Source organism: Chlorocebus sabaeus, chromosome 15 (genome assembly GCF_047675955.1).
Source record: "Chlorocebus sabaeus isolate Y175 chromosome 15, mChlSab1.0.hap1, whole genome shotgun sequence".
NCBI lineage: Eukaryota > Metazoa > Chordata > Mammalia > Primates > Cercopithecidae > Chlorocebus > Chlorocebus sabaeus.
Genome location: NC_132918.1, coordinates 37380709 through 37669066, shown reverse-complemented (window position 1 = coordinate 37669066; position 288358 = coordinate 37380709). Strand labels below are relative to the sequence as shown.

At 37.0% G+C, this 288358-nt stretch overlaps 1 long non-coding RNA gene and 1 pseudogene across 1 annotated transcript; both read right to left on the bottom strand.

Annotated features, from left to right (window-relative positions):
* Positions 1-70775: 70775 nt before the first annotated feature.
* On the bottom strand, positions 70776-252251 carry LOC119625766 (uncharacterized). The gene is made up of 4 exons (XR_005241869.2): positions 251964-252251; positions 192118-192209; positions 72975-73123; positions 70776-72489 (listed from the first exon to the last, which is right to left on the bottom strand). It is a non-coding gene; the product is annotated as an uncharacterized lncRNA (long non-coding RNA).
* Positions 159898-160016, bottom strand: LOC140713571 (U6 spliceosomal RNA; annotated as a pseudogene).
* Positions 252252-288358: the final 36107 nt, after the last annotated feature.

The window sequence follows — 288358 nt, the reverse complement described above, 5'->3', positions numbered from 1 at the left end:
ATAAAAGATATTTTGATAAATGTATTGTGCTTTACCTAGCCCCCAAAAGTTAAAACCAAAATGTTTTACTGTGGCAGACTAAATCTTTAGCCTCTAAGAATTTTCTTTCTTTAAATTTGCACTGCCAAATACAAACATGCTTTACCAAAACTGCCATCTTCTCCCCGATACCCTCAGGGCCATGGTGCTTTTTGTATGGGAGTTGTATTATATTGAGCATTTTTTTCCTGAAGTTTGAACCTAAGTCAATTAAAAATAAAGTTCACTTCTTTTAACATAGAACATTATTTGTGATTATTTTAAAAATCCAATCAATTTTCTTCAGGCTTATTTTAAAAACAGCCTCTTAAAAGTATGTATAAAATTTTAATTAACGGCCGGGCGCGGTGGCTCAAGCCTGTAATCCCAGCACTTTGGGAGGCCGAGACGGGTGGATCACGAGGTCAGGAGATCGAGATCATCCTGGCTAACATGGTGAAACCCCGTCTCTACTAAGAAATACAAAAAATTAGCCGGGCGAGGTGGCGGGCGCCTGTAGTCCCAGCTACTCGGAGGCTGAGGCCGGAGAATGGCGGGAACCCGGAAGGCGGAGCTTGCAGTGAGCCGAGATCGCGCCACTGCACTCCAGCCTGGGCGACAAAGCGAGACTCCGTCTCAAAAAAAAAAAAAAAAAAAAAAAAAAAAAAAATTTTAATTAACTGCTGTCCAAGGATACCTATTCATAGCCTTTGTAAAATAATTAGATTTTAAACAGCTGGTCCTAAAAAGCACACAGCCAAACACAGAAAAATTGATGCTGGGCTGAAAATGTGGCCTTTTTGTCAATATCTCCCTGTTCTGAATTCACCTATACCAATTTGGTGATACATAATGCATGAATTCTTTTGAGAAGATATATCAACAGTATCAGTGGATGAAATTTTGAGCTGAGTGAACACTACTCACGTTCCCTCAATCCAGCATTGTGCTGGTAATGTTAAACAACCAGCTCTGAAAAATGTGTGTGTGTGAGATACAGGTTTATTATACATTTTACTGATGTAAAAGATGTGAAGCATGCAATTTACAAATAATCAAATATTACAACATTCATTATGTAAATTCCATATGCCCAGTTGATTGTCATGGAATATCTCACCAATTTGAGTCAAACAAATATCTGCAGCTAACCTATGATTATAAATGATGAATAAGTAGGATCTACATGAATATTAGTTAATTTTTTTGTTGGTGTTAATGAGGAAGATGAAAGTAGAACTTTAAAGACACATTGGAACTTGATTTTATCAACAATGACATAAGCAACTTGCTGAATCAGATGCGTTTTTGAATATTGGAAGAATTCCTCAGTTTTTTTGTAATATTTATAATGTAATGACTGTAGACATGACATGTTCTTAAGTTTAATCTGCATTATTATTTTCTGCAACACTTTCTTAATACAATCAATAAAACTAAATCACACCCTGATTTGTAGAAAGTAACTGAGAGAGATGTGGATAACAGAAACACTTGTGGTAGCTCCCTTTGAAGAACAGTCTTCCTAATTAGAAGGCTAGTGGGCCACACCATAGACTACTTACTCCTGAATAAAATGTTTGCAGCCTTAGGGCTGTTGCATAAGCCAAACAGTACATACATAATATTGCACTCTATATGTTAAAGTATTTTAATGTGCATTATAGCTATTGTAACACTGCTCTTTGATATCACTAAGATTTATTGGTTGTCGTGTCAACATGTCTGTAATTAATTACACACAAATAATGAGGTATAAGCTCTCAGTATATAAAAAGTGAAGCCCTAGGGACCACATAGAGTAATACAAAAGTAGTACATACTTTCACACAAAAAATTAATAAAATAAAACAATATAAAAGCATATAAAATTAAAAAATGTGAAAGTTAATACCCCCTTGCCTACTACTTTAATCCTATTTTTTAGCTAACTTCTTTTTTTTTTTTGAGACAGGGTCCTGCTTTGTTGCCCAGGCTGGAGTGCAGTGGCATGATCTTAGTTCACTTCAACCTCTGCCTCTGGTGTTCAAGCTATCCTCCCACTTCAATCTCCGGAGTAGCTAGGACTACAGGCGTGTGCCAACCTACCTGGATAATTTTTGAATTTTTGGTAGAGATGGGGTTTCGTCACATTGCCTAGACTAGTTTCGAACTCCTGGCCTCAGTGATCTGCCTGCCTCGGGCTCCCAAAGTGCTGGAATTACTGGCATGAGCAACTGCTCCTGACCAGTTAAGCATTCTTGATAGTTGGAATGTATCTTTTAAATTTTTCTGCACACATAATTATTTTTGAGATCATGTTATAAAATGCTTTACTTATTTTTAGTAAGATAACATTCTACTTTTTTTATTCTTTCTTTTTTTTTTTGAGATGAAGTCTCGCTCTGTCACCCAGGTTGGAGTGTAATGGCGTGATCTCGGCTCACTGCAACCTCTGCCTTCCGGGTTCAAGTGATTCTCCTGCCTCAGCCTCCTGAGTAGTGGGGATTACAGGCAGGCGCCATCACGCCCAGCTAATTTTTGTATTTTAGTAGAGACGGGGTTGACCACCATGTTGGTCAGGCTGGTCTTGAACTCCTGAGCTCATGATCCGCCTGCCTCGGCCTCCCAAAATGTTGGGATTACAGGCATGAGCCACCGTGCCTGGCCCTATTTTTTATTCTTAAAAGGATACGTTTATAAATACTACTCTGCAACTTTTTTTTCTATACTTAATATATTCTTCTTAGTCAGTACATATTGTTCCACTTCATATTTTGTAAGAGTTGCAAAGCATTCTATAGCAAGAATTTACCACTCATTGTAATCATTCCCATACTAAGAGAAGTTTAGAATTTTTTTTTCAAGTTTTTCACCATTTTATATGCTTTTTTATTTTTCAATGAAAATAGCAGTAAATATCCTTTCATATGTATCTTTGTACAGCATATGAATTTCTGTAGGAGATAGAATCCTAGAAACAAAATTTTCAGGCTTCTTCAATCATTGATCATATATATTCATTTATTTTGCAATTATTGAAATCATTCTGGCTTTAATTCTAGTTCTATGTACAAATATTTGCCAATACACCATCCCCAGCTACTTACCAAATAAACTTTAAGGGTCCTCCATCTTTTGAGGTCATAGAGTTCTGCATTATTTTGTAGTTGAATATTCTGTGGTTCAAAAGTTTTTGTTCTGGAATTAACATTTGCTACAAATGCTTTTATTAATGAATTATCTGATGATTCATTTTAAGAAACAAGTTATTTTATATATCATGTTTATTGTTAAAAAATGAGAGTGGATGGAATTCTTATTTTTTGGGTCTATTAACACAACTCCAGAATGAGATTGTCAATGTCTCACTTATTTGAGTAAAAGAATATATATCCTTAAGATATACTTGCTATTAAAGTGGGACAAACATTTAAAATTGTTCAAGTAGCAGAGATTGTTGTCCACAGGTTAGAATCTGTAAAAGTGACTAGCTGAGCTATGATAGGTATACTATTCTGGTGGCAACTTTCAGAGCTGTAACACAATAGGGGATTATTAAGCCATTCAAAATTGAAGCTACTGCTGGAATCTGGGACAGGCAGATTCTTGAGTCTTAGCAATTTTAAAAGGTCTAAATGCATGGAGGTCTTGTCAGTTTGCTTTTATAAAACATTTATATCACATATATAATATACTTCTTTCTGTTAGGTATATCAATGTTGTATCTGCAATTGAGCTAAGTGATTTGCAACATAAACTTGCTTCACATATATTCAATGGTGTTATTCAATGAGCTTAATTATCTGTTTTAATTTGTTTTGATGCATTTGAGCCTTTCTTTTCTACCACCTTGAAATACTCAGATTATTTAAATGCACTTATGTAGAAAATGCAATCTGTATTGGGTGAGCAAGATGCTGTGTGTGTGTGTGTGTGTGTGTGTATGAAGCTATTGTTTCTACTCAAATTGGTGACTTAAAAATATGAAGATGTTATGATATCTGAGAAGAAAATAAAACGCTTTAAGTACACTCTCTTGAGAAACGGGCTGGAGTATGGACACCTAGCACTGTATGAAATATTCACTGAGGAGGCCGGGCATGGTGGCTCATGCCTGTAATCCCAGCACTATGGGAGGCAGAGGTAGGTGGATCACGAGGTCAGGAGATCGAGACCATCCTGGCTAACACGGTGAAACCCCGTCTCTACTAAAAATACAAAAAAGCCGGGCGTGGTGGCTGGTGCCTGTAGTCCCAGCTACTTGGGAGGCTGAGGCAGGAGAATGGTGTGAACCGGGGAGGTGGAGCTTGCAGTGAGCTGAGATCATGCCACTGCACTCCAGCCTAGGTGACTGAGCGAGACGCCATCTCAAAAAATAAATAAATAAATAAATAAATAAATAAATAAATAAATAAATTCACTGAGGAGAGAGCCTGATAAGGATAAACAGAAATAACTTAAAGAATTCTAGAAATAAAAATTTCAGGATCCCTCAATCACTGATGGTTTGTTTTTTAATTTTGAAATAATCCTAGTTTTAATTCTTGGTAAAAAAACTTCTCAAGTTTTTCATTAGAGGACAAAGCATTGGTTATAGAATCTGAATGGGGCCTTACCAACCTTATAAATTTTTTCTGTCACTTTTTGGCTTGAGAGGAACAAAGAGCTAAATTCATTAGCTGCTTCTCTTTCCACAGCTGGGTAAGCTCAAATTTCTGATCTGTAGGCCTTACACTGTATTGTCAGTACAGAAATTAACACAAATCACTTCCGCTTTCACTGAGCTAGAAAGTCTACAGATCCAAACAAAGGGTTATCACAAAATTATGATGTAGAAAGATCAGAGTAATTTCTCATCTTTACTGAAAGGTCATCAGTATTTGATTTACAAGAGCAACAGTTTAGAAAAAGCAGTAACACAAAAAGTTCCTGAAGTAAGTTTTCTTGCTGTTTAAAACACTTTATCCTTTGTGGTAAAAATCATTTTAGTGTTTAATTTTAAGGACAATAGACTGGAGATTTTATAAAGACCATGAGATTATCTGCTTTGCTCCCAAGATCTCCAGGGCCTGGTACAAAGTAGGTGCAAGATAAATACTGCTGAATGAATGAATGATGGAATAACTAACCGCATTTTCCAGGCGTAAAGCGTTGTAAAATTGTTTGTCATTGAGGTTGGCAGTCTCTAGAATGGCTCTAATGATCCCTGCCTCCAGGTGTTCATGCTCTTTTGTAATCTCTTAAGTACAGGCTGGATCTAGTGACTTTCTTCTAGTGCAGAGTACAGCAAATGTGATGGAATGTCTCTTCTGAGATTAGGTTACAGAAAAAATTGTGATTTCTATCTTGTGTGACCATTCTTATCCCCCAAGCCCTCATTCTGGAGGAAGCAAGCTGGCATGTCATGAGTCCTGTGAAGAGGCCCATGCAGAAAAGAGCTGATGTCTCTGGCCAACAGCCACATGATTGGGCTGAGAAGTGGAGGTTTCCCCAGGTGAGCCCTGAGATGGCTGCAGACCTGGCCAACACCTTGATGCATGATATTGTGGCTTCATGGGAGACCCTGAGTCGAAGGCACCAAGCTGTTACATGTGGTCTCCTGTCCCACAATAAATTATGGGATAATAAATGTCGGTTTTCAGCCACCATGTTTTGGGGAGTATTTTGTTACATAGCAATAGATAACCAATGTAGTTGAATTACTTCTTGGACTAAATTCATTAGTTATAAAAGCTCCTTCTAACTACATAACCCCTGAGTAACACATAGTTTGTTGAGACATAAGCCTTCCATTTCAACCTTATTTCAAATGGCCGTATCTTCTAAAACTAAGTTACTTTACTCAAATAAATATTCATTTTGAGTTACTTAGTCGTTAAGAAGTATAAGCATGTTGATAGTCTTTTTACTGTTATATGAACAGTAAACATTATATTCAGATCACTGAGTACTATACTTACTTAGACACTTATTATCTTCAAGGAACTATGCCCACACATTCAGATATAGTCCCATGCAGAGAACTGTGGTGAAACTTGTGGTCGGTGGTGTCAGACAGCCTGGATTTGATGCCAGCTTAGTTATTTGTTATAAATAACTTAATACATTTGGGCTAGCCACTTGTCTGGCATTAGTTTTGTCATTTACAAGGGAAAGGGAATTGTAAAAATAAAAGACATTTTATATATAAAGAGTAGTCCATGCAGGAGATGAGATCCATGTTCAGATAATAAACAATCTACAATTTCACTTTTCATAGAGTTTGCTCAGGGAAGTTCCTTTTTCCCTGGTCTTTTCAATGATATAATGTCCTCTGAATGACATTAGTGCATTTCTGTATTCATGGAGTAAGTGGACAACCTATCAACACCAGTGCTCCTTTACAATTTTTTAAAAAAGTTATCACAGTTATACATGCACATAGTTTAGAGTTGTCGTGTTGAATAAGGTAGCCTTAGACTTACGTAGCTACTGAGTGCTTGAAATGTGGCTAATCCTAATTGAGATGTGCTGCAAGTATAAAATACACCCTGGATTTCAGACTTAGTATGAAAAAAATAGATCTCTTTAATAATGATTACTTTTGAAAATGATGGTGTATTTGGTTAAATAAATTATATTAAATAAAATACATGGATAGACCAGATGCGGTGGCTCATGCCTGTAATCCTAGCACTTTGGGAGGCCGAGGCAGGTGGATCATGAGGTCAGGAGTTTGAGACCAGCCTGGCCAACATAGTGAAATCCCGTCTCTACTAAAAATACAAAAAATCATCCAGGTGTGGTGGCGCCTGCCTGTAATCCCAGCTCCTCAGGAGACTAAGGCAGGAGAATCACTTGAACCCGGGAGGCGGAGGTTGCAGTGAGCCGAGATTGTGCCATTGCACTCCAGCCTGGGCAAGAGTGAGAGACTCTGTCTCAAAAAAAAAAAGGATATATTTGGTTAAATAAGATGTATCAAAATTAATTTCACAGCCGGGCATGGTGGCTCATGCCTGTAATCCCAGCACTTTGAGGGGCTGAGGTGGGTGGATCACGTGAGGGCAGGAGTTCGAGACTAGCCTGGCCAACATGGTGAATCCGTGTCTCCACTAAAAATACAAAAATTACCTGGGAATGGTTGCAGGCACCTGTAATCCCAGCTACTCAGGAGGCTGAGGCAGGAGAATCACTTGAACCCGTGAGGTGCAGGCTGCAGTGAGCCAAGATGTTGCCATTGCACTCCAGCCTGGGCAACAAGAGGGAAACTCCATCTCAAAAAAAAAAAAAAAAAAAAGAAAAGAAAAATTAGTTTCACTAACTTTTTTTTTTTTTTTTTAAACTTTTCCTTAAATGTGAGTACTAGAAAATTTACACTTACAAATGTGGTACCAGTTTGTTCAGAAAAACAGCAGTACATCTTTTCTCCATGGCCTCCGCATCTTCAGTCTTTGCATGCATTTTCACCTCTTTTAAGTGATTTATTTTGTTGGTAATTGTAGCATTTTCTCTAAATAACATACTTCTGTCATAACTTTTTGATTTTTCAGCCTCAGGCATTATCTTTTGACGGCACATTCAGTCACCGCTCTGTCATCTCTCAGTCCCCAAGGATTATTTTTTAACCCATCATAGCAGTTGCATCATTATGACTTACGAGGGCCCCATTCACAATTGGGGCCAGTCGGGAAACATGATTAATTCCTTTTTCTGTACAACTTTTTGTTTCCTTGCCTTCTTTCATTTCATTTGCTGTGTTTTCTATGTACTTACAATTAATACAGTCCCAAATGCTTTGCCAGTTTTCTACCTCTCTTCTTAAGATGTCAGATGTGTCTGGCATTCTTCTGGTTTCATCTTTCACAGAAGTCCCTCCCAGAGCCATCAAACCTACTCAGAACCACACCGGGTGTTCTTTTTATCAGGTGTACAGTTACCATCTGGGAATCTTTCTCTGCACCATCCCTGGAATTCCCCTTCTCAGACTCCTCTGTAGGATCATTTCAACTTTATACCAGGACTTCTTCTTTCTTGGCTTATTTCTTCTTTTCAGTGGAGTACATTTTCCGAAAGTTGTCAAGAAAAGTGAGCATAGGAGGTACATTTTTTGAGATGTGTATGTCTGAGAATGTTTCCTACTGGCTGGGATGGTTTGGTTGTATAGAAGTCTGCAGAATTTTCCTTTTGAATTTTGAAAACCTTCCTTAAAATTTCTTAGCATTCACGCTGCTACTGAGAAGCCTGAAGTTATTATGATTTCTTTTTGTACTTTGTGGCTATTTTTTTCCTTTCTCTGGAAGCTTTTGTGATTGTCATTTTGTCCCAGTGTTTAGTAATTTCACTATGATGTATGTTGTTTTGGGTCTCTCTGAATCTAATGACTCCAGGATCTGAAGTCTTTGTCTGCTTTTGTTGTTTGCTGTGATGGCTGACTCTCATTTCTCTCTCTCTCTCTTTCTCTCTGTGTGTGTGTGAGAGAGAGAGCATGTGTGTTAGTAATTATGTAATCTTAATTTTTAAAATTCTAAATAGGAATTTTGTGATGACAGGTTTGAGAGGGAATCAATATTTACTGCTGCTATGGTGCTGGTGACAGTCCATCATCATCCACTCCTTAATAAGGTTTCTTCTTGGGGAATTTTGGGATAACACACATGTGAATTCAGGCTTGAATGGGCTAATTTGTCCTTGCTAAATTCCAGGGGTATTTTCCACTGGATAAAACATAGAGATTAGACAGTTTTCTTTTTAATCTACCATTGCTAAAAGGGTTTTCTTGTAGGCCATCCTGTTTTATACAGATAGAACCAGCAAAGTCCTAGTTTTATTTGGAGTGGTTCTGATCTTTTATCTTGCCCTGCACAGGTGCCTGAGGCTTCAGGCCATCTGCATGAATCCCACAGATGGCCTCATGCTATGCTGCATACTGTTTTCTCATACCTTCTGAGGTTTTCCGCTATTTTGTTTTGTTTTGTTTTGCTCTTGACAATCCTGAAGTTTAAAAACTACTAGTGTTGTGGTCTTTCTGCTCCTTAGCTCAGCTAGGTCCAAGTTCTTGTCTCACAACCAGGAAGAATTAGGCACACAGACACCAGAGAGTGAGGGGAACAGAATTTATTAAGTGAAAGGAAAGCTCTCAGCAAAGAGGGGATGCGGGGGTTGGGTGGTGCTTCCCGTACCTGAAGGTGGGAAATTTCTCCTGTTTGGCTGGGTCTGGGGCCTCTTATATACTCAAAATGGGGAGTGCATGCTGATTGGGGAGTATGTAAAAAAGTTTAAGGCAAAGACACCATTCAAAGATGGGCACGACAGTACAGAAAACCAATTAGCAAAGGGTAGGTATATGTAAAATAGGTGAAGGGTGGGGATCAATCAGAGGAAAGCAAGCCAAATGGAAAGACAAGTTCTCAATCCAGTCAAGGATTTAACTTGCAGCTTGTCTTTCAGGTTTTAAATGGCCTTGGGCTTGGAGGTAGAGTTTCACTGGGGACCCACCCCTATCTGCCTAGGCATTTGGCTGCCTCCTGCCACTCTTACCAGTTAATCGATTTAAATCTATACTACGTTGCATTTCTAACTTTACAGATGAGACATTTTAGGATTTTTAATCTATTATGATAACACTAGAAACAGAAATATAAGGCACTTTAAAAACTATGAACTATTTTATCATATAATGTGTATAATGTAAAGCATAATATACCTAAAATTCATCCCCCAACAACCAGCTTAAGAAACAGAACACTTTCAATATGTTCGATGCTCCCTATTTGCCTTCCGTAATTATATTGCCCTTTCTACCCAGAAGATCTCAGTTATTATGCATTTTGTGATATCATTTTCTTGTTTTCCTTAGTAATTTTACCAAGTGTGTATATCTTAAAAATAATGTTTACTTTTGCATGTCTTCATATTTTACATAAAAATCATACTGCTGCAATTTATCTTCAACTTGCTTTCTTTTATTTGCTGAAGACTGTAAGATCCTATAAAAAGCTTTTTAGTTTCTCAAAAAAACCTATTATTCATGAAATTGTCATGTCACTGAATAAACACCATAAAACAAATCATTACTAGAGGGCTTGGGAATTTCTATGCCTTCTTTTTATTGGAAATAAAAATTTACTAGAAAAGCTGAATACTGACTATCTTCCAAATTAGAAAAAAAGTCATGATTACACGGAAAGAAATGTATGTTGTTCTGTTGTGGCAGCAGTTTTCCATTGTATTTTTTATTCTTCTTTCTACAAATCCAATGCCAACCACACAATTCCAAATGAATTAAGAATGTTTAACTTAATTTTTACGGATTATAAAACTAAGCTGGAATGTAAGTAACTTAAGCTTTCCCTTTATTTTTATACACAGGCACACACAAAATTTTAACTTTGAATTGGATGGCATTTGTTGACTTTCTATTGATCCATTCAGCTTCAAACAGACTTATCAATCTAACATTTTCTCCCTTTTTGTTTACTTCTGTTTTTTAGGGAAGGCTGGAAATACTTCTTAAAGAATTATACATCTATCAAGTTTCCCCTTTTCTCCCTAGTCTGTTTTCAGATATCTGAGAGTTAATTTCTGGGATGGTAAGAGCCAAACGCAGAGAATAAAATAACAACGGAGACAAAAATAAGAGAAAGTAAAAGGGCATGCTAAATCCTTTCCCCCACCCCCACCATAGGGAAATTGCCATGCCTTTTTCAAGTATATAAATGCTTTTTTCAGGCTAATGTCTACCTGCCACTCATTAGACGAGGTGAAGGGAGTTTTATGAAAAACAGACTAGATCATAATACACAGTCTGCCTTAAACAATGTGTGAACTCAACAAATGTTTTGCTTTAAGTAAATTTCAAGTTTCTACTCAGATTTTCACTTGAATTGCCTCTTAAACATATACTCCGTAATCTAAATTCTGTAACATACATATTGAAACATAGCTTATACTTCTAACATTTAATAGAGGTTCTCTCATTGTAGAACTTCTTTTATTATCAAATTTAGCCATAAATATTTCTTGTGGAATCGTATTTTCAACATTTAGAAGTTACAGTATTTTCCTATGGAAGTTAGCATCTTGACAGTTCTCTAAAACACTTAGTATGTATATTATTACTTCTAAAACACTTAGTATGTGTATCATCCAGCACTACTATATATTACCATCTATTTTTCTGTGTTTTCTTCATTCGTGTATGCTTTCTCTTCTCAACCAAATACTCAGTTTCCACTGCTTTCTAATTTTTATGCGTTCTCCCCTTTCACTAAACATTATTGGCCACCCTGTCATCCAACAAACCTTTCTTGAGCATCTACCATATGCCAGGAATTGTTTTGAGGGCTCAGGATATAGGATAAGGAAGACAAATACTCTGCTCTTGGATAACTCATAGTGGAGAGGCAGGCAATAAAGAAGAAATTAAACAAAAAAGAATGAGATGATTTCTTATAGCAATTGGTGCAATAACAAAGAAATAAAAGAAGGTGATACGAAGCACGGTGTCCAGGATGTAAGAGCCTTCTTTACCTTTTCTTGAGAAAAATTACGGCCGGGCGCGGTGGCTCAGGCCTGTAATCCCAGCACTTTGGGAGGCCAAGGTGGGCAGATCACGAGGTCAGGTATCGAGACCATCCTAGCTAACACGGTGAAATCCCGTCTCTACTAAAAAATACAAAAATTAGCCGGGCGAGGTGGCAGTCGCCTCTAGTCCCGGCTACACGGGAGGCTAAGGCAGGAGAATGGCGTGAACCCGGGAGGCGGAGCTTGCAGTGAGCTGAGATCCGGCCACTGTGTTCCAGCCTGGGCGAAAGAGCGAGACTCCGTCTCAAAAAAAAAAAAAAAAAAAAAAAAAAAAAAAAAAAAAAATTACTGCATGTTTCTTTAATACCATACTGGTCTACTGACTATCAGCCACTAAAAGTGATTGAATTCTTTAGGAATGTGTCAATCTATCATTGCTTGTCTTAGTATTTACTAGTGATTAGGGTCCAGACTCTGAAAAGTTACATGTTAACATGAGGATTATTGTTCAGTAGAAATACCAGTGGGTTCTATCTGGCAGAAAAGATCACGTCCAATTTTATAGCTTTATTGTCTTATAGGATATAACTAGTTTTATCTCTAATATAGCAAATTTATTTCAGTATACCTTTCCGGAATGATACATAAACATCTGTTTCTTAATTTTTCCTTGGAAAAAGGAAAAGTATCTTTCTGGTTCCCTTATTGATGAGTGAAATAAATCTAATATTCATTCAGCCATTAGTATGATAGTCATAATTTTAACTTTTTGAAAATTATAACTTACCAGAGAAGGAAAGATAAAATTTTTCTAAGAGAATATTTAAAGCCAAATATAAATGACAAGGAGACAGCCATGTGAACAACTGGGAACTGAGTGCTCTAGGCAGACAGAATAGGATCTTTAAAAACCTAAACCAGGAGTGAGGGTGGAGTGTTGACCTGTACAGAGTCTAAGAGCAGAGGGAAGGGCCGGGCGCGGTGGCTCACGCCTGTAACCCCAGCACTCTGGGAGCCTGAGGAGGGCGGGTCACGAGGTCAGGAGATTGAGATCATCCTGGCAAACACGGTGAAATTCTGTGTCTACTAAAAAAAAAATACAAAAAATTAGCCGGGCGTGGTGGCGGGCGCCTGTAGTCCCAGCTACTGGGGAGGCTGAGGCAGGAGAATGGCGTGAACCTGGGAGGCGGAGCTTGCAGTGAGCAGAGATCGTGCCACTGCACTCCAGCCTGGGCGACAGGGCTCAGACTCCGTCTCAAAAAAAAATAAAAATAAAAAAAAATAAAAAAAGTAAAAAAAATAGAGGGAAGTGAGTTTGAAGAAATAAGCAGGGGGTAGATTTTGCAGGGCTTTGACGACTGTGAATAATGACATTTTTTAATTATCTTTTTTTAAAGAAAGAGACAGAGAGGAGCGAGACTGAGAGGAAAGAGAGAGAGAGAGGAGAGAGAAGAGAGAGACGAGAGAGAGGGAGAGATCTAGAGAGAGGGAGACAGAGAGACGGAAAGAGGAGAGAAAGACTCATACACAGAGACCGAGAAACAGGAAGAAAGAGAAGAGAAGGGAGGGGGAGGGGAGGGGAGGGACGGGAAAGGAGAGAAAGGAGAGAGAAACAGGGAGAGTTGAGAGAGGGAGATAGAGAGAGAGAGAGAGAGAGAGAGAGAGGAGAGAAAGACACACAGAGACCGAGAGAGGAAAAGAGAGAAGGGAAGGGAGAGAAAGGAGAGAGAAACAGGGAGAGAGAGATGAGAGAGGGAGACAGAGAGGGAGACAGAGAGAGAGAGGAGAGAAAGAGAGAGAGAGGAGAGAGAGAGACAGGGGAGAGAGAAACAGGGAGAAAGAGAGACAGGGAGAGAGAGGAGAGAGAAAGACTGAGAAAGAGAGAGAGGAGAGAAAGACACACAGAGAGGAACCCAAAGAGAGGGAGACAGAGAAGGAGAGAAGAGAGACAGAGAGAGGAGAGAGAAAGCAGAGAGGGAGACACAGAGAGGAGAGAGAGGAGAGAGAGAGACAGGGAAAGACAGAGAGAGGCAGAGACAGAGAGGAGAGAGACAGATGGAGAGAGAGAGAGAGGAAAGACACACACACACACACACACACACACACAGAGACCAAGGAGAAGGGGAGAGAGAGGAGAGAGAGCAGAGAGAGACACACACAGAGAGAAAGGAGAGGGAGAGAGAGAGAAAAAAGAGAGAGGGGAGTATGAATAATGGCTTTAATAAATTTTTAAAATTATGTATTTTCTAAGAAATCTCAACTCATGTGTTTGTTTCCATACCTAATGTGAGTCCTTCAATTCTCTAAAAAAAAAAAAAAAAAAAAAAAAAAAATTAGTGGAGAAAAACATAAGGATTAGCACAAGCAACAGAAGCAGAAAACTAGAAAAGGTATTTACAATTAAGAAAATATATTGAATCACACACTTAAATGAAGATTGTGACTTCATTTACGTGAAAAACTCTAGGTGGGGGTGCAAATGTTCCTACAGGTCCTCTTTCTTTTCTTATTTTTCTCTGCAAGGTAGAGGAACTCCAGACTCCAAAATTATCAGAGATCTGGGATGGAGAAAATAAAAGCAGAGTTTTGTGACCAATTCTGCCTCTGACTGACTGTGATTTTAATAGTGTTTTAACTTTTCCATCTCCACCGTGAGGCTGTAATTGCCTAGAGATCTGGGTGGGTCCTCCGCAGAAAGGTTTTAAGACAGCTACAATTAGCTGTAAGTTATCTTGACTTTTAAGACAGATTCCAGACCCTGTGGCTTAAGGGTTGTCTTTTTCCACCTTGCTTTGCCTCCATGTTTCCTCATATGGCAGGGAGAATAACAAAAACAAAAAGGACAACTGTAGTTCCTTAATCTTTTCTCTTTGTGACCAGAATACTCTGTGCCGTTAACATTTCACTTCTCAGTTTATAAAAGGTCATAATATTGTGTTGGTTCTGTGTGGTCTTATTTTAGCAATTTGTCTTATTTTATTGGGAAAAAATGCAAAGAATTAGCATAGCAGATTTTGGGGAATTTTATCTTTATTAATTTTTGAACTTGCCCTCTTCTCCTAGTTTCTTTATTATTGTGTACTGACGTTTTTGCAAAGTTCATTTTCAGTTTCTATTTTATTTTTCCAATGTTGGGGAAAGGTCTCAAGTGAGACAGAGAAGGCAGAAATTCACCAGCAAATCCAAACTGGGGAAATCCCAGAGTTGAAGAGAAGCAACTTAAAGAAAGAAAACCTTACAAAAAGAAACATGCTCCGGGATACTCTTGTTTGCCGGTAAAATGATCTGCAGAAAATTCTGAGATAAGGGGTGTTAAAAGTAAGACAATGCAGGCATAATTATGATCAGACTATCAACTTTCCCCTTGTCTAATGAGAGCCAAAGAATGATGTTTTAATGCCCAGCTTCTAGATGAAATATGTATTAGCAAACTATTCTAGGCTTTTATATTCCTTTATTTTTGTTTTCAAAAATTCCCATAACAATATTCTAGTATCCATGCCACATGAGGATACATTTCGTGCCAAAACCGGTTTCAGAAATCTGCAGATGAAAGGAGGAAGGTATGCTGCAGCTGAGAGCAGATACTTCTAAGGCATCTTGCAAGGGTAAGTTCAGAATGGCGTATTCTTTGAATACTGTCTGAGTATTGACAAGAAGATTCAAATAGACGCTGCAAACAATGGAGCGCTGTGAATTGTGTACATCTTGAGGAGTAATTTGAGTGGCATATATTTAAGACAATCCATCCATATTTGAGCAAACCCAAGCTATTTGTATTTCCTGGATGTCAGCTTGAACAGGAGGTTAGAAGAATGGTGATGCTTCAGTCTCATTTTAGATAAAAATAATGGATAATCATGTATTTACAAATTAATATATGTCATAGAAGTATGTCAAGTATGAAAACGGGACCTTATACACTACTGTTGAGAACATAAATTGTTACTAACTTCCATGAAGGGCAATTTGAAAATGTGTACACAAAAGCTTAGAAATACGATCTTTCAATCATCAATTTTTCAATAAAATAAAAAGATAAATGTTCAGGATTCTATAACTTATTTATTATGTTATCACTGTGTTTGTAATAATGAAAAATCTGGAAAGAGCCTATAATGGAGGTAGAAATAGAGGAATTTTTAATATGGCTTATTCACAAAATAGAATATTTTGCAGCATCTGTAATGATAAACATTTATAATTATTGACCTGGAAATATGTTTTTAATTATAAAATAAGACTACAAAATAATAGTTAAAGCATGATCTCATTCTGTAACAATATATTATTCATTTGCTGCTATATATGAATAAAACATCTTTCAAATTATTGAATTACATCTTAAGCATTGTCATTGACTTAAACTTGTGTGTTTCCTATTCTTTCCTACCACAAAAATTTTTGACTACAATGTCATATAAGACTCTATTATTTAAAAAAGGCTTTTATGCATATCTAACTTGAAAATTAGAATTTTGATTTTCACTACCACCTTCTCAGGAGAATTCAAAGTTCTCAAAGAGACAATTCAAAGTTCGTAATTTACTATTATATATTTTTCTGAGGAAACACGTTTTTTCCATGTTGAATTGGATAAAATGGTTAACCCATGGGGTTCATGGACTTCTGCTTACACTTTTGTCTGCTTAGTTTTTTTTTTTTTCTCACTTCCATCCTGACAAGAAAGGACACAATTTCATGAATGGATGCAGAAAGTAGAGAGAGATTTAGAACAGATAACTTTTCTCCCTAATTCCAAGCACTGGGAAGTCAGGAAGTGTCCCGAGTGTATTACGAGAAACTGTGCACTTTGGAGTAGCAGTTGAGAAGGAGGACCAAGGTATAAGAACAGGTGAGATGAGTGAGAAAATTCTTCCTAGATAAGAAGGAGATGCCTGAGAGTTTGTGGTGCCATACGTTAATAACATTTGCTGTAGTCTAAGTATTTGCAGCTCCTTAAAAGTAAAGAAGGGCACTAATGAAGATTATGTGTATTCCTTTTTGGGTCTAGAGTCTATATGTGAGACACTGCTCTTGGATTGGATTTAGGGGTGATAGCTTTATATGCATTACTTGTGTATCTAGAGAATTCTGTCCACATGCTCTCATCAGACCAATTCTTACTTTTGTGCCTTTTATTACTTCTTGAAACCTATGTCAAAAGAGGAACAACAGTCTGTCTATTACTAAATCAATCCCCCAAAAAAGACAGACCTAGGGATTTATAATCAATTGTGAAATGTTTTTTCTTCCCCAGGTCATACTAAAGATTTGTTTGCAGTTCTTTAATTGCAGTTTTTAGTGACTATGACATGCTTCACTAAAATAAACATTAAGAAGTAAAACAGGGGAGTTTACAAAGGAACTCAGTAGAATATGTGGGTGTTCTCCACACAAGAAATTTAGGAAAACAGGATGGATTCGAAGAGATGAAAGGAATGACATATTGTCTTTCTTGCTAACATAGATTCTTAATTACCCTATAGATTGCATCTGCAGTCTCAAGAAATATTAAAACCTATTTTAATGTAGATAAGTCATCATATAGCCTTTGTAAATATAAAGCCCAAATATCACAATGCTTTGTTCCAGCTGAATCCTAATATGTATGAAAATTATACTCTGCTACAGCACATGAAGATTTCATAAAATATTTATGACCAGATCAGTCTTCGCTGAGAATAACAAAACATGTGAAGTGTGCAAATTAGCTATCATATGGTTAAAAAATATGTGTATGCCTTTAAATTTATTGGAGGATTTAGACTATGAAGAACTGTAGGTTTTCAACAAATTGGATAGGGTTCAATATTTTAGTCTGTCCAATAGGTCACTGTGTTTAAGGTATGATGAAAATATTTAACAAATTATGAAATATAATTATTGACTGTGTCATGGTTTCAAACTATATTTATTTTTTCAAGAGAGACATGTTTCATTTTGTTAACCAACATATCCCAAGCATATTTGACCATTTTTTTTTTTAACATGAAGGTAATACTCATACTAATAACAATAACAATACTAATAATTCAGTACCATTATTGAATGCTTACTATGTGCTTACTATTCATTATTGAATACTACCATGTATTAATGTATTCATACAATAATCCTGTGATGTAAATACCATTTTTATTCCTATTTCACAGATTAGAAAACTGAAGCATAAGGCAATTAAGAAATTTACTCAAGATCACATAAGTGGTGGACATATGATTTGAACTCAACTTCTCTGAACCTAGATCCCTCACTCTGAACTGCTATTTTAGTCTCCCATATTTAATGCCTACTGTCTGTAGAAATTCTGTGGAATTAATGTTTCCAGGAAATCACTTGGGGAAACAACTGGATTAGAATGGTTTGTATGGGTGACAGATAAATTGCTTTCACTTTTAATATTCACAAAGTCCTGAGGCTGTTACAGTACATTTTCTAAAATGGTTTGCAGTAATGTTGAATATAAAAATTTCATTTTTTAAGGTACTGGACTTCTCCAGAGTATGACCCTTTACAAATGTTTATTCTCTTGGGTTTTTCTGAATTAAATCTCTTACTATGATAATTTAAAAAACTATTTTATTTTTTACAATTTCAACTTTTATTTTAGATTCGATGGCACATGTGCATTTTTATTACATGGGTATATCACATGATTCTAAGGTTTGGGTATGAATGATCCCATCTCCCTGGTGGTGGGCATAGTACCCAATAGCTAATTGTTCACTGCTTACTGCCCTTCCCTGCTCTCCCGTCTAGTCGTCCCAAGTATCTACTGTTGTCATCTTTATGTCAATGAGTACCTGAGGTTTAGCCCCCGCTTATAAGTGAAAATATGCAGTATTTAGTTTTCCTCTCTTTTTTTAACTTTTATTTTAGGTTTAGGGATACCTGAGCAGGTTTATTATATAGGTAAACTACATGTCATGGGGATTTGGTGTGCAGGTTATTTCATCTCCCAGGTAACAAAGATGGTATACAGTAGGTAGTTTTTTTGGTCTTCTCCCTCCTCCCACCCACCACCCTCAAGTAGGCCCCCAGTGTCTGTGGTTCCCCTCTTTGTGTCCATGTGTTGCATTGTTTAGGTGCATTTATGAGCAAGAACATATGGTATTTGGTTGTTTGTTTTTTTTGTTCCTTCTTAGTTTGCTTAGGTTAATGGCCTCTAGTTCCATCTATGTTGCTGCAAAGGACATGATCTTGTTCTTTTTTATGACTGTGTAGTATTCCATGGTACATATGTACCACATTTTCTTTATCCAGTCTACCATTATTGGGCAGTCATGTTGATTCCATGTCTTTGCTCTTGTGAATAGTGCTGCAATGAATATACATGTGCATGTATGTGTCTTTGTGGTAGAACAATTTATATTCCTTCGAGTATATGCCCAATAATGAACTTGCTGGGTTGAATGGTAATTCTGTTTTAAGTCCTTTGAGAAATCACTACACTGTTTTCCACAAAGGCTGAACTAGTTTACATTCCTATCAGCAGTGTATAAGTGTTCCCTTTTCTCTACAACCTTGCCAGCATCTGTTATTTTTTGACTTTTTAGTAATAGCCATTCTGACTGGTGTGAGATGGTATCTCATTGTGGTTTTAATTTGCATTTCTGTAATGATTAGTGATGTGGAGCATCTTTTCATAGGCTCATGGGTCATGTGTATGTCTTCTTTTGAAACGTGTGTTCATGTCCTTTGCATACTTTTCTGGATATTAGACCTTTGTTGGATGCATAATTTGCAAATATTTTCTCCCATTCTGTAGGTTGTCTGTTTGGTCTGTTGATAGTTTATTTTGCTGTGCAGAAGCTCTTCAGTTTAATTAGTTCTCATTTGTCCATTTTTGTTTTTGTTGCAATTGTTTTTGGCATCTTTGTCATGAAATCTTTGTCAGGGCCTATGTCCAGAATGGTATTTCCTAGGTTATCTTCCAGGAATTTTATGGTTTTAGGTTTTACGTTTAAGTGTTTAATTCATCTTGAGTTGATTTTTGTATATGGTGTAAGAAAGGGGTCCAGTTTCACTCTTCTGCATATAGCTAGCCAGTTATCCCAACATCACTTATTGAATAGGGAGTCCTGTCCTCATTGTTTGTTCTTGTTAACTTTGTTGAATATTAGACAGTTGTAGGTGTGTGGCATTATTTCTGGGCTCTCTCTTCTGTTCTACTGGTTTATGTGTCTGTTTCTGGACCAGTACCATGCTGTTTTGATTCCTATAGCCCTGTAGTATAGTTTGAAGTCAGGTAACATGAAGATTCCTTCTTTGTTCTTTTTGCTTAGGATTGCCTTGGCTATTTAGGCAATTTTTTGGTTCCATATGAAATTTGAAATATATTTTTCTAATTCTATGAAGAATGCCATTGGTAGTTTGATAGAAATAGCATTGAACCTATAAGTTGCTTTGGGCAGTATGGCCATTTTAACAATATTGATTATTCCTGCCCATGAGTATGGAATGTTTTTCCATTTGTTTGTGTCATCTCTGATTTCTTTGAGCAGTGTTTTATAATTCTTATTTTAGGGATCTTTCACCTCTCTGGTTAGCTTTATTTCTAGGTATTTTATTCTTTTTGTGACTATTGTGAATGGGGATTGCATTCCTGAATTGGCTGTCAGCTTGGATGTTGTTGGTGTCTGACAATGCTTCTGATTTTTTTTTTTTTCTTTTTTGAGATGGGCTATCACTCTTGTCACCCAGTCTGGAGTGCAGTGGCATGATCTTACTCACTGCAACCTCCGCCTCCCAGGTTCAAGCAATCCTCCTGCCTCAGCCTCCTGTGTAGCTTCGATTACAGGTGCCTGCCACTGCACCTGGCTAATTTTTGTATTTTTAGTAGAGATGGGGTTTCGCCGTGTTGGCCAGGCTTGTTTGAACTCCTGACCTCAGGTGATCCACCTGCCTCGGCTTCCCAAAGTGCTGGGATTACAGGCATGAGCCACCGCACCTGGCCAGCTTCTGATTTTTGTACATTGATTTTGTATCTTGAAACTTTGCTGAAGTTGTTTATCAGATCAAGAAGCTTTTGGCCAGACACTATGTACGGGATTTTTCTAGGAGTAAAATCATATTGTCTACAAACAGGGATAGTTTGGCTTCCTCTCTTGATATCTGTATTTTGTTCCTGTGCTAATTCTCTTAGGATAATGACCTCCAGCTGCATTTGCTGCAAAGGACATGAGTGTTTTTTAAATGACTGTATAGTGCTCCATGATGTATGTATACCCCATTTCCGCGATCCAGTCCACCATTGATGAGTGCCTAGGTTGATTTCATGTCTTTGCCACTGTGGTGATGAACACACTCAAACTGTATTTAGTCTGACCTAGAACTGTGGTGTAATTTACAGCTAAACAAACTCAAATTCCTGACTAATTACAAACCAGGTACTTTGCGTTCTCTTACAAATACAATGGGTGTTATAATACCACCATTTTAGGGTTATTGTTGGGATTAAATGATTTAACAAAGGCAGTGTGTCTAATACAGTGTTTGACACTCACAGACACTGAGTAAATGCTAGTACTATTTTATTTTTTGCCTTATTTTTACTGTCAACTTTAATTATTCCAATAAAAATATGATCACCTAAAATATATGCAAGGGAAAAAACTCATCTGGATGAGCTTGAAAGTTCAAGCCTCAAGTATAACAATAAATCAAAGCTCGAAATGGTTATTCAGGAAAGCAGCAATTTCATGGATCTCTGGATGCAATAGATTCTAGAACAGAGAGTCCATATGAAGTGTGTACTTTCCCTCCAGGGCCTCATGCACTGTGAGGACAAATGTGTGTATATAGGAGGTAAAACACTTTTTTGGTGCTATCCTCACATTTTTTTTTTTGAGACAGAGTCTCACTCTGTGCCAGGCTGGAGTGCAGTGGCACAGTCTCGGCTCACTGCAACTCCCTGGTTCAAGCGATTCTCCTGCCTCAGTCTCCCGAGTAGCTGGGATTATAGGCACCCACCACCACACCCAGCTAATTTTTGTATTTTTAGTTTAGATGGGTTTCACTATGTTGGCCAGGATAGTCTTGATCTCCTGATCTCGTGATCCGCCCTCCTCAGCGTCCCAAAATGCTAGGATTATAGGTGTGAGCCACCATGCCCGGCCCCTCACCATTTTCCTATATACCTAAACCTATTCTAAAATAAAATATTTATTTAAAAAATACACTCTGAGAAAACAACCCAAAATGAAAATATACATACAAATACATATACTTTTTTTCCCTTTATTCTTTTTGTGTTTTCTTGCATACATATACTTTTGAAAGTAGAAAACCTTCATAGTAAAAATTTTGGATTGGTCACAGTGGCTCATACCTGTAATCCTAGCATTTTAGGAGACTGAGGCGGGCAGATCACCTGAGATCAGGAGTTTGAGACCAGCCTGGCCAACATGGCAAAACCCCGTCTCTACTAAAAATACAAAAACTAGCTGGGCGTGGTGGTGGGCACCTGTAATCCCAGCTACTCAGGAGGCTGAGGGATAAGAATCGCTCAAACCCGGGAGGCGGAGGTTGCAGTGAGTCAAGATCACACTACTGCACTGTAGCCTGGGGGATAGAGCAAGACTCTGTCTCAAAAAAAAAAAAAAAAAAAAAAGCTAAAAAACTGGTTATATAAACTGCGTGGTCCGCAAATAATAGTAGATACTATATGGTTATTAAAGATGCACAAAATTTAGAATATCTTAATATGTGGGAAATCATACATGGTATATGAAAAAGCAAAGCACATAGTGTGTTTACTGTGGTTATAAAAATTTCAAAAGCTAGGAATATTCACATTAAAAATAATTTGAAAAACATATGTTACAATGAAGTAGTTGGCATTTCAAGTTTGTCTGTATTTTCTGTGGATATATTAGATAAAATATTCATAAGAAATATTCCTTTATTCAGATACAAAAAAAATGCTCTCCTCACTCAGACTAGTTATTCTGAACGTTTTCTGTTTTTCTCAACCTAATTATTGGACTCTTGAGAGACAGTGCCCTTTCTATTCCATAATTTAGTGATATGAACAGTGCTTACTAGCTTGATGCCTGGTGTAAAGAACTCAAGAAAAGTTTATTAAATGAAAACTTAATATAATCTACTTGCTAAACCTTAAAAACTTTTTTAAAGCTTTATGTTCAATACTATAAAAATTTAACATTTTTGTAATATATTTATTTCTGAGAGACAGTTCCACTCTGTCACCTAGGCTAGAGTGCAGTGGCACGATTTCAACTCACCACAACCTCCGCCTCCAGGGTTCAAGCGATTCCTGTGGGATTTCTATTGATTCTTATACTTTATTTATAATTTTCTATGTATGATTATGTTATCTGTAAATAATGACTGCTTTATTTCCTCCTTTGCAATCTCTTTCTTTTTTTTTTTTTTTGAGACAGAGTCTTGCTCTGTCACCCAGGCTGGAGTGCTGGAGTGCAGTGGCATGATCTTGTCTCACTGCAACCTCCACTTTGCCTGACCTGCAAGCTCGCTTTCTTTTTCTTGTCACTTTGCATTGACTAAGACCTCAGAAAAATGTTTAGTAGAAGCAAAGATAGTGGGTATTCTTTATTTATTCATAATCTGTCATGGGTTGGATACCCTGGGAAGCAGATTGTGAGACTGCAATTAGCATGCAAGAAGTTTGCTAGCAATGCTTTTGCGATCCACCCATGTGGATTGAGTGGAGTGAAGGAGGACTGGACTTTAGAAAAGTCAGGCTGTGATGCAATCTCAGTGAATGGATATCCCTTTCAAGCTGTTCTAAGGGTAAGGGAGCAGTCTTTATGCCTCTGTATCTATCAGTAATTGGTAGTGTGACCTGGGGATAAGGATGGCTCAGGATGAGGTGACTCTCCTCAGTCAACCCAATTCCTAAAAGGGATAGACAACTAAAGGGCTCTGCCAAAAGTACCCCTAGAGACTGGTAAATAGTTCTTCAGTTCTGAAGAGTCAGCATCTTCTACACAAGTTTTCATGGGGAAAGATGATAAATTTCACAATGATATTAGTGTCTCAGTGTTCTCTAAACAACAAATATAACAATAGTTTAATAAAACAATGACAATGATGATAAGACAACAAACAAAAACAAAAGTTAGTTACAGTAACTAACATTTCTGTAACGGGATATTAAATGGTACTTTTCTTATCATCTCAGGATTTCAGCTGAAGTCCCCAGTTGAGCCTGATGGATGATAGAACCCTGTCACATTTTGCAAAGAGACATTTCTAAGCAGGACATACTAAAAGATATGTGGCTTTGTGTACATTACTTCAAATAGCTTAGCTAAATAAAAATTTGAAAAGAAAAAGTTGTCGATATCGCAGTCTTCCCTCCCTTAAGGTAAAATGAGTTGTTTTCTAGAGATTTTTGTGGTTGATAATGTCACTGTTTTGTTTTTTTTTTTGCAAGAGAAGAGACTGGAATTTTATTCCTCAGCTGGATATTTATTGAACTGCAGAAATGCATAGTCTTGCCTTATACTTCCCTTACTGATCTTGAGGGCGTTTGGGAATGTCTATAACACAGACACCGGTGCCTGGGGGATTTGAAATTCAAGGCAAGGTAGAGTTGTCTATGACAGCAGGAAGAGCAAAGAAGCTAGTTTTAATATCAACAGAATGGATGCAAATTTCCACAGGCCAAGTGAGTCTCTTGAAAAATAGCCATTTGTGCCATCTTGAAAGGACCCTGTTAAAGAAGATTGTTTATGGAGTGTGATGAGCTCAGCTGAGTCTGTGAGATCATCACTGGAATGAGAGTGGAGGATGCAGAGATGAGAGGGGTCATTAAAGGTCCATTACCTTGTCAGAGACTGGTGCCATGTAGCAGTCATAGAGGGAGTCTTCAGAAAGCTCTCCAACACTCTCGAAGAAAATGTGAAAGAACCTGCATTCTGTACCTGCCATCACTGAGGACGCATATGGATTGTAACAGTACCAGACAAGGAAGACAATGCTGTTTTCCTTTAATTTCTTCTCTGACAATTACCTCCCACTCCCATGACCCTGGAGGTGTGAGTACCAGGTCAAATAGGGGGAAAGGGAGAAAAGATCAGCAAACCCCCTCAGGTCACAGATCTGACCTGAGCAGATGGGAGTGGGGCATAAGTGAGCGGTGGTGGTGGTGTGGGGCAGATACGGAATTAGATGAGATATTAACGTTTTGATTTAGACTGGAGTTTTAGAGGTGTAGCTAGTCTTAAAAACTGTAACTTTTTAAACAACTGTAATTTTTGTTCAGATGTTGCCAAGAAGTAGAGAAGGGTGATCCAACATCCTTCTTAAGGGCAGTAGTAAGAGAAAAACAAAGCCATGAAAACCACCAAACTGAGAGAATAACAGTAATAGTGACAACCAGTAAAAGTAATCACTAACTTTCAGTCAGAGTTTTGCTATTTATGAAGCACTCCCACAGAGTCTAACTTATAATTATCTATATAGTTGGTCCTCCTCAATACAATAATCAGTGTGGTTTTTCTTTCCACTTCAGAACCTTGGAGCAAACTGTAGCTCTTCCTGGAATGCTGTTCCTTCTGCTTTAGCCTAGTTAATTTTTGCTGCTATTTTGGAGCCTAGATCAATGTATTTGCCTCACAGAAGCTATCTCTGACCCTCCAGACAGATCTACCCATTTTATGCTTTCATAGCACCCAGTATTTCCACTTCAGAATACTTTTCCCCAATTTTACTTAAAAAATTACTTGTGGAATTAATTGGTTAATATCTATGTCTCCAGTTAGAATCTAAGCCCCATGAGGGCATGGCCCTAGTGGATCTTGCTCAGTATTGATTTTCTGGCATCTACTACAAAGCCTTACACATAATATAAGTTCAGTAGGGATGTCAGTTGAATAAATGAAGAAATGATGAAAGAAGTAATATGACTCAAGATTCCTTATCCCTAAGAAGAGTTTCTCTGGATTCCATGGTCTGTGAAGCAAGAGGCCAAAATGACTTCCTGATAGTGGACATTTGTAGCTGGATTTAGTATTTAACTGTGATTTGTTAGGAGATACTGAACTGGGTGGGGAAGGCCATCACTTACCAGGACGTGGGTGTGGGAAGAAGGGAGTGCGCAGATAGCTCATGGAGTGGGGCACAGGTGAACTTCTTTTACTTTAGACAGCCACTATTCATTAGAAAGAATGCAAGTCCCTTTCACCTTTATCTCTGTAGAGATAATGGGAGATGGACAATTTTTTTTAAGGCACATTCTTTGGTTCCTTTGAAGGAAAGTGCTATATAAGTCCATGATGTTATTTTTGACTAATCAAAGGGAAAAATGTCAGGCTAACATCAAGGACAGTCCTTTTGATAATTTTTTAAAAAGGTTATGCATGCTACCTTTTATTCAGCAGTCAATTAAATGCCTTCATATTTAAACATAAAACTGAGCAACTGATTTTTATTCTTTTCAATGGTATTTTTTATCCATAAAAAATTGAGCATATTTTTTTCAATGAATTATTAGAAAAGAAATCAACCACCCATCCATAAAAATTCTAAAACCAGTATATACCCTCTTTGACATTTTAAGACATCTTAGCTAATGTGGTAATATATTTGAATTCTACTCAGAGTATTTCCAAAAGTATGAAAATAAAGGTTTACCCTGAGGCTTCCTAATAAAACTAAAACAAGTTTCATTTCATTGAAATGTTTCTTCTTTGACTTTTGAATAGGATGATTATTAAGGGTCCTTTCCAGGAACAGAATATCATCCACTCACTTTCTTACAAAGAAATTTGGCCTTTTAATTTTCATTTGCTGATGGCTATCTTTGGCCTGAACAACTAGGAAGTATCACATAAAATAAAAAGGAAAGAAGTTAAATAAACTTCAGGAAACTCTTCCAAGAAAGGTCATCTATTTAAAAAATATTAAATATGTTTGTTCAATAACCATGTATGTAAACTAAATGCAGCAGCATAATGAAATAATTCAATTAAATACCTTAGCTTTATTGATAACGACAGAGCTCTATAGTGGCTGGTAATATCATAATGGATAATTATAATAGTATGATATGATTTTTCTCTATATAATCATAAACAAGCTTAAGAACCAAAGCTTATAAGAAATTTATGAATAAAGAGAACATTTCCCCTCCATTATTCTAGCTTAATTATAACCATAGGCCACATCTTTCTTGGGAAGATAAACAAAGCACATGTAATAATAAATGTTTCATCTCAACCATGAATTTTCATGATGAACAGAATAGAGATGAAAGTCATATTAATCTAAATGTTAAAAGTTCTGTGACTTTATTTTGTTCCTCCTGTTGGTGAAGTTTGACAGATTGGTTAATGCTATTATTTAATTTAGAAAAAAATTGATCTTGTAAATACATGTTGTTTCTCACTCAGGAATATGGTATTGTTCTTTATTTATTCAAGTCATTTTTTTATATCTCTAGTGGAGTTTTCAGTTTAAGCCCTAGCCAAGTACACCCTTGGAATACTGACAGGTATGATAGTGTCTGGGAAATTGACAGGGTGGTTCCCTGAGGCTTAATTGCCTGAGAGAATGAGGCATCTACTGGAAGAGAATTTGATTCTCAGGGAAGAGGATGTCAGGCAACAAGTCAAATCTTAACAAATCTGTGGTCATAGGTAGGGAATAAATAGGACTGAGAGGCCTGAAGAGAGCCCAGTATTTATCTCCTATTGCAGCCACGTTCCCCTTGTTCTATTCTTTATTCATATTTCCTAGAGGAGAAATTTTGTAATTAAAAAAGAGAAAATACCATGTTCCTATAAACTGCTTAAGATATCAGGTCACGAAGGTATTTCTTTGGTATTCTTCATACAGAATATAATCCAAAATGAGAGAGGGGTCCTCTCTAGTCTTCTCCACAGAACGCAGGGCAGCACTGCACACGGAAGGCTCAGAGGGCAAGCAAGTCTTGAACCAATGGTCACAAGAAAGTAGCTGCTAACACAATGGAGGTAGCAGCTCTGCCTGGTGGGGCAGAGGGGCAGTGGGGGACATTCATAGAGGAAGTGGTATACCCATTAAAGGAAGCTGTAGTGCCTATGAAGATGGTGGAGTTCAACAGAAGTACAATAACAGAAAAAGCACTGGTGGAAATGGAAGCAGCAATGTAAAGTGCTCATGTGACAAAGCAGTTCCTGGAGGAACAGAGCTCAGCTGTAGGTACTGGGGAGAGCAAACTCACACTGGGACATGGTGGCATGGTGGGGTATGGAGGGAGGATTTTGCAGGAGAAATTCTGAAAGAGGAGGTGAGACAAGTGATTGTAAATGTGGGTTATCGATACTGGTGAAATACAATTTTAAGTTTTGGGTTGAAATCTTCAGGGGAAACAGACCACAGAACTCTGAGCAACTTTCTTAATAAAAGCCCTAAATATTATATGGGTTGGTTGGATTCAGTTTTGATAGCTATAGTAAGTTTGAGCTTTTTTTTTTTCTGGTTTTGTATTTTAATTATTTTCTATGTTATCTATTTTTGAAAACCAACAAAAATCTGAAAAAATTATAATAAAATAATAAATGTAAGAAGAGTCAAAAATAGCTGGGCGCAGTGGCTCACACCTGTAATCCCAGCACTTTGGGAGGCGACACACACACAATGAAATTAAGAGTCTACTCTCCCTCTCATAAGCAAGTTTACTTTTGACATATATGTGTCTTTGCATTCTTTTCCCTATATGTTTCTGTTTTTTCATTCATATATAATGTTGAGCCCTTGGTGAGATCTGTATGAGAAGGCTTCCACGGAGGAGAGCTGATTTTATCTGTGAGGGTTGTGGTTTCTATGTATTAAAAAATATTGGAAGATGATAACTATAATGTTAATATTCTCCTTGACCAGAAGAATAAAAATGATTTAGAATTTTTTCACAGATGCCGATATTTTCTAAATATTTTACATTGACTATTTATTATATTTTAAATTTAAAAAACTCTCAGTGTCAAGTTAAATAAATAATACCAGTGAGTTTCTAAGGGCACAGATGCAAAAAGAAGACTGTAAGACAGAGGTTTACATTTTAGGTCATTTGGTAATGCTTGAATGGTCAAAAATCTATTAGAAGTTTACATAAAATTGTTGAGTAGTACTAGCTAATATATTGCATGTAGCTTGCTTTTTGTTTCCTCAGTTCTATGAATAACTTATTATTTCTTAATAGTCAGCAGACAGGCCCAGCTTGAGGTTTTTTTTTTCACACTTAGATTTAGCTCCTACCCAAATAGCTTATGCAAGCATTGAAGGCCCACAAGCCAACCTAGAGGTTATGGCACTGGGAATGTTGCTTGTAAACCTCAGCTAATGCTGTGTAGATCATATAGTGCCATCTATACCCATTTGCTGAAGTCAAGTTCTTTACAACAAATGTTTACTAAAAATCTACTGTGTGCTGGACATTTTGATAGATACCAACAATTAAAAAAAAGAAATAATATACAGATCTTGCTTTCAAGACTAGTGATACAAATCAGTTACACAGTGATTGAAGGTTAATACTTAGTGTGGCTCTTGGGTAGATGGAAGTACAAAAACAAAAAAAAGAGAGCTGACGTCAATCCTAGTAAGATAAAATTGTACTGTATGCTGACTTATTTTTTTAATCAATTATTTATACAATAGATTTCTCATTGTAGAATTGGTAAAATTATTTGAAAATTAACAAGATGTTCTTTGCAACTTTCCTTTGTGTTTAGAGTCCTAAATGTTAAGTGTTTGATTTAAGTTTCTGATGTAGAGTTTTCCTCTGTTAGTAACAGGTCTCTAGACTTTGAATCAAAATTGCTCTAACAGTTTGTTTCCTTTTTTTTAGAAAAGCCCAAATTTGAAGCATAATTTACCAGTGTGGTTCCACCGAAGCCCCCTAGGCTCCACTCCACACTGCAGTATAAGTTAAGGTCTTTCTGAGAGCACCATATTGTGGACTGATGTTTGTAAAGCTTAATTTTGCTGCATAGGTTCCCAAACAAGCTGTGATCTGCATAAGATCCAAGTAGGGAGCTAGTTCATTTGAAAAGAGTTAAGATTCAGTTGAGAATTAGCTGATAAATACAAAAAATCTGCTTAACCAAGTGAAGCATTTACAGGGCAGCGATTACTTGTAAGATTTTTATCCTTTATGTTTAATATTCATGAGCGCTGATCCACGCAAGAATTCTTAGGAGCCTCCAAAAAATACTAATTAAATGAGAGTTGGGTATTGTATCTGCTGTAGCTATTTTGCAGCAGACTACATTGTAAAGAAGTTCACCCAGAATGAATGTTCCAACGCCTACTCAGTGTAATAGCAGGAGCAATTCTTCTTTAGAAATCCAAGCTCTGGTGAATGCATTTTCCAAGCTTGCAAAGCACAGTGGCTTGAATAAATCCAGTAAGGCTCATCTTGTTTTGGGAAATATTTGCTGAGTTTCACTGTGCAAAGACCCTAAGACTGCTTTGAGTGATAACAAGGCTTGAACATCTGAAGAAGTCTTTAGAGTAGATGCTGACTCCTGTCCTATTCACAGTTCCAAGAAATGTTGTTTTTTTTTTAAATAATTGCTTTAGTTTCATTAATTTCACAAGGTAAATGTTCTGCATCATTTCTGCCTTGAAAAGGTTTGATGAACCATTAATATTAGCATTATTAAAAATAGTTAACTCATTCATCAATTGTGTATTTTAAGTTTTAAATCCAAATAACTTTTAACTTTTCTTTGAAAAGTTAGAGTGACAATGAAAATTAGTATCTCATGGTTTCTTGATTGAATCTAAGATTCAGTCATTAAGGAAGGGTCGTAATTTTCTTTTTATAATACAGCAATTGACTGTTTTCAATCACCATCAAAACTAGATGTGAGATATATATATATATATATATATCATGATATATAGGTGATATGTGTGTATATATACACATATATATGTGTGTGTGTATATACATACATATATGTGTATGTATATAAATATATATAGTCTCTATCTCAGGTTCCTGACACAGAACTACTAAAATCCTTGTAATTTTCTGAGCGAAAGGGGTACTAGAAGCATTTTTTTTTGTTATAATATTTGGTCTTAGTCCCTGGTTCCTGACAGGAGAGCTTCCAAGATCTTTGAAATCACCTGAGTGGTAAGAGTATTTTTTGTATGCTAATGAGATTACTGGTGGCTAGAGACCCCTAGATAACTTCAGATTGGAGGGTGGTCACTAGAAAGATCACAGCATGATTAGAGAGTTATAACTTTCAGCCCTACTCCTGACCTCCAGGGAGTGGAAAGAGGCTGAAAATTGAGCTAATCATCAATAGCCAGTGATTTAATCAATCATGTTTCTAAAAGAGGCATGATAAACCGAACCTCAATAGAAACCCTAAACAATGAGGTTTAGAGAGCTCTGAGGTTGATGAATGCATCCACATGCTGGGAGGGTGGTGTGCCGCAACTCCATGGGACAGAAGCTCCTATTCTCAGGACTCTTTTGGACCTCACCCTATGTGCCTCTTCATCTAGCCATTTGTTTGAATCCTTTATAATATCTCTTATTATAAACTAGTATATGCAAGTAAATGATTTCCCTGAGTTCTGTGAGCCATTATGACAAATTATCAAGTATAAGGAGAGGGTCACAGGAACTCCCAATTTATAGCCAGATCAGACAGATTTGTGAGTAATTTGATGGCACACTACTTGCAATTGACATCTGAAGTGGAGGCGAGTAGGGCAGTCTTGTCTGATTGAACCCATAAACCGTGGGGTCTGCACTAACTCCAGGTAGTTAGTTTCAGTTGAATTAAATTATAGGACATGCATTTGGTGTCCAGAGAGTTGGAGAATTGGTTGCTGGGGTGGAAAAACACATTTGGTGTCAGAAGTGTAGTGAGTAGAGAAGTAGTTTTTGTTGTTGTTGTTATTAGTAGGACATGTAGAACCAGATGGAGGAAATAGAGTCTCAAATAACAGCAAATGAAAACTATGGAGATTAGTAAGATCCAGAATGTTTAACCGAGGTAGTCTAGTTTCAAAAATAATTCCCTTCCCAAGAAATCAAAAGTGATTGTGAATTTATGGATAAACACCAACACAGCATGGAGATTTCCTAGACAAAAGTGATGACATTCTGTAGTTTGCTGATCATGGATCTGGGAGTGCAATTGTTTTGGGAAAGAAGGATCTCTGGTCCAGAGCAAGATTTGAGCCAGCAATTTCAGGGGGTATGTTGTAAAAAGAAAGAAGGCTCTTCAGAATTAAAATTTAGGCTCGAGGATGCAATTTAATTGCCAATCTGTTTGGCAAATTGTTAATAGGCGCAGTGGGAATGTTTTAAGACTATAGATGAGTAAAAAGAGATGTCAAGGGAACAGAAAGAAAATACCAGATGGAGAGCAAGGAATCTAGGATGTAGTAAAGGTAATGACAGCTTAGTCTAAAAGCTTGTTAAGAATCTTATCAATGTTCTTATTAACATTAACAGGCTTTGGAGGCTGTCCAGACTCTTACATTGAATGGAATCAGCCTGAAACAAGGAGAAAAGATGGGTATAAATTACAGTGATATGAAATAACGTTTTAAATATGTGTTGACTGATACCTGTAGTTACCACTTCAGCTATTTTCTGTTGGTTACTGTTGGCATAGTGAGTTAAATTCCATATATGAGGTGGTGTGGAGAGGACCTGTGCTACCAGGAGTTTTATTGATTATTGTGGCTTTTCTCTGTTACTTTTATGTGACCTAAATTATGTGACATGTTGGCAGCAATTCATCTCTGCTCTTACAGAGTATATGCCTATGGCATTTGATAGATAATATGGTTAAAGGTCTTGAAATCTTCATTTTCCTTATGAACTTATGCTTGTCAGCCACCCACACATATCTCTATTTTTAGTCATCCCAGAACTAGGACTGTTTCTCCATGAACAGCTGACCTTTGTTGGCTTTGTTCACTGTTATAGCTGACTTAATGCATCTTTGAGAACTCATTTCCCCAGAGTTTTGACCTGAAACCAGAGGCTCAGTCAAGGAGATTCTATTTCCTAGAGACCAGGAGTCTTGAAGAGAGGACCACGTCTGGTCTAAGAAAAAAACGAAAAAAGTTTAGGAGCAAGAGGAATGGTCACGAATGGGGAACAAATAACAGGAGAGGACCACCCCCCTTGAGATCAGGCCTAGCAAATTAAATCAAATATAACCTCCATCGTTCACACTATGTGTGCATCTGACTTCATTTTTAGTACTTTTCCTCATCACTCCTTTTCTGCTACCTTTCTTACGGGGCCTTTGTAAGCATTTCCATTTGTAGTCACTATTTTATGACTCTATGCTGAACTAAACAAATACCACAGTTTGCCCATAGTTCATCGTCTTTATTCCATCACTTTGTAGAATAGTCACGTAATTGGACTGAGAGTAACTCCCTCATTTCCCCCTCCTCCCATTGCCCCACTTCATTTCTTCAAGCACTTGAATGATTTTAAACCTTTCTCTAACCATTTCCTGCTGTAGGTTATTCTTTTCACCAGGGCAAGCAACTCAAGCAAGTCAAAATATTGCTTTCATCTTTTATCACTATGCTGTTTAAAAATTACCTATAAAATTTAGTTAGTTTTTTTTTGTTTTTTTTTTTGAACTTAGACTTCCATTTTCTATTAAAGCATCTTTCTAGTTTTTTCTTTTCCTACCTCTGTGGTTCTCTGGTCTGGCTGGTAAAAATTTCCTGGACAACTTTTAAAAAGTAGCAAGGCCAGGGCCCCACCTCTAAAGTTTTTGGTTTAAGTGGCTCAGGGTATGATCAGGAGATTAGAAAATTTTTCCTTGCTTTTAACTCCTCAGGGATTTCTAGGCTTGAGAGCGACTTACCTGTATCAGTGGTTCCCAAAGTATAGTTCCCAACCATCATCTGCATCACCTGGGAGCTTGTTAGAAATGCAAATTATCAAACCCCACCCCGGATTTAGTAAGTCTGAGAAACTCTGGGGGTGGGGCCCAGCAATCTGTTTTGAACAAGCTCTCCAGGTGATTCTCATGTACTTCAAAGTTGTGCTGCCCAATATGGTAGCCACTAGTTATGTGTGGCTATTGAAAACTTCAAATGTGGCTAGTCCAAATTGAAATGTGCTGTAATGTAAAGTACACACTGGATTTCAAAGGCCTCATACAAAACTAGAATATAAAAATCACATGAATAATATTTAATTACATATTAAGATAATATATTGGGTAGTTTAAATCAAATAAAATATATTACTAAAATGAATGTCACCTATTTCTTTTTTACTTTTTTAATATGTCTGTTAGAAAATTTGAAATTACATATTTTGCTTGCATTACATTTCTGCTGGACAGCACTAAAGTCTGAATGCACTGATCTATGCAATCACTATTTTCTATACTGTTGGGAACAGGCCCCCAAAATCTGGCCATAAACTGGCCCCAAAACTGGTCATAAACAAAATCTCTGCAGCACTGTGACATGTTCGTGATGGCCCATGACACCCACGCTGAAGGTTGTGGGTTTACTGGAATGAGGGCAAGGAACACCTGGCCCACACAGGGCGGAAAACTGCTTAAAGGCGTTCCTAAACCACAAACAATAGCATGAGCGATCTGTGCCTTAAGGACATGCTCCTGCTGCAGATAACTAGCCCAGCCCATTCCTTTATTTCAGCCCATCCCTTTGTTTCCATAAAGAATACTTTTAGTTAATCTATAAACTATAGAAACAATGCTTATCACTGGCTTGCTGTCAATAAATATGTGGGTAAATCTCTGTGGAGGCTCTCAGCACTGAAGGCTGTGAGACCCCTGATTTCAAACTCCACGTGTTGTATCTCTGTGTGTGTGTCTTTAATTCCTCTAGTGCCGCTAGGTTAGGGTCTCTATGACAAAGCTGGTCTCAGCACTATACAAACTTTTTTTCCACAATAGCTTAAGCAGAACACACACATTCAGCATTTCTGATTCCATACCTCTGGACCTTTCATGTATCATCTTCTTCACTAGATGGTCCTTCCTACCTCTCCAAACTTGTCTCACTATGGCTGGTTCTTTTAGGCTCAACCTTTATATCTTCTTATTTCAGAAGTATTTCTTAGCCATTCCAGCCTCTGGTGACACCCTCTCCCACTCCCCCTTTTTTTTGTAGTTCCTGATTCCAGAAAGTAAGAGATATTCAGAAAGGAAACTATTGTGATTAGAGAACTCATGGAAAGGGGCATGTGTGCTCAATCTTCTAGAATGCTAGAATCGTTGAAGGGTGGAAGAGGAGAGGAACAGACAGAGCTAGTGAGATCAGTAGCTCCTGGACATCAGAGGCCATTTCCCATCCCTTAGGCATCCCTCATAGTATAGTATGATGTATGTCCCACAAGGTAGGTACCCAATACATATGTGTGGCTGGTGAAGATGATGAACTTTAGAGGCTAGAGTGAGAGAGGACAACTCCTAGAAAAGTGGACAAATGCCACAGGACTTAGAATCTCTTTTAGAAAAATCTCCCCATGTCTCCATCTTATGGAGATGGTCCCCATGAAAGTTGCCAGATTAATTGTCTTTAGTCACTTGTAGAGATCAAACTATCTACTTGGTGCTTTTGTGATGATGAGAATTGACATGGCAGCAGGGAGAGCTTTTCATTATAGTTCATGTGATATTTTAGGGAATTTTTCCTGTTTCCTATGTTTTATCATACCTCTGGAATAATTTTGCTTAAAGGATGGGAGATACACTAGACCTCAAGACACTACTTTCTGCTGGGGAGTCTACTGCCTACATTACAGAAGGCAGACTGGTAGCATTGGAAGGAGAGGCAATTCCCTTTCTAATCTGTTTGAAACATAACCATACTTTCCCTTCCCAATATTCTTCCTCTACTTTTCTAGCACTCTCTTTCTTGTAATTTCCCACCATGATAAAACATTATTATGAAAGAGTTTGTAAAGTGAAAAAATAAAAAAGCATACCATGTTTCTCCCTATATGTGACTTACTTCCTATCTGATATAGTTTGGATACTTGTCCTGCCCAAATCTCGTGTTGAATTGTAATCCTCAGTGCTGGAGGTGGGGCCTGGTGGGAAGTGTTTGGATCATGGAGCGGACCCTCATGGTTTGGTGCTGTTTTTGCAGTAGTGAGTGAGTTCTCAGGAGATCTGGTTGTTTTAATGTGTGTGGCACCTTCCCACTGCTTTCTCTCTCTTGCTCCTGTTCTGCCATGTAAGATACCTACTCTCGCTTCACCTTCCTCCCTGAGTAAAAGCTTCCTAAGTCCTCCCTAGAAGCAGATGCCAACACTGTGTATCCTGGACAGCTTGCAGAGCCATTGGCCATTTAAACCTCTTTTCTTATAAATTATCCAGTCTTGGGCATTTTTTATACCAATGCAAGAATAGCCTAACACACTACCCTTCATACCACTCTTGTATGTTAATTCATTCTATTCCTTCTCTAATCATGCATTTTCAGAAAGTTAATGTTTAACATTTCCCAGAAAAGACCATTTAAACCACTAGACATTCCAGACACTTTAGCAGTTACTTCAAGCTCTTCAAAAAGTTCTCATATAAAAACATGGATTTGATCTTTGCAGGCTCCTCCAGGGGACAAGCAGCACCTCTTGAATTGATCAGAACTTTCTGCCCCAGATCCTTTAATCCTCATTATAGGAAAAGAAATATCTACTTGCAAATACTTTTTGAGGCTCAAATGGTGATGTTCTAAATTCAATTAAGATATATGAATCCCAAGACAATGAAGTACCTGAGAATGGCATTATGAAGTTATAAATTACCAATTTCTCATCACCACCTTGAAAAGCAAGTTTAAAAAAATGAACCTACTTGCAAATGAACCTGTAAAATACTACCAGCCAAGCATGGGATTGGAATAAAGCATTTCATCAAAATGTCCATAGATCATTTCTTCTAGATGAGTATCTTGCAGATATCACACAGTGCACATTTTTATAGCCACTTTGGAGAGAAAATGTTATATATATGTGTGTATATGTGTGTGTGTGTGTATATATGTGATAAGAGTCAATGTGATCAATAAAAAATACAATTCAGTAGACTTAAAATACAGAAATCAATTTTAAATGGGGAATGATAGATATGAAAGATAAAAAAGGTAAGTTATTTTGTTTCCAAAAACCTTTGTAGTCTGTTGGTCTGTTTTACTTTTCACAGTTTTTTTACTCAGCTGTCATTTTGGTTTCCATTTCCTAGGAATCATCTAATCTACTCTGTTGCCAAAGTTGTGTTGCTGATGCAGGTTTTCAAGGGCAAGAGTGGCACTGTCAAATTTCTTTTTCCTGAAGATGATTGGATATTGTTAGTCCCACCCCCCCGACTCCCAATTTGCTGTGTGAAAGGAAAATTAAAAGCTTGCGACCCCAATTCACTGTGCCAAAAGGAAAAAAAAATTAAGCTGAAAGCTGAGTCATGCAAGAAGCTGCCTTTCCTTTTGTTCCTAAGCAGATAGCTTCAGATAAAAGGTTAAAAAATCTCCACTGGTAGCTACTCTAGGTTTGCCTTATCTTCTATAGAGTACTAATTTACTGAGTGCAAGAAGAATACATGACTATTACCCTACCTGCTCCTTTTCTCTTGCAATATAGATTTAGTAATTTGTCCATATACTCCCCTCTACCCTTTATTCCCAGCCTGCTTTTCCCCTTTACATATTAAAGCCCTCAAAATCATCTTTGGAGAAAGGCACAGACCACAGACTGTTTCTATGATTCTGTGTTTGTTTCCTCCCAGGCATTGTCCTTAATGTTGGCAAAACAAACTTCTAAATTGATTGAGACCTGTCTCAGATACTTTTTGGTTGACAACTGTAAACAGAATTTTACTTCTTTAGAAAGTAGAAAAGGTAAAGAGTTAGATGAGACATCTATATATCCTCAGAACACCTATCAGGCATAAATAAGAACTGTACATTATATATTTAAAAACGTGAACAAGATCTACTCCCTATACATAGCAACTGTTGGGATTGCAAACTGTCCTGCAAGCCAAGAATTGGACTTGATTTGGGGAGCTGCCACTTCAGAGACGCGGCATCCTAATCAGCTTTTCTTCCCCCAATTCTGAGTCACTACATGCAGACAGTCTGATTATCTGAATTCTCTGGTTTCAGACAGTGGAGTTACAGGTTGACCCTTCTAGGAGGAGCTGCCCTCAGTTCTTCTAGTGGGCACTCACTTAACTTCGTGTTGGCCATGAGATCTGTTCCCCAAGCTTCCCCTACTCTCCTCTGAGTGATGGAAAAGTATCTTCCAGAGGCTCTTGTGCTCACTGGTAGGTTTATCCAACAGGAGGCAAGATTAGGGTCAGGGGATGGAAAGATGGCAGTCATATTTTTTTTCTCCTCCCACCCCCCATTTTCATGGCATTTTCAGCAGCATCTCTTCCACAGTTCAATTTCTGCAAAAAAGCACCTCTTCTTTTGGGTCCCAGCTTGCCTGGTAAGTGCCTGCCATGTCTCAATCCCACAGGTTGGCCTGGCTTCTGGGCTCTTGTAGTACCACCTGTTCTGCTGGTCTCGCCAGGCCTAGGAATGATAGCTACTTCTTGCTGTTGCCAAACTCTGAGTGGCCTCACCTTTCCCTCTTGAGCTTCTTCATTCTCCCATCAGCTGTTTCAGGAGGTACTCTAGTTTCTGTCTAGATCTTCCTAGTGGCTTGGTGGACTTATTACCCTGCTATAAGCTTTGATTGCTAAGGCCTCAAAACTGTCCCTTTGTTAAGACTTGCCTGGGAGGAGTTGACAAAGCAGATGCAGCCAATGATGATAAATGTTATAAAATGTCAACTTCCTTTTGTCAAGGAGGGGACGATTTTGTGACATGTTTTATGTTCCAGATTCCTACCCCTGTGGATCAGGCCAAGGACTGGGGTGTGCTTAAACTACATCTTTCTTTGCTCTTTTCTCTTCCCTGCTTTAGTCCTCCTCCACAAGCTCTTCCTAAAGAAAGTCACGTGCACACAAATCCTTGTCTCACGCTGTCCTTTCTAAAGAATCTGAACTCAGGAAGCTGTGTGACCACATCCATCTTTTTGAAAGTCTTAGAGTGGTTAGTGTTTTTCCTGGCTGTATCCTGAATGATACAGAAATCTAAAGTGACTCTCAGCACCTTGATTCCCAGAGAAAAACTACAATGATAACATCTGGCAGGGTGTCCTGGTACAAAAGCAATTTCTTTTTATCAGAGAAATAATTGTGCCAATTTATAATTTTTTTTTATTATACTTTAAGTTCTGGGGTACATGTGTACAACATACAGGTTTGTTACATAGGTATACATGTGCCATGTTTGTTTGCTGCACCCATCAACTCGTCATTTACATTAGGTATTTCTCCTAATGCTATCCCTCCTCCAGCCCCCCACCCCACAACAGGCCCCTGTGTGTGATGTTCCCCTTCCTGTGTCCATGTGTTCTCATTATTCAACTCCCACTTATGAGTGAGAACATGCGGTGTTTGATTTTCTGTCCTTGTGATAGTTTGCTGAGAACGATGGTTTCCAGCTTCATCCATGTCCCTTCAAAGGACATGAACTCATCTTTTTTATGGCTGTATAGTACTCCATGTTGTATATGTGCCACATTTTCTTTATCCAGTCTATTATTGATGGGCATTTGGGTTGGTTCCAAGTCTTTGCTTTTGTGAATAGTGCTGAAATAAACATATGTGTGCATGTGTCTTTATAGTAGCATGATTTATAATCCTTTGGGTACATACCCAGTAATGGGATTGCTGGGTCAAATGGTATTTCTAGTTCTAGATCCTTGAGGAATTGCCACACTGTCTTCCACAATGGTTGAACTAATTTACACTCCCACCAACAGTGTAAAAGCATTCCTATTTGTCCACATCCTCTCCAGCATCTGTTGTTTCCTGACTTTTTAATGATTGCCATTGTAACTGGCATGAGATGGTATCTCATTGCGGTTTTGATTTGCATTTCTCTAATGACCAGTGATGATGAGCATTTTTTCATGTGTCTGTTGGCTACATAAATCTATTTTTTTGAGAAGTGTCTGTTCATAGCCTTAGCCCACTTTTTGATGGAGTTGTTTGATTTTTTCTTGTAAATTTGTTTAAGTTCTTTGTAGATTCTGGATATTATCCCTTTTTCAGATGGATAGATTGCAAAAATTTTCTCCCATTCTGTAGGTTGCCTGTTCACTCTGCTGATAGTTTCTTTTGCTGTGCAGAAGCTCTTTAGTTTAATTGGATCCCATTTGTCTATTTTGGCTTTTGTTGCCATCCCTTTTGGTGTTTTAGTCATGAAGTCTTTGCCCATGCCTATGTCCTGAATGGTATTGCCTAGGTTTTCTTCTAGGGTTTTTATGGCTTTAGGTCTTACATTTAAGTCTTTAATCCATCCTGAGTTAATTTTTGTTTAAGATGTAAGGAAGGGATCTAGTTTCAGCTTTCTACATATGGCTAACCAGTTTTCCCAGCACCATTAAACAGGGAATCCTTTCCCCGTTGCTCATTTTTGTCAGGTTTGTCAAATATTAGATGGTTGTATATATGTGGTGTTATTTCTGAGGCCTCTGTTCTGTTCCATTGGTCTATATATCTGTTTTGGTACCAGTACCATCCTGTTTTGGTTACTGTAGGCTTGTGGTTTAGTTTGAAATCAACTTTGAAGTTATTTTAAGTTCTGGGATACATGTGCAGAATGTGCATGTTTGTTATATAGGTATACATATGCCATGGTGGTTTGCTGTACCCATCAACCATCACATGCATTAGGTATTTTTCCTAATACAAGAACAGAAAACCAAACACTGCATGTTCTCACTTATAAGTGGGAGTTGAGCAACGAGAACACATGGACACAGGGAGGGGAATATTACACACCAGGGCCTCTTGGGGGGTGGGGGCAAGGGATGAGGGAGAACATTAGTACAAATGCAATTTCTCTTCATTATTCATTGATTGTCTTCATCCCCCTCTGAGGTGTAGCTTCTCTTCATTGGTTTCTCCAACTCCAGTGGTTTTCTCTTAGTTTCTTGAGCACAGTATATTTCTTTCTATCTCATATTAGCTCTCAAATGCTCTTCTTGCTGGAGTGAAGATTAGAGACGTTAGGTGACTTGTGTACAAGGCAACTAATCCAGAATATAGAACTGGGCCAATAAAGACTTTCTGAGCCCCAGAACAGTTTTCTGTTAGCCCACATCCTTCTAATTAGAAGCAGCCAGACAGAAACTTCTTTTTAAGGAGGAAATTAATACAGACCCTTAAGATTGTGCTGCTAATCCCTGTGCTTGTGTTGAGAGGTAAATTATCTCTGCTTGATGCTCATTTAGAGACCTTAGAACCTTCTACAGGAACAGCGGGGATCATGATAAAACTGGGCCTCCTAGAGGTAATTCTCTTTGTCATCTTTACATTCTGCCCCAGGCAAGAGAAGTTATCCACCAATTCAGTTGTGGGGGAGTCCTAACAAGTGAGCTGCTGTGTGTAGTGGACATTCTTGCACTGACGGCACAGTTGGCCCACTGTCTTCCTCTCCACCATGTTCTTCCTTACTTTCAACTGCAAATGGATGACTCAATGCTCTTGTCCCTCAGAGTTCTTCAATTTCTGTAACTCCTTTGACTTTCATATGTGCTTTCCTTTGTGATGATTTGAAAGTCTTCTCCTTTGAAATATCAAACTCCAATAACTCACCTCAAACCACAACTTATCATTCCAGCTTTTACTCCATCACTCTACCATACTTGTTAGCCTCATAAAAAGTTATATTTCTATGATTGCTTCATTCTCTTCCAATTCTTCAGTTATTTGTCACTTTCACTTTTTTCCTTACCTGGCTTAAACTCCATGATCTATAGTGTTTAAATATAGAGAACACCATAATCTATGGAGTTGAACAAGTGTCTTGCCAATAATTTCAATTCCCATACCCCTTTCTGCTTCTTTACCCTCAGGGCGTTATTCTTACCTAAACCTGTATATCTATAGTTTCTCTTTTCAGCTTCTGTATGCTGCTGACTGTGTATTGCTTGAGGACATCAGTACTCACTCTCTTACTCTCCTCTCTTACTCTTCTTTCACTTGGACAAGTGCAACTCTTAAATATGAACTTACCTAAAACATATATATCCTCATTCATCATTTCCAAACCAATCCAGATAAAATGTCGCCTCCCATGAGTTCATGTATCATGAACATGTATTTTTTTAATTTCTATTTTATGAATATTAGAACCTGGGACATGATAGACAATAATTGTTCCATTTAATGACTCACTGTCTTTTGTATATTATTCTGTGCCTGGTATATTTATTTATATCTATCTACCTTACTAAATTGTGAATTTCTTGAAAACAAGAATTGTTTCTTAGTCATCTTTTATTCACTGTGCCTGGCAATGTCTGAAATATAGTAGGTGTTTGTGAAAAAGGTGAGAGGAGAATGAATACCTTGGTGACATGGTTCATTTTTATGCATTTAAATAATTTTTAATGAATGATTTTTTTAGCTGTCTAAGTGAGAAAACCAGCAACATGACAAGTCCAAGTGTACATTATTTCAAATAAATGAATTCTGAATTATTTTACTACTGAAGTAATTTATGTAATTATTTTCAGCTCAAATTTAATTCATCAGAAAGCTAATTAGATGATTTCTAGCCTAGAGAATGGATAGTCTGAGAATCCTACATTTTCTTTTGCCCAGGTTCCCTTTAACTTAATGGAATTAAAGATAACTGATTATGCACAGACACAAGTTCTCATTTTGAAATTGACTGTCTTTTTCTCTTTGGCAATTTAGTTTGGTGCTTATATAGTTTCCTTTATGGTACCCTGCTCTCTCGCTTTCTCTCTCTCTCTCTCTCTCTCTGTGTGTGTGTGTGTGTGTGTGTGTGTATTTTCTAGTTATCATAACAGAAACCATCATAGAATCGCAACTCCTACCTTCCTAATCCATTACGTCAGTCCACTTATTGCTGGCCATTTCCCAATCACAGTAATACACACACACACATGCACGTACACATTAAAGTATGCTATAGATAATAAAATAAAGATTCTAAAGCATTTATAACTGTCTTCAATGCAAACTTTCCCAGTACTTTCTACATTTAAATAAACTGTATTGAAACCTCCAAATACTACATTTGCTTACCTGAGGTTTCCAGGCCACTTAATACATTTTCCTTGGGATTGTGACTTTGATTGAAGCAAAAGAATCTCTCTGTAAACTCCTAATTTACCACAAGCCTCTAAAGAATGCCAGATGAAAGAATACCTCTCCTTTCATCTTGTCATAAAAATCTACATTTCTGGTTACTCACAAATTAAGAAACCATGATCTTAGTACAAAGGCTCTTGCAAATTCCTGACACAGTCAAACTGTGGTTCTTCAGATGTATAGGTTATATATGTCTGAGTTTTTTGTGGTTTGTAATTCTAGGTTGAATTTTCCCTTTTGCCCTGAATAGCTCTAGATCATCTCCCTCTTTTGTTGTTTGGGTGTGGTGAGGGTTTACAAATGTTAAAAACATTAACCATAAAATAAAATATACCTAAATAAAACATATTTAGGGAGTTAACTAGGTTGCCTCCAAATCATATAAGATAACCAAGGCCAAAAGTAATTGTTTGATGCGTGGCTGAGATCCCCCTTCAGGATGTAGGCTGTAAGCATTCATTTTCTTAATTTCAACGATTGGGACCTGCTGAATCTTTCCTGTGGAGATGACCTTGGTCCAAAGGAACTGTTTTGCCCAATATTATAAACCCTTCCTCACAGCAGCCCATATACAATGACTCCAAAGTGGGATGTTACAAAATCCACCTCTCATCTTTTTTTGAAATGGGAGAGTTCCTTGGCTGCCCTCAAAGGAAGTGTGACAGGGGCATGGCTCTTTATCTGGTCACCGTGAGTTCAAACCCCTTATGGGAGGGGGAGCGTGCAGACAGGCAGGTGTAGAAATCAGGGTGGGCACTTTTGGGCTCTGGCCTCACAGCAGCATCTAGGGGTGGGTGCTTGTGACTCCTGAAGCCCCAGTGTTACAGTGCTGTTTTAGCTCTACTGTCCACAGCCAGCTTAAGTTTTAACCAGCTCAGTGTCCCTTTGGTACCTGTGCCCTTGTCTGGCGTCCAGGAAGAATCAGGTTACACATGGACTTGAAGAGTGGTAAATGCAAGGGTTTTATTGAGTATTGGAGGTGGCTTTCAGTGGGATGAATGGGGAATTGGAAGGGGGATGGAGTGGGAAGATGATCTTCCCTTGAGTTGGGCTGTTCTGTGGCCAAACTCCTGTCTTACCATCCCCAGCTGGTCTCCTCTTGATGTTCAGATGCTCCTTTTCTTCTCTCCTTCTCTGCCACACAGTTCTTCTGCTCCTTGGCTCTTCTGCTCATCGCCTCACAGACCCAGAGGTTTGTGGTTTATATGGGTACAGGATACAGGGTATAGTAGGCCAAAAGGCAACATTTTGGGCACAAAACCAGGAATACCTGTTGCAGGGCAGCCAATAGGCATCATTCAATGTGTGCAATCAAAGAAATCAAGGTAGGCCAGGGGCAGTGGCTAACACCTATAATCCCAGCACTTTGGTAGCCTGAGGCAGGTGGATCATTTGAGGTCGGGAGTTCGAGACCAGCTGGCCAATATGATGAAACCCTGTCTATACTAAAAATACAGGGCCAGGCGCAGTGGCTCCCACCTATAATCCCAGCACTTCGGGAGGCCGAGGTGGGCCGAGGTGGGTGAATAGCCCAAGACTGTTCACAGTAGCAAAGACTTGGAACCAACCGAAATGTCCATCAGTGACAGACTGGATTAAGAAAATGTGGCACATATACACCATGGAATACTATGCAGCCATAAAAAAGGATGAGTTCATGTCCCTTGTAGGGACATGGATGAAGCCAGAAACCATCATTCTGGGCAAACTATCACAAGGACAGAAAACCAAACACCACATGTTCTCACTCATAGGTGGGAATTGAACGATGAGAACACCTGGACACAGGATGGGGAACATCACACACTGGGGCCTGTCATGAGGTGGGGGGAGGGGGGAGAGATAACAATAGGAGATATACCTAATATAAATGACGAGTTAATGGGTGCAGCACATCAACATGGCACATGTATACATATGGAACAAACCTGCACGTTGTGCACATGTACCCTAGAACTTAAAGTATTATAATAATAAATAATAATAATAATAATAAAAGAAAAATTGCCCAAGATAAGAATATACAGAAATTTCTGTGCAGTGGCAATTAGCTTGACGGCTTGGTCAGAGATTGGAAAGAAAAAAATGGAAACCTTGGGGACAGGGAGGTCTGGGGAAGAGGTATGTGATGTACCTATTGGAGTAAGTACAAATTTGAAAAGTTTCTATGTAATTATTAATGCCTACCAGAAAGCATTTACCATGAAAATGGCACTGAACTCAGTGGACAGAATGACTCTGTCTGCTGCTGGCTGACGTGACAGCCAGCCTCTGTCATCAGCTACCACAGTGCTGGTACAACGAATGCATGAAGAGACTATCAGGGATGAAAACAATTCATGGGTGCTACCAACATCATGGACTGATAATCACCATGGCTAACTACCACTGCTATCAGATATTCAACTAGTCTGCATCAGAGAATGATACTCAAGCCTGATAGGATGCCATCTTTCAAGGAGACTAACCAGTCACTTGGTGCCAAGTTGATTCCATCCTCAAATAGGCAGCAATTCATTTTTACTGGAATCAGCACATATTCTAGGTATGGGTTTTCATTTGCCACTTTTGGAACCTCAACCATCTCCAATATCTGAAGGTTTACAGAATGCTTGATCCATAGACATAGTATCCCACTTGACATTGTATCAGACTAAGGACCATTTTAAAGAGAAAAAAAGAGACGGCTGTGGACATATCACAATGAAGAACATTGTTCCCATGACAGAGCATACCACCAAAAAGCTGCCAGTCTTACAGAGTGATCAACTGCTTTATGAAGGCATAGAGGCACAAGCTTGGAGATAACACTCTGCAAAGATGGGGTGCCATTCTCCAGGATGCAGGATACATTCTAAATCAGTGATCATTATCTAGTGTTATGTCGCTAGTAGACAGAAGGAAAGTGTAAAAGTAAGAGTGGCCCCTTTTGCTATTACTTCTAGAGACCCACATGAAGAATTTGTGCTTCTAACTCTGCCGCAATGAGCTCTGCAGGTCTATCTAGCATTTCTGTTCACAGAAGACAGGTGCTTTTACTAGCAAGATTTTAAGCTCTATTTGCATCTCAGTCAACCAGCACTTGAGATTTCATGTACAAAGACCAGGAAAAGAGTCACCATTCTGGCACAGATAATGGACTCTGATCATTACAAGTATATATTACTGCCACTACATATTGGGGCAGGCAAGATTACATCTGGCAGCCAGGTGATCCACTCCCTACCCAATATTCCACATAGTTCAAAAATTAGCAGTAAAAATTTTGTTTACACAATTAGCTGAAGACTTACTGCAATATTCAAAAAATTAAAAAAAAGTAGACCACCATAAGAAAAGGTAATTTTTATGTGTTCATCATTCCTACCTTTAAATCTGGAAGGCAGACAAGAAACTAAGAAGATGGCGGATGGCAGAGGCCCAGAAACTTCGTTCTTAAATACATTTGTGCTATAGTTTCACTGGCTTTCCTTTCTCTAGAGTGTGGATAAGTAGTAACCAAAACAAAGGAACAAAACTATAAGAAATCCACACATAAGTAGAGAGTTTTCTGGCCTTTCCATGTGGGAGAGATGAGAGTTGATGAAAAAACACACAAAACAAAGCAAGCTTTGTGGCTTATTTCCCACAGATACCTGAGAGCAACCTTCTGCCAGGATTTGCCCTGCCCACAGGCTTTAGCATGGACTTGAAGACTGCAGTGCGGCTTCCACTTTCTCAATTTTCCAGAGCTCATACTTCTCAAACTCCAGAGGAATAAGATGTAAGTATAATTGGTGACCATAGAGCCCATGATTCAAATTAGTCTGACCTAATTATTTGAAAATATAACTTTCTCTGCTTTTTGTTTTTTTCTAAAATTATTTTAAACTTGATCAAGCAAAGGGTACATGGTATTTCCTGCCATGTCAGGAAAACGAAAAACAAATACAGTCCTGTTGGGCAATACTAATCATTATACAGAAGAGAAATTTAGCGTCTTTTTATTTTACTGTTAAAATCTATGTTTCATGGAAATTCTGAAACTCAATTTTATAAGACTAAAATCAATGGAGAATTTTGCTAGTCTCATTTATTGTTGAGTCCTCATGCTAGGAAAGACTGGAGGCTCTGAGGGAAAGTTCATGCTGTTTTTATATCCATGTTGCTAAGGTGATTTTGTGGGATGAAAACACACTGGCAATTCTCCATTAATTTGTTTACAAAAGAATATGAATGAGTTTCACCTCCTACAGTCAGGAGCACTTCAGCTTCTGCTTAACTCTAGCAAACCATGAACCAACTAGAAAATTAAATAAAAATTCCTTCAGTTATTGTTAAGGTACAATTACTCTCAGCAGAAACATATATAATCTGTTAAATAGTCCCAATTAACTAACTATTTAAAGCACAAAGTGAAAAACAGAATATATGTGAAACTAAGTGAGGAAAAGATAATTTGATTCCAAAATGAAATTTTTCTTGCTTTTCACAGTGTCTTATCTCTCAGTAAGTCAAAATGGTTTAGAAAAACAGGTGGCTTCTTGCCTTTTGCAAGTGTGTGAATGTGTAGAATAATATATTTGTATTTAATTATTATTTATTTAATACAATGTGGATTTTTGGACAGGGCAGTGAGGAATGGGCAGAGAGGGTGATAGCTGACTTTGTATGAATAATTCCAAGGAAACGCAGTAAAGGTCTAGATGTTGTAATGCTTAACGACACCATATTGCTTTGTACATCTCTTCTGCAACCCCAAGCATACTTTTTTGCACTATTGCATCAGAAGAAAGGCTAATCATGGAGCACTGATTCAACTTAATGGGACACCTGGCAAAAATAATCATACTACAGTGTATTGGCCTCCTAGGATAAGCAAGAAGTAAAAGTCTTATCATGATATAAGAGAACATGATTACAACAGGCCATCAGTGAAGTTGTCATGGATTCTGGTGCTCAATTGCCTAGGTCTGCTACTTTCTACTTCATGATATAGGAGCAAATAACTTAACCTGTATGTCCTGTGTCATCCTCTGTAGAAGAAGAAGAAAAAAACTAACTTATCAACAATTAACAGATTTAACCATATTAGGTCAGTATTTATTATTTTTAAAATGGATATGGTTTGAATTCTTTAGTATATAGAGAATAAATTTAAATTTCAGGGCCAGAAAGTCTATTTTTTTCTTAATATGAGGAATATGCATTTTGTATAGGTTTTACACAAATCTCTACCAAGATCTTGTGTTCTCTAACTCTAAATTCACTAAAAGAATCCCATAATTTGACTATAGGTTGACTTCTCAAATTATTTGGTTTGCTGGAAGCTGAACAGTATTGCGCACAGTAGATTAAAAACCTAGGAATAACCTAACATAGCATGGCCACTTTTCCAGTTCTTGCATCTAAAATTTCTTCCTTTCTTTCTTTTCCTTCCTTCCTTCCTTCGTTCCTTCCTTCCTTCGTTCCTTCCTTCCTTCCTTCCTTCCTTCCTTCCTTCCTTCCTTCCTTCCTTCCTTCCTTCCTTCCTTCCTTCCTTCCTTCCTTTCCTCTTTCTTTTTTTCTTTCTTTTCCCTCCCTCCCTCCCTCCCTCCCTTCCTCCCTTCCTTCCTTCCTTCCTTCCTTCCTTGCTTCCTTTCTTTCCTCTTTCTTTTTTTCTTTCTTTTCCCTCCCTCCCTCCCTTCCTCCCTCCCTCCCTCCCTCCCTCCCTCCCTCCCTCCCTTCCTTCCTTCCTTCCTTCCTTCCTTCCTTCCTTCCTTCCTTCCTTCTCTCTCTCTCTGTCTATATCTGTCTATATATGTTTTTTTTTTTTGAGAAAGGATCTCACTCTGTTACCCAGGCTGGAGTGCAGTGGTATGACCTCAGCTCAGTGTAGCCCTGACTTCCTGAGCTCGGGTGATCCTTCCACCTTAGCCTTCCAAGTAACTGGGATTACACGCCTGGCTAATTTTTGTATTTCTTGTAGAAATGGAGTTTCAGCATGTTGCCCAGGTTGGTCTGGAACTCCTGGGCTCAAGTGATCCTCCCAAAGTGCTAGAATTACAGGCGTGAGCCACAGCTCCAGGCTGCATCTACGATATTTTAATTGAGGAAAAGAATATGGATTGGTAGAATCTTAGGGTTGAAAGGACTCTTAAAAGGCAAAATTACACCCAATACAGGTGCTCTCATTCCCTCATATATTTATTCTGATTATTGAGCACTCCTTAAGGGCAAAACTGTGTCTTATTTTAATTCTGGATCTTGCCGTTGATATAGTGCCTGCACTGAGGCAATGCTTATTTGGAATGGAATTCATTTATTCTTCCATTAAGCATATATTGAGTATCTAATAAATGCCAACACATTGATAAGCTATGGAGTTATAAAGATAAATAGTACAGAGTTTCTGCTCTTTAGGAGCTCACTATTTTGGAGTGTTGTGCAAACTAAATATTATACAGTAGGGGCTAGATGAGATTGATCAACAGAATGTAGCAGGTTGTACATGAACGGCAGTGCTCTCTTTAAACTTTTGGAAGGGGGAATTATGCCGTTGGTCTCACACCTGCTCTCCAATAGTCTGACTTTTATGCTAGCAATGACCAGCTATATAGGATAGTAGTGGGTAATCACTAAGTATGTCTTGGCATGTAATAAGGAAACTGCCAGGCCTTTTGACATTTCCTTGTCTTTTGGAGACTTGAGATGTCCATCTTACAGTGATAACAAGGGTCAAAATGGGGTCTGGACCACAAAGACTAAGGCTGTCTCATGAATGAGTGATTCATTGATATTTTAATTCATTGAAAGCCTGAGACAGTGGGCCTCAGAGAACTCTCCCTTATTCCACCTACGTGGTCCTTCAGGAAGTGCCTGAACACCAGGAAGCTCACTCCTGGGTAAGGCAGCCCTTTATATTGTCAAAAGATTCTTACATTGAATCTTATCTATCTCCTTGTAGTTACCAATAGTCAGTGCCAATTCTGCCATCTGGAACAAGATATAAAATTAAGCACTTTACCGTGTAACAGGCATTTGAACAAAAGAGGATCCCTGAAACTATTATGATACCACATCATCTTATCTTTTGGTTAAATATTTCCAGTTCTCTCTCTCTCCAGTTCCTTCAAGCATTCCTCTTACCACAATTCCTCAGACTTCTCTCTTTGAGGCACTCTAATTTGTCAGTGATCGTCCTAAAATATGGAGCTTGGGATTGGACACTGATAAGATCCACACCACATTAAAATAGCTTCCCAGGAGGCCTAGGTTACATCTTGCAGAACAGAAAATAGATTGCAGAAACAGAGCATGGAATCACTTTGCCCTCTGTAAAGCCATTTTACAGATGTACAGTATACAGTATATCAGTATATAATACTTTGTAGATTTTCTCTCTTTTTTTTTTTTTTGAGATGGAGTCTCGCTCTGTTAGTTGCCCAGGGTGGAGTGCAGTGGTGTGATCGCAGCTCACTGCAACCTCTGCCTCCTGGGTTTAAGCAGTTATCCCCGCCTTAGCCTCCTGAGTAGCTGGGACTACCACGCGTGCCACCATGCCCAGCTAATTTTCGTATTTTTAGTAGAGATGGAGTTTCACCATGTTGGCCAGGATGATCTCGATCTCCTGACCTCCGCCTGCCTTGGCCTCCCAAAGTCCTGGGATTACAGGTGTGAACCAGTGTCCAGCCTCTTTGTTGTTTTTTTAAATCTCGTACATCAAAGGGGTTAAATGACTTTGTTCAGAGTCAATGGCTCAACAGTACCTATAAGAAGAAAAGGCAACCTTAGTTGTTCCTTAATTAAGACTTTTGTAGCATAGGGAGTGTTGAGAAATTAATTAACCTAAATTAACATGCATGACTGTAACAATTATCTCCGATTTACTTTTTTGAGAAGCTAAGCAAGTATTGATTCATTTCTGCAGACTCCTATGAGTAATCACATTCAAAGTAGACAACATAAATTATTAAGAACCTGCTTTTGCTTGGTAACTAACTTCATGCTGAAAGAGCAAATGTCAAAATACATTAGAAGAAATGGTTTGAATCAATTTTTTGTTAACTTTGAGAAAAGCTTACCAAAACTAACTTATAAGTGCATGTCTTAGTTTCTGTATTGCTTTTCAGAAAATCACATTTTAGTGCTAGAAGGAAACTGAGGAGCCATCCAACCTAATCCAAATAGAAATATGTGGAGGTAGGAAAGATTTTACGATTGTGAAAGCTGGATATTTAGCAACCTAACTGATTTTTGTATCAACCAGCAATTATTTTTTAAGCTATAGTAATTAAAATCTCTTAATACTCAGAAATCACTCAATATAATTGTGACTAAGTTTTGTTTAAGGACTCTAACTGACTGTAACTAAGAAGAATATAAGGGGACACAATAATAGGTAATGGTTCATTCTTTCTATAGGTAATATCTTAGTATTTTCAATTCAGTGTTAAATCTATTGACCCCTAACAACATGTTGAAAAGGCTTGTTGGTGACAAGAAACGGTGGCAGTGTTTGGTGATGAGATAAGTTAGGGTTTTAAATTCTTTTTGTTTGTACTTTTTCATATCACTTATTTTTTTCAATGGAACCTATATTCTTTGTAATTTGAAAAATTATATGCATTAATATTTTAGAGAAATATATTTTCTATTTCTGACTCTCTGCAATGAAGAGAAAACTAGGAGGTCACAAAATGACTTTCTGTTAAAAGTCTAAGTAGATTATAGTTTATCTAATGCCACTTTCTTACTTGTATGTTCAACCTCTGTTCCACCTCTGGCCTGGGGTACCAGGTACCAGTGCCTATCATGCAACTAGAGCCTTTGCTTTGCCTTTTCCCACCCACATTCCTGTCCCCTGCATGGTTCATCTCTACTTACACATCACACAGCTGATGAAGGGGCAGCAGGCTGCACACAAGCCTGGTGGCAGTTATACAGGTCTCTATTTCATGGTGGTGAGACGGTAGCTGTAGCTGCAGAATTGTGGCTGATTTTACTATTGTTTCTTTTTTACATCTGTATATTCTAGCACTTCTGTATGGGAATATTATTTAAGTTAAAGTCAGTAAAAATTCTATAAAGTATGTTTGTAAGTAGCAGTAGTTTATATTACTTATTTACTATTATTATTATTTTATTTATTTATTTATTTATTTTGAGAGGGAGTCTCACTCTGTTACCAGGCTGGAGTGCAGTGGTGCGATCTCAGCTCACTGCGACCTCCACCTCCTGGGTTCAAGCGATTCTCCTGCCTCAGCCTCCCAAGTAGCTGGGACTACAGGCACGCACCACCACACCTAGCTAATTTTTATATTTTTAGTAGAGACAGGGTTTCACCATGTTGACCAGATGGTCTCGATCTCTTAACCTTGTGATCTGCCCACCTCGACCTCCCAAAATGCTGGGATTACAGGTGTGAGCCACCATCCCTGGCCAGATTATATTACTTATAGATGACTTATAAAATAGGTTAGATTTTATTTTCTGCAATACAGGAAGGATATAAATATTCTAGAAGAGATTGAGATTAGCGATTTGCCTGTGACTACATAGTGAGGAAACAGACTCTAAAATAATCATCTTTTTGTGAAGTGTTCATTAATTTTTTTTTTGTATTTAGTCTTAAAAAGCTGAAGCAAGTTAGTAAGAAATAAAAAGATAAAGGCTGGAACTGTTTAGCATGTAAGAATAAAATGAATTATATGATGGATTTCCTTTTCTTTATTTTCCTCAATAGCCAATATTTGCTCATTTTTCTCTACTTTAATAAACAGCCAATGTAAAATTGTTTCTGCAGACCTGAATTTGGAACAGCAAGATTTGAGGGATAAAAACTTGTTTTGCAAATGTATGGTATAAATGGAATAAAGCTGATATTGATGAATGCTCATGATAAGAAAATGCAGAAGAATGAGAATGACTTTTAAAAGAAATCAACTGTCTTGTAGAATATTGCATTTTGACTTTTAAGTCAATCTGAATTTTTAAAAAACAGGTAAGTTGAACCTATTTACATGTAGTAATTGGGTGGATATTTGATTTTTTTATCTGCAGATAATAATTCATAACATAATATTTACTGGATATCTTCCATTCAGTAGTGGTACTGAAATACCAGGGGTTCGGTCTAGGTCCTGCTGCTAACTGCACAGAAAGCCAATCACTGAGATGAGTACTGCCAGGGAAGAAGGCTTTAATGGGGTGCTACTGCTAAGGAGATAGGAGATGAGTCTCAAATTCTTCTCCCTGACTGATTAAAAATAGGAGTTTATATAGCAGGGAAGACTTGTAACTACATGCAGGAGGATAGGAATTAGAGAGGGTTAAAGAAGAGGAGTTGGTTAACAGGAAGCAGGTAGCCACTTAGGCAATCATGATGAATGAGGGGTCTGAGGACTCACTGTCCAGATAAGGTGATCTGGTAAGTGCGTCAGTTCCTTGATACTATCTGGGAGTCCTGATGGTTAGTTTCCTGAGAAAGGAACTCAGATAAGACAAATGTAACTTTCTCAAGTTCTGAGACTGAGAGGGTTAAATTCTATGTTTAGTCAAAAGAAGCCGTAAACATCAGTTCTATGGAACAGTTGGGTTGGTTTCAGCAGTCTTTATTTTCTTTGCTTTTTTTTTTTTTTTTTTTTTTTTTTTTTTTTTGAGATGGAGTCTCGCTCTGTCTTCCAGGCTGGAGTGCAGTGGTATGATCTTGGCTCACTGCAAGCTCTGCCTCCCCAGTTCATGCCATTCTTCTGCCTCAGCCTCCTGAGTAGCTGGGACTATAGGTACCTGCCACCACGCCTGGCTAATTTTTTGTATTTTTAGTAGAGATGGGGTTTCACCGTCTTAGCCAGGATGGTCTCAATCTCCTGACCTCATGATCTGCCTGCCTCAGCCTCCCAAAGTGCTGGGATTACGGGCATGAGCCACTGTGCCCAGCCTTCTTCGTTTTATAAATTAAATGTTTTCTTTTATTTTGCAATACTTTTTGTGTTTGGAAAGATTTGTATTTTTAAAAAGTATTACCTTATTTTAATTATTTCATTAAACGTTCTTAGTCCTTAGTTAGATTTTAACTACTCTCTCACCCTTAAATAATTTCCTTTTATTTCTACCTGTTATCTTTATAGCAGTCAATTAACATATTCTATTCTCACTCAGTTTTATTTCTTTTGTGTTATTTTGATTTTGACAGAGCAAATAATATTTACATAGTAATTTTTCTCTCTTATTCTTACCTATGTTATAGTCATAGATCTATAATTAAGCATATTACCAGTTATTTCACTGTTTTCCCTAATGATCTCTTTGTTAAAATAAATTCATCCTTTAATAGATTACCAGGAAAGACTCCTGGGTGTCTTTAATATCTGAAAAACAGTGTGGCTGGATATAAAATATTTTCCTTACATTTCTCCCTTTAAGTTTATGGGCAGTGCTATCACACTGTTTACTTGCTTTGACTGTTGCTGACAAGAATTGTGATGCCAAACTGATTTTCCTTCCTTTGTAAATGACTTTTTGATTTTTCCTGGAAACCGAGAGGGATCTTTTCTTTTAAATTTCAATAATTTTACTAGGATATGTTTCACAGTTGACCTTTCTGGATTGATTATTTTTCTTTAGATAAAAGATAGATCCATTCAATATATAGATCGAGGCCTTCCTCTATTTCAGAGAATTTTTATTGAATTATAGTTTTAAATATCAGTTCCTACCCATTGGGAACTGGGTTGCTAAAAGACAGGGTAAGGAGGAACTTTCATTCTACTTTTTGTGTTTTGTGCTATATGTGATTTATTCAAAAATAAATAATTAGTGAAAAAGACTAAACCCTCATTTAATATCCTGAATATGCTTTGCAATCTCCCTTCCCTTCCCTTTCTTTCTTTCTCTCTCTCTCTCTCTTTCTTTCTTTCTTTCTTCTTTTTTTTTTTTTTTGAGATGGAGTCTCACTGTATTGGTCAGGCTGGAGTGCAGTGACATGATCTTGGCTCACTGCAACCTCTGCCTCCCGGGTTCAAGCAATTCTCCTGCCTCAGCCTCCCAAGTAGTTGGGATTACAGGCACCCACCACCATGCCTGGCTAAGTTGTATTTTTAGTAGAGACAGGGTTTCACCATGTTGGCCAGGCTGGTCTTGAACTCCTGACCACAGATGATCCACCTGCTTTGGCTTCCCAAAGTGCTGGGATTACAGGCATGAGCCACCACACCTGGTCACTTTGCTATGTTTGCCACTTGTTAATAGAAATATATTGAAATACTAAAAATACCTGGATGTGCTATATGAAGCAATTTAATGAAAGTGGGTGTTGTGTCCTCTATAAGGTAACTTTTAAAGTTATTACTCAATGCTGTGCTTCTAAGTATTCAGAAAATAAATTGGTTTATTGGTTTAGTATCAAAAAATGTTCTACTGCTCTGATAATCTGATCTGCTTTCAACATGTATGTACTAAACTGTGGTACCATCATGTTTCACTCTTTCCTTTGGCAATTAAAAGCTGTAGTACTAAGTTAGTCTGAACTATTATTGCATTATTAAGAGTAACATTAAATCCTTTTTTTTTTAACTTTTAAGTTCAGGCATATATGTGCAGGATGTGTAGGTTTGTTCAATAGGTAAATGTGTGTTTTGGGGGTCTGTTGCACACATTAGTTCATCATCCGTGTCTTAAGCCTAGTATCCATTAGTTACTTTTTCTGATCCTCTTCCTCCTCCAAACCTCCACCCTCCAATAGGCCCCAGTGTGTGTTGCTCCCCTCTATGTGTCCATGTGTTCTCATCATTTAGCTCCCACTTTTAAGTGAGAAGATGCAGTATTTGGCTTTCTGTTCCTGTGTTAAGACATGATCTTGTTCTTTTTCTATACATACATAGTATTCTGTGAAGTATATGTACCACGTTATCTTTTTTTTTTTTCTTGAGACAGAGTCTCTCTCTGTCGCCAGGCTGGAGGGCAGTGGCATGATCTTGGCTCACTGCAACTTTCACCTCCTGGGTTCAAGCGATTCTCCTGCCTCAGCCTCCTGAGTAGCTGGGACTACAGATGTGTGCCACCATACCCAGCTAATTTTTGTGTTTTTAGTAGAGACGGACTTTTACCATGTTGGCCAGGATGGTCTCAATCTCCTGACCTCGTGATCCGCCCGCCTCAACCTCTCAGAGTGCTGGGATTACAGGCGTGAACCACTGCCCCAGACCCATATTTTCTTTATCTAGTCTATCACTGATGGGCATTTAGGTTGATTCCATGTCTTTGCTATTGTGAATGGTGCTGCAATGAACATAAGTGTGCATGTGTCTTTATAATGGAATGATTTTTGTTGGCTATATACCCAGTAATGGGATGACTGGGTTGAATGATATTTCTGTCTTTAGGTCTTTGAGGAATTGCTACACTATCTTCCACAATGGTTGAACTAATTTACACTCCCACCAATAGTGTAAAAGCATTCCTTTTTCTCCACAACCTTGCAACATCTGTTATTATATATTTTTTTACTTTTTAGTAATAGCCATTCTGACTGGCGTGAGATGGGATCTCTTTGTGGTTTTTATTTTCATTTCTCTAATGATCAGTGAGGTTGAGGTATGATTGTTGGCTGCATGAATGTCTTCTTTTGAGGAGTGTCTGTGCATGTCCTTTACCTACTTTTTAATGGTGTTGTTCGTTTTATTCTTGTGAATTCATTTAAGTTCCTTATATTAGACCTATTTTGGATGCATAGTTTGCAAACATTTTTCTCCCATGTCCGTTTATTCTGTTGATAGTTTCTTTTGCTGTGCAGAAGCTCTTTAGTTTAATTAGATCTCATATGTCAATTTTTGCTCTTGTTGCAATTGCTTTTGGTGTCTTTGTCATGAAATCTTTGCCTGTGTCTATGTCCTGAAAGGTATTGTCTAGGTTGTATTCTAGAGTCTTTATAGTTTTGGGTTTTGCATTTAAGTCTTTAACCCACCTTGAGTTGATTTTTGTATATGGTATAAGGAAGAGGTCCAGTTTCAATTTTCTGCATATGACTAACCAGTTCTCCCAGAACCATTTGCTGAATAGGGGATCCTTTCCCCATTGCTTCTTTTTGTCAGATTTGTTGAAGATCAGATAGTTGTAGGTGGGTGGTCTTATTTCTGCATTCTCTACTCTGCTCCATTGTTCTGTGTTTCTGTTGTACCAGTACCATGCTGTTTTGGTACTATCTCCCTGTAGTATAGTGTGAAGTCAGGCAGCGTGATGCCTTCACTGTTGTTCTTTTTGCTTGGGATTCCCTTGGCTATGTGGGCTCTTTTTTCGTTCCATATGAATTTTAAAATACTTTTCTCTAGTTTAGAATTTAAAATAACTAGAGTTCAATTTGTGATCTGTCCAAAGTTAGTAAATAAGACTTCATGACATGCATTAAAAATTATTATTATTATTATTATTGAGACAGAGTCTCACTGTGTTGCCCAGACTGGAGTGCAGTGGCATAATCTTGGCTCACCGCAAACTCTGACTCCCAGGCTCAAACAATTCTCCTGCTTCACCCTCCCGAGTAGCTGGGATTACAGGCGTGTGCCACTACTGCCTGGCTAATATTTGTATTTTTAGTAGAGACAGGGTTTCACGATGTGGGCCAAGATGGTCTTGAATTCCTGAACTCAGATGATCACCTGCCTCGGTCTCCCACAGTGCTGGGATTACAGGCATGAGCCACCGTGCCCGTCCTAAAAAATTATTAACTCCATTATTCTCTCCATTTTTTATAACCCACTCTTGTTTTAAGTGCTTACTACAGTAGTACACATGACTCCCAGAAAACCTTAAAAAATGTAAGCTAGCTAGATTTGTTTTTTGTTTTTTGTTTTTTGATGTAGTTTATAGAGCCTTGTAGGTTTATTTTGGTCATTTAAAAATACATGGTATAGATAGAATTATTGAGTCATATACTTGTTTTTTGTGTGAATCTGTTGAAGTAACTGGTTATAGATACCCACTAGAACCTAAATGTAACACACTGCTTTGTAGTGTGACTTTTTGTACAGCAAACATCTCCCTGAGAATGGCAGGAACTGTTGAGATTGTCTAACTTTCTAATATGTAAGATTTGAATTTTTATTCTATAACTATAAAAACCATCAATCAATGTAGAAGAGGTTCAGAAATATTATAGATTTTAGCACAACTTCTTTTCCATGTCAGGAACACTTGTAGAGACTTTCCCAGCTTCCACTTCTTGTTCTCTCCAGGCTGATTTCTTCAAAACGAAGGTATTCTTATTTTTCCTTAGGCCCGGGAGTATGATACAAAAGGGGAAATAAATTTGGCTATGACCTGGGTGTGAATTCTAATTTTGTCACTTACTAGCTTTATGATATTGAAACTCTTATTTAATTTCTCTAAGTTCTAATCTTTTCACATAAATGAACATAAGAACAGCTACCTTATTTGGTGGTTTTGGAAATTAATTGATAATATATGGAAGGTGATATACACACTGGTTAAATACCTGTCAGCTTGCTTATCTCCTGGACTCTCTGTGCTTCATTTGAGACAAATTTCAAAGGAGCTTCTTCAGCAAACATGAATTCCTGTGTTATTGCTTTCAAGGATAATGTGACATTACTTAATAGACTGGAAATGGAAAAGCAGCCTTATGGATAGCCCCCAATTTGGAAAGTTCCTTGCATTAATATTTTTATTGGTTTATTCTTCTAAGCCAAAGGTAAACTTTGCAGAGGAGACTGTGTAACACCAAGCAGTGGCATTTGTGATATTCACGTTATTTTCCTTTTCCTGTATCTTATCAGTAAAAGTCAACCAATCAGTTATAGCCTTATGCTATGGAAGTCAGCTTCCGTAGCATGGATTTCTCAATGTGAGTCTGCACTTAAGAAAGTGCACTCCATTCAGCTTTGCTGAAATGAACACACTTCTAAGGCTGACAGGCATGGATCAATTTCACTTCTGTAACCAATGAAAAATGCTCTCTTGTGTCCAACACAAAACATCTTTTTAAGACTGTTATCACCACAGCCTTGCCTCTGTCTAGCACATCTCCAAGCAAACTCTCGTCAAAAAAATCTATATAGTATTGTGATATCGTGAAATACATATTTGGTATTTGGTATGTAAATGGTATGTATCCCATTTCCTGGCATTCAAATTTTGAAATCTTTAAAAATGCCTGAGTGATGTCTTTTTGTATGCTAATGAGTTGACTTAGGGCTGGCAGCCTCTAGGTAGCTTCGGAACGGGGCTGGTCACCAGAAAACCAGCGCAGAATTAGAGGGCTGGGACTTTTAGTCCCACCTCCTAACCTCCAGGGAGGAGAGAGGGCCTGAAGATTGAGTTGGTCACCAATGACCAGTAGTTTAACCAATCATGCCTACATGATGAAGCCTCCATAAAAGCCCAAAAGACAGGGTTCAGAGATTTGTGGATAGCTGAACACATGGAGATTCCTGAAGAGTGCCACCCAGGGAGGGCATGGAAGCTCTGTATGCCCCTTTCCTCATACCTCACCCTGTGCATCTCTTCATCTGTATTCTTTGTAATGCCTTTTATAATAAATCAGTAAACATGTTTCCTTGAGTTGTGCGAGGTGCTCTGACAAATTAATCAAACCCAAAGAGAAGGTCTTGAGAACTCCAACTTGAAGCCAGTGGGTCAGAAGTTCTGGAGGCCCAAACTAGCAATTGTTGGTGTCTGGGGAAGGGGGCAGTCTTAGGGACTGAACCCTCAATCTGTGGTATGTGATGCTATCTCCAGCTACATAGTGTCAGAATTAAAATGGAGGACACCCATTTATCCCCTGCAGAACTGATTGCTTGCTTGGTGATGGGTAGAACCCAGCCCCCTCCACCAAATTTAGTCACAGAAGTTGTCTGTGTTGATTGTTGTTGTTGAGTGACAGAACATAAAAATCACTTTGCATGCTTTGGAGATAAATACACATAGACCAATAACAAAAAGCTTGCTCCATCAAAGTCTTAGATTTGGTGGCAGAAATAGATAACACATATAATTGTAGTAAAATATAAGGAGTGCTATAATTTGAGTCTCAACAGTGTACTATGATAATAAAGAGGAGGGATTTGCCATCTTTGTCTATGGCAGCTGGTTTGGGGGTGGGGCTTCACTGGTAAACAACATTTCCATTGCACTTTGAAAACTGTGTAGACGTTGAAACAACAGCAATTGTTGAAGAGATGAAATTGCATCTGCAAAGACCCAGAGCCATGAACAAGGCATGGGATTTATGTAGTGAGTGGAAGGAAGTTTGGGATGATGGGCAAAAGAGAAGTATGACGGTAATAAGGCAGGTGAAGGTGAGAGTAAATATATGTAATGGTGGAATCAGAGAAGGACATTTGAATAAATTAAATGTCTAGAGTATTCATTTTGTTTTCTGGAAAGTAGTAAGTAGTTTTTTTCTCCTGGATATGAAAGTGAAAGCTTGCGCAGGAGTGTGAAGTTATAAAATAGTCACCTTGGTGAATAGGAAAAATATCTGAATGAATACAGACATAAGGATTGCCAAGCTGTACTGAGGACTAAGTTGAGATTGGAAATGGTAAATATGTAATAAGTCCAAGCAGTACAGTTATGCAATTTTTCTCAAGCAGTGTTTGGCAGCTTATAAATTTCTGTTGCACAAGCAGATGGTTGGATTAATCATAGGTTAGGGACTGGTAATTCCGATGGGCTGGAAAAACAAGAGGTTTAGGCACTGGAGGGTATAGGCAATAATTGGTAGTCCAGGTTAAGTAGGGAAGGAAGAAATGGGGCTATGATTTTGGGAATTCAAAGTAATGCTATACATGAAACATGAGACTGAGTGAATTTTATAGTTGCAAACAAGATGTGTGAATGTATTTTTTGATGGAAAATAGTGGAGTAAGACAAATTAAGTACATTCCGAGTATAATGGCAATGCCTGGGTATTAGGCTGAGTGGGACCATGGGCTCAGTAATTAGCTCTCCTTGGCTCTAGGTTTATGCCTGCAATTTAAATAAACATGTGCTTATCAAAATAGCAAAGATAAAAGAATAAATGTTTAAAATCATAATGTATGCTGGACCAATCAAAACAAACCTGCTCTTTCTTAGTCTCCTTCTTCATAGTAAATGATACTGTATTTTCTAGGTGTTTAATCCCAAAATATAGGGTCTTTCTTCTCTCTCTCACACTACACATTTCACCATGGACAGATTTTGTTGATGCTACCTTGAAAAAATAGCACATATTTTCCAAACCTTATCACTTTTATACTGTAACCCTAGTCCAAGCCCCCATCATCGTCATCTAGGTTACTGCAGTAGCGTCCTATCTGCTTTCCATTTCTACAGTCTATTTTCCACTGAGGAGTCAGAGCTTTCCCTAATGTGAATCAAGTCCTCCTTGTTGTTTCATTAGATATTTTTAATATTGTCTATGTGTTGAAGCGATAACGTTTTAGGTATAATGGGTTATACTAAACATATTCAAATAGACTTCACTTGTTTGTTTTCTTCTGCCTTGTTAATGTGACTGCTAGAAAATTCAAAATTATATACCGAGTTCACATTATATCTACGGGCAGCATCGGTTATTGAGTCTATGTTGTCTGTGTGTCTTCCCCCAAGTGTCTGGTGGTGGGCTGGGGGCTACTCTTGCACAACGGTGCCAGCAGTCAGGAAGGAGATTTGAATGTGGAGCACAGAAGAGTGAGCACGAGCTGAAACCCTGCAAGCATATTTTCATCACTGTATTGCCTGTGAACATCTTTAGAGAGTGATGACCACTACTTCCTCTGAATCTCATGGAAGTTCCTCTTTTTGGCAGCTCTAATTCTAACTTTACAGCAAAGGGGAACATAGAAAACATAGGTCCCAGAAAGAACTAGTTCCAATTAGTCAATTAAACCACTCCACACAGCTTCTGAAAGAGGACTCCCTGGACTGTTAGGGTCTTGGAAACCATGTCATACAAAGATTGTCTCATGGAACTGAAGATAATCATTCTGGAGAGCAGAGGATTAACAAGAGGCATGCCGTTAAATATTAGAAACACTTCTGTGTCAAAGCGAAAATTGACTTACACCTATAAATTCTTCAGATTTTTTCTCCTAAACTCTATGGAAATGTATCAATATTTTTACTGATTAAAATTTTTTTCCCACTTGTTCAAACTCTTTGAGTCTTAATTAGGATGGATGAATGGAAGTTACAGGGACTCCAATTTCAATGCCACATAAAAGGGAACATTCTAACATCTAGAATTGGGACACAAGAGCAGACTATCTCCAAAGATGGTGAGTTACATGTCAACTGGAAGTATTCAAACAGCAATTGGATGACCATTTTTCAATTGTACTGAAGAATGGATTCTAGAACCTATCCAAAGTTTGGATTGGATGACCTCTGAACTCTGAACCAAATCTAAAATTTTGTGAGACCCTAAATTTCATTCACTAGTACTCAATAATTTCCAACTGCTACTTAATTAAGCCATGGCTTTTCATTCTAGACACAGGAAAATCTTAATTTTCTTTCATCTAGAAAGATGACTAGGACTTTAAAGTTTCCTTCTTTGATCTTTTCATAGCATTGGCCTCCTGGCGAAATATTTGTAGTTTTTTCATTGAAAGTGCTTCTTGATCTTTTTTCAGCTTTCTTCATTAAGACATCTGATAAAGATGACTTCTTTATTGTTGCTTCATTAATGTAAATGAACATAAAATACATTTTTCTTCCTTTAAAGGTAATGTGTGCTCATTAAATGTGAGGTATTTATGTACACCTCATGTTAATCAAAAAGATAGACACCATCCGGGGGTCTTTTTTTTCCTCACACACTACACATTTAACCGTGGACAGATTTTGTTGGCTCTACCTTAAAAATATATCACGTATTTTCTGTATCTTACCACTTTTATACTGTAACCCTCATCCAAACCCTCATCATCTGTCATCTAGGTCATTGCAGTAGCCTCCTACCTGCGCTCCATGTCTACAGTCTATTCTCCACTGGCGAGTCAGAGCTTTCCTCAACGTAAATCAAGTCTTGCCATTCCTCTGCTCAAAAGTGTTACTGCATTCTGGAGGGAAAGAATACCTCATATTTAATGACCACACAGTACCCTTCAAGGAAGAAAAATAACAAGATATAAAAAAGAAAATACCTTAAAGCCCACAATCTAGAAATAAACACTTCTAAAATGTTAGTATAATTACTTCCAGTTTGATAAGAAGTCAGATATGTATTTTACACAATTGAAATCAACCCATATATACATATGTATAACCAGTTTCACTTAACAATAGGTTGTGAGTTTTTCATTATATAAATAATCCATCTTTATAGACACAACTATTATTAATAGTGTATAATATTCCATTATGTTGACATCTCAAAGTTTATTTAAACTTTTTGCTATCATTGGATATTTAGATTGTCTCTAATATGTAATTTTTACTAATTATTTATTTTTAAATTTCTAATCTCTCACATCTGGCTGAAATTTTTATTGTTTAAATGCATAAATAAATAGCTATATCCTTACTTAATTCCATAGTAGCCATCATTGATATCTACTCAGTTCCTCCAAATTAGTACTACTTGTCCTCTGGATTCTTCATTTATAGTATGTATTCCTTTGTAATTCCTCTGCAGCATGGCATAACATGATTTAATTTTTTAAAATCTCAGATAATTTTAGTTTTTAAATGTCTCTCTCTCTCTTTTTTTTTTTTTTTTGCTTTAAATAAATAACATTAAGATTCCTTAGAACTATTGGTCAGACACAATCATCAGATGTTCTGTTTCAAGACTCCGGCATGTCCTTTGTTAGGATAATATTTTCTAAAGTATGCCTTAGAAAAATTTGATTTAGGTAAGGGTCTTAGGAGATATTAGTATCTAATAGGTGAATTTCTTAGATAGTCTTGAAAAAAAAGAGGAAAAACACTCTTTTGGCTTAAAAGTCAGAAGATTTAAGAATTGCTCTACCTGGTGCTTTTCCCATTTCTGAATGTGGCTCCAGTGAGGAAATGTTTCTTATTTTTGATGTCAAGAAGAGCACATAAAGAGAAACAAGAAACTGAAAGGATGGAATTATTATATCCAAAGTTCTTGGTATTCCAGGGACAACAGTTATTACCAGACTCTGAACTTCTGGGTTAAGATATGTAAACTTCTCTTCCATAATACCTAATAAAATGAGCAAAATTAATCAGTCAATCCTAACAACAAAACAGGGAAAGGAGCTTAATATGACAGCATAAGTTTCAATATTCACAATGAAAAAAAGAAATGGAAGGTTCTGGAGGGGAGTAGAAGGATCTGGAAAGGAAAGGCAACACAAGTGGGGTTCAAACTTCCCCTGAATCCAGAAGTCAGTCTGGTGCATCAACTAACTATGGTTAGTCTCATATCTCCAGCTATGCAGAAAAGCAAACTATCATTACCATCATCTTTTTGTTTTAGATGGAACTGTGGCAGAAATTGCTGCTGAAAATTATAGGAAAAATAGGGAAGACGAAAAATGAGGTTGATGCTGTCAGAAATAAAGTCCATGCAGCTACATTCTGAATTTGGAAAATGGCCCAAAGTAGTACAGTCTTCCATCCTTCCATAGTGATTAGTGCCTCCCCAACCAACTTAGAAAACCCTAGTCTAGGACACTGAACTAAATCTTAAAACATGTCAAAACCGATACCCTCCCACTTCAGTCCTTTTTCTTTCCGTTCTTTCTCTGGGAATGTCTACTGAATACATAAGTGAACACACTGAAATTTTCATTCATTGCCTCAGGGGAAGGATGACCGAAGGAGAGTTAGAGAAACAGAAAGAGAATGAAAACAGAGAGACCGGGCGCGGTGGCTCACGCCTGTAATCTCAGCACTTTGGGAGGCTGAGGTGGGCGGATCATGAGGTCAGGATATCGAGACCATCCTGGCTAACACGGTGAAACTCCGTCTCACTAAAAAATACAAAAAAATTAGCCAGGCGTGGTGGCGGGCGCCTGTAGTCCCAGCTACTTGGGAGGCTGAGGCAGGAGAATGGCGGGAACCCGGGAGGCAGAGCCTGCAGTGAGCCGAGATCGCGCCACTGCACTCCAGCCTGGGCGACAGAGTGAGACTCCGTCTCAAATAAATAAATAAATAAATAAATAAATAAATAAATAAGAAAGAGAATGAGAACAGAGAGAGGTAACAGAGGTAAGTGAAGTCACTGCTGCACAGTATCATGTAATGCCTCCACATAGCCCTCCAACAATGAGAAAAGAAATATAATGACATGTCAACTCCATAATCTTTCTACTATCTGTAAAAAAAAATAAACAAATAAATCAATTAAGGAAAGAAGGATAATGGCACATATAAGATATTTACAATGGCAATTTTGTGGTGGTAGAATACAGAGTGGTTTTCAAAATCCTTTCTTGTGTGTATGTTTTCTTACATTGTTTGAATGTATTTCAGTCCACAAGATATACATCAGTAACACATGGCATTTTTTTTCAATGAAAGCAAATATTTAAAGATGTTAACTCTTTTTCAGATAAAGAAAAGCATACAAAATATTTATTGCTGCATTTCCATGCCTTCTCCACAATATTGAGGCCTGAATTAGGTAGGTAGTTGAAGTCTTTCTAAAAGTGAGTCAGATGTAAGCATCCTACAGCTTCCACACGAGGACAAATAAGCAGGAATCCCTTAACTCTAAGAGCCATGGTGGGGAAGAGTGTTGGTTGGGCTACCATGTGTATTTTCTCTGTTCTATAAGTTGCATCCACATGAATAGGCTTCTGTTTTAAATCCTGGATATTAAGAACATATTTTAATTAGTTCTACAAGTTAGGAATAGCTGAAAGCTCTATATTTGCATTTACAAATTTGTACCTAGTCTTGAACCATTTCTGACTATACTGTCACCACTGTAATCTAAACTGCTTTTCTAAAAGTGATATTCCAGGATCCTCCTATAAGAATGCAAAGCACATTTTCCATGCCACACCTTTGTTTTCCTTGTTTCTTTCATCCAGAATGTCCTCACTCTACACTCTACTTCCCAACTAGTGAAATTCACCATACTTTCCAGGTTGAGCCCATGACTCCATTTCCTTCTAGACGATACAACTACAAAGGAATGTCTCCCCCTCTGAATATTGGAGTGATGCATTCCCTATTGTCTGTGGTGGCATTCACAGGTTCTTAGCTGCATTGGTATTTAATTCTGCATTATGATTGAACATTTACCCATTTTCTCTTGGTTTTCTCTACTAGACTGTGTTCTCCCCCAGGGCAAACATTTTCTGCATGTGGAGGAGCCATTCCTGGGCTGGGGCTAATCCCAGCATAGACTGATCCATTTTAAAGATTTCAAGTCCCTGGAGCTCCAGGTGACTGGCACTGGCTCAGAAAAAAGGAGCAGGTTCATTGGCTGATACTTAAAAGACCTGAGGCTCAACTATATGCATCTAATTGGCCCATAAATCTTAACATCAAGACAAAGCTTTTGTCTCTTTATAGACTGAAACCCTCTCTTGGAGCTGAATGTATCCTCTTATGAATTATTTGTTCTAACTTCCACAGTATAAACCTATAATGTAGTATTTAGTAGCACTGACTTTGGAGTTAGACTCCTTGGGCGTAAATTTCAGTAGTATCACTCTTTCAACACAATTTATTTGCCATTTCTGTTTCTTACACGCCTCCTTTATAGAATAAGGAAAATAGTACTTACGCAGTTGATGACTGCTGTACTAAAGGTACTCATGACAAGCTATGCATGTGCAAAATACAAGGTTACTAACTCACCTGGAGTTAAAGAAGCCCTAAATATATATATATATATAAAGCAATGCTTAAATTATTATTAGTAGTATTGATTATTGAGTTAATATTAACTTTAAAGTACTTAGCACATTATGAATGCAGTGTTAAATATTTTTATTACTATTGATATTGCTATTTCCCCAGTGCTAGGAAGGACTAGAGATGGGGAGAGATATTAATGGCTAATTTGTGCAGGACTTGCACCACCTTATTGCCAAGTCTGGATTCCAGAGCCCCACATGACCCTCTGTGTTCACAGTGCTGACACAATATTATATAGAAAGTAGGAATAAAATGCACTTATTGTTTAAATTTATTATGGCCCAAAGCAATAATTACCAAGTACATTACATAGGTTTGGAACACTAAGAGTCCACTTACACACACATACACCCACCCACCCACAAACACTTTGGACTTCATCAAAATCTGGAGATATGCTTTCCTATAGCGCTTATGTTAATTAGATTTTCATAGATATCTTGCCATGAGAAGAAAATAAAAATTGTCAACAGACTTGCCTTATCAAAACTCATGAATTTCTGCAAACACATATTTTCACAGTTGATGGAAGCATTTGACTGAATATCTTGACTTTTTGACTTATATGAAACAGCTCATTAAATGTTTTGGTATTAAAAGCATGTCATTCTTATACTTTATTATTTTTCTTCTGCAACTTTGAGGTGGTACACTGAGGAATTGACAAAACTTGTGTTCAGACTCGAGTCTCATGACCTGAATTTCAATGTTCTGTCCTTAAAGTGATCTGAGTTTTGTGTGGAGAAATTAATATTCCAGAAAATACTTGTATTCCAACATAACACCTATTGTACTAGATGAGTGCATGACAGATTATTAAAGTGCAGAATCAAGGACTATGTTGGCGTGTGGGAATAAATGCAGTGGATCTTGTTTTGCTCACAGAAAAGTTGATGCTAACATTGTCCTTAGTGATTAGGGGGAGTCTGATGGGTAGATATTGGCAGGTGGGATGACAGTGGGATGGTCAGAGGGAAGGGGACATTTTAGGCAAAGGAATGGAATGTTCCAAGGCTTGGAAGCATGAAAAAACAAGGCATAACGAAGGAAAGCAGGCCAGAGAGCATTTTATATGTGGAAGGAACATTTTGGTGATTAAATTCCAAAGGATGGCATCACCGTGACCAGACCATAATAGACCCCATATAACATTTTAAGGAGTTTGAATTTTGTCCTGTAGAGCAAAGTGAAAGATGATAAGGAAAAAAAAAGAAAAAAACTAACTTAATTAGCTCATGCTGTAGAAAGAGTATTCTGCCTGCAGTGAATGAATTCTGGAAGGCGGTCGTGAAGTCTAACCTGTACATCAGGAGCTATTCAAATAATTCGGGAAAGTGACGATGGGTGTGTGAATTAGGGCAGGAGTAAAGGGGCTGGAGAGGAGTGGCAAATTTGTCAGGGCCTTGGGACATGACACTCATGGTACTTCAAAACTGGTGATTGAGCTGTGAGGTGGAGGCCGTAGGCCCACTCCACACTCAGGTGCATATCTTGAAGGAGGAATAGATTTTGAAGTAAGTTGCTGAGTTTGAGAGTAAAACATATTTGGTTCAAGATGCATATCCAGGCAGAACTCTTAAGTAAGCCATTAGATACTTTCATTGGGTGAAAAGTCTGCGTATGAAACAGTGATTTGGAAGTCTCTGTGGAGAATACAGATTTTTTTAGGTGAACAGGTTGTGGTTCAAATAGTTAGGATGGGTAGGTTGTTAAGGGGGGGTGGAGTGTAAAAGCAAGAAGACAGATGATGAACTTTGGAAAATACAAATACTGAATGATGGGCAAGAGGAAGAAGATACAGGAATAGGATATTTTATATTACCAAAATAAATCATCATCAAGAAGTAACTTTATAATACTTTTTTTTTAAAAAATTTATTTATTATTATTATACTTTAAGTTGTAGGGTACATGTGCATAACGTGCAGGTTTGTTACATATGTATACTTGTGCCATGTTGGTGTGCTGCACCCATCAACTCGTCATTTACATCAGGTATAACTCCCAGTGCAATCCCTCCCCCCTCCCCCCTCCCCATGATAGGCCCCGGTGTGTGATGTTCCCCTTCCCGAGTCCAAGTGATCTCATTGTTCAGTTCCCACCTATGAGTGAGAACATGCGGTGTTTGGTTTTCTGTTCTTGTGATAGTTTGCTAAGAATGATGGTTTCTAGCTGCATCCATGTCCCTACAAAGGACACAAACTCATCCTTTTTTATGGCTGCATAGTATTCCATGGTGTATATGTGCCACATTTTCTTAATCCAATCTGTCACTGATGGACATTTGGGTTGATTCCAAGTCTTTGCTATTGTGAATAGTGCTGCAATAAACATACGTGTGCATGTGTCTTTATAGCAGCATAATTTATAATCCTTTGGGTATATACCCAGTAATGGGATGGCTGGGTCATATGGTACATCTAGTTCTAGATCCTTGAGGAATCGCCATACTGTTTTCCATAATGGTTGAACTAGTTTACAATCCCACCAACAGTGTAAAAGTGTTCCTATTTCTCCACATCCTCTCCAGCACCTGTTGTTTCCTGACTTTTGAATGATCGCCATTCTAACTGGTGTGAGATGGTATCTCATTGTGGTTTTGATTTGCATTTCTGTGATGGCCAGTGATGATGAGCATTTTTTCATGTGTCTGTTGGCTGTATGAATGTCTTCTTTTGAGAAATGTCTGTTCATATCCTTTGCCCACTTTTTGATGGGGTTGTTTGTTTTTTTCTTGTAAATTTGTTTGAGTTCTTTGTAGGTTCTAGATATTAGCCCTTTGTCAGATGAGTAGATTGCAAAAATGTTCTCCCATTCTGTAGGTTGCCTGTTCACTCTGATGGTAGTTTCTTTTGCTGTGCAGAAGCTCTTTAGTTTAATGAGATCCCATTTAAGAAGTAACTTTATAATACTTTAGGCCAGAAGTTTACATAATTTGATGCTGAATATAAAGAAAGTACTGTTATAATCTGTGTGCAGTCTTAATGACATACTGGATACATATTGTGAAATGCCAATTATTTAAAGCAGCTTTTGAAAGGAGGCCCCTTTCTAGCAGTGCACAATACCATAATAAAATACATTTTATGAATCATCTTCTACAAACAGTATCCCTGGTAATCATTAAGATGTCATCTTTATTATGCCAAGGCCAAAACCAATGTTACGGCTTAATATAGTTTGCATTTCTGTTTCTTCTCGTCTTATGTAACCTGTATTTTTGACAGCCATTTAGCTTACATTATAATAGTATAATGTATCATGACAATGTATGTGTCATGACAGTATTGCACTCAGTGAAAAAGCTGTTACATCTATGGACTTGAAAACATAAATCATGAAAGTTTTGTTGAAAAAATTTATTATTTAATCAGTTTGGAAGTTGAGTGATATTTTAATTGCCTCTTTGTTTACCATTCTGATCATGATTTACACTTTACTGCTATCCAGAGTCCGTGTTAACTAGTAAAAACAAACCATATTTGAGAGTTCACTCTTAAATCTAAGATCAAATGATTTTTCAGATTATTTATTTAAAAATAATTCTACAGGCCATGCTCACAATTTATAATTGCTTAGGTGCAAGTCAGTGTAAAACAATAGTGCTACATTTAAAACATGTTGTTTAGAACGAATTCGCTCATTAAAAGTTTACAGAACCCCATCAAGCTTCTCATAAAACTGTATGGCTTAAAATTTAACCTAGCAGTTTCATGGTGTGAAATCTTTTTTGACATGTTTCTCAAAAAGATAAAAAGAAAACTTGCATAAAATTTCATTTGGGTAGAATATCAACTAATAAGATTCAATCAAAGGTATCTGAAATTTCTTCAAGATAAAATTAAAGACAAAAAGATAAAAATTAAAGGTAAAATTAAAGATAAAAGATAAAAAAGCTATTTTAAGTAAAAGATAAACTTCTATTCTAGCACTAGTAGTTGGTTAATTTAAACTGCCTAAGTATGACCAAGAAAAAGAGAGAAAAAAGATGCCTCATACATATCTAGAAAGCAATAAACTCATTAAAAGTTGCTTACAAAATCTTCATAGATTTTCCAAGCTTTAACAAAATTCCAAAGCATTACTCGAATAGGCCAGATGATTGAAAATGTTATTTAGATAGAACTATCTCGTGACTTACAACGTAACACACATGATATATATTATTTTTATTCTGTTAGAAAGTCAAGACATAAAATGATTGGCAGGAGTTCCTTATCAGAACAGAATCTCTTAGAACTAGAAATGAATGCCTTTTTCTGCACACGAACTCTTTGGCTGCATAAAAGTATCCATGGAAACCCTTACCTGTTAGTTCTAATATGCATATACAAGGTTATTTTCTTTTCCATTTTATTTCAACAAAAACGTGAATGGAATAGAAAGCACTGAACTACTAGAAACTTCCAAGGCCTTACATAACAGTTTTTGACAAAAAGCTCATTATATTTTTATAGTTTCTATTTGGCACAAGACCAAATGACTTTACAGAATAACAAGAATTATTAAATGTCCTATTATGCTTATGGATACAAATTTATGTTTTTATTATTCAGGAGCCACAGTTGGTATACATTCGATTTAAATGCTATTTTATCATTTTTTGGTCAAATAAAATATACGTAGTGAAAAAAAGTACCTCCTAAAACTTCCTAAAAGCTAGCTTGCATCTGGATAAGGTGTGGAATTGAAGGAAGAAGCTAGAGAGGGGTGATGATTGCAGAAAAGCCAAGACCATGGTATTTATTTTAAAAAGTTTTTAATTAGATAGTTCACAGAATGAAAGAACTATGGAAACAAATGAAGTGCACCCAGATGCGAACAAGAAAAGGATATTTATTCAGAGCTAGCATAGTAAGGAAGTCAACCGCTGTTATTTATGTTTGGCAGAGACTCAAAGGAAGGCAGAGGAGAAGGAAAGCTTTAGAATGGAAAAAAGGGAAGACTTCGGGTCTGCTTGATTGAAGGCTATTGGTATGGGGGAGTCGGAAGCCCGATAACTGAAAGAAAACTATCCTATGAGGGTGATTAGGCAGCATATTTGTCTTTCTCCAGTTGGTCTAAAGTTGGAAGTGGGGGAAGGCAGCTAAAAATTGTGAAAGTTGTCCATTATTGATCAGGTCCTGACCATTTTGGGCTAATTGTCGTGGAGGCTGTGGTCTTGCTCTGGTTATTGAAGTCTGTGGGTTAGAATTCTATTTCTATGTGTGGTGTGACTGTGTATTCAGTCTCTCAGAACTAAAGGCTAGTGATATTGTCAATTAACTAAAAAAGCTGAGCTCTGAGGCAGACATTAAAGAAAAGTAAAGAAAGTGGACTGGGTATTTAAAAAATGCGTAATAAGAGAATGGCAGCAGGAAGAGAAAATTTTTTAAAATGGAAATAAATGTGTGAACCACAGTTTGGGAATAAAGGTGGAGATGGGGCAGAAAAAAACAGAAGCAAGCAGGCTAACAGTCTTTTTGTATCTCTCTTCTAAAAGGAGAGAGATCAAGAAATAAGATTCAATAAAAGATACTTGAAATTCCCATATGCAACACTGAATTTATCATAGCAGGCTCATACACTTTTCACTGAGTTAAGAAATATTCAATTAAATGGAAATATCAAACACATAGGATAGTCAATTTACTGAAATATGAAAGCCCTTCGATATTTCAGTTGATATCTTTTAACATTGTGAGCTAGTGTTTGTGTAGCAGGGCTCTTCTTTCAAAACTAGATTAAATTATATGTTTCTCAGGTTGGCCCTGGAGATCAAAATGTCTTTATTCAAGGGCATGCAGGCAAAAGAACAAGCACATCTATCATGGAACATTCAATAGTCCTTTACTGTCTGACGCATCAGATCTTCTGTCCAAACTTCCCACGGATTGCTCCAGTCCTGCAGATCTGGATCATTCTGTGTTCCCAAGCCCATCTGTGTTCTGTTGGCAGCTGAGAGATTGCATACTGCAATTTCTCTCTCTCTGATGTATGTCTTCTAAGCAACCCAAACATAAAGAGTAACACAAGTTTATTAATTTTACTTTTACATATGAAAAGTTGCAATGTTACAAGTGATTCTGGAGTTGTGGGAAATTAAACATGCACAAGAGGGTCCTCAAATCAAAGGCCAGGATGTGGTCCCTAGTTCTTAGCTCCAGTGTGACTCCAACAACCTCCAGTAGAGACAAAGGCAGCATCTCACCGTAATTATTCAGTTCTACTCTCCACCAAGAGGAGAATAAAATAATTCTTTTCATTGTTTTTTTTTTTTTTTCATTTTAAAAGCATTCTTTCACTTTTAAAAGCACTTTTGAGGTAATCCTGGATCTGCTTTATAAATGTCATGAATCATATAGGCAGTAAAACAATGGAGAGGGGGAATTAGCAATAAGATTATGCTATTTGATTAATTTCATAATGTAATATTCTTCCCCTTAATTTACTCAATATTGGTAATTAGTAGTGTGATTTTTAACTTACCTCATAAAATATAGTCTTGGATTTCAGGACAATCCTTGGTATGAGGGAACATTTTCCGTTTGTGTCCTCTTCCTTTGTAGGGGTACTCAAGACTTTGAATGCATAGGCTCAGTCCTGCTGTGCACTTTCTACACAAATCCTGACCAAGCCTGCGAGTATGGACAAATATTTATTCAGACCAATAGGTAGAGTTTGGCATTGACCTGGCACCCAGAGTACCCAAAGTAGTTGCTGTTCTATATATTCACCAACCACCTGTCTTCATCCCAAACTTTACCTTATGATCAGATTTCTATTGATTTCTTTTTTTGTCATATATGCTAAACCTCAACAATTTTAGCTCAGCTTCTCTTTGTCATGTACTTTATTGCAGGAGATAGGGGAAGACTCTGTTGTTCAAACCTGTAGCCACTGGATCACATCATGTTCAGACAGAGCTCACTGAAACCATAATGCAGGCCCTTCCTTGAGAAAGGGCTACTGATCTACCTCTCTGAGCAACTTTGATCTCATGGCTTGTAAGGCCAAACTGAATTGAATGGGCAAGTGATTTTCAAACCAGTTACAGATATTACATAACAGCTTCTCATGCACATGGGAGATAGAGTCTCACTCTGTCGCCAGGCTGGGGTGCAGTGGTATGATCTCGGCTTGCTGAAACCTCCGACTACCTGGTTCAAGAAATTCTCCTGCCTCAGCCTCCTGAGTAGCTGGGATTACAGGCATGCACCACCACGCCCAGCTAATTTTTGTATTTTTAGTAGAGATGGGGTTTCACCACGTTGGCCAGATTGGTCTCCATCTCCTGACCTCGTGATCTGCCCACCTCGGCCTCCCAAAGTGCTGGAATTACAGGCATGAGCCACCGTGCCCAGCCAACATTTTTGCTTTTTGAAAGACACTGATGGGAATGAAAAAAATCTACAGATTAAGAGAAAATAATTGCAAATTATATATTTGATAAGAGATTCATATCCAGAATACTTAAAACACTGTCAAAATTCACTACTAAGAAAACAGGCAACCCCATAATAATTTGGGCAAACAATTTGAACATATACTTCCAAAAATAAAAGATATGCATAATATATTAACACATAAAAATACGTTCAAATTTTTTTCATCAAAGAAATGTAAAATTGAAACCACAATGATATACCACTAGACATCACAGTAGTGCTTAAAGTGAAAAAGGCTTATCATAGTAAGCGTTAACAAGGATGTGGAGAGACTGAAACTTTTACAATTCTGACAGGTAATGTAAAATGGTAGAACCACTTCCAGCAACAGTTTGTTGGTATCTTAAAAAGTTAAACATGTAGCTATTATATGTTCTAGCCACTCCACTCATATACATTTACCTAAGATAAATGAAAATATATATCTATTCAAAGACTTATACATACATATTCATATCAACTATATTTGGAAACAACTCCAATTTTTACCAACCAGTAAATGGATAGAAAATTCTGGTATATCCATGCAATATTTTTTATTCAACAATAATAACTAATGAGTTGGCCAGCATGGTGTCTCATGTCTGTAATTCCAGCATTTTGGGAGGCTGAGGCAGGCGGATCACTTGAGGTCAGGAGTTCGAGACTAGCCTGGCCAAAATGGTGAGACGCTGTCTTTACCAAAAATAAAAAAAATTAGCCAGATGTGGTGGTGCATGCCTGTAATCCTGGCTACTCGGGAGGCTGAGGCAGGAGAATCACTTGAACCTGGGAAGTGGTGGTTGCAGTGAGCCGAGATCATGCCACTGCACTCCAGCCTGGGTGACAGAGTGAGACTGTCTCCAAACAAACAAACAAAAATCAAAAAAACTTATTAGTTATTGATACCTATACAACATAGATGAGTTTCAAAAATAACTAAGCAGTGTAAAATAAGTCAGACAATAAAAAGAGAACATACAGTTTGATTTCATTCATATAAAATTCTAGAAAATACAAACTAACCTATGGGGCAAAAAGCACACCAGTGGTGAGAGTTGATGAAGGGAGAGATGACAAAGAGAGATTGTAAAGGGACATGAGGTAAGTTTGGATGTGATGGGTATGCTTATCTTCTGCTCATAGTTTTCTGGGTGTATACATCTGTCCAAATTTATTAAATTATACATTTTCAATATATGCAGTTTATTTTATGTCAATTGTACCTCAATATAGTTGTAAGGGAAAACAGCAACATGGTGGTCTTTGAATTCCTCACTTTTAAAATAAGAAAGACAAACTACAATTATTGCTGAGGACCAAAATTCTGTGATTCTGTAAACAAGAAGGCTAAAGATGAGGCCCAAAAGGTAGGAGATTGTACATACAGTGTTGTTAATGTCTTGTTGAAACTGCAGAATAAGAGCATGTATTACTGGGTAATGAGAGTATTTCCCCTAAAATAAAATGGATTCTAGTTTGTGGCTCTTTGGCCTAGGATGGGGAAAATCTTCCTCCTTCTAGTCCTAATGGTGGTGGCCAGCCATTCTTAGCTACATGGAGATAGGCTGGAAGGGAACAGCAAAACAGGCCTGCAAGTTCTCAGTGACAATGACATTGACCATAGCTGCTACAGTCAATGTTATTCACACTGAGAACTTGTGTGGAGATACGTCAAGATCCTGGGATATGTGATGATCAGGGCAGTGGTGAGGAATATCCTAAGTTCCAGGGGTCATGTATGAGTTTTGGATTTTATACCAAGGTAGCAGAATTTCCAGAGAAATCCTTTTGAATAGAGAGGAGCAAAATGGATCTCTTGAGTCTCAGTCACCAAAGGAAGTGGCACGGTAGCAATTCAAGAAGGCCAGCTTGGACCTGGCAGACTACATCCCGAGCACATGTGAGAAAGTACTTCTTGAATTGGTGGATCAGCAGAAAAGAAGAATTTGGAAGTATACTTACATTGACAGCATTTCTTTATATATCTCAGGTAAACATATAGTTTAATAGGTTAGGGCCAATAATGCAATGATTAGAAGAGTGGACACGAATTCCCGGTGCCTTTCTTAACCTTCTTCAGCATACATGCATTACAAAATAATGCAAGGATTTAAAAATCATGCTATACTCCTGACCCGCATACCACTATAACCCATAATTATACTGTTTCTGCTCACTTAGCAACTAGCCTATATCTTATATGTAGCTCATAGGACAAGACAGCTTTCAGTGGAAGATCTTTAGAAATATGATTAAATACCATCTTGATATTTGGGAAATTAACATCAGATTATTGTCTTGAAATATCACCTAAGAATTATTTCATGTCTTATGTACTTTGAACTATACAAAATTGCTGTTTTAATAGGTCAAATATGGTTTCAAATTGGAAATTTCATGATTCAAAATCAAAAGGTAAAGAAGGAAGGAGGAAAAATGTCAGACTGATAAAGAGAAGGAAAAAATCATAGATGTTATGTCAAGCCATCAATGTGCATTAAAGAGATATTTCTCAAATCTAGACTATTAATATGAACTACAAATACAATAACTTCAGATACATAATTTACAACTGATTAAACTTGTTTCAAGTTATTTTATATTGGTTACCACTATTGTTGAACTTGCTTCCACAGATCACATATTTTGGCAGAGATATCAGTTGCTTTTATTTTATTCCTTTTTTTTCTCCTAGAGCCTTCAGATGAGATATATTATTACTTATCGAGAACAGGAACAAAATAGACATTTTTCTTTGACATTTTCTATGAAACTGTAAATTGGATTATACTACAGCTATTTCAAGAGGTCATTTTACTTGGTTTTTGAAGAGAGAAAAAGTGATTAATGTTAAGAAACCCTTGATATAGGAATTTAGTGTCCTTGAGCTCCGTATAACTACCTTTTCTAAAGCTGCTAACACACTGCAAGCGATCAATGACTCAATAATGTAAATTTATAAAACATTGTACACACATACACACACATACACATGTACGTGACCTTCCAGAAGTTGTTCATGTGTTAGAAATTAACAGTTTTTGAAGTCTGTAGGTTACCATGGAAATCTGCTGTTGATGCTCACTCCATTAACACATTCATTCCTAGAAAATAACAGCTCTGATTCCTTTACCATTGTCATTAATAATACTGTTGTGCTATCAGATACTACATCTTATTTATTCTATCTAACTATATTTTTGTACTCATTAACCATCCCTTTTCCTCCCTATACCCACTTCACTTCCAAGCCTCTAGTACCTACCATTCTATACTGTATCTCCATGAGTTTAATTATTTTGATTTTTAGTTTCCACAAATAAGTGAGAACATGCAATGTTTGTCTTTCTGTGCCTGGCATATTACACTTCATATAATATCCTCCAGCTTCATCCATGTTGTTGCAAATGACAAGATCTCATTCTTTCTTGGCTGAATGGTATGCCATTGTAGATGCATACTGCGTTTCCTTTATGTGTTCATCTGTTGATGGATACTTAGGCTGATTCCCAATCTTGGCTATTGTGAATAGTGCTGCAATAAAAATGGCAGGACACATATCTCTTTGATATACTGATTTACTTCTTTTGGGTATATACCTAGTAGTGGGGTTGCTGGATCATATGGTAGCTCTGTTTTTAGTTTTTTGAGGACTCTCCATACTGTTCTCCATAGAGACAGTACTAATTTACATTCCTATCAACAGTGTATAAGGGTAACATTTTCTCCACATCCTCACCAAAATTCATCATTGCCAGTTCTTTGTATATAATAAAAGCCATTTTAACTGGTATGAGGTGATATCTAATTGTAGTTTTGATTTGCATTTTCCTGATGTTCAATGCCATTGAGCACCATTTCATATACCTGTTTGCCATTTGTATGTCTTCTTTTGAGAAATGTCTACTTAGATGTTTTGCCCATTTTAAAAATTGGATTATTAAATTTTTTCCTATTGAGCTGTTTGAGCTGCCTATATATTCTGGTTATTAGTCCCTTGTCAGATGTATAGTTGGAAAATATTTTCTTTCATTTTGTGAGTTGTCTCTTCACTTTGTTGATTGTTTTGTTTGCTGTGCAGAAGCTTTTAAATGTGATGTGATCACATTTGTCCATTTTTGCTTTGTTACCTGTGCCTGTGGGGTTTACTCAAGAAATCTTTGCCCAGATCAATGTCCTGGAAAGTTGCCCCAATGTTTTCTTTTAGCAGTTTTACAGTTTGAGGTCTTAGATGCAAGTTTTTGATTCATTTTGATTTGATTTTTGTATATGGTAAGAGATAGGGGTCTAGTTTCATTCTTCTGCATATGGATATCCACTTTTCCCAGCACCATTTATTGAAGAGATTATCCTTTCTTCAATGTATTTTCTGGGCATTTTTGTTGAAAATGAGTTCACTGCGGATGTATAGATTTATTTCTGAGGTTTGTATTCTGTTCCATTAATCTATGTGACTATTTTTATGCCAGTACCGTACTGTTCTGGTTAGTATAGATCAGAAATATAATTTGAAGTAAGGGGAAGTGATTCCTCCAGTTTTGTTCTTTTTATATCAGGATGGCTTTCTGGGTCTTTTGTTGTTCCATATAAATTTTAGGGTTTTTTTTCTATTTCTGTGAAGAATGTCATTGGTTTTTTATAGAGATTGCATTGAATCTGTAGTTTGTTTTGGCGTGTGGACATTTTAACAATATTGATTCTTCCAATTCATGAATATCGAGTATCTTTCCATTTTTGTGTCCTCCTCAATTTCTTGCATCAGTGTTTTATAGCTTTCATTACAAAGGTCTTTCACTTCTTTGATTAAGTTAATTCCTAGGTATTTTATTTGTAGCTATTGTAAATGAGATTACTTTTTCAAGTTGTTTGCTGTTGGCATATAGAAATGCTACTGATTTTTGTACACTGATTTTTGTATCCTGCAACTTTACTGAATTTGTTTATCAGTTCTAATAGTTTTTGGTAGAGTCTTTAGGTTTTTCCAAATATAAGACCATATCATTTGCAAGGGCAATTTGATTTCTTCCTTTCCAATTTGGATGCCCTTTTTTCTTTCTCATGTCTGATTGCTTTAGTTAGGACTTGCAGTACTATGTTGTGTAACAATAACATATGGTGAAAGTGGTGCATCCTTGTCTTGTTTCAGATCTGAGAAGAAAGCCTTTCAGTCTTTCCCTGTTCAGTATGATATCACCTGTGGGTCTGTCACACACATGGCTTTCATTATATGTGTCAGTTGGTTTTATGTGTCTAGAAATGTATCCATTTATCATTGTATTGAGGTGTGTTCCTTGTATACACAGTTTTTTTAGGGTTTTTATCATGAAGGGATGTTAAATGTTATCATATGCTTTTTTCAGCATAAATTGAAAAGATCATATGGTTTTTGCCTGTCATTTTGTTGATGTGATGTGTCACATTGATTGATTTCCATATGTTGAACCATCCTTGCATCCCTGGAATAGATCCTACTTGGTCATGAAGAATCATCTTTTTAATGTGTTGTTGAATTCAGTTTGCTAGTATTTTGTTGAGGATTTTTGTATCAATGTTCTTTAGTGATATTGACCTGTAGTTTACTCTCTCTGTCTCTTTTTAAAAATGTATATGTGTCTACTCTTTCTATCTCTTTTTAAAAATGTATATGTGTCTAGGGTAATACCAGTCTTGTGAGTTTGGAAGTGTTCCCTCTTTCTTTATTTGTTGAAATAATTTGAGTAGAATTGGTGTTATTTCTTCTTTAAATGTTTGGTAAAATTCATCAGTGAAACAATTGCATCCCAGAATTTTGCTTTGCTGGGAGACATTTTATAACAGCTTTAATGTCATTACTTGTTATTTTTCTATTCAGATTTTGGATTTCTTCATGGTTCAATCTCGGTATATTGTATGTATCTGGAAATTTCTCTGTTTATTCTAGGTTTTCCATTTTATTGGCATATAATTGCTCATAGAAGCCTCTAATGATCCTCTAAATTTTTGTCATATCAGTTGTAATATCTCTTTTTTCATCTCTATTTTTATTTAGGTCTTCTTTCTTTCTCTTTTTTTTTTTTTTTTTTTTTTTTTGAGACGGAGTCTTGCTCTGTCTCCCAGGCTGGAGTGCAGTGGCCGGATCTCAGCTCACTGCAAGCTCCGCCTCCCGGGTTTACACTATTCTCCTGCCTCAGCCTCCCGAGTAGCTGGGACTACAGGCACCCGCCACCTCGCCTGGCTAGTTTTTTTTATTTTTTTAGTAGAGACGGGGTTTCACCATGTTCGCCAGGATGGTCTCGATCTCCTGACCTCGTGATCCACCCGTCTCGGCCTCCCAAAGTGCTGGGATTACAGGCTGGAGCCACTGCGCCTGGCCCTTTCTTTCTTAATCTGGCTAATGGTTTGTTGATTTGTTTTCATGTTTTCAAAAACACACTGTTCATTTTTTAAATCTTCTGTATTGTTTTTTCTTTTCATTTTCATTTATTTCTGCTCTGATCTTTATTATTTCTTCTACTAATTGTGGGTTTTGTTTGCTCTTGCTCTTTCAGTTTCTAAAGATGCATCATTAGATTGTGTATTTGAAGTTTTTCTTTTCTTCTTTCTTTCTTCCTTCCTTCCTTCCCTCCCTCCCTCCTTTCTCTCTCTCTCTTTGTTTCTTTCTTTCTCTTTCTTTCTTTCTTTCTTTCTTTCTTTCTTTCTTTCTTTCTTTCTTTCTTTCTTTCTTTCTTTCTTTCTTTTCTTTCCTTTCTTTCCTTTCTTTTCTTCCTTCCTTCCTTCCTTCCTTCCTTCCTTCCTTCCTTCCTTCCTTCCTTCCTTCCTTCCCTTTCCTTTCCTTTCCTTTCTTTCTCTTTCTATAGGCCTTCCACTTAGTACTTCTTTTGCTGTATCCCATAAGTTTTAATATGGTGTGTTTCTATTCTCATTTGTTTTGAAAAATTTTAAAATTTCCTTTTGAATTTCCTTATTGACTGATTGTTCATTCGGGAACATATTGTTTAATTTCCATGTGTTTGTATAGTTTCCAAAATTCCTCTTGTTATTGATTTTTAGGTTTTTTCATTGTGACTTGAGAGGATACTTGATATGATTTCAATTTTTTAAAAAAATTTTAAGACTTGTTTTTTGCTTAAGATGTGGCCTTTGAGAATGCTGAGGAGAAGAGTGTGTTTTCTGCAGCTGTTGGATGAAATGTTCTGTAAATATCTATTAGGTCCATTTGGTCAAGAGTACAGATTAAGTCTAATGTTTCTTTGTTGATTTTCTGTCTGGATGATTGGTCCAATGCTGAAAGTAGGGTGCTGAATTCTCCAGCTATTATTATTTTGGGGTCTATCTCTCTCTTTGGCTATAATAATATTTGTTTTATACACCTAGGTGCCTAGTGTTTGGTGCATATGTATTTTCAACTGTTATATCCTCTTGCTGAATTGGCCCCTTTATCATATAATGACCTTCTTTGTCTTTTTAAAATAGTTTTTGTTTTGAAACCTACCTTGTTGGATATAATTATAGCTACTCCTGCTTTTTTTTTTTTTTTGTTTCATTTGCGTGGAATATCTTTTTATCATCCCTTTATTTTCAGTCTTTATTTGAGTCTTATAGGTAAAGTGTGTTTTATTTGTCTTATAGGTTAAGTGTGTTTCTTGTAGGCAACAGATCGTTGGGTCTTGCTTTTTAATCCATTCAGCCACTCTATGCCTTTTGATTGAGAAATTTAGTCTGTTTATATTTAGTGTTTTTATTCATAAGCAAAAACTTACCCCTGCCATTTTGTTACTTATTTTCTGGTTGTTTTGCGGTCTTCTCTTCCTTCTTTTCTTCCTTTCTGTCCTCCTTTTGGTGAAGATGACTTTCTCTGGTGGTATGATTTAATTTCTTGCTTTTTATTTTTTGTGTATCCGTTGTATGTTTTTTAATTTGAGATTACCATGAGTCTTCAAATACTATTTTATAATCCATTATTTTAAGCTGACAACAACTTAACACTATTTGCATAAACAAAGAAACAAAAAGAAAACTAATAAAGACTTTATGCTTAATCTGACCCCCCATACACTTTTAAAGTTTTTGTTGTTTCTATTTATATCTTATTACATTGTCTATGTCATGAAAAATGGTTGTAGTTTGTATTTTTGATAGGTTTATCTTGTAGTCTTTCCACTTAAGATATGAGTAGTTTACATACCACAATTACAATGTTATAGTATTTTGTATTTATCTGGGTACTTACTATTACCAGTGAGTTTTGTACCTTCATATGATTTCTTATTGCTCATTAACATCCTTTTCCTTCAGATTGAAGAACTCCCTTTAGCATTACTTATAGGACAGGCCTGGTGTTGATGAAATCCATCAGCTTTTGCTTGTCTGGGTAAGTGTTTATTTCTCCTTCATGTTTGAAGGATATTTTTTGCTGGATATACTATTCTAGGAGAAAAGTTTTTTGTTTCTTTTTGTCAGAAATTCAAGTGCCATGCTACTCTCCCCTGGCCTGTAAGGTTTCCACTGAAAAGTCTGTTGCCAGACATATTTGAGGTACATTGCAGGTTATTTCTTTATTTTCTCTTGCTGCTTTTAGGATCCTTTTATTATCCTTGACCTTTGGGAGTTTTGATTATTAAATGTCTTGAGATGGTCTTCTTTAGGTTAAATCTGATTCATGTTCTATAACCTTCTTGTACTTGAATATTGATACCTTTCTTTAGATTTGAGAAGATCTCTGTTATTATCTCTTTCAATAAACTTTCTACCCCTATATTTCTCTCTGACTTCTCTTTAAGGCCAATAGCTTTTAGATTTGCCCTTTTGAGGTTATTTTCTAGATCTTGTAGGCATGCTTCATTGTTTTTCATTATTTTTAAATTTTTCTCCTCTGACAATGTTTTCAAAAAGCCTGTCTTCAAGCTCACTACGTCTTCTGCTTGCTCAATTTTGCTGTTGAGAGATTCTGATGCATTCTGCAGTTTGTGAATTGAATTATTCAGTTGTAGAATTTTTGCTTGATTTTTTGTTAATTATTTTGATATCTGTTAAATGTGTCTACTAGGATTCTGAATTCCTTCTCTGTGTTATCTTGAGTTTCACTAATTTTCCTCAATAAAACAAATTTTAATTCTCTATCTGAAAGGTCACATATTTCTGTCACTGTGGAATCAGCCACTGGTATCTTATTTTGTTCATTTGGTGAGGTCATGTTTTCCTGGATGGTCTTGATGCTTGTGGATGTTCATCAATATCAAGGCATTGAAGAGTCATATATTTATTCTAATTGCTGTAGTCTGGACTTGTTTGTACTCTTCCTTCTTGAGAAAGCTTTCCAATTATTCAAAAGTATTGTATGTTTTGATCTATGTCTTTGGTCACCATTGGTGCATCTGCATTAGGGAGCACCCCAAGCCTAGTAACACTGTGGCTCTTGCAGATTCATGGAGATATTACCTTGTTGGTCTTGGGTAAGATCTGAGAGAATTCCATGGAATTACAGGCAGAGTCTCTTGTTATCTTCCCTTACTTTCCCCCAAACTAGCAAAGTCTCTTTCTCTGTGTTGAGGTGCCTGGAGCTGGGGGAGGGGTATCCTGTGACCATTATTTCTGGCACTGTTCTAGGTTACACATGAAGGTCTTGCCCATGGCCTGTGTTGACTATTGCCTGACTACCAGTGAAGTTTATTCAAGGCCCAAGGACTCTTTAGTCAGGAGCTGGTGAATCCTGCCAGGTCTAGGTCTCTCCCTTCAGGGCAGCAGGTTCCCTTGTGGCCCAGGGTGTGTCTAGAAATGCTCTCCAGGAGCTAGGGGCTGGAATCAGGGGCTTTAAGTATCTGCTTGATTATACTGTGCCTGAGCTGGAACCCAACTTGCAAGACAAAGTCCCTTTTACTCTTTCCTCTCCTTTCCTCAAGCAGAAGGGGCCTCCCCCCAAGGTCACCACAGCTGGTTATGTGCTGGTCTCACCTGAAAGCAGCATAGTACTGGATCTTACTCCCTGCTTGTGTCAAGTACTGCCTGGCTACTGGTGATGTTTATTCAAGGCCCAAGGGCTCTTTAGTCAGCAAATGATGAACTGTGCCAGGATTTGGTCCTTCTTTTTGGGGCAGTGGGTTCCCTTCTTGCTCAAGGCAGGTTTAGAAATGTCATCCAGGACTTAAGGCCTGGAATAGGGGTTCCAGGACTCTTGTTCATGCTTCATCTTAACTGTGGCTGAGCTAGTATCTAAGTTGCAAGACAAAGTTGTCTTTACTCTCCCCTTGTCTCCTCAAGCAGAGGGAAGGAGTCTCTCCCAGAGCTGCAAGCTATGAGCTGTGCTGCCTGTAGTTAGGGGACAGGTGATGCAAGCACTCCCCTAGCAACCCCAATAAGGCACTCAGTGGGTCCTGTGCACCCCAAGTTCACTGGCTCGGATCCCAGCACAGCACCAGGCCAGGAGTTGTCCAGGAATTGCAGTTCTCATGGCCTGCCTTTCAGATTTATTTAGGACTCCAGAGCACTTTAGTCTGTGGTGGCAAGGTTTGCTGGAACTCAGGTTCTGATCACAGGGATGGATGATTTCCCTCTGGCTGGGTCATTTTAAATGCTTCCTCTTTGAGTGCTCACTAAATTTGCCCTATTTTGCTTTCCACTGTGACTGGGCAGCACCGAGTGCATTACAAAGTTCCACAATCACTTTGCTCTGCTTTTCCCAAGTGCACAGATTTTCTCTCTGCACCACATGGTGCTGCCAGGGGATGGGGAGGAGCAACTTTGGCAATAAAAGACTGTCTTTCCCACCCTTTTCAGTGCCTCTTTCCTTGATAAAATGTTAAAACCAGTTACTATGATCACTCACCTGATTTTTAGTTCTTATGAAGGTGCTTTCTTATGTGGATAGTTGTATGCATTATATATTATATACTATGTGGATAGTAGTATGCATTATATATTATATTGTTGTTCAATTTGGTATTCCTGCAGAGGGAACAATTGCTGGAGGCTTTTATTCAGCCATCTTGCTCTGTTTCTGTTTAGTTATGTCAGCGTAGTTTTAAGATACATAAGCCCCTTTAAACTGGTTGCAGCAGCCATGAAATTCTTACTTGTTAGATATCATAGAATTGGATCTTCTTGGGATTAGTAAGCATCACAGATGCCTAAAACACCTGATATCTAATGGCCCAATCATTTCTTAATAGACTGAATGGAGTGTGAACTAATCTATGGGTGTGAATTTATTATCCACATACATCATCTTCATACCTAAATGTCAAGGCAGATTGGCCTGTCAGTGATAAGAGTCAGCCTGTGTGTACCATAATTTATTAATCATGTTACTGTAGCTGCATGATTACCATAAGCAGAGGGAAGAAATAATAATATTTTCAATGACATTTGAAGCAAAACTACAAGTATTGCACAGATAGGAATGGTTGAAAAACAAGACTGACCTGACTAGAATACAGGGGTTTAAAATCTTGATTTTACTGGTTTATCTCTATCCATCCATTACCTTCTATGTATGTACAATCTTGGGAATTTAACTTCTTTAAAACTTAATTTCTTTCTCTATAAAATGGGAGTAATATCTAAGAGTTGTCTAGCTAACCATGATAGAGACTAGCAAGAAGTCAAAATAGCTATATATATATATATAGAGAGAGAGAGAGAATATATAATATTATAGATATTATATATAGATAATATATATTTAATATATAATATAATAAATTCACACCCATAGATTAGTTCACACTCCATTCAGTCTATAAAGAACTGATTGGGCCATTAGATATCAGGTGTTTCAGGAATCTGTGAATATATAATATTCAATATATAATATATATTCAACATTACATATAATATATATTCAAAATATATTCTATATATATTCAATATATAACATATATTTGCACACATATTCAATATCTATACTGTATAATAATATATAAGTATGCATTACATATTATATTGCTGAATATGTACATATTCACCAGCAATAAAATAAGAAAATGGGTACAGCCAGTGTTTTAGACTTCAAAGAATGTCATTTGATATTGATTAAACAAAGAAATTCTCAGAGAACAAAGAGGCATTCTTCATGGCTGCTTTAGCCTACAAAATTTAATAAGAATATAAATTCAAAAAATAGCAGTATGAGGAAAAGATAGAATCTGTCAGAATGAGATGGAAATGGTGAGATTAAAGTGTGAAGAAAAAGTTGAGAATCAAATTATCATTAAGGAAATAAGAAATAAATTAGAAATAAGAACAAAATGAAGTGACTGAAATAAAATTACTGAACAAGATAGTTAGAGGTAATCAAAGGGAGAGAATAAGAAAAGATAAATGAAGTAAAGAAATTAGAAAGAAGAATCTAAACTGGAGGCCAGACAATTAGAGAACTGGACACGTAGAATAGAAAAAGTATTCAAAGGCATAATACAAAAAATGTACTTAAAATTAAGAAATATTGCGCAGGAATTTTTGTTAATCTCTTCTAGTATTAGAGGAAAAATTTACACACAACAACATTTATAGCTACACTAGGTAAGTTTTGTAAGTCAGGCCTAAAAGAGAGCACATTTCCCCTCAAATTTCTCCACAGCTAAATTCAGAGCTAGAAGAAAGGAGCCAAGTTTTGAGAAAAACAGAACGTTTTCACCAACCCAAGACATTATCAAAATGTAAAGGCTCCTAAGCACATTTTTAAGACATTAAACAACCTAGGGAATAGAATGTCTGAAGCCTTCTTGAAAAAACAAAACACAAAACATTAAAACCAAGACTACCATTCAGTGCCAAAATCCAGTTGATAAAGAGATAAAATAACTATTTCAGAAGAGGAAAAGGCATGGTTAAAAGCCTGGAGGTACACATTGCTTCTATTTTATTGAGAATTATGGCTAAATATCTGTGGAAATTACTATGGAAATGTTATAAATCTCACAATATCAAAACAATAGTATGATTGACAACAATTAGAAGGAAAGGGTAGAAAACATTGAATGAAGGGTTAGAATCCTAACATTCTTTTAAGGCAAAAGTCAAACTGTCTAAAACTGAAAAAAAATATTTAAAAAATGACTTAACCTTAGTCAGACTTTTTAATATTTTTCATAATGTTTTTTCTTCAACTCAGTGAACTCTTTTAGAAATAAACATATCTCATGGTATAAAAAGTTTTAACTGTTTACTTTTAAGTTTGTTTGGAATTAGAATTGATGCTTTTATTTAAAAATAAATGCAGAGTTTTCAGTTTCACTTTGACACGTAAAGAGGTTAAAAATATTCCAATATTCCTGTCCCTACTAGAGAAAAACTGAAGAAATTGAAGATCAATGACTTAGACCCACTAGATAACTGAAGTTGCAGAGCAAACAGCCACCCTGAAATCTGAAAAGACCTGTAGATGAAGAAAATCACAGCCAATATCTGCATACTTGAAGATATGCATACTTTGAGCATAACTGCTGAAGTTAATACTGGTAGGAACACTTAAATATTAATTTTGATTAATTTTTGGAGACCGAGCATGGTCTAGCTTGATAATTTGAAACTTCTGGGGACCACAGTATGTGTATGGGGTTAGTCTCCACACGTTCTTGAGTTTTACCTACAGAAATTCCATGAGGTTCTCACAGTAAAGATCTGAGAAAGATCTTCCTGGCTCTGGTAGGGATAGAGGAAGATCAATGATTGTGAAATATATCCAGAGCATTCTCCATAACAAAGGAAAACTTTATCAAACCCTTATTCCAGCTGAGGGAATGTAATTTCTTCACATCCGTCTCACTCTCGCCTTCCTGTCTCAACCAAGGTCAGAGCTTTCTGTCTAACAGGGCCAGAGTTTCAAAGAAATAGACCAGGAATGTGTAGTCAGGGAAGGGAGTAGACAAAGAGGGGAATAAAGAAACTATACCATTGAAGAAACAATTGTGAGGGTCAAAGCCCTGAGACTCAGGTTAAAACGCTGACGTTTAATTGAATGATTATAGGATACTTTCTTGCCCCAAACCTTAGCATCACACCAACAGGAATCCAGGATAACAGTGAATTGTAGCTGAAAGAGCTGCAAATCTGAAAAGGAGTAACTACAGAAGTCCAAAGCCAAGAGGGAATTACAAAACAACACTAGACAAAGTGAAGCCTCTGGCACCTAGGGCTACAGCAAACATTAAACATAGCCCAATTTCTAGTTATACTAACATAAATCTTCACACTAAAGGCCTGTTTACCTCAGTTTCTTTTACCTGATATGACATGTCCAGCTTTAAAAAAATTATTACAAGGCATACATACAAAAAGGCAAGCAAAAACACAGTCTGAAGAGACAAAGCAATTATCTGACTCAGCTATGACACATGTTGAAACTGTCAAATAGGGAATTTAAAATAACTATGGCTAATATATCAAGGAACCTCATAGAAAAAGTAGAATACATGCAACAATATATGGTTAATGTAAGCAGAGAGATGAAAACAGTAAGAATCAAAGGAAATAATAGAAATAGTAAGAAATCAAAGGAAAGAATAGAAATAATAGAAAACATTATAACAGAAAGAATGCTTTTGATGGGTTCAGTAGACTTGACATGGTCAAGGTAAGCTTAAGTGAGCTTGACAATAGGTTCACAGAAACTTATCTTCAAACTAAAATGCCAAGAGAAAAAAAAAATGAAACACACACACACACACACACACACACACACACACACACACACACAACAAACCAACACCAAAAACCACAAAACAGAACATTCAAAAACTGTGGGGGCAACATCACAAGGTGTAATAAACTACCAAACTGTCTTCTAAAGTGCCTGTTCCAATTTGTGTTCCAACTAGTAATGAACGAGACTTTCTTGTTGCTTTGCATCCAAGCCAGAAATTGGTACTATTAAGTTTTTGGATTTTAGCTATTCGAATAGGCATGGAGTGGCATCTTACTGTTTTAATTTACTTTTGGTTTCCTAATAGCATTTAATGTTGAGCATATTTTTAGAGGTGAGAGAGGATTTCCTTGCCCTGTTCCCAGTTTTTAGGTGACAATTTCCAGTTTCTCACCATTAAACTATCTGTATGTTTATTTGTGGATGTTTCTTATCAAATTGAAGAAGTTACCTCAACAGGAATACCCTGTATTTCTGGTTTGCTGAGAGTTTTAAAAATCATGAGTGGGTGTTGAATTTTTTCAAAAATTTTTTGTCTGTTTCCTATATTCCTAGTTTGCTGAGCATTTTAAAAATCATGAATGGGTGTTAAATTTTTTCAAAACTTTTTGTCTGTTTCAACTGATATAATTATGTTTTTTTTTTTCCTTTAGCCTGTTGATGTGGTGAACTGCACTTAGCAATTTTCAAATGTTTAACCAGTGTTGTATACCTGGAATAAATTTCATTTGGTCATGGTTTATGATTCTTACTATACATTGTTAAATTTACAGTGTTGTTGACTTAATATGCTAGTATTTTTTGAGAATTTATGCATCTATACTCAGGATATGGTCTATAGTTTCCCTTTCTTGTAAAGTCTCTGTTTAGTTTTATTGTTAGTGTAATGCTGCTTCTATTTTGTGGAAGAGTTTGTAGAGCATTGATATCATTTCTTTCTTGTTTGGTAGAATTTACCAGTGAAACCATCTGGTATATGGTAACACTCTATACTACCTTTGCAATTTTTCTATAAATCTAAAATATTTTAAAAATACAAAGTTTATTAAGAATATAATTTCAGGCCAGACATGGTGGCTCACGCCTGTAATCCCAGCAATTTGGGAGGCCGAGGTGGGCAGACCACAAGGTCAGGAGATCGAGACCATCCTGGCTAACACGGTGAAACCCCGTCTCTACCAAAAATACAAAAAAAATTAGCTGGGTATGGTGGTGGGCGCCTGTAGTCCCAGCTACTCAGGAGGCTGAGGCAGGAGAGTGGTGTGAACTCAGGAGGCAGAGTTTGCAGTGAGCTGAGATCATGCCACTGTACTTCAGCCTGGGTGACAGAGGGAGAGTCCATCTCAGAAAAAAAAAAAAAAAAAAAAAAGAAAAAGGATTATAATTTCAGAGTGTCATGTCATAAAATGCTATCTTTATGATTCTATCTATATGTCATCTGCTAGTTGTATATATGTGTGTAGAGAGACATAGAATGATGTTCACATATGAAATATTATTTCAGGGCTATTTGTATAATGTTTCTTTTCTTTTGATTTTATTATAATAAGCATATATCATTTTTATAGAAACAGCAACTTCATTGTGTTAAAATAATGAAGTGTAGCTGCTAAATTATCCTTATGAAGAATCGTGGTGAGATATAGTAGGTTCCTATACTACTTACCATGTAATGGACACTCAAAATGATTATTACTATTATTTTGTTACAAGCACTTTACCTTCTGACCCTTGCTAACCTCTCCAGTCTATTTTCTCACTATTTCCCACGCTACAATTGACTCATCAGTATCAAATAACAGATGAAGTATACGTTAAAAGTTTCAGCTATGTGATCCAGTATGCTCAGGTTTATAGCTCAGGTCTGCTTCTGTGAGGCCATAGGCAAATTCTTTAACCTCTCTAGACCTCAGACCACTGATTGGCAAAATGGAAATTATGAAAATTAGCTGCCTCATAGGATTCTTATGAGGATTGGATAAGACTCTGCATCTAAGAATCCTGGCACTTAAGAAAAGATAGATTTTTTGACTACTTCTACCACTACCATTATTATAACACCACCATTACCTCCACTACCACTCCTGTTAATACCACCACCACTACACCACCTTCTTTATCACTATTTATATAGTCGTCTTTGCTTGGAATATTCATGTTTGCATCCTCACATTCCACTATTCACTTTTCCAGTGTTATACTAGCAAACATTTAACAACTGATTCCAAGAAAAGAAACAATAATAAAAGCCCTCATTTGTAAAATATGCAAATTCCCATGGAATAAATACCTTCATTATCACTGACTTCAAGTTATCAATATGATATCATTAAATGTGAAATTGAAAAGAGAAGCAGTGGCACCATGATGTCATATTTCTAACATATACATTCATTAGATGTAAACAACCTCAGGAGCACAGAAAATAGAAAAGCATCAATATAATTAGGAAGTGATGAGTGCATTTTTAAGCTTTGATTATAATGTAATTTATTTAACTATTACCATCTTTAATTTAATTTTTAACAAAGGCTCTGTTTAACAACCAGCTTGCAAAACTCCTAAAAATTTAACAATGAACTCTCATGAACTTCAACATATTTTTACTTGTGACTTATTGATTCTCACCTTTTACAGTCTTAACTCAGACATTACCTTGTCTTAAGTATCTTTTATTGACTGCCACAATGGGTCAGTGAGTAAAATAAATGTTATTACAAATAACAAAATGACTTTTAATATTAGGTTTTCATCCAGAATATAAAATTAGAATCAGTATTATTCTCAGTCTTTGCCTAAACTTTTCTCTCCAAACTCTTATCCTTCTAAATTTTACATAAATTTTAAAAAAGATATATATATATATAATTTAAAAAATTAAAACTTATATATACAGATTTCAGAAAGGAACACTCCTTAGAAAGGGTGAACTAATTTTAGAATGGACTATACATTGAATAACACATTTTAGGTATTCCAAACCACTCTTAGCTCATCTCATCTAAGGTTTGGCATCTTATCTTTGCTCTCCTATTCGAAAGTACCTTAGCATTTGAGGGATGGTGACAGAAATTGTATTGAAGGCCACTTCTTGAAACACCTACTCTCTACATTCTGTAACTCTCCCTCTATTGCCTGTTCAGGCCATGGGAAGGTAATGGCTTTCAGCTGTTGCTAGCCCCAGGGTATTGCACAATTTCCTACTGATTTTCCTAAACTCTGCCCACTTTTTTGTGAATCTTCTCAAATATCCCAAATTTGGTTTACAATCTTTTCCTCCAAGCACCTGACTGATAGATTCTCTTTGTCGGCTTAAAAAAAATACAGATGCTACGTTATCCTTGTCAAATTAATGGGGGCAAGTGAATGGTTTAAATTCAGTTCTTATTCCAACTCAGTAGTTTTTTCTTTTTCTCATATTATTTTTAATTTTCTTAATAATGATAAGCTGTACTTTTATATTCCCAGAACTTTGCTATTAAACACAAATATAGAGGTAGAAGCCAAAATGTCACCCATAAATCTAAATTTCAAACAAACAACTTTATAAGCATTTTAATGGTTGAAAGAAGATATGTTCTTTTCCTTTTTCTCATTAAGATAGAAACATAGGGTTTACATAACCTAAGGTATTTATTTTTTTCCTCACATAAAATGATATTCAGTCCTGAATATTTAGTAAACTTTATTGAGAATTTATAGTTAATTCCTAAGTATACTCACATAAAAGTTTTCCTTAGGTAATTTTGAAAATGTCACACAAATTTTCATCTAACAGATATTTTAATTTTACCTAACTGAGAGAAAAGATGTCTGAGTCATTTATGGGAAAATACTCTGGTTTGGCCGGGTGTGGTGGCTCACACCTGTAATCCCAGCACTTTGGGAGGCCAAGCAGGGCGGATCACGAGGTCAGGAGATCAAGGCCATCTTGGCTAAGAGAGTGAAACCCCATCTCCACTAAAAATACAAAAAATTAGCCAGGCATGGTAGCGGGTGCCTGTAGTCCCAGATACTCAGGAGGCTGAGGCAGGAGAATGGTGTGAACCCGGGAGGTGGAGCTTGCAGTGATCCGAGATAGTGCCACTGCACTCCAGCCTGGGCGAAGACTGAGACTTCCTCTCAAAAAAATAAAAAAAAACAAAAAAAAAAAAAAAAGAAAGAAAGAAAAAAGAAAGAAAAGAAAAAAGAAAATATTCTGGTTTAATTTCTAAATTTATATTGGCAAATATTAAACGAAGATTTTATTTTAAAAAAATGCAATATCTACTTCCATATTAAAATCACAACAGTTTTTGAAATTTTACTAAATTTAATGAATTGGAAAAAGTAAATTTGATTTTAGTTCTTTGTCTTGTGGCATCGTCAAACTGGTCGAATTTCTAGTAGTGCTGTCAACTCCATGCTTTCAAACTAGCCCCTAAATGTCATTACAAACTTAACTTTCTCACTAATTTAAACATATAAAAATTGCATATGCTCACTGTTTTGTTAATATTAAAGCAAATATACATATAAATGCAATAATTCATACACTTCTAATTGATCAGATTCATGCCTTCTAAATGAGAAAACATATGTAAATTTATTGCATATATACACATCAAAATCCCAGTGATTCTTAGTACTGTAAAGAATAAGTCTTTAAATGGTTTTAAATAAAGCCTTTACATGATGAAAGACATTTAGGCATTGGTGAGAAATGTAAGGTTTTGCTTTAACTATATTTTATTAACCACAAGTGGTAACTGCTGCTGAAAATTTATGACGTTGATTTTTCTTTTTTTGTAACTTTGTAAGAGTTCCTGTTCTTGCTTTTTTAATAATTAACGGAGAGAAAGTCTTTTATTTCTGAGCAAGAATACTTTTTGTTCTGCCACTGCCTTGTGGGTTAACACTAGGTATTACAAAGATTTGGTTAAGAAAACTAAGTATATCTAGATATATCTTTTATGCATTGTTTTAGTTTATTAATTTATGTAACTAGAACATCACATGATCATGTGAGCTGTTCAGTGATTTTCTCTGAATTCTAGAAATAAATTGGGAAAATGGCTATGGTTCAAATAGCAGCTTTAATGTTGAATTTATGTATTTATCCTTTGACATAACCAAAAAGCTTAATAATTGGTAGATTTCAAGATGTCTCTATGATAAAGTACGATGTTATAGCTTATGTCAACAAATTCCATTAATAATTTAACTTGCTAATTATTATCAAAAATAATGATGGATGTGAGTACCTTAGGTTTTTTACTTTGTATCATATACCTGCTCCTACTCTGGAAAACAGATACACATAACTTAATGAAACCTTATCTTACTCGTTAAAAATGAATAAATCAGGAAAGCATCAGTCTAGAAAACAATCACAATTAGCCCAAAGTTTATGGTCATGTTTTTCCTAGTTTTAACAGTTCCCATTCAAGATGAAGCTTATTCACTTTTCGTTATCACTTTCTTATAAAGATCTCGATTTTTTTCTTTGAATTGAAATATGTCTAAAAACCTTAACTTCAGATGTAGAAATTCCCAACGTGGGGCAACTCTGGGATAAACAGCAGATGTCTAAATGTGTACCATTTCCACACCAATATATGCTAACCCTAGTTTGCTATGATTACTTTCTAGAAATTTTTAAGGCATTTCCTCCATAATTCAACTATAACAGTGAGTCTTATTGGTACAATGCATTCAGATGGATTTTGATGAATTTGAACTTTTTACTGAAATTTTTTCTTTTTACTAAAAATATTGTTGTATTTTACAGAGTTCTTTCTTCACAAACCAACTTGTTCCACACCTTTATAGCACCAGGTACCTTCATAGAATTTAGCACAGCTTGTAGTTATATAATTATTTTATAATTGTTTAACTCATGTGTGCATAGTCTAGTAGACCAAGAGGTCCATGAAGAAGAAACTTCAGTTTTTGATGCTCACTATTGCATCTGTAGCATCTAATGTAATACCTGTCAACTAGTAGTCATTTAATAAATTCTGTATTTGTTGAATCAGTGAATAAATGCTTTGTGTTGAGACTTTCTTCCAAACCGGTATTTACATAGTTAACATATGTTATCCTTGGAAATTATGACTTGCTGTTCCTTAGGTTTTGGCATCCAGTCTTTTAGCCACTATTACCTTTTTCTGAAATACTGTCTTCCTGTAGTTATTACAATGCAAATTAAATTCATCTGAATTTCTACCTTGCAATGTACCAGACAATGTTTTCCAGACAGGATTTTATGCATCTCACAGAAAGGATATAAACATATGCCTTTGCCCTACATTTTATTTAAGTGAAATTTTACATACTGATTTCTTAATTATATACTTTCAAAACAGCCTGCATTTTATTTCTCTCTATGGGAAACTTTCCAACAATAAACAGCAGATTTTTTGGCAGCTTCTGTAATATATAATTAAGAGTTAATAAATTAGATGTGCTGTTATGTTAAATAGATTATAATTAAAAGGGACTTTTTTGTGAAATATAAAAGCATGTTTTATTATGGGATAAGAAAATCAGACATTCAGTTTTTTCATAATAATGCTAATGTAAACACTGCAGAATTATTTGTATTTAAAATTTTATTTGGATTTCCTGATTTTAAGGCCATGTGATTAAAACTACCTTAGAAAAAATTTGGAATTTTAGTTTGTGGAACTAGTTTCTTATGTGATGGGCTTTAAATTTAATGTCTCTATAATTTTTTAAATAAAATTTGAAAAAATAGCTTGGCAAGCTATTTGAAAGCATTTTACTTCTATGCCAGGTATGAATCTTTACAGCAGTTTTCATCTCCAAAAGGAAAGGAGATTTCCAACTATGCCCTATCATGTTTTCTGAGACAGTCTTTGAGCCTTGCAAATATATTACGGTTTTAGAGAAATGTTATAATCAGTTATGACATACAAGGACAAAGAGAACTCATACCCTCTGTTTGACTCTAAGGTATTCATATTCTCTGTAAAGAGCAACAAATTTGATTCTGTCATTACTTTTATCCTGAAAAATATATGGCAAAATGTTACTATAATGTTGCTTTTCAAGTACAAAGGAATGACTGCCCTATTTTTCTGGATGAAAATTATATCCGTAAATGTCACTATTCTTTTGTTTTTGTTTTTGTTTTTTTAGACGGAGTCTTGCTCTGTTGCCAGGCTAGAGTGCAGTGGTGTGATCTCGGCTCACTGCAACCTCCACCTCCCAGGTCCAAGTGATTCTCCTGTCTCAGCCTCCCAAGTAGCTGGGACCACAGGCACGGGCCACCACGCCCAGCTAATTTTTGTGTTTTCAGTGAAGATGGGGTTTCACCATGTTGGCCAGGAGGGTCTCCATCTCCTGACCTCGTGATCTGCCCGCTTCAGCCTCCCAAAGTGCTGGGATTACAGACCATGCCCGGCCAATGTCACTATTCTTTTACTTATAATTATTCCTTGAAAAGTGTTTGGCAATCTTTGAAAAATAAAGATCCCCAGAATGATTGAAGTGAGTCTGAGAAGAAGAACCAGCTGTATTTGAGAACTTCTGGGACACAATGGGGATAACATGTAACATGCATATTATAGGTCCATTCTAATTGAATTTTGATGGATAACTTCCTGGTTCACAGCATTGAAGATTTTGAAGCTGTAACAGACTATCTTTAGTGCCATTGGTAAGTGAGGGTGAGGGTTCTTCACAGCACGTAAAAATAGAGCAGAAAGAAACAAAAGTATTCAGAAACCCTGAAGAAAACCTCAGGTCCCTGTCCCCCTGGAGGACATCTAAATCAGAAGCAACAATCAGACTCCTACTTAATCAGTGTCTTGGGTATAGCGCCCTGGAATCTCCTCTAAGTATTATTCCAGACGTGGAAGTCTGAGAATTAACTCCTTGATTTAACCATGGCCATATACTTGTTTAGAAGAGTCATTCTCAGACTTAACGCTACATTACAATCACTTTTGGAGATTTGAAAAACTACTGATCCCTCATTTTTATTCTAGACTAAATAAATCATCGTCTTTGTGACTGAGGCTCAAGCCCTGGTATTTTTTTAAAAACTCTCCAAGTTGCAACCAGGGTTGAGAATCACTGGTTTAGAACATTAAGTGAAGAATGGAAATTTCTTGTAATGGCAAAACCAGATGGTAGCTGAATACATCTATTTCTCCATCCTCTTTCCCAAGTTCCCATTGGATGTGGAAAAGTGAATAACAGTAATTTAAAAATATATCAATTCTGGAAAAGAAGAAGTGACATCAGAAGTCCAAACATCTTCGGATATTTTACATAAGACAAAAGAAAATGGAATTAGTTGGTGATGAAAGAACAGAAAAACCACAGTGCAAGATACTGGAGACTTACAAACTCAGATTCAGTCAATACAAGAATCAAAGAATCACATTCTTAACACATGGCTTCCCAGTTTCTGTTTATTGCATAAATAAAGGGGCTGTGAACAAAGGCTTGAAGAAAAGAGCAGAATTAGAGCTATCACCAGAACTCTACAAATGCACAGAAGACAGAAAAGGAAATGGGGGAGGATAGAGAAAGGCACTTCTGCCTAAAAGTGAAATTGACTAAAGCTTTTCACTGCTAGTGTGGAGCCTTCCTTACTTTGCCCAATATAGGGCACCAACCTCCTCTCTGCCCCTCTGTATAGAGAAGCCTCTTCTCCACCCCGAACACCCTGCTCTGTATATGGAAGCCTCTTCTCCACTCCGCACACCCTGTTCGAGCACCACAGAAACTGCAGGCACCCCTCCCATAAAGGGAAATGCATTAGGGGAAAGAGGTCCATACTATTTCCAGAGTTGTGCTTTCAAAAGTAGCCCTTCGTTTATTCTATGAAGGCCAATGAAAGATAATCATATTTGTGAGAAAATCTTTGTAGACAATTGAAGTCTTAACCAATAGAGGGCTTTTTTGGAAGGGCTTTAGCTGGCTCACAGAATCAATGGAAGGTCTGGAGAACCAGGCTGTAAAAATGGGCAAGAACCTTTACATGCTGTGCATCATAAACAGTCAATGCAGGATGCTGTTACCAATCCCACCTCCAGTAAATATGTACCATCATGCCACCAGACTCAAGTCCATTGCCATTGCTGCAAATTATCACACACAAAAAGACAGATCAGAAAGGAGAATTTCCTACTCCCACCCATAATCCTCTCTTGAAGGAGGTAAGCCCATTTCTTCCTCCTGTTTTGAAACCTCCTTAAGGTTCAAAGAATGTTTTAAGGCAAGAAGCCTGAAAACTAAACAATGATCACAATTAAAACCAAAGCTCATAGAGCATATAGAACAATTAAACTCAGGGGGAAAAATTAATGAGTAAGGAAACAGTAGAGACCCTTTAAATTTTTCTAATTAATGCATTTATACAGATTTGATAGAATTTTTCATCTAGAATGCAAGCAAGAAAATACTACTATGAATAAGAAAAAAATACAGAATGATTACCTGAAGGAAGATTTGAGAAGAAATAATACCTGATATTTAAAAAATGCTCTCTGAACTGATAAATTTAATGTACCAACTAAATAGTAAACTGAACATTACATTATAGCCAAGTTTGTGGTGAGAAAAACAAAAGAAATTTCTCAGAATTTATGGTACAAATAAAAATTTATTGAATATTAAAGAAAAGATTCTTTGAGAACAGACACAGGGTTAGAAAAGACATCTATGAGATATTCCAGAAGGAGACCTTTACAGAGACTATAGAGAAAAGAAAATGATAAATAAAATAAAAAATATTTTAAAAATAAAAGAACAATTCCAAGTGTTTATGCAGCATGCAGGAAATATATAATCTTTGGATTGAAGAGATCATCAAGGATGTTATAAGATTATTTATCAAACTGTATCTCATTAATTCCTGATAAAATCAGAAGACTAGGAAAAAAGAGAAATTTATAGGATTATCCTAAAAACATAAATAGTTAACCCAGAAAAGAAGAGAATCAGAGTATTAGTGTTTCCACAAGCAACATTAGAAGATATAAAAAACAATGAAAAAAGTTCTTCAAAATTTTGAATCCAGACTTTTATCAATTAAGTTTAAAGGTATTTGATCCATCTTGAGTTGATTTATGTGTATGTGTGCATGTGTGATAAAGAAAGTGTAGCATATACTACATCATCTGTTGATGGACAATTAGGTTGAGCCTACATCTTTGCTATTGTACTTTAATTTATTTTTATACATTAAATATTGTTATCAATTTATAAAGAATGAAAAGATAATATTGATTCTTCCCGTGAAAAAACATTTGATGTTTTTCTATTTGTTTAAAACCTTTTTATGTTTCACAGAAAACTTTGGTTTTTTTAACTTTTATTTTAGGTTCAGAGGTACATGTACAGGTTTGTTATGTAAGTAAACTGCACGCTCACAGGAGTTTGGTGTACGATTATTTTATCACCTAGGTGATAAGCATAGTACCCGATAGGTAGTTTTTTGATTCTGTCCCTCCTCCCACTCTCCATCCTCAAGTAGGCCACAGTGGCTAGTTTTTCCCGCTTTGTGTCCATGTGTTCTCGTTGTTTAGCTCCCATTTATAAATGAGAATATACTGTATTTGATTTTCTGTTTCTGTGTTAATTTGCTTAGGATAATGGCCTCCAGCCCTATCCATGTTGCTGCAAAGAATATGATCTCATTCTTTTGTACGGCTGCATTGTATTCCATGGTGATAGGTCCCACATTTTCTTTATCAGTCTACTGTTCAGTCTACTGTTGATGGGCATTTAGGTTGATTCTACATCTTTAGTATTGTGACTAGTGCTGTGATAAATATATGTGTGCATGTGTCTTTATGATAGAATTATTATATTCCTTTGGGTATATACTGAATAATGGGATTGCTGGGTTGAATGGTAGTTCCATTTTAAGTTCATCGAGGAATCACCAAACTGCTTTTCACAGTGGCTGAACTAACTTACGTTTTCATTATTTTCACATTTTCTTTCTCTTGGCTGATTGCTGTAGCTGGGACAAGAAGTGGCCTTTGAGCTGGACCTTCAAGCATATTTTGGAAGTCTCTGGATGAATAAAAAGATTGTATTCATCTCTTTGTTCATTCTGAGATTGAGCAGAATACTTAACAGTCTCTATTAGTCAAGTTATCTATTATAATTTAACTAATGACTTTCTGTACTCTTATTTTTTAAAAAGATGTTTATTAGCTTTCATTTTCTTTTTTTTTTTTTTTTTTTTTTTTTGAGACGGAGTCTCGCTCTGTCGCCCAGGCTGGAGTGCAGTGGCGCAATCTCGGCTCACTGCAAGCTCCGCCTCCCGGGTTCACGCCATTCTCCTGCCTCAGCCTCCCAAGTAGCTGGGACTACAGGCGCCTGCCACCGCGCCCGGCTAATTTTTTCTATTTTTTGTAGAGACGGGGTTTCACCATGGTCTCGATCTCCTGACCTTGTGATCCGCCCGCCTCGGCCTCCCAAAGTGCTGGGATTACATAGCTTTCATTTTCATGTTTACCTAAAGCTTCAATTTTCATCTATATTAACAAGTGAAGTGTAGCTCTAATGTAGGAAACATTTACATAGTAGAAAATAATAAGGCCTTGAAATCAAACAGACTGGATTAAATCTCACTCTGCCACTCTCTAGCTTTGCAATTTGGGTAAACCATTTAATCTTTCTAAGACTGTTTCCTCAGGTATGAAATAGAGTTGATATCTTTACCTGATGGGGTTGTTGTGATTATTTGAGACATCATCTGTAAAGTTCTTTTTAGCACAGTCCTTGGAACATGATATGTATTTGATAAGTAATTATTACTATTAATATTAGACATATCGAGGTGCTTATGCTCATAATGAATGATTATCTAGGTTCGTACTTTAAGAGAGAGATAGAAATTTTATAAATAGAGTAGGAGATATGTAATCATGAAAATTTGGAAAATAGGAATTTTGAAGCATGGAGGCTATTTAAAATCCCATTTATTCGATAAGAAAAATTAGAATTATTATTGCAACAAAAAGCTCATTCCACAAGAAATAAATCCCTTCACTGAAATATTCATTATACACTAATATGAGTGCTGATATCTTCTTTTTTAAGAATAAGACTGTTATTTATCTATTTTGATTACATAAGACAAGTCTTTCCAGAAGTAAAGACAGGATAAATGACCTCATATATTTTTCTAATTCTGTGTTCCTACAACTATAAAAAAAGCACTGCTGACACAGTCAGTAGTAACTCTAAATTCATGAATCTTTTAAATATAGGTAAGTTTTTAGGCAATGATATAGACATGGTAGAAAGCCGTAGGCTCTATGTACTCAAGAGAAAATTGTGTCCCATGAATTTTTAATAAACTAAACAGTGCTATTTCCATGAAAAAAAATAAGGTATGCTAAATAAGAGTGACAGGAATTCCAAGGGGAAGGGCTGAAAAAAGAAAGAATTTGGCACTTTCATTTTTCAATGGACTGAAGGAAAAAATGTAGGAATTTATAGTAAGAGTAGCAGATTGTATTGTATCAAAACTGGGGAAGCTTCTGATTTGGGTATTTTGCATAAATTTACATCATAATTTGAAAGTCCTATCTGCAGATATGTAAAGGGATCTTAATTAATATAATTTTTGCTGTTGTATTTAATTCCAATATTCAGGTACGATACACAAAATAAAGACTCTATTTTGTCACATATCAGACATGTTAGATTGTCTGGGTCTTAGTTTCTCCAACTCCAAGATGAAATGGTTGACATAAAGAATCCTTAAGTCCTTTGGGAGGCCGAGGCGGGCGGATCACGAGGTCAGGAAATTGAGACCATCCTGGCTAACATGGTGAAACCGCGTCTCTATTAAAAATACAAAAAATTAGCCGGGCTCGGTGGCGGGCGTCTGTAGTTCCAGCTACTTGAAAGGCTGAGGCAGGAGAATGGCGTGAACCCGGGAGGCGGAGCTTGCAGTGAGCCGAGATCTCACCACTGCCCTCCACCCTGGGAGACAGAGCGAGACTCTGTCACATACACACACAAAAGAATCCTTAAGTCTTTTGAAGAGGAAAATTGTATGGGTCTAGGCACCTCTAATAGTGTTTTAAAGAAATAGAATTGCCAATGAAACTTCATTATGAAGAATAACCAGTATATATTCTCACGTCATGCTAATACAAAGGACATTCTTGAGACATTCTGAATTCTAGTACTGTGAAGGAAAGTGAGAACTCTTCCATGGAAATAGGAAGTACTTGGATTTCAGTGGTGTGCTAGAGCCAGCCAGTTCTGTGTATCTCTTCCGAACTCTATGTTTGATACTCCATGTTTAACAATATAAAATAATAGTGTTCTCTCTTCTTTCTTAAGTTCTTTAAAATATATATGACTATTGATAGAAAAATTATACCATTATACTGTGGGATTTGCAACCTATATTGTTAATACATAGTGAAAAGTTATGTACTGAGCATAACTTTACACTATGTAAAGCATGTAAAACATGCTGGAGAGGGTCTAAGTCAAATTAGATGGTATTCCTGGGTTGAATGGTAGTTCTAACTTCTTTGGAAAATCTCCAAACTGCTTTCCACAGTGGTTGAACCAATTTACATTCCCACCAGCAGTGTATAAGCGTTCCCTTTTCTCTGCAGCCTCACCGACATCTGTTATTTTCTAACTTTCAAATAATAGCTATTCTTAATGGTGCGAGATAGTAACTCATTGTAGTTTTCATTTGCATTTCTCCAACAATTGGTGATGTTAAGCATTTTTTCATATGCTTGCTGACCATGTGCATGCTTTCTTTTGAGAAGTGTCTCTTCATGCCCTTTGTCCATTTTTAATAGTTTTTTCCTTGTTAAATTGTTTAAATATCTTAAAAGATTCAGAATATTAAACCTTTGTCAAATGCATGGTTTGGAAATATTTTCTCCCATTCTGTAGGCTCTGTTCACTCTTTTTATAGTTTCTTTTGCTATGCAGAAGCTCTTTAGTTTAATTCGGTCCCCCACTCTCATATTTTTGTTTTTGTTGCAATTGTTTTTGGATATTTTATTATGAAATCTTTGCAAAAATCTATGTCCAGAATGGTACTTTTTAGGTTCTTGTTTAGGGTTTCTATAGTTTTAGGTCATACATTTAAATCTTTAATCCATTTTGAGTTAATTTTTGTATATAGTGAAATGAAGGTGTCCAGTTTCAGTCTTCGGCATATGACTAGCCACTTATCCAAGCACCGTTTATTGAATAAGGTAGACCTTTTCCCATTGATTGTTATGGTTGATTTAGTCAGAGATTACATAGTTATAGGTGTGTGGCTTTATTTCTGGGTTGTCTAACCTGTTACGTTCATCTATGTGTCTGTTTTTGTACCATTACCGTGATGTTTTGGTTACTGTAGACTTACATTGTAGTATAGTTTGGAATCAGGTAATGTAATGCCTCAAGCTTTGTTCTTTTTGCTTACTTAGAATTGCTTTGGCTGTTTGGGATTTTCTTTTTGTCCCATATACATTTTAAAATAGTTTTTTTTCCTATTTCTATGAAGAATTTCATTGTTAGTTTGGAAAGAATAGTATGAATCCGTAAATTGGTTTGGGCAGTATGGCCATTTTCACAATATTGGTTATCTCTATCCATGAGCACGGAATGTTTTCCCATTTGTTTGCATTGTCTCTGATTTCTTTCAGCAGTGTTTTGTAATTTAATGGTAGAGATCTTTCACCTCCCTGGTTAGCTTTATTCCTAGGTATTTTATGCATACTGTGGCTATTGTAAATGGGATTGCATTACTGATTTGCCTCTCAGCTTGGATGTTATTGGCGTATGAAAATATTACTGATTTTTGTACATTGATGTTGTATTCTAAAACTTGACTGAAGTTGTTTATCAGTTCTAGGAGTGTTTGGGCAGAAACTATGGCGTTATCTTGGTATAGAATTATATAATTGTGAATAGTGACAGTTTGACTTCCTCTTTGCCAATTTGGATGCCCTTGATTTTCTTCTCTTGCCTGATTGCTCTGGCTAGGATTTCCAAGTACTATGTTGAATAGGAGTGATGATAGTGAGCATCCTTGTCTTGTTTTAGTTCTCAAGGGAAATGTTTCCAGCTTTTGTCCATTCAGTATGGTGTCAGATGTGGGTCTATCATAGATGGCTCTCTTTATTTTGAGGTATATTCCTTTGATGCCTAGATTGTTGAGGATTTTTAACATGAAGGGATGTTGAATTTTATCAAAAGCGTTTTCGGCATTTATTGAAATTATCATGTAGTTTTAGCTATTATTTCATTTTTATGTGCTGAATCACATTTGTTGATTTGCATATGTTGAACCAACCTTGGCATCCCAGGAATAAAGCCTGCTTGATTGTGATAGATTAGCCTTTTATGTGTTGTTCAATTCAATTTGCTAGTATTTTGTTGAGAATTTTTGCATCTGTGTTCATCAGGGAAGTTTTTTTTCCTGTTGTGTCTCTGACAGGTTTTGGTGTAAGAATGATGCTGGCCTCATAGAATGAGTTATGGAGGAGTTCCTCCTTCTCAATTTTTGGAATAATTTTAGTAGCATTGGTACCAACTCTTCCTTGTACATCTGGTAGAATTTGACTGTGAACCTGCATGGTCCAGGGCTTTTTCTGGTTCATAGGGTTTTTTTCTTTTTTAAATTACTGATTTAATTTCAGAACACATTATTGGTCTGTTCAGGATTTCAGTTTTTTATGGTTCAATCTTAGGAGGTTTTATGTTTCCAGGAATTTATCCCTTTCTTCTAGGTGTTCTAGTTTGTGTGCATAGAGATGATTGAAATAGTCTTAGGGTTTTTTGTGTGTTTATGTAGGGTTATGGTAATGTTTGCTGCCCCAAGGATTTGTCTAATGCTGTCAGTGGGGTGTTGAAGTCTCCCAGTATTATTGTGTGGGTAACTAAGTCTCTTCATAAGTCTCTAAGACTTGTTTTATAAATCTTGATGTATAAATATATATCTTGACATATATATACACACACACATACACACAAATATGTATATATTTAGGATAGTTAAGTCTTCTTGTTGAATTGAATCCTTTGTCGTTATATAATGCCCTTCTTTTCCTTTTTGATTGTTGTTTAAAGTTTATTTTGTCTGAAATAAGAAGAGCAACTCCTACTCTTCTTTGTTTTTCATCTTGAGTGATCTTCTCCATACTTTTATTTTGAGCCTGTGTGTGTCACTGCACGTGAAATGGGTCTCCTGAAGATGGCATATAGTTGGGTCTCACTTCTTTATCCAACTTGTCATTCTGTGCCTTTTAAGTGGGGCATTTGTATAATTTATGTTCAAGGCTAATATTGATATGTGAGGATCTGAGCCTGTCATCGTGTTGTTATCTGGTTGTTATGTAGATTTGAGTGTATGGTTGCTTTATAGTGTCAGTAGACTATGTACTTAAGTGTTTTTGTACTGGCAGATAAAGGCCTTTTTGTTTCCACGTTTATCACTCCCTTAAGGACATCTTATAAGGCAGGTCTGGCAATAAATTCCCTTAGCATTTTCTTGTCTGAAAATTATTTCTTCTTCACTTATGAAGCTTAGTTTTGCTGGATATAAAATTCTTGGTTGAAATTTCTTTTAAGAATGCCAAAGATAGGCCCCTCATCTCTTCTGGCTCGTAAGATTTCTGTTGAAAGGTCTAGTGTTAGCCTGATGGGGTTCCCTTTGTATATGACCTGCCCCTTCTCTTCAGTTGCCTTTAGCATTTTTTCTTTCACACTGACCTTGGAGAACCTGAAGACTATATGTCTTGGGGATGGTCCTCTTGTAGTATAGTATCTCACTGGGGTTCTCTGAATTTCTTGAATCTGGATGTAGACCTTTCTAGCAATGTTAGGGAAATTTTCATAGATGATATCCTCAAATGCATTTTCCAAGTTGCTTGCTCTCTTTCCCTAATTTTCTTGAATGCCATTGAATTGCAGGTTTGGTATCTTTATATAATCCCACATTTCTTGGAGGTTTTGTCTTTTTTTTTTTTTTTTTTTTTGAGACGGAGTCTCGCTCTGTCACCCAGGCTGGAGTTCAGTGGCGCAATCTCGGCTCACTGCAAGCTCTGCCTCCTGGGTTCATGCCATTCTCCTGCCTCAGCCTCCCGAGTAGCTGGGACTACAGGCACCCGCCACCATGCCCGGCTAATTTTTTGTATTTTTAGTAGAAATGGGTTTCACCATGTTAGCCAGGATGGTCTTGATCTCCTGACCTCGTGATCTGCCCTTCTCAGCCTCCCAAAGTGCTGGGATTACAGGCATGAGCCACCACACCTGGCCTTGGTTTTATATATTTTTTGATCCTTTTTTTCTTTTATTTTGTCTGACTAAGTTTATTTGCAGAACTTGTTATTCAAGCTCTGATATTCTTTCCTCAGCTTGGTCTACTCTGTTGTTAAAACTTCTGGTTATGTACTATTATGAAATTCTTTTTTTTTTTTTTGGCAGAGTCTCACTCTTGTCACCCAAGCTGGAGTGCAATGTTGTGATCTTGGCTCACTGCAACCTCCATATCCCAGATACAAGTAATTCTCCTGCCTCAGCCTTCTGAGAAGCTGGGATTACAGGTGCCCACCACCATGCCCATCTAATTTTTGTATTTTTAGTAGAGACAGGGTTTCACCATGTTGGCCAGGCTGGTATTGAACTCCAGACCTCAGGTGATCTGCCCGCCTTGACCTCCCAAAGTGCTGGGATTACAGGCGTGAGCTGCCATGCCCAGCCAATATTATGAAATTCTTGTAGTGAGTTTTTCAGCTCTAGATCTGTTAGATTCTTTCTAAAAAAAGGCTGTTTTGTCTTTCAGCTCTCATATAGTTCTGTTGGATTCCTTAGATTCCTTGGATTGAATTTCTACTTTCTCTTGAATCTTGGTGATCTTTGTTGCTATAAAGACCCTGAATTCTATGTCTATTATTTCAGTCATTTTGGTTTGTTTAAGAACCATTGCTGGGGAGCTGATTCAGTCTGGTTAAGAACCATTGCTGGGAGCTAACACAGTCATTTGGTAGTAAGAAGACACCCTGACTTTTACAGTTGCCAAAGTTCTTGCACTGATTCTTTTTCATTTGTGTTGGCTGATGTTCCTTTAGTATTTGAAGTTGCTGTTCTTTTTGGGTGGGCCTTCTTGTTTTTATATTCTCTGATGCCCTTGAGGGTTTGACTATGGTTAAGTCGGGTTTAGTTGATTGGTTTCTTTTCTAGATGCTTTTGGGGGCCAAGGCTTAGCTCAACACTCCTGGGCTGCATGCTGTGTTTCTGGGGTCTGGGAATAGGTATGCAGTTTTATTCTCTGGCTCCTTGAGGTTAAATACCTGCTGTACTGGAGGGGCTGAGGTGTCCCAGTCCACTGGCAACAACACATCAATGGGGACTGCCAGCAAAAGTGCTGGTGGGGCGGCAGTCCACCCTTTTGTGTGTACACAAAGTGCTGGCCATGTGGTGGTGTGTCAGTGCAAATGTGTGTACTGGCAGGTTGGCAGGGGTCACTGCATGTGTGTGCACTTGTGGTGGGTCCATGTGCTGATGCATGCTGGTGGGGTGGTGCTGGGTCCCTGCACATATACATGCTAGCAGGGCAGCAGGGGCTCCATGTGTGCATGTATGCTGACACAGTGGTAGAGGGGCTGCAAGCAAGTGCACACCAGTTGGGGAGGCTGCCGGCAGGTACATGCCAGTAGAGGTCTGTCTGCAAAAGTGCTCCAATGGTTAGGCAAGGTCTGCTGGCAAAAGATATGACAATGGCCACTAGCAAGCTGAGGCTGTGCTACAAAAGAGCGTGGCCAGGCAGTGGCCCTGGAAGAGGCTAGCAGACAGGAGGCACTCAGATCTGACTGGCCCCATCCTACAGGCAAGACTGCCCTGCTCTGTCCAGGTCTGGCAGCAAACAAAGGCTAAAGCTGACTAGAGGTGTATGGTGAGCTTTGTGGAATAGGCATCCGTGGATGTACCCCATTGCAGCTGTTCCCATGCCAAACCTTCTGGGCTCCACACAGGCTGGAGTTCTATCTCTACTAACTCTCTGGAAAGTTCTCTCTGCCAGCTCAGATGTCCTTGGGGCTTGTGAAGTATCCCACAGCTACTGTCCCAGAGGTCTGTGGCAGAAGTAGGCTACTTCATGCCTATATTACTCACCAGTTTTCTAGGAGCTGCTCAAGGCCAGGAGCAGTTTTGGCACGTGGATACCCCATGCAGGGTTCCCAGTATCCTCTTCTTTCAGCCTGGGGTCTGCATCCTCCTGTCCGCTCTCAATGCCTTCTCTCCAAAGATCTGTTCCGAGTGTCCTCCTTTCTTCATTGTGTATTTTTGGAACCTTTGTAAAAGATCAGTTGACTGCAGTAGACACTTGAAGAACATGGGTTTGAACTGCCCAGGGTCCACTTACATGCAAATTTTCTTCCACCTCTGCTGTCCCTGAGACAGTAAGACCAACCCTGCTCTTTCTTCTCTTCCTCCTCAGCCTACTCAACATGAAGATGATGAAGATGATAATGATGAAGATCTTTATGATGATCCACTTCCACTTACTTAATACTAAATATATACGCTATTTCTTATGATTTTCTTAATGATATTTTCTTTTCTGTAGCTTACTGTATGGAAAGAATGCAGCATATAATATAATACATAAACACAAGAAATATGTAATAATTGGCTGTTTATATTATTTGTAGGGCCAACAGTAGGCCAATAGTAGTTTTTGAGGAGTCAGAAGTTATACGTTTTCACTGTGTGGGAAGTTGTCACCCCTAACCACCATACTCTTGAAGGGTCAACTGTATATATGTGTAGATTTATTTCAGAATTCTTTTCTGTTCCATTTGTCTAAATATCTACCAGTATGCCATACCATACTGTTTTAATTACTGTTGCTTTGTAATATATATTAAAATCAGGAAGTGTGATATCTTCAGCTTTATTTCCAACATTGTGTTGGCTATTCAGGAACTTTTGTGGTTCCATGTAAATTTTAGAATTTTTTTTCTATATCTGGGAGAAATACTATTGGGATTGTAAGAAAAATTACATTATGTCTATAGATTGCTTTGGGTTGTATGGAGATTTTAACAATATTAAGTTTTATAATTTATGAATACAGGATAGCTTTCCATTTGTTTGTGTTTTCTATCAGTTTTTTTGATCAAAGCAAAAATAAACAAGTGAGACTTTGTTAAACTAAGCAGCTTTTATACAGCAAAAGAACCAATGAGTAGAGTAAATATGGCAATCTAAAGAATGGAAAAAAATACTTGCAGAACATATTTCTGTTAAGACATTCAAGGCTGGGTGTGGTGGCTCATGTCTGCAACCCCAACACTTTGGTGGGACAGAGGCAGGAGAATCACTTGAACTCAGGAGTTTGAGGCCAGCCTGAGCAACATAGTGAGGCCCTGTCTCTACAAAAATAACAAAAATTAGCTGGGTGTAGTGGCCTGAGGTCTCAGTTTCTTGGGAAGCTAAGGTGGGAAGATCACCTGAGTCCAAGAGAGCAAAGTTGCTGTGAGCCACGATTACAACACTGCACTCCAGCCTGGGTGACAGAGTGAGATCTCATCTTAAGAAAAAGCAAAAAAACAAAAAAGACAATCCAATGGCCAACAGGCAGCACCTGCTTGCAGGGCAGCCTCATATGGTGCCCTTGGGGACTGCATTGTAGCTCCTGTGCTGACAGACAATGCCTGACCAGTAGGAGCTCCAGTGGGGTGGCCCTTATGGCCACATGCCAGCCAGCCTGCTTTTTCTCCACACTGCAGCTTCCCCTAGGCTCATGGCAAACCTCACATTGTGTTGCTGGTGTGTGTGTGCATGGGCAGGCCTTTCTTTTCCTTGCCTTGCATGCATGTGTGTGTGCACCCTGCCCTGCTGCTGCTGTGGTAAGAGTACATTCCACACACCCCTACCACTGGACTGCCATTGTAATCAAAACCTTGGCAGGCACAGAACAGGTCAACCCTGCCCCCTCCCACACCCTGCCCTTATAGCAACACTGCCATGGGAGTAAAATTAGGCACAGAGAACAGTGGACTTTCCACCTCCCTAAGTGACCACCCCTGCTTTCAGTGCACAGAGAATGCACACAGACCTGTGCCCAAGTGCAGACTGCTCATGAGCTGTGCTGCCTCTGCCATCATGATGAATGTCCACATAGAAGCAGGCATTCTGGCACCTACTAGTATCCTGTTGCAGCCAAAGAGGGTTCACCTATGGAGGGCTCACCAAAGAGGGTTCTGTGCTGCCACAGACACTGCAGCTGACATGTGCAAAAAGGACAGTCCCATTGACACTGCACTGTGAAATGCATTGACTGACACTACCCATCAGAGTGTAGTGACCAGTGGTGTGGGAGCACCTTGCCCACCTCCAGTGCAGTGGATTCCTGATCTCAAGGAGCCAGAGAACAAAGTCAGGGCCTGATGTAAGTCCCCCCGAGTTAAGAGTACACAGTCCAGGAGTTGGGAGCTGAGCATCGCCCCCTACAATCTTCCAGAAAGGAAGCCAGTTGGCTGATTCCACCTTATACCACAGTCAAACTTTCAAGGTCATCAAATAGGATAAAAGAAAAAAAAACACCCAAAGGTCAGCAACTTCAAAGATTGAAGAAACATCAGCCCACAAAGATGAGAAAGAACCAATTCAAGTACTTTGACAACTTAAAAAACCAGAGTGCCTTCTTCCTTCCAAAGTTCCATACCACCTCTACAGCATGGGATCTGAACTGGGCTGAAATGGTTGAAATGACAGAAACAGAATTCAGAATATAGATAGGACCGAAGATCATTGAGATGCAGGAATATGTTAAAGACCAATACAAGGAAGCTAAGAATCACAATAAAATGATACAGGAGCTGACAAGCAAATAACCAGTATAGAAAAGAATGTAACTGACCTACAGAGTTGAAAAGCACACTATAAGAATTTCATAATGGATTCAAAGAATTAATAGTAGAATAGACAAAATTGAGGAAATAATCTCTAAGCTTGAAGACTGGCTTTCTGAAAGGCTAACAAGGTGAAACCCCGTCTCTACTAAAAAATACAAAAAACTAGCCGGGCGTGGTGGCGGGCGCCTGTAGTCCCAGCTACTCGGGAGGCTGAGGCAGGAGAATGGCATGAACCCGGGAGGCGGAGCTTGCAGTGAGCTGAGATCGGGCCACTGCACTCCAGCCTGGGCGACAAAGCGAGACTCCGTCTCAAAAAAAAAAAAAAAAAAAAAGATAGTCAGTCAAGAATAGAGAAAAAAGCATGAAAATGAATGAACAAAACCTCCAAGAACTATGGGATGATGTAGAGAGACCGAATCTACAACTCATTGGTGTCCCAAAAGAGATGGGGAGAGGGTAAGCACTTTGAAAAAGTATATTACGCGTAAGAACTTTCCCAATCAAGCTACGGAGGCCAACATCCAAATTCAGGAAATGCAGAGAATCCCAGTAAGATACAGCACAAGAAGATCACCCACAAGATGCAAATCATCAGCCTCTCCAAGGTCAAAATGAAAGAAAAAATGTTAAAGGCAGCTAGAGAGAACAGTCAGTTAACCTACCGAGGGAAACCCATAAGACTAACAGTGGACCTTTCAGCAGAAACCCTATAAGCCAGAAGAGATTGGGGGCCAGTATTCAACATTCTAAAAGAAAAGGAATTCCAACCCCAGATTTCATATCCAGCCAAAATAAGCTTCATAAGTGAAGGAGAAATAAGATCCTTTTCAGACAAGATAATGCTGAGGAAATTTGTTACCACTAGACCTGCCTTACAGGAGCTCCTGAAGGAAACACTAACTATGGAAAGGTAAGACCATTACCAGCCACTACAAAAACACATCTAAGAACATGGACCAGTGACACTATAAAGAAATCACACAAACAAGTCTGCATAATAACCAGGTAGCATCATAACAGGATCAAATCCATACATGTCAATACTAACCTTGAATGTAAATGGGCTAAATGCCCCAATTAAAAGGCACAAAGTGTTAAGATGAATAAAGAACCAAGACCCAGTGGTATGCTGCATTCAAGAGACCCATCTCACATGCAATGACATGCATAGGCTCAAAATAAAGAGATGGAAAAAAATTTACCAAACAAATGGAAAACAGAAAAAAGCAGGGGTTGCAATCCTAATTTCAGACAAAAGAGACTTTAAACCAACAAAGATGAAAAAAGACAAAGAAGGGCATTACATATGGTAAAGGGTTCAATGCAGCAAGAAGGCTTAACTATTCTAAATATATATGCACTAAACACAGGAGGAGCCAGATCCATAAAGCAAGTTCGTACAGACCTTTGAAGAGATTTAGACTTCCACACAATAATAATGGGAGGCTGTAACACTCAACTGACAGTATTAGACAGATCATCACGGCAGAAAATTAACAAAGATAGTCAGGACCTGAACTCATCACTGGATGGACCTAATCGACATCCACAGAACTCTCCACCCAAAAGTAACAGAATATACATTCTTCTTACCACTACATGAGACATACTCTAAAATTAACCACATAATCAGACAGAAAACACTCCTCAGCAAATGCAAAATAACTGAAATCATAATAACAACTCTCTTAAATGGCAGTACAATCAAATTAGAAATTAAGACTAAGATATTTACTCAAAATCATACAGTTACATGGAAACTAGATAACCTGCCCCTAAATGACTTTTGAATTAAGAAGGGAATTAAGGCAGAAATCAAGAAGTTCTTTGAAACTAATGGGATCAAAGATACAACATGACAGAATCTCTGGGACACAGCTAAGGCAGTGTTAAGAGGGAAAGTTATAGCACTGAATGCCTACATCAAAAAGAGAGATTTCAATTTAGCAACCTAACATCACAGCCAACCCCAAAGGTAGCAGAAGACAAGAAATAACCAAAATCAGAGCTGAACTGAAGGAGACTGAGACACACAAAAAAACTATTCAAAAGATCAGTGAATATAAGAATTAGGTTTTCAAAAAGTGTGTAAAATAGATAGACTTCTAGACAGACTAAGAAAGATGAAAAGGTCCAATTTAACAAAATCAGAAATGATAAAGTGGATATTATCACTGACCCCACAGAGGTGCAAACATCCAACAGAGAATATTATGAACACCCCTATGCACAAATACTAGAAAGTCTAGAAGAAATGAATAAATTCTTGGACATATACACCCTCCCAAGACTGAACCAGAAAGAAATAGAATCCCTTCACAGACCAGTAATGACCTCCAAAATTGAATCAGTAATAAATAGCCTACCAACCAAAAAAGCCCAGGACCAGACAGATTCACAACCAAATTCTTCCATTTGCACAAAGAGGAGCTGGTACAATTTCTACTGAAACTATTCCAAAAAAATTAGGAGTGATTCTTCCCTATCTCATGCTATGAGGCCAGCATCCTTCTGTACAAAAATCTGTCAGAGGCACAACAAAAAAAGAAAACTTCAGACCAGTATCCTTGGTGAACATTGATGCAAAAATCTCCAACAAAGTATTGGCAAACTGAATCCAGCAGCACATTAGAAATCTTGTTCATCACAATCAAGTAGGCTTTGTTCCTGGGGTGTAAGGTTAGTTCAACATATGCAAATTAATAAATGTGATTCATCACATAAACAGAACTAAAGACAAATACCACCCGATTATCTCAATACATTCAGAAAAAGCTTTTGATAAAATTCAATACCCTTTCAAGTTAAAAATTCCCAATAAGCTCAGTATTGAAGGGACATACCTCAAAATAATAAAAGTCATCTATGGCAAACCCATGGCCAACTTCATACTAAATGGGCAAAACCTGGAAACATTCCCCTTGAAAAACCAGCAGAACACAAGGATGTCTTCTCTCACCACTTCTATTCAACATAGTATTGGAAGTCCTGGCCAGAGCAATCAGGCAAAAGAATGAAATAAAGGGCATCCAAATAGGAAGAGAGAAAGTCAAACGATCCCTGTTTGCAGATGACATAACCCTTTATCTAGAAAACCCCATAGTCTTGGCCCAAAAGCTCCTTAAGCTGATAAATAGCTTCATCAGTCTCAGGATAGAAAATCAATGTATGGGCCAGGTGCGGTGGCTCACGCCTAGAATCTCAGCACTTTGGGAGGCCGAGGCGGGCGGATCACAAGGTCAGAAGATCAAGACCATCATGGCTAACATGGTGAAACCCGATCTCTACTAAAAATACAAAACATTAGCCAGGCATGGTGGCAGGCGCCTGTAGTCCCAGCTACTCAGGAGGCTGAGACCGGAGAATGACATGAACCCGGGAGGCAGAGCTTACAGTGAGCCAAGATTGCATCACTGCACTCCAGCCTGGGTGACAGAGTGAGAGTCCATCTCAAAAAAAAAAAAAGAGAAAATCAATGTATGTACAAGATTTGAAATCCACCTAAGTGTCTATCAACAAATGAAAGGATTAATAAAATGTACTACATATACAGAAATAAATATTATTTAGAGTTAAAAAGAATGAAATTCTGTCACTTGCAATAACATGAATGGAACTGGAGGACGTTAAGTGAAAGAAGTCAGGCACAGAAAGAACATTTTCACATGTTCTCGTTCATATGTGGGAACTAAAAATTAAAAATAACTCATGGAGATAGAGAGAATGGTGATTATCAGAGGCTGGGAAAAAAAGCAGGGAGTGGAGAGATGCCCACTGATGGACGAATGGAGTTTTAACAAAGTAATATACAATCACATGCCATATAATGACTTTGGTCAACTCCAAACTGCATGTATGACAGTGGTCCTGTAAGACTACAGTGAAAAATTCCTATCACTTGGTGGCATCATAGGCCTTGTAGCCATTGTAACATCATAATGTCATAGCACAATTACTTAATTTTTAGGTAAATTTGGTGTAGCTTAAGTATATGGTTTTATACAGTAGTGTATGGTAATGTCCTGGACCTTCACATTCACTCACCAGTCAGTCACTGACAACTAGGGCAACTTTCAGTCCTGCATCCTCCATTCATAGTAAGTCCACTATCCCAGTTACCATTTTTAATCTTTTGTACTGTATTTTTACTGTACTTTTTTTCTGTTTAGATATGTTTATGTGCAGAAATACTTACCACTATGCCACAATTGCCTACAATTGCCACAATTACCTACAATTGCCACAACTGCCTACAGTTACCTACTGTGTCAGTACAGTAACATGCTGTAGAGGGTTGAAGCCTAGGAGTCATAGGGTATACCACATTGCCTAGGTGTGTAGTAGACTGTATCACCTAGGTTTGTGTAAGTATACTCTGCCATGTTTGCACAGTGACACAATTGCCTAAAGACATAGTTCTCAGAATATATTCCCACTGTTATGTAATCATGGCTGTATATACACAACGGAATATGATTCAGCCTTTAAAAAGAAAGAAATCCTGCAGAATGCAATGACATAGACAAACCTTGAAAACATTATGCTAAGTGAAAAAAGGCAGTCACAGAAGGACAAATACTGCATGTTCCACTTATAAAAGGTATTTAAAATAGCCAAACTCATGGAAGCAAATAATAATATTGTGGATTCCAGAGATTCGGGGTGGAGAAAACTGAGTTGCTAACCAACATGTATAAAATCTTAGTTATGCAAAATTAATACTTTCTGGAGATCTTCTGTACAATATTATTCCTATTGATAAAGTACTATATTGTACACTTTAAAATCTGCTAAAAGAGAAAATCTCACATTAAGTATTTTTACAATAATACTTTTTAAAAAGCTGACATATTTAAAGGGAGAAATACACAGTTTCTCTAAAACTTGGAGATTTTAATATATATCTCTCAGCAATTAAAAGACCAGCTAGACAAAAAGAAATTAGTAAAGAAATAGAGAACTTGAACAACATTATCAAGTACCTTGGCTAATGTTTAGAAAAATAAAAGAGAAACATCTGTGTTCCGAATTTAGATAATAATAATATTTAAAAATTACAGGATTTTATTTATTTATTCATTTTTACTTTTCTATTTGTTCATGTTTTCTTAAAATTTTACTTTAAGTTCCAGGATACATGTGCAGAACGTGCAGATTTGTTACATAGGTATACATTTGCCATGGTGGTTTGCTGCACTTATCAACCTGTCTTCTAGGTTTTAAGCCCCACATCCATTAGGTATTTATCTTAATGCTCTCCTTCCCCTTGCCCCCCACACCCCGACAGGCTCTTGTATATGTTGTTCCCCTCCCTGTGTCCATTTGTTCTCACTGTTCAACTCCCACTTATGAGTGAGAATATGTGGCGCTTGGTTTTCTGTTCCGGTGTTAGTTTGCTGAGGATGATTGGCTTTCAGCTTCAACCATGTCCCTGCAAAGGACATGAATTCATTTTTTTATGGCTGCATAGTATTCCATGTGTATATGTACCACATTTTCTTTATCCAGTCTATCATTGATGGGCATTTGGGTTGGTTCCAAGTCTTTGCTATTGTGAATAGTGCTGCAGTAAACATATGTGTGCCTGCGTCTTTATAGTAGAATGGTTTATATTTCTTTGGGTATATATCAAAGGGATATACTGTTAAGTGGCTTTCTTAACAGTAATGGGATTTCCAGGTCAAATGGTATTTCCGGTTCTAAACCCTTGAGGAATCATCACACTGTCTTCCACAATGGTTGAACTAATTGACATTGCCACCAACAGTGCAAAAGCATTCCTATTTCTCCACAGCCCCATCAGAATCTATTGTTTCTTGACTTTTTAAAATAATCACCATTCTGACTGGTGTGAGATATTATCTCACTGTGGTTTTGATTTGCATTTCTCTAATGATGATGAGCTTTTCATATATTTGTTGGCCACATAGATGTCCTCCTTTGCCCACATTTTCATGGGATTGTTTGTTTTTTTCTTGTAAATGTGTTTAAGTTCCTTGTAGATTCTGGATGTTAGACCTTTGTCTATTTGTAGATTGTAAAAATTTTGTCCCATTGTGTAGCTTGTCTGTTCACTCTGATGCTAGTTTCTTTTGCTGTACAGAAGCTCTTTAGTTTAATTAGATCTATTTGTCAATTTTGGCTTTTGTTGTAACTGCTTTTGTTGTTTTCATCATTCATTCCTTTTTTGAGACATTACTCAGTAAATGTCTGACTTCTGCATATATAAAATGTATTTTGGTTCCCTTTTTATTTGTTGTTTCATATTAAGATGAAGACTAAATTTCCAAATTTTTGGTTCCTTATGTTCAGTGCTTCCTCTTCCTGTCTCCTACTTATTCTAACAAAGTATTTTTAAATATTTTGCAATGTACTAAATTTTTTTCCATCCATGCACACACACACACACACGCTCATTTAATTGGTTAGAAGAAATATCAAAAAATAAATTCATTTTTTTGACCATTTTCTGTTTATTTTCTGTCTATTGATCAATCTATCTATTATCTATCTATCATACCTATCTATCGTCTATGTCATCTTAATGTGTTCATAATTTATATTGTGCTCTGGTGTTGCTCTCTTAACTGACAATGATTTGGCTCACCCCAGAGTATAGCCACTGATGGTTCTAACAACAAAAGTGAATTGCATTTTTTGGCTAGTTAGTAGTACACATACCCACTAGGGAGGCCAGTAGGTTTTATCCTCTAATCACATTGCCCCTATTGGGTAAGTGCTGGGATTACAGGTGTGAGCCATTGCCCTGGCCAGAGACTTTAAATTATCTGAAAATTTGACATAATTCTTCATCAAACCAAAACAAAACGTCATAAAATCAGTTGCTTCACAGTTCTAAAGGAACTATTCATAAAAGTTATGATAATACCTTAGTTTTATTTTACACTTCCGTAAGTGACTTACAGACACAATTTAACTCGTCTTTCTTAAAACCTCAAGGAGGTAGGTAGATATGTAATTGCATATCTTGAAACTCCTAGATGTTAAGGGATTTTCTTAAGGTTACACAGCAATCTCTTTGCAAGGTAGGATTGCGTACTAGATCTTGAGATCCAGCTTTCAGAAAATTATGAAAACATTCCAATGTAATATTTGTTTGAAAATGTTTTAAAGCTTATTTCAAAATTATGTTGCCATAGAATAATATTTGTTTTATGAAAGTTTCTAACGCTGAAGAAACTTGAGAACCATCTAGTTTTTGAGGATTCCTATAATATGATACATGTGACATTCCTATTAGGGGAGTAGTAAAGTCACACTCTTAAGCACCGCATTATGATGTATCTGCCTCACATGGAAACTGTATGTCACTATAACAGGATTTCCCAAATTAGCACCATTGACATTTTGAACCAAATAATGCTTTGTTATGAGGAATTACTGCGCACATTGTAGGCTGTTTAGCACCATCCCTGGCCTCTACCACCTAGATGCCAGTAACAACTCCCCAGTTATGACAAATAATACTTCCAAATATTGTCAAATCCCCTGGGGCAAAATCATTTCCTGCGGAGAATCACTATTATAATTTGACTGACTGCCCAATTAAGTGAAACTGTGGAAAACTGGAGGTTCCTTTCCGTGTTCTCCATAACTTGAGTATTGATTCACAAATTTGGAAGGATAAGGTTAGAATGAGGTTTCCAGAACCTCATTTGAATATAGAGTTAGTGAAAAAAGCTGCTTTCCCTGACTTTTAGGTCAGAAAGTAATTTTGACAAAAGAGAAATTCTCTGTGTAAAGACCTAAAAAGGCTTCTTTGTGCCATGGGAATGGCTAATATGTCTGGAGATAGTAGAGCCACAATCAAGTAAGAGACTGTTAGAAGAGGAATCTTATTTTTACAGATTTGGGCCAAACCAAAACTTGTTTGAAATAACTAATCCAGAGAATTTTCATGACTTCTTATGGAGTAGCAATTCAGGAAATAAAAGTATTAACTAGTACTTTAATATTTGTTATACAAATGTGTTTATAATTAATACTGATAAAAATATTAGAAATTGATAAAAATTATTAGAAATTGATAAAAAGAAAAAAATCTTTACCAAATAGGATTAAGAAACGATCTTCTACTTCTGTCAGAATTTTACTGATTGTGTTGTTTAGGCTGTACTGAAATTTTGGTGCTACATTTTTGTTCTGCCCATGAATTTTTTCATTAGATCAAAACTTTCATTACTAACAGGACATGATTCCCAGCCTCTGCCATCAGTTGTTTAGCAATTGTAATAATGACATTAAGCTTCCTTCAATATTCTCTGCTAATGCCTGTTTTCAGTAAGTCATTGCTCTAGAAATATCTATGTTCTGTATTTTAGTTCCTCCTTGACTTTGGGATGAACTTATAAACCTGCTCCTTTGACAGGAAGATTAACTGCTAGATTTAGGATTGATCTATAAATAAGGTCTTGATAATACTTTCTGGAAGTTATATATTAATAGTCTCATTTTACAGATGAGGAAGTTGAGACACTGAGATGTGAAATAACTTGCCCATGTTACAGATTAGGGACATAGCAGAGATTCAAACTCAGGGCTGTCTGATGACCAAGATTATGTTCCATTATACTGAAGTGCCTTCCTGTCTCCCATGAAAAGAGGTAGCAGCATTCTCACAGACTCTTAAGCAACTAATATATGGTATATGTGTATATTTATACATGTAATACACACACACATTTTTAGCTGTGGTATAATTGGGGGTGGATGGGGAGTAGAGTAATGTTGAATATTGATACAAGAGAGAAAAGTCAGAAAAGAAAAGGATCCCAAGTATGAAATGATGTTTGGGAAGGGAGCCTGTTTATTATTTTATTTATTATGCATCCATCTATTTGTTCAATCTTTTATTCATTCATTCAACAGGCACATATTAAGCCTAGAATGTACTAGTCAATGTGGTACTGGACTGACGTGGCTCTTGGATCTCATGGTGGGACGACATAGAATGGACTTATGAGAAAAGCCAGCTGGGGCTCCAGGAGCATCGCGGAGCAAAGAGAGGTATTACTATGTGGGGTAAAGGGAAAGATGCCAAAACCCTGATTGGAGTACCACTCAGGGAAAAAAAGGAGAGAAATCTGTACCTACTTTGCGGATGTGTCTGGGGATATTGTCTACATGAAATTAATTACTGCTCCCAGCTCAGCCTTTACAGCTCCATGACCTTACCAGTAGTTACAAGGGTATTAATTATACTTGTAGCTACTTGCATACTTGCTTTCAGTCTAATATAGCTCTGATGTAGCAGGTATTTGTGGTATCAAGAGAACAATAAGAACATGACTAAGATTCAGTCAGAATCACCAGTTTACTTTATTGGCCCTCGTTGACATTATAAGTTCCCATAATGAGGCCAGTTCATACATCTTTATACAAAAATTTGAGCTTAAAATTTAGCCTTTTAAGAAACATATAATTCATTTTAATCTGGAAATTTTTATTTTAGGGACTCCTAAACCAAATGGGAAAAAATTACAGCACAGTAAAACAATCTTTGATTGTTTTGGTGTGTTATTAAGATAAGCTGCATAATAAACATATGTAAGGCAATTTTATTGTAATTGAATATAAAATGGTTTGTGTGACTAACAGAAAAATTTTTTCTTAATTTCCTTAATTTTTTTTTCTTTTTGGTTTATAAATACCATTAGTATCAAGTGACTGCAACTATATGGCTTAATCTGGCCTGGGAATTCACAAGAAATAAAATGCAACTAGTAATTCAAGTTATTTTCTCCACACAGTGGTAATGTCCATTAAATTACAAATAACTATTATGGAGTAGTGAGGGGGTTTGCAATGGAATTTAAAAGAGCTGTTGCACTCACGAGTATAATTTTATCTCTTGCAAATTATGGCATGTCTGTTTATAGTAATAAGGTATTATAGAGATCACTGAGTCAGGTAGTTCACATGGGAAGATGCTATAGTTTTCTAACCTTTTCCCAGTTGATGTTACCATTGGAAGCCAGAGTTATAACGTATCAATGACAACACAGGGCCATGTTCCTCCTCCTACTCCTATGACTCTCTAAATCCGTGTAACTGAGTCCAATTGCCAGATATGCAATTCTTATGTAGAATGAGTGTCCTGAGATTTCAAACCCTCCACTGGTATCTCTTTGGCTATGCAACACCTCCTCAAACAAGCAATAGCGTCAGAAAACCAGTTTGCTTTCCTTTGATGAAGGTGTTGGTTTTGTCTGTGCTTGAGCTTTTCAGGCCTAATTTTCCCTATAGGACCAGTGAATAACTCTGGATGGCAGATAAATCATAGAGTGGAGAGAAAGGAGTGGAAGGCTTCAATGATGATACTCTGTTTCCATCAATGACAGGTAAGCTTTTCAAACTGAAGCTGGTGAAAGACTGAGTAAGCCTGTTTGAGGCATTCTGTTACTGGAATATTCCCAGATTTCATTGGTCTGTGGTTACAAATAAAGCTGAAATATTAATAATATTCCAGTCTTGATGGCTCACTAACTCCGACTGCAACAGAAGCTATCAGGCCCCTGCAATATTCCCTCTCCCAAGACTTTTCAGTAGTCCCTGGAGTATGTCCCATATGAGCTCTCCTGCAGGGCACTACTTCCTTCCCACCAGGCCTCCACTGAGTACTTCTGTCTCTGCTGACCACCAGTGATGTATGTCTGTTGTCACCAGTAGTATCAGTTTCCTATTGCTACCATAACAAATTACCAAAAAATTTATGGTTTAAAATAATAGAAATTCATTATCTGATATTTCTGGAGGTCAGAAGTGTAAAATGGGTCTTATGGGGCTAAAATTAATATGTTGGCAGAGCTATATTCCTTCTAGGGGATTAAGGGGAGAATCTACTTCCTTGCCTTTTACAGCTTCTAGAGGTTGCCTGCATTTTTCAGCTCCGGATCCATCTTCCATTTTCAAAGTACATCACTTCAAGCTCTGCTTCCGTTTCCCCATGGCCACATCTTTTTCTGATAACACTTCATCCTCCTTCTTACAAGGGCTCTTATAGTTAAACTGGACCCTCTTGCAAAATCTTGGGTAATCTCCCCACCTCAAGATCCTGAGCTATTAATAAATCATACCTGCCAGGTCCCTTTACCATGTAAGGCAATATATTCACAGGTTCCGGGAATTAGGATGTGGAAATCTTTGGGGGGCCATTATTTGGCCCACCCCAGAAGCTACCTGCCCAGACATGGATGCTGCCATTTATCTCCACCAATGCCCTAGAATTCTTACAATATAGGAGTGGTGCTGGGTGTAAAACAAAAAAGGGGGTGGGGAGAAACAGGCATCACCCCACTCTATGTCATACCTCAGAAGCACATGCTTCAACATCCCTGTGAGAAAAGTTGTCCAGCTTCTACTTCTGTTCCTCAGTGAAGAGCTCTGGTGAAATTCATAGGCCTGGGCTGGGGTCATTCATCATGTGTTCTTCTCTATCCACTATACTTTATTCCTGCAAGTGAACATTCCCACATACAACTTCCCCCGGCAGACCTTCTAATGTGGAGAATCAACACATGTATGTGGAGCTTGGGCATAGTCAACTTCTCAGTACCAACATGCCTAAGTCTGAGCTTAGGCCTGTGTTCTCTTGACATAATTCATTAATTTGAGAATTCACTAATCCATCTTAATTCATTCCTGAAAAACTCACCACTAAATGAAAAGCCATTAAAAATGTTGTCATTAAATTTAATGAGAAAAAGTACGACACATCCCATCTCAACCAGCCTCCTCCTAAGATATTGAAAGCATGCAATACTTGCTCCTTCCTCTATGACATTCCTATTAATAAATTCACATTCCATTCATTCACAATATGTGTTAAGATGGACCTGCTGTGGGGTTAGAAGCTGGATGGAAGAAGAAAGTCACTGCACAGGGTGGATAACATAATAAAGGTAATGTATTGAAAACAAGCATAGTTGACTCCAGCTTAAAAACATCTTTTGTTCATATAAATAATTGATATAATAATTATGCACATTAGTGGTATAATCACTTTGGTAGATTCTCTGCTACCTCTGATAGAAGCACTTAATTAGCATAATTTTAATCAGAATGTAGTATATAATGAAATCTGAACCACAAGGTAAAGTATCACTTTTTATATTTATTTAATGGGGTTTTGGATGAAACCAGCTATATCAAGATAAAAAGGAATTGTTGGAAAAGCGATAAAACTTTTCAGAAGACAATATTTACTTTTGCTACAGGAAGAAAGCCTATATTTATTAGACACTTATTTATGCCAAGCTCAGGGATTTTAAGATAAAGAAACAATCCCCATAATGAGGAAGTTCGCTGCTTAATGGGAGAGGAAGTATTAACGCTGCACAGAAACAAAGCAAACCATTAATATCATTATCAGGGAATGAATTGCTGAGCAATTTATATTTTTGCATTCAATATATTGATTTAAAAATATCATACAGTGAACCTGCATAACTTCTGTAAGTAGAAACACTTGTAATTTATCTTTACATTATCTACTTAGTGTAAGTTAAGCTACAATTAAGCCACTGAGCACATCCAACACTCATCTCAAATTAAAACTATCTCTTATACCTTAGAATTGGCGTTGTATAATTATAAGCCACATATCTAATTTAAAGATGCTCTGTCATGCTTCCTCCAGCACAGGCCTGACTCTCCCAATCTTTAGGCTTTCTTGTAGGAGATATGATTCTAGTTGGCTCATGGGTTCTGATAAACTCCTTGGTATTCCCAAGGGAGTTACAGAATGTTTGAATTGGAAAGGGCCTTGGAGCTTAAAAGTAACTTATAATTACAACTGGGAAAACAGAGGCCTGGATCAATGATATGAGCTTGGCAGTAATGTGAATTATTGGCACCATGACCCTGGGCAGAAATTACTCATGTGCTTCTCTTAAATAAGGTGCCAGTTTGGGCTTCACAGGACCTACTACAAGAGATCCTAAGATGCCTAGCACCACTCAGCCTGGATCAGAATTAATTAACAGCCAAAATCCAGTGACTTCTTCCTGTACTTTCCATAGCTCTCAAACTCTGCTGCCAAGATCAGTTCCAGCATGTTGGAGAATATAATGTAAACCGTGGCACTACCCTCAAATTTGGCTCCTTTTCTGGCTTTCTGAGCAGGCCAGCCACCTTTAGAAGTGACCACATCTTTTTGATGTCTCATCAATTGGCAGTGTGATACTTGGTTGCTCAGTTCATATTTTCTCAGCACAGATCACTTTGGTCTGTGACTTAAAAGGTGGGCTCTGGCATATTATTCTTCATCTATCTCCAGCCTGGACTTGCTTCTGGGCCTAGTCTCTCCTGGCTAGACAAAGATATTAGTGAAACAAACAAAAGCATTGCCCTTGAGCTGCCTTTTTCTCCTCAGCTCTGCTTATACTCCTCACCAGGTTGTTGAATTCCTCCTTGTCCCCTGTAACATTAGAGGTTGGGGTTGGAGTACTCTTTTTTCCATTGTGTGCAAAACTTCCAACTTTCTCCTTCGAAGTTAAGGGTGATAAGCAGAGCACTCCAAAACATTCTCTTAAAGATTTCATAGCTTAATCACTCAGAGATAAGTTTAAAGTTGAAAGAAAACTGTGTTAAAATTCCAGATCCCCCAGTTGCTTGCTATGTAGCTTTGTGACTTCAGCCAAAATTGAGTTTCTCCATCTGCGAAACAAAGATTACCATAGCACCAACTTACCGAGCAGAGACATTGAAATGATGCAGGTAAAACCCTTAGTTGCAGTCCTGACATGCAGTAAGAACTCAACAGGCAGTAGCTTTGAGTATCCTTTCCTTCACTAACTCCCCAAACGCCACACTGGGACTCATTTATGGGATCTGTGTGCTGACATTCAATGTGCATACCCAGTTTGTGCCAAATTATATTGTAACCGATAATTAGATGCTGACATTTATGGTATCGTATCAGCACCATTTTCTGGTTTTAAGATCTATTTTAATATTTTTGTTATTTGGAGTTATTTTTCTTAATTTTGCAGAGCTTCAAAGAGGGCAGCAATTTTAAAATAGGCATTCTCTCCATCATCTTTCCCAGAAGTACTGCCAAATTATTTTTCTATTTTGAATACACTATTCTGAACCTTTTCTCTGAACATGAGTGTCAAATTTGCTCTTAATAAAACATACTAAAAACTACATGATACTAAAAAACTAGGTGTAAAGAAAAAAATGTAGAGTTTGTCACTTTATTTTATTTAAGATAGGTGACCAAATTGATTTTTTAATTTTCTTTTTCTTTTTTAAATCTTGGAAATCCCACATAGGTCAAATCCCATGATTTAAACATTTTTTTTTCTTGACTTCCTGGCTGTAATGCAATGATTTGATTTCTGTTTAGCTGATATTTCTTTTATCAATTCTCGCATTGCTTCTCATGTAACAAAATAAAACTCTGATTCTTTTTTCCGTTTTTGCAGAAAAGGAAATAACCACTTGGCCCCATTTCTGGTGGTTTTTGCCAGTACCAGAATGTCCTAGAGAAATACAACCCATTACAAACCTCAGAATGTCAGGGGAAGATGGATGGCCTGGAATATTTTGAACAATATAAATTGAGCAGAGTATAGAATATTCGACATTTTAAGCTAAGCTCTATTTTCTGGAAAAAAAGGAAAATATGGCTAAAATATTTCAAAGCGCAAATCAGCCTTGATTCCTTCAAAATCATTCAAATAATTGTATGTGCTGATGAGAACAAGTTCTTTGCTTTTTAATGATGGTATATATGAGTAATTCAGAGCCTTATTTCAAGATTACTGGTCAATCTATGCCTTTTACTGACATTAACCTTCCTGTAAAATGAGACCATTTAAGTTCACCTTTCAATTGACTGGCTGACATTATAAGTCACCTATTCTGAGATTTAATCAAGTATAAACTGAAAGTCTTCTTTAGGTCATGTTACCTAGTCTAGTAAAATTTGTTTGAAACAAGGCCCTTAATGCTGATCATTGAGCTCACACTGCCCTGGGTTCATGATTTCCTTAACTCATTGCTTTCTGAAATCTTTATTTGCTTCACTTTTCTTTGTTTCCGTTTTTCCCCATCACCCTGTGCAGGAAAGGTGAGCGCTAACTCTATTGAGTGTGTTTGTTGCCATGGTGAGGAAAATAGTACAATTCCCCAGTTAATAAAGAGTATCAGGGTGAGGGAGATATTTCTTCCAAGCTCCCATGATTTTCATTTCATTACAGTGGAACTAAAGAGCACTGACAGGCCTGTTGAAGCAAAATCTTATGTTAGATGTAGTTCATAATGTCATGCTATTCACTCAGAATATATAGTACTTTCCTTGGAGAAATTATTTAAAATGCTTGCAATGGAGAAACATTTGAAAAGGGACTTTATGTGGTCATTTACTTCCTAACTAAAAAAGAACTGGTATTCTATAGATTTCCATTTTGAGAACTGGACAGCACAGAGTAATATTGCTGCAAAATCCCTTATTAATTCATGCTTTAAAAAATGATTTGTGGCTTTTCTAAAGGAAAACGTCTTCAGTTAGCTGTCCCATCTAAACTTGGGTGTGGAAAGCATAAAGAACCTATCTTTCACAAGTACAAAGGGTAATGCATTTTTAGTAATGTATGTGGTTCTGAACAAAAAATCTTTTACTCTTATCCCTTCTCTCTCATTTCTTTCTATCTTTTCTACTTACTCCTCCTACTCACCCCAACCTCTCTTCACATGCACTTATAGACTCACAAGAGCCAAATGTGTCAAGAATTTTTACTAGAAGACATAGAAGAAAGTAGCTAAGGTTCAATAGTGTAGCTGAATGTCTCCCATGAATTTTTTATTTGTTAGGTAATTCAAAACATCACAGCTGAACCTTGTGTAAGAGGTCATGTCAACTTCACAATCTTTCATTAAAATGGAAACAAATAGAAAACTTTCTTAATTGCATTTTTTTCTACTTATCTAAGTCTAATTTACTATGATGAAATGTACTTTGTTGAGCATTCCATTGTTTCAATAAAGAAAGAAAATAAAGAAAAATAATTGTTAAAAACATAGATTAAAGAAAAGTAAGAATATTTGAAAATAGCAAATTTCCAACTTTTAACTCCATTGTAGTAGAATAGAATGTTGAAGTGGCTTATGTTGAAGTCTGCTGATAGACAACACAAAGGTATGTTATGTAAGAAATTTTCTGTCTAAATATAGTTCAGATAATGAAAAAAATGAAAAAAGAAAGATGAATGTATTCAAGACTTTCTTTAGAGGAAAGAAAGTTAGCTTTAAAAATAGATAGTAGACATTTTGTCAAGAAGTTGTGTTAGAATAGGTGCTATTGAGATGGATATGTGGGAAAGTGGAAGAAGTAATAATTGTAGAGCACTCATGCTGTGTTATGCACCTTATACAATTTATCTTGTATAATCGTTGTTTATTGTTAGCCTGAGAAGGTGGGTAGCAATGTGCACATTTTCATAAATAAAGGGAGAAAAGAAATCTTTTTCTCAAGCTCCTAGAATAGAACACTTGAAGTCAGGTCCATAGAATGTCATACCTTGTTGTCTGCCCCCTGCTGATAAGGGATACAAAAGTTTCCAGTATTTTGGAAAAAGGGGCATTGGAAGAGAAATTGTACAGAGAGCAAATTCATAAATATTGCCTGGTTAACTCCATTTTATTTTCATTTCTCACAAAACAAAATAGATGTTTTGATGGTGACATTACCAGGGAATTTTATGTTTTCAGCTGGATGTTGCAAGTCTTTGTGTGATCATCCTCCAAATCTCACAACATCCCTTCCATTTAATTATAATCTATTGACTGTATTGTTCCGTTTTACAGACAATGACAATATCTATTTTCATCCATTAAAAAACATAAATCTGAGCATTTTTAAAGATCACATCAAACTTGAGAGAAAGACTGTACCTCAACAGAGAGAAGAAATAGAAGACATGGACACTGCCTCTTAAGAACATAAAATCTAATTGTTGAGGCAGGTCAAACTAAGAAATATAAATGCATTTGAGACTCATATAATAAAGCACAACACAAATGTAGACTGATAGAAATTTCACTGCAGATAAGGCCCGAAGATCCAGACTGATGATAAGCCTAAAGCTGGTAGAGGACAATCACCACTGGATTCTACCACAGAAGGCTGCAAACACACCTGAGGATTTTTACTAAAATTACAAAAGTAAGGGATTTTGGTAAATTTTGTTTCATAGGCAGTGTATTATCCAATTATAAGTAAGCTGATATTTTTGTTTTCTTTTGAAGTTGTTAGATTCTGGGTAAAAATCACTTTCTACAATAGATAGAAGCAATAGCTTATCATAGATTTAATATCCACCTTCTAGAATAGAACATTTTTACAATAATTGATACTCTCATTCATTTATTCTTTTATTAAAATATATTTATTGCATGTCTGCTGTTTACTAGGCATTGAGTAGGGAACAAAGCATGCTGTTTTCATATTTTAATATTGAACATTATAGATCATAAGAGTCTAAAACAAGAAACAGAGTTTTCCAAAGTGATCTTCAAAGCACTAATTCTGCAAGATGCTCCCCATCCCTAAAGGGCGCCATGGCCAAATCCATTTGGTAAACTTTGCAATGATTGAGAAAACCTATGGGAAAGAAGTCTCTCTGACTTTGTCAAACCCAAAACACTTTTTTTTTTTTTTAAACCAAGGAACATTGATTAATATTCTGTTGCGTGAAACATTCTAGGTGAGATATCAGCTCAGAGCAGGCCTATTTTGAAGTACTAATTCAGTAGGTCAAAGATGTGAGAACAAGTAGGCAGATGCCATGTTCTGGAAGAACTAGCAGAAGAGCAGAAAAATCTTCTTTGTTTCTTTCATTTTTTGAGACAGGGTTTTGCTCTGCTGCCCAAGCTGGAATGCAGTGATGTGATCTTGGCTCACTGAAGCCTCTGCCTCCTGGGATCAAGTAATTCTCCTGCCTCAGCCTCCCAACTAGCCGAGACTACAAGAATGCGCCACCATGCCATGCTAATTTTTGAATTTTTTTGTAGAGATGGGGTTTCACCATGTTTCCCAGGTTGGTCTTGAACTCCCGGGTTCAAGTGATCCTCCTCCCTCAGCCTCCTAAAGTGCTGGGATTATAAGTGTGAGCCACCACTCCCAGCCCAGCAAAGTCTTTTAAGTGTGTTACCACTCTGCCACCAAAAGATCAAGCATATAGTTATTTGGAGTAAAATAAACTATGGTGGAGGACATTGCTCCATAGGCTCTAAAGTCATAGAAACTCCTTCCTTCCATCTTTCCCTCCCTCCCTCCCTCCCTTCTTTCCTTTCTTTCTTTTCTTCCTTCCCTTCCTCCCTCCCCCAGGAAAGATACATACCTACAGGGAGCTATAATCTAGTTACTCATAATGAATTCTTTCCAAGAAGGTACATGAATAGTAAACTTTTTCAGGTTTCCCATATCTAAATATGTCTTATTTTACTTTCACAATTGTAGGATAATTAGGCTGAGGATAGAATTCTATATTCAAAGTAATGTTCCATCAAAGCGTTGAATATATTGTTACATTTCTTTCTAGCATCTGGTGTTGTTAATGAGAAATCTGGAATTCTGATTTTTTTTTCTTTTGTTTGTTAATAATTTCTCTGAAAATTTTTAGAATTTTCTGGGCAACTTTATCTCCCTGTAGTTGTATCTATTTTACAGCTGGATTTTGTTTATTTTAATCTACTATCTTTCACCTTGATCAATATTGCCAGAGTTTTGTGTTATTTACTATCCTAAAAACAAACAAACAAACAAACAAAAAAACTTAGACTATCCTAAAAGCTAATAAACATGTAAAAAGATACTCAGCATCATTCAGAATCATAGAATGCAAATTCATTTAAAATGAGGCATTATTATACAGCTGTTAGACTGACAAAAATCTGGGTAATGCCAAGTGTTGACAAGAATGAGGATAAACTAGTAACCTCAAGCCCTGCTGATAGTAGCGTAGGCTGGGGTGGCCCTTCTGGAGAGCAATTTCGCATTTGGCGTTAAGTGGACAGACTCAGCTTCCATGTACCCATCATCTAGCAATTCTACATCTGGGTATATCCCCCTCCCGACCAGCACAACACTTTAAAAAAAAATTTTTTTTTTTGAGAGGGAGTCTTGCTCTGTTGCCCAGGCTGGAGTGCAGTGGCGCGCGATCTCGGCTCACTGCAAGCTCCGCCTCTCGGGGGTGGGGGAGAGAGAGAGAGAGAGACCCCACAGGGATTATGTGAGGATTTTCATTGCACTGATATTTGTGAAGGAGGAGAGTAACTTGAGGACATAGATTGACAAAATGTGGTGAACCCACATCCCACATTCACAGGGATATATATAAACAATGAAAAATACATTAAATGGGACAGAATTATAGTTTTTAGAGTACAGAGATCTGGGAGGGAACAAAGGAGAAAGCATTAAATCAAACAAACAATGAAAGGTTTCATTTTTATTAATAAAATAAATAAATAAAATAAATAAAATTTTTATTAATCCTTTCCTCTCTGTTCATTTCCCCACCTCTCTCATTTATTTATCTACTTGTCTGCCTGTCTGTCTACCTACCTACCTATCTAAGGCAAAAAGATCTCCCTCTCCTCTCCTTTCTATCTTCTAACCCTGCCTCTCTCTCTCTGTTTTTGTTTCTCTCTCTCAGATTACTATCATTCCAGGGAATCCAGCTACCATGGTGAGTAGCACTACAGAAAGGCCCACGCAGCAAAGAATTGAAACCTCTAAACAATATCCATGTAAGTAAGTTTGGAAATGGATTCTTAGTCAGCCTAACCTTAGGATAACTGTGGCCCCAGGCAATAGCTGGACTGGAATCTTATAGAGATTTTGCACCAAAACCACTTAGCTCATCTGCTACCCGATTCCAGGCCCAGAGATACCCTGAGATTTTTTTTTAAAGTTTGAAGATTTAGGCTACGAAGTTTTGGATAATTTGTTACACAGCAGTTTATAAGTAATACATCCAGGAAATCAACTCTTAGGTACATATCCCAGGAACACCTGAACAGGTGCCTGAGCATGTTCCCTGAAGCACTATTTATGGTACAAATAGATGGAGGCAAATAGATCTTCATCACTATCAGAATAAAATAAGTAAAATATGAAAAATTCAAATAATATAATAAAACCATGCTCAAAGAGTTAAAGAAAATAGTAACTAATAGAAATCCTTGAGTTTGCGGGATAGTAGATAAGAAAGCAAACAACTTGTTGAAACATTGAGACACTATCACTATCTGCTTGTAAGATAACAAAACTGGCTACTCTCAGAAACAATATGGCCAACTGGAGTTTATGCAGAATGAGCTTGCAGACATCACATGTTTTATACGAACTCACCCTGAATTTGCACAAGACCCATGAAGAAGCATGAAAAAGTAACTGCACCCAGAAGGAACCTCCAGGCCTCTCCTTTCCTTCCACAAATTACCTATTAATTCTCACTCTACCCTCTAAATCTTTTCTAATACAATTATTGCCTTAAAGTCAGCAGGGGGAGACAAATTCGAGCTAGACTCCTGTCTTCTTGGTCGACTTGCAATAAAAAGCTTCTCTTTTCTCAAGAACCTGGTGTGATAATATTGGCTTTTAGTGCATTTGGGCAGCAAGCATCATTTACTTGCTAACAATAATACTGTAATCAAACACTAGATGAAACGAACTAGATTGGACAGATGGATCTTCAAAACACAATAAATTGTGCAAAAAAAGTTACATAAATAATTATTTTTAACAAAATACTTAAGAGATAAACTTTAGAGAAAACTGACATTTAAGTTTAGAAACAATTAGTTTATTATTTATTTTATAAGTAATCACAGATATACAAATACAAATATATTTCCTGATTATGAAAGAGAAGAACAAAAAAATATATGACTAAAATTGAGAAATGAATATGGGATACACAAAGACCTTTGATAATGCCTTCCCATGAACTGAGGAGTATGTAAACTCTCTTCTGTGTAACTGAGGTCCAATAATACTTTAACATAGTACATGAAGATGTGAACCAGTGTTACAAGCTCACTTATAAACATAAACTCGAAAAATTCTGAACAAAAAAGTGAGCTGGGTATTAGAATAATAATTGCATAATAGTAAAGAATTATTTATTCTAAGAATGCAAATCAGTATTAGAAAATACGCTATTTTAATGTATTAACAGAGTAAAGAAAAATATAAGGTAACTAAATTTGACGCATTTGATAAAAGTAAATACTTTAATATTTATCTATCTTTCAATCAGTCTATCTAATAAGGTTTCACATATGGGGCTGGGCGTGGTGGCTTACGCCTGTAATCCCAGCACTTTGGGAGGCCAGGGCGGGTGGATCACGAGGTCAGGAGATCGAGACCATCCTGGCTAACACAGTGAAACCCTGTCTCTACTAAAAATACAAAAAAAATTAGCTGGGCACGGTGGCTGACGCCTGTAATCCCAGCACTTTGGGAGGCCGAGGTGAGTGGATCTCCTGAGTTCAGGAGTGCAAGACCATCCTGGGCAACATGGTGAAACTCCGTCTCTACTAAAACACAAAAAATTAGCTGGGTGTGGTGGTGCATGCCTGTAGTCCCAGCTATTAGGGAGGCTGAGGCACGAGAATTGCTTGAGTGGAGGTTGGAGTGAGCCGAGATCATGCCACTGCACTCCAGCTTGGGCTGCAGAGGGAGATTCCATCTCAAAAACAAAAACAAACAAACAAAAAAGAATGGGATGATGTTTCATAATGGAATTTCATAGAGTACATTGAAAGAAAAAAGCAAATGTGTGAGGAAGAAAATATGCATAAGGATAGCCAAAGAAGTTTTAAAGACACAATTATAGTAAAGGAGTCTTCCCTTAGGAGATATCTAGCATGCTATCAACTATAGTAGTAAAAACAGTACAGTCGTAGTGTAGAAATAGGCAAACAAAGATATAGAATAGAGGTTATACAAGCAGACCCAGATGTGATGGGTGCACCCAGATCTCGGAAATCACCACTAAAGAACTTATTCATATAACCAAACACCACGTGTTCCCTAAAAATGTATTGAAATAAAAAAATTTTTAAAATGTATAATCTGTTCTTTTAAAAAAGAAGTAGACCCATATGTAGATAAACTTTCACTTTATAATAAAGGCAATTTTAAATTGGTAGAAAAAAAGATAGCCTACAAATTGTTCAAGTTATTTTGAACAATTAGCTATCCACTTGGAAAAAATAATGTAATCTTCAGACCTTACATCATGCTCTACAATGAATTCTAGATTATTTTAATAGTTAATTATAACCAAAATTATAAAAAGCATTTGTGAAAAAAAGTTTTTAACTTTTATGTGGTAAAAACCTTCTTGTAAGAGATATGAAGCCCAGAAGCTATAAAAAGGAAAAGGAATTGATTTATTTTTATGTTCAGTTTTACACTTAGTGTTGAAAAGTACAGACTTTGCAGCCAGAGTGCCTATTGTTTAGATTCTGGTTCCTCAACTTGGTTATATGGCTTTGGGTAAGTTTGTCATTGCTCAGTGTCTCAGACTTTTACCAGTACATGCCTCGGATTTTTACCTGTAAATTAGAGACGGTAATAGTACCTTCCTCATAGGACCAGTGTTAAGCCATACATGAGTTAATATGTTAAAGTACTTTAGAAAGTACCTGGCTCATAGTAAATATTATATATATGTTTGCTACTATTAAAAAGATAAGTTGAGAAAAAGTTATTTACAATATACAGAATCCACATCCAGAATATGAGACAAACTCTAACAAGTCATTAAAAAAATCCCAATAGAAAAATAGGTAAAAGATATGAACACACAATTTACAGAAGAAAAGATTATATGACCATACATACTTACACTAAAAATAAGAGAAATGCAATTTAAAAGCTTTCAAAATGACAGTAAAAAAGATTTATGTTATCGAGTGTTGCCAAAGATATGAAGAAATGTTAGTAGGACTATAACTTGCTGAAACATTTTGAAAGACAATCTGGAAGTATCTGTAAAATATAAATGGCCTTTCATTATTTACAACAATTCTACTTTTAGGAATGTATTTCATGTAAACATGCTGACATGTGTACAAATATGTGTACATAAAGGTTTTTTTTTTAATATTATTTACAACAGAGAAAGAATTATGAATGACCTAAGTGTCTATCCCCATGGAGGGGATCCAATAAAGTATCTTTCATTCATTCAATAAAGCCAATGCAACTTTTAGAATAAGATTGTCCTATACACATACTTCAAGTTCTATTTCAAATGTAAAAATCCTGTTATGAATTATTACACCTTTATTTAAAAATAAATTTAATGTTAATGTTTACACATATGTAAATGTATAGAAAATTAACTGGGTGTCTAACTTCCCAAATGTAATACTACTAATAGCTAGAAATTGGAAGAGGAGTGTGGAGAGGGATGCTAAATGTAGATAAGGGCATGGGAATTAAAGTTTTTTTAGAAGTGAAGCAGGATAGAGAAAGCACAAATACAAGACATAGCTTCTTTTCTCAATAACAATATAATACAGAATGGGCGATAAAACAAATTATTAAAATGTATGTATTCAAAAAATATATCTACACCCAGAGCTATACCTACCAATATAGAATTACCATGAAGATCAAATGAGAGAATACATATAAAGGGCTCACCTGGCACCCTCTGTAAATATTTACAAAATATATATATATACACACACACTCACATATACATATATAAATTTTATTGCAAAGAATGAAAAAAATGATGCTACTGGCAAAGACTGACTTTTTTCTCCTGTGCATCAGTACAGTTCCGTAGAACTCACCATCTGATATCCTCCTTGCTCATATGTTTATTTCTATACAATCTGTTTCTGTCCACTACAATGAAGCTCAACAACTGCTGGGAGTTCGTTTGTTACATACTGTTTCCTCACTGCTTGGAATAAGGCTTGGCACACAGTTAGAACTCAGAAAAGTTTCCTTGAATCATAATTCCTTTCTGCCAGTACTTATCTCATACTGATTAATGTATTTCTTGCTATGGTGAATGCTTGAGTGATAATCCCTAGCTACTTCCCAAGAAAACATTTCAAAACAGGAATTTTAGTTCTATGCTTTCACTAATATCTTAACTTGCTAAAAACATTTGACCAAATTCAACGGTTATCAAAAGCAAGCGTCATGGGCTGTTTTGCCAAAACAACAAATAAATGAATATTTTGAATAGATGCAGACTTGTTCTTTCTGTGAAATATCTATCCAAATGGGAATGAGTAAAATGAAATGGTATTGATTCTCAGAATCCCAGAGCAGCATCTGGGCTTGCCAAGTGCAGGCAGGCATCATTGAAGAAAAGATGCTTGCCTTCGACTTTCTAATATAAACTATCTAGAGTGACCAGAGGAAATATGAAAATACTAATTGGCAATGTTTGTTTAAATTAATGCCAGAGCGTTTTTCTTTTATCTTCTTTTGGAAAGAGTTCTGTTGTCAAAGTAGGCTTTGTGCAGGGAAAAACAAATGTATGCTAAGCAAAAGGCTTCACAGTTTAATTTCCTCTTGCAAAAAGTATGAAAATCTACTGTGGGTTGAATTCCAGACAACACTGTTGATGGCTTGTGTGTCATCAGGTCTTTGGGATCAATGGCTGCAGACTGCAAAATCTTGGAAATTATAATTACAAAGACAAGGCAGTTGAAGATAGCTTGATGTGAATACCTGCTGTTTACCCCTTATTCTTTGGTCATGTTTATCTTTTACTTATTCATTGGTAAGAACTCTTTATATATCTGAATATTAATTCTTTACTATTCATCTTCTAAATACTTTTTAGCAAACTTATTTTCTGCTTTAAAATTTATGTATGGTATGTTTATTTTTTATATAGAATGTTTCCATTTTTATGTAGATAACTCTGTAATTTTTTATGTTGTTCTAGTTTCTGGCTTAATTTTCATGTTGAGAAAGAGCATTCCAAACCCAAAATAATTAAAGTGATTATCTGTATTCTCTTCTATTGCTTTTATGGCTTTGTTACTAAAATTAAATATTTAATAAATCTATAATTTAGTGTACAGTGAGTATTGATCATTTTTTTAAAATGGTTTTATATTTCTCAATAATGTTTCTATTATTAAAGAACAAAATTTATATTATACCTTTTTGATTCACTAAATTGACATGTATACTTGAGTCTTTTTATTTTTATTTTATGATTATTATTTTTTTGAGATGGAGTTTCACTCGTCACCCAGGCTGGAGTACAGTGGCGTGGATCTTAGCTCACTGCAACCTCCACCTCCCAGGTTCAAGCGATTCTCCTGCCTCAGCTTCCCAAGTAGCTAGAATTACAGGTGCAGGCCACCACCCAGCTGATTTTTTTTGTATTTTTCGTATGGATGGGGTTTTGCCATGTTGGCCAGGCTGATCTCAATCTCCTGCCTCAGGTGACCCGCCCGCCTCAGCCTCCCAAAGTGCTGGAATTACAGGCCTGAGCCACCATGCCTGGCCCTTGAGTCTTTTTATGAACTGTTAGTTCATTTCTCGATCTTTTTGTCAAGCATATTATTTTAATATCTATTAGGGAAAATCTTTTTACATGTTTATTCTTCTAAATGGGTTTTTTAAAAATCCCTTTTTAAAAATAATTATATGACTACATTCTTATTGTAAACATTTAAAACAAAATGTAGAATGACATATGATAATCTCCTCTTCTTACTTCCCTATTCTACTTTTCTTCCCAGAAGTAATAATGGCTAATACTTTTCAGTGTATGTTTCTAGAACATTTTCTATTCATTTACTTAAACATTTATGCTTATGTATATTTTAACATCAATGGAAGCATATAATAATTATTGCTTTGGGCTTTTTAAATTTTGTATTTCTGATAGATCTATGTCAGTATATAGCATTTTTCCTCATTGTTTTAGCAAGATACACATACACATATATTTATGAAGATACAAATGCACATGTATTTGTTGACCTGAGTGATATGCTACACACACACACACACACACACACACACACACACACATTTTGCCATAACACACAAGGCTCTTCATAATGGAATCACCATTGGAATCATAATGAAATCACGTTGTATGAGTATCTTTTTTTCTGCATTTCTTTTAGATTCTTAGAAGTGGAATTGTTAAGACATGGGATATGAGCATTTGATAAACTATTAAACTGCCTTCAAAAAGGCTTGCAACATTTACTCTTCTGTAAAAAATACACAGGAATCCCTATTTTTCCACTCATGTGCCAGTTTTTAAAACTCATTATCTAATGTATGACTTCTATTTTGAATTTTTATAGAGAAGAATCAGTAGATTAGTTGCTTCAGAAGCTATTATGATGTACAAAAGCAACTAATGTAAAACATAAAATAGAATTCCTATACTCCAAATTACTAGGGGTGAGGTATACCTTAGCAAACACAGATAATGTAACAAAAATAGAGTATAAAGAAACATTTCAGTGCCATAAGAAGAAAAAGCAAAAAACCAGTAACATAAAAATGAGAACAAATATTTTCCTCATCTTGGTAAGTGTGAATGGGACACCTACCTAATAAAAAAGGAAAATAAAGCACATCAAAACAAACAAATAAAAAGCAATACACACATTTAGTGAGGCAGAAAGGCTAAAGAAATCACAAAGTTATATCTGACAAAAATAAAATTGAATTCAAGGTGAAAAGTATTAACATTCAGAGGTCTTTTTCTTGCAATAAGCACTACATGTTACACAATGTATAAAACTTTATCATCAACATTTTGCAACAAACAAATGTAGAACTGAAATGTATAAAGTAAAATACATTGGCAATCCAAATGTGTAATAGTAATTGGAGACTTTAGCACCTTTTTCTGAGTTCTTCACAGATTAAGTATATAAAAAATCAAAATTAATTTAGAGGCAATCCAAAAATATCAGTGAGATTTTATATATATAAAATATATACATATAAAACATAATATGTATGTGTATATTATATATAATTATACAACATATGAGATTATATGTATCTATGTTGATAAATTGTATTTATTATTTGTAAAGCAGATATTGTTGGTTGTACATCCACCCAGTAATAATTCACTCTTCTTTCTGGTTAACAGAATGCCAACGTGGGCATCTTTGCTAACAGCAGTATATGAACTATGATGGGTCTAAGTTGATGATAACAATCTGATTCTGACTTGTTAGTAATTGTTGGGTATGTGAGATCAAAGGGAAAACACTTTTGGGCCTTCTAGAAAATATTTTTATCCCTGACATGAGACTTGTGAGAACACTTCTTTTTCCCTTCTTGCTTTTGGACATGTTTGTGACATAAAATGACACTGGGAATTGCTGTAATCTAATTGTCTTGGGTCCATGAGGGCAGACACTGCCAATACAGGAGGTGGATAGAGCATAAGGAGAGACAGTGTCCTGGACGGTGTCATCAACTTGCACAGCAAACTCTGAAAATCTCTACTCCTGAACTTCTTAAGTGAGATAATAATTTATTATTGTTTAAGCTACATTCAATACACAAACAGAGGTCAAATTTTCAGACCACAAACCAGTATATGTGGAAATAAGAGGGAGAGAAAACAACCATACGAAATTTAAAAACTTTCTCAAATTACTGATTCAGAGATATTTAATCTGATGCTGTAATGTGTCTAGTAAATAACAATGGTAAAATATTCCATATCAAAACCTTTGAGACGAGGCTAAAAGTTACATAGAAGAAACGAGAAATGATAAAAATAATATGAAACGTTCAGGTTTGAAAAGAAACACAAGGTAAGCCTAAAGACAGCAGAGTAGAATCAATGATGGTAAATTGGATAAAAGAAAATAAATTGATAAATAAAATAGCTGATTGTTTAAAAATGTTAAATACTTGTTAGCATAATAAAACATTGTGCAAAATCATCTTATAATTATCTTTTTCTCCTCTGACTGTAGAAATCATTTAAATCATAATTCTATATTTTTTCTGTGTTCTCTCCTTAGATTATATCTTTAATCTTTATAAAAATGTGCACAGGTGATCACTATATGTGGGGCTGTGACAGCTAACTTTATATGTCAATTTGACTGGGTTAAGAGATGTCTGGATAGCTGGTAAAATATTGTTTCTGGGTGTTCCTGTGACAGTATTTCTAGAAGAGATGAGCATTTAAATCGATAAACTGAGTGAAGAAGATCCACCCTCACCAACGTGAATGGGCATCGTCCAAACTGTAGAGGCCCTGAATAGAACCTAAAAGTGGAGCAAGAGTGAATTCTCTTTCTACTTTAGCTGGGACATTCATCTTCTCCTGCCCTTGGACATCAAAGTTCCTGGTTCTCAGGCTTTTGGATTTAGGACTTACACCAGTGGCACCCAATCCAGTTCTCAGGTCTTTGGCCTCTGAATGGAAGTATGTCCGGAATTGATGGGTTCTTGGTTTCACTGACTTCACCAACGAAGCCTCGGACCCTCGTGGTGTTAACAGTTCTTAAAGACTGTGTGTTCGGAATTTCTTCTTACTGATGGGTTTGTGGTCTCCCTGACTTCAGGAGTGAAGCTGCAGACCTTCGCGGTGAGTGTTACAGCTCTTAAAGGCAGTGCGTCTGGAGTTGTTGGTTTCTTCTGGTGAGTTTGTGGTCTTGCTGGCCTCAGGAGTGAAGCTGCATACCTTCATGGTATTACAGCTCATAAAGGCAGCGCAGACCCAAAGAGTGAGCAGCAGCCAGATTTATTGCAAAAAGCAAAAGAACAAAGCTTCTGCAGCATGGACGAGACCCTAGTGGGTTGCAGTTGCTGGCTTGGGCAGTCTGCTTTTATTCCCTTATCTGACCCCACCCACATCCTGCTGATTGGACCATTTTACAGAGAACCAACTGGTCTGTTTTGACAGGGTGCTGACTGGTGCATTTACAAACCTTGAGCCAGATACAGAGTGCTGATTGGTGCATTTACAATCCTTTAGCTAGACACAAAAGTTCTCCAAGTGCCTACTAGATTAGCTACACACAGAGCACTGATTGGTGCGTTTACAAACCTTGAGCTAGACACAGGGTGCTGATTGGTGCATTTGCAATCCTTGAGCTAGATACAAAGTGCTGATTGGTGCATTTACAAACCTTTAGCTAGACATAAAAGTTCTCCCCACCCAACTCAGGAGCCCAGCTGGGTTTGCCTAGGCAATTCTGTCCCAAGGCCACAGGTAAAGCTGCCCACCAGTCTTGTGCTGCATGCCCACACTCTATAGCTCTTGGGTGGTCGATGGGACCGGGCAGAGGGTGGCACCTGTCTGGAAGGCTCAGGCTGCATGGGAGCCCACTGGTGGGGGTAGGTGGGGGATTGGGCATGGTGGGCTGCAGGTCCTGAGCCCTGCCCGGTGGGGAGGTGGCTGAGGCCTGGCAAGAATTCAAGCAAGGCCCGGTGGGCCGGCAGTGCTGGGGGACCTGACGCACCCTCCGCAGCTCCTGGCCCGGGTGCTAAGCCCCTCACTGCAGGGGCTGGTGGCATTGGCCGGCAGCTCTGAGTGTGGGGCCTGCTGAGCCCGCCCATCTGGAACTCGCACTGGCTCCTGAGCACCACATGCAGCCCCGGTTCCTCCCGGCGCCTCTCCTTCCACACCTCCCCACAAGTAGAGGGAGCTGCTTCTGGCCTTGGCCAGCCCAGAGAGGGGCTCCCACAGTGCAGCCTGGGGCTGAAGGGTTCCTCAAGTGCAGCCAGAGTGGACGCCAAGGCCAAGGAGGCACCTAGAGCGAGGGAGGGCTGCTAGCATGTTGCTACCTCTCAGAAGTTACACCAACAGCTGCCCTGGTTCTCAGGCCTTTGAACTCAGACTGAACTGCACCATAGTCTTTTCTGGGTCTCCAGAATACAGAAAGCATATCATGGGTCTTCTTGACCTCCATAATTGCATGAGTCAATTTTTATAGTAAATCTCTATCACTACCTTCTCTATCTGGACACAAATATCCTATTGATTCTATTTCTCTGGAGATACATGACTAATACAGAGTCCTTGCTAATTTGAAAATTTATTTCTTAATAAAAATGTGAGAATAAAATTTCTAGATTACTTATCCCCTTTTACACAAAAATTAAAAATACATCCTTAGTGATTTAATTATTTCAGCCTAAGTTTCTTCTTTAATAAAAAATCTATTTTTTGTTTACAAAATTATTTTTATCAGATATCTATTTGTTAGAAGATATCAGTCTAAGTGAATGAAAATATAATAGAAATTAGGCACTATGGACTTTAAGGGTTTTTTGGTTATTCTTGAAATATAATAAATTTGCAAGGATATGATTCATTATTCACAGTTTTTAAAATACTTTTTTTTCCTGGTACATGGCGGGCCTATTTAACCAGAAGATTTATGCTTGCTTTCACTTCATGAAAATCATCTTTTATTATAGCTAATGTAATTTATTTCTTCCGTATGTTCTGTTCCCTCCATAGATTTTTATTGTTTGTTTTCCCAATCTCTTTTTGTTTCTAATGATATTCATTGCAGTGCTTTTCCTCTATCCTCTTTGCTATTTTTAAACACTTAGGGTATCTTACTGACTTGATTTTGTTATTGTCAGATATGCTGGCTTTTACTTGTAATTTGGTTTTAATGTCTGTTGTGGCTGTATTCTCTTTCATAAATTCTTACTTTAGTTCTGCTTAAGAAATGTCACATAATCTTTATATTTCATAGAATTAATTTTAAAATCTTCTTGGGGGTAAGAAGCAGTTATCTAAATGTGTTGTTCCCAGATGAAGTATGTTTTTCTGTGTTCTTCATCTATCTTTTGTCGAATAATTTTTGTACTGTTGTAACATTGCTTATTTTTCTGTCTTTGCATCATTTTATTATGGGCTTCTATTCGACACTAAATGATGTGGTATATGTTTTTGATTCCACTTCCTGTTTATCTGAAAATTATTATAGTATTTTTCAACCATAGCTACACTTTAAAATCACTTTAAAAATAGAGATGTTTGAATTCCAACCTAGCACAATTAAATTTCAATTACTAATGATAGGCCTCAGATGACTCTATCATGCCATTGAGCTACAAGGGTAGATGTGGTTGGTTTTTATCATCGATTCATCGTTTAGGGGTGAAAGAGATTAGCTTGAGGACAGATGAGTCCAGAAATCTGGAGCTGAGAAATTGGAACAGTATATCTTCTCCTCTCTATTCATTGAAACACTTGCACCAGAGCCTCTTCCTCAGAGTAGTTACAGAGAAACTATGACATTTTGTTATCTGTAGCTATCTGAGGCTTTCAAACACAGTTGACTCTCCTTTGACATATTTATTTATGTGCCTTTAGTTTACATAATGTCAGTAATAATTATCATTGACAGATTTTTACTGCTGGAAGGAATCTTAACAGTAAAGTATTTCCATGTGAGAAGACTGAGGCATCAAAGAGTTAAGTTAGTTTCCCAGAGTACATAGAAACGGTGGGGTATGTACATGAGAAGGGATTAAACATTTCAGGTACTGTTAGATGCTTTATGCACATCACATCATTGATTATATTCCAATAATCTTTTGAGATGATGGGAATGAAAATTATCAAATGCTTATTCAGCATTAACTCCCTATTATTCTACTTCGTAACAGCTTCTAGGTTTCTTCTTTAAGTGAACATCCCTTCCCTAATCAAACCCTTAGTTTCAACATTCATCAAAAATCTCCATCCATTTTCCAAAGTAATTAGTTTGGGGAAAGGCAGGAAACCTGATACAAGTCAAGCAGTGCACAGCCTTGATTATTTCAGATTGATCTTGTCAGAGCAAAGGTCTGGGCTTGTTTTAAGTATTTGTGAAAAGCATTGCTCCCCTCTCTTAGCCTCCTACTAGATGTGAATGAGGAGCAAATGACCCCTGTTACTACTTCCAGCAGTCAGACTGTGACCATCAGGGAAACCAGAATAAGGTAAAAGAGCAGACACAAAAATAAAGGAGAAGCAAAGGTACTGGAGAGAGAGAAAGAGAGAAAGAGAGAGAGAGAGAGAGAGAGAATGCATTTGATTGAACTATGCCTGGAACTTTCTACTTCTGGACTTTTTAGTTAAAATGAACCAATACATTCCCTTTGTTGTTTAAGCTTTAAGTTAGATTTTTTTTCTGCCTTGCAACTAAAAGCATCATAATTCATATAAGTGGAAATCACTTGAGGTGGCACTGCATTGTCCAATACTATAGCTGTTAGCCACTTATTGCCATTTAAATTAAAATTAATTAGAATTACCAACGTTAAAAATTCAGTTTCTCAGTTGCACTAGCTGGTTGCTGGGTGCTCAATAGCCACATAAAGCTGGGGCTATCTTATTGGACAGCACAGATGTAGAGCATATCTATCATCTCAGAAATGTCTATTGGTGAGAGCTCTTCAGTAATTTGTCCATAGTTATGCAGCTGCTAAATTTCAGAACTATCATTTGAGACCAGGCTTTACCTGCCTAGAGAAGTGTTCTTTCTATCAAGCTCCATTAAGCCCCACATGATCAAGTGCATTGACAGTAGGCATTCTCTAACAAAATGGTGCCACTTGTCTTGTGTTTGCATTTTAGTTCTGTAAATATAACACAAATGAATGGTCTATAAGACACATCTAGTCATGGCCCAGCTTGCCTCACTTAAATTATGTAAATCCTTATCCACATTGGTTTTAACATGAGTTTCTGTGACTTTTATTATCAATATTTGTATTTCTGGTTTTTCCCAAATTTATATCAATGGTTAAATCTTTTCAACACTTTCATTGTTATCGCTTTAATTTTTTCTGAAGATTCTTCAGGAGTTTATTTTCCCTTGTGAATCTGCTAAATGTCTGTCATTGCCTTTTTATTTTCAAATACTTGCACATCAGTAAGCTTTCCCTAAGGTGAATGAGCTCTCCTCTTGACAGAGACTATGACATGAACAGAAAAATAGTACAAACTCCTCCATCCATGTCTGAAAATGAATTTGACAAAGCTTATTAATACCAGTAGCCTTCTGGCCATTTTAAAATCTAAGCATTCTGTTCATCGGCAGTAAAGCTTATTTCTTCTTGATTTGCTTTTAAATAAATAACCTATTGAACATTTGAAGTGCTTGCTGGTTATCAAAGTTGGAATTAATTGCACTGAATTACTCCAGGCAGATGAATAAAGCTGCCTATTTCAGCAGAATTCTATCCTAATGGACATTTTGTGGTACTATTGGAAATAATACTGAACATAAATGAAATAAAGATTTAGTTTCAAGCATGACTAAGTTCAGAGTCATGTTAATGAATAGATAATATATGATTTTAATCTTTGAATCTTTAAAAGTTTGTATTTTTAATATTTATGGTATATTCTAGTTGCTTTTAAATGAATATAAAATGAAGACACATATGTCAAAAATGCCTTCCTAAATCACTTTATTGTGCAAATTACATTAATATTCTACCAATTTTTGCTCCTTGTAATATTTAAATTTTGGTAGAAGTTATAAGATTTTGTATTACAGCAAACTGCATTAGGCATTGGTGTTCAAGAACAGGAAGTAATATTAATCCTGGGTTCAACTATGCTCTGTTATTTTGATATCATTGCTAAGTTGCTTCATTAGAAATGGTGCTTCTATAACAGACAGCTCAATTAAGGTTAATTAGCAGAAAGGACTTGACATCCATGATTAATAACCCAACTACTACACACTGATATTTTTGAACCATGTATCTAGCACCAGGTGTGATCTTGATGGAGTAATTGAAGTAATAAAGTGTTTTTTTTTCTATATGCTTATTCAGCTGAATGAAACTCTAAGTGAGCCTTAGTTATATTCAAGATAATTTTGTCATTTATTTTTAAATGATGATGTTTACCTCCCATAAGACTATTACAGAGAAATGGTTACGAGGAGGTATTCAGAGTCATTATAAGATATGTAGTCCCTCTATTTCTCACATTTTTATTTTGCTTCATTCATACACAGACATATATGAAAGGTTACTTTATTTCTGACATTTTTATGTTGTTTCATTCACAGAGCCCTTTATTATTGCAGCAAACCTTAGTGTTCTTCCAAATTAAAGAGAAGTGTAAGAAAATGGGAGCTACACACAGAGCAGAACACATCTGAATATGTAGTTCCTTGGTCACACAACCATGGAAGTGAAATATGACACATTCTCAGCATTTGAAATTACCCTGAGCATTTATTCCTTTTTTAAACATTTTGGCTTGTTTTCCTCCAGAGGAATTAAGCAGAGAAAGAAATATAAGGCATCCAAATTGGAAATAAGGAAGTCAAGTTGTCCCTGTTTGCAGATGACATAATCTCATGTACAGAAAATCCTAAAGATGCCACCAAAAAACCATTACAACTAATAAATACATTTAGTAAAGTTGCAGGATACAAAAGCAAATATAAAATCAGTAACATTTCTATATGTGAATAGAGAACTATCTGAAAAAAGAAATCAAGAAAACAATGCCATTTACAATAGCTACAAAAAAATACCTAAAAATTAAACAAGAAAGGGGAAGATCTTTACACTGAAAACCGTAAAACATTGATAAAAGAAATTGAAAAGAACACAAAAATGGAAAGATATACTCTTGGAATAATTCATATTATTAAAATATTTATACCACCCAAAGCAATCTACAAATTTAATGCAATCCCTCTCAAAATACCAATTATATTATTCACACAAATAGAAAATATAGTACGAAAATTCATATGGAACCACAAAACAGTCTCAAGGAAAGAGCCCTAATAGCCAAAACAATCTCAAGAAAACACCAAAACAAAAACAAAGTTTGGAGACATTATACTACCTGACTTCAAAATTTACTAAAACGCCATAGTAATATAAACAGCATAATATTAACATAAAAACATACATAAACCAATGAAAGAGACTAGAGAACCCAGAAATAAACCCACGTACGCACCGCAAATTGATTTTTGACAAAAGTACCAAGAACATAATTGGGGAAAAGACAATCTCTTCAATAAATGGTGCTAAGAAAATTGAATATCCACAATCAGAAGGCTAAAACTGGACACCCGATCTTTCATTAAGTCAAAATGAATTAAAGATTTATATGTAAGACCCAAAACTATGAAAATACTCTAAGAAAACATGATAAAAATGCTTCATAACATTGAAGTGGGCAAAGATATTTTTGATAAGAACTCGATAGTATAGGCAAGAAAAACAAAAATAGAAAAATGGAATTCCATCAAACTATAATGTTTCTGTCCAGCAAATGAAACAATCAGCAGAGTGAAGAGAAAACCTACAGAATGGGAGAAAATATTTGCAAACTCTACATATGACAAGAGGTTAATATTTAACATTTATAAGGAACTCAAGCCAACAGCAAAAATAAAAAACCCAAAACCAAAAAACAAGTAATCTAGCTGAAAAATGGGCAAAAGACTTTAATAGACATGTCTCAAAAGAAGATACCTAAATGACGAATAGATATATGAAAAAAATGTGCAACATCACTAATAATTGGGGAAATGCAAATGAAAACTATATTGAGATATCACCTCACTCCAGTTAGAATGGCTATCATCAAAATGGCAAAAGATAATAAGTGTTGGTTAGAATGTGGAATAAAGAGAATGCTTGCACACTGTGGAAATGTAAATTAGTACTGCCATCTTGAAAACAGCATGGAGTTTCCTCAAAAATATTAAAAATAGAATTACCACATGATCCAGCAATCACACTACTGGATATATATCCAAAGGAAATGAAATCAGTATGTGAAAGAGATTTCTACACTCCTTTGTTTATTGCAGCACTATTCACAATAGCTGAGATGTGGAATAAACCTAAATATCCATCAACTGATGAATAAAGAAAATGGGGTGTATATACCCACAATGGACTATCATTCAGACATAAAAAAGAATGAAATCCAGTCATTCATAGCAACATAATGAGCCTGGAGGACATTATGTTAAGTAAAATAAGCCAGAGACTGAAAGAAAAATACCACATTTTCACTTCTGTGTAGAATCTTAAAAAGTTGATCTCATAGAGGTAGTAAATAGAACAGTAGTTACCGGTGATGGTAGGGATAAGGAGGAGAGAGGATGTTCAACAAGTATAAAGTTACAAATAGAAAGGAAACATAAGTTCTGGTGTGCTATTGCACAGTAGAGTGACTATAGGCAACAATAAGGTATTACATATCTTGAAATAGCTAGGAGAGAGCATTTTGTATGTTCTCACTACAAAGAAATGATAAATGTTTGAGGTGATGGATATGCTAATTACCTTGATTACATAATGTGTACATGTATCAAAACATCACATTGTACTCCATAAATATGTACAATTAGTATGTTTCAAAAAATTAAAAGTACATATTATTTAAAAAACAAAAAGAAAGATATGGATCCTACATCTATAAACTATGGGCAAATCTTTGTAAAATCTAGTAGGCAATCACTTTTTCTCATTTACTACTGTGTGCTTGTAACTTAGAACTGTTCCTGACACATGGTAGGCACCAATAATAGCTATTGAATGAATGAATGACGCAAGAGGTAGGACTATGCCATCTTCTAGGTCTAATTGTAATGGTTTCCTTAGCAGTTCTACTGTGTGCTGTGACTGTGTTAATCATACTTAATAGACAGGGAAATAGCTTCTCTTTTTAAACATTTTATTCTTTATTGTAAAATGAATAATAAAGCCTATACTATGGAATTTTTAAAGGATGCTTAACATGCATGTGAAAGAGTTATAAATTTAAAATCATAATACCACTATGAGTTATTATTAGGCTCCCTGTTGCTTCATCATTCTACATTCCTAGCACTTGAAAACATTGGTGAAAGATGTTTCACTGAAAAAAGATAACTAGAGATGCCAGTGTAGAGAAAACAGATGCTTAATGGAATAAAAATGCAAATACTGTGGTGATAAATATATTCTGTTGTGATCAAATAAAACCATTTATTAACTAAGTAAATCTGTGGAAAAGTTTCCAACGCTAACATTGAAATGTATATACCTCAGTAAGACAGATATCATAATACTCTAAAGATTGTTTTTTACTAAAATTTTACTACTAATTTTCGCAATAAGCATTCTCCATTAACAAAAACTAAGAAGCAAACAAACTAAAGCCAGACTTCTTAATAGTGCTCATAAAGGATCTCCCAGAAGTTAAACATTCTGCTTGTAACCCCATACTATTCCAATCTAGACTCTACACCTGAAGTGTGGGCTTAAGCTCTACTATTTCAGTGAGGCCTTTCCTTAGTCCCTCATGCTAGAGGCTATTGCCATTCCAAAAATGACTATAGGACTTGCTGACACAGCCCACTGCTGTTTAGAGGGACAAATCCATTTTTAAAAAATAATTAGTATGCTTTCCCTGTGTTGCTTGAAGAACTGATCTCTTTATCTTGTTGCCCAGTTTCATTTCTTTAGCTGGATTGTATGCTTCAAAGGCAGAAGACATTGCTCATACATTTATGTTGTCCCTCTGAAGTCATAACAGGGTTTTACATTGCAGCTACCTAATAAGTACACATTCATTTTATCTGAAGACTCAAAAGCACAGAATGTTAGAACTAAAAGGGATACTACAGTTGTTACTATGTTTCAACATTTTGAATTTAATGCTTTTGGGAAGGATATGTAGTCTTCAGTTCACCAGAGTCCCCACCACTTTTGTCTGACCCTGGCCCTGCCACATTTAGTTGGTCTCTGAGGCATCTGTAGCTGTCATTCTGGATAGACACCCATAAGGGACTGTGATCTAGAGGCCTTTAGTGGTTTGCCTGAAATGACACTGAGCTACCTTAATGACACTGCCAGGCCTAACCTGAAGGCCTTATTTTATTTTATTTTTCAGAGCTCTTTTCATCTCAGTATATTGCCTTCTCAAGTGACTTAACCTAATTATTGTTTTTGTATGCCAGCCTCTTTCCTGCACCCAAATTCAGCTGTAATAAAAGTCAGTCTACTCGTTCAAGACTAGAGATACTACAGGGATACTTCAGAATGTATAGTCAACACTGTAAATCAGAACATATATACAGTTTATAATAGATACAATAGATATAGTTTGGTATGTTAACTTTGCAAAAACATTTTTGTGGTGATGCAGAACAATGAATCTGAACTTGTGAAATGTTTAGGTAACAGTAATAAGCTAACAACAACAAAAACATTTTATCAGACTCTTAAAAATCATAACAAAATGAAGATTTTTAACTCCACTCTGTGTAAAACACTTCTAGATCGTGCTTTAAAATAGTATCAAAGTCCCTATAACTGACAAGAAAAGACTCCCATTTCTTTACTTTGTCCCTTTATCTTTTTGAGATGCTTAAAAATAAAAATAACTTATGTTTGCAGGATAGAGACACTATAATCAAAAGCATTTAACAAGAGAGTGAGAGAATGAGAGAGAAGGACACACACATGCACACACACACACACAGACACAGAGACACACACAGAGAGATAGAGATTTTTGGCTTATTTATTAAAAAATTAGAAAAGTTTTATATGAACTTTGGTGTCTATCCCACATCTAATACAAATCTTGCCAAGAATCTATTTTGTAGTTTAAGCAACGCTATTGTTTGTACAGTATGTTTTTATACTTATACAATTATTTCCCAATGACATCATCATTTCTTTATATAATTTCTTAATCAGTACGAGGTAACATTAGTTTGAAGACATTAACTGAAAAATCAAAACGTGTTTCTTTGTCCACGGCAAATAGAGCATTTCTTAGATTTAATATTTAAAAATAATTTAGTTGATACACATAAAAAGACCCAAAATGTGACTTCTAGCCTTTTATTTAGGGAACAGATGCAGTCTTTATCTGTTCACTACCATGTTATTCGGCAGACAAAAGATAAATAAGGTCTCATGTGAATGACACAGTTAATGTTTATAAAAAATAAAACTATGGGAGTAAATGTTCTTAAATGGAAAAAAATGTATATAAACTGAAAAAAAATTTGAAGAAAAAACATGTTTGTGGGCTAAAAAGAATAGAAGTGAAACTGTTTTAGAGCTCTTTATTTTAAGCAGAAAATCAGTCAATGGGAGGAAAAGTTGCAAGTAACACAATCCTGAAGAACTCTTAACACCTTGAGGAGGTTGAAAGGAAACCAGACAAACCACAAAGTAAAAGATACATAGCAAAGGAAGGGAGGAGCTAAAGCAGGCAGGTGAAATTGCTCTGCACGAAACCTTAGAAACAGTGAGCATTATGAAAATGGGCCACTTATTTTTTTTCTATGCAAGCATCTTGATTGAGGCAGTCTTTGCTCTTGAACAGAGAGCTTACATTTTCCCACATTTGTACAAAATAGCAGCCCACTTACTTTGTACCCATAATCCTGCTTTATCTTTTTGAATAGCAGTTATTACTACCTGATATGTATTTGTTTGTATATTGTCTAAATTTCTCCACTGGAATATAATGTCTCTAAGGTCATGGTTTGCTGTTGCAACCCTTGTACCTAGAACAATGTCTGACACATGGAGGTCCCAAAAAGTATTCGTTGAATGTGCATTTAGGTACTACATTTAGATACTCTTCATTTTTTTTGGTTATACTTTTAATAATAATCTTACTGTGTAATGATTGATTTGTTATTGAAAGATAGACACAATATATATTCTGGTTTGAATGTATCCCCCAAATTTCAAGTGTTGGAAACTTAATTCCCAATGTGGCAGTATTAAAAAGTGGAGCCTTTACTTATACACCATGGAATACTATACAGCCATAAAAAAGAATGAGTTCATGTCCTTTGCAGGGACATGGATGAAGCTGGAAACCATCATCCTCAGCAAACTAACATAGGAACAGAAAATCAAACACAGCATGCTCTCACTCATAAGTGAGAGTTGAACAATGAGAGCACATGGATACAGGGAGGGGAACAGCACACACCACGGCCTGTTGGGGTATGGAGGGTAAGGGGAGGGAGAGCATTAGGACAAATACCTAATGCATGTGGGGCTTAAAACCTAGATGATGGGTTGACAGGTGCAGCAAACCACCATGGCACATGTATACCTGTGTAACAAACCTGCACGTTCTGCACATGTATCCAAGAACTTAAAGTAAAATAAATTTACATATATATTATATATACATATATTAGATCCAACTAGATATTTTAGGTACCTACAATATTTAAGGCACTGAAATAGACATGTTAACATATTGTGATGATTAAATATAATTATATATGTCAATAAAAGTGGGGCCATTAAGAGGACATTGAATCACGAAGGTTCTGCCTTCATGAATGAATTAATCCATTCATGAAGTAATGGATCAATAGGTTATCATGGGAGTGGAACCGGTGGCCTTATAAGAAGAGGAAGAGGAAGAGAAACTTGAGCAAGCATGCAACACACTCAGCCTGCTTGTCATATGATGCCCTGTACTATCTTGGGACTCTGTACAGAGTCCCCACCAGCAAGAAAGCTCTCATCAGATGCGGTCCCTTGACCTCACACTTCTCAGCCTCCATAACTGTAAAAAAAATTCCTTTTAAAGTAAATTACCCAGTTTCAGACATTTTTGGGTCTGAAACATACTGTGATAGGCAATAGAAAATGGACTAATATAATATATAATTATATATGGTATTTAGTTTTGCAAGGCAGAAATGCATACCCACACACTTGATCAAAAAAATCATTCTGAGCTTTGGGCTCACCTGAGTCCCTCCTGGAGACCTGGAACTAAACTGATGATTGTAACTGTGAAGCCCTCACCTGCTCTGAAAGGATAATTGGGCATTTGATATATTTAGTTTAATTGTGTGTAAAGTGAATTTAAATCTTTGAACTACAAGAGAAAATTTACAATTTTAAACTGACAGGAGGATAAAAATTATGAGTGTTGGATATATGAGACAGTTCAGCAAACAAAATCACTAGCCTAGCACTGAGTGATGAGATTCTTAAAATGCACAGGCATGTGCATATTTGTTAGTTGGGTGCACAGATACACACGCAAACTGAGGAGTGTGAGTTCCTGAAACTCTCTTAAGAGGAGGTATCTTTTGCAGATATCTTTAACACATTTCAAACAAATCTCAGTTGTTGCAATGATGTAGAATCCTAAATCTGGAAGAGACTTAAATTATCATCTGATCCAGTACCTTTCTCTTTTTTTTCTCTTATTTTCCTGGACATTTTAGCTTAGGGGGGGAAAAAAGAAAAAGGCTAACAGGGAAGAGCAGAGAACAAAATCCAAAGTAACAGAAGTGGACTGAGAGCCCCAGACATTTATCTAATTAGCATCTCCTATTCTCTACCACTTCCAAAGGTACCTATAACCTTATATACCTTCAGTGCTATCTTCTGTACCATTTTGAGTTTGATCTTCGCTTGACCACCTTAGGTTGCCCTATTCAGACACATCAAATCATTTAGAAATTCTACCTTAAGTTGAATTGGATCTTCTGTGATTGTCCAATTAGATAATTACATCATTCTGGAAGAAGTCAAAGCCAGAGTCTGGCAGACCATTTCTAAAGACTGTCTTCCAAACTGAGATTGACTAATTAGTTAACATTTCAAAATTTTCATTGTTCATTCAGTTATGAACCCAACTAATTCTGCTATTTACCAGCCACAATCCCCTGTCATGTTCAGATAAATGAGTGATAAATGTTTTCAAGTTGAAACCAAGATATGCTACAATTATCCTTCTCTTATTGCAACTTTTGTAATCTTAGCAACAAAAACAAAAAGATGCCAGTCATGTGTGTGAGTTCACTGCTGCCTCCTACCAAGTACATTTTCTTATAGAATGAGTAAAAAAGTGTTCAGAACATCTACTGTAGAATTTTGCTCAGGATTCATGTCAACTACACTGCCCTATTTGTCATGGAATTTTTGTGTATGCCATAAATGCTGCTTAATAACAGCAAAGCTGGAAATTAATTCCTATGTCTTTCTTTCTCTGAAGAATTCAAAACTCTAATGTATTTTTTTCACCTGTTAGCATTTTCCTTCAGCGTGATATTTTATAATTCACAAAATACAAGCTATTAGTTATGGCAAATTTCATTATAGTCTAGAGTTATAAAAGGTCTCTAAATTATCCTAAATGCTTAAGACAACTGTAAAGAGCAGTTTTCAGAACAAAATCAGAAACTATGAGCAGTATTAGCAATATCAGGACAGTATCAGCAACAATCTCAGATAATGACTACAGGCATGCACCATCACGCCCGGCTGATTTTTGTATTTTTAGTAGAGGTGGGATTTCATCATATTGGCCAGGCTGGTCTCGAACTCCTGACCTCAAATGATCCACCCATCTCAGCCTCCTAAAGTGCTGGGATTACAGGTATGAGCCACTATGCCTGGCGGAGGTATTCTTATTCACACACCATCACATTAAACAAATTTATTTTTGAGTCATCTGGAAAATATAGTTGGAAAATAGTTATTTTTCACACCCACCCACAATTTATCTGTTATTTTAAAGTTCGGAATTTGATATGTTGGAGTTTTTTGGTTTTTTTTTTTTTCCGACAGACTCTCACTCCGTCGCCAGGCTGGAGTGCAGTGGTGCAATCTCGGCTCACCGCAACCTCCACCTCCCGAGTTCAAGCGATTCTCATGCCTCAGCCTTCCGAGTAGCTGGGACTACAGGTGTGCCGCCACCACGCGCAGCTAATTTTGTATTTTTAGTAAAGACGGGATTTCACCATGTTGGCCAGGACGGTCTCGATCTCTTGACCTCGTAATCCACCCACCTCGGCCTCCCAAGTACTGGGATTACAGTTGTGAGCCACCACGCCCGGCTGCAGTTTATTGAAATAGAATAATTACAGACCATGAAATTGGCTGCAAGGTAGAATTTCTTTGACTCCTCAGAGACCAACTGATTGGCAGCAAAATGAGAACAGCCTGGAAGCAGCCCAGTGCTGAATTATACCCATACCCAATGCTATGGGTATAACTTTTTCTGTGGAAAAGGCCGAAAGGACAATGACATGAGGGCTGAAAGTATAAACCACCCTCCTAGTAAGAAGCTGTGATATTACCATTTATTGGGAACACGTCGTCACAGTCTATCTGTGGTAACTGATTGAGCATTTCTTTACTCCATAATTAATTATTAGGTGCTGTGGGAAGAAAAGATTATGTTAGGCTTTGAGTGTTAGAAAATAAGAAAGCCTCTAGTCCCTTTTCTCAACGAGTCACAGACTTAAAGGGTGAAATAAAGCATTTGATTTCATTTGGACACTCTTGAGATGGCAGAAAGCTAACCTTTTGTTCTGAGTTATCTCACTCTTTTTCAGGGCAGGGATCTAGAGGCCTTTCATTTCCAGGGAAATTCTGAAATACCAAGCCCTGAGTTTTGTGTGACTTTCAAGCTTTGAATATCTTATGTGTGCTTATCAGAGTCAAGAGGTGCTTTTCATGGTATTTAGAAGTCCTTAGCCCAAATATTTCTGTCTTTTTTCTTCTGCCTAAGATGAAGAATAGCCTTATTTGGTATGTCAGTGGTTTGGCATTGCTCATTACACTTTTTCCTGTGTTGTGTGGCCAATTACAAGCTTGCCTCAAGCCCGGGTATTGTAGGTTTCAGTTGTATTGAGAGCAGTTGCAGGGAAAATTGCATAATGTAGGAAAGCAGACAAGAGGGGCTGAGTGGCGGAGCTCCAGCTTTATCTCTGTTCTATCACTTGCTGATTGGGTGGTTTGGGGAATAACACTTCAATTCCCTGAGAACCAGTGTCTTCATTTGTAAAATGAGGAATTTGGACCAGATCATTTCAAGGTACCTTTAGGCACAAACATGGAACATTATTCTGAGAAGCTAAAAATTAGAAAATCCATTCTCACTTCATATCACACCTGCTGGTATCACAAACAATAGGCAGAGACAGAAGAATATTCCCTTTTAAATTAACAATAAGAATTGAATATAAACAAATCTTTTGTTTCTTTCCTTACACAAAGAAATTTTCAATCATTCCATTATTTTCTTCATGTTGTGTTTTTCTTGACATCTGAATCTTTTCCAGGTTTGACAAAACACTGACTATCACATCAATTTCTGAAATAATTTGGTGAGTTTTTCAATTATGTCCATTCCATAAGATGCCTTGAGTAGAGTAATTTTCAAATTTGCAAAGGTAGTGAGATAAGTACAATATGCAAAGTAACCTACCAAGGTAAGTGAAAGGTATAAATTGAAAAACCAAAGTAATAAACATTATAAACATAAAAGGCACACTGACCTAAATTAAAACAAAGTAGAATATTTTGTGGATTGGATTTCGTTTAAACTCATTAACAACTTTCTTTAATTTTTGTTGGAGCAAAACATAGGTGTACTGCTAGGCTATCTTACAGTACTACTGAAGTTATTAAAATTTAATGAATGTTACAATTTTGGAAAAGGAGAAGTGAACAAACCCTTGTTTTTCTTAACCTCCTTAGGCTTCAACTGACTTCTCTGCAAGGTAAAAATACTGCTACCTACCTCATGGCTTGTTACAAGGACTGAATGTGATAATGCAAGTAAAGTCCTCTACTTGGTATGCACAAATGGCTTGTAAGTTTTCTGAGTTGGTCTTGATACTTGTTGCTATACGTACTTTATTTCTTTTCATTCTACAAGTGATATTTTGAGTAATATTTTGGAATGATATTTATTTATTTATTTATTTTGTACAAGAGAAAAAACAGAATCAGAGAACTGAAGGTTCTTATTCAACATCACAAAATACAAGGTGGTTAAGGTTGGAATTGTAATCGTCGTAAGGTCTACATGGCTTTTAGGCACTTGATTTTCTTGGGACCCAATCCAAATGTGTAAGCCTTAAAATGGTTGTTTTGGCTGGCCGCGGTGGCCCATGCCTGTAATCCCAGCACTTTGGGAGGCTGAGGCGGGCTGATCACCTGAGGTTGGGAGTTCGAGACCAGCCTGACCAACATGGAGAAATCCCGTCTCTACTAAAAATACAAAATTCGCTGGGCATGGCGGGGCATGCCTGTAATCCCAGCTATTTGGGAAGCTGAGGTGGGATAATTGCTTGAACCCAGGAGGCAGAGGTTGCGGTGAGCCGAGATAGTGCCAATGCACTCCAGCCTGGGCAACAAAAGTGAAACTCCGTCTCAAAAAAAAAAAAAAAGGAAAAAAAAAGGCTTGTTTTAAGTTCATAGGAGAATATTGACTTGGTAAGTCTGCATGAAGAAATAATATTGTTAGTTTTCATGTATAGAAAAGTAACTACAATGTATTGTGATTTTAAAAATTAACTGAGCCTTAAGTATCAAAATGAATGTTAGTTTTTAAAGTGATCTTGTTGGGAGGCTGTCTTGAGTGCTCCTTGCATTGTCCAGAGTATTTTGAGATTGCTATCTCAAATAGTGACACTAGTCAACTGGTTTGATTATTTGAGTCACATCTCTTATTTTATTTTTAAAGAAAATGTTGTTTTAACCAATTTGTTTATTTACTATATTAGCTTCTGGCTCTTTCCAAAGAATAAAATCATCCCCAAAAAGATCAATACTCTTTGATCTTAAATCTATTAAAAAGGATATAGGTAGGCTTGAAATATGTCTAGATGTATGGATTCTAATATTATTTCAAGTAATGACATACTTTGGAATATAGCCATGTTCACTTAACAATAGGAACTTGCTCTGAGAATGTGTCATTAGGCAGTTTCATCACTGTGCAAACATCATACACTGTACTTACACAACCTATGTGGTATAGTGCACTACACACCAAAGCTATATGGTATAGCCTGTTGCTCCTAGGTTACAGGCCTGTGTAGCATGTTACTGTACTGAATGCTGTAGGCAATTATAACACAGTACTAAGTGAGGCATATCTTGGAGACATTGTTGGTTCAGTCCAGACCACCACAGTAAAGCGAATAAAGCAAGTCACACAAATGTTTTGGTTTCCCAATGCATATAAGTTATGTTTACCCTATACTATAGTTTATTAGGTGTGCAACAGCACTATGTCTAAAACAACAAGAAACATACATTAATTTAAAAATACTTCTTTGCAAAAAAATGCTAAGGAACATCGGAGCCCTCAGTAAGTCATAATCTTTTGGCTCGTGGTGGGTCTTGCTTTGACTGAGATGGCTGTTTACTGATTAAGGTAGTAAAAGATTTCTCTGAGTATGAGATGTTGTTTGATAGCATTTCACCCACAGTAGAACTTCTTTCAAAATTAGAGTCACTCCTCTCGAATCCTGCCACAACTTTGTCAACTAAATTTACATAGTAATCTAAATTCTTGGGGGTCATTTCAACGTTTACAACATCTTCACCAGGACTAATTTCCATCTCAAGAAATAACTTTCTTGGCTCATCCATTAGAAGCAACTCCTCATCCATTCACATTTTATCATGAGATTGCAGAGATCCAATCACGTCTTTAAGATCCACATTTAATTCTAGTTGTCTTGCTAATTCTACCACATCTGCAGTTACTTTCTGCACTGAAGTCTTTTTTTTTTTTTTTTTTTTTAATACTTTAAGTTCTAGGGTACATGTAGATAAAGTACAGGTTTGTTACATATGTATACCTGTGCCATGTTGGCGTGCTGCACCCATCAACTCGTCAGCACCCATCAACTCGTCATTTACATCAGGTGTAACTCCCAATGCAATCCCTCCCCCCTCCCCATAATAGGCCCCAGTGTGTGATGTTCCCCTTCCCGAGTCCAAGTGATCTCATTGTTCAGTTCCCACCTATGAGTGAGAACATGCGGTGTTTGGTTTTCTGTTCTTGTGATAGTTTGCTAAGAATGATGTTTTCCAGCTGCATCCATGTCCCTACAAAGGACACAAACTCATCGTTTATTATGGCTGCATAGTATTCCATGGTATATATGTGCCACATTTTCTTAATCCAGTCTGTCACTGATGGACATTTGGGTTGATTCCAAGTCTTTGCTATTGTGAATAGTGCCGCAATAAACATACGTGTGCATGTGTCTTTATAGCAGCATAATTTATAATCCTTTGGGTATATACCCAGTAATGGGATGGCTGGGTCATATGGTACTTCTAGTTCTAGATCCTTAAGGAATCGCCATACTGTTTTCCATAATGGCTGAACTAGTTTACAATCCCACCAACAGTGTAAAAGTGTTCCTATTTCTCCACATCCTCTCCAGCACCTGTTGTTTCCTGACTTTTTAATGATTGCCATTCTAACTGGTGTGAGATGGTATCTCATCGTGGTTTTGATTTGCATTTCTCTGATGGCCAGTGATGATGAGCATTTTTTCATGTATCTGTTAGCTGTATGAATGTCTTCTTTTGAGAACTGTCTGTTCATATCCTTTGCCCACTTTTTGATGGGGTTGTTTGTTTTTTTCTCGTAAATTTGTTTGAGTTCTTTGTAAGTTCTGTATATTAGCCCTTTGTCAGATGAGTAGATTACAAAAATGTTCTCCCATTCTGTAGGTTGCCTGTTCACTCTGATGGTAGTTTCTTTTGCTGTGCAGAAGCTCTTTAGTTTAATGAGATCCCATTTGTCAATTTTGGCTTTTGTTGCCATTGCTTTTGGTGTTTTAGACATGAAGTCTTTGCCCATGCCTATGTCCTGAATGGTATTGCCTAGGTTTTCTTCTAGGGTTTTTATGGTATTAGGTCTAACATTTAAGTCTCTAATCCATCTTGAATTAATTTTTGTATAAGGAGTAAGGGAAGGATCCAGTTTCAGCTTTTTACTTATGGCTAGCCAATTTTCCCAGCACCATTTATTAAATAGGGAATCCTTTCTCTGTTTCTTGTTTCTCTCAGGTTTGTCAAAGATCAGATGGCTGTAGATGTGTGGTATTATTTCTGAGGACTCTGTTCTGTACCAGTGGTCTACATCTCTGTTTTGGTACCAGTACCATGCTGTTTTGGTTACTGTAGCCTTGTAGTATAGTTTGAAGTCAGGTAGCGTGATGCCTCCAGCTTTGTTCTTTTGACTTAGGATTGTCTTGGCAATGCAGGCTTTTTTTTTGGTTCCTGCACAGAAGTCTTAAATCCCTGAAAGCTATCCATGAGAGTTGAAATCAAATTTTTCTAAATTCCTGTTAATTTTAATATTTTTACCCCCTTGCATGAATCACAAGTATTCTCAATGGCATATTGAATGGTGAATTCTTTGCAGAAGGCTTTCAACTTACTTTGCCAAGATCCATCAGAAGAATCACTATCTCTGGCAACTGTAGCCTTACTACATGTTTCCTTCCTTCCTTCCTTCCTTCCTTCCTTCCTTCCTTCCTTCCTTCCTTCCTTCCTTCCTTCCTTCCTTCCTTCTTTCCTTCTTTCCTTCTTTCCTTCCTCTCTCTCGCTTTCTCTTTCCTTCTTCCCTTCTTCTCTTTATTTTCTCTTTTCTTTTCTTTTCTTTTCTTCAGAGTCTTGCTCTGTTGCCCAGGTTGGAGTGCAGTGGCATGATCTCAGCTCACTGCAATCTCCACTTCTCAGGTTCAGGCTACTCTCATGCCTCAACCTCCCGAGTAGCTGGGATTACAGGCATGTGCCATCATGCCCAACTAATTCTTGTATTTTTAGTAGAAATGGAGTTTCACCGTGTTGCAATGCTATTTCGAACTCCTGGCCTCAAGTGACTTTTCTGCCTTGGCCTCTGAAAGTGCTGGGATTACACGTGTGAGCCACCCCATCCAGCCACTACATGTATTTCTTAAACTATAAGACTTAAAATTCAAAATTACTCATTGATTCATAGGCTGCAGAATGGTTGCTATGCTAGCAGGCATCAAAACAGCACTTATATCCTTGAATATCTCCATAAGACCTCTTGGGCGACCAAGTGTGTTGTTAATGAGCAGTAATATTTTTAAAGAAGTCTCAACAGTGGGCTTAAAATTTTCAGTAAAACATGCTATGAACAGATATGCTGTCATTCAGGCTTTGATAATCAATTTTCAGAGCACAAGCAGGATAGATTTAATGTAATTCCTAAGGGCTCCCTAAAATTTTCAGAATGATAACTGAGCATTGGCTTCCACTTAAAGTCACCAGCTACATTAGCCACTAATAAGATAGTCTGTCATTTGAAGCTTTTAAACTAGGCGTTTGGTGTAGACACTTTCATCACTTATGTTAGCTAGATCTTCTGGATACCATGCTTCTGCTTCTACATCAGCACTTGCTGCTTCGCCTTGGGCTTTTATTTTACATAGATGGCTTCTTTTCTTAACCCTTATGAACCAACCTCTGTTAGCTTCTAACATTTTTTTTTGAAGCTTCTTCGCCTCTCTCATCCTTTATAGAATTGAAGAGAGTTAGAGCCTTGCTCTGGATTAGGGTTTGGCTTAATGAAATATTGTAGCTGGTTTGAACTTCTATCCATATCAACAATAGGGCTTTGGAATACAGCCATGGTCACTTAACAAACACTTTACTTTCTTATTATTCTTTTTTTTTATTATTATTTTACAAAAGTATGGAATGCTTCACAAATTTGCATGTTACCCAGGGACCATTGTTACCCAGGGACCATGCTAATCTTCTCTGTATCGTGCCAAATTTTAGGATATGCGCTGCTGAAGCGAGCACACTTTCCTATTATTCTTTCTTTCACTGAAGTAGCAGTTTTAATTTCTTTCAACAACTATTTCGTTGCATTCACAACTTGGCTGTTTGGCAAAGAGGGTGAGCTTTCGGCCTGTCTTGGCTCCTATGCCTTCCTCACTAATCTTCATCATTTCTAGATTTTTATTTAGACTGAGAGATGGTGACTCTTCCTTTTCTTTGAACAATTAGAGGCAATTGAAGGGCTTTAATTGACCTAATTTCAAAATTATTGTGTCTTAGGGAATAGGGAGGACCATGGAGAGGAAAAGAGATGTGAGAACAGCCAGTCAGTGGAGCAGTTGCAACATATAAATTTATTAATTTTTTCATCTTATTTTTTATCATGCATTATTACGGTTTTTATTTATTTTTCCATAAGTTATTATTTATTTATTTATTTATTTTTTTTTTTTTTTTTCCATAAGTTATTGGAATAGAAGTGGTATTTGGCTACATGAGTAAATTCTTTTTTTTTTTTAATTTATTTATTATTATTATACTTTAAGTTGTAGGGTACATGTGCACAACGTGCAGGTTTGTTACATATGTATACTTGTGCCATGTTGGTGTGCTGCACCCATCAACTCGTCATTTACATCAGGTATAACTCCCAATGCAATCCCTCCCCCCTCCCCCCTCCCCATGATAGGCCCCGGTGTGTGATGTTCCCCTCCCCGAGTCCAAGTGATCTCATTGTTCAGTTCCCACCTATGAGTGAGAACATGCGGTGCTTGGTTTTCTGTTCTTGTGATAGTTTGCTAAGAATGATGGTTTCCAGCTGCATCCATGTCCCTACAAAGGACACAAACTCATCCTTTTTTATGGCTGCATAGTATTCCATGGTGTATATGTGCCACATTTTCTTAATCCAATCTGTCACTGATGGACATTTGGGTTGATTCCAAGTCTTTGCTATTGTGAATAGTGCTGCAATAAACATAGGTGTGCATGTGTCTTTATAGCAGCATAATTTATAATCCTTTGGGTATATACCCAGTAATGGGATGGCTGGGTCATATGGTACATCTAGTTCTAGATCCTTGAGGAATCGCCATACTGTTTTCCATAATGGTTGAACTAGTTTACAATCCCACCAACAGTGTAAAAGTGTTCCTATTTCTCCACATCCTCTCCAGCACCTGTTGTTTCCTGACTTTTGAATGATCGCCATTCTAACTGGTGTGGGATGGTATCTCATTGTGGTTTTGATTTGCATTTCTCTGATGGCCAGTGATGATGAGCATTTTTTCATGTGTCTGTTGGCTGTATGAATGTCTTCTTTTGAGAAATGTCTGTTCATATCCTTTGCCCACTTTTTAATGGGGTTGTTTGTTTTTTTCTTGTAAATTTGTTGGAGTTCTTTGTAGGTTCTGGATATTAGCCCTTTGTCAGATGAGTAGATTGCAAAAATGTTCTCCCATTCTGTAGGTTGCCTGTTCACTCTGATGGTAGTTTCTTTTGCTGTGCAGAAGCTCTTTAGTTTAATGAGATCCCATTTGTCAATTTTGGCTTTTGCTGCTGTTGCTTTTGGTGTTTTAGACATGAAGTCTTTGCCCATGCCTATGTCCTGAATGGTACTACCTAGGTTTTCCTCTAGGATTTTTATGGTATTAGGTCTAACATTTAAGTCTCTAATCCATCTTGAATTAATTTTCGTATAAGGAGTAAGGAAAGGATCCAGTTTCAGCTTTCTACTTATGGTTAGCCAATTTTCCCAGCACCATTTATTAAATAGGGAATCCTTTCTCTGTTTCTTGTTTCTCTCAGGTTTGTCAAAGATCAGATGGCTGTAGATGTGTGGTATTATTTCTGAGGACTCTGTTCTGTTCCATTGGTCTATATCTCTGTTTTGGTACCAGTACCATGCTGTTTTGGTTACTGTAGCCTTGTAGTATAGTTTGAAGTCAGGTAGTGTGATGCCTCCAGCTTTGTTCTTTTTACATAGGATTGTCTTGGAGATGCGGGCTCTTTTTTGGTTCCATATGAACTTTAAAGCAGTTTTTTCCAATTCTGTGAAGAAGCTCATTGGTAGCTTGATGGGGATGGCATTGAATCTATAAATTACCTTGGGCAGTATGGCCATTTTCACGATATTGATTCTTCCTATCCATGAGCATGGTATGTTCTTCCATTTGTTTGTGTCCTCTTTGATTTCACTGAGCAGTGGTTTGTAGTTCTCCTTGAAGAGGTCCTTTACATCCCTTGGAAGTTGGATTCCTAGGTATTTTATTCTCTTTGAAGCAATTGTGAATGGAAGTTCATTCCTGATTTGGCTCTCTGTTTGACTGTTACTGGTGTATAAGAATGCTTGTGATTTTTGCACATTAATTTTGTATCCTGAGACTTTGCTGAAGTTGCTGATCAGCTTAAGGAGATTTTGGGCTGAGACAATGGGGTTTTCTAAATAAACAATCATGTCATCTGCAAACAGGGACAATTTGACTTCTTCTTTTCCTAACTGAATCCCCTTGATTTCTTTCTCTTGCCTGATTGCCCTAGCCAGAACTTCCAACACTATGTTGAATAGGAGTGGTGAGAGAGGGCATCCCTGTCTTGTGCCAGTTTTCAAAGGGATTTTTTCCAGTTTTTGCCCATTCAGTATGATATTGGCTGTGGGTTTGTCATAAATAGCTCTTATGATTTTGAGGTACGTTCCATCAATACCGAATTTATTGAGCGTTTTTAGCATGAAGGGCTGTTGAATTTTGTCAAAAGCTTTTTCTGCATCTATTGAGATAATGATGTGGTTCTTGTCTTTGGTTCTGTTTATATGCTGGATTATGTTTATTGATTTGCGAATGTTGAACCAGCCTTGCATCCCAGGGATGAAGCCCCCTTGATCATGGTGGATAAGCTTTTTGATGTGTTGCTGAATCCGGTTTGCCAGTATTTTATTGAGGATTTTTGCATCGATGTTCATCAGGGATATTGGTCTAAAATTCTCTTTTTTTGTTGTGTCTCTGCCAGGCTTTGGTATCAGGATGATGTTGGCCTCATAAAATGAGTTAGGGAGGATTCCCTCTTTTTCTATTGATTGGAATAGTTTCAGAAGGAATGGTACCAGCTCCTCCTTGTACCTCTGGTAGAATTCAGATGTGAATCCATCTGGTCCTGGACTTTTTTTGGTTGGTAGGCTATTAATTATTGCCTCAATTTCAGAGCCTACTATTGGTCTATTCAGGGATTCAACTTCTTCCTGGTTTAGTCTTGGAAGAGTGTAAGTGTCCAGGAAATTATCCATTTCTTCTAGATTTTCCAGTTTATTTGCGTAGAGGTGTTTATAGTATTCTCTGATGGTAGTTTGTATTTCTGTGGGGTCGGTGGTGATATCCCCTTTATCATTTTTAATTGCATCGATTTGATTCTTCTTTCTTTTCTTCTTTATTAGTCTTGCTAGTGGTCTGTCAATTTTGTTGATCTTTTCAAAAAACCAACTCCTGGATTCATTGATTTTTTGGAGGGTTTTTTGTGTGTCTATCTCCTTCAGTTCTGCTCTGATCTTAGTTATTTCTTGCCTTCTGCTAGCTTTCGAATGTGTTTGCTCTTGCTTCTCTAGTTCTTTTAATTGCGATGTTAGAGTGTCAATTTTAGATCTTTCCTGCTTTCTCTTGTGGGCATTTAGTGCTATAAATTTCCCTCTACACACTGCTTTAAATGTGTCCCAGAGATTCTGGTATGTTGTATCTTTGTTCTCATTGGTTTCAAAGAACATCTTTATTTCTGCCTTCATTTCGTTATGTACCCAGTAGTCATTCAGGAGCAGGTTGTTCAGTTTCCATGTAGTTGAGCGGTTTTGATTGAGTTTCTTAGTCCTGAGTTCTAATTTGATTGCACTGTGGTCTGAGAGACAGTTTGTTATAATTTCTGTTCTTGTACATTTGCTGAGGAGTGCTTTACTTCCGATTACGTGGTCAATTTTGGAGTAAGTATGATGTGGTGCTGAGAAGAATGTATATTCTGTTGATTTGGGGTGGAGAGTTCTATAGATGTCTATTAGGTCTGCTTGCTGCAGAGATGAGTTCAATTCCTGGATATCCTTGTTAACTTTCTGTCTCGTTGATCTGTCTAATGTTGACAGTGGAGTGTTGAAGTCTCCCATTATTATTGTATGGGAGTCTAAGTCTCTTTGTAAGTCTCTAAGGACTTGCTTTATGAATCTGGGTGCTCCTGTATTGGGTGCATATATATTTAGGATAGTTAGCTCTTCCTGTTGAATTGATCCCTTTACCATTATGTAATGGCCTTCTTTGTCTCTTTTGATCTTTGATGGTTTAAAGTCTGTTTTATCAGAGACTAGTATTGCAACCCCCGCTTTTTTGTGTTCTCCATTTGCTTGGTAAATCTTCCTCCATCCCTTTATTTTGAGCCTATGTATGTCTCTGCGTGTGAGATGGGTCTCCTGAATACAGCAGACTGATGGGTCTTGACTCTTTATCCAGTTTGCCAGTCTGTGTCTTTTAATTGGAGCATTTAGTCCATTTACATTTAAGGTTAAGATTGTTATGTGTGAACTTGATCCTGCCATTATGATATTAACTGGTTGTTTTGCTCGTTAGTTGATGCAGTTTCTTCCTAGCCTTGATGGTCTTTACATTTTGGCATGTTTTTGCAATGGCTGGTACCGGTTGTTCCTTTCCATGTTTAGTGCTTCCTTCAGGGTCTCTTGTAAGGCAGGCCTAGTGGTGACAAAATCTCTAAGCATTTGCTTATCTGTAAAGGATTTTATTTCTCCTTCACTTATGAAACTTAGTTTGGCTGGATATAAAATTCTGGGTTGAAAATTCTTTTCTTTAAGAATGTTGAATATTGGCCCCCACTCTCTTCTGGCTTGAAGAGTTTCTGCCAAGAGATCTGCTGTTAGTCTGATGGGCTTCCCTTTGTGGGTAACCCGACCTTTCTCTCTGGCTGCCCTTAAGATTTTTTCCTTCATTTCAACTTTGGTGAATCTGGCAATTATGTGTCTTGGAGTTGCTCTTCTCGAGGAGTATCTTTGTGGTGTTCTCTGTATTTCCTGGAGTTGAATGTTGGCCTGCCCTACTAGGTTGGGGAAGTTCTCCTGGATGATATCCTGAAGAGTGTTTTCCAACTTGGTTCCATTTTCCCCCTCACTTTCAGGCACCCCAATCAGACGTAGATTTGGTCTTTTTACATAATCCCATACTTCTTGCAGGCTTTGTTCATTTCTTTTTCTTCTTTTTTCTTTTGGTTTCTCTTCTCGCTTCATTTCATTCATTTGATCCTCAATCGCTGACATTCTTTCTTCCAGTTGATCGAGTCGGTTACTGAAGCTTGTGCATTTGTCACGTATTTCTCGTGTCATGGTTTTTGTCTCTTTCATTTCGTTTGTGAGCTTCTCTGCATTAATTGCTCTAGCCATCAATTCATCCACTGTTTTTTCAAGATTTTTAGTTTCTTTGCACTGGGTACGTAATTCATCCTTTAGCTCTGAGAAATTTGATGGACTGAAGCCTTCTTCTCTCATCTCATCGAAGTCATTCTCCGTCCAGCTTTGATCCGTTGCTGGCGATGAGCTGCGCTCCTTTGCCGGGGGAGATGCGCTCTTATTTTTTGAATTTCCAGCTTTTCTGCCCTGCTTTTTCTCAATCTTTGTGGTTTTATCTGCCTCTGGTCTTTGATGATGGTGATGTACTGATGGGGTTTTGGTGTAGGGTGTCCTTCCTGTTTGATAGTTTTCCTTCTAACAGTCAGGACTCTCAGCTGTAGGTCTGTTGGAGATTGCTTGAGGTCCACTCCAGACCCTGTTTGCCTGGGTATCAGCAGCAGAGGCTGCAGAAGATAGAATATTTCTGAACAGCGAGTGTACCTGTCTGATTCTTGCTTTGGAAGCTTCCTCTCAGGGGTGTACTCCACCCTGTGAGGTGTGGGGTGTCAGACTGCCCCTAGTGGGGGATGTCTCCCAGTTAGGCTACTCAGGGGTCAGGGACCCACTTGAGCAGGGAGTCTGTCCCTTCTCAGATCTCAACCTCCATGTTGGGAGATCCACTGCTCTCTTCAAAGCTGTCAGACAGAGTCGTTTGCGTCTGCAGAGCTTTCTGTTGTTATTGTTTACTGTGCCCTGTCCCCAGAGGTGGAGTCTACAGAGACAGGCAGGTTTCCTTGAGCTGCTGTGAGCTCCACCCAGTTGGAGCTTCCCAGCAGCTTTGTTTACCTACTTAAGCCTCAGCAATGGCGGGCGCCCCTCCCCCAGCCTCGCTGCTGCCTTGCCGGTAGACCACAGACTGCTGTGCTAGCAATGAGGGAGGTTCCGTGGGTGTGGGACCCTCCCGGCCAGGTGTGGGATATGATCTCCTGGTGTGCCTGTTTGCTTAAAGTGCAGTATTGGGGTGGGAGTTACCCGATTTTCCAGGTGTTGTGTGTCTCAGTTCCCCTGGCTAGGAAAAGGGATTCCCTTCCCCCTTGCGCTTTCCAGGTGAGGCAATGCCTCGCCCTGCTTCAGCTCTCGCTGGTCGGGCTGCAGCAGCTGACCAGCACCGATCGTCTGGCACTCCCCAGTGAGATGAACCCAGTACCTCAGTTGAAAATGCAGAAATCACTGGTCTTCTGTGTAGCTCGCGCTGGGAGTTGGAGACTGGAGCTGTTCCTATTTGGCCATCTGGCTCCGCCCTCCGTAAATTCTTTTTTTTTTTTTTTTTTTTTGAGACGGAGTCTCGTTCTGTCGCCCAGGCTGGAGTGCAGTGGCGCAATCTCGGCTCACTGCAAGCTTCGCCTCCCAGGTTCCCACCATTCTCCTGCCTCAGCCTCCCAAGTAACTGGGACTACAGGCGCCCACCACCACACCTGGCTAATTTTTTGTATTTTTAGTAGAGACGGGTTTCACCATGTTAGCCAGGATGGTCTTGATCTCCTGACCTCGTGATCCACCCGCCTCAGCCTCCCAAAGTGCTGGGATTACAGGCGTGAACCACCGCGACCAGTCTACATGAGTAAATTCTTTAGTGTTGATTTGTGAGATTTCGGTGCACCCATCACCCGAGCAGGTGTACAGATACACTGCACCCTATTTGTAGCCTTTTATCCCTCGCCCCTCCCTCTCTTCTCTACAACTCCCTAAAGTCCACTGTATCATTTTTATGCCTTTATGTCCTCATAGCTTAGCTCCCACATATCAGTGAGAACATGTGATGTTTGGTCTTCCATTCCTGAGTTACTTCATTTAGAATAATAGTCTCCATCTCATCCAGGTCACTGCAAATGCTGTTAATTCATTCTTTATTGTGGCTGAGTAGTATTCCATTATATATATGGAATACTTCGCCATGTTACAATGCTGGTCTTGAACTCCTGGGTTCAAGTGATCTACCTACCTTGGCCTTCCAAAGTGCTGGAACTACAGGTGTGAGCCTGGCATATCTATCTATATCTATATCTATCACAGTTTCTTTATCCACTTGTTGATTGATGGGCATTTGAGTTGGTTCCACATTTTGCTATTGTGAATTGTACCACTATAAACATGAGTGTGCAAGTATCTTTTTCAAATAATGACTTCTTTTCCTCTAGGTAGATACCCAGTAGTGGGACTGCTGAGTCAAATGGTAGTTCTACTTTTAGTTCTTTAAGGAATCTCCATACAGTTTCCCATAGTGGCTATACTAGCTTACATTCCCACCAGCAGTGTAGAAATGCTCCCTGTTCACCACATCCATGCCAGCATCTACTTTTTAAAATTTTTTGATTATGGCTATTCCCACGACATTACATTCTGCTAGCCTAGAGGTCTTAGTTCCAGAGGGAGGTACATTGCCACCAGGAGACACAACAACGATTCCATTAAACTGGAAGTTAAGATTGCAAGCTGGACACTTTGGGCTCATCCTACCTTTAAGTCAACAGGCTAAGAGGGGAGTTGCAGTGTTGGCTGGAATGACTGACCCAGACTATCAAGACGAAATCAGTCTACTACTCCACAAGGGAGGTAAGGAAGAGTATGCATGGAATACAAGAGATCCATTGTTGTCTCTTAGTATTACCATGCCCTGTGATTAAGGTCAATGGGAAACTACAACAGCTCATTCCAGGCAGTACTACAAATGACCCAGACCCATCAGGAATGAAGGTTTGGGTCACCCCATCAGGAAAAAAACCACGACCTACTGAGGTGCTTGCTGAAGGCAAAGGGAATGCAGAATGGGTAGTGGGTAGTAGAAGGAGGTAGTCATCAATACCAGCTAAGACCATGTGACCAGTTGCAGAAATGAGGACTGTAATTGTCTTGAGTATTTCCTCCTTCTTTTGTTAAAAACATGTTTGTGCATATATACACTTGTACTAAGAAAATATCTTCATTTTATTTTTTTCCTATATTTTGTGACATGAGATTCGTTAACTTCATATTAGCATTTAAGTATTGTTAATTTTATATAATAGCATTTGGATTGGGGATTGGTGCATTTCTGGTTGTACAAAGGATAGTTGCTATACGTTAGGCATAATTATGATCTTATTATTGTGTTTATTAGAAGATTATGATCTCAGGAGATGTGCATGGGTTCAAGTTGACAAGGTGTGGACTTGTGATGTTTGATACTGAGTGTCAACTTGACTGAAGGATGCAAAGTATTGATTTGGTGTGTGTCTGTGAAGGTACTGCCAAAAGGGATTAACATTTGAGTTAGTGGACTAGGAAAGGCATACCTACCCATAATCTGGGTGGGCACCATCTAATTAGCTACCAGTGTGGCCAGAATTGAAAGCATCAGAAGAACATGAAGAGACTAGACTGGCTTAGCATTCCAGCCTACATCTTTCTGATGCTGGATGTTTCCTGCCCTCAAACATGGGACTCTAAGTTCTTTGGCTTTCGAACTTGGACTGGCTTCCTTGCTCATCAGCTTGCAGACGACCTATTGTGGGACCTTGGGATCATGTGAATTAATACTCCTTATTAAATACTCCTTATTAAACTCATATATATATCTCCTAGTAGTTCTCTCCCTCTAGAGAATCCTGACTAATACAAAGATCCATTTCATTCTCCTACACATGGCTTGCCAATTATCCCAGCCCCATTTGTTGTATAGGATATCCTTTCCCCATTTCTTGTTTCTGTTTGGTTTGTCAAAGATCAATTGAGTGTAAGTATTTGGCTTTATTTCTTGGTCCTCTGTTCTGTTCCATTGGTCTATGTGCCTATTTTTACACCAGTAACATGCTGTGTTGGTGACTATAACCTTATAGTATAGTCTGAAGTCAGGTAATGTGATATCTCCAGATTTGTTCTTTTGGCTTAGTCTTGCTTTGGCTATGTGGGCTTTTTGGTTCCATATAAATTTTAGGATTTGTTTTCTTAGTTCTGTGAAGAATGGTGATGGTACTTTGATAGGAATCACATTGAATTTGAAGATTGTTTTTAACAGTATGATCATTTTCAAAATATTGTTTCTATCCATCCATGATCATGGGATGCCTTTCCATATGTTCATGTCATCTATAATTTCTTTCAGCTGTGTAGTTTTCCTTGTAGATATCTTTCACCTCCTTGGTTAAGTATATTCCTAATGATTTTTTTTTTTTTTTTTTTTTTTTTTTTTTTTTTTTTTTGGTGTAGCTGTGTAAAAGCAGTTAAGGTTTTGACTTGATTCTCAGCTTGTTCACTGTTGGTGGATAGCAGTGCTACTGATTTGTTTGTACATTAATTTTGTACCCAGAAGCTTTACTGAACTCATTTATCAGTTCTAGGAACTTTTTGGATGAGTCTTTAGGGTTTTCTAGCTATGTGTTCATATCATTGGCAAACATCACAGTTTGACATTCTGTTTACCTATTTGGATGTCATTTCTTCTTTCTTTTGTATGACTGCTCTGGCTTGGACTTCCAGTGCTATTTTGAATAGAAGTGGTAAAAGCAGGTATTTTTGTCCTATTTCAGTCCTCATGGGGAATGTTTTCAACTTTTCCCCATTCAGTATAATGTTGACAGTCATGGACGGCTTTTATTACCTTAAGGTATGTCCCTTCTATGCTGATTTTGTTGGTTTTTAATCATAAAGGATACTGGATTATGTCAAATGCTTTTTCTGTGTCTATTGAGATAATCATGTGATTTTTAATTCTGTTCATGTGTTATATCACATTTATTGACTTGCATATGTTAAACTGAGAGGTGGCAACGTGCTGGCAGACCTCACTCGCTCTCAGTGCCAACTTGGCCTCGGCGTCTGCTCTGGCCATGGTTGAGGAGCCCTTCAGCCTGCTGCTGCACTGGGGGAGCCCCTCTCTGGGCTGGCCAAGGCTGGAGCTGGCTCCCTCTGCTTGTAGTTAGGTGTGGAGGGAGAGGCATGGGCGGGAACTGGGGCTGCATGCAGTGCTCATGGGCCAGGATGAGTTCCGGGTGGGCGTGGGCTTGGCTGGCCCTGCACTCGGAGCAGCTGGCCGGTGCTGCCAGCCCTGGGCAGTGAGGGGCTTAGCACCTGGGTCAGCAGCTGTGAAGGGTGCACCGGGCCCCCTAGCACTGCCAGCTTGCCCACGCCACCCTCAAATTCTCGCTGGGCCTCAGCTGCCTCCCTGCAGGGCAGGGCCCAGGACCTTCAGGCTGCCATGCTCAAGCCACCCACTGTCCGTGGGCTCCCACACAGCCTGAGCCTCCCTGAATGGGTGGCGCCCCCTGCTCCTTGGTGCCCAGTCCCATCAACCACCCAAGGGCTGAGGAGTGTGGGTGCATGGCGTGGGACTGACGGGCAGCTCTGCCCATGGCCGTGGCATGGCATCCACTATGCAAAGCCAGCTGGGCTCCTGAGTTGGGTGGGGACTTGGAGAACTTTTATGTCTAGCTGGAGGATTGTATATGCACCAGTCAGCATTCTGTGTCTAGCTCAGGGTTTGTGGATGCACTAGTCAGCACTCTGTATCTAGCTAATCTGGTAGGGACTTGGAGAACTTTTATGTATAGCTAGAGGATTGTAAATGCACCAATCAGCACTCTGTGTCTAGCTTAGGGATTGTAAATGTACCAATCAGCACCCTGTCAAAACGGACCAATCACCGCTCTGTAAAATGCACAAATCAGCTCTCTCTAAAATGGACCAATCAGCAGGATGTGGGTGGGGTCTATAAGGGAATAAAAGCAGGCTGCCCGAGCCAGCAGTGGCAAGCCGCTGGAGACCCCTTTCACACTGTGGAAGCGTTGTTCTTTGGCTGTTTACAATAAATCTTGCTGCTGATCACTCTTTGGGTTCACACTGCCTTTATGAGCTGTAACACTCACTGGAAAGGTCTGCAGTTTCACTTTTGAAGCCCGCGAGACCATGAAACCACCACGGAGAAGTAACAACTCTGACGTGCTGCCTTTAAGAGTTGTAACACTCACTGTGAAGGTCTGCAGGTTCACTCCTGTCAGTGAGACCATGGACCCACCAGAAGGAAGCAGCTCCAGACACATCTGAACATCTGAAGGAACAAACTCAGAACACAACATCTTTAAGAACTGTAACACTCACTGCAAGAGTCAGCAGCTTCATTCTTGCAGTCAGTGAGACCAAGAACCCACCAATTCTGGACACAAAACCATCCCTGCATCCCTAGTATGAAACCCACTTGATCATGGTGGATTGTCTTTTTGATATGCTGTTGGATTTGGTTAGCTAGTGTTTTGTTGAGAATTTTTGCATCTATGTTCATCAGGATATTAGTCTGTAGTTTTCTTTTTCTTTTCTTTCTTTCCTTCTCTCTCTGTTTCTTTCTTTCTCTCTTTCTTTTTTATGTTGTCACGTCCTTTCCTGGTTTTGGTTTTAGGGTGATACTGGCTCATAGAATGATAGAGAGGATTTACTTTTTCTCTATCTTGTAGAATAGTGTCAACAGGATTGGTACCAATTCTTCTTTGAATATCTGATAGAATTCAGCTGTGAATTTGTCTGGTCTTGGAATTTTTTTGTTGGCATTTTTAAAAAGTTACCATTTCAATCTTGGTGCTGAATATTGGTCTGCTCAGTTTCTATTTTTTTCCTGGTTTAATCTAGGAGGGTTGCATATTTCTAGAAATTTATCCATCTTCTCTAGGTTTTCTACTTTGTCTGTTTAGAAGTATTCATAATAGCCTTGAATGATCTTTGGTATTTCTGTGTTATTGGTTTTAATATCTCCCGTCTTGTTTCTAATGGAGCTTATTTGGATATTCTTTCTTCTTGGCCAATCTTGCTAATGGTCTATCAATTTTGTTTATCTTTTCAAAGAACCAGCCTTTTGTTTCATTTGTCTTTTGTGGTTGTTTTTTTGTTTGTTTCAATTTCATTTAGTTCTGCTGCACTGATCTTTGTTGTTTCTTTTCTTCTCCTGGGTTTGGTTTGTTTTTGTTTCTGTAGTTCCTTAAGGTGTGAACCTAGATCATCTAGTTGTGCTCTTTCAGACTTTTTGATGTGGGCCTTTAAGGCTATGAACTTTCCTCTTACCACTGCTGTATCCCGGAGGTTTTTGTTTTGTTTTGTTTTTGTTTTTGTTTTTAGATGAAGTCTTGTTCTGTTGCCAGGCTGGAGTGCAGTGGTGTGATCTCGGCTTACTGTTACCTTCACCTGTCAGGTTCAAGCGATTCTCCAGCCTCAGCTTTCTGAGTAGCTGAGACTACAGGCCACGATGCCCAGCTAATTTTTTGTATTTTAGTAGAGATGGGGTTTCACCATGTTGTCCAGGATGGTCTTGATCTCCTAACCTCATGATCTGCCCACCTCAACCTCCCAAAGTGCTGGGATTACAGGTGTAAGCCACCCCACCTAGCCTCCCAGAGGTTTTGATAGGTTGTGTCACTATTATTCAGTTCAAAGAAATTTTTAGTTTCCATCTTGATTTCATTGTTGACCCAATGATCATTCAGGAGCAGATTATTTAATTTACATGTGTGTGTATAGTCTTGAGGGTTCCTTTTGGAGTTAATTTCCAATTTTATTCCACTGTGGTTTGAGAGAGTACTTGGTATAATTTTGATTTTCTTGAAATATATTGAGACTTTTAAATAACCGATTATATAAGTCTATCTTGGAGAATGCTGCATGTATTGATGGATAGAATGTATATTCTGCAGTTCTTCATTAGAATGTTCTGTAAATATCTGTTAAGCCCATTTGTTCTAGAATATAGTTTAAGTTCATTATTTCTTTGTTGACTGTCTAATGCTGTCTGTGGAGTATTAAAGTCCCCCACTATAATTGTGGTGGCATCTATCTCATTTGTTAGGTCTAGTAGTAATTGCTTTATAAATTTGGAAGCTCCAATGTTAGATGCATATATATTTGAGATTGTGATATTTTCCTGTGGACTGTTTCTTTTATCATTATGTAATGTCCCTCTTTGTCTTTTTTTAAACTGTTGTTGGTTTATAGTCTGTTTTGTCTGATAGAAGAATAGCTACTCCTGCTTGCTTTTAGTGTCCATTTGCATGGAATATCTTCCCCCATTTCTTTACGTTAAGTTTATATGAGTCCTTATGTGTTAGGTGAGTTTCTTAAAGACAGCAGATACCTGGTTGGTGGATTTTTATCCATTGTGTCATCTGTATCTTTTAATTGGAGAATTTAGGTCATTTACATTTAATGTTAGTATTGAGAAGTTAGGTATTGTTTTGTTCACCCTGCTAGTTGTTGCTTGAATACCTTTTTCTTTTAAATTGTGTTATAGTTTCATAGATCCTGTGAGATTTATGCTTCAATGAGGTTCTATTTTGGTGTATTTTAGGTCTTATTTCAAGACTTACAACTCCTTTTAGCATTTCTTGTAGTGCTGACTTGGTGGTAGCATATTCTCTCAGCATTTGCTTGTCTGAAAAAGACTACCCCTCTTTCATTTATGAAGCCTAGTTTCACTGCATACAAATTTCTTGCCTGATAATTATTTTGTTTAAGAAGGCTAAAGATAGGACCTCAATCCTTTCTGTCTTGCAGAGTTTCTACTGAGAAATATGTGTTAATCTAATAGGTTTTTCTTTTTAGGTTATCTGATCCTTTTACCTCACAGCTCTTAAGATTATTTTTTTGTCTTGACTTTAGATAACCTGAAAACTATGTGCCCAGGTGATAATCTTTTTGTGATAAATTTCCTGGATGTTTTTTGAGCTTCTTGTGTTTTAATGTCTAGATCTCTAGCAAGACCAGGAAAGTTTTCCTTGATTATCCCCTCTAATAAGTTTTCCAACCTTTTAGATTTCTCTTCTTCCCCAGGAACATCTATTATTCTTACGTTTGGTCATTTAACATAATCTTAAATTTCTTGGAGGCTTTGTTCATTTTTAAAATTTCTTGTGCTTGTCTTTGTCAGATTGGGTTTGAAAGCCTTGTCTTCAAACTCTGAAGTTCTTTCTCCTACTTGTTCTAGTCTATTATTGAAACTTTCCAGTGTATTTTATATTTCTCTGTGTGTCTTTCATTTCCAGAAGTTGTGGGGGGTGGGTTTTGGTTGGTTGGTTGTTTGTTTTTACTTTATGATATCTATTTCTCTGGAAAGTTTTTTTATTTATATTCTATATTGTTTTTTAAAATTTCTTTTAAGTTGATTTTTACCTTTCTCTGGTACCACCTTGAGTAGCTTTATAATTAACCATCTGAATTCTTTATCTGGCAATTCAGAGATGTATTCTTCGTTTAAATTCATTGTTGGAGAGCTAGTGTAATCTTTTGGAGGATGTTATGGAACCTTGTTTTTTTATATTACCAGAATTACTTTTCTGGTTCCTTCTCATTTTGGGTAGACTTTCAGTGAAAAGATCTGGAATGCAAAGGCTTCTGTTCAGATTCTTTCATCACATGGGTCGATTCTTTGATGTGGCACTCTTCCCCTTCCCCTAGGAATGGGACTTCCTGAGAGTCAGACTGCAGTGATTGTTATTGCCCTTCTGGGTCTAGAAACTCATTGGGGCCACTGGTCCTGGGCTAGTGCTGGGGACTGTCTGCAAAGAGTCCTGTGATGTGATCTGTCTTCAAGTCTCCCAGACATGGATACAAGCACCTGCTCTGCTGGAGGTGGCAGGGAAGTGAAATGGGATCTATGGGAGTCCTTGGTTGTAGTTTTGTTTAGTGTGCTAGTTTTCTCAAATGCTGAGTTTGCTAGCAGTAAAATTGTCACATGGACAGACTCAAGAACTCTGGTTAGTCAGGATGCTGTAGGTGCTGAAATTAGTTGTTGTTTTCTCCTTATGTGAAACAGGGTTCTGTTGTATACAATGATTCAGACAAATACTTCTCTTATATGTGTATGTGTGTGTGTGTGCATATATATATATATAGAGAGAGAGAGTGAGTTTGATGTGTCTTTGTCTGGCTGCAGTATCAGGCTAGTTAGTACTGACTTCCTAGAATAAGTTTCGAAGTAGTCCCTCTGTTGTATTTTTTAGAATAATTTCATTAGGACTGTTATTTATTTTTCTTTAATCATTTGGTAAAATTCATCAGTGAAGCCATTAGTTTCTAGGCTTTTCTTTGATGGGAGACATTTTATTAGGCTTCAATCATGTTACCTGCTGTTGGTTTGTTCAGGCCTTTTATTTCTTCATGGTTCAATCTTGGTAAGTCATATATGTTTAGAAATTTATCCATTTCTTCTGGGTTTTCCAATTTATTGTCATATAATTGCTCATAGTAGCCCCTAACCATCCTTTGAATTTCTGTGATATCAGTTGTAATGTCTCCTTTTTTATCTCTGATTTTATTTATTTGGGTCTTCTGTCATTTATTCTTCTTCTGGCTAAAGACTTGTCAATTCTGTTGATCTTTTCAAAAAGCAGTTTTTCATTGAATCTTTGTGTTCCTTTATTTCAATTATATTCATTGGTGCTCTGATCTTTTTATTTCCTTCCTTCTACTAATTTGGGGTTTGCTTGCTCTTGCTTTTCTAGTTCTTGAAGATGCATTGTTAGGTTGTTAATTTGACATTTTTCTACTTTTTTGATGTAGGCATTTATAGCTATAAATTTTCCTCTGAGTATTCATTTCACTGTATCTGACAGATTTTGGTATGTTTTGTCTTCATTATCATTTATTTAGATATATTTTTCAATTTTCATCTTGATTTCTTCATTGAGACACTGGTCATTTAGGAACATACTGTTTAGTTTCCATATGTTCTTATAATTCCAAAATTCTTTTTTTTATTGATTTCTTCATTTATTCCACTATGGCTAGAGGAGATAATTGATATTATTTTATTTCTTTGACTGTTTTAAAACTTACTTTTTACCTAACATATGGTCTGTCCTTGAGAATAATTCATGCATTGAGAAGAATATATATTCTTCAGCCATTGGATGAAATGATTTGTAAATATTTGTTGGGTCAGTTTGTTCTGTAGTACACATTAAGTCTGATGTTTCTTTGTTGATTGGGGTCAATCTCTATAATCATTTCTAAGAATATTTGCTTTCTCTCTATATATGTATCTGAGTGCTGTAGTGTTGGTGCATATATATTTACAACTGTTACATCTTCTTGCTGAATTTACCCTTTTATTATTATATAGTAATCTTTTTGTCTCTTCTTATAGTTTCTGTTTTGAACTCTATCTTGTCTGATATAAGTATAGCTACTCCTATTCTTTTTTGGTTGCGATTTGCAGGTAATATCCTTTTCCATCCCTTTATTTTTAGTTTATGTGCGTCTTTTTAGGTAGAGTGTATTTCTTGTAGGGAACAGATCATTGGATCCTGGTGTTTCATCCATTCAGCCACTTTGACTTTTGATTGGAGAGGTTAGTCTATTTACATTCAATGTTACTACTGATTGATAAGGACGTCTGCCATTGTCTTATTTGTTTTCTAGTTGTTTTGTGGTCTTCTCTTTCTTCCTTTTTAAACTTTTTTCTTAAAAACTAAGACACAAACATACACATTATCCCAAGCCTACACAGGGTCAGGATCATTGATATCACTGTCTTCCACCTCCACATCTTGTCCCATTGGAAGGTCTTCAGGGGCAATATCATGCATGGAGTTGTCATCTCCTATGATAACAATGCCTTCTTCTGAAATATGTCCTGAAAAATCTGAGGCTGTTTTGCACTTAACATATGCATATATAAATGAGTATGCTCTTAATGAGTAAAAAGTACAGTAAATACATAAACAAGTTACATAGTCATTATACTGTTATTAAGTATTATGTAATAATTATAGGTGATAGACTTTTATATGACTGGCATGCAAGTTTCTTTTTGCCAGCTTCGCTGCAAACATATGAGTAATATTTTGTACTATGACATTAAGGTGGCTACAGTGTCACTAGGTGATAGGAATTTTTCAACTCTATTATAATCTTACGGGGTCAACATCATATATGCAGTTTGTCATTGACTGATACATGGTTGTGTGATTTATGACTATATATGTATTGGGTTGGTGCAAAAGTAATTGCAGTTTCTGCTATTACTTTTAAGTTCCTTTTCACCTCTTTCTTCTCTCCTGCTATTTAGTTTGAAAATAACATACCATTGAGTTTAAACACTGTGAACTAGCATATTTGTTGAAAATTTTGATTTATCTAAAAGAAAATTATTGAATGCCTACCAATTATCAGGCATTGCTCTGAGTTCTTGGGAAGCAACAGTAAACAAAACAGATCTCTAACCTGTGGTGCTTACATATACGTACTCACAAACATATATATTTACAAATAAATATAACAAATATCTAAATTATATATAATGTTGGAAAATGATAAATGCTGTGGGAAAAACAGAAAAGACAGCCATTTCATATGGGAAGTAGAGGCAGATTACAATTTTAAATAAAGGGATTAGGACAGACTTCATTAAGAGGGTATTATTTTTGCAAAATTCAAAGAAGGAAGAAAATTAGTCAAGAGGATACCTAGAAGAAGATGGTCTCGGGAAAACAAAATAACTTGTACAAAGACCCTGAGTTGTAAGTATGCTAGTGCTGTTGAGACAGAGCAAGGAGACCAGTGTAGTTAGAAAAGTGTAAGTGAGGTATAGAGAAGTAGGGAAAAAAAAGTCAGAGAAGAAAAGGATGATCATCCTGGCCTTGGAAGCCAGTATAAGGAGTCAAGCTTTCATTCTTACTGAAATGGAAGCCATTGTTGTGCTTTGAGCAGTGATGTGACATTATCAGTCTAGTCTTTTAGAAGTATTTCTCTGGCTGCTTCATTGAGAATAGAAAATAGGGGCAAAGAGAGAAACAGGGAGACCAGTGTGGAGGCAAGGGATGATGAAACAGGGTGGTAGCAGTGATGGTGGTGAGAAGTGGTCAGGTATATAACCTTATGCCTTTCATACAGTTTTTCACTGCAATCAGACTTTCTAGAAAGTATGCAGACCATGTCTCTTTTGATCACAGTTGTTTCCCTGAGTTCCTGGTATAAGAGCAGATAGATAGTAAGCACTTAATAATATTATATTTTAGATATAGAATAAGTTTTTAGAAAAAAACTAGCTATTACTTGTCAAGTATATGATCTTACTTATTTTACACAAAGTTCTCATGTAAACCTCAGCACACCCCCGTGCAGTTAGTGCTATTATTATTTCCACTTTACTGATTAGGTAGCTGAAGCACAGAATGGTTACAAACTTACCCAATCCAGTCAGTGGCAGAGCTGAGACTTTAGGTCATCTGATTTCAGGGTATCTGTTCTTAACACCATGCAACACTGCTTTAAAAAACTGTAAGTCACAATTCACTATAATTCTTGGATTCCAAAATATGAGATTTTATGCTTGGCGTCTGTTCATTTTCATAACTGCAGAAACATGATAGGTAAGGTACACACAGACACTAAGATAAAATGTACTTTCTTTGTGAAATTAATCACCCACACTAAGAAAATCTAAAATGTGCCATAAAAAGAAGCAAATTGTCGGTGATAGCATTTGAAATTGTACCTTTTATTTTTATTCAGTCTGGAATATGTTGGAATAGAAAATGTACCATGAGCAATTTGTTGTCTAAAACACTAAAGTGGCTTTCTGGCAAACTAAGATAATACATCTCCTCATGTAAATTTTATTTGAATGCATAGAACTCTTACATTTAAACTTAGTAGTGCTACATTTTTCCAACTCTGTTAGTGGTGCATTTTTAAGATATATGACTAAAGAATCCAATTATACAACTCAGGGCACAATGAACATCCAAAAAAGGGCTTTAGAAATGCAGCAGACCTTACTTTTAGCTCTAAAAGGAAAAAACTAAAGCCACACAATTGAGGATTAATGAACCATATGCAAAATTTAGGGAATAATTTATTTAGCAAAATAGAGTACATGAAAGAGGTATGTGAAAAATTAGCACTGCCATTTCTGGAGGGTTTAATATTGTGGTAAAATTGAAATACAAAAGGGGATGTACAGTTGGTTAAGAGAGAGAATTTTGTCGGTGGAGAGTAATGATCCAAACACGCTGATGTGTTTTTGATGGCACAGAGCTGTCATGAACTTCCCCAGCTCTATAGAATATTAAGAAATTCCTAGTAAAAGGCTCCTTCGTCTAGAAATCAAGTTAAAAATATAACATGGCTTAAAAGATGCATGTAGAGAACCTGGTAATGTTTGAGAATTTCAATTTTCTGATTTTTAAAATACACATCTTTTGACAAGCATCCTGCATAGTCAGAAATATAACTGTGCCTTGCATTACCAATTAGATGACATCCTGAAAATGTGTCTCAAGAACACGTTTTTCCCCATTGTTCTATTATAACAGATTTACGTTTAAAATGTAAGAACAATTCCCTGAAAATACTTCCATGCATGGTTCATCTATTGTCCCAAATAATTCACCAAAAAAAGAAATCATGGTAGTCAAATATCACTTTTTTGGGTACGCCTTATTAAAACAAAGTGAACTTTACTCAAAAAGCACATCAGCCACAGGAACATCAAATATTAAGATCTGCTTGACACTTAAGATGAAAATCAGAAATCTGCTACCCAGAAATCATGAAAATTTGCTTTCACATACTGCCTGATTAAATACTTTATTCGAAAGAAGACAGCTACATAAGTTGTTAGGAATGACTTCCAGACTTAATTTGAACACATTCACAAATATTCCTTGACTATATTATTTGTACCAAGAAATATTCAAGGCCGTGAGTTGAGGAATTTAAAGATTCCTTCCTTCTTTGAGTTTATTCAGTTAAGTAATGTGTATTTTGCCCAGGCACTTTTCCTTGACTGAGGATATGGTAGTACATAAGATAAAGTACCTGACCTCAAATAGTTGGAGTTGGCAATAAACAAGCAATCAAATAAATAAATATGTATTGGTAACATGAATTTCAGGTGGTGAAAAGTACAACGATGAAAACTAGAGCAACTCTATGGGAGAGTGCCAGCGACAGGGGGGTCTCTATTGTAGATGTGGCTTGCAGAGAGGACCTCGCTGAGGATGTCATTTTCAATAAGACCCGAATGAATGTCATGTGTAAGACCAGGGAAAATACAAGAGAAAAATAGAGTTGCAACCTTGAGGCAGGAATCTGTCTGGCATGCCTAGGCCCAGCAAGAAGGCCAATGTGACTGGAGCAGAAAGAGGAAGAAAGGGAATAGAAACTCTGTGAGGTTGGAGAAGTCACTGGGAGCCAGATTTTATAGCATCATGGTAAAAATTTTGGATTTTGCTATAAACGTGATGAAAAGCTGTTGGCAGTTTGACTGTAGGGACTGACTCTGTCTTATGTTTTATAAGGTCACTCAGGTTGGGATATATTTTTAAGGTAGAGTCAACAGTGCTTGTTGATAAATTGAAATGAGGTCTGCAAAAAAAAAGAGGAATCAAGGGCAATGCCTATGATGTTTTTCTGAGCAACTTGATGACTCTGAATACATATATTGAGATAGGGAGCACTTCAAGAGTTGTGGTTTTGGTGAAGAAGATCAGGAGCTCATTTGTAATGTGCTTAATTTGAGTTGCCTATTAGACATTAAAATAGAGATGTCAAGGAAGTAATTGGGTATGTCTGGATTTTCTGAGATAGCTCCAGATATACATTAGGAAATCATAAGCATAAGCATGATATTTAAAGCCTTAATACAGAAGGAAATTTCCCCAGGAAATCAGTGCAGATAAACAAGGTTTAGAAGTTTGAGACCTCAATGTTTAATGAGAAAACAATGTGAGGCCATAACAACTAATGTTGTAGGAAGAGAACTAGGAAAATACTCGTGGATGTTGAAGGTTGTTCTAATTATCTATTGATGCATAACAAATGATCCAAAAATTTAGCAGCATAAAACAATGCCTATTGTATATGCTTATGATTCTATGGCTCAGCAATTCAGGCAGGACCAAGTAGGCATGGTTTATGTTTGGAACCTTAGCTGGGGTAGCTCAAGTAAGTGAAGATGGCTGGGTCACAAATCTAGGGCCTTAGTTCTTCTATACCCAGTCTCCCAGCATATTAGTTTGGACTCCATGACAGCATGGAGCTCTCAGGGTAGTCAAATGCCTTATGGGGTGGTTTAGGACTCTGAGAGACCAAAGCAGAAGTTGCCGTTCTCTTAAATGTTAGCCCAAACTGGCACAGAGTCCCTTCTGCCATAATTTATTGGTCAAATCATAACATTCAGCCCATATTTGATTAAAGGAGAAATAGACCCCACCTGATAATCTCTAATTTTCCTTGTTCATCTCTCCCACAGTGGTTAACTATTAAAAATTAGTTCACAGTGCAATCATCATTAAAATAGCCATATATACAAAGGAGTTGGGACAGAGGGGGCTGTGTCTGATGGATTAGGAGAAATCTTGACAGAAGGACTTCATTTGGGTTTTAAAGACTAGATGGAGTTTGCTGGATGGAACAGCAGTAGTATGTACAAATGGAAAGTTTCATGGAACAGTACGCTGTGCTAAGGGAATGCAAATGTGCCTGCAGTATGACCAAGCTAGAAAGAGGAAACTTATCCAATAACCACTGGATGTCACTGGAAAGTTTTATTACAAAATTCCTCCTGTCAGTGTGTGGGATCAATCAGTATGAAAAGAATGGACATTAAAAAAATCATATAGGATCATATTGCAATTACAGTTTGGGAAAATACTGTCAGATTAAGTTATGGTTAGTGGGAATCAATAGGATGGGAAAGACTTCAGAGGACTCAGCAAATATAGGATGGAATGATGAATTGCATTTATTTACTTATCCAATCTTTCTAGCACTTATTAGAAGCCTGGCACTGAATTGGGATTTAGAAAAACAAAAATGAATGGTGTGGTTCCTACCCCAGAGGGGCTCACAGTCTTGTGAGTATGATTTTGCCACAGGTTTAGAAAGGCCTGTGGAGACCTGGCGCGGTGGCTCACACCTGTAATCCCAACACTTTGGAAGGCGGAGGTGGGCAGATCACAAGGTGAGATCGAGACCATCCTGGCTAACATGTGAAACCCTGTCTCTACTAAAAATACAAAATAATTAGCCAGGTGTGGTGGCGGGCGCCTGTAGTCCCAGCTACTCGGGAGACTGAGGCAGGAGAATGGCATGAACCTGGGAGGCAGAGCTTGCAGTGAGCCGAGATTGTACCACTGTACTCCGCCTGGGAGACGGAGCGAGACTCTGTCTCAAACAAACAAAAATAATAAAATAAAAGAAGAAGAAAAGGCCTGTGGAATGTCTCAGAGCCTCTCAGTAGGAGCAGAAAAGTTACTGGTGAGTACAGATGCATGTATGTGATCTGCAGAAGCTAGTCAGGATCCAACTTGCATTTACTACATTTCCATGGATGGTTCAGTTGCCTTTTTCTGCCAACTTCTGAGCTATCATCCAAGAGAAATCAGTGTTTGCTTTGCAAGGTAAAACATTGATTTAGCCTTCAGCCTAGATGTTCTCTGCTTGTTGAGCCCCATAGGCAACTTCACATCTACACTTTCATCCTGTCTCTTTCAACTCTATAAAAAAAGAACTTTCCTATTAAACACTGTTACTCTGAACAATCTCTAGCTTTTTACATTTCTAGCCAAGCTGTTTTCAAAATACCTGCTATTTCTTATAGACTCATACGGTTTTTAACCCTTTTGAAATTATATTGAACTAGTCCTACCTTTTGATGTATTCAGTTTAGCAAGTATCAGGGACAGTTTTAAATTGATGCTTCAGTTTGTGGCTTTGTTGTAGACGGAAGATTTGTGGCTGAAAATAGGGCTAAATCCTACTTCTTGAAGTTGCTTATTTTAGAGTCTCTAGAACCAGGCAGGCATGGATTTGATTCTCAAGTTTTTAAAAACTACATGACCTTGACCAAATTAATTCATTTCTCAAAGTCCAAGTCTCCTCAATCTTAAAATGGGTCTAATACATGAGATGGTGTTTGGCTATAATGTGAAAAATACCAAAGACATAATAAGGTACAAAAACAGACACAGTCCTGGGAATACCCAACACCTAGATTTAATGTGTTAATATTTTATTAATTGTTTTTCAGATTTTTATTTATTTATTTTGAGACCGAGTCTCGCTCTGTGGCCCAGATTGGAGTGCAGTGGCATGATCTCGGCTCACTGCAAGCTCTGCCTCCCAGGTTCACGCCATTCTCCTGTCTCAGCCTCCCGAGTAGCTGGGACTACAGGAGACTGCCACCATGTATGGCTAATTTTTTGTATTTTTAGTGGAGACGGGGTTTCACCGTGTTAGCCAGGAAGATCTCGGATTTCCTGACCTCGTGATCCACCTGCCTTGGCCTCCCAAAGTGCTGGGATTACAGGCATGACAGATTTTTAAAAATAAATAAATGATATATATCAAGTGAACAATGTTTTTGAAGTGTAATCATCATTACTTGTAAATCGATTTCACTAATTTTAACTATTGCCAAGTATTTGATTTTATAAATGAAATAAATATGCAATCATTTATCCATTCTTTCTATAATAGACATTAATGTGTTTCCGTTTTTATATTACCAAAAATTCTGCAATAAATATTTCACACATTTCTGTGTGGTCACACATATTTATCTTCTTCTTTCTCCCCATATATATATCTAAATCTTGATGAAGATTCTATTTAGTTTTAAAAGTATGTATCAGAGTGCCTTTGCACTTCTCTATGTGGACAATCATAATATATAGAAGTAATGACTGAACAACTTTTTTTTTTCATTTCTTTGACAGGGACTTCTGGTTGTCTAACCCAAATGCCAATTTTTATATGGGCACCTTGTCACTCTTCTAAAAGACTACATTTTCCAGGCAATTTTGCAACCAGGTGTGACCCTGTGACTTCATTCTGGTCAATGAGATTTAAGCGAAGTGTTGTGTGGGACTTTAGGAAAGCCTCCTTAAATGGGAAAAGGTGAGCTTGTCTTCCTTACTACTACTTCCTGAAATTACCTAAAATGAAAATTCATTGGCTGGGAGTTTACCTTAAACAGAAGGCCATATGCAAAACTCATAGAGCAACAAGATAGAAGTATGGGTCCCTGATCACTTTGAAGCTACCACATCAATCCTGCCTGCCTGCCTCTAGATTCTCATTCCCTCCCTCCCTCCCTCCCTCCCTCCCTTCCTTCCTTCCCTTTCCTTCCTTCCTCTCTCTTTCTCCTCCCTCCCTCCCTCCCTCCCTCCCTCCCTCCCTTCCTTCCTTCCTTCCTTCCTTCCTTCCTTCCTTCCTTCCTTCCTTCCTTCTTTTCTTCCTTCCTTCCGTGAGAGAGAAACTTCTATCTTATTTAAGGTATTATTATTTAAGATTTTTCTGTATGTACAGCTAAAACTAATCCTAATGGATACACTTTCCATTTCTCGTATCTTATCTGTTTTCATTGAGCTATTGTGTTGCCTTTGACCTCCAGGAAAATACTGAATAATAGTGTTCATTGCAACACTCCTTCTATTATTCTTACCTAGAATAGAAATGAATCAAAATCTTCTTCATTAAGTGTGATATTTGAGTTTTTGATATTAGAGTTTTTGTAGATATCGTTTATTAAGGGAGAAGAAAATAAAAAGTACATCTTATCTGTCGTCATTATACTTTATCTCAGTTAAAATCAGAGAAGCAGCCATTAACTACTAGTAGATAGTTGCATACATTAAATCTGACCATATACAAGTTTTTAAAGGCTGTTGCTCTTTTAAAATATTTCTCTTTATTTTTAATGTTATACAACAGGGACATTTATAATCCAAATATAATCCATATGTACATGTAACAAAATAAATCTTATAATAAGATTATAACAAATTAATATAGCATACTAGTGAAATAGCCACAGTTAAAATTCCCATGTCAGAGAATTCCTAGTATTGCTTTGCAACTGACTGTTTGTTTGTTTGTTTGCCTGGCATTACTACAGACAGAAGAAACATACTTTTTCTTAGGAACAAAATATGCTTTTTGGTTCAGTATTCAATTTTTAATGATAGATTTCTGAACTTTGCTTTTAAAAAAGTAGGCTGGATAACTGAACACAAATAAATAACAAAATAAATTTCCAATCACATGGTACCTATAAAGAAGGTGCTGCCTTTATTTTAAAGAAAGAGAAACATTGATTAAAGACTTTTCAGAAAAATAAAGAATAAGGAGGATCAATATCAAGACTTCAAAAGATGGATCAATAGGAAAGATTAATATTTTGATCATTCCAAAATACTTGCTTGTTATAGACACTGCAAAGTAACATCCATCTTTTATTTCTTTTCAGAAGCCGAATACCTGTTAAATGTTATATACATACTCTAACATTTACTTTTAAAGCATGTGCAAATACTTCACAATCTCCTTCTCTTAAAATCCAACAAAGCGCCTGCCCACCCAGGTCTTTTCTATAGTATTTTAAACACACGTCTGAAGTTGTTGGCCATATGTGCTAGAACTCTTAACTGCTGCATTCGTTTGCAGACACAGACAAGATTTGGATTAGCTACCCAATTTAGATTTTGAAAATTGTATGATCTGTGTTCTGAATAGAACCTCAAACCACAATGTTTTATTACACAAAGGATTTGCAGTAATGACCCCATCAAAATATTCACGTTTATAGAAATAGTACTACCAGTATACAAGTTTATTTTTGCTCTTAAATATAGTAATATTGGAATGCATAAGGTTTCAAGTCAGCTGGATCTTTTATATTATGTTCATGTTTCTCATCTCTTGATTCAACTACTTAGAATATAACCTAAAGGAAGCAGATGGTAAGTGAGTGAATAAAGACCTGAATTCTAGTTCCATAATTATTTAGCTAAGTCCCAGAGATTCGTTGGTAAAGTAGGCTTTTTTTTTTCTCTCAGAGATAGTATATATGAATCCTCTCCAAGGGTGTTGATACTAATGATAATCTTCCCTATACAACTCTGTTCAAACAAAGTGCATATTTCAGGAAAAATTACCAGGGTATTTTTGTCATTTTGCAATGAAAACAAATAAGATCATTCCGCTTCCGCAATTGAAAGTTTGCAAACAGAAGTTTGACATTTTATTTCAAGAATTACCTCTTTAAGTCAATCCATACTCTCAGATGACTTGTGGCACCTGTTTATAACATCCAAGGTAGAGCAGATGGGGGTTACTACAGGTGAGACTGAATTTGGGAAACAGGAAAATGCCACAAGATTTATGCACTGACAGATCTGAAATTGAATCATATGAAATTTCAATATTTGACTTTTTGACTTTCAAAATGACAATTTCATTTTGTTCAACCCAACATTAATGGCTAATATTTATTAAGCAGTAAGGGTTTTATATGTTTTCAATTACTTATTCCTCATAACTATGCAGTGTGGCAGTAATTATAGCAACCCTTCCCATGTGAGAGATGATAAAATGAGCCACAAAGGGATCAGAAATGTCCCTCAGGTCACCTAGCTAGTAAGTCTTAAAGCTGGGTTTAGGATCCAGGTGCTCTGGCTTTGATGCCCGGGCTCTTTACCTGCACTACACTGGTTATACACAAAATATAAATAAGGTCAAATTCATATTCCAGTTCTGGATTGCAAAATGCCCCAAATTTCTATCCATTGACCTAAAGGTAAAGCTAAATTCCAGACCCATGTATATGACTTCCCCTTGGACAGCTTCACCTGTATGTACTTCAGATTTTTTCTACTCAACATCTTCAAAAAAAAAAAACACCTTATTCTCTTTGTCCACACTGCTCAGTAGCCCATGCCAGAATTTTACGTTTCTCTTGGACTCCTCCTTAATTTCAAGTTCAATCAATTACCAGGTTCAGTCATATCTATTTCCTTATCTCTTTCGTACCTACCTTCTTCCCTCCACCTCTACAACCAGAATTTCTCACCTGGGCAACTATAATAGGCTTCTATTTTTCTGCCTATGTCGACCATTGGTCTGCCTCAGTTCAATAATCCATCAATCACTGCGTGAATTTTTGAACATGTAAATCTGATCATGTTATACTTCCTCTTTCCTGATGGATAATTTGTATATAACATATTATTTTGCAACTCACTGTTTTTTCCCATTCCTGCTAGTCTCAAGTTCCATGCAGAGAGTATTAGCCTATTACATTTTGTAGTCACACTAATATACATACAATAGTGCTATGTTAAATGTGTGTAAACTGTGATTTATAATCATATTTCTTTATGTAATTGAGGTGCTTGTCACTTAAAGTGTTCATTTCAATTTCTCAAATTATTTGCTTTTGTATTTCTCTACTTTAAAATTATTTCAGGTCATTTGCAGGTACATTACACAGCATGAAATGGCGCCATAGGACTTGTAATTGGCCTAAGGTTTCACTTTATGATTGGGCAGATCAAACTTCTTTGACTTATTAATTCTTATTTCTACTATAAACTGATATTTTTAAGGTTATTGGCATAGCATTTTATATTAACCCCGGTTCTTGTGGGGTTAGACTTTCATTTCTTCAGAACGGACAGATTAAACAAAGTGAAGTCAATTTCTTCACAGTTTCTTATATAATGGTGTCACCGGCATATTGAGCATTTCGCTCATGTGTTCAGATGCACATATTCACAATTGTGTTTGTTATCCACTTACTCCTCACTAGAGATAATAACCTATTTTATTGGAGTGTGCCAGTATGTTGTGATTTGTCATGTAAAACCTAATTTTTAATTAACTATAATTTTACTTTTTCAGTGTGTTGGTTTGCAATATTCCTTATAGCAGAAAATAAGATGAATAAGCTGTCTATGCTTGGGGTCCTTGAGGTGTTCTATAATGTTTAGATCCTTTTGGTTAAATTTCTTTCTTTCTTTCTTTCTTTCTTTTTTTTTTTTTTTTTGAGACAGAGTCTTGCTCTGTCGCCCAGGCTGGAGTGCCATGGTACAATCGAGGCTCACTGCAAGCTCCGCCTCCTGGGTTCACGCCATTCTGCTGCCTCAGCCTCCCCAGTAGCTAGGACTACAGGCTCCTGCCACCACAGCTGGCAAATTTTTTTTGGTATTTTTAGTAGAGACGGGGTTTCACCATGTTAGCCAGGATGGTCTGAATCTCCTGGCCTCGTGATCTGCCCGCCTTGGCCTCCCAAAGTGCTGGAATTATAGGCGTGAGCCACCGCACCAGGCCTTTTTTGGTTAAATTTCATGAGAATTAGAGGTAATGTGGCATTGGAGGAGGATGGCATTGATGTGTCGGGAACTAATAAGAAACAGAGTAGAGACTAGTCTGGCTTCTTTCTGTAAAAAATCCCAGGAAAATAAACAGCACCAGAGCTTTTACTAATGGGTAGGCCTGGTTCTACGAGACAAAGAACATAAGTATCACCCTTCTTCCTCTATAATAATATAGAACTGGTTTATCCAGGTGCCATTGGCATCTCCTTGTCCTTTCTCACTGGCCAGTATCATATCTGAGTTACCCCTAACCACATGAAAAAACATTTTGCTACCCTTCCCACCACATTGAGTTGCAAGTGACCTCTGAGACATCTCAGGCTGTCTGACTGGACACTTCACAGCAATTTCTCCTGTTTGGCTGGACTTAAGGGAATGCTGTGAGGCCAGCCCTCACCCTGGGGTGCACTTGGAAAGTGAGACAAAGTTATTCTGAGATTTCCATCACCTCTACATCACTAGTCCTGCAGTCTGCCTGTAGATGGGGGACAAGGAATAGATTCCTTTCTGACCAACATCTAACTCTTGTATTTTTCCTCTTTTCTTTTAACCCTTTATTTAACATGCTTTATTTAGTCTCAGGGACAGTAAAAACAGGCTTGAGCTAATCATATATTCTTCTAGATCATCTTCCCTTATGCCTTGTCCCTGGCTTTTTATTTTCAAAAATCAGTAATTTAAGAAATAAAAGCTATCCAAATTGAAAAGGAGGAAGTCAAATTGTCTCTGTTTGCAGATTACATTATCTTATGTACAGAAAAACTTAGACTCCACCCAAAACTCTTAGAACTAATAAATTCAGTAAAGTTGCAGGATACAAAAGTAATATAAAAATCAGTAGCATTTTTATACATAATCAACAAACTAGCTGGAAAAGAAATCAAGAAGTCAATCACATTTACAATAGCTACAAAAATACATAGGAATAAATTTAAGCAAGGGTGTGGAAGACTTCTATAAGAAAAACTGAAAAACACTGATGAAAGAAATGAAGAGGATACAAACAAATGGGAAGACATCCTATGCTCACGGATCAGACAAATTAATATTGTAAAAATGATAATACCATCCAAAACAATCTACAGATTCAATGCAATCCCTGTCAACATACCAATGGCGTTTTTCTAAAATTTGTATGGAGCTGCAAAAAACCAGGACTAGCCAAAGTAATCCCTGAGCAAAAAGAAAAAAGCTGGAAGTATCACACTACCAGACCTCAGAATATACTACAAAGCTGTAGTAACCAAAATAGCATAGTACCGGCATAAAAACAGACACATAGACCAATGAAACAGAATAGAGGACCCAGAAATTAATTCACACATCTATAGCTAAATGATTTTTGACAAAGGCAAGAACACTCATTGGAGAAAGAACAATCTCTTCAATAAATGGTGCTGGGAAAATTGAAATTCATGTGCAGAAGAATGAAAGTAAACTCCCACTCCTTACTCTATATAAAAATCAACTCAAAATAGATAAAAGATCCAAGTGTAAGACTTGAAGCTATAAAACTACTTGAGGAAAACAGAAACCTTCAGGACATTGGTCTGGAAAGACATTTTATGAAAAAGACCTCAAAAACTAGGCTGGGCTCTGTGGCTTACATCTGTAATCCCAGCACTTTGGGAGGCTGAGGAGGGTAGATCACCTGAGGTCAGGAGTTTGAGACTAGCCTGGCCAACATGATGAAACCCCATCTCTACTAAAAACACAAAAATTAGCTAGGCATGGTGGCACATGCCTGTAGTCCCAACTACTCAAGAGGCTGAGGCAGGAGAATCACTTGAGCCCGGTAGGTAGAGCTTGCAGTGAGTGGAGATTGTGCCACTGCACTTCAACTCCTGGGTGACAGAGCAAGAATCTGCCTTAAAAAAAAGAAGAAGAAAAAAAAATCCACAGGTAATAACAAAAATAAACACACACGATTATATCAAGCTAAAAGTCTCTGCACAGCAGCGAAGGAAACAATTAACAGAGTGAAAAGGCAGTCAACAGAATGGGATAAAATATTTGCAAACTACTCATTCACAGGGTATTGATATCCAGAATATACAAGGAATTCAAACATCTCAACAGCAAAAATAACAATCAGGTTAAAATATGGGTAAATAATTTGAACAGACATTTCTCAAAAGACATACAAATGACCAACAAATATATGAAACAATGCCCATCAGAGAAACAAATCAAAACCAAAATGAGGTATCATCTTATGCCAGTTAGGACGGCCTGTTAGCAAAAAGATAAAAATTAACAAATGCTAACAAGAATGTGGAGAAAAAGGAACTCTTACATACTGTTGTTGGGAATGCAAACTAGTACAGCCACTATAAAGAATAGTTTGAAGTTTCCTCAAAAAACTACAATAGGACTGCCTATGACCCAGGAATCCCACTATTGGGAATCTATCCAGAGAAAAGGAAATCATTGTTTTGGAGAGACATCTGCACCCCTACATTTATTCACATTTATTGCGGCAGTAGTCACAATAGCCAAGATGTGGAATCAACTTAGGTCTCCATCAACAGATAAATGAATAAAGAAAATATACCATACATATTAGATGAAGTACTATTCAGACATAAAACACAATGAAGTCATTTGTGGCAACATGGATGGGCTGGAGAACATTATGTTAAGTGAAATAAGCCAGAAACAGAAAGTTAAACATTGCATGTTCTTGTTCATATGTGGAAGTTAAAAAAAGTTGATCCCATAAAAGTAAAAAGTAGAACAGAGTGTACCAGAGGCTGGGAAGGGTAGAAGGAAGGGAAAGATAGGGGGAAATTTGTTAAAGGATACAAAATTATAGCTAGATAGAGGGAATAAATTCTACTGTCCTATATCACTGTAAGATGTCTGTAGTCAACACTAATATATAGTTTCCAATAGCTGTAAGGAGGATATTGAACATTCTAACCCAAAGAAATAATGAATACTTGAGATGATGAATATGCTAATTATCCTAATTTTATTTGTATTAGGATTCTCTAGAGGGACAGAATAGGGTAGATACATAAAGGAGATATATGTGTGTGTGTGTGTATATATACATACAACAGATACCCTATCTCTAATAGGGTAGACATATAAAGGAGTTTATTAAGTATGAACTTACATGATCACAAAGTCCCACAATAGGCCATCTGTAAGCTTGAGGAGCAGGAGTGCCAGTCCAAGTCTCAAAATTGAAGAACTTGGAGTCTGATGTTCGAGGGCAGAAAGCATCCAGCAAGGGAGAAAGATGTAGGCTGGGAGGCTAGGCCCATCTTGCATTTTCATGTTTTTCTGCCTGCTTTATATTCGGTGGCAGCTGATTCGATTGTGCCCACCAGATTAAGGGTGGGCCTGCCTTTCCCAGTCCACTGACTCAAATGTTAATCTCCTTTAGCAACATCCTCACAGACACATCCAGGAACAATACTTGCATCCTTCAATCCAATGAAGTTGACACTCAGTATTAACCATCACATCACTGTTCATTCTTTGTATTGAAACACCACTATGAACTCCATGAGTACGTGCAATTATTATTTGTCAATTAAAAATACAAATTTTAAAAAATGTCAAGAATTTGCCTTACCTGCCATTGTCTCTGTTGTGTCATCCCTTCCCAGAGGAGAATAGGTACTGAATATTTTTACTGCTTATTACCGCTTGAAGGAGGAAAGGTAGCTAAAAATATAGAGAAGAAAAACAGTAGTTATTATATCAAAAGTTTTTTGTACTATATGCAATTTTATTTTGGTTGTTTTATTATAGTTTTAATCTTACTTAGTCATTACTATAGTAAAAAGTTAATTCTGGTTAATTAAAGCTAATATTTTTAGTATTAGCAAAGCATTACAAGAACAAATTTTAAAATATTTAGCCTTATTACAAGCCCAATGTCAGAATTAAAAGGTACCTGGAATAGGCTTCCTACATGTGTTTCAATTGGTTTGTGTTATATATATATTTTTTACTTATAAGTAAAAATCATTTGTAATTAGGATACCAATGAACCAGGCTATATTTAAATTACACTTTATTACTCATTTGCTTTAGCAAGTTAAATCTAGCAGTATCATTCTTTTAATGTGTACCTTTTAAACTAATGAGAATTTATTTCACTATGCTGTAGAATAAAATGTCAAATAAAGAGAAGCCACAAATATTTATTTTATTTATGGGTCATAGCATTCTCAAAAACTGTATCTAGAAATTAAAAAGTTGAAATAGAAAAAAAAAAAAAAAAAACCCTAAGCAAAAAGAGTTTAAGAAGTGCTAGATCCAGGAATAGAAAACCAAACATCGCATGTTCTCCTTCATAAGTGTGAGTTCTCACTCATTGGGAGGGACACAGGGAGAGGAACATCACACACCGGGGCCTGTTAGGGGTGGGGTCAAGGCGAGGGAGAACATTAGGATAAATACCTAATGTATGTGGGGCTTAAAACCTAGATGACAGGTTGATGGGTGCAGCAAACCACCATGGCACATGTATACCTATGCAACAAACCTGCACATTCTGCACATGTAACCCAGAACTTAAAGTATATGTATAAAATAAAGAAGGGCTAGATCCTTTCAGGTGGTTTCTGAAATCAGCTACCGAAGATATTTGGAGTACTTTTATTCCTGTCAGTTCTAGCAAAGATTATGGAAAAACAAATAATTTGTAAATGCTGAGAATTGTACTTACTTCAGAGGATTATTGTAAGAATTAGTTGAGAAACCCAGAGCCTGGCACATGATAAATTCTCAATAAATGCATAATAAATATGTTTCTGATGGCATCTGGGAGGAAACTATATCAGAAAAAGGACAAAACTGTTCCTGATCCTGTACAGAAAGTAAGACCTCCTGGACTGTGATGTCCTTCGAGGGTTAGGTGCTAGGGTTCGCAGAGCACATAGCTTTAATGGGAAGGGAAGGTCGTTCACGGGGAACAGGGAGAGTTAGGATAGATGCTGATAATCTAATGGGATGGGGAATGCAAAGGATTTTGAACACAGGCAAGAGACATTTGGCCTGCCAGAGAACAGCCAAGGTGTTCCAAACATGAAGCAACTTCCAAAAAGTGAAGATTCACAGGCAAGATAAGTTACCAGAGAAAGAAAAAGAATAAAGGGAAAGCACTCTCAGAGGATATTGTAGGGAGGGCAGCAAAGCTCTAGCAATAAGACAGTAAGGCACTGAGTAAATGACAGGTTTCCAGCTGAGCTCTTCCTTCTATAGAAGCAGAAACAGATCAAGAGCAAGACCCAGACACTGACAAGAAAATATCTAGCTGTTAAAATTCACTTAGGATTAGTTATCAAAATTAAAATAGATATGGTACTTTAAAAAAGGCATTAATGCATATTATATAATTATACTGTATGATTATTCTTAAGCGCACATTTATCTTATTGAAGTTTCAGTAAAGAATTCTGAGAAATGATTATATTTTTATAAACCATCTGGTTTAACTGCAGGCAAACTCGGGGAAAAATATATCTGATGAAGTTAATCTTTTTCATTTTCCAACAAATCAGAACAAAGACTGAGGAGAAGGAGGGATATTCAGAATTGAAACAATGAATGTAAAGGGACTTAAATATTTGTATATACAATTTTTGACATTTTAAACATTACTTGAGAACCATTTTTCTTCACCACGATTATGTTAAATCTTCCATCATTTTATATATGATCAAATGTGATATATTAAGTCAGTATTTTGAGGTAATTAGTACATTTAAGACCACAGTCATTTGGGGAGCTAACAGTGGGGTACTTCATAAACTAAGGTCCCTGAACTGTCTTTCCATGTGGAGAATGATTAATTCAAAACCACCACCCACATGCAATAATACCGTTTTCCCGCATTCTCTGCCTCCTTGTTTTTACATCTTCTGTCTCATTTTCTCTTCACTCTGTATGATTCTAACCCCTTCCCTCCCTGATATCATCACTTAATATTTACTGCTTTTCTTTCCAAAAAAGTACACTAAAGAGAAAAAAAGTCAAATGTAGAATCATCAATTCTTTGTTTAATGCTATCAATGCTTTGTTTAATGGTATTATTGAAATTTAAAGAAGAAATTTAATTTAGGTTCAATTTAAATTGTTTACTTGTCTTGGATTCTTATTAGCGCCTTTTTTTTTTTTTTTTTTTTTTTTTTTTTTTTTTTTTTTTTTTGAGATGGTGTCTGGCTCAGTCATCCAGGATGGAGTGTAGTTGCTGAGACTCACTGCAACCTCTGCCTCCTGAGTTCAAGTGATTCTCCTGCCTCAGCCTCCTGAGGAGCTGGGATTACAGGCACCTGTCACCATGCCTGACTAATTTCTGAATTTTAGTAGAGATGATGTTTCACCATGTTGGTCAGGCTGGTCTTGAAATCCTGACCTCAAGCAATTCACCTGCCTTGACCTCCCAAAGTGCTGGAATTACAGGCATGAGCTACCGTACCTGGCCTTATTCTTACACATGTAATTGATTATTTAATAACATTTAATTTCTGACTTTTCTAATTCAACCTTAGAATTAAAGGCATTAGTTTAGCAGTGGACCAGAAGCTGTGCACAGAGCAAAGTCCTTGTCCTTATAGAGTGTATATTACAGAAAGAGATATAGAAAAAAATAGACAAATATAAGATATAATTTTAGGTACTGATGGGTGTTATAAGAAGAAATATATAGAGAGTATGAATTGAGAAAATGGCAGGCAGGGATTTGTTTTAGACAGTGTTGGTGTGTGAAAGTGAACAAGAAAGGGATGAGTGTAGAGTTCAAAAGGACATAGCTCATGGAGGGCCTTAGAAGTCTTGGCGAGGACTTTATTCTGAGTTTGATGAGAATCCATTGGAGGGATAATGTCAGAAGATTGATAATATGATTAACACTTAAAAAGAATTGCTTTGGCTACTGTAGCAATATGAAGATGAACATCAAAGAGGAGACAAGTCAAGATTATGCAGCAGTTAGAAGAGGAAGGGATGGGAAATAGTCAGGTTTGAGTTACGTTTAGAAGTAGAGATGATGGTATTTGATGATGGTATTTGGACACTAGATGATTAGTTTAGCACTTAAAGTTATAAAAATCTTAAATGAGTTTTTGTTTGATAGAGGGCATAGCTCTCATCCTCCCATGTTGGGAGCAAGCACCCCAAAATCTGGCCATAAACTGGCCCCAAAACTGACCATAAACAAAATCTCTGCAGCCCTGTAACATGTTCATAATGGCCCTAATACCCGAGCTGGAAGGTTGTGGGTTTATGGGAATGAGGGCAAGGAATACCTGGCCTGCCCAGGGTGGAAAACTGCTTAAAGGCATTCTTAAGCCACAAACAATAGCATGAGCAATCTGTGTCCTAAGGGCATGTTCCTGCTGCAGTTAACTAGCCCAACCTATTCATTTAATTGGGCCTGTCCCTTCATTTCCCATAAGGGATACTTTTAGTTAATTTAACATCTATAGAAACAATGCTAATGACTGGTTTGCTGTTAATAAATGCTTGGGTAAATCTCTGTTTGGGGCTCTCAGCTCTGAAGGCTGTGAGACCCCTGATTTCCCACTTCACACCTCTATATTGCTGTGTGTGTGTCTTTAATTCCTCCAGCGCTGCAGGGTTAGGGTCTCCCCAACCAAGCTGGTCTCGACAAGTGGCGTCCATTGCTGGGGCTAGAATCCAGGTCAAAGAGTCACCAGAGTGACAGTTGGAATGGAAAACTAGCTGGAGGACACTCGAGTACTCTTAAAGCAATCCCCGTGGTGAGTAAGAAGGGGAGCTCGGAAGTGTCAGGGTAACAGTGGGACAGGTGTGGGGTCTGGTTCGTTCCACCTTGGAACTTTTTCACACTAATGAGAAGGAGAAAGGGGAGTATAGTGAAGTAACAAGAGGTTACAGAACATGTTTATTTGCCAGCTAAAGCTAAAGTGGCAAAGGAAGGAGAGGTTCATCCCTACCCTTCTGCACCCCCTCATTATTATTTTGAAGAAAATGACCCCCCAGATCTTTCTTTTCCGGAGGACACTGGGTGAAAAGTAGTTACCCCAGTGACTGTTCAAGCAGCTCCTCAAGCAACTGCTCTTAGTTCTATTCAGGCAGGAATTCAGCAAGCTAGATGAGAGGGTGATTTAGAGGCTTGGCAGTTCCCTGTTAGAATACACCCCCCGGATCAAGAGGGAAATATTGTGGCTACATTTCAGCCTTTTCCTTTAAAATTACTCAAAGAATTAGAACAAGCGATAAGTCAGTATGGACCAGGTTCTCCTTTTGTAATGGGACCTTAAAGAATGTTACTGTTTCCAGTCGGATTATTCCTACTGACTGGGACGCTCTTACTCGAGCTTGTCTAATTCCTGCTCAATTCTTGTCAATTAAAATTTGGTGGAGAGATGAAGCTTCCATTCAGGCTCCTCACAATGCCCAGACCCAACCTCAAATTAATATAACTGTAGACCAACTTTTGGGGGTTGGCAGCTGGGCTGGTTTAGATGCACAACTGGTCATTCAGGATGATGCCATAGAACAGTTTAGAGGAGTGTGCATTAGAGCTTGGGAAAAAAATCACTTCAGGTGGAGAACAATACCTTTCCTTTAGTGCTATAAAACAGGGACCCAGAGAACCATATGTTGATTTTATAGCTCGGTTACAGGAGTCTCTTAAAAAGATGATTGCAGATTCGGCTGCTCGGGATATAGTGTTGCAGTTACTAGCTTTCAACAATGCTAATCCCAATTGCCAGGCTGCTCTGCGACCCAGCAGAGGGAAAGCACATTTAGTTGATTATATCAAGGCCTGTGATGGCATTGGAGGTAATCTGCATAAAGCTACCTTGTTGGCACAGGCAATGGCAGGACTGAGGGTGGATAAAGGAAATACTCCATTTCCTGGAGCTTGTTTTAACTGTGGGAAGCATAGTCATACTAAAAAAGAATGTAGAAAAAATCAGCAAGTCAGGCCACCAGATAGAGGAAAAAAGAAAACTGTTGAGCCTGAAATATGTCCAAAATGTAAAAAAGGAAAACATTGGGCTAGTCTGTGTCACTCTTAAGTTTGATAAAGAAGGGAACCCTATTTTGGGAAACACCATGAGGGGCCCATCCTGGGCCCCGTTCTAAACCGGGGCATTTCCCGCTTGGGCCAATCCCTCACCCTGTACAATGTCTGTCACCCACCACAGTCAGTAATGCTGCAGTAGATTTATGCTGCACAAAAGCTGTGAGCCTTCTGCCTGGGGAACCCCTGCAAAAGGTCCCAACAGGAGTCTGTGGACCCTTGCCAGCAGGGACAATAGGATTACTTTTAGGAAGATCTAGTATAAGTTTAGAAGGCGTACAAATACATACAGGAGTCATTGATTCAGATTACAATGGGGAAATTCAAATTGTTATGTCTACTTCTGTTCCATGGAAAGCAGAGCCAGGAGAGCACATAGCACAGCTCCTGATTGTGCCGTATGTGGGAATGGGAAAAAGTGAAACTAAACGAACAGGAGGATTTGGGAGCATAAATAAACAAGGCAAAGCAGCTTATTGGGTAAATCAAATTACTGATGAACATCCTACCTGTGAAATAACTATTCAGGGAAAGAAATGTAAAGGTTTGGTAGATACAGGAGGGGACATTGCAATAATTTCTCCACAGCACTGGCCGTGCATGTGGCCAATTCAACCTGCTCAATTTAACATAGTTGGAGTTGGTAAAGCCCCTGAAGTATATCAAAGTAGTTATATTTTGCATTGTGAGGAGCCCAATGGACAACATGGGACTATTCAGCCAATTATAACTTCTGTAAAACTTATGGGGAAGAGATTTATTACAACAATGGGGAGCACAAGTTGTAATTCCAGAACAATTATATAGCCCTCAAAGTCAACATACAATGCATGAAGTGGGGTATGCCCCTGGTATAGGACTAGAAACAAAATTTGCAAGGTTTGAAAGAACCGTTTCAATCAGAAAGGCAAAGTTCCCGCCAAAGATTAGGAAATAATTTTTGATGACGGCCATTGTTAAGCCTCCAGAACCTATACCTTTAAAATGGCTAACAGATAAGACAATTTGGATAGAACAATGGCCACTAAGTAAAAGAAAAACTGGAGGCTTTAGAGAAATTAGTTGCCGAACAATTAGAAAATGGGCACATAGCTCCAACATTTTCTCCTTGGAATTCTCCAGTTTTTGTAACTAAGAAAAAAATCAGGTAAATGGAGAATGTTAACTGACTTAAGAGCTATCAATTCAGTTGCAACCTATGGTAGAATTACAGCCAGGATTGTCTTCTCCTGCTATAATTCCAAAAAATTGGCCTTTAATAGTCATAGATTTAAAAGACTGTTTCTTTACTATCCCTTTAGTTGAGCAAGACTGTGAATGGTTTGCAGGTTTGCAGTTACAATTCCTGCAGTAAACAACCTGCAGCCTGCTAAGCATTTTCACTGGAAAGTGTTGCCACAGGACATGTTAAACAGGCTATTTGCCAGATGTATGTGGGGCAAGCAATTGAACCTACTCATAAAAAATTTTCACAGTGCTATGTCATTCACTATATGGATGATATATTTTGTGCTGCCCCCACTGGAGAAATATTACTCCAATGTTATGATCACTTGTAAAATTCAGTTTCTCACACTGGTTTAATTATAGCTCCTGAAAATACTCAGACTACTACTCCTTACTCCTACTTGGGGACCTTAGTAAATGACACTACCGTTGTGCCACAGAAAGTAACCATACATAGGGATCAACTAAAAACATTAAATGACTTTCAAAAATTACTTGGGAGTATTAATTCGATACAACCTGCTCTAGGCATTCCTATCTATGCCACGAGTAATCTGTTTGCTATCCTTAGAGGAAATACTAGTCTCACTAGCCCTTGGCAATTAACAAAAGAGGCTAGGGCAGAGTTACAACTGATTGAGAAGCAAGTCCATAAAGCTCAGATAAATAGAATAGATCCAGAGAAGACTCTAGATTTGCTAATTTTTTTCAACTCAGCATTCACCTACTGGTGTTATTGTCCAAGAACAGGACTTAGGAGAGTGGCTTTTTCTTTCACGTACTAATTCACAGACTCTAACTCCTTATTTAGATCAAATTGTTACTATGATAGGGATTGGGAGAACTTAGATTGTTAAATTACATGGATATGCTCCTGGAAAAATTATTGTCCCTCTCACGAAGGCACAAATACAGCAAGTTTTTATAAATAGTCTTACTTGGCAAACCCATTTAGCTGACTTTGTGGGTATGCTAGAAAATCATTTTCCTAAAATGAAGCTGCTTCAGTTTTTGAAATTAACTAATTGGATTCTCCCTAAAATAACTACATTTAAACCAGTTGAAGGTGCTGAGAATGTTTTTACAGATGGGTCTAGTAATGGTAAAGCTTCTTATTCTGGCTCAAAAAGTAAAGTTTTTCAGACGCCCTATACTTCAGCTCAAAAACTGGAGCTTGTGCTGTAATTGAGGTATTAACTGCTTTTGATATGCCTACTAATGTGATTTCTGATTCTTCATATGTGGTTCACTCCACACAGTTAATTGAAAATTCTCAGTTATGATTTCATACAGATGAACAACTGATGACTTTATTTACCCAACAGCAAACAGCAGTTAGAAGTAGAATGAACCCTTTGTACATCACTCACATTAGGATGACACAGTTACACATGCTTTCTGATCTCAACATTTACCATAATAAATCCGCTCATATAATTGAGGCATACCGCCCACAAAAACCTATTTATAAACAGGATTGGACGCAGTTAGAAAAATGAATGTACTTGTTTAGGAAGATTGCTTTGCAGAACAGGCAGAGGTGCTGCAGAACGATTCCTATGGAATCATTATTAATTGGTCCCCTAAGGGGATGTTTAGCTTGAATTGCCCCTCTCAGTCTGTGTGCCATGGTCACACTATGTTCAAATGATCTGAACAAAATGGTCAGATGGTAGAAATGATAAGAAGTACGGCAAAAGTTCTTATGATCTGGAACCACAGTGGTATAGTGGCACCTCAACCTCAAATGATATGGCCCACTCTAGGAGCTAAACATAAGGATTTGTGGAAACTATTAAATACTCTCAATAAGATCAAAATTTGGGAAAGAATAAAAAGGCATCTAGAAGGGCACTCTACAAACTTGTTTTTGGATATAGCAAAATTAAAAGAACAAATTAAAGCATCCCAGACACACCTGACTTTAATGCCAGGAAATGGAGTGCTTAAAGGAGCTGCAGACAAATTAGTAGCTAGTAACCCATTTAAATGGATAAAAATACTTGGAAGCTCTGTGATTTCAATGATGATTGTGCTTTTAATCTATGTCGTTTGTCTTTGTATAGTCTGCAGACGTGGATCCCAACTCCTGCGAGAAGTAGCTCACCGTGACAAAGCTGCCCTTGCTTTTATCTCTTTGCAAATAAAAGAAGGGAGACATGCTGGGAGCAAGCCCCCCAAAATCTGGCCATAAACTGGCCCCAAAACTGACCATAAACAAAATCTCTGCAGCACTGTAACATGTTCATAACGCCCAAGCTGGAAGGTTGTGGGTTTATGGGAATGAGGGCAAGGAATACCTGGCCCGCCCAGGGCGGAAAACCGCTTAAAGGCATTCTTAAACCACAAACAATAGCATGAGTGATCTGTGACATAAGGGCGTGTTCCTGCTGCAGTTAACTAGCCCAACCTATTCATTTAATTGGGTCCATCCCTTTGTTTCCCACAAGGGATACTTTTAGTTAATTTAATATCTATAGAAACAATACTAATGACTGGTTTGCTGTTAATAAATATATGGGTAAATCTCTGTTTGGGGCTCTCAGCTCTGAAGGCTGTGAGACCCCTGATTTCCCACTTCACACCTCTATATTGCTGTGTGTGTATCTTTAATTCCTCAGCGCCACTGGGTTAGGGTCTCCCCGACCCAGCTGGTCTCGGCAATCCCATATAAAGGTGATCTACCGCCCCATCTTCTACATGGTATCACATGCAAAGAAATTTAACATTCTAATAAATGTATTGTAAGAAATTCAAAGTTTTCTTGAGTTCTCTTGGAAAGTAACATGACCAGTCATCTTATCATCCCTTTCACCACCTCCTTTGCCCTCTGATTCTTATGTGGCTCAATAGCCACACCACATTCATCATCCTCCCTCTCTCCTCAGCTCTCACTGAGTTCAATCAGCATCAGCTCATCTCTCTCTATTCCTCTCCTCTTGTCCGTTGGGGGTCTCTCCTTCTACCTATTTTGACTTGAAACACTCTTGACTTTCTCAAAGATGAAGTGAGGTGCTGCTTTGGGTGTTTTAGATTACTCTTCTCTGCCCACCACCCACTCAGCACAGTGGAGGCCAGGCCAGCAGCCACTATGTCAGTCAGCAAGGCCTCCTAAGTCTCAAAAGTCAGGGAATGAAGGGAAGTGTTTGAGACTCATACACTAATACCTGCTGCCTCTTCTACACTTATTATTAGCCAAGAGTCAGAAAGCACAGGTCAAAAACACCTGGAAATCAGTTTAACTTAAATTTGAACTAGAAATGTCAATAGGACATTTTGAGAAACAATACCTAAAAGTAATCATCTTATTCTAAATACTTACTTGTATTCATAAATAATTGTTTTACAAATCAAATGATTATTGTTATGGCATAAAATACGTCATGTGTCATTTAGGTATGCAATGTTTTAAACTTTCAACTGATTTAGGAATCATTATTCTAAAATCTCTAATTTGCAGGGACTTGACTCTTCCTTATTTTGATAATTCTATTTGTAAATTTTTGTTTCCTTTTTAAGTTGTAGGTTTTTGTATTAATTTTTCTAAATTTATTTTTATTCACTCAACTATTGTAAAATATGACTGGGCCAGGTGCAGTGGCTTATGCCTGTAATCTCAGCACTTTGGGAGACTGAGGTGGGTGGATCACCCGAAGTCAGGAGTTTGAGACCAGCCTGGCCAACATGGTAAAACCCCATCTCTACTAAAAATACAAAAACTAGCTGGGCATGGTGGTGTGTGCCTGTAATCCCAGCTGCTTGGGAGGCTGAGGCTGGAGAATCACTTGAACCCAGGAGGCAGAGGTTGCAGTGAGCTGAGATCGTGCCATTGCACTCCAGCCTGGGCAACAAAAGCAAAACACTGTCTCAAAAAAACAACAACAACAACAAAATATATATATAATATGTATAAATATATATATAATATATATATAAAAATATATATAATATGTAAAATATATATAAATATATAATATATAAAAAATATATATATATATAACACCAGTTGATTAGTATTTGCAAATACAACTGTAATTCTTTGCTTATAAAATTTTGAACAGCTATGCTTTGGTGAGACACATGTTTAATATCAAATAGAGCAAAAGAACTACTAAATAAGATATATCTTTGTGAATGTTTTAATGAGTTATATAGTAACAATTTCTATTCCCTATAATATACTCAAAATTGCTAATAGTTAAGTATGGTACATTAAGTACGGTACTATGATTGTGACTTTTTTTTTTTTTTTTTTTTTTTTTGAGACCGGGCCTTGCTCTGTCACTCAGGCTGCAGTGCAATGTTGCAATCTCAGATCACTGCAACCTCCGCCTTTCGGGTTCATGTGATTCTCATGTCTCAGCCTCCAGAGTAGCTGGGAATACAGGCGAACGCCATCACCCCTGGATAATTTTTGTATTTTTAGTAGAGACAGGGTTCTACCATGTTGGTCAGGCTGGTCTTGAACTCCTGACCTCAAGTGATCTTCCCACCTCGGCTTCCCAAAACACTGGGATTACAGGTGTGAGCTACTGCACCTGGCCTGATAGTGACTTTAAAACTTCTTATTTTGAAAAAGAAAAGTTATCTTAATGAGGCCTTTTTTTCCCTCTATTTTCATTTTTTTTCAACCACATAACTTCTTATGAGCTTGCTAAATACTGTCCTATATGAATATATATATAAATATGTATTTAAACTAGACATGCTGTTTCTGGCTCTTGGATAATAAATGCAGGAGAGGCAACAGGTTTCAAGCCTGTATGAGTCTCCAAGTCTGCCCCTTATTCCCTGATTTTTGAGGCTAAGGTGGCCTTGCTGCTGCAGTGGCTGCTGGACTGGCCTCTGCTGTACTGAGTGGGTGGTGGGTGCACAGAGAAAAGAAATCAAAGACACCCAGAGCAGCACCTCAATTCACCTTAAATATATAAGAAGGCCTTTTTTATGCTTATCATCACTGGCCATCAGAGAAATGCAAATCAAAACCACAACGAGATGCCATCTCACACCAGTTAGAATGGCGATCATTAAAAAGTCAGGAAGCAACAGGTGCTGGAGAGAATGTGGATAAATAGGAATGCTTTTACACTATTGGTGTGACTGTAAACTAGTTCAACCATTGTGGAAGACAGTGTGGCAATTCCTCAAGGATCTAGAACTAGAAATACCATTCGACCCAGCCATTCCATTACTGGGCATATACCCAAAGGATTATAAATCATGCTGCTATAAAGACACATGCACACGTATGTTTACTGCGACACTATTCACAATAGCAAAGACTTGGAACCAACCCAAATGTCCATCAATGATAGACTGGATTAAGAAAATGTGGCACATACACACCATGGAATACTATGCAGCCATAAAAAAGGATGAGTTCACGTCCTTTGTAGGGACATGGATGAAGCTGGAAACCATCACTCTGAGCAAACTATCGCAAAGACAGAAATCTAAACACTGCATGTTCTCACTTATAGTGGGAATTGAACAATGAGAACACTTGGACACCGGGTGGGGAACATCACACACTGGGACCTGTTGTGGGGTGGGGGGAGTGGGGAGGGATAGCATTACGAGATATACTTAACATAAATGACAAGTTAACGGGTGCAGCACACCAACATGGCACATGTATACGCATGTAACAAAACTGCATGTTGTGCACATGTACCCTAGAACTTAAAGTATAATTAAAAAAAAGAAAAGAAAAAGAAGGTTTTTTTTGAGACACAAATGAAACGTAATTGCTTCTCATACCTAATGGTTTCTCATTAACATTTTCCTCTGTCAATAACATCTATTTTAAAATGTAATACTTTTGGAAAGTGAGAAGAATTCTGAAGAATACAAAAAAGGATATTGTGCTCCCAAGCAATTCAAGGGAGGATAATGCGCTAAATCAGACTATAGGGGCAGGGAAGTTGCACTAAGGAAGTACCTGAACTGAGAAGCTATGATGGTCAATTTTCTGTCAACTTGACTGGGCCATGGGATGCCCAGACATTTGATCAAACATTATTCTTGGAGAGTCAGTCAAGGTTATCCTGGATGAGATTAACATTAGAATTGGTAGACTGAGTATAGAAGATTGCCCTCCCTAATGTGAACGTGCCTCATCCAATCAAGTGAAGAAGTGAATAGAACAAAAAGGCTAAGTATGAGGGACTCCTCTTGCCTGACTGGGTGAGCCGAAACATCAGTCTTCTCCTATCTTTAAACTCAGACTGAACAACTGCCTCCTCTTGGGTCTCAAGCCTACAACTTCTCAGATTGGAACTAGTACTGTTGGCTCTCCTAGTTTTCATACCTTTGGACTCAACCTAGAACCTAGACCAGTTGGCTCTCCTTGGCCTCCAGTTTGCCTGCTGCAGATCTTCTAACTTTCTAGCTTCCTAAATCACATGAGCATTTTTTGTTTTTCTTTTTCTTTAAGATGGAGTCGCGCTCTGTTCCCCAGGCTGGAGTGTAGTGGCGTGATCTCGGCTCACTGCAACCTCCATCTCCTGGTTTCAAGCAATTCTCCTGCCTCAGTATCCCGAGTAGCTGGGACTACAGGCACCCACCACCATGCCCTGGCTAAATTTTGTATATTTAGTAGAGATGGGGTTTCACCACGTTGGCCAGGCTGGTCTGGAACTCCTAACCTCAGATGATCCACTCCCTTTGGCCTCCCAAAGTGCTGAGATTACAGACATGAACCATTGCACCCAGCTGCCAATTTCTTATAATAAGTATTTTTACATGTATAAAATAAAGATATATGTGTGATCTATATCTATATATTTAATATCTAATATGTACATTTTCTATAAGATGCAGCAAAACAGAATTATAATTCATTTCCCCTCCCTTATTTTTGTGTTCTCATTTATATGTGGTATGCTGATCAAAACTACTGCTTCAAGTTTATTTACAGTGAAAACATAACAATTTGATAAACATACAATCTGTTTTTAAAAATTGTGAATGATCATTTTAAAAAGGCGGATTTCATTTTTCTTATGTACTACTTAAAATGCAAGGAATTAATTTCACCAACAGAGCCTATAAAAGTATTGATTGATTTGTAGGACTGGTTAAGTGCAGGAGAGAGGCACTTTCTTGGGTAGATGCTTATGAATTCTTTTTGTATAACATGTTTTATAAGAAAAGGTATCTCGAAGGCACTGAGGATGCCATATTTGATACACATTCAATAAAATATATGCAGAGTAAGAATCTGATATAATGGGTTCACTTTATGTTTTTATCGGAATTTATTTATTGAATAAATATTTATTAAACATCAGCTACATGCCAGCTCTGTTCTTTATGCTGGAGATAGAAAAAAGAACAACACAGACAATGTTCCTGCCTTCAAGAAGGGGGTATTCTACTACAGGGATAGATAATCAACAAATAAACAATGCAAACAAATTAGTATATTATATAAATAATATAAATATATAATCATTTTATGTATATGTATATAATAATTATGATTAGTGTCCACAATGAAACAAGTAGAGTGCTGCTGTGATAGAGCATAATAGAGGAAACATGACTAGAAAGGGCCTATCTGAGGAAGCAATGTTTATAATCATGATGATCTTTCCTAATAGCACAATGTCTATAGTTTTCATCTTTTTCCTCCCGTTGATATTACTGATCTGGAGAATGATTTATTTTAATATGCCAAGGACTTTTTGTTTGGATTCAGGGGGACAGATGCAGGGTTCTTATATAGGTATACTGTGTGATGCTAAGGTTTGGGTTACAGATGGTTTAGAGAATGATCTAATAATTCTTTTCATATGGATTCTATTTCAATATATGTTTCTCAATTTGTTAACTTTAAGTCACAAATATATTTCATAATCCAAGCCCTTTTAGTTCAGACTTTCATATTATAGAACTTTTACAACTTAATTTATTGGTGAAGCCAATATTTACTCTGTATGTCTTAATGTGATTAATTTTAATTTGTATCAATTATTGGCATAAATTTGTGATTTGCTTTGTTTCCCCTGCTAGATTGTTGGCTCTGTGAGGCAGGAAACAGATCTAGCTCCAGTGTCCAGAATAGGGGTTTATACATAAAAAGGAGTTAAATATTTTTTGAAAGAATTGCCTAAAAGAAATTTCTGTGATGAATATTAACAGAATGATCTAATCACACTTATTCTTTTTTTTTTAAAATAGGGCCTGGCTTTGCAGATGTTAAATTCTTTCTACTCTTGACTTACAGTCTTAACTCCCTCTTTATAAATGTGAAGGCTGGGAACGTTAGGGAAAAAATCAGCAACAAGAAAAATTTCTCTGATCTTTCCCATGCCAAAGAGTTGGTGATGAAGTAAAGCTATTTCTGAGGATTAAGGAGTATGCATAATCTGTGCTTGGCTTTCTCTGCTCCCTTTAATATTCTATTGAAAGTCCCTCTTTGATTAAACAGGAGAGAAGATTCAAGGAGGAACTGAAATAGAGAGAGGGTCCTTTGCAAACCAGTATCAAACAGATCCCGGTCACTTGTAACATCAGCCCTGCCGTTGGAATAACATAATGAGACTCCTGGGCAACCCAGAGAGAAGTGTAAATAACAGCAGTTACTAATAAGAACACCGTTGAATTTTGAAAAACTTTTGCATGCTTTAATTTCTCCACATTTTAAGTAATTATACTAATTATGAGAGTGCTGTGTGTAAACCCTATTAGTTGTTTGGTCACAAATAAGAACAAAAGTCATTTCAAATATATATCTGACTTTACTGCTTTCTGATAGAGAATTGCTTTCTACAGTGAATTTCTTTTCATGTTAAGAAAAAGTAACAAAAATTCATGTTCTTGGGGATGAGTTGATGACATAGGCCCTCGCATACATCACTAGTGGAAGTGTAAATTTATTAATTTATTCAACAAACATGATGTGCTAGGCATAGTTCTGGGCGTTGGGGATATGGAGGTAAGCCAAACAAAATCTCTGCAGTCATGGAGCCTACACTTTAACTGGGGAGATGCAAGTGAATACACAGGAAGTCAGATGGTATTTTATGCTATGGAGAGAAATGAAGCAGGTAAAGGGAGAAGGAGAGTTTGGGGAGCAAGTTTTCTTATTTTAGTGTGCTAGGGAAAACTTGGCATTTGAGCAGAGGTGTGAAGAAATCAGAGGAACTAACCATGCAGATATCTGTAGAAGGATCACTCAAGATAGAAGGAGTAGGCCTGCAGTACACAGAGGATGCTATCGCTAAGTAGAGGGAGTGAAGGAGAGAAAGAGATCAGAGTTGATGCCAGGATCTAGGTCTGAGTGAGATGAGAACTCCATGCTTTCTGTTTTAAAGGGGTTTTTAAGTAAGAATGATATAACTTGTTTTAAAAGACTCCTGACTTCTCTATGCTATTTTGGGGCAAAAGTGATAGAAGAGAGATGTACTAGGAAGCCATTACAGTTCATCAGGCAAGAGACAGTGGTGGGTGGGACTAGTCCCCACTAGTAGCAATGGAGGTGAGGAAGTGGTCAAATACCTAGATGCATTCAGAAGTATAATTCTGGCATGTAAAAGAAAGGCTTGGCGAAGGCAGATTCTAACATTTTTAGCTTAAACAACTAGATGAGTGGAGTTGCCATTTTATCAGATACTGATGAAGAGAGTTTAAAAGAAGAAACCAGGAATTTGGTTTTATATATGATCAAGTTGAGATATCTATTAGAAATCCAACTGGAATTGTCAATACAGAAGTCTGGAGCTCAAGGGGCAGGATCCAGCCTGAAAAAAAAAAAAAAAATCTTAGGATTGTCAAAGAATAGATGGAATTCCCATCCATAAGACTGGATGACTATGAATAATTATGGCTAAGAAGCCATCGTTCATGGAGAATAGACAGGGAAACAGTGAGAGCAGAACTATTGGGTTCAATTTTCCATGAGGGATATAATAGGACCTGGTGATTTACAATATGAACTCTGTGGTCAGAATGTCTGAGTTCAAACTCTGGTTTCAGCAAGGATTATCTGACCTCAGAGCATAGATAAAAATGAAAGTTTTATAGTTTCACGTAGAATTATTGTAAAGATTAAAAGAGAACCTGCTCACAAAGTACTTGGCATATAAGTACTCAGTACATGTTAGTCACCGTTATCAGCATCATCACCTTCATCATTAATGAGTAACAATTTCTAAAGAAAGATGGTCATACTCATACTAATGATCTTCAGAGCTGATGAAAGTGGTAGACAGTAGTTCAAGTTTTTATACCCATCACCACAGTAGCAGGTTTCCTTCTGTCTCTTAATGTTTTCTTTTATATAGACCTCAGTTACTCACAAATACCAGCCACATGGTTTGCATTTCTCCCTATGTTAAATTCTTGACGTCTCTTTTACTTTAAAGTTGCTGTGTTTAATGTAATATCATAAAAAGATCTAGGATTTTAAGCAGTTTGTGCTACATGTATAGTTCCAAAGTCACACATATGCTCCAGCCACTCAATAATAAAGGACCTGTGAACTAATTAAAAGAAGTAAATCATGAGAATGTATCTTTAGATTAAGCTGAATAAGACACCAGGGAGCCAAATGTGTGCATTCAAGTGAATGAGAAACCAGAATGACATGGAGAAAACAGAAGAGCTCAGGTGGATTCCTTCCTAGACAGGGGGGCTGAAAGGAGCCAGAGGGTAAGTGAAGATGATGAGCAAGAAGACAGTACTGATGATGTTGAAGTCCTACCCAGGAAGAGCTGTTTGTTTCTAGAATAGGAATAAGTAAAGTAGTTACATCAATTTGGGAGGTCAACAAAGGAAACAATGGCATTATGATTAAAAACCAGTTATTTTCCTGTATGCTGGATTCATTGAAATTCAATATTGTTAATTATCATACATTCAAAGTCTTAGTAAAATCAGGCAATAAGCCTAGAAGAATTCAATGCCCTGTGTTTCTATTTTGGTAAAATTGCCTTAATAGCAAACAGAAATAAAGTTTTAAAGATTAGAAAAAGAGTCAAAAGAATCTATTTTTCCTTTTCTCCATTTAAATTTTGTAGAATTTTGTGTCTAGGAACATATATATATACGTTCACATATATATGAATATATACATGAATATATTAATATATATGGATATACACACATATGTTTATATATGTGTGTTTAAAACTGCAGGCCAATTTGAAAAGAACGAGTGCAATTTCATCATTTTCAGTTAATCATCAACAATTTATTTAAATCTTATAAAATAAGTTCTGATCTAGTAACAAATCATAATTCTAGATTGTTTCTACACAGATACCCATGCACTGGAACTGTTTAAGGCAAGTATGTTAACCTGGAGACTATGGAATCATAAAGGATCCATAGATGAGCTTCCCTAGGCTTACAGCCTCCCTGAAATTATATGAATATTTGTATATTTGTGTCCTTGTAAGTTTCTAGCATCTAGAGACACTGAAAGATTCTTAACTGATTCCTAATCTCCCAAAAGTTTTAGCCTGATTTTTTCTTTTTATTATACTTTAAGTTCTAGGGTACATGTGTACAACGTGCAGGTTTGTTACATAGGTATACATGTGCCATGTTGGTGTGCTGCACCCATTAACTCGTCATTTACATTAGGTATTTCTCCTAATGCTATCCCTCCCAAAACAATGTATCAACTATTTAAAATAAAAATAACATAAAATAAAAATAAATAAAACTATTTAAAACAAAATCCACCAGAACATTGATGGATTATAAATGGGAAGATTTGAAAATCTATCAGCAAGATACTACTTCTGTCCAGACGTCTCTGATCCTCTGTAATTATTTTTCTCAAAAATTATTTATGCTAGATAGCCCCCGGATTTATTTAACTTGTACACTCAGATAATAAGATGGGGTATTTTCTAACAACTTACTTCCTCTGTGAAAGAACTCTAGTCTGGTTCTGACATACCCCTGGGCTCACAGCAACATTTCTGTTTGTTTTTTTTTTTTTCTATTCTCATCCCAAGGGTTTTGGCTGATCAGGCTGGAGGGTGGAACAGAGAGGATTTTAGAGCTCATCTTTATTTGTAAGGAAAATCTGCTTTGCTTGATTTTTGTGGATTTGGAAGAATGTTATCGGGAACAAAAGGATAAAGTAGTTGAGGGATGGAGAGAAAGAGGATAAAGTGGGACGACTCAAAAGAAACTTTGCCATATAGAAATACATTTGTTTCTTTGGGAACTGGTAGTTTGCAAATGCTGTCACTAATCTGTTTAACATATGAGGATTTCCAGTTTAGTGAACATGTTTTGTATAATCAATTAACAATTATTATTACCTATATACTAGATGCTTATTGCAATTATAGTCATTGAAGAGGACAGAAGGGAAATAAAAATCACACTCTCACCCCTTAAAACATGTATAATTTGAAGCGGAAATTAAACTAACAAATACTAATCAAAAAGAGGACATTATTAAGTGGTATACATATATAAAATCAACTAAGATTATATTTACTAGGATTGAGTTTAGACTTCTCTCATCCATTTAAAATGTTTCATTTGAATTATGACACATTTTAAACATATCAACTATTGTAGAATATAATGTACCAGTGAGACCCCCCATCATGAAGATTAAATGTATATTTACGTTTTGACCTTTTTTTCTTTAGATTTAAAAACCAAATGAAGTGAAATGTTCCAGTTAATACCCATTCCTTCCCCTCTTTCCCTTCCCAGAGGGAACACAATCACAAAACTGATGGGTATTCCTATGTATGGCTGTGCGGTTTTTCCATGTATGTTGTACATTCCTGAAGATTACACTTTGGAAATTTCAAATATTTGCATCAATAGCACAATATAGAATTTTCTGTTGCTTTTTTAAAAAAAATTTATTGTTTAGTTATTTACATGACACACTTGAATATACTTTATTCATGTTAATGGTTACAGAGCTTTTGTTAATCTGTTTTTATGCTTAAAGAACAGTTAGTTTTCTTTAAAAGTCTCATACGTTTTTCTCAGCCTAAGATATGTCTTTTCACTCTTTTTATACTGTCTTTCATCAAACAGAAGTTATAAGCTATGATAATTGTTATAACAGTTCTTTTCCATTATGGATCATACGTCTTGTTTCTTATTTAAGAAATACTCTGCATAGAAGCTGGAAAAGAAGAGGGCATTCTAGACATAGAATCCAGACAAGCGGAAATTGGCATGGTAGAAGACAATAAATAGACTGGCTTGACTGCAAGAAAAGGGACCCGAAGGAGTTGTCTTATGCACCTTTTTTCAGCTCAGACAGAAACTGGTAATATTCTAGGTACCTTGAGATAAATGGCAGCGTCTGCTCAAGAATGTAGGAGATGACTTCTTACTCTACATATTCCAGGCCTATCCAGGCCCTCCTAGACTGAAGAAATTAGTATCTTGGTACATCAGTAACCATCTGAAGGATTGCAGCTTGCCAAGGCACCCAAGTTAGGAAGCTCTGAAACTTTGCCCCTAGAGGGGAATGAGCACTAAACTGTGCTTGACAGATCTTTGGCAAACTAAGATAATCTCAGAGGTACACTTTTCACAGCCTCACCATTGCGAGGTTCAATAAACCTTTTTCCAAGAAACATTTTCTCTTGTCTATCTTATATCTATCTTGTTTCTGAGGCCATCACTATCTGAAGTAAAAGCAGGCACAATTTTTCCACTTAGATCACTTCTCTCCGGCTAAAGTCCCTGCTAATTGACAGGCTTTTTCAATTGTTTCTCCCAGAAATATTTCTAATTATCAAGTAATTACAGCAACTTTAAGCTAAAGTATAAAAAGAACACAGATTGAATTTACACATCATCATGATAATTATTTATTTTATAACTTCAATATTTTGCAATGTTTCCTTGTTATTCTTGTTCTGTTCTTTCTACGACGTTGTATCTGTTCTGGAACAAGCAATAAACAACACATTTTCAGAAAGCTAATTATAAAATTTAAAAAATGACAGTTGACATTGATATTATTTAAAAAGTTGTCTTAGTAAATATTTTGGAAACTCAACAATATATTTATTCTGTCATATTTTACCCTCAGAAGAACAAGAGGGATAAAGGAATATTATCACATTACTTCCATACACATCTAAAAAATACATCACACCTACAGACAAATATATTTAAAAGAATTTGAAAGATTGAAGTCAGTTAGGAAGTAGTTCTCTGATGGCAGTCAGAGCTTATCAGTTCAAAATCAACATTTAGCATTCTCACATGTTCTTGTAGATAACAAGTCAATCAAAATGGAATGGAGGGAAAACATTTTCATCAGAGTTTAGCAACAAAGACAGGTGCATGCTTCTCAAATAAAAACACACATGCCAATAGAAAAATAAGCCAGCTACTAGGTTTGTGTAAATGGTACTACTTCTTGTAAATACTGAATCCTTGGTATATATAATTTTAGATTTTGATTAATATCTAATTTACATAATTTTATATAGACAATTCTATTCTTTTACACAGGTATATTTGCCAATTAGTACCATCCCTTTTGCATACACACAATTTAGCCCAAATGACATTCTGTAGGGGATCTGTATAAGTACTCCAGATGATTCCCTTTCAGGCTAAAGTTTGAGAACCATTGCATTACTCTGGACTAAATCTCTGAAAGACTTAATAGCTTAAATATTTATATATATTATGAATGTATATGAAGGATATGATTGCATACTATATAATATGAACATTATTACATAGGTAAACTTCATAGCAGAAATAAAAAGAGAAGTCTAAGAGGATTCTGCATTGGTTAACAACGAAAATCTATGCCAATTTTAACAGAATTAATATTTATAAAGTATTAACCTAAGGTATCACAAAGTTCCCTATGATATCATAACCTAATACATGTAGACTGGAAGAAACATTGCCTAATGCCTCAATCTCACTACATTTATCTGCTTAATTAGAGATCTGTTGAGCCTAAATTAAAATTTAATTTAGTATATATAAAATAGCAATAACAAATATTATTAACAAGTTTAAAGAAAAGTGTTGGCTGGGCGCGGCAGCTTACGCCTGTAATCCCAGCCCTTTGGGAGGCCGAGGCGGGTGCATCACGAGGTCAAGAGATCGAGATCATCCTGGCTAACATGGTGAAATCCCGTCTCTACTAAAAATACAAAAAAATTAGCTGGGCTTGGTGGCGGGCACCTGTAGTCCCAGCTACTTGGGAGGCCAAGGCAGGAGAATGGCTTGAACCCAGGAGGCGGAGCTTGCAGTGAGCCAAAATTGCGCCACTGAACTCCAGCCCAGACGACAGAATAAGACTCTGTCTCCAAAAAAAAAAAAAAAAAAAAGAAAAAGAAAAGTGTTATGTTTCAGAAACAACAATTGAAAAAATAGTCATGACATGTCAAATTCTAGTATTGGATATGAAGAGGTAAGTCAAGCCAGAAAACATCAAATATATTTGACTTATAACTAAAGTGAGTGGATTATTTACATATTGCTAACAATCGATCAAACCTTTCAGAAACAAAAAAAAGTTCAATTTCATAATTCCCAAGATATATAGGAAAGCTGAAATACAATTACACTGCTGTATTTTTATTGTTAGATAATAAGTGTACATATTTTAGGGTACATATGATAATACATTCATATAATTTGAAAAGAAAAAATCGGTATTTTTAGGATGTCTATCACTTTAAATATTTGTCTTTTCTTTATGCCAGAAATAAGCAAATTTTTCTCTTCTAGCTATTTTGAAACGTACATGAGACTATTGTATGTTATAGTCACCTTAATGATCTATCGAACACTAGGTCTTATTTCTTTTATCAGACTGTATTTGTACCCATTAATCATCTCTCTTCAGTCCCCTCTCCCTCCCACTCTTCCCGGCCTCTCGTAACCACCAATCTGCTCCCTATCTTCATGAGACCCACCTTTTAGGCTTCCACATATGAGTCAGAAGATACAATATTTGTCTCTCTGTACCTGCCTCATTTTATGATCTCCAGTTCTGTCCATATTGCTGCAAATGACAGGATTTCATTCTTTTCTAAGTTTGAATAGCATTCCACTGTGTATATATATATCACATTTTCTTGATTCATTCATTCAATGATGGGCATTTAGGTTTATTACATACTTTGGATATTGTGAATAGTGTTGCAATTAATATGGGACCTAACTTGGTACCTACAAGAATTGTTGCAGGCACCTACAAGAAGTGTTGCAGATATCTCTTTCACATATTGATTTCTTTTCTTTTGGCTATATGTAAGTACTGGAATTGCTGGATCATATGGTAGTTCTATTTATAGTTTTTGAGGAAGCTCCACACAATTTTTCATAATGGCTATACTAATTTACATTCCCAACAACACTGTACAAGGGTTCCCCTTTCTCCACATCCTCACCAGCATTTGTTATTTTGACAAAAGCCACTTTACTTGGGGTGGGATGATATTTCACCATGGTTTTGGCATTTCTCCTATGATTCGTCATGTTGAGCATTTTTTCATATACTTATTGCTTAATTCGTTTTTCAGTCTTCTTTTGAGAAATGTCTATTCAGATCTTTTGCCCATTTTAAGTGGATTATTTACTTTTTTGCTATTGAGTTGCTTGAGTTACTTATATATTCTGGTTATTAACCCCTTGACAGATGAATACTTTGCAAATAATTTTTCCTATACTGTAGGTTGACTTTCCACCTTGTTGACTGTTTCCTTTACAATGCAGAATCTTTTAAGCTTAATGTAATCCCATTTGTCTGTTTTTGGTTTTGTTTCCTGTTGTTTTGAGGCCTTACACAAAATTCTTTGCCTAGACAAATGCCCTGGAGCATTTCCCTATGTTTTCTTCCAGTAGTTCCACAGTTTCAGGTCTTAGATTTAATTTTTAATCCACTTTTATTTTGTGTTTGATATATAGTGAGAGATAGGGGTTTAGTTTCATTTTCTGCATATGGATATTCAGTTTTCCCAGAATCATTTATTGAAGAAACTGTCCTTTCCCCATTGTTGGCACCTTTGTTGAAAATGAGCACCTTTACATCTTTAGTAAAAATGAATTGGCTGTAAATGTGTAGATTCATATCTGGTTTCTCTATTCTGTTCCATTGGTCTTTATGTCTGGTTTTATGCCAGTACCATGTTGATTTGGTTACTATAGCTTCATAGTGTATTTTGAAGTCAGGTAGTGTGATGGCTTCAGCTTTGCATTTTTTTTGCTCAGGTTTGCCTTGACTATTCAAGGTCTTTTGTGATTCCCTGTAATTTTTAGAATTGTTTTTTCTATTTCTGTAAAGAATGTCATGGGTGTTTTAATAGAGAATGCATTGAATTTGCAAATTTCTTTGGGTGGTACTGTCATTTTAGCAATATGAATTATTTCAACCCATGAGAATAAAGTATCTTTCCATTTTTTTGTGTCCTCCTCAATTTATTAGTATTTGATTGCATATATCTTTAATAAATTAGGTTACATTGATTCCTAGTTATTATACATATTTTTAGCTATTGTAAATGGGACTGCTTTCTTTATTCCTTTTTCACATTGTTCACTGTTGGTACATATAAATTCTACTTATTTTTATAGGTTGATATTGTATCCTACAGCTTTAATGAATTTGTTTATTGGTTCTAATAGTTTTTTGGTAGAGTTTTTAGGTTTTTCTAAGTATAAGATCATGTCTTTTGCAAACAAGATGAATTAGCCTGTTTTCATGCTGCTGATAAAGACATACTCAAGACTGGGCAATTTACAAAAAAAAAAAAAAAAAAAAAGAAAGGAAAAAAAGGTTTAATGGACTTACAATTCCATGCGGCTAGAGAGGCCTCACAATCACGGTGGAAAGCAAAAGGCACTTCTTACAAGAGACAGAATGGGAGCTAAGCAGTGTGGGTTTCCCCTTATCAAGCCATCAGATCTCATGAGACTTATTCACTACCACAAGAACAGTATGGGAGAAACCACCTGCCATGATTCAACTACCTCCCACTGGGTCCCTCCCACAACAATGGGAATTATGAGAGTACAATTCAAGGTGAGATTTGGGTGGGGACACAGCCATACTATATCATTCTGTCCCTGACCCCTCCCCAAGCTCATGCCCTCACGTTTCAAAATTAATCATGCCTTCCCAACAGTCCCCCAAAGTCTTAACTCATTTCAGCATTAACTCAAAAGTCCATAGTCCAACATCTCACCTGAGACAAGGCAAGTCCCTTCTAGGTCTGTAAAATCAAAAGCAAGTTAGTTACTTCCTAGATATAATGGAGGTACAGGCATTGGGCAAATACAACCATTCCAAATGTGAGAAATTGGCCAAAACAAAGGGGCTGCAGAACCCATGCAATTCCAAAATCCAGCAGGTCTGTCAAATCTTAAAGCTCCAGAATGACCTCCTTGACTTCATGTCTCGCATCCTAGTCACGATGATTCAAGAGATGGGTTCCCATGGTTTTGGGAAACTCCACCCCTGTGGCTTTGCAGGGTACAGCCTCCCTCCTGACTGCTTTCAAGGGCTGGTGTTGAGTGTCTGCAGCTTTTCCAGGCACATGGTACAAGCTGTTAGTGAATCTACTATTCTTGGGTCTGGAGGATGGTGACTCTCTTCTCACAGCTCCACTAGGTGGTACCCCAGTAGGGACTCTGAGTGGGGGATCTGACCCCACATTTCCCTTCTGCACTGTCCTAGGAGAGGTTCTCCATGAGAGTTCCACTCCTGCAGCAAACTCCTGCCTGGACATCCAGGCATTTCCATACGTCCTCTGAAATTTAGGTGGTGGTTCCCAAACCTCAATTCTTGACTTCTGTGCACTTTCAGGCTTGATACCACATGGAAGCTGCCAGGGCTTGGGGCTTCCACCCTTGGAAGCCATGGCCCAAGCTGTACCTTGGCCACTTTTAGTCACAGCTAGAGTGGCTGGGATGCAGGGTACCAAGTCCCTAGACTGCACACAGCCCAGGGACCCTGGGCCTGGCCCATGAAACCATTTTTTCTTCCCAGACCTCTGGGCCTGCAATGAGAGGGGCTGCCATGAAGACTTCTGACATACCCTGGAGACATTTTCCCCATTGTCTTGGGGATTAACATTCAACTCCTCATTACTTATACAAATTTCTTCAGCTGGCTTAAATTTCTCTTCAGAAAATGGGATTTTTTTTTAATATCACATTGTCAGGCTGCAAATTTTCCAAACTTTTATGCTCTGCTTCCCTTTAAAAATAGAATGCCTTTAACCCAAGTCACTTCTTAAATGCTTTGCTACTTAGAAATTTCTTCTGACAGATACCCTAAATCATCTCTCTCAAGTTCAAAGTTCCAAAAAGCTCTAGGGCAGGGGCAAAATGCCACTAGTCTCTTTGCAAAAACATAACAAGAGTCACCTTTGCTCCAGTTCCCAACAAGTTCCTCATCACCATCTGAGAGCACCTCGGCCTGGATTTCACTGTCCATACCATTATCAGCATTTTGGTCAAAGCCATTCGACAAGTCTCTAGGAAGTTCCAAACATTTCCACCTTTTCCTGAGCCCTCAAAACTGTTCCAACCTCTGCCTGTTACCCAGTTCCAAACTAGATTCCACATTTTCAGGTATCTTTTCAGCAGCACTCCACTCTCCTGGTACCAATTTACTGAATTAGTCTATTTTCACAGATTTACAAAAAAAAAAAAAAAAAAAAAAAAAAAAGATTTAATGGACTTACAGTTCCACATGACTAGGAAGGCCTCACAATCATGGTGGAAGATGAAAGACACTTCCTACATGGTGGCAGCAAGAGAGAGAATGAGAGCCAAGTGAAACAGGTTTCCTCTTATCAAACCATCAGGTCTCGTGAGACTTATTCACTACCACAAGAACAGTGTGAGGGAAACTGCCCCCATGATTCAATTATCTCTCACCAGTACCTCCCACAACACGTGGGAATTATGGGAGTACAATTCAAGAAGAGATTTGGGTGGGGACACAGAGCCAAACCATACCATAAGGATAATTTGACTTCTTGGATGCTATTTATTTCTTTTTCTTGCCAAATTTCTCCGTCTAGGACATCCAGTATTATATTGAACAAAAGTGGTGAAAGTGAGCATCCTTATTTTGTTCTGGATCTTGAGGGAAAGGCTTTCAATTTTTCCCCATTTAGTATAATGTTAGCTGTGAGCTTTCTGTCTGGATGATGTGTTCATTACTGAGAGTGTGATGTTGAAGTACCCTAGTATTATTGAATAGTAGTCTATCTCTTCCTTTAAATTTAGTAATGTTTCCATTACATATGGGAACCCTGGTGTTCAATACATAGATATTTATACTTGTTATAGCTTCTTGCTGAATTGACCCCCTTGTTATAATATAGTAACATTTGTTGTCTCTTTTTAGTCTTTGATTTGTAGTTTATATTGTCTGATAAAAACATAGCTACTCCTACCCATTTCCTGTTTCCATTAGCATGAAATATATTTTTTTAGCCCTTCACTTTTGGTCAATGTGTGTCTTTATACATGGGTTTCCTATAGGCAGCTTATAGTTGGGTCTTGTTTCTTTATCCATTCAGCAACTCTATGCCTTTTAATTGGAGAATCAAATTTATTTACATTCAGTGTTATTTTTAATAAGTAAGAAATTAGTGTGCCCATTTTGTTGTCTGTTTTGTTTTATAATTCCTCTCTTTCTTTCTTCCTGGTTTTATTTATAGTTAAGTAATTTTCTCTGCTAGCATGTTTTTATTCATTGCTTTTATTCTTAGTGAATTATTTATAATTTTTTATTGTGGTTACTATGAAAGTTACAAAAATCTTACAGATATGTTATTTTAAAGAGATGATAACTTATCTTAGATCAGAAAGCAAGTAATAGAAACATTTAAAAAATTACAAAGAACTCTACACTTTAACTCCATTCCCCCACATTTTGACTTAGGTTGTCTCAATTTGCATATTTTATACTACCCATCTCTTGATGGATAGCTGTAATTACTATAATTTTGATAGATTTACCTTTTAGGTTTCATACTAGAGTTATGAGTAGATGGTACACAATAATTACAGACTTAGAGTATATATGATTGTTTGTGTACTTAATTTTATAACTGGGTTTTATACCTACAAATGTTTTCTTTTTGCACATTAGATTCTTTTTACTTTCATATTGAAAAACTCCTGATAGTGTTTCTTGTAAGATGGATCAAGTGGTGGTGAATTCTCTCAGCTTTGTTTGGGAAAGACTTTATCTCTCTTTTATATTGGGAGAATAGCTTACTGGATACAGTATTCTTGGAGAGTAGTTTTTTTTTTTTTTTTTTTTTTTTTTTTTCCTTCTTCATCTCCTTTCAGTACTCTGAAAATATCATCCTATTCCCTGCTGGATTGTACAGTTTTCATTTAAAAGTCTGTTGCCAAATGAATTGGAATTCTTTCACATGTTACTTGCTTCTTTTTTCTTGCTGCTTTTAGAATACTGTCTTTGTCCTTTGAGAATTGGAATATTATATGTCATAGGGTAGTCTTATTTGGGTCAAATCTGTTTGGTGTTCTCTGATCTTCCTGTACCTGGAAATTTAACTCTTTGAAAGTTTTCTGTTATTATTTCTTCAAATAAAATTTCTAACCATTGCTCATTCTCTACTCTCTCTTGAATGCCAAAAATTCTTAGATTTTGTTTTATGAGGTAATTTTCTATATCTTGTAGATGATCTTTGTTTCTTTTCATTCTTTTTTTTTCTCCTCTGTGTATTTTCAAATAGCTTGTCTTTGAGCTCATTGATTCTTTCCTTCACTTGATCTATTCTGCTGTTGAGAGCCTCTAATGAAGTTTTCAGTTCAGCAAATGTATTTCTCAGTTTCAAGTTTTCTACTTGATTTTTTAAAATTTAAATCTCTTTGTTAAATTTCTCTGAAACTTTTCTGAATTGATTTTTTGTGTTATCTTGGAGTTTTGTTAAAACTGCTATTTTGAATTTTTGGTCAAAGAATTCACACATTTCAGTCTTACTAGGGTCAGTCACTGCTTTCTTGCTTTGTCCATTTGAGCAGGTCATGGTTTCCTATTTGCTGTTATTTCTCATGGACATATGTCCATGAAGGATTGAAGGATTATTTATTTATTTCAGTAATTTCTGTCTGGCTTGTTTTAGTTTTTATTGACTATGTTAGCTCAGACATTCTTTGTAATTTAACTGTCAGTTTCATTTTATTATTATTATTATTATTATATTATTATACTTTAAGTTCTAGGGTACATGTGCATAACATGCAGGTTTTTTACATATGTATACTTGTGCCATGTTGGTGTGCTGCACCCACCAACTCGTCAGCACCCATCAACTCGTCATTTACATCAGGTATAACTCCCAATGCAATCCCTCCCCACTCCCCCCTCCCCATGATAGGCCCCGGTGTGTGATGTTCCCCTTCCTGAGTCCAAGTGATCTCATTTTTCAGTTCCCACCTATGAGTGAGAACATGCGGTGTTCGGTTTTCTGTTCTTGTGATAATTTGCTGAGAATGATGGTTTCCAGCTGCATCCATGTCCCTACAAAGGACACAAACTCATCCTTTTTTATGACTGCATAGTATTCCATGGTGTATATGTGCCACATTTTCTTAATCCAGTCTGTCACTGATGGACATCTGGGTTGATTCCAAGAACAACAAACCACTGTTCAGTGAAATAAAAGAGGACACAAACAAATGGAAGAACATACCATGCTCATGGATAGGAAGAATCAATATCGTGAAAATGGCCATACTGCCCAAGGTCGTTTATAGATTCAATGCCATCCCCATCAAGCTACCAATGAGTTTCTTCACAGAATTGGAAAAAACTGCTTTAAACTTCATATGGAACCACAAAAGAGCCCGCATTGCCAAGACAATCCTAAGTCAAAAGAACAAAGCTGGAGGCATCACGCTACCTGACTTCAAACTATACTACAAGGCTACAGTAACCAAAACAGCATGGTACTGGTACCAAAACAGAGATATAGACCAATGGAACAGAACAGAGTCCTCAGAAATAATACCACACATCTACAGCCATCTGATCTTTGACAAACCTGAGAGAAACAAGAAATGGGGAAAAGATTCCCTATTTAATAAATGGTGCTGGGAAAATTGGCTAGCCATAAGTAGAAAGCTGAAACTGGATCCTTTCCTTACTCCTTATATGAAAATTAATTCAAGATGGATTAGAGACTTAAATGTTAGACCTAATACCATAAAAACCCTAGAAGAAAACCTAGTCAATACCATTCAGGACATAGGCATGGGCAAGGACTTCATGTCTAAAACACCAAAAGCAATGGCAACAAAAGCCAAAATTGACAAATGGGATCTAATTAAACTAAAGAGCTTCTGTACAGCAAAAGAAACTACCATCAGAGTGAACAGGCAACCTACAGAATGGGAGAACATTTTTGCAATCTACTCATCTGACAAAGGGCTAATATCCAGAACCTACAAAGAACTCCAACAAATTTACAAGAAAAAAACAAACAACCCCATCAAAAAGTGGGCAAAGGATATGAACAGACAGTTCTCAAAAGAAGACATTCATATAGCCAACAGACACATGAAAAAATGCTTGTCATCACTGGCCGTCAGAGAGATGCAAATCAAAACCACAATGAGATACCATCTCACACCAGTTAAAATGGCGATCATTAAAAAGCCAGGAAACAACAGGTGCTGGAGAGGATGTGGAGAAATAGGAACACTTTTACACTGTTGGTGGGATTGTAAACTAGTTCAACCATTATGGAAAACAGTATGGCGATTCCTCAAGGATCTAGAACTAGAAGTACCATATGACCCAGCCATCCCATTACTGGGTATATACCCAAAGGATTATAAATCATGCTGCTATAAAGACACATGCACACGTATGTTTATTGCGGCACTATTCACAATAGCAAAGACTTGGAATCAACCCAAATGTTTCATTTTTTATTTTTACCTGCTAGATTGGTGCCTCCTTTCTGGCACTAGATGGTGCCTTAATCCAGGTTTGCCTCAGTTCTCGTAAACAATCAGAGCTGCTTAGCCAGAATGGAGGAGATCACAAAGGGGATATCCCAATACTGTGGGAAAGCTGGCTAGGAGTTTACAATTAGGGGGCCTGTGTAACAAATATCCCTCGGTATTCTTGGATAGTAGCTTTTGGTTGAACAGTCACTCTGACTTGTTATCTCCTTTTGCCAAGTTACAGAGTAAAGTTTCCAGGGCTGGAGATGGTAGTGCCCCCCTCCCCCAACACCACCATTTGTCTCTGGTTGTTTGGTTGTTCTTAGAAATCCTTCTTGCTTTAGGCGCTCCCAAATTCAAGGCAGGGACAGGTCTCTAGCCAGAGAACCAAAGATGACAGGGAAGCTGTTTGTCAACCCTGATCTCACATTTTCTAGTACAGAAACTAAGTCAGGGGGAAATTTTCCATATGCTTGGTGCCAGGCACATTCAGGGCAGGAGTATCACACATACAGAAATTTGATTTCTCTCTAATCTCAGCACAGGATATTTGTTTTTTGTTTTCTGTTGGGGAGTGATGCCAGCTTGCTTCTATGCTGCCATTCGGGACCCAGATATCCAGCTTTTGTATTTTTTAAAAGTGTAATTGAATATTTTTCTTTACTTAAGAAAAACCATGAAAAATCATAAGCCTATTAGATTATTTATTTCAAATATTTATTCCATGAATATATAATAGGAAAATCGAAATGTTAAAAATCATCCAAAGTATTTTTTAAACCTTTTCTAGTATACAAATGTAATTTTAAAAGATTTCCAATTGTACAGATCCCTTAGAGTTATGCCTTTGCTTCTTGGAATGCTATGAATTCGGGGTTTTTTTTGTGTCTTTATTGTGACTATTATACATACAGATTCGGAAATGCTACTTTTATTTAATGTAATAAAACTATGCTTGGTTGCTTATTATATTCATAGAGTACTCATTTATATTCTAAGCTGTACCTTTATTGCTTTGCTTATTAATTACTGTGAATATTCCTGTGCTTATTGTTTAAGTTTATGCCATTGAATTCAGTTTCTATTGAGTTTGCATTCATTATGTTATTGTGCACAGAGAAAAAATTAAAAAGAAGTCATAAAAAGAAATGCTAATATGAAATCAGGCTTAAGTGTGTATGCAACTCATTTAATTTTAGTTTTATATAGCTAAAGTCAGTTGAATCATTGAACTCTGTTTTTATTTTTCAAGTTTTCAGTTACTACCTAAACTTTTGAGATATTGTGGCAGAAAATGGTGTAAATGGAAGTAGAGTGGTGAAAGGACTGACATTTCTAAAATGTAGAGGAGACATCCCTACTTCTACCTCCATTACCATAATGACAGAGTAGAGGCTGAAAGAGTAGGTATGGAGTATGAAAGAGTAGTTATGTTGTGGAGTAGTTAGAGGTAAGAGATGAATTCTACACCTCAAAATTGATTGTGGTTGAAATCCCAAGGCAATATCACCATCCAGTAATAACCAACTACAGGAGGATGGGACATAATCGGCAATTTAGAATTAGGACTACTTCTCCATGTGACTTCAGTCTGCCAAGGTAGGCACTAAGGGAGGATGGGGTTTCTCTGTAGGAAAACAAGAAATATTTTCATATTTCTATATAGTCAGGGCTTTCTGATGAAACATTACTGACTGGCAACCTGAGTTAAAGGATGAGTGAACAGAAAATAAGCTTTGGACATTAAAGATAGTGAAATACCCAGGAGAGATTTATCATGTCTCTCCTAGACCCATTTGTTCACATTGAAAAGTGTTTTAACAACTTGGGGACCTTCCCCTCCCCTTTCCACAGAAGGTTTGATTACGTTTGATAGCAAAAGTTTCTCTCTCTTCTCAGTGGGAGAAGGGAGGCATCTCTGCAGCAGTTTCTACACAAACTCCAAGATTCAAAATGTTCAGGTCTCCTCCTACAGAGCCCCTCCTTCTTTAAATATAGGGTGATATATGCCCTCACTCTATTGCCCCAAAGGGGAAATAGGGCACTGGAAACCAGCACTAAGATTGCTATTGAGAACTGCAGAACTCTCACTACATAATGACTCTAACCAAACCTCCACACTAAGAGATGATCAAATTCTAGCATGGCTTCTAGCAGCACAGAGGTGTGTTCCCAGGATAACCACAGCTCATTATAATGCCTAGCTGAGAAAGCTAAATACTGCCAGGAGAATTTAGTTTGTTCAGTCAACTGCTGACAACAAGCCCCAAACTTTCCTTTTTAAAAAATGTTTACAATTGTGAATATGTATCACTTAGAACTCAGAAGATTCTCAGAGCCATTCCTTTAAAATGGGCATAGGCAATATGAGAAAAGAGTACAGTAATCTATATTGTGGATTATTGTGTAACCTATGAATTATACACAATTAATAAATTTTTCAGTGAATCAATTTTTCAGTTATCACCAGGAAAGATAGGGCCACTGTCTTTCTGTCTCTGTGGGAAGATAGAATTCTAACTTTCATTAGAATGTTAGCAAACACAGTTTGCCTAATCATATTTATGCTGATCAACCCTTTGTAAATTTTTTACTTCTTTGACTCTGCCTAGCTCTCCTCTTCCTAATTCTCCCTTAGAAAACCCCCAATAATCTTTTCACAAATCAAAATGGAGCTCAGCTCTTTCCTTTACTGTGAGTAGTTACTAAATCCGTGCTTATTGCTTTAACGAGTACTTGGCTGTGTTTATCTTTTACATGATATAAGTAAATAATCAGTCCAGGTCTTATCCAGAAAACTTTTGCTTATAGTATGAATAAAATACATATATATATAAAAAGATGTTAATCTTCCTCTATCCAAAGGAAGTCATCATCTTCTATTATAGCTCTCTTCTAATAGATATAGAAAATTCTGTTTCCAATAATTGAAGAATAAATGCTTATTTTTAATTAACTATGAAAAGTGAACATGTAGTAGGCCATAGAACAATTATCAATACATCATAAAGACTCACAGAAAATTACAGACCATATTCTGTAACCTCAGTGGAATTCAGTAAGAATCTATGACAAGAAAAGCAAATACAGATATTTCAATATTTTTAAAGAAATACTTCCACATAACCCATGCATCAAAGAAGAAACTATATTTTTTAAATGTGGAATAACATGGTAAATAGTGTCAGAATATATGAAATACAGTTAAAAAGTTACATTTAGACTGAAATATATAACCTTAAAGGCTGATATTAGCAAAGAAGAAAGACTAAAATTAATGAGCTAAGGTTCCAACTTTCAAAGTCGAGAAAGAGAACAATATAGTACCAAAGAGAATATAGAAGAGAGAAACATCAGAGCAGAAAACCAAAACTTAAAAAAGAGCAATGAACTGAAAAGTTAGAAGTTGGAAAATAAAACAATTTATCATTGTGATCAGCTGGAAATACTGATTAAGGAAGAGGAGACACAGTTGCTGATACCACTATAGAATACAAAGGAATACAAAGAGAAACATATTTATAGATATAGAAGATCCAAACTGAGTGTTTTTTACAAAAATCATTTAATTACTGAGTCATTTATCAGTAATTTAAAATCTAAATTAGTAATTTAAAACCTAAAAAGAAAAATCTCTGAATTAGACAGTTTTACCAGTAATTTCTATCAAATATTCAAAGAGTAAATAATACTAATATTACATAAAGGCTTCTAAGGAGTAGAAAGACACTAACCTCCTACATTCTTTTACAAGGTGAGCATATTCTTGATACAAAAATTACACATGGGCAATATGAGAAAAGAGTACAGTAATCTATATTGTGGGTTATTGTATAACCTATGAATTATACACAACAAATAAACTTTTCAGTGAATCAAAACTATTATATTAATATTTTAGATTAAGAACTTCTTATATATTTGGTGTTTCATATATTGGTGATATTTAAAAAACCTGTTCAATCAGAGTAGCAGGTCAACCTTGTAAGTCTAACGCAATTATATTACTGAGTAATCAATTTAGATATTTTAATTTGAAATGAGTATTTATATATAACAATGAAGCACATAAAATAATTAAAATGATTATATTTGTTAGATTTACAAGAATTGTTTAAGTACTCAGCATTTTTTATTGTTAAATTTTACATTAAGATTACTTAAAAATAAGTATACTATATAAAATTTATATATATACTTAGAATGCTTCTATGAATTTGGTTAAGTTTATAGGAGGAGTCATGCATTAATCAAAAGCTTTAGATTAACATTACTAGATATATAAATAGAATCATATGTATACGATATAGCTACAAAATTAGGGATTAACCAAGTTTTTAAATAAATTGAAAATCAGTACAAAGTTATTTAAGTAATCTTATTCAAGCATAAAAGCTACTTTCAAGGGCTCCAAAAATTTACCTTAACTATAGATAGGAACAGGGATGATACTCATCCAGTATGCCTTTTGATGGTCATGCTGGTTCCTCATAGGCAAAATTAACCCTTATTGTTCTGATATGAATGGACAGGTTGATGTGTATGCCCCGATGCTTATTAACTGTTTTGAGCATCAGTGAAATAGGAAGAGTTCCTATTATTGAGAAACCAATTTTTCATGAATAAATCTATAGAGACTACTTCAGTAAAAATTCTGACATTGTTTCATGATAATCTGACAAGAGAATTTAAACACTTATATGAGAGAATAAAAGTCATAAATATTCAAAATATTCCTATAGAAGAAGGAGGTGAAGAATTTGCCAGATAGTTAAACCTATTAACTGTACAACTTCAGACAATCTGATATTGGCAAAGGACTATTCTATTCCATTGGTCTCTTTTTCAAAAAAGAGAAATAGTTTCATAGTTTCACACATATAAAAAACTTAAGATATGAGAGAAGATCAGTAGGAAAATAGAAGACCATTCAATAAATTACATACCACCTAACTATTAAAGTAGAAGAATTTTAAAAATAAATTTCTATCTCATAAACATATGCAAAAAATTAATTCCAGGTGGATTAAAGAACTAATGTAAAAGGCAAACCTTTATAACTTAAAGAGTATACTTTAATGACCTCTACATAGGAGAGGAGTACTTACAAAAAACACTAACCAATAACCATAAAATAAAATATTGATAAATTTGATGTCATTAAAGTAATGCTTGTCAATCAAAAAACCTGATGGAAAAAGTGAAAATACGAATTTAAAACTGAGATAACATATTTTAAACACACATAATTGTGTTTAAAAGATTAGTACAACTATTATATAAAGAAATCATACAAATCAAAAAGAAGAAAAAAAAATAGAAAAATGAGCTTAAGTCATGAATGACTGGAGGAAGCAAAGCAACATGGCCAAATAGAGGCCTGCTTCCACTGAGGAACTTTTAGAAGTCTCCTGCAGGGCCGGGCGCGGTGGCTCACACCTGTAATCCCAGCACTTTGGGAGGCCGAGGCGGGCGGATCACGAGGTCAGGAGATCGAGACCATCCTGGATAACACGGTGAAACCTCGTCTCTACTAAAAATACAAACAGTTAGCTGGGCGTGATGGCGGGCGCCTGTAGTCCCAGCTACTCCGGAGGCTGAGGCAGGAGAATGGCGCCAACCCGGGAGGTGGAGCTTGCAGTGAACCGAGATCATGCCACTGCACTCCAGCCCGGGCAACAGTGCAAGACTGTGTCTCAAAAAAAAAAAAAAAAAAAAAAAAAAAAAGAACTCTCCTGCAGGAACACCAAATTTGACAACTATCCACACAAAAAGCACTTTTTTTGTTTTTTGGGGGGGATGGACTCTGGCTCTGTCCCCCAGGCTGGAGTGCGGTGACGCGATCTCAGCTCACTGCAACCTCCGCCTTGCAGGTTCAAGCTATTCTCCTACCTCAGCCTCCCGAGTAGCTGGGACTGCAGGCACACGCCACTGCACCCGGCTAATTTTTATATTTTTAGTAGAGATGGGGTTTCACCGTCTTGGCCAGGCTGGTCTCCATCTCCTGACCTCATGATCCACCCGCCTTGGCCTCCCAAAGTTCTGGGATTACAGGCGTGAGCCACTGCGCCCGGCCAAAAAAGCACTTTCATAAGAGCCAAATATCAGCTGAGTAATCATGATACCTGGTTTTAACTTCCTATTACTTAAAGACGTACTGAAGAGGGTAGAAAAGACAGTCTTGAATTGCTGATGCCAATCCTCCTCAACCCGCTGGCAGTGGCCAAGTGGCACAGAGAGAGAAGATGTGCACTTGGGGGAGGCAGACCACAGTGTTTGTGGGACTTTGTATTGGAACTCAATGCTGACAACATTGGACAGAATTCAGCTGATGCCCATGGAGGGACCATTTAGACTAGCCCTAGCCAGAGGGGAATTGCCCATCTCAGCAGTCAAACTCGAGTTTCAGCAAGCCTCACAATTAAGGATTAAAATGCTCTGGGGTTCTAAATAAACTTGAAAGGCAGTCTAGGCCACAATGACTGCAACTCCTAGGAAAGACCAGTATTTTGCTGGGCTCAGAGCCAGTGGACTTGGTGAGCAGGTGACATAGTGAGACACAAGCCGGGGCAGCTAAGGGAGTACTTGACTCACCCCTCCTCAGCTAAGAGAGTACTTGCCTCACCCCTCTGCAGCTGTAGGCAGTACAGTTTGCAGCTCCAAAAGAGACCCTTTCTTTCTGTTGGAGGAGAGGAGAAGAAACAGTAAAGGGCACTTTGTCTTGTAACTTGGATATCAGCTCAGCCACAACAGGACAGGGCACTAGACAGAGTTGTCAGGGCCAGTTCCAGGCCTTATCTCCCACACAGAATTTCTAGTCACATCCTGAGCCAAAAGGGAAACTCGTGCCCTGAAGAGAAGGAAGGAAGGACTCAGTACTGGCAAGATTCATTACCTCCTGACTAAAGAGCTCTTTGCCCTGAATTATCAGCAGTGGTAGCCAGGTAGTATTCACCTTGGGTGAGACTCAGCACTGTGCTGACTTCAGGTGTGACCCAGAATAATCAGAGCTGTGGTGTCTATCAGGAGAGAATCATTCTGCTTGAGAAGAGGGAAGGGAAAAAGAAAAGGGACCTTGTCTTGCACCTTAGGTATCATCTTAGTCACCAAGTGGGCTCTTGGAGTCTGTGATTCCAGACTTTGGCTTTTAGATGGCATTTCTGGACCTACCCTAGGCTAGAGGGGAGCCCACTGTCTTGAAGGGTGAGTCCCATCCCTTCCAGCATTCACCATAATATGACCAAAGGGCTCTTGGGCCTTAAGTGAACATTGGTTGTACGCTTGCAGCGGGTTGATAAACAGACTAAGAAAGATATTGAAAATTTTCTTGAAACTAATGATAATGAAAATACAACATATCAAAACCTATGGGATACAGTGAAAGCAGTACTAAGAGGGAAGTCTATAGCTATAAGTGTCTACATCAAAAAAGGAGAAAAACTTCAAATACACAACCTAATGATACATCTTACAGAACTAGAAATGCAAGAGCAAACCAAAACCAAACTTAGTAGAAGAAAAGAAATAATAAAGATCAGAGCAGAAATACATAAAATTGAAATGAAAAAAAAAAACAATATAAAACATTAATGAAGTAAACGTTGGCTTTTTGAAAAGATAAACAAAATTGAATAACATTTCGCTAGACTAAGAAATAGGGTGAAGATCCAAATAAATAAAATCAGACATGAAAAAGGAGACATTACAACTGATACCACAAAAATTCAAAAGATCATTAGAGCAACTATAAGCTAGTAAATTAGAAAACCTAGAAGAAATGGATAAATTTCTTGACACGTACAATCTACCAAGAGAGAACCAAGAAGAAATCTAAAACCTGAGCAGACCAGTAACAAGCAATAAAATCAAAGCCATGATAATAAAATCTGTCAGTAAGGAAAAGTCCAAGACTTGTTGGCTTCATTGCTAAATTTTACCAAACATTTAAATAACTAATACCAATTTTACACAAACTTCAAAACAATAGAAGAGGAAGGAATACTTACTTCCAAACTAATTCTACAAGGTGAAGAATTACCAGAACCAAAGACAAATCAAAAAATAGAAAGAAAGAAAAATGAAAAGAAAACCACAGCACAATATCCCTGATAAACATTTACACAGTAATTCTGTACAAAATACTAGCAAATTGAATTCAACAACACATCATAAAGATCATTCATCATGACTAAGTGGGATTTACCTCAGGGATGCAAATATGGTTCAATGTATGCAAGTCAATCAATGTGATACATCAGCAGAATGAAGAACAAAAACCATATGATCATTTCAATTGATGCTGTAGAGGCATTTGATAAAAATTCAACATTTCTTCATGATAAAAAACTGGGTATGGAAAATCATGCCTCAACATAATAAAAACCATACACGTCAGACTCATAACTAATAACATACTGAATGGGGAAAAACTGAAAGCCTTTCTTTTAAACTCTGGAACATAACAAGGATGCCTACTTTTACCACACTGTTACTCAACAAAGTACTGAAAGTCCTACCTAGAACAATCAGACAAGAGAAAGAAATAAAGGACATCTAAATTGGAAAGGAAGAAGTCAAATTATCTTTGTTTGTAGATGAGGTGATCTTATATTTGGAAAAACCTAGATTCCACCAAAGAGCCATTAGATCCAATAAACAAATTTAGAAAAGTTGTAGGATACAAAATTGGCATACAAAAATTATCAGGATGTTTATATGCCAATAGGAAACAATCTGAAAAAGAAATCAAGAAAATAATTCTATATACAGTAGCTATGAATAAAATTAAATGTCTAGGAAATAACCAAAAAAGTGAAAGAGCTTCACAATGAAAACTATAAAATATTATTGAAAGAAATTGAAGAGGGCACAATTAAATGAAAAGATATGGCCAGGCACAGTGGCTCATGCCTGAAATCCCAGCATTTTGGGAGGCCAAGGCAGGCAGATCATGAGGTCAGGAGATGGAGACCATCCTGGCCAACATGGTGAAACCCTGTCTGTACTAAAAATACAAAAATTACCTGGGTGTGATTGCACGTGCCTGCAGTCCCAGCTGCTCGGGGGGCTGAGGCAGCAGAATCGCTTAAACCCTGGAGGTGGAGGTTGCAGTGAGCCGAGATCACGCCACTGCACTCCAGCCTGGTGACAGAGCAAGATTCCATCTAAAAAAAAAAAAAAAAAAAAAGGAAAGATATTCCATGCTTGTGGATTGGAAGAATCAATATTGTTAAAATGACCGTACTACACAGAGTGATCTACAGTTTTAATGCAATCCCTATCAAAATACCAAAGATATTCTTCACAGAAATAGAAAAAAAATCCTAAAATTTATACAGAACTGTAAAAGAACCAGATTAGCCAAAGCAATCCTGACAAAAAAGCACAACAAAACTATAGGAATCATATTACCTGACTTCAAACTACACTATAGAGCTATAGTAACCAACACAGCATGGTATTAGCATAAAAACAGACACATAGAGCAAGAAACAGAATAGTGAACCCAAAGAAAAATCCACACACCTACAGTGAAATCATTTTCAACAAAGTTGCCAAAAACATACACTGGGGAAAGGACAGTCTCTTCAACACACTGTGATGGGCACACTGGATATCCACATGCAGGAGAATGAAACTAGACCTATATCCTTCACTATGTACAAAAACCAAATCAAAATGTATTAAATACTTAAATTTAAGAGTTCCTATTATTAAACTACTAGTAGAAAACATTGGGAAAACTCCCCCAGGACACTGAACGGGGCAAAAATTTCTTGATCAATACCCAACAGGCACAGGCAACCAAAGCAAAAACTGACAAACAACATCACATCAAGTTAAAAATCATCTGCACAACAAAGGAAACAAAGTGAAGAGACAACCTACAGAATGGGAAAAAATATTTACAAACTACTTATCTCACAAGGAATTAATAACAAGACTATATAAGGAGCTCAAACAACTCTACAAAAATACCTAATAATCTGATTTAAAAATGGGCCAAAGATCTGAATAGACATTTCTCAGAAGACATACAAATGGCAAACGTATATAAAAATGCTCATTATCACTGACCATCAGAGAAATGCAAATCAAACTACAACTAAATATCATCTCACTCAGTTAAAATGGCTTTCATCTAGAAGATGGACAATAACAAATGCTGGTGAAGATATGGAGAAAGGGAGTCCTCATACCCTCTTGGTGGAAATGTAAATTAGTACGACCACTATGGAGAACAGTTTGGGGATTCCTCATAAAACTATAAATAGACTTTCCATAGTATCTAACAATCCTACTGCCATGTATATACCCCAAAGAAAGGAAATCAGTATATCAAAGAGACATCTGCAATGCCATGTTTATTGCAGAACCAGTTATAATAGCCAAGATTTGGATGCAATGTAAGTGTCCATCAACAGATGAGCAGATAATAAAAATGTGGTACATATACACAATGGAGTAGTGTATTGCCATTAAAAAAAAATGAGATCCTGTCATCTGCAACAACAGGGATAGAACTTGAAGTAATTTTGTTAAGTGAAATAAGCCAGGCACAGAAAGACAAACTTCACATGTTCTCACTCATTTGTGAGAGCTAAAATTTAAAACAATTGAACTCAGAGAGAGTAGAATGATCATTACCAGTTGCTGGGGAGGGTAATGGGCAGGTTATGGGGGAAGTAAGAAATGGTAACGGGTTAAAAAAACAGTTACGATGAATAAATAAGATCTAGTATTTGATAGCACAATAGGATAATTATAGCCAATAATAATTTAACTGTACATGTAAAAATAACTAAAAGAGTACAATGTTGTTTGTAATACAAAGGATAAATCCTTGAGGTTATCGATAACCCATTTACCCTGATATGCTTGTTACAGTCAGGCCTATATAAAATATCCCATGTACCGCATAAATATATACACCTACTATATACTCACAATTTTTTTAAAAGACGTGAATGACCTTTCACAGAAAAGAGAAAGAACAAAAAGAATCTCAATTTTATTATTTTTCATGGAAATAAACATTAAGTCCAAAATGAAGAATCATTTATATCCTCCGCAGAAATTAAAATTTCAACCATATTAACTGTTAGCAATTTGGGGGAGTAATACAAATTAATGCAGTGCCAGTAGAAGTGTAAGTTGGTACTATCACTCTGAAAAACTATTGGCTATTATGTAAAAATGCTGGAGATAGGCATTCACTCTTCCCAGCAATTACACTCCTAGATATGAGTCCTAAAGATACTCTTGTGCACATTCCTTAGGATGCTTTATGATAATTGTGTATTCAAGCATTGTTTTAATAGCAAAAACAAAACAAAATTGGATAAAAATATTTATCTACAGAAAAGTGGGTAAATCGTGGTATATTCCTGTAAGGGAATACTACAGAGCAGGAAAAATAAATAAAGCAGAGTTACATGTATCAACATGGATGAATTTTACAAATATAATAGTACGTAATAAAAGTAAATAGTAGAATACAAAGAGCATCATTCCATTTATATAAAATTAAACATATGACAAATAATGGTTTAGGGATTCATATATTTGTATAATATAGGTATGGTTAAAAACAATAAAATGCTGAATTCAGGCGCAGCATTTTGGGAGGCTGAGGCGAGTGGATCACCTGAGGTCAGGAGGAGACCAGCCTGGCCAACATGGTGGAACCCATCTCTACTAAAAATACAAAAAATTAGCCAGGCGTAGTGGTGGACTCCTGTAATACCAGCTACTCAAGAGGCTGAGGCAGGAGAATCGCTTGAACCTGGGTGGCAGATGTTGCAGTGACTGAGATCGCACAATTGCACTCCAGCCTGGGTAACAAGAGCGAAACTCTATCTGAAAACAAACAAGCAAAACCGATAAAATTAAAATATTGAATTCAAAATTCAGGATAATGGTTTATTCTGGACGATAAAGAGGAAGATACAGTCAAGAGAGCATATAAAGGAGAATGCAATATTGACAATGTTCTGTTTTTTAAGCTGAGTGATATATTTTATATGTGTGTGTATACATACATGTACACTAATACACATTAGCATATGCAATTTTGCATGTATAAAATACTAAATACTAAAATATAATCCAAAAAGCACTGTCCTCAGAAACTTATATAAGCGAATTTAATCATCAAAATAGTTCTCTAAGATATATATCACTCTCATTTTCAACACCTTATTCTTGGTCTAAAGTAATCATGGAAACATTTCCATGAGGTAAGAATTATTTTGGAAATAAGGTACAGAAATTAAAATCTTGTCCGAGTTCACACAGCTAGTAAGTGCAGGAGCTTATCCGTTAAAGTAAATGACCTCTATATGTAAAATAGATAACCTCCCAATGTCAATTAGTTCTCATAAGGGAGTAATTATATAGATATACAAAAAGTTAGAAAAGGATATTTATTATCTCACTGTTAATGAAAGAAAAAAGTGGAAATGACCCATACAGAACCTTATCGGCTAGGCAAAAGGCAACATTTTCCAATCACAGAACATTATACAACTATTTATAATTACGTTGGAGCTATGTAGTCATCATGATGACAAAATATCCCTGATAAGTTTAAAAATCTGTCTGGTATATATTATATGATGTTATTTTGAAAAAAAAAATAAAAGCACAGTGTATCTTCAACTGTACTGGTTATTGAAGCAATTACAAAAGAACTTCTACTGTCCGTTACATCTGTCCACATTAAGGGATCTGCACCCGTAACTATTTTATATAATTTTTTTCCTGTCTGTTATCTTAGGTGATGCATCAGCACTTCTGTGCAAAGCCAATGCTATGCAAGTGCACTGGGTTCATCCACCTCACCTACTTAAGGATATTGGCCAGCCAGAAATTCACCTCTGTGTTAACAGTTCAGAATTTTGGAGCATGAAGAACATGACTTCTCAATCTTATGCCCCCAGGAATTTGTAGTGTTTAATCAAAAGAATTGCTCAACAAATATGGGCTAAATGAATAAATGATTGGAAACTTCATAATGCCTTAAGCATTACTGATTTACCAAAATTGTGTTCAAGACCATTGTTAGACCTGGAAGAAGGAGAAAAAGGGTCTCTTCCGACTCTTCTCTCCTCTAACCCAGTGTCTTGGGACTCAAGCTTATGGTTTTAGTGCTACAGTTGAGCAGCACTGTGTCTAAATAGACTTTCGTGGAGTGTCTGGGAATCTAACTATCATTTATAAAATAGTTCTTTTGAAAAATTAGGTTATAAGCTAAAAACAACTGATTTACAAACTCTTTGTTTGAATTATCTTATCAATAAAGTACCTGTAGAATGGTGCTTGAGAAACATAAGAGTTATAAAAAAGAGAAAAAGGTAACTGCAACCACGTTGAGATGTCCTTGATGTCAGTCAGTACACGTCAAAGTATAAGACAGGCTAGCCAATTTTTAAAGTCAAACACGTATTTTTATGTGACATTTAGTAGCACGGTATATTAAATTGGTAAAAATAATGCATAGAGAAGATCGTAGCCCCCAAAGAGGAAAAAAAAAGTGTGTTTTTAACATAGAACATGATTTGAAAATAGGTTGGAAAAGTTGATGTGAACTCATAAACTGTAAAACATTTACTTTCTCCAGCTCTGTTGTTAACATGAGGTATTATCCTTGGTGCCAGCTAGTCTAATATTAGCCCCCACTTGGTAGTTGCCTGTAGTGCCCAAATGTTTGCCTCTGCTATTCTTCACTAAAAACAATCAGAGCTGTTGGAGAAAAGTGGATTCAATGGCTCTATACAATAAAATCAAGACAGTTCCATGAAATTTTGCTACCATAAAGCAATAAATGGGTCAGCTTTAAGGGACTCTCAGTGGCCAAGTTGTGATCATTTGAGCATTAATTTTATGTAATCATGGCAAATGCTAGGAGATTTGCTAAGGAAAAGACAGAAATGAGTTATTAAATATATGAAAGAAATGCTTAGGCTGCAAATTCCTTTAAGGTAAAATCTCACAAAAGATTGATGAAATGTATTGCAATGTGGTTTAGTGATATAGAGTCTCCCAACTCAAATTGTACAACAAAATCCATGAAAGATATTATGGTTAAAATAATAGATAAGGTTAGTAGTGAATGATACATCAGATAGCAAAACTAGAGAGGGAGAATTTGAAGATTCTTATTTCGTTTAAAAAAAAAAAAAGAATTGATTTTGCTCAATAAATCTCTTAAAAATGTTAGATTGACTCAGGGGAATATAACTTATTGAATTTCAGTTTGCTTTATTAGCTTTACAAGGATTGATTCCATGCTGAAAAAGATGTAGGTATATGAATTTACAGATCTGCCCTGTTAGTTGTTTAAAAGGCTTGAGAAAATCAGATAAATCTGAATTGTAGTTTGAAATAGCTAAAGAAATTAAATTAATCTTGTTTGTGAATGCTGTTAAATATCTAGGGGACATGAATCTGCCAAATTTAGTAATTAATTAGGCATTTATCAAAGTAAAAGTAATTTTTAAAATTTAAACAAAAATTACTAGACTCATAAGCAAAATAAGAGGTTTTGTGATTTGAGTTTTAAGGTGTAAGAGAAAATAGGTACCTCTTCCCAATATACAACTAAATAAGGTGAATTTCAATCAAAGCATAAGTTATTGTAAGTATTCACTTCTGTATGCTAAAGTACTCCCAGAAGTTAAAAATATCATAACCTATTTATAACTTGAAGGCTGCCTTACAATGTAATATAGTGGTGGGTTATGTGTACATGATTTTACGAGATATGTAGATCAAGAATTAAATCTCAGCTCTGCTACTTAACAGCTGTGTGACTGGTAAAAACTCTGATCTTCAGCTTTAATATTAACATGGGCATGGTAATAGTACCTAAATCCTTTTAATAATTATGGTAAGTGACTTGTTTTTTAGGTCCTGGTAAGTAATAATAATGCAAATGGTAGTTATTTATTGTTAACATAGGAAAAGTTAGCTAATAATACATGGTAGAAAATAGTGTGTCCAATGACAGCTGATTTAATAAAAGACTTTATGAAGGCAGGTGGGTAGGATTTACACAGTAAGAAAGGAGGAAGCAAGGAATTTCGGCTTGAAGCTCAGAGACAAGAAAACACAAGGAAAATTTGAAGGTCTATAAACTAAATTTTTTACCAAAAGTTTAGTTGAAAAATAATGAGCAAATGGATTATGTTTAGATTGTAGAAAACCTGAAATCACTAAGGAATTTGAGTTTAAACTAGATGCTAGCCAATAATAGCTTAGATATAGCAACAGCTGTTAGGCATAAAAGATTCATACTAAATAGTGAACATTGGAACTAAGCATAGATGGAATGATTGTTAAAATGATTTTTGTTAATAGGCTAAAGTATAGGAATGCAAAATTGCTTTCTGATGGAATTTTCTGAAAATAAAATAAAGTTTCATTCCATGGAAATGCATTTATTTTATTTATTTTTTATTTATTTATATTTTTTTTTTCTTGAGACCAAGTTTCGCTCTGTTGCCCAGGCTGGAGGGCAGTGGCCGGATCTCAGCTCACTGCAAGCTCCCCCTTCCGGGTTTACGTCATTCTCCTGCCTCAGCCTCTTGAGGAGCTGGGACCACAGGCGCCCGCCACCACGCCCAGCTAATTTTGTTTTTGTATATTTGGTAGAGGCGGGGTTTCACCGTGTTAGCCAGGATGGGCTCAATCTCCTGACCTCGTGATCTGCCCGCCTTGGCCTTCCAAAGTGCAGGGATTACAGGCATGAGCCACGCGCCCGGCCGGGATTGCATTTAAAAACACGTAACAATGTAACTCTCATGAATTTATTTTTTAAAGATTACAGATTTATTTTGTTCATGAATTTTAGAGACTTAAATGATTTTACTACAGAACTACTAAGCTAACACAAAAGTTTCAGTTTCATATAATGAAGTGATGATGCAGTCTTGAGGGAAAAAATGACATTACTCTCGGTTATCAACTGAGAAAGTGGCACTGAAATGCATAGACATTTTCTTTTTCTTTAGGAAATTTAATTCCTTCATATGATGATATAATCATATATTGCCTCAAGTTGTGATATTTACAATTAATTTTGCTCTATGTAAAGCAGAAATAATCTGGCATCCATATTACCTTAGAAATAAAAGGAAGCATTTAAAGAATAAAACAATGATAATTGAGAAAACTACATATATGTTATTTTGAAAGATTAATCACACAAAAATGATTTGGGGAAATAACGCTTAGTTTAGAATGAATGTTTGTTTACATAATTTTTCTGTCTATAATCCTTTTATATGAAATTACAAAAAATTGGTAAATCTAAAGGAAAATTGTTTTTACTGATATATTTTTGGATAACTGAGAAAAAATTACCCCAGTGGTTCCCAAAATGTGGTTCTTATAACCAACAGCAGCAGCACTTGGGAAATGTAGAAATGCAAATTTTCAGGCTCCACCCCAGACCTATGAATTAGTAACTCTGGATATGGGTCCCAGCAGCCTGTGTTTTATTGCTCTCTTCAGATAATACTGATGTACACTAAACTTGATAACCACTGATTTAGACTACTGCCCTGGGATTAGAGATTTTTTTAATGAACTTTAATTACTGCCACATCTGGTTAATAAAAGAAAATAAATTTCCTGTTTCAAACATTATTTTTCCATTTAGCCCGATCAGCTTTTTATGATCCTTGACATTTTGATTGCTGGTATTCATGTATGTGCCAAGGAAATTGAGTAGATAACTGCTAAATTAAAAATGGTTTTAGGTCGGGCATGGTGGCTCAAACCTGTAATCCCTGCATTTTGGGAGGCTGAGTTGGGCGGATCACGAGGTCAGCAGATCTAGACCATCCTGGTTAACACGGTGAAACCCTGTCTCTACTAAAAATACAAAAACAAAATTAGCTGGGCGAGGTGGCGGGCGCCTGTAGTCCCATCTTCTCAGAAGGCTGAGGCAGGAGAATGGCGTGAACCCGGGAGGCGGAGCTTGCAGTGAGCTGCGATTGCGCCACTGCACTCCAGCCTGGGCGAAAGAGCCAGACTCCGTCTCAAAAAAAAAAAAAGATTTTAAAGTAATTTCTTACCAGGCCAGTGTAGGTAACTCATACTCGATAAACTTATGAATGACTCATGTTTTTGAATATCAGGAGGAGAAAATATAATGCAATTCTGCCAGCAGATCCTATCCTATTGCTCTACTCATTGTTGACATCTTAGATTTGACCGACCAAGCATTTGCAAAAGAGTAGTGTAAAGATTTGCTTTCTTATAGATACTACAGAGAAGTAAAACCCACTTTCTCTTATTAATTCAGGCACAACCATCTATTCACATGTTGCTTATCCAATCAAGTATAATACATACATGTACATACAACTCCTTTGCCAAAGCAGTTCCAACGCAGGACCATGAGTACTGGTATTCCTAGCTGGAATTAGTAAAATTTTTGCTCCTTTAGAAATAATTTTGTCAATTATTCTATGGTAGTCACATGAAGTACTATATTTCAGATGCAATATGGGTTAAGCTGACTTTGCCAACTGTATTATGGGCTCTATAAACTAATACAACATTTTTTTCTTGAAGAAAAAAAGTCTAAATAGCTAACCTTGCCAACAAATAATTCACTGCTCAATATTACCTTAATAATGTACCTTGTACCCAATAAGTAATTATGTATTGTCTATACCCTCCTACCCCTTTGCCCTTACCAGTTGCCATTGTCTATCATTCCACACCCTAAGTTTATGTGTACACATTATTTAGCTCCCACTTATAAGTGTAAACACCTGGTATTTTTTCATGTCTGAATTATTTTATTCAAGATAATGGCCTCCATTTCCATCCATGTTGCTGCAAAATACATGATTTCATTCTTTTTCATGGCTAAATAGTATTCTGTTGTTTATATATACCGCGTTTTGTTTATCCATTCATCCACTGATGGATACTTAGGTTGATTCCATTTATTTGCTATTGGGAATAGTTCTGCCATAAACATACAGGTCCAGGTATCTTTTTGATATAATGATTTTTTTTCTTTAGCTAGATACCTGGATTGGTGGTTCTATTTTTAGTTCTTGGAGAAATATCAATACTGTTTTCCATAGAGGTTGTACTAAATTTACATTCCCACCAACAGTATATGGCTTCCCTTTCCTCTGCACCCTCATCAATATGTTATTTTTTGTTCTTTTAATCGTAGCCTTTCTAACTGGTATAATATGATATCTCATTGTGATTTGGTTGGCAGTTCTCTGATGATTGATGTTGAGTATTTTGTGTATGCTTGTTCACCAATTGTATATCTTCTTTCAAAAAATATCTATTCATATCCTTTACCCATTTTTAATATGATTAATTTTTGTTGTTGAGTTGAGTTACTTATCAATTCTAGATATTAGCCCCTGTCCATGCATAGTTTGCAACTATTTTCTTGCCTTCTGGAGGGATTCTTCCCTTTTGGAGGATTCTATTCACCCTGTTGATTATTTCTTTTGCTGTGCAGAAGCTTTCTAGTTTAATTAAGTTACATTTGTCTATTTTTGCTTTTGTTGCCTGTGCTTTTGATGTCTTAGTCATGAATTCTTTGCCTAAGCCAACGTCCAGAAGTTTCCCCCTAGGTTTCATTCTAGTATTTTTATGGTTTCAGGTCTTACATTTAAGTCTTTAATCTATATTGAGTTGATTTTTTTGTGTGGTGAGTGATAGGGGTCCTATTTCATTCTTCTGCATATGGCAAACCAATTTTCCCAGTACCGTTTATTGAAAAGAGTGCTATTTCCCCAGTATATGTTCTTGTTGACATTGTCAAAGATCAGTTGGCTGTAAATATGTAGCTTTATTTTTGAGTTCTCTATTTCATTGATTCACGTGTCCATTTTTATACCAGTACCATACTGTTTTGGTTACAGCAGCCCTGTAGTATAATTTGAAGTTAAATAATGTTATGCTTCCAGCTTTGTTCTTTTGGTTTAGCATTTCTTTAGCTATTTGGGCTTCATTTCAGTTTTATATAAATTTTAGGATATTTTTTCTAATTTTGTGAAAAAAATGGCATTGGTATTTTGATAGAGATTGCACTGAATCTGTAGTTTCCTTGGGATAGCATGGTCATTTTAATTATATTAAGTTTTCTTCAGACAGTATGGTCATTTTAATCATATTAATTTTTCCAATTTGTGAGCATGAAATGTTTTTCTATTTGTTTCTGTTGTCTATGATTTCTCTGTTGAGTGTTTTGTAGTTTTCCTTTTAGAGATCTTTCACCTCCTTAGTTTAACATATTGCTAAGTATTCCCTATTTCTTTTTATAGCTATTGTAAATGGGCTGGAAAAAAGCCATACTTTTTTGTCTACTCTCCTTTCATATCAAAGTGTAGGAGGATGTCTTTAGATTATATATTATAAAATTATTATTATTTTGATTTGGACTCCAAGCACTAAATAGCTAAAAGAAGTGCTTTTTCCCTATATATATATTTTTAATTCTAAGCTAGGTTTATATATTTAAGTTTGTTTTAGAATGTTCTTACTGAAGAGAGACTAAATGTCATTTTAGGTATTTCCATAGCTTCGGAACTATTTTAGGCAATACAATATTTATGTAAATATTTCTAAGGTACATGAATAAAGATATGAAAATGTTCTTAACATAAGCCATTAAGATTATACTGACTGTTTACAGTTGGGCTCACTTTCAAGGAGGGATAATCAAATGGAATTTTGCTGAGTTGTACTGGGAATGCAGCTTAAGGAGCTAATTTCTAAATCCAAGAATATTTCAAGCATGTGTTGGCTACATTCTCCTCTTTTTACTTCCTTGGTAATTTTTTGGTAGGTCTCCAACATATTGAATGTCTTTGTCACTGGCATGAAAGATACTTTAAAACACCCTTATTAGCTTGAATTGTATCCCCTTTTATTTTAGTCTCCTAAATGAGATTTTGACATTTTCTCTAAACATCCTGCATTCTCTTTTGCATTATAAAGGTTTATATTCTTCTTTCATAAATGTAGTAGAGTTAGGTCTTATTTATTCATTTATTTATTTATTTATGATGGAGTCTTGCTCTGTCACCTAGGCTGGAGTGCAGTGGTGCGATTTCTGCTCACTGCAACCTCCCCCTCTGAGGTTCAAGTGATTCTTGTGCCTCGGCCTCCTGAGTAGCTGCAATTACAGGCGTGCACCACCAAGCCTGACTAATTTTTGTATTTTTAGTAGGGAAGGGGTTTCACTCTATTAGCCAGGCTGGTCAGGAACTCCTGGCCTTGTGTGATCCACCCACTTCGGCCTCCCAAAGTGCTGGGATTACAGACATGAGCCACTGCACCCGGACAGTCATTTTTTTAACTGTGAAAAGTAGTTCAGAATTTTTTAGAGCTAAATATTATAGAATTATTTTTTTACGTGACAGTCACTTGATTTTGTTAAATTGTATTTGAATATTTTGCAATCAGGATTTACTGTTTATTAATAGATATGCTAAGCATTTTAAAGTTACAATAAAATAATCAATTTTTAAGAGATTAAGTAGATTTTACTCAAATATGGGTTATTTAAATGCCCTCAAGTCACACACTTGACAAAAGAGACAAAGAATAAACACTTGCTCAATAAATTATAATTTGCTTCCTTAATCATTAAAAACGTTTTTCTGTTGTGATGAGTCATTTTTCAGTTACAAATTTCCCCTTGATTACCTCCTAATATTTCTGAGTGAGAAGGAGCTATTTGTTTGGTTGGATAACAGTCTCCAAACTCATTAAAAATGAGTAGCTATAGCAACATCCTTGTCACAACCTACTCACATCTGTAAAACAAATATTGACAAAATATGTTTAGTTAAAGACAGAGAACAAAAGAAAAACAATGATATTCAATTGTTCCAAACTTTGAGCTAGCCTGTGAAGCCAAAAGATCAATTGCATATTATTGTGAACTCATTGTTCTATTTTCTTTTTAATAAGATTGTTTTCTTGTTTCTATACAGTTTTAGAAGTATTTTAGAACTTTTTGATTGTATGCTTTTTGGAACACTGACCCTTAAGCATACACACTCTCTTATTATTTCGATCTTAGGCTAATATGTCTTTCTTTTATTAACCAACCTGAAATATCTCTTTTGCCCTTATCTAAGAAAAGGAAAGGAGCCTCATGGTTTGAAGAAGGACAATTTAAAAACTTAAGCCTCTAGTTTACTTCTATTTCTCATCATTTCAAACAACAAAAGATCCAGACAGTAGATATTTCCTGTCTTTTTCAAGATTTAACTAATATTTTTCCATCTTGTTTAAAGATTTAGAATTGTAGTCTTTTCAAAGACCTCAATGGTTTACCATAAAAAAGGCTTGTGCTGGCCAGGCGTGGTGGCTCACACCTGTAATCCTAGCACTTTGAGAGGTCGAGATGGGTGGATCACGAGGTCAGGAGATCGAGACCATCCTGGCTAACACGGTGAAACACCGTCTCTACTAAAAATACAAAAAAATTGGCCGGGCGTGGTGGTAAGCCCCTGTAATCCCAGCTATTTGGGAGGCTGGGGCAGGAGAAAGGCGTGAACCTGGGAGGGGGAGCTTGCAGTGAGCTGAGATCGCGCCACTACACTCCAGCCTGGCAAGAGAGTGAGACACCATCTCAAAAAAATAAAATAAAATAAAAACAAAATAAAAAGGCTTGTGCTTCAATTCTACTCCATAAATTCTTGAGCGAGTCTTTGGTTAGTCTTGTAAAACAAACCAAATATACTATTTCCCAAACCTCCAAGTCTTACTTATGAAACATTAGAAAAAGTAGCAAAAATCCTCAATAAAATACTGGCAAACCAAATAAAGCAGCACATCAAAAAGCTTATCCACCATGATCAAGTGGGCTTCATCCCTGGGATGCAAGGCTGGTTCAACATTCGTAAATCAATAAATGTAATCCAGCATATAAACAGAACCAAAGACAAAAACCACAGGATTATCTCAATAGATGCAGAAAAGGCCTTTGACAAAATTCAACAGCACTTCATGCTAAAAACTCTCAATAAATTCTGTATTGATGGAATGTATCTCAAAATAATAAGAGCTATTTATGACAAACCCACAGCCAATATCATACTGAATGGGCAAAAACTGGAAAAATTCCCTTTGAAAACTGGCACAACACAGGGATGCCCTCTTTCACCACTCCTATTCAACATAGTGTTGGAAGTTCTGGCTAGAGCAATTAGGCAAGAGAAAGAAATCAAGGGTATTCAGTTAGGAAAAGAAGAAGTCAAATTGTCCCAGTTTGCAGATTACATGATTGTATATTTAGAAAACTTCATCATCTCAGCCCGAAATCTTCTTAAGCTGATAAGAAACTTCAGCAAAATCTCAGGATACAAAATTAATGTGCAAAAATTACAAGCATTCTTATACACCAGTAACAGACAGACAGAGAGCCAAATCATGAATGAACTCCCATTCACAATTGCTTCAAAGAGAATAAAATACCTAGGAATCCAACTTACAAGGGATGTAAAGGCCCTCTTCAAGGAGAACTACAAACCACTGCTCAGTGAAATCAAAGAGGACACAAACAAATGGAAGAACATACCATGCTCATGGATAGGAAAAATCAATATCGTGAAAATGGCCATACTGCCCAAGGTCATTTATAGATTCAATGCCATCCCCATCAAGCTACCAATGGGTTTCTTCACAGAATTGGAAAAAACTGCTTTAAAGTTCATATGGAACCACAAAAGAGCCCGCATTGCCAAGACAATCCTAAGTCAAAAGAACAAAGCTGGAGGCATCACGCTACCTGACTTCAAACTATACTACAAGGCTACAGTAACCAAAACAGCATGGTACTAGTACCAAAACAGAGATATAGACCAATGGAACAGAACAGAGTCCTCAGAAATAATACCACACATCTACAGCCATCTGATCTTTGACAAACCTGACAAAAACAAGAAATGGGGAAAACATTCCCTATTTAATAAATGGCGCTGGGAAAATTGGCTAGCCATAAGTAGAAAGCTGAAACTGGATCCTTTCCTTACTCCTTATACGAAAATTAATTCAAGATGGATTAGAGACTTAAATGTTAGACCTAATACCATAAAAACCCTAGAAGAAAACCTAGTCAATACCATTCAGGACAGAGGCATGGGCAAGGACTTCATGTCTGAAACACCAAAAGCAACGGCAACAAAAGCCAGAATTGACAAATGGGATCTAATTAAACTAAAGAGCTTCTGTACAGCAAAAGAAACTACCATCAAAGTGAACAGGCAACCTACAGAATGGGAGAACATTTTTGCAATCTACTCATCTGACAAAGGGCTAATATCCAGAACCTACAAAGAACTCAAACAAATTTACAAGAAAAAAACAAACAACCCCATCAAAAAGTGGGCAAAGGATATGAACAGACATTTCTCAAAAGAAGACATTCATACAGCCAACAGACACATGAAAAAATGCTCATCATCACTGGCCGTCAGAGAGATGCAAATCAAAACCACAATGAGATACCATCTCACACCAGTTAGAATGGCGATCATTAAAAAGTCAGGAAACAACAGGTGCTGGAGAGGATGTGGAGAAATAGGAACACTTTTACACTGTTGGTGGGATTGTAAACTGGTTCAACCATTATGGAAAACAGTATGGCGATACCTCAAGGATCTAGAACTAGAAATACCATATGACCCAGCCATCCCATTACTGGGTATATACCCAAAGAATTATAAATCATGCTGCTATAAAGACACATGCACACATATGTTTATTGCAGCACTATTCACAATAGCAAAGACTGGGAATCAACCCAAATGTCCATCAGTGACAGACTGGATTAAGAAAATGTGGGCACATACACACCATGGAATACTATTCAGCCATAAAAAAGGATGAGTTCATGTCCTTTGTAGGGACATGAATGCAGCTGGAAACCATCATCCTCAGCAAACTATCGCAAGATCAGAAAAACAAACACCGCATGTTCTCACTCATAGGTGGGAACTGAACAATGAGATCACTTGGACTCGGGAAGGGGAACATCACACACTGGGGCCTATTATGGGGAGGGGTAGGGGGGAGGGATGGCATTAGGAGTTATACCTGATGTAAATGATGAGTTGATGGGTACAGCACACCAACATGGCACAAGTATACATATGTAACAAACCTGCACGTTGTGCACATGTACCCTAGAACTTAAAGTATAATAAGTATCTTATCTGTATTTTTCTACTATGCAAATAAGTCCAGATTCCTTAAAGTTGGACATCCATTCCCTAAGACAGCCCTCCCTATTCAGACTACCAGGACAAAAATCTTGCCTTCGGAATAGAAAAGTGAAAGTATCTATTATGTCCTCCACCCACATACATCATGCTAAAGTCTATCCATTAAGCCCACACTGGTGTGGAGAGGCATTTTTTTTTTTTTTCATCTTAATAGGCCATCACAGATAATTTTTAAAATTTTAGTTATAAAAACCACTTGTGAGGTTAAATTGAGGATCCTAATTTCCATTGCTTAAAACATGTAGGTTATGTTCCCCTTTGTGGCTTGGTAGAGACTCTTATGCTGAGGTGCTATTTTCTGGGACATCATTTGCCTACAGGCTACCATCAGAGGCTCTCTGGAAAAACTTTTTTTCCCCTTTAATTCTGTTTTACCCTACAGTGCACTGCCCTGTTATACCTGATATACTATCATTAGATAGTTTTTCTGCAGGTTAAGGCTTTTCATCTTCAGAAGTTCTCCATCAAAATGCAAATTGCCCTCAGAGCACTATGAAACAGACACACTAAGAGGCTATTTATTAGGCAGAATCCTGGGGAAGCTGGAACTCTCAGCTCAGGATTTCATTATCTTCTAACAGTATTTTGATGCTGATTTGGAACCTCCTCTTCTGGCTTGGAGGCAAGCAAAGAATGACAGAGCGATCTCTAGGGCCAGAGCAGGGAGGAAAAGAACAAGACCTGGAGCAAAACAGAAAGGCAAATCTAAAGTCTCAGTAATTGTGTTCTGAATCAAATAGCATTAATGAGTCATCTGTCATCTGAAAATGTGCTTCTCATTGATGGTTGGAGAGAAGTGCAGCTTTGTGGGAAAATAGAGCAGTTGCATTGAAAAGACCTGAACTTAAGGCACTTGACTTAAAGAGCAGCACATTTTAATGCAGAGCTTGAGTCTGGAAGTTTTAATGCTAGCATTACATTCACCAGCTGTGTGACTTTGGACAAAACTGCATTTCCGTAGACCCTCCACAAGGTAGAGGTGACAGTCAGACCTATTTAATAGGGTTATTTGGAGGATTTAATCAGATGTGGTAGGTACTGGGAAAAATAAAAGTCAGTTACTACTATGATGTCTAACACATATAGAGTTCTTACTATATGATAGGCACTATTCTAAGCATTTTATTTAAATTTATTCATTTAATTTCCTGCATACCCTGATGTAGACTCTTTCAAAACCCCTACTTTACTGTTGAGAAAATTGAGAATTCCATACTAAAGACTATAGCAATAATCTCTTTAATGGGTTTGTTGCAAGGCTTTAATAAAATACTGTGGTTATGCTTAAGGAATACTTTTTAAAATTTAATGTGCATATGAATCATTTGAGGTACTGTTAAAATGGAGTCTGTAATTCATTCAGTAGATGTGGTGTGAAACATTTCTGTCAAGAAAATTCTACAGGTCTAAGAAGTTCCCAGGTAATGCTAATGCTGTTGGTCCAGGAACCACACTTTGAGTGTACTAGGAAACTCCTGAAAAATTTTGCAGTTTTGGTTTGGATGCTTCTTAACTATTTCTTTTGCTTTCTTTCTTTTTTTGAGACAGTCTCATTCTGTTGCCTAGAGTGGAGTGCTGTGATGCAAACATAGCTTACTGCAGCCTTGGCCTTCCGGGCTCACGGGATCCTCCCACCTCAGCCTCCTGAGTAGCTGGGACCACAGGCATACACCATCACATCCAGATAAGTTTTGTATTTTTTGTAGAGATATGGTTTTGTGGTGTTGTCAAGGTTTATCCTGAATTCCTGGGCTCCAGCTATCCGCTGACTTCGGCCCCCCAAAGTGCTAGGATGACTGGCATGAGCCACCATGCCTGGCTGCTTCTTCACTATTTCTATGTGACAAGTTTTCCTGTATCTTGACAAGCAGGGCTTGATAAACATTAGTGTACTGAGGCAGAATTCTGCACAGACTGGGCTGTTCCATTACCCAGAGATATTTTGTACATTATAAAAAAGAAAAAGAATGGACATTTGAGACATTCTGTAAACATTTTTATCTTCCTATTTGTGATCTTGAGATATTAAGCACACCACTCCTTTCTAATGTTTGCGTTGGAGAATAAGGAAAGCCATCTTAAAGTGTCTCTCAAATGAAGAAAACTAGTTGAATATAATACTTATCAGTTGTCTAGGACACAATAGGTGAAGTTTTGCCACCTTGTCTCTTGAAAATGGTGACTAGGTGTCATCAAAAGAGCCTATATTTATGGCTGGAATCCTCTTGTCTCATCCTTTTCAATCCTTTCCCAATACAGGAGAGAGAGAGGAGCAACTTTTACAGTTCACATTTTTTTTTTTTTTAACAAAAACAGTAATACCCCAGCAGTGGGCTGAGGGTAAAGCCTTATTGTTAATCAATATTATCTTGGGAGAAAATAATAAATATCTTTGTTAAAAAACAAACAAAATAATTTTCAAGCCGCTATGTGCCCCTTGGAATTCTGTCATTTATTTCCTCTCTCGTTTAAAATACATATAAAATCAAAGCAAATAAAAAGTTAATTAATTTCAAGGTCTCACAGGGAGAGGGCAGTTTTTCTTGATTTTTACTAATAATAGTCCCCAAATAATTTGTAAAAGGTTTTATGAACCATAAAATACCAAACAATTGGTAGGATAATCATCACTGCCATGAGGTTTCTTCACATAGCATAAAGTTTTAAAAATAATCTAAACAGAGATAGAGCCTATGGTGTTTGTTTTCTCCTACCAGTTTTCACAAGGCAACAAAAGATGTTGCAATGATGAATATTTGGGCCTTTCCCTTTGTTCCGTCCTAGACAGTTGTCTCAGTAAAAGGAATAAATATTGTGTATTGTCAGTCACTGTGAAACTCTATCATGACCATCTGATTGCTTAAATATCCATTTCTTTATTTTTCCTGCAAATGTTTGAGAAGATGTCAAGGAGGAACAAGGTTGTGAGTATGTGGGAGGGTGGCACTAGATACCAGATTTACTCATTTTGTGATTTTGCCCTCACTCAGGCAAATGAATAAAGATGGACTTGATTTGCAAATTCTGTAATTGCTACTTATTTTCCGAAAGAGAAACTTGGGGATGATAAAAGTAAATGTCACATTGTAAAAAAAGAACAACAACAACAAAAAAACACAATAGAAACAAAAAACTTTTAAGTATGTCTTCTAAGTAATACTAGTTACTTGGAAGAGAAAGTGTTTTCATTTGATTTATGACTAACTTTTTGGAAAATTAATGTAAATATTAAAGCATTTTCATAATAAATAATGATGAAAAGTACACAACCAGACTGATATTTATGTGCACAGGGGGTGATTTTGTACATAAAAGCGCATAATGTTAATGCTCAACTCTGACATTTTGGAGCATAGCTTCCAAATGTTGTGTGAGGCATGTATTATCTTTAGATTAATGTGTGATATGAAAGGAGGGGCAGAAATGTCTCTCAAGTGTGAAAGTCAGAATCCTTTCCTGGTATGTAGTGTTCTGCCATACTGTGAGAATAAAATCCTTTTTCTGTAATATATAATACAATTTTTAAAATAAGACATTGGGTATAGGCAAAAAGACTCAAAGGGTTTTTAAGAGCATAAAACAGCTTTTTAATAAATATTTTTCTTATGTTTTAAAGATAAATTGGATAGAAACAGGAAGAGGGCTTAAGTTTTCTTATAATAGAGATAAAGTTTATAATCAAAAGAATATTGTATTTAGCAAAATATTTTGGGAGTTGCCATATAAACAGTTGGAAATTCCTTTGAAATCCTTGATGAATTCAAAACACAGCTGTTGAAATTCTTATTACATGTAATTTTAATATGTTGGGGTTTTTTACTGTTATTTATGCATAATCATCTATATAAAACTACTTCATTAAAAGAGCAATATAGTCCAAATTCTTGAAAAGATTTCTATTAGCCTAGAGAATACATGGTGCATGAATAGCATGAAGATGAGATGTGCTACTTGAACTCTTACTGGAGTTACAGAAGATGTCACTGCCCCTCCCAAACTTAGGGATTGCTTTGAAATGCTGTTGACAGCACTAATGACTAATTTAATGAACGAGCTGTGCTCTTCTACATGTTAGATAAATTCCATGTATATTTGGGGAGTAAGGTTACTAGATTTAGCAAATAAAAATATAAGATACTCAGTTAAATTTGAATTTCAGTTATATTTTAGTATAAATACATCCCATGAAACCATGAAATAAAAGTATATCCCATATAATACTTGTACAAAAAATTGTTGTTTATCTGAGCTATATATTTACTAGATGCCCTGTATTTTATCTTGCAGTCCTATTAAGGAGGCTATTTCAGGTTAGAGCCGTTGTCCAGTGCAGTAGTAGAAGCAGCAGTAGCAGCACCAGCTATCATAGTAATAGTCGTAGAAAAAGTAACAACTATTTATCAAGTGCTTTGTCTGTGATCTGTGTCATTTTCTCATTTTATCTTCCCAACAAGATACCTCTGAGGTAACTGCTTTATGAAGAAATAATTTAGCAGAGTCTTTGGCACATAATAACCACAATTATCTGTTAATCGTCTCTGTTGTTTTATTTTTATTTTTATTTTTTTACCACCCTTACACTTCCTCTTAAAGAGGAAGAAACTGAAGCTCCAACACCTCAAATCCACTTAGATTGAAAGAAGGCACCCTGGAATTTGAATCATGGCCTATTTCCAAAGCCCAAGATCTTAGACATTTTGTTCCACAGGAAGTTCCTCACTTAATGTTGTCAGTAGATTCTTGGAAACTATGACGTCAAGCAAAACAATGTATAATGAAACCGATTTTACCATAGGCTAATTGATATAAATGAGTTAATTCCTAAAGCATATTTCTGGTAAAAAAAAAAAAAAAAATCACCAAATAAAGACACAAACACCCCTAATATTAAACATTAAAATAAATGTGAACTATACATACATTTAAGAAAGATTAATAAAAACAAGTAAGATAATTATTTACCCAGTTATTCCAGTTCAGGTTCACAGGTGCCCAGAGGCTATCCCAGCAGCTCAGGCAAGAATAAACTTTGAACAGGATGCCATCCCATCACAGGGAACATTCACATACACACTCACACTCAGTCAGAGTGGGTGCAGACACACAATTTATGTAACTTGCTCATCTTTGGATGTGGGAGGAAACCGGAGTGCCTGGAGGAAACCCGAGAGCCCAGAGGAAACCCATGCAGACACAGGGAGAATGTGCGAGCTTCACGCAGACAGTGGCTCCGGCCAGGAATATTTTTATTTTTTTTCTCATTAACATTATAATGAAATTATGTTGAACAAAACAATGTTTATTTGAGGACCTATTGTACTGTCCTAGGTCTGATTTTAGTCTTTGAACCTTTGAACCACACTAGGTGACTGACGCCTTGAAGTGGCCTGCGTTTATACTCTATTCTAACTCATGTCGACATCACTTGATTGACTGGAACAGACTGTATAGCTCAGAAGCAAGAATGCTGGACAGCTAAATGGAGCAATAGCGTTTGACGTGAGAGTTTAGGGTCACTAGAAATGACAAGGATTCACAAATATCAACAGACAGTTTTGGGTGGTAACTGCTTACACACTTGATAAAGGTTACAGAGGCAGTAAGTGCCTAAAAAATAACTAAAATCCAGGTCCTCTGACTCCCAGTAGTGGTCAAACATGATGTCATCACCTTCATTTCAGCATTTTTCATGTGTTATATAAATTCATCAGTAGAACAGCCACTTAATAATTTCCATTTATTTTCTATCAGAAGGCACATAAGTAAAGCGTTTAATATTAACATCATCTGTTACATAATTATTTGATTAAATTTGTCTAAATTACTAAGCTTGTGATTAACTTATTTGACAAATTATTTAAAAGTGTTAATTCTGAATTTGCCTGCATTTCCATTCTAGATAGTTCAGTTTTGAGTATTTTACTTTTTGAGAATCATTTGTTATTAATTCAATGTATGAAAAATAAGGCTTCATAAATAATAACTCAGATATCAGCTTTTAATAACTAATATCTTATACCATGAACCTGCCACAGTCATCAGATTCATAGAGTAGCAGATGTGAGAAAGTGAAAATAGATTGGAAATCATTCTGAAAACTCCAAATCTTGACATAGTTTCACCATTTAGCCAGTGAAATAGAAGGAAAAATTGTATGACAGTTTAATTAATGACTTGTTACAATATCAAGGGCAAAGTAACGAAATTTATTTTTGAGACTGTCACAATTACTGAAAAAAAAAAACTCTGAAACTTATCTCAGATCAAGTTATAAATCTCAGTTATTTATCATAACAATTTTAATGATTTTTTAAAAAAATTTCAGGGGTATATGCCTAAATGCTGTTGCAGATTATTCTTATAGTATCTTATTCCTGCCAATGGTAGATGATTTTGGACAGGACATCAATGAAGTTTGATGGGAAGCCTCCTCTTCCCCACTTTACAACAGTGCAGATATGATTACACAGATACCAGATGAAACAGTAAGATGCATTTCTTGTCTACTGAAAAAGCAAGAGATGACGGTTATGGGGTTTAAAGACTTCATTTTTCTAAATAATTCTCTAGGGTGAAGGAAACTGAACATGAATACATCTATGATCTATGCAGAAGGACAAAGAACTGTGCATCTGTCCAGGATATTTTCCTTAAGAATTTAGAAGTATATTCTCATCAAGAAAGGTGATTCTTTGTGTATGTATTATAAAACAGAAGATGTTCTTAATTTGAAATATAGTTTTATTAAGCAAACCTTTTAAAGTACAGCTGCAGATTCAAAGGCCACTTTCCTCAGGATGCAAGGAAATGAGCTACACTAATTTTAATGTTGTTAATCTAGCCATGGGGTGTAAGAGGGTTGCTATTTGTATCAACAATGTTTAATATTTAGGCAGCCGAACTGCTTTTTCCAAGTGACAGTTTCTCTATTCCTTTCATTTGGCAAATACTCCTTTCATACTTTCTAGTAGTGGCGTAACTTTAATAAAGGGTAATAATTTTCTATTTTTCCATAAATAAATAATTATAATGGAAGGAAAGCTGCTTGTAAAGAAGAGTCATCGTTGTAAGTTTACAGCAGTGTTTTCTAAATCTGGCAGAAAAGGGTGTCAATATCACAGTCAAAATATCTGAAAAGGAAATAGAAATGGGAATTTTTGAACTTTCAGGGATTGTTTTTTAGGTAATCATTATGAACTGATGATATAGGTGGTATTTTTCTGTGCCCTTTCCATGCATTTCTCACCCCAAACTTTCCTGCTGCCAAGTTGAGGTGGGAGACCAATGTTTTCAAGGTTGGATCATACATTAAAATGTCAGAATTGACCTAGGGGCTTTGCAAATGTGTATTAGAAGATTGATAGAAAACAGAGGAGGGCAACCGAGAGAAAACTTGAGACAGTCAGACTTTTTAAATGATAATGGAAGGGTACCATTACATCATGACTCAAGGGAAAAAATAAAGACTTTGGATCTCTAGAAAGATAGTAGCTTTGCCAAGGCCTAAACTTAACATCATGGATGTGATTTACTGCAATAGGTTTCCATATGATTTATATTTCATAAATGACTCATTATTATAAAAGGCAATCATAAATGACACAAAGCTAAACCTTTTATGAAATACAGTCTATATCTAGAGATTCTTCCTGAGGCAGAAACAAGAGAAATAGGATGACCAGACACCCTAATATAAAGAGAAGTTTTTGATGCTGGTGTGTCACCTTGATGCTTCTTTCATAGAATATTCTTATAGTTTTCTGTTTCACTGTGAATGTCTTATATGCATTTATTTGGAACCAATGGAAACTAACGGGGGTAGTTACAATGACTATTTACTACGTTTCACTTTGTTTGGTAATGAGATATATAATGTGTCCTAACTCAGAAACATCTCTTTCTTTCCCCGTACTCCATTGTGGATTCCCTCACTTATGTTTTCCCAGAAATAGTTAACAACACCAAGTCATTTTAGACATAATCACCTTTTGCTAATTAATTTTAAAATAATAAGTACCTCTCCAAAATATAGCTTCTTCCTCCCTTTTTTTTTTTTCTTAAATTCCCTGCAAAACAGTTGCCTGAGTAGCATTTATATCTGTGCCAGGAGGTAATCTACACATACTAGATTTCTCAATATGTAGACTATTCTCTTTTAGACTAATTAGTAGTAGGAATTAGAAATTTATACAAAGGTTGAACACACTCATTTTATGTGCTACTTGCATTTTTATTTTTTTTCCCCAAAGCAATTTTTATTTTCAGCTTAGAAGTATAAAGAACAAAAAAAAGAGTAACACATTTCAATCAGTGCTTTGCTCCAATATCACATACATCTATAAGTATTTATTGACTATTCTCTGTAGATAAAATACCTTACACAGAAACACCTAATCTTTGACATAGTCTTCTGTGAGAGATGAAACTTGGTCTTTAGTCTTCTGGGAAAACCTCCATCACTGCATTTTTTAATTTTTATTTTAAATTCTGGGGTACATGTACAGGATGTGCAGGTTTGTTGCATAGGTAACGTGTGCTATGGTGGTTTGCTGCACCTATCAACACATCACCTAGGTATTAACACCAGAATGCATTAGCTGTTTTTCCTAATGCTCTCCCTCCCCCAACCCACCACCTGACAGACCTCAGCATGTGTTGTGTTGTTCCCCTCCCTGTGTCCATGTGTTCTCATTGTTTAGCTCCCACTTGTGAGAATATGTGGTGTTTGGTTTTCTGTCCCTGTGTTAGTCTGCTGAGGATAATGGTTTCCAGCTCCATCCATGTCCCTGCAAGGAACATGATCTCATTCCTTTTTATGGCTGCATAATATTCCATGGTATATATGTACCACATTTTCTTTATCCAGTCTATCATTGATGGGCATTTGGGTTGATTCCATGTCTTTGCTATTATGAATAGTGCTCCAATGAACATACACATGCATATATATATGTAATAAAATGATTTATATTCCTTTGGGTATATACCCAGTAATGGAATTGCTGGTCAAATGGCATTTCTGGTTCTAGATCTTTGAAGAATTGACACAATGTCTTCTGCAATGGTTGAACTAATTTACATTCCCACCAACAGTGTAAAAGTGTTCCTATTTCTCCCCAATCTCACCAGCATCTGTTGTTTCTTGATTTTTTAATAATTGCCATTCTGACTGATGTGAGATGGTATCTCATTGTGGTTTTTATTTGCATTTCTCTAATCAGTGATGTTGAGCTTTTTTTCATGTTTGTTGGCTGCATGAATGTCTTTTTTTGAGAGTGTCTGTTCATGTCCTTTGCCCAATTTCTTTTTTTTTTTTTTTTTTTTTTTTTGAGACGGAGTCTCACTCTGTCACCCAAGCTGGAGTGCAGTGGCACGATCTTGGCTCACTGCAAGCTTTGCCTCCCAGGTTCATGCCATTCTCCTGCCTCAGCGTCTCAAGTAGCTGGGACTACAGGTGCCCACCGCCATGCTCGGCTCATTTTTTTTGTATTTTTAGTAGAGACAGGGTTTCACCATGTTAGCCAGGATGGTCTCAATCTCCTGACCTCATGATTGGCCCACCTCAGCCTCCCAAAGTGCTGGGATTATAGGCATGAGCCACCTCAACCAGTCCTTTGCCCACTTTTTCATAAGGTTGTTTTTTTCTTATAAATTTGTTTAAGTTCACTGTAGATTCTCAATATTAGACCTTTGTCAGATGGATAGATTATAAAATTTTTCTCTGATTCTGTAGGTTGCTTGTTCACTCTGATGATAGTTTCTTTTGCTGTGCAGAAGCTCTTTAATTTAGTTGGATCCTGTTTGTCAATTTTTGCTCTGGTTGCAATTGCTTAACTATCCTAAATATATATGCACTGAATACAGGAGCACCCAAATTCATGAAACGAGTTCTTAGAGACCTACAAAGTGACTTAGACTCCCACACAATAATAGCGTGAGGCTTTAATACCCTGCTCTCAATATTAGACAGATTATTGAGACAGAAAATTAACAAAGATATTTAGGACTTGAACTCAGCTCTGCATCACATGGACCTGATAGACATATACAGAACTCTCCACCCTGAAACAACAGAATATACATTATTCTTGGTGCCACAACTTATTCTAAAATTGATCACTTAGTTAGAAGTAAATCATTCCTCAGCAAATGCAAAAGAACTGAAATCATAACAGTCTTTCAGATCACAACGCAATCAAATTAGAACTTAAGCCACTCAAAACCACACAACTACATGGAAATTGAGCAGCTTGCTTCTGAATGACTCCTGGGTAAATGATGAAATTAAGGCATAAATCAAGAAGTTTTTTGAAACTAATGAAAACAAAGACAACATACCAGAATCTCTGAGATATAGCAAAAGCAGTGTTAAGAGGAAAATTTATAGCACTAAATACCCACATTAAAAAGCTAGAAAGATCTCATGCTGACATCCTAACATCACAACTAAAGGAACTAAAGGAATCAAGAGCAAACAAATCCCAACACTAGCCGAAGAAAGGAAATAACCAGAGCAGAACTGAAGGAAATAGAGACACAAAAAAACTTAAAAAATCAATGGATCCAGGAGCTGGTTTTATGAAAATATTTATAAAATAGATAGACTGCCAGCTAGATTAACAAAGAAGAAAAGAGAGAAGAATAAAATAGATATAATAAAAAAATGATAATGGGAATATCACCACTGATCCCCCAGAAATACAACCATCAAAGAATACTATAAACACCTCTACGCAAATAAACTAGAAAATCTAGAAGAAATGGATACATTCCTGGACATATACACTCTTGCAAGACTGACCTGAAAGTTGAATTCCTGAATAGACCAATAAGAAGTTCTGAAATTGAGGCAGTACTAAATAGCCTACCAACCAAAAAAATAAAAAAATTTAAAAAAATAAATAAATTGCCCAGCACCAGACAGATTTACTGCTCAATTCTACCAGAAGTAAAAAGGGAAACTGATACCCTTTCTTCCGAAACTATCCCAAACAATTGAAAAGGAGGAACTCTTCCCTAACTCATTTTATGAGGCCAGCATCATCCTGATATCAAACCTGGCAGAGATACAACAACAACAACAACAACAGAAACTTCAGGCCAATATTCCTGATGAATATTGATGCATAAATTTTTAATGAAATGCTGGCCAATCAAATACAGCAGCACATCAAAAAGCTTGTCGACCACGATTAAATGGCTTCATCTCTGGAATGCAAGGCTAGTTCAACATATGCAAATAAATCATTGTAATTTATCACATAAACAGAACTAAAGACAAAAACCACATGATTATCTCAATAGATGCAGAAAAGGCCTTCAATAAAATTCAACATCCCTTCATATTAAAAACTCTCTATAAACTAGGTATTGAAGAAACATACCTCAAAATAATAAGAGCCATATATGACAAACCCACAGTCAACATCATACTGAACGGGCGAAAGCTGGAGGTACTCCTCTTGAAAATGGTCACAAGCCAAGAATGCCCTCTCTCACCACTCCTATTCAACATAGTATTGGAAGTTATGGCCAGGGGATCAGGAAAAAGAAATAAGCATTTTCAAATAGGAAGAGAGAAAGTCAAATTGTTTTTGTTTGCAGATGACAAAATCAATGTGCAAAAGTCACAAGATTCTCATACACCAACAAAAGACAAGCAGAGAGCCAAATCATGAATGAACTCCCATTCACAGTTGCTACAAAGAGAATAAAATACCTAGGGATTCAGCTAACAAGGGAAGTGGAGGACTCTTTAAGGATAACTACAAATTACTGCTCAAGGAAATAAGAGAGGACACAAACAAATTGAAAAACATTTCATACTTATGTATAGGAATAATCAATATCTTGAAAATGGTCATACTGCCCAAAGTAATTTACAGATTCAATGTTGTTTCCATTAAACTACTATTAAGGTTCTTCACAGAATTAGAATAAACTATTTTAAAATTTATATGGAACCAAAAAAGACCTCATATAGCCAAGACAATCCTAAGCAAAAACAAAGCTGGAGGCATCACACTAACTGACTTCAAATTATACTGTAAGGCTACAGTAACCTAACCAGCATGATACTGGTACAAAAGCAGACACATAGACCAATGGAACTGATTAGAGATCTCAGAAATAAGACCACACACCTAAAACCATCTGATATTCAAGAAACTTGACAAAAACAAGTAGTGGGAAAATTATTCCCTGTTTAGTAAGTGGTGCTGGGAGAACTGCCTAGCCATATGAAGAAAATTAAAACTGTACCCCTTCCTTACAATTTATACAAAAATTAACTCAAGATAGATTAAAGACTTAAATGTATAACCTAAAATTATAAAACCCCTAGAAGAAAATATAGGCAATACCATTCAGGACATAGTCATGGGCAAAGATTTCATGCCCATGCCTATGTCATGAATGGCATTGCCTATATTTTTCTAGCTGCATTTTTAAAATGAACATTAGAAAAGAACATTTCCTACCACATAGTAAATATCACTTAAAAACTTTAAATATACAATTTTGAGGAACAAATATATGTCAAGTTTAGAACCTTATTTTTAATAGGTTGTGATTTGTGATCTTTTGCTTATTAACTATCACACCATTTTAGTTTTAAAGCTAAGTAAAAATTCAGCTAATCTTTTTTCGTAGGATCAAGTTTTTGACCTGACTAAAAACACTAAATTTTGAAAGTTCAATTTCTTAATTTAACATACATATACAATCATAATTAGTTATTTTGAGAAATTTGTGTCTTTGGAATGATGGTAACCTACTGAGTAAAGGGACACATCATCTTTCACCATGATATTGCCTCAAACTTCGATCCCAACTAATTTGTAGAATATGGCCTATGCTTTGAAATAGGCATTAAATAGTTCCGTTTCTAAATTACATCTGAAAAACTAGCATAGCTTGTTAAGATTCTCACATATCCGATTCCAAACCTGGATTCACCCACTCTAAGGAGGAAATAATTAGGGATACACCATAGAGGAAGTTCCTATCACTCAGAATTCTTCAGTTTTGTTTTTTCCAATGTTCAGTTTCAAACAACTGGAGAATATAGACACCTTCAGGAAGAAACATCTGATATACTACTCAGAAAACATTGCCTTATCCATTGTCATCACCCTACTGGTGAATGTCATTGCTTTTATTACATATGCTGCTTCTTAAGAGAGCAAGCATAATACTCATCTATTGCCGCATAGCATTATCATCAAAAACTTAGTAGCTTAAACAACACGTATTTATTATCTTATAGTTCCTATGGTCAGAGTGCAAGCATCCCTTGCCCAGGGCTTCTGCTTCATGGTCTCACAAAGCTGCAACCAAGGTGTTGGCTAGGGCTGCAATCACACTTGAAGTTCAACTGGGGAAGGACCAGCTCTCAAGTGTATATGGTTGTTGGCAACTTTCAGTTTCTTGCAAGCTGTTGGTCAGAGGCCACCCTCAGTTTCTTACCATGTGGTATTCTCCATTATAAAGCTCATACCATGGCAGCTTGTCTATTCCAAACCAGCAAGGGAGAGACTCTTCTTGTTAGATTGAGGTCACAATCCTCTGTAATGTAACCATGGAAGTTACAGTCCATCACACTTGCTGCATTCTACTGGTTAAGATCCAGTCATGGATTCCACCCACGCTCAAACAAAAGGAATCACACAAGGGCCTTAATACCAGAAAATAGGAATCACGGGGACCCACCTAGACTTTGTGTGCCACAGCAGGCAATAAGCCTACTAAAATAATTATGGGAGAATGTTTGCTTAATTATACATTTTAAATTTTTGTTTCATTTTTGAAATTATTCCTTAACTCATTCTGAAAAAAACCCTCTCAAATATACAGTGCTAAAAATCACAAAAGAAATATAAGCTAAAATTTTAGAATGATGAACCTTATGAGCTTAAATTTCCTTTTATATTCCATTATATTGAGAGGGAACCCTCAGTTTAGAATGTTGAACAGCAATTTTCAAAGGATCTTGGAGAATAATAAACTTACATCAACTGTCAACCAATGAACTTGATCCAAGGGAAAATGCCAAGTGTTTACAGGTCGTCAATAAGAACATCATGAAATACTGTTAGCATTACCTCACCACGGTTCAGCTATGCTTTAAGTGTAGTCATCCCCTCATACAACAGGGTGATGATATGCTTATGTTCAGAAGGATTCAATGCAATGTATAGTAGAGGAAATGGAGGAGATTGGTATAGGGTCTAAATAACATGGATCATGCCATTGATGTTGGCAATTGCAAATATTTTTTTTCTAATAACTTGTACAAAGATTTTGAAAACTTTTTTGTCAAATAAACTTACTAGAAAGCTGAAAGGGATAGCCAATAGGTTGTATGACAGAAGATATGGCAGAATGGATATGGTGACTTCCTGATATGGTTTAGATTTATGTCCCTGCCCAAATCTCATGTTAAATTGTAATCCCCCATGTTGGGGGAGGAACCTGGTAGGAGGTGATTGAATCACGGGGGTGGATTTCCCTCTTGCTGTTCTTGTGATAGTGAATGAGTTCTCACAAGATCTGTTTGTTTAAAAGTGTGTAGCACCTCCACCTTCTCTTTTTTCCTCTTTCTCTGGCCATGTAAGAACTGCCTACTTTTCCTTCACCTTTCAGCATTGTTGAAAATTTCTTGAGGCCTCCTCAGCCATGCTACCTATATAGCCTATGAAACCATGAGACAATTAAACTTCTTTTCTTTATATACATAAATTATCCAGTTTCAGGCATTTCTCTATAGCAGTGTGAGAGCAGATTAATACAGAAAATTGGTATGTAGGAGTAGGGCATTTCTATAAAAGATATCTAAAATTGTGGAAGCAACTTCGGAACTGGGTAATGGGCAGAGGTTGGAATGGTTTAGAGGGTTCAGAAGAAGACAGCAAGATGAGGGAAAGTTTTGAAACTTTCTAGAGACTTATTACGTTGTTGTGACCAAAAGGCTGATAATGATATGGATAATGAAGTGCAGGTTGAGGTGATCTCAGATGGAGATGAGGAACTTATTGGGAACTGGAGTAAAAGTCACTCTTGCTATGCTTTAACAATGCCACCAGTAAGCGTAGATCATGTCGCTGCATTCCAGCCTGGATGACAGAATGAGACTCCATCTCAAAAAAAAAAAAAAAAAAAAAGAAAAGAAAAGAAAAAGAAAAAGAAAAAAGAAAAAGAAATACCTGAAACTGGGCAATTTGTAAGAAAAGAGGTTTAATTGGCTCATGGTTCCACAGGCAACTGCACAGGAAGCATGGCTAGGGAGGCTTCAGGAAACTTTCAATCATGGTGGAAGGTGAAGGGGAAGGGGAAGCAGGCATGTCTTACATGGCCAGAGAAGGGGGCAATGAGACTTATTTAGAATGTTGCTGCTCAACATTCTAAACTGAGGGTTCCCCCTCAATATAATGGAATATAAAAGGAAATTTAAGCTCATAAGGTTCATCATTCTAAATGGCATTGAACCCCTGCTCTAGGGATCTGTGGAACTTTGAAGTTGAGAGTGATGGTTTAGGATATTAGGTGAAATAAATTTCTATGCAGCAAAAAGTTCAAGATGTTACCTGGCTGCTTCTGAAAGCATATGGTCATATGCATGAGCAAAGAGATGATCTGAAACTGGAACTTATATTTAAAAGGGAACTAGAGCACAAAAGTTTAGAAAATTTGTAGCTTGACCATGTGGCAGAAAAGAAAAAAACAATTTTCTGGGGAAGAATTCAAGCCAGCTGCAGAAAGTTGCATAAGTACAGAGGAGCTGAATGTCAATAGCCAAGACAATGGGAAAAAATGCCTTGAGGGCTGCTTTGTGTCAGTGCCTCCCATCACAGGCCTGGAAACCTAGGAGAAAAGAATAGTTTCATGGGCTGGGCCCAGGGCCCCACTGCCCTATGCAACGTCAGAACTTTGCTCCCTGTGTTCCAGCTGCTCTGGAACAGCTATGACTAAAAGGGCCCCAGATATATCTCAGGCCACTGCTCCAGAGGGTGCAAACCATAATCCTCAGTGGTTTCCACATGGTGTTAAGCCTGTGGGTGCACAGCAGGTAAGAGGTGAGGTTTGGGAGCCTCTGCCTAGATTTTAGAGGTTGTATGGAAACACCTGGATGTCTAGGCAGAAATCTGCTACAGGAATGAAGCCCTCTTGGAAAACCTATACTAGGGCAGTGTGGAGAGGAAATATGTGGTTGGAGCCCCCACACAGAGTCCTCAGTGGGGTATTGCCTAGTGGAGCTGTGAGAAGAGGGCCATCATCCTCCAGATCCCAGAATGGTAGATCCACCAACAGCTTGCACTGTGCACCAAGAAAACCCACAGGCACTCAATATCAGCCCATGAAAGCAGCCTAGTGAGCTGTACCCTTCAGAGCCAGAGGAGTGAAGCTGTTCACGGTCTTGGGAGGCCAGCTCTTGCACTGGTATGGCCTCAATGTGAGACATGGGGTAAAAGGAGATTATTTTGGAGCTTTGAGATTTAATTACTTCCCTGATGGGTTTCAGATTTGCATGGGGCCTATAGCGCCTTTGTTTTTGACTGATTTCTCTCTTTGGGAATGGGTGTATTTACTCAATGCCTGTACCCCCATTGTATCTTGGAAGTAACTAACTTGTTTTAGATTTTATATGCTTATTGCAGAATGAACTTGCCTTGTTTCAGATGAGACTTTGGACTGTGGACTCTTGAGTTAATGCTGAAATGAGTTAAGACTTGGGGGACTTAAGTTGGGAAGGGATGACTATATTTTGCCAAGTGAAAAGAAAATGAGATTTGTGAGGGGCCAGGGGCAGAATGTTATACTTTGGAATTGTGTCCCCGCCCAAATCTCATGTCAAATTATAATCTTCAATGCTGGAGGAGAGGCCTGGTGAGAGGTGATTGGATCATGGGAGATTTCCCCCTTGCTGTTCTTGTGACAGTGAGTGAGTTCTCAGGAGATCTGGTTGTTTAAAAGTGTGTAGCACTGCCCCCTTTTCTGGCCATGTAAGACATGCCTGCTTCCCTTTCCCCTTCCCCTTCACCTTCCACCATGGTTGAAAGTTTCCTGAGGCCTCCCTAGCCATGCTTCCTGTGCAGTTGCCTGTGGAACCATGAGCCAACTAAACCTCTTTTCTTATATAAATTGCCCAGTTTCAGGTATTTCTTTTTTTTTTTTTTTTTTTTTTTTTTTGGAGATGGAGTCTCATTCTGTTGCCCAGGCTGGAGTGCAGTGGCAGGATCTCTGCTTACTGTAAGCTCCGCCTCCCGGGTTCAAGTCATTCTCCTGCCTCAGCCTCCTGAATAGCTGGGACTACAGGTGCCTGCTACCATGCCTGGCTAATTTTTTTTTTTTCTTTTTTTGTATTTTTAGTAGAGATGGGGTTTCAGCATGTTAACCAGGATGATCTCGATCTCCTGACCTCGTGATCCACCCACCTTGGCCTCCCAAAGTGCTGGGATTACAGGTGTGAGTCACTGTGCCCAGCCCAGGTGTGTCTTTATAGCAGTACAAAAATGGACTAATCCACCCCAATCCCAGATCTACCACTTACGGGGTATATTTCCTCAGCTATTCTGGGCTCCATTTTCTTCATCTGTAAATTTAAGGTGATCTTGCCTATCACAGGTAGGTAATGGCAGTGAAAGGCATTAGAAAAGTCTATTAGCATAGTGCCTGAAACATAAATTTAATCAGTAATAACAATGTCTATAGACTAAGTATTTTTCATAAGTCAGTAATTGGGCCTATTCTAAGTGAAAATATTATTATTTACTTTATTTCAAGAAACTGAAATCAATGTGATTTGCATTAAACAAGACTGAATGTGACAAAATGACATTTAACAGAAATTAACCTAAAGTTTTTACTTGTATCCTCAAAGAGAACTGCAAAGGCAAGGAGATATGATATAGTAGCATCTGTGTAAAGTGTGTACAATCTTTAAATGTCTGTGACATAAATGTGAGTGACAAAGTACAATGTGGTTATCACAAAATAGCTGAACTTTTTAGGTGGCTTTAATAGAGGTAGAATGGTAGTAACAAAGAAGATAATCACCCCTCTGTGCTCAACCATAATCAGACCTCACTGAGGAACTGGTGTTGTGTTCTGAGGGCCAAAAAGACAAGTTATTTAGCTAAAAGACAACAACAGATTGATGAAAACCTTGAAAACTGCACCATTTATGGAATGATTGAAAGATCTGATGATTGGAAAAGGAAGAATTACAGTACAAATGTGATTATTGTCTTTAAATATCTGGCAAATTATCACATGAAGTAAAGCATAGACTTAGTCTATGATGTTCCACAGAGTGTGAATAAAATCATCTGAAAATGGCTTCAGAAATTAGAAAGTATGAGTGTATTGGCTTACAATCAGATGATTTGGATGTGTTAGGGGTAATCTAACCGAATATCCCTTCCACAGGCCACCTTTACACTCTTCCCTTTGTTGTTTTGTATTTTCGCTATACTGTCTTGGTACAGATTTTAAAGATATTGCCTGAGACTTACTGGTCATTTTGAATCTTCTAATTAGTTGTTTTCATCGGTTCTGGAATACCCTCAGGTATTACATTTTTAAATATTTCCTCTGCCTTACTGCTTCCTCTCCTTCTTAAGCTCTGTTTAGATGTACATTAGATTTTCTTACTCAATCCTCCATGTTTCATAACATTGTTCCTATCTCTTCACTCTGTGTTGTATTATAGAAACTTTATTCAGATCTATTTTCCAGCTCAATAATTTTATCTTCACTGGAGTCAAAGATGCCATAACTGTTTCACTGAAGTTACTTTAAGTGAATTTCAGCTCAATGCAATCATGTAGGGCTTGATTAAAACAATCAGATACATACTTGATTTTTCACATATTTAGAATATGTATTTGTGTGATTCCAAAATCTTCTGCCTTGGGAGTTACCTGTGGACTATTATACATTGACATTTGATTTAACCTGGAAGATCACGTACATAGATAACAAGGTTAAGGCCCCTTTAAATAGCTTGGGATAGCAAATATCTAACTAGATATTTCTAAATACATTACAACACAGTTTCAGGGAATTGGATTTTTCTTCCAAACAATTATTTTGACATTTCATTCTATATTTTGCTTTTTAAAATGCAAACTCTTCTTCCTACTTTTCATCTTTAATCTTAGAAAAGTTCTCTAAATAACATTTTCTGATATATTCAGTTAGTATTTCTCTAAATAGAATTTTAGAAGTTTTTAAATTTAATGTCATCTTTAAAACATTGAACATTCTCACTGCAAATAAACTTAAAAATATTATCTCCTTTATATATAACTCTTTGTTTACTCATAAAACAAACTGAGAAATATGTATGTTGCAATGCTGAGTTCTGTATTTTATGTTCTTTTGATAAGTCTCTAAAATGGCAAATAAAATAAAATCTATCAAATTCATGACTGCAGTCCTTTTTTGTTTGTTTGTTTGGATAAAATGAAGCTGGCTTAAAATGAGTAAGCTTTTTGGAACACCCAGAAGGGATTTTTTTTTCTCAGTTATGTGCTGGTTGTTGGAGTCTATCCATGTATATTCAAAAATGCAATTTTAATTTTAGTAGATATTTCTTCATGAACTTATTGTGAACTTACTTTTAACAAAAATCATTTATAGTCTCTGCATTTGTAAACAGGGCTTTGAGTATTGCCACTACCCAAATCCATGGCTATAAGACTGAGATCATAAATATGTGGTGACGTATTGTAGATTTTTTTTAAGTATAGGTAAAATCAGAGACGTACTGGGAAAAAATGTTCTAGAGAAGACATGTTACTCTCCAATAATTAATAATGGACAGAATCAAGAATTTCTATAAAAGTAATTTATCTAAATAAATCCTATGTTGGGCTATGTCTAGCTTTTTCTAAATCCATCTATCTCTTTGGAGAAGTTATTTTGCAGTAGTTACCATATTTCTGATAACACATTGAAATATGATTATGGTATAAGAATAGGATGACTTACACAGCACATGCTTATTTATTTTACTCTTTATATATATTTATTAAACAATATTCTTTCATTTGCAAGTTTCAAGAGCCCGTTTCAAAACTGGCTAAAGCACAATGACTAGTCCAAAGATAGCTTTGATTTCTTTATCTTTTTTCTTTGACTGCTTTATCTGCCAGGGAAGATCATCCCCTACAAAAACATGGACTGAGAGATGAGAATGATAATTTTCCCCAAAGCAAAAGTATGTTGTTACCAGAAAAAGATAAAATGGTCACTAGGTAGGTAAAAATTGCAGCAGTCCACAAAACATCTGATGTAAAGTAAAGCGGTATATGCATCAAACAAAGCCTTTAAAAACAAGCCTCTCTATTTGAATACCCTTTATTTCTTTCTCTTGCCTGATTACCCTGGCCAGAACTTCCAATACTATACTGAATAGAAGTGGTGAGAGAGGGCATCCTTGTCTTGTGCCAGTTTTCAAAGAGAATGCTTCTAGCTTTTGCCCATTCAGTATGATATTGCCTATGGGTTTGTCATAAATTATCTTACTATTTTGAGATATGATCCATTAATACCTAGTTTATTGAGAGTCTTTAACATGAAGCAATGTTGAATTTTATCAAAGGCCTTTTCTGTATCTATTAAGATAATCATCTGGTTTTTGTCTTTGGTTCTGTTTATGTGATGGATTATGTTTATTGATTTGAGTATATTGAACCAGCCTTGCATCCCAGGGATGAAGCCAACTTGACTATGGGGGATAAGCTTTTTAATGTGCTGCTGGATTCAGTTTGCCAGTGTTTTACTGAGGATTTTCACATTGATGTGCATCAGAGATATTGACCTGAATTGTCTCTGTTTGCAGATGACATGATTGCATATTTAGAAAACCCTATCATCTTAGCCCCAAAACTCCTTAAGCTGATAAGCAACTTCAGCAAAATTTTAGGATACAAAATCAATGTGCAAAAATCACAAGAATTTCTATACACCAATAATAGACAAGCAGAGAGCCAAATCATGAGTGAACTCCTATTCACAATTGCTACAAAGAGAATAAAATACCTAGGTATACAACTTGTAAGGGACATGAATGACCTCTTCAAGGAGAACTACTTCTCCCTAAAGTTCAAGTGGAACTCCTCTTCAAGGAGAACCACTGCTCATGAAAATAAGAGAGGACACAAACAAATGGAAAAAAATTCCATGCTCATTGATAGGAAGAATCAATATCATGAAAATGGCCATACTGCCCAAAGTAATTTAAAGATTCAATGCTATTCCCATCAAGCTACCATTGACTTTCTTTGCAGAATTAGAAAAAACTGCTTTAAATTTCATATGAAACTAAAAAAGAGCCTGTATAGCCAAGACAATCCTAAGCAAAAAGAAAAAAGTTGGAGGTATCACACCACCTGACTTCAAACTATATTACAAGGCTACAGTAACCAAAACAGCATGATACTGGTACCAAAACAGATATATAGACCAATGGAACAGAACAGAGACCTCAGAAATAACACCACACATCTACAACCATCTGATCTTTGACAAACCTGACAAAAACAAGCAACAGGGAAAGGGTTCCCTATTTAATAAATGGTGCTGGGAAAACTGGCTATCCATATGCAGAAAATTAAAACTGGACCCCCTCCTTATATCTTATACAAAAATTAACTCAAGATTAAAGACTTAAATGTAAAATCCAAAACCGTAAATATCTTAGAAGAAAATGTAGGCAGTACTATCCAGGACATAGGCATGGTGAAAGACTTCATGCCTAAACACCAAAGGGAATTGCAACAAAAGCCAAAATTGACAAATGGGATCCAATTAAATTAAAGAGCTTCTTTACAGCCAAAGAAACTATTATCAGAGGGAACAGGCAACCAACAGAATGGGAGAAAATTTTTGCAATATACCCATCTGACAAAGGTTTAATATCCAGAATCTACAAGGAAGTTAAACAAATTTACAAGAATAAAATAAATAACTCCATCAAAAAGCGGGTGAGGGATATGAACAGATACTTCTCAAAAGAAGACATTTATGTGGCCAAGAAACATATATAAAAAAAAGCTCATCATCACTGGTCATTAGAGAAATGCAAATCAAAACCACAATGAGATACCATCTCATGCCAGTTAGAATGGTGATCATTAAAAAGTCAGGAGACAACAGATGCTGGAGAGGATGTGGAGAAATAAGAACGCTTTTACACTGTTGGTGGGAGTGTAAATTAGTTCAACCATTGTGGAAGACAGTGTGGCAATTCTTCAAGGATCTAGAACCAGAAATACCATTTGACCCCAGCAATCCCATTACTGGGCATATACCCAAAGGATTATAAATTATTCTAATATAAAGACGCATGCACATGTATGTTTACTGAGGCACTGTTCACAATAGCAAAGACTTGGAACCAACCCAAATGCCCATCAATGATAGACTGGGTAAAGAAAATGTGGCACATATACACCATGAAATACTATGTAGCCATAAAAAAAGGATGAGTTCATGTCCTTTGCAGGGATATGGATGAAGCTGGAAACCACCATTCTCAGCAAACTAACACAGGAACAGAAAACCAAACACTTCATGTTCTCACTCATAAGTGGGAGTTGAACAATGAGAACACGTGAACACAGGGAGGGGAACATCATACACTGGGTCCTGTCAGGTGGAGGCTAGAGGAGGGATAGCATTAGGAGAAATACCTAATGTAGATGACAGGTTGATAGGTGCAGCAAACCACCATGGCACATGTATACCTATGTAACAAACCTGCATGTTCTCCTCATGTATTCTAGAACTTAAAGTATAATAATAATAAAAAATCTATGCTATAGCTAATCTAATTGAAGATTAAATGAGAAAATTTATATAAAATGCCTGCCTGGCATATGAGACAAGGTCCAAAATATATAATCATTCAAACACAACAGAAAATTATTTCTCATTTATCTAACAATCCAAGATGGTATAGCTGGTTAGCAAAGATAATTCTCCCCAACTCAATTACTCAGGGAACTGAATTCCTTCCATTTTGAAGTTCTGTGATCCCCAGGGCCTTACTGTCATGCATTAGGTTGGTGCAAAAGTAATTGCAGATTTGCCATTACTTTTAATAGTTAATTTTTTAACCTAACACAGCCTAATACAGCTGCTAAAGGAGGAAAGGGAGGAAAAAGCACAGTTACTTCTTCTTAGCACACAAGTGAAACATACCATTTTCGTTCATCATTCATTGAGTTCCATGGCCACACCCTACTCAAAAGGGGTTGAAGTATGTGGCCTATCAGTCTTTCCAGGCAGAAAAGAAAAATAATCTCTGAGAGGCTCATTTACTAATAGTCATGAGCAATACAGAATCATGAGCTTTGCTCTAGACATAATCTGTATAGTTATATATACATTCATTTTTGACAGATAGATCAGCCCATACATGGAATGTAACTGATCCCTTTCAAATGAAAAATCACATTTGCAAATTTGGCCACTATGATATGTCTCAGTATAGGATTACTGAATTAAAAAATGATAAAGTTCTCAAAAGCAAATTAATGAAAGTGTGATTAACACAACTGAATACTAATTAGCAAATAAGAAATTTTATAAAAATAAAATTTTTAAAAGGTTTTAAAATTCTGAAAAATTTATAACCTTAGTTTTTTTAATTGCAAATAAAATCATTAAAACATAAGAATTTTTCTCTGCTAATTTGTAAATGTTTTTGCCCTTTTCAAAAGGGCCAAGTTATATATTTGAGGCTCAGAGTAGTTTTTGACATTGAAAGGACTTAAAAATCTCACAATAGTAGTAACTGCAGAGAGTCCATTCATTTACCCATTGTCCATTGAGTCTTCACTACTCCCTTCAAACCTCATCCCTTCACCTCAATGGCCTCAGGAATTGCCTAATTCTCTGTCCTGACACATGCCTACCTCCTATGCCCAGACTCACCCCTAACATGCTGGCAGGAATTATGATACTAGCAGGGAATCTCATAGAGTCATTAGCTCACAAGGCAGAATCAAAATCTGAATTGAAGCCATAATAAATCCTAAATTACATTGGGTAAGGTAAAACAGATCACCACACAGATAACTTGCAAAGAGTTGTCTTTTAAAGAAAACACGTAAGATATTCAGTTCCTAATAGTCTCACATTCTTGTATAGAATTTTCAATCTAGCAAGGAGAATAAAAAAGAAGAAAGTAGATCATACTGAAAATTGAATAAAGTTGATGTTTGTAAACTCAAATCAACGAAATGTTTTTATGCGTAAAGGAGGTTCTAGTATTCTCTTGTAAAAGACAGGATATTAACAGCCATGGCTTTTATGGCAATGCAGCTTGTACCCGCCCAGAGCAAGTCATCAGATGAGAATGTGACCCTTGGTCAGAAGAGCACAACTGAGCTCACTGTTAATTTGAACAGACACTGTAGCATAACACAAAGACTCTGAGACTGAAACCTTGTCAGTTAGAATGTAAATGAATCCTGCTGACAGAAAACTCTTTTCTCCATCCAGAACCCAGAGTCATCATGGGAGGCACTGTGAATGGCTGCCTGTCAAAGCTTGCAGAGAGCCCAGGCTTCCGAACATAGTTTATATGGTGCTGAGAAGAGAAGACATCCATGAATGCAATTTCCTCCTGGAGACAGTGTGCATTGTAGGCTGTGCAGTTTGGAAGAATCTACAAGACTAGTGACGTGATTTGTTTTTTGTTTTCTTTTTTTTGCCCTCTACAGTGTTAAGTATTTGAACTGACTGGAGGCGTCAAAATTAGGGCAGATGTGGGCTAAGCAAATGAAAATTGATGCCTTTCCTAAGTTAACAGAATAATGGCTCACTTAGTTATTTTACTGGCTTCTAGCGTGGCTGTAAGGAAGCATTCTCCAGCATCATTTAAAGTCACTGCCACCACCGTAAAACTGCCCTGGAGTTCTGATTCTTACTGACTTTAAAATTAGGCCTCTTAGGCTCAGGAACATTCTAAACACTTCGCAGTAACTGAGAAGACTTTTCCCATGATGGGGCCCCAGCTAACTCTGTGATGTAGGGCGAGGGCAGATATTCAGAAAGCTGACTTTGGTAGCTGGATGGTAAGCAGGGTTCATCACATGTAAGATCTCATCTGGCAGAAGGGACTGTGATGAGGAGAACCGGGCAGCAGGCTGAGGTTCAGCTCAAGTGTATCTGCTGCAGGATTCCTTTCCAACCTCTCTGAGGCTTCCTTGGACACAAGAGAAATGCTTTTTTCTATTTTAGTTAAAAAACAAAAAACCCTGAAATATATTTATTACATAATGTATGTTTCTACCAAGTAGCTGTTTAAGATGTGCATGTTTTTTTCTTTGGATTTGGGAATAATGAGATCACTGATCCACACTTTGCAGATTGCTAAATCTATTTTTCTTACCCCTCCTCCCTCACATACAAAGTTAGTAAAACTCCATCAGTACAATATACCTTATCTCTTCCTCTTTGTAATATAGACTTCCTCAAGAACCATTCCAGCACTCGTCCACACATGCTTCTCTTTCTAACCACACCATACTCTCATGGTATATCTAATGCACCATTTCTCAGTTTTCTGTGATTTTTCTTCTTTGGTTGCAAATATGCTTGGAAGAAACACACTGGCTTCTGCTTGCTATTAACACGATAAAGTGAATTATGTTAATTCAAAGATAAATTGCTTTCTTCTTTCTGAGCAGGCCGGATTAATCCCAGACCAGACTAGAACAGACAGCAATTCTGAAGTGTGGGTCACTGTGGGTAGAAGGGACACTTGACTGAGGTTTTGATGTCATAAATTGATACAGAGAAATGTGGCAAAATTAAAAACCCAAGGTATGGGAGGGTGGTCTGGACAAGGGAGATGGAGGTATCATCAGGAAGCAAGCAGGATTTCTGGCAAAGAATTAAGAGTACTTTAAATTCTCATTTCATTTCTAATTTTACAAACAATGGGGCTCACCTAGGCTTTATATCATCAGCAGGTGAGATCAGAAGAGTCAGTTACAAAATTGGTAATTTCAATCTACATATATTACCTTTTATGTGTTATATTTCAAACATAAGAATAAAAAATATTTGGAACATACAGTAGCGCAAGACAAACCAACTAAATTGTTGTTTCTGGAGCAGTATATCAAGTGTCCAAGTTAATGTTTTGACTGAGTCATTGCTATGCTCAAGGCTTTTCAGCCCAAATGTTCAAGATATTTTCTTGGCCAGAATTTAATCTACAAAAACAATGTGATAATTTGTGCTCCTGAGCATAACTGTTGTGGCACAATTTCTTTCTCTTATTCTTTCTTAGTCTCTTTAAATCAGGCCTCTGCCTTTTACCTCTTTATGATCAGTAGAATTTTACTTTTTTCATATTGTACTTCTTAGAGACTGTATGGGCCTTTGATGTCGAACATAACTTTGTGTCACATCCCAGCATGATCACAAATTCGCTATATGACTTTGGACAAATTATCTTCTCCGAGCCTCAATTTTTTTCATCTATAAAATGCATATGGGTAATACCTGCCTTTCAGGCTTATCCTAAGACATTTAATTCAAGCGATAAAACTTCTATTATTACTAACCATTTGTTCTGAAAGTTAATGTTGTCATTTTCTGATTATCGTACATGAGGCATGAGGCCTAACATTATGTACTGTCTTGACACCTGAAACTGGGAGGGCCTCAAATGGCTTAACTATAAGTTCTTCCCATCAATCTACTTCCATGAAGAAATTGAAGTCATTGCAGAAAATAAACAGAAGGATGAAAAACTGGCATCTACTGAACACCGAACAAATGCCATGTACTACCCTAGTGAGCTCAATGTTACTAACAGATAAACAAAGAATTAGAGAAGAAAGATAGAGTGTGAAAGAATATGGGTGTGTGATATTGGCAGAATGAAGATCCAAACTCAGTATGTCTAACATTGTATTTATCTTAGTCAGTTTAGGGTACTATAACAGAATACTATAGACTAGGTGGCTGGAACAACAGATATTTATTTCTCACAATTCTGGAGGCTGGGAAGTCCAAGATCAAGGTGCCATGGGATCCTGTGTCTGCTGAGGGTCCTCTTCCTGGTTTGCAGGTGGACATCTCATTGTATCTTCACATGGCTAAGAGGGAGAGGAAGCAAGCTCTCTTGTCTCTCTTTTATAATTCCATTTATGAAGGCTCCACTCTTACGCCCTAATTACCTTCCAAAGGCCACGCCTCCAAATGTCATCACTTTGGGGGTTAGGATTTCAACATATGAATGTTGGAGGGACACAAACATTCAGTCCATCACAGCATTCTGTGACCTTTTTACTATACCAAACATCTTTGCAGCAACGACAACAACAAAAACAGAGCCAGGCGCAGTGGCTCATGTCTGTAATCTCAGCACTTTGGGAAGTTAAGGTGGGCAGATCACTTGAGCCCAGAAGTTTGAGACCAGCCTGTGTAACATAGTGAAACTTCATCTCTACAGAAAAATACAAAAATTAGCTGGGCCTCGTGGCACATGCCTGTAGTCCCAGCTACTCAGGAGGCTGAGGCGGGGGTGATTGCTTGAGCCCAGGAAGCAGAGGTTCTAGTGTGCCATGATCATGCCACTGTACTCCAGCCTGGGTGACAGAGCGAGACTCCATTTCAACAAACAAACAAACAAACAAAAAAACAGAAATAATATAAAGGGCAATTAAATTTTGAAAAATGTTCCAGATCCCTTCAAATTATTCCCCATGGCTTATGTGGAGAAGAATCTTCTAATTTTCTCGCGCCTTTTAAATCATAGTGATAAGGGAGAGACGCAAGAAAAAAAGTGTAATATAGAATCCATGAGGGCAGTACTCAATATTGCTTATTCAGATAGTGGCATCTCATAGGCTTTCAGCCAATATTTGTGCAGCAAAAAAATGAAGAAAAACATGTTTTCGCCCAGGTCTTTAACTGAAGTCTTGAGACTACTGAAAAGAAGATGTCATAGATTCAAGCCAGGACCCCCATCCATAGCTTTCATTCATCTATTCCAAAAATACTTGTTATACTGGGCACTGTGGGGATGAAATAGCAAATAAGATGTGGTATCCATCCCCCAAAAATATACTTTAAGATAACAGAGAAAACTAATAAGGATTTTTTGAGCACCTACTATATACAAAGTTCATTATAGAGGATACAGTATAGACACAAATAAGAACAACATGCCACTCAAGTTATTTTTTGGCAAGTGTGTGAAGTAGCAGAGAGCAGTAGCACTGTGGATTTGGGATCAGAGAATCACAGAATTTTCAAGCTGGAAGAAACGTTAGAGAGGATCTCCTTTGTCACTACAGTGCTCCTTTACAGCCAAAGATGAAATTCAAGCCCCTCCACAAAGCACACTGGGCTCCTTAAGATCTTCCTCCTGCTCACCTCTCTGGTTGAATTTCTTACAACTTTCCTCCTCCAACTTTAGGATATGCACTTGCCCAGGAGTATCCCATTCTCATTTCTCTGTGAGCCTTTCACTCCCTCTTCACTCTCTGCAGTGATCATTGCCATGCGGCCCTTCCTCTTGTGGCCTCTGATCATCCCAGCTTCAAGAACAGCAGAGGTGTCTGCTCTTCTTGTCACTGGGGTTCATGTCCTGCCTTTGAGTGCACAGGCATTCTTCTGTCAAAGAGCCAAATGCACACTGTGACCAAGGTCTCTTCCACCGGACTGCAAACCCCTGAGAATAGGAACAAGGCGTCACCATCTTAGAAGCCCCAGCGTTTAGTTTGGGGCATAGAATGGACTCTTCAGAGATTAGCTCAATTGCCCAGGGGGTAGATGTCATAAACAAGGTGGGAGGGACATAAGCCACCGCTTAAAAGATGAGTAAACGTTGAGTAAAGATGATAGTGTGAAAGTTGGTTATACAAATTGGGTCATTCTTGCCACACCTACCTAAAACAGAATCAAAAAATCAGAGGAAAAAAGCACTCAGGGTCCAAAACATTACTCCAAAAATGTAATTATCTGAAAGCCTGGCAGCTAAAACTGTCTGCTATAAACTGAAATGAGTTTTATCTAATTGCTACTGAAACAACTTGCTGCAACTTTGAAGCTAGTTTTACCTAATGTTGTCACTCACCAATTAGAGTTTGCCAGCTCTCCAAACCTTACTAGTACTCACAAGCTTTTTCAAAGAGCAATATGTAACATTTCTCCTTTTTATAAAACCCCTAGCCTTTTCTTTGTTCTTTGTACATACTAAAGACCAGGCAGTCTGTGTGTATGCTCCAAACTGCAATTCTTTCTTCCCAAATAAAACATTTTAATTTCAGAGATAGGTCTCTATTTTGTTTGACTTTGACGATAGGGTCGGGAACTCTGGTGAAGTCTAAGAAATCAAGTAAGCTGAAGTCCTGCTCTAACCATGGTGGGTAGACCAGTTTGTCTAAAGCAGAAAGTTAAGTGGAGAATATCTTTGAAAGGCAGAGGGAGCCTACTTTAGGAGGGCTTTAGTGCCACACAGAAATACAAGCATCTTCCTTAAAGGAATTTGATCTCATTTATCTTTTTATACTCATTAACATGTTCTATACTCTCAGAGATAATGTCAGAGTTATTGGAGGATTTGTAGTAAAGACATAATCCTGCTAATTCCATATGAACTGATTTAATAACCAATAACCTAGAGGGAAAGTCAGAGCACAGAAGGTGACTATAAGCTTTATATTTAACAGGGCAATAAGTATAGGCAAGAAAAACTCCAGGATAAGGTCTCCAGGGCAACTTAGTTTGATTATATGTCAAGTAGAAGTTCATTAAAAAGTAATTGTCCAAAGGCATCTTAGACATTCTGAGACAGATGTTTACAAGTTCTCAGTCCCTTCAATTATAGGAAGATAAGTATTGACAATATTTTAATTCTAACATCATTCACAGGGATAAATATTTCAATAAAGTGAAACATTTTTGCCAGAATACATATTGACTACATCTCCTACAGCACTTACCATTTTCTTTTTTTTTTTTTTTTTTGGTAAATAATACAGCTTTAATAGCTCTGATGCTAGTTAATGATCTTTCTGGAGAAATACAGAGACAGTCATTCTGCTGAGTGTATGTAGGTGTTCTGAACATGTCAGCCATATGTGCTAATGTAAGAAATAGGCAACTAATTGCCTCAGTTACAGTGTATGGGATGTGCTATTGTGCACTCTCCCTCTCCATGATGCACACAGCAGTGCTGAATTCTTGCTTTGTTTAACACAGACCTCAAGAAAGACAAAGGATTGTTCATTAAAAACCATCCTGTGACATGCAGAGTGGCAGTGGTGAGGATATGTAGATACTAATTCAAAATTTAACAAAAATTTTAAGGTGGCAAATTTTTAATGTAAATACATCTAAGGATAATATGTGAAACCATATCATGAAGTTTCGTCCGTTTTTCAAAAAAGGCATACATTTTAAAGTTTACAATGAACCCTTTTATGAGTACAATACTTTAGCTGAATTGACCAAATCTAATGCATATTCTAGAAGCCAGCTAAGACTCTATTGCAGACAGCTTTTGTTTGTTTTAATTTTGTTGCTTGGCAGCGGGAACCTTATTCCACAGTATGCCTAACTCACCTCTGCAGAGAAGGTGGATGGTTTTTTATATAGCATAATAAAAGGCTAAGGGATGCAAAGCTTTCTAATGAGTAAATTCTGAAGTGAGAAGACACAGATATGATTATTATGAGTTTCTTAATGGCTTGTTTTCAGCTGGAGTCATTCTCAGCGTGTACCTCAGTGGGAAGAGACTCACTCTGCCCCTTCACTGTCAGTTGATAGTCCTGAAGCTGAAATATCCTGTTTGCCTTTTGTTCAGTGAATTATAGATTTTTTTTAATTAAAAGGGTGAAAAGTAGCTTCATTAAGATGCAATATCCACAGACTTCTTTATCCAATTTGAAGAAGAAAGCAGGATTTTAATGGATATTTATTGCCTGAAAAATAATAAAACTAGAATCACAAAGAAAGAAAAGAAGAAAGAACTGGAAGGAACATGGGATTGGAGCTTGTGGCTTCATCTCTGACATTTAATTTTGTGTGGCCCAGAGGTTGCCATAAAATGTTACCAAAGATCAAGTTGGGATTAAAATGAGTGAGGCAGGCCTGGTAGAGAAGACTGTGACAAATTCAGTATTCTAAGATAACTTTATTTTTTCAAGGGAAGCCAAAAATATAGATTTATGCAAAAGTGTCCAATTTTTGAATGTTGAAGACTAAATTTAACTAAAACTCAAATGCATTAAAGGGAAAACAAAACATATCTGCAGCTGCATTCTGCACATAGGCCCCTAGGATAGGACTGATAGTATTTTCAGGCTTCATTTTCTTAGCAGGTAAAGATACTTAGAGATAGAAGTAGAAGATCACTAAGGTCTTTTAATTTTTTTTATTTTTACTTTTTATTATTATTATTGTACTTTAAGTTCTAGGGTACATGTGCATAACGTGCAGGTTTGTTACATATGTATACTTGTGCCATGTTGGTGTGCTGCACCCATCAACTCGTCATTTATATCAGGTATAACTCCCAATGCAATCCCTCCCCCCTCCCCCCTCCCCATGATAGGCCCCGGTGTGTGATGTTCCCCTTCCCAAGTCCAAGTGATCTCATTGTTAGTTCCCACCTATGAGTGAAAACATGCGGTGTTTGGTTTTCTGTTCTTGCGATAGTTTGCTGAGAATGATGGTTTCCAGCTGCATTCATGTCCCTACAAAGGACACAAACTCATCCTTTTTTAAGGCTGCATAATACTCCATGGTGTATATGTGCCACATTTTCTTAATCCAGTCTGTCACTGATGGACATTTGGGTTGATTCCAAGTCTTTGCTATTGTGAATAGTGCTGCCATAAACATACGTGTGCATGTGTCTTTATAGCAGCATGATTTATAATCCTTTGGGTATATACCCAGTAATGGGATGGCTGGGTCATATGGTACTTCTAGTTCTAGATCTTTGAGGAATCGTCATACTGTTTTCCATAATGGTTGAACCAGTTTACAATCCCACCAACAGTGTAAAAGTGATCCTATTTCTCCACATCCTCTCCAGCACCTGTTGTTTCCTGACTTTTTAATGATTGCCATTCTAACTGGTGTGAGATGGTATCTCATTGTGGTTTTGATTTGCATTTCTCTGATGGCCAGTGATGATGAGCATTTTTTCATGTGTCTGTTGGCTGTATGAATGTCTTCTTTTGAGAACTGTCTGTTCATATCCTTTGCCCACTTTTTGATGGGGTTGTTTGTTTTTTTCTTGTAAATTTGTTTGAGTTCTTTGTAGGTTCTGGATATTAGCCCTTTGTCAGATGAGTAGATTGCAAAAATTTTCTCCCATTCTGTACGTTGCCTGTTCACTCTGATGGTAGTTTCTTTTGCTGTGCAGAGGCTCTTTAGTTTAATTAGATCCCATTTGTCAAATCAATAAACGTAATCCAGCATATAAACAGAACCAAAGACAAAAACCACAGGATTATCTCAAAAGATGCAGAAAAGGTCTTTGACAAAAATTCAACAGCCCTTCATGCTAAAAACTCTCAATAAATTCGGTATTGATGGAACGTATCTCAAAATAATAAGAGCTATTTATGACAAACCCACAGCCAATATCATACTGAATGGGCAAAAACTGGAAAAATTCCCTTTGAAAACTGGCACAACACAGGGATGCCCTCTTTCACCACTCCTATTCAACATAGTGTTGGAAGTTCTGGGTAGGGCAATCAGGCAAGAGAAAGAAATCAAGGGTATTCAGTTAGGAAAAGAAGAAGTCAAGTTGTCCCTGTTTGCACTCCAACCTGGGCAACAGAGCAAGACTCTGAAGAAAAGAAAAGAAAAGAAAAGAAAAGAGAAAATAAAGAGAAGAAGGGAAGAAGGAAAGAGAAAGCGAGAGAGAGGAAGGAAGGAAGGAAGGAAGGAAGGAAGGAAGGAAGGAAGGAAGGAAGGCAGGCAGGCAGGAAAAAAACATGTAGTAAGGCTACAGTTGCCATAGATAGTGATTCTTCTGATGGATCTTGGCAAAGTAAGTTGAAAGCCTTCTGCAAAGAATTCACCATTCAATACGCCATTGAGAATACTTGTGATTCATGCAAGGGGGTAAAAATATTAAAATTAACAGGAATTTAGAAAAATTTGATTTCAACTCTCACGGATAGCTTTCAGGGATTTAAGACTCAGTGCAGGAACCAAAAAAGAGCCTGCATTGCCAAGACAATCCTAAGTCAAAAGAACAAAGCTGGAGGCATCACGCTACCTGACTTCAAACTATACTACAAGGCTACAGTAACCAAAACAGCATGGTACTGGTACCAAAACAGAGATATAGACCAATGGAACAGAACCGAGTCCTCAGAAATAATACCACACATCTAGAGCCATCTGATCTTTGACAAACCTGACAAAAACAAGAAATGGGGAAAGGATTCCCTATTTAATAAATGGTGCTGGGAAAATTGGCTAGCCATAAGTAGAAAGCTGAAACTGGATCCTTTCCTTACTCCTTATACGAAAATTAATTCAAGATGGATTAGAAACTTAAATGTTAGACCTAATACCATAAAAACCCTAGAATAAAACCTAGGTAATACCATTCAGGACATAGGCATCGGCAAGGACTTCATGTCTAAAACACCAAAAGCAACGGCAACTAAGGTATTTTAGTTCTAAGATTTCCTCCTGGGCAGTGGAGTGCAGCCTCTAGAGGTTCTCAAACTCTGTCTTCTCCTTTCTCCTAAGCAACACTCCTTCTGGTCATCTTCTGTTCAGTCTTCAAAAACTCACTCAAATACTGCCTCCTTACTTGCACTTAAAATGTGGAAAATTGCTGTAATAAGAACAGCAACAACAACAACAATGAAGAAGAAATCAGAAGTTGACAGCAATCTTTTAACTTAGAAATCTGTAAATAGTTATGTCAGGTAAAATATATGCATTCACGGAATGTGCACATGACTGCAAGGATTTCCAGTTAATAATTTAAATGTGTGTTTCCACCTCAGAGTATGTTTATACTGCTTAGAATCCTTTGGAGAAAGACAGAAATGCCTTGCTTGAGAAAATCATGATATTCTTAAGTGTGGGATGGATAATTTAATACAATTTCTATATAATGAGAATGTGATACATGAAGGTCACTGTCTTTTTCTGGAAAAGAAAGCTTTAATTTTTTTGTTATAACTGACTTATACCATTTTGCATAAAGCTGAACCTGAGGGAAAACATGCATTATGACCATAACAACTCTGTCTATTAAAAGCTGTCAGCCTCCTTCTGTAGGTTAAATGAATGATCGAGAAAATGCTATTGTATTAGCCTCCTAACTCATCTCTTGTTTATTCTTCATGTAGCAGCCAGTGTCATCTTTGAAACACGAATCTACTCTTATGACATACCTAATCAAAATCTTCTCATCACTTCTCATGGATTTTATAACATAATTCTAAGCCTTTCCCATAGTCTGTGAAGTAGTTTTTAAGTGGCTTCAAATGCTTTGGTGCTCATCCCATCAAGAGGTACAGCCTCTTTTTTTTTTTTTTTTTTTTTTTTTTTTTGAGATGGAGTCTCACTCTGCCGCCCACGCTGGAGTGCAGTGGCGCGATCTCGACTCACTGCAAGCTCTGCCTCCCTGGTTCATGCCACTCTCCTGCCTCAGCCTCCTGAGTAGCTGGGACTATAGCCGCCCGCCACCACGCCCGGCTAATTTTTTGTATTTTTAGTAGAGACGGGTTTCACTGTGTTAGTCAGGATGATCTCGATCTCCTGACCTCGTGATCTGCCCGCCTGGGCGTCCCAAAGTGCTGAGATTACAGGCGTGAGCCACAGTGCCCGGCCGAGTTACAGCCTCTTTTCCCACCCTCTGAATCTGGGCTGACATTATGACTTCCTTTGATTGTTAGAGATGTGTCAGAAAGGATCTTGAGCAAGTTCTGAACTGGGTATCAAGTAACCTGAAGCTGGCTGGGCATGATGGCTCACATCTGTAATCCCAGCACTTTAGGAGGTTAAGACGGGTGGATCATTTGAGGTCAGGGGTTTGATACCAGCCTGGCCAACATGGTGAGACCCCATCTCTACTAAAAATACAAAAATTAGCTGGGCCTGGTGGCATGCACCTGTAATCCCAGCTACTTGGGAGGCTGAGGTAGGAGAATCACTTGAACCCAGGAGGTGGAGGTTGCAGTGAGTGGAGATCACACCACTGCACTCCAGCCTGGGTGACAGAGCAACACTGTCTCAAAGAAAAAAAAAAAAAAAAGGAAACCTGAAGCTGGACTCTCACCCTCTGGAATACATATGCCACTGTGTGAAGAAGCCCAAGATAGAAAACCTTCTCCACTGAGGCCCTGGAGAATCGAGTGAGGACATGCTAGACCAGGGGTGTCCAATCTTTTGGCTTCTCTGGGCCGCATTGGAAGAAGAACTGTCTTGGACCACACATAGAATATACTAGCCCTAATGATAACTGATGATGTAAAAATATATATTTAAAAACCTCACAATGTTTTAAAAAGTTTATGAAGTTATGTTGCGCTGCATTCAAAGCTGTCCTGGGTCGCATGCAGCCTGCAGGCCTAGACTGGAAGCCCCAGCAGATCTACTCCAGTGCATGCGAGAGGGCAGGCGAGACCAGCAAAATTGCCCAGTAAGAAATAAGAAATCGTTACTGAGCCACCATGTTTGGTGTGATTCATTACGCAGCAGTAGTTAACTAATACGGCCTGTAAGGCACTGGATGATCTGAGCAGGGGTACCTCCTTACCTTACCTCCCCAACCTATTTCAACCACTCTGGCCTCCTTGCTATTCCTCAATCTGCCAGGCAAGCCCTACCCTTCACTCTGCCTGCAGCCCCCTTTCTCCCAATAGACATATCGCTACTGCATTCACTAAGGTCTCCTTTATCATTCTGTCAAAAATAGCACCCACCTCTCTCCTCCCTCACCTGGCCACCCTCTACTTCTATCTCCTGCTGCATTATTCTTCCTAGCACTTATATACTTAGCTATATGTTATTTTCTGGGTTAACAATATATTTATTTTCTCTCTTTCTTAACCTGAGCGTAAACTCCACAAAGACAGAGATTTTATTTATTTTGCTTGCTAGTATATCCCCACTACCAAGAACAGTGCCTGGAACATAATAGGTGCTCAATTAAAAATATGTTGAATGAATTATTTTTCAGTTCGAGATTATTCCATCGACAGTCAAAGTAGAAAATCTGTTCCTCACACGTGTGCTCCAGCTTATATGTAATACATTCTAGAGACTAAGACAGAACCTTAAACAGAAAAAAAAAAAAAAAACCTAAAAATCCTGGAATGGAACACTTGGTGCATATGTGCTCTAGAGTTTTCCTGGAAGATAGAAATGAGAGTTGCTTCTATGGAACAGTTGTAGATACTGTATTTATACTGAGATAAAAAAGAATTAGATGTCATTCAGTTTCTCTCTGGGATTCTTTATCTATTCTATTTTTTTCTAATCCCTAAACAGAATTTTGTGTCTCTGAATGTGCCTCAACCATGATAATTTCCTAACATATGTCATAACCTATTTGCCACTTTACACCGTTCCCCTTCTGTCTCACCTCTTTACTTAGGTTTAAGACATTAGTTTTGTGGGTATCTACTTTGCATCAGCTTGAATAACTGTCACTTTTTAAATTAGACTTTATCTTTTAGAATAGTTTTAAATTCATGGCAAAATTGAGTTAAAGGTACAGAGATTTCTCATATAACCCCTGCTCCACACATGCATAAACCTCCCAGATTATCAACAGCGCCCACAGAGCGGTAGATTTGTTAAAATTGACAAACCTATATCGGCACCACATCATCATCCAAAGTCCATAGTTCACATTAGGATTCACTCTTGATATACATTCCAGTGGTTGAGACAAATGTATAATAACCTGCATCCATCATGACAGCATCAAGCAGAGTTGTCTCACTACCCTAGAAGTCCTCCGTGCTTCATCTATTCATCCTTCCCTTTCCCCACAATTGTCTTTTGGTTGAAACAATTCGGACATTAATGAGAGAGCCCCAGGAAAGGTCCTAAACACTGCAGATGCATTACACATGTCAAATACATTAAGCAAGGAGATGTTACCTGGTATCCCTTATACTCATTGCACGAAGGTAGGAGATCAACATTACGCATAAAATGCACACTGCATGCTGCTATTTGTAAGTCAGTTCACATGGGCCAGAATCTGTTTCTGCTCCAACCAGAAACCTGGGTATCATGCTAGACTCCTTCCATTTTTTTTACATTTCCCCATTTATTTACCAAATCCAGGTAATATGAATTTCCAAACAGCCATGTAATCCATCCTCTCATCTTCCTTTAATTAATCAATACAGCTATAACCAAGGTGATTATTATCTCTTACCTGGACTATCACAATAGTTTCTTATTCTTTATCCTTGCCTTTAACCTTGCCCCACCTCCAATTCATTCACCACACTGCAGCAAGCCTGTGCATTCTGTTAGCAATGGAAAGACTAGGGAGGGAAGGATGTAGTTATTACTCTTCACCTAATTATTTTCCTAGAACGTGAATATACTCAACTTTACATCTGTCATGTGCATCTATTTTCCTATAAGGGTAGAAATGATCTCTTGGAAAATTTGCATTTTTCTTGTATATTTTCCTCTCTAACTTTCTTTTCTTTTTTTTCTTTTTCTTTTTTTTTTGTTTTTCCTGAGACAAAGTCTTGCTCTGTCTCCCAGGCTGGTATGCAGTAGCATTGGCATGATCTTGGCTCACTGCAACCTCTGTCTCCTGGGTTCAAGTGATTCTCCTGCTTCAACTTCTCGAGTAGCTGGGATTACAGGCACAGGAAACCACACCTGATTAATTTTTGTATTTTTAGTAGAGACAGGGTTTCATCATGTTGGCCAGGCTGGTCTTGAACTCCTGGCCTCATTCTGCTCTCAAACTGCTTCAGCCTCCCAAAGTGCTGGGATTACAGGCTCGAGCCACTGTACCTGGCCTATTTTGTTTTTCTGTTCTCTTGAGAGAATATAATACTTCTCTATCAGACAATCCTGGAACATTTATTTGCAACTTCTCTTCTGTTTTTACCTTCATTGTAAACAAACAGTAGGTCTGAATTCCATTTTATAAAGTCCCTAAAGGCAGTGTTGCAGCCTTTTTACTGTTTGAAAACATACTGTTTTAATATTAGTCTCTCTGGTGGCTTATTTCATTGATAGGTTTTCCCATGTTCTACTTTATATCTTTTGTTTCCTTTGGTTGCCATATATACACATGTAGATATGTGTAATTTTTAAATTTGGTAGTCCATTTTGTCAAAGGGTTATATGTACTAGACATAGTCTGGGTTTTGAGAGTGTTTCTTGTGCTTGCTTTTAACTTATTGAAAGTCAAGTTCTCTTTCTCTATGGAAGGTTAGAAACACAAAAATACCCACAAATGAACTTTTGCTTGGGCCTCTGGGCTCACAATGATCTTGTGTAATATGAATCTTTTTCTGTTGATGCCTCATGTAGCCTTAGACATGAGGGAAGTGTGGAGCAAGATCTTTTGAAGATTCTTGTTAGCTCTACCTTTTATGGAAATGCTATACAGAGTTTTCTTCTGTCAAGTTGTAAGATTTCTGATTTTGCTTTTATAATGGTCAATCGATAAAGTATATACAAAATTGTTAATGGCATTGGGAAAAAATTACATTTAGTAACTAGAAAACTCAAATTTTTTACTAAATTCACTAAAAACAATAAGCCTTTTATATCTAAGAAATACTTTCTGGTTGAGTTCAAATAATACTTTCTCATATGTCCATTTTATTTATATTTTACACGTATAAAATCTTGAAAATAATCATAGTATTTTATTACATTAAATCATTTGTCATTAAGCAATTAATATATACTACTTTTTCTAAATTTCTGTGACAACTTAAAATTCAATGATTGATTTAGTTTTTGAGTACTTCTTGCTAAAGTCCATGATTACTTACCTATTAAAACTATCTGGTTAGCTATAACCATTCTATTTGTATTTTCATGCTGAAGATTATTTTCAAATAATAAATAGTAGTAGGTTTTCTTCTTCTCCATTAATGAACAACTTTTAACTAGCCAGCTTTCCAATCATTGATGTGATTTTATAAGGAAAAGTTGTGGATATTTTTATAAACTAGTGAAAAAAAAATTTATAGAATGTTAAAATGTGTAGGAATTCCACAATCATTGCCAAAGCTATGTACCCTACACATAACTTTGGATCTCTACTCCATACCATCCTTATTTGGGGCAACTGATTCAACTAGAGTTAGTTTCTAGAAGAAATATACTAAATTGACGAATCATTCTTGCTAAAAAAAATTCATTTTTATGACTTCCATTAAACTCACATTAAAGACTTCCTTTGCTACTAAACCAGTAGAGAAGACAGGAAAGTGAGGAATGTTGAGGAAGTTTCTAGAAAGGCACATCCGAGGGGCGGAGCAAGATGGCCGAATAGGAACAGCTCCAGTCTCCAACTCCCAGCGCGAGCGACACAGAAGACCAGCGATTTCTGCATTTTCAACTGAGGTACTGGGTTCATCTCACTGGGGAGTGCCAGACGATCGGTGCTGGTCAGCTGCTGCAGCCCGACCAGCGAGAGCTGAAGCAGGGCGAGGCATTGCCTCACCTGGAAAGTGCAAGGGGGAAGGGAATCCCTTTTCCTAGCCAGGGGAACTGAGACACACAACACCTGGAAAATCGGGTAACTCCCACCCCAATACTGCGCTTTAAGCAGACAGGCACACCAGGAGATCATATCCCACACCTGGCCGGGAGTGTCCCACACCCACGGAGCCTCCCTCATTGCTAGCACAGCAGTCTGTGATCTACCGGCAAGGCAGCAGCCAGGCTGGGGGAGGGGCGCCCGCCATTGCTGAGGCTTAAGTAGGTAAACAAAGCTGCTGGGAAGCTCGAACTGGGTGGAGCTCACAGCAGCTCAAGGAAACCTGCCTGTCTCTGTAGACTCCACCTCTGGGGACAGGGCACAGTAAATAATAACAAACGCAGCAGCTCTGCAGACGCAAACGACTCTGTCTGACAGCTTTGAAGAGAGCAGTGGATCTCCCAACACGGAGGTTGAGATCTGAGAAGGGACAGACTCCCTGCTCAAGTGGGTCCCTGACCCCTGAGTAGCCTAACTGGGAGACATCCCCCACGAGGGGCAGTCTGACACACCACACCTCACAGGGTGGAGTACACCCCTGAGAGGAAGATTCCAAAGCAAGAATCAGACAGGTACACTCGCTGTTCAGAAATATTCTATCTTCTGCAGCCTCTGCTGCTGATACCCAGGCAAACAGGGTCTGGAGTGGACCTCAAGCAATCTCCTACAGCTACAACTTACAGCTGAGGATCCTGACTGTTAGAAGGAAGCTATCAAACAGGAAGGACAACTACACCAAAACCCCATCAGTACATCACCATCATCAAAGACCAGAGGCAGATAAAACCACAAAGATGGGGAAAAAGCAGGGCAGAAAAGCTGGAAATTCAAAAAATAAGAGCGCATCTCCCCCGGCAAAGGAGCGCAGCTCATCGCCAGCAACGGATCAAAGCTGGACGGAGAATGACTTCGACGAGATGAGAGAAGAAGGCTTCAGTCCATCAAATTTCTCAGAGCTAAAGGAGGAATTACGTACCCAGCGCAAAGAAACTAAAAATCTTGAAAAAAAAGTGGAAGAATTGATGGCTAGAGTAATTAATGCAGAGAAGCTCACAAACGAAATGAAAGAGACGAAAACCATGGCACGAGAAATACGTGACAAATGCACAAGCTTCAGTAACCAACTCGATCAACTGGAAGAAAGAATGTCAGCGATGGAGGATCAAATGAATGAAATGAAGCGAGAAGAGAAACCAAAAGAAAAAAGAAGAAAAAGAAATGAACAAAGCCTGCAAGAAGTATGGGATTATGTAAAAAGACCAAATCTACGTCTGATTGGGGTGCCTGAAAGTGAGGGGGAAAATGGAACCAAGTTGGAAAACACTCTTCAGGATATCATCCAGGAGAACTTCCCCAACCTAGTAGGGCAGGCCAACATTCAAATCCAGGAAATACAGAGAACGCCACAAAGATACTCCTCGAGAAGAGCAACTCCAAGACACATAATTGCCAGATTCACCAAAGTTGAAATGAAGGAAAAAATCTTAAGGGCAGCCAGAGAGAAAGGTCGGGTTACCCACAAAGGGAAGCCCATCAGACTAACAGCAGATCTCTCGGCAGAAACTCTTCAAGCCAGAAGAGAGTGGGGGCCAATATTCAACATTCTTAAAGAAAAGAATTTTCAACCCAGAAT